The sequence below is a fragment of the Budorcas taxicolor genome, chromosome 11 (genome assembly GCF_023091745.1).
Source record: "Budorcas taxicolor isolate Tak-1 chromosome 11, Takin1.1, whole genome shotgun sequence".
NCBI classification, from domain to species: Eukaryota; Metazoa; Chordata; class Mammalia; order Artiodactyla; family Bovidae; genus Budorcas; species Budorcas taxicolor.
Genome location: NC_068920.1, coordinates 119,264,101 through 119,531,875, shown reverse-complemented (window position 1 = coordinate 119,531,875; position 267,775 = coordinate 119,264,101). Strand labels below are relative to the sequence as shown.

Genomic DNA, 267,775 nt, shown 5'->3' with positions numbered 1-267,775 from the left:
TTGTTGTTTAATCGCTGTCATATCTGACTCTCTTGTGACCCCATGTACTGTAGCCTGCCAGGTTCCTCTGTCCATGGAATTTCCCAGGGAAGAATACTGGAGTGGGTTGCCATTTTCTACTCCTGGAGATCTTACCGACCTGGGGATCAAACCCAAGTCCCTAGCATTGGCAAATGATTCTTTACCACTGAGCCACCAGGAAGCCTGTTATGTATCTATACATGTTAATAAAAAAATTACTTATTTAAACATTTTAGTCCCATTTAAATAAAAAAGATATCCATCCTATTTAAAGAATGAAAGGACACGTGCTTACATGTTGATAGTGCCTCTGATTGGGTATTGGATAATGGTCAATATTTTATTTCTCTGTGTAAACAAAAAAGTTATTATTACAATAATAAATGCAAAATATTGCAAATTGGTTTAAAAAAAAAACCAATTGCACGAATACAGGGAGAGATTTGGCAGCAGGAAAGGTGAAAGAAACCTAGATATATTTTCACTAAGTGTGGTTTAGAGTTGCCAAATATTATTGCTAAATTAATTGGAGTACATTGTTTAGAACAAAAGGAAACATAATTTTATACTCCCAGATCTCCTGGAGACGGGAACGGCTACCCACTCCAGTATTCTGGCCTGGAGAATGTGTATTCTCCATGGACTGTGTATTCCATGGAGTTGCAAAGAGTTGGACACGACTGAGCGACTTTCACTTCACTAGACAGGCTTAATTTCTCAATCAGAATTCTGTACAGACCTGAAATCATATTACATGAGGAAGAGGTAGAAGAGCCCTGGATGTTCTGGGCCAAAGAAGAGTCAGTCACAATGGAAACCAGACTTCCACTTTCAAAGATAGGCAGGAGTATGATGAATAAGTGAGATTAAACCTGATTGTAGTGTTTCAAACAGACAGGGTCAGACAAGAACCATCTGCATCAGAATTACAGGTTTTTAATAAAATAGTTGATTTCTGGCCCCATCTCAGGCCAATAGAATCAGAATCTCTGAGAAACAGGCAAAGAATATGTTTCTTCTCCCCACCCTTCCACACCCCCCATCCCCCGCCACAAGCAAGGCACTGTAAGATCTCGTCTCATAAGAACCCAAGTTAAAGAATTACTGCAAATAATTTGAGAGTAACTCACCGGACAACATAAATTCTGATGCATTTTTTTTTCTCTCTCAAATAACAGATCACTTAATTCTGTGCTTAGTGTGAGTCAAACACAACTCTACACATTTCATCTGCATTAATTCATTTAATCCTTCCAACCCTGAGGTAGGTACTAGCATTAATCCTCATTGTATAGCTAAACAGAGGCATGGAAAGATTAAGTAACATGATCAAGGACACAAAGTGGTGGTTATACAAAAAATTCTTAGATGGAATGAAAGTCTTCTGCTCTGTAACATCAGGACCATAAATTAAGGATCAAATCCGGTGAATGTTTGGAGTCTTTATGCCTCAGCTAGGCAACAATGCAGAGATTTCAGAGCAGTGGTTTCAGACTAGGGTGCACATACTGAGTTATATGGGCACTTTCCAGAAGACCACAGCACGGAATTGATTTCTCGATCTTCAACTGCAGGTTCACCTAGGGGTGTATGGGTAACAAAATGACAATTCTAATCATTGGTTTTGGGGAAGTCTCCTTTCAGTTCAGTTCAGTCGCTCAGTCGTGTCTGACTCTTTGCAACCCCATGAATTGCAGCACACCAGGCCTCCCTGTCCATCACCAACTCCCGGAGCTCAAACTCATGTCCATGAAGTCAGTGACGCCATCTCTGTTGTCCCCTTCTCCTCCCGCCTTCAGTCTTTCCCAGCAGCAGGGTCTTTTCCAATGAATCAGTTCTTCACATCAGGTGGCCAAAGTACTGGAGTTTCATCTTTAGCATCGTTCCTTCCAAAGAACACCCAGGACCAATCTCCTCTAGAATGGACTGGTTGGATCTCCTTGCAGTCCAAGGGACTCTCAAGAGTCTTCTCCAACACCACAGTTCAAAAGCATCAATTCTTTGGCATTCAGCTTTCCTAACAGTCCAACTCTCACATCCATACATGACCACTGGAAAAACCATAGCCTTGACTAGACAGATCTTTGTTGGCAAAGTTATGTCTCTGCTTTTGAATATGCTATCTAGGTTGGTCATAACTTTCCTTCCAAGGAGTAAGAGTCTTTTAATTTCATGGCTGCAATCACCATCTGCAGTGATTTTGGAGCCCCCCAAAATAAAGTCTGACATTGTTTCCCCATCTGTTTCCCATGAAGTGATGGGACCAGATGCCATGACCTTAGTTTTCTGAATGTTGAGCTTTAAGCCAACTTTTTCACTCTCCTCTTTCACTTTCATCAAGAGGCTTTTTAGTTCCTCTTCACTTTCTGCCATACGGGTGGTGTCATGTGCATATCTGAGGTTATTGATATTTCTCCCGGCAATCTTGATTCCAGCTTGTGCTTCTTCCAGCCCAGCGTTTCTCATGATGTACTCTGCATAGAAGTTAAATAAGCAGGGTGACAATATATAGCCTTGACGCACTCCTTTTCCTATTTGGAACCAGTCTGTTCCATGTCCAGTTCTAACTGTTGCTTCCTGACCTGCATATAGGTTTCTCAAGAGGCACGTTAGGTGGTTTGGTATTCCCATCTCTTTCAGAATTTTCCACAGTTGATCGTGATCCACACAATCAAAGGCTTTTGCATAGTCAATAAAGCAGAAATAGATGTTTTTCTGGAACTCTCTTGCTTTTTCCATGATTCAGCAGATGTTGGCAATTTGATCTCTGGTTCCTCTGCCTTTTCTAAAACCAGCTTGATTAGTTAAATCACTCCATGCTTTTATAGGATCTTTCTTCCCTGCTATACATATTTTATTAAAATGTCAGGCTCTGGCCTATTGTCAGGTAATACCATATCCTTCAGAGGATACTCTAAGTTGGGTCTGAGACTGCTGCAGTGAACCCGATATTATAATTTTATCTATTTATTTATTTCTGGCTGTGCTGGGCCTTCGTTGCTGTGCAGGGTTTTCTGTAGGTGCAGCAAGCGGGGGCTACGATCCAGTTGCAGTGCGTGGACCTCTCATTGCGGTGGCTTCTCTTGTTGGGGAGCCCTGGCTCTAGGGCACTTGGGCTTCAGTAGTCGCTGCACCCAGGCTCTAGAGCACAGACTCAATGGTTGTGGTGCATGAACTCAGTTGCTCTGTGGCATGTGGGACCCTCCAGGATCAGGGATTGACAAAACTGTGTCTCTTGCATTGGCAGGGAGAGTCTTTCCCACTGAGCCACTGGGAAAGCCCTGATCCAGATGTTATAATTAAATAAGTTACATGGATTTTTCAGTTTTATAGTGCATCTAAAAGGTATGTTTAGGGAATTCTCTGGTGGTCCAGTGGTTAGGACTCCGCATAGTCTGAGTCTGAAGTCGCTCAGCCGTGTCTGACTCTTTTGGACCCCATGGACTGTAGCCTACCAGGCTCCTCCGTCTATGGGATTTTCCAGGCAAGAGTACTGGAGTGGGTTGCCATTTCCTTCTCCAGGAGATCTTCCCAACCCGGGGATTGAACCCAGGTCTCCCGCATTATAGGCAAAGGCTTTACAGTCTGAGGCACCAGGGAAATCCTCAGGACTCCACATGCTCACTGTCAAAGGTCTGGTTTCAATCCCTGGTTGGCGAAATAAAATCCAGCAAGGTAGGTGGTGCAGCCAAAAATAAAAAAAAAGGTATGTGTACAGCATACTGTAGTGTGCAAAAGCATTGTCTTTAAAAATGTACATACCTTAATTTAAAAATATTTCATTGGTAAAAATAATAGTTTACTGTTGGAAAAAAATGCTGAGCATTCAGTGAGTGGTACTCTTTTTTTCTGGTGGAGAGTCTTATCTTGATCTTGATGGCTGCTGACTGCTCTATTAGGTTGGTGGTTGCTCAAGGTTGGGGCAGCTGTGGCAATTTCTTAAAATAAGACAGCAGTGAAGTTTGCCACATGGATCAACTCTTCATTTCATGAATAATTTCTCTGTAGCACATAATGCTATTTGACAGAATTTTATCCACAGGTGAACTTCTTTCAAAACTGGAGTCAATCCTCTCAAATCTGGCTGCTGTTTAATAAACTCAATTTACATAATATCCTAATATTCTAAATCCTTTGTTATTTTAACAATTGGTTGTCTGCCACTTTACATGTGTGCTGTTTGTGACACCCAAAAACAATTACAATAGCAACTTCAAAGATCAGTGATCACAGATCACTGAAAAAGTATGGAATATTTCGAGAATTTCTATAATGTGACAGACACATGAAGTGAGCAAGTGGCATTGGAACAATGTTGCTGATAGATTTGCTAGATGCAGGGTTGCCACAAACCTTCAATATTAAGAGCTATTTCGGAAGCTCAATAAAATTGAGATATGCTTGTATATAGATTGGTCTGGTCAGTGACTTGTCTCTTTCATTCCCAACAACAGTCAAGAAATGAATAGCTCTTGAGAGAGTGACCTTGTAGGCCAAGAAAGCCTCAAACAGACCAAAATGGCTCATCTCCATCCCATATTTAAAGGTAAACAAATTTTTTTTCAGCTCTTCAATTACTTATTTCTTAGATGTATCACTGGCTGGAAGGAAAATCCTATTTGAATAGAAGAAGCAGTGTATTTACTGGTGATGGTGTTTGTTTTTAATTTGGGGAGGGGATTATTGGATACAATAAATAAAATCAGGACTTCCCTGGTGGTCCAGTGACTAAGACTCTGTACGCCAATGCAGGGGGCCCAGTTTCGATCACTGTGCAAGGAACTAGATCCCACATACCACAACTAAAGATCCTGAATTCTGCAACTAAGACCTAGCATAGTCAAATAAATAAAGAAGTATTAAAAAATAAAATCAAAGTTAAATATTTTTATAGAATTTCTTTCAGGTAAGGTATAAATAAATCAAGAAGGTAATTACAACTTATTTGTCAAATTATATAATATTTTTATTCAAATTATAGTCAATTCTTATTTCATCTTATTAAATGTTTTATTTCCTACTCTTATTAAAAAATAAAATTATCTGCTGGTTACTAGGTCAATTAGAATTTAGCAATATATATTTTTGTTTCACTAAATACACCAGAGTTTGACCATGATCTGCCAAAATAAATTTATTTTTGATTTTTGCATGTATTCTTAATAGTCTGCAAGGTCCAATGCCAAAATTTGATACATGTAAACATATACAGTAGTCTCCCCAATCCACCATTTTGCTTTCTGCCGTTTCATTTACCTGGAGTCAACTCTGATCCAAAAACATTTAAGTATAAAATTAATAGAAATAAATAATTTTGCCTTTTATTTCAGGAAAAAACCCAAAAGTCATCTGATGGGAACTCCCTTGACTCCTGATCATCAAATGTACACATGTGGGTACCCGTATCCTTTTCTTCCTTCTTGTTTATCAAAAGTCAATCTTTCCCTCTGTGCAATAATACTGATTCCATCTCCTCTTACCTTCTTATAGCCACCACTCTGCCTTTTCTGTTCTAGGATCAACACCTTCTGTCTGTGGGACAAGTTACTTAACCTCCCTGTGCCTTGTTATTCTCTTTGGGAAACAGGGAGAATAGAACATTCCACACAAGGTGGCTGTGAGAATTAAAGGAGTGCTGAAAACTGTCCGTCACACAGCATGTACCATGAAATTTACCTATTATTTTCATGTTTCCATTAGCATTTATACATATTAGTCTTCTTCCTCATCTAGTTACCCCACCTTCTCTTTAGAGTCCCAAGTCTTAAAATAGTTTTCTATTTTAAAAGTTTTATTATAAATGATCTTCTGTCTACTGTAATGAGGCTTCAGCATCTAGAATTCCTCCTCCCATGACCTCCATGCACTAAATCTAATAAATATAATGAATACTGGATAGATCTCACTTTAGTTGACTTTGCAGCACTTAACAAGTGTAATTTTCATCCTTTTTGAGTTCTATTCCCTTGGCTTCAATGGTACCCAAATCCCTCCTTCTCCACCATATTCTTTCAAGTTTTTGCGGCATCCTCTCTTCTACCCAAACTTGAGATGTTAAGAGTTCTTTGAGGCTCTCTCTTCTAGGTATTCCCTCTCCCTGTACGATCCCATGGCTTCATTTACCACTTGCAGCAGATACTGTAAACTTGGTACTCACTGCCAGCTAGCTTTTCCTTCTTCCATCATGCAGGCTGTAAAATGAAATACTGGATTTTCAAGCTTTCTTTGAAGCTTAAAGGAGGCCATGTGACAGAGTTTTGGGTAATGAGACCAAATGTGAAGTTAGGATTTCTGGAAAGTTTTTGCTTTCCTGGTAAGAGAACAGTTGAGGGAACTGGTTTTTTCCTACTTCTTCATGCCTGAAACTTGTAATGCTAAATATCCAGCAGTTTTCTTTTCCCCATAAGGCAAAGAGCTAGCTTACTAAGAATTGCTTTCATATTAACACTTCCAGCCCAGAATGTTCTTCTGTGCTTTAGATTCAAACAACTGCTTAATTAACAACTCCTTTTGGTTACCTCTCAGGTACCTCAGGCTGAGCACTTCTGAAATAGTACCTGTGGGCTTCCCTGGTGGCTCAGTGGTTAAGAATCTGCCTGTCAAAGCAGGGGACATCAGTTCAGTCCCTGGTCTGGGAAGATCCCACATGCCTCGGGGCAACTAAGCCCATATGCCATAGCTACTGAGCCCTGTGTTCTGGAGTCCGCACTTCGCAACAAGAGAAGCCACCACAATGAGAAGCTTGTGCACTGCAACAAAGAGTAGCCTCTGCTCATGCCAGCTAGAGAAAGCCTGTTAGCATCAACAAAGACCCAGTGCAGCAAAAAATAAATCTTTAAAAAAAAAACATAGTACCTGTCACTATACTTCTCTCTGGCCCTTCTTTAAATGATCCCTATCTTGGCGAGTGGCACAGCACCACCGTTTACCCACTTGTGCAAATTACAAATTTGGAGACGGCTCTAATACTATCTTCTCTCCCATACCCATCAACCAAGTATGTATTTATTTATTTTTGGCTACGTTGGGTCTTAGTTGTGGCACTCGGGATCTTGTTGAGGTACGTAGGCTTTGTAGTTGTGGTGTGCAAGCTTAGTTGCTGCATGGCATGTGGAACCCTAGTTCCCTGACTAAGGATTGAACCCTCGTGCCCTGCATTGGAAATCGGATTCTTAACCACTGGATCACCCAGGAAGTCCCTCAACCAGTCTTGTGTTTGTTTTTTTCTAACTCTAAAATAACCTTAGAATGGGCTCTCCCATTTCTTTCCTTTTACCTTTCTCCAAACTATCATCATCTTTCTGGATTAATATTAATAACCCTCAGTTGTCCCTATCTCAAATCTATTCTCTACAGATTAGTCAGAATATTTTAAAATACAACCTGATTGTCTTACTTCCACACTTAGAAGCTCTCCATTGGTTTTGGGAAGATCCGCTGGAGAAGGGAACGGCCAGTATTCTGGCCTAGAGAATTCTATACAGTCCATGGGGTCACAAAGAGTTGGACATGACTGAGCAACTTTTAGCTTCACACAATTTTTAATGACAGCATTGTGCCATAAAACTCCAATAGTGGCCTTAGGGTTTAATTTTTTGTTGGATCATCAAATGTCTTATATAGTAACAAGTAGTTGCTAACACTGATTCAGCTGTTCAACAATGCCACCAGGGACCCAGACCTTTTCTCTTTCTACTCTGTCATTTTCAGTGCCTTGGCTTTTGCTTTTTGCCTATAGATTTATTATTTTGAAATCGGGGCTGCTTCTCCAGATACCGTCCCTGTACTCAAGGCAGACAGAAGAGCGAAGTGGGGCATATAAGATACTGAGAGTGCTCTGCCCATATTCCCTAGATCTTATCACTTCATGCACAGAGGCCAAACTCCCAACTACTAGCACCTGGATTTCTATGTCTGAGGCTGTTCTCTGCCTACCTGAGCAAAGCCAAGCTGGCTTTGCTGCTCATACCCCTTCCTCCTAACAACAATCAATCAGTGACTAGAAGGAGAAGAAATAAATACCTAGCTTCCTTGTCCCTCAGGTAGAATGATTTTAAGACATGTTTTATACTGGTTTGTAGTTTCCCAGCAGAATCAGGCTCCAGTTACCCCTGGGACTAAAGAACTTAATGTTAATAATTCTTTACTGATTAGTAGCCCCTCCCCAAATTTCCTTCTCACTTTTCAGTATCCTGTGTTTCTTGGGATGACACCAAAATGAATTCTCTCCATTTGTGTCCTTGTTTCAGTGCCTGCTTTTGGGAGAATCCAATCCAAGACAGGACATCACCATCTTTCCTTCTTCTTGTCTTTAAACCAGACAGTTGGTGCTGTGGTGTAAAGTTGGTGCTATGGTGGCCATCTTACAACTAGATTACAAGCCAATATACAGAAGTCAGAAAGAATCAAAGAGCTTGGGTCCATACCCTTGAGCCACTGTATCGGCCCTGACCTAGCTACTGTTGTCTGTTACAAGAGGAAAACAAGCCCTACTTGTTTAAGCCATTTATTCTGAAAAAAATTTTACTTGCAGTCTAATGCATACTGATACAAATAAACAGAAATAAAATAATTATAGGAAGAGCTACAGTGCAAATAGTGCTGTGATATAATATTACAGGGGAGTTTTTTAGATGGTGTGTAGGTTGAAACCTCGAGGATAAGAAGTTAGCCATTTCAGAATTAGAAAGCATGTCCTAGAAAGAAACATTCACCAAAAACCAGAGCAGGATGTTTTTGTTAGAAAGCACACTAGCGTGGCTGGAATGTAGCAACAGTGATGTTAAAAACAGGATAGGTGGGGAAGGCCCAAACAGAGTTTATTCTGAATGTAATAGGAAATGCTGAAGAGACCAATGCTGAAGAGACCTAAGTAGGGAGGTGATATAATCCAATTTACGACAGCAGTTTAAGAACCAAACAGCAGTTTGCTGAGTTAATGTACAAAGCACTGATCTAGGTGCAATGGAGAGAAAACAACAGCATACCTGCCTTCTAAGAATGGCCTTAAGTTTCACAAAATGACAATGAGTGCGGGCGTGAGGGAGAAGAATAAATTTTGTAATAACTGTTTCTGGATAGTAATGCCAGGCTTTAGCCCCAAACTCCAGAGACAAAAATCCTGTGATCAATAACTGCAATCAGAATGCTAAGAAGAGCAAATAATTTCCATGGCAATATTAATTCTCCAAGGTGTTTATGTGGGCTGGCTTTCAGTCAAGTACCTAGGAATATACCACACATACACTACAAACTCAAGAATTAGAAATTTTAAAGTAGACTGTATAATTTTACTGAAAGCATAATTCTACCACTAGATGGTGACATGTATACAAAATATTGAAGACAGTCAGTCATCTTGATCAGTCTAGCTGTAGAGGGTGTATGGTGATTGCTTATTATTGGTTTGAAAATTCAGATTTGCATGAGGAATTTAGGGGGTATTTAACAGAGATTCAGCTTTATTCTTTTGGAATGCACATCTTTCAAATATATTCAAAGGTCTCTGTTGATAAACTTAACAAGTCAGCACAGAAGAGTGAAGATTCTAGTTAGGAGGCAGGCAACCTTGTTTTATTGGCTTCTATGCTTTTCTCTCTTAAGCAACTGAAGTGGATAAAGGGATGGTGAACTAGAGCCCATAGGCCAAATCTGGCCATTTTCACATCACGTTTTTGTATGGACTGTAGGCTAAGAATGGTTTTTACATTTTTAAGTGGTCAGAAAAAATCAAAACAAAAATAGTATTTTGTAACACATGAAAATATGAATATAAATTTTCTGTGTCCATTAAGTTAAAATTTTTATTGGAACACAGCCACACTTATTCCATGGTGTATCATCTATGGCTGCTTTTGTGCTAATAGAGTTGAATAGTTGTGATGAGAGACTTGGACTGCCTATGATGCCTAAAATATTATTTGGCACATCACAGAAAAATTTGTTGAGAGCTAAAGTGATGACTGAAGCGCCATGATCATTTATGACAATAAATCTCAATAGACTCTCAAAAGCATTTTAAACTAAGCATCATTTCACATAATTCCTTAAACAATTGGGTGGCAATTGTTAAGCTATTTCTTTAAAGATCAAAGTGTGTCTTGTATATATCTTGCATGTGCTAAGATGCTCCAGTCGTGTCTAACTCTTTGCGACCCCATGGACTGCCTGCCAGACTCCTCTGTCTATGGGATTCTCGAGGCAAGAATACTGGAGTGGGTTGCAATTCCCTTTTCCAGGGGATCTTCCTGAATCAGGGACTGAACCCCTATTGCTTATGTCTCCTGCATTGCTGGGCAAGTTCTTTAGCACTAGAGGCACCTGGGATGTATTACACCCTGGTACTCTGCCTTTATAGTACTAGTTGTCCTCACTTTCAAGAACTGTTATGGGTTATCTCTGGTCTTAAAAACCATAGTGGACTGATTCAAAAATAACTATCAGTTAGCAATGTGTTTGGCTACAAGTAATGGAAATATAAGAGTGGCTTAAGGAAAAAGGGATTTATTTTTTCTTGCATAATCAGTCTAGGGGTGGAGAGCTGCTCAAAGATGCATCAGGGTCCTACACCTTATTATCAACTTTACGGTTGGCTTTTACCCTGTTGTGGTTTCCTTGTTTAAAAAAATCACAGACTAGACGCTTTATTAGAACATGAAGATCATGTTTCAGGCAGAAAGAAAGAGTTAAGGCGCACGTCTGCTGAATTTGTCCTTTTTTTTTAAAATTAGGAATGGGAAATTCTTTCTCAAAGACCTGTTAGGAGTCCAAGCTCGCTCTGCTCGCCACAAGACAGGCCAATGAAAAGGAGATGAGGTGTTTAGGCAAGGACTTTATTTGGAAAGCCCAGGATGATGGAGAAGATGGCAAACTAAAGTTTCAAATGACCATCTGGATGCTAGGATGTTTCACAGATCAGAGATAGGGGGTAGGTGAAGAAACAAAGTGAAAAGGCCATTAATCTTGCAAATATCTCCTAGAATGGCAAGCTCTGAGGCAGTGTATGTGTTAATTTCTTCCTTCCTGCCATCTACAGGTGGACAGGGGGTTCTGAACAAAGGCACTTTAACAGTAAGGCAAAAAAAAAAAAACAAAACAAAACTGTAAGGCAGAGGGGCAGGATTCTCTGAAGCAGGCCATTATGTATGATTAAGATAACAAAAGCAGAGAAAAGCAAGTCATCGAAACAGTTCCAACGTGGAGTCAGAATTGGCTTTTCCCTGCAACAGACCTCTGCAGATTTCTGCTTATATTTCATTGGCAAGAACTCAAAGCAATATGGGTAACCCTAGAGAAACAATTACATAATGTTTAAAAATTTTCATTTTATATTGCTGATTAACAACGTTGTATTAGTTTGAGGTGTGATTCAATTATACATGTATTTATTCTTTTTCAAATTCTTTCCCACATATGTTATTACAGCATACTGAGCAGTGTTCATGACATTTTAAAGCAAACACCTAGAATCCCTGGGGCTTTCCTTTCACGTATCAAGCTTCCTGAGTCTCAGCTGCCACCAGTAAAACAAACTAGGGTTTGGTAAGTTTCCCTGTAGGAAGAGAAGAGGGGTGGGTGGGAATGCATGTTGGATCGACAATGGCTGCTACAGGATCCAAAGTCTGCAGAAACCCAAATTTTCTGGGAAAGCTGGGAAGAAGAGAAGACAATGGCAAAATAGTTACAGCTCCTAAGGATCACCTGCTCGGATGGAACAACTCAAAACAGGTTTAACAGAAACTTTACAGCATCAACTTAAAGCGGCAGAACGGCAAAGAAAACCGGCAAGGTGGTCCTCGAGTGAAGGGATGGTCTGATCTAACCTCGACAAACTCTGTAAAAGAATTCCCACAAGGCCTCCAAAGCTCTCTGGCTACGGATCTCAAAGATGCTACTATGTAAACTGGACTTCTCAATCATATCTCTAAAGGAATGTACTAGATACAGAAATCAGTGAGGACAGTATCAGTGCAGGCGAGGAAGATTTTCCCCACGCTAGCTAACTGTTACAACAACAAACTTCAGCTGAATGGCCACTTCCCTCCACCTGCTCTTCATTCTCCGCTCTCCGACTTAATTCCCGTATTACGTGCTCTTCGCCCGGAAGCACACTACGTACGCTATTTCAGGTGAAAACTCTTAGGGTAATTCGTAGGGGGCCCTCTGGCGGAAAGAGAAGGAGATGCCCGGGACACTTCACTCCGCCATTTCTAGTCACATCAATGTATCTCTGCTCGAGGACACGCTCGCAGGTTAACAGCCCGGGGCTGTTCCATTCTTCCAAAACCCCGCGGGGAGAGGGCTGCGTGTCCCCTCCTGGGCTGCGGCGTCGCTCCAGCCGGCTTCCCGGAACCCCAGCCTCCCGCAACCCCAAAGGCCTGAGTTTGGGTGAGGGGGACGAGACAAATGAGTACCAAGTCACCCTGGGGAACCCAGAGTTACAATGGCCAAGCGCAGGGGCGGAGGACAGGGCGGTGAGAGTGACCCGGCGCTTGCTGGGCCTCCGGGCCCGCGGAGCGGCCTCGGTGGGCGACGCCGCGCAACCACGACCCGCTCGGAGCTCCGCCATCTTCTCCAACTCACCCGGACTCCCCCCGCGGCCGCGCTGGCTTCGCGCTTCCCTTCCGGCCGCTGACAGAGATCCGGGCTGGGCGGGGTGGGCGAGCGCGCGGAGGGGGTGGACCGAGGGCGGGGAGGCCCGACGGAAGAGGAAAGGGAGGGCGGCGAGCCGGCCGCGGCGGGGTGTGGGGCGTGCGGCGTGTGTGCGGAGGGAGAGGTGGGAGGCGAAGAGAGGGAGGGAGGCGCAGGAATGAGAGCGCGAGGCCCTTTTCGTCGGCTCCTTCGCCCGGACGGAAAAAGCCGAGTGCAGCCCGAACGCTCTATTAAAATGGCGGCGGCGTCGGCGGTGGCCGCGGCGTCTGGTCGGTGAAGTGACTCTGCTGCTTCGCTTCCCACCCGCCCCCTCCCTCCCTCTCCCCTCCCCCCGTCCTACCCCCCCCCTTCCCCGCCGCCGGCGCCTCCGCGCCCCTCCGGCCTGCGCACCTCCCCTCGCCCCCCTCCACTCCCCCGCCCGCTCCGGGGACCGCCGGCCCCCTCCCCCATTCTCCAGCTCCCCGCCCCGTCCCCGCCGCCGCCCGCCCTCGTCGCCTCCCCGCCCCGCCGGCCGGCCGGCCCCCTCCTCCGCCTCTCTCCCCTCCCCCCCGCCGATCGGGATCAGTCAGTGCGATCCGAAGCGGGGGAGGGGGGGGGCGGCGGCCGAACGATGTGCGAGAACTGCGCAGACCTGGTGGAGGTGTTAAATGAAAGTAAGTAGCCGCGGCGGCGGCCTGTCGGGGTGTAGGGTTTGGGGTCCCCGCGCCGCTCTGCGGCCTCCCCGAGCTGCCGCGGCCTGCGGGAGGCGGCGGCCGAGCCGGCCGGCGTGCGGGCCTAGCGCCCCGGGAAGGTGCGCGGTGGCGCGGCCGCCGCGGCGCCTCGGGCCCAGCCCGGCCCGGTTACCTGGGCGCCCTAGAGGGGCCCGCCGCGGAGCTCCGGCCAGGCCGGGCCTGAGCGCTGTCCGCTCTCGGAAAGTTTCCTCATTACAGGTGTCAATTAACGAAGGCACTAATGATCCTTCGCCCCCTTCGCCCTGACGGGAAGGTGAGGCGAGGTGGGGTCCGAGTACCAGTCTCCTCTGCAGTCAACCCTTCGACCCTCCGGCCGCCCTCTTTGATTTTCAGCGTGCGGCCGAGGCCTCTTACCTGCTAATTTTCATTGAACTCCCTGGGAGGTGGTTGGTGGTTTTCCCCTCCCTTGGGGGTGTATAGGTGTGTTAAACCTTTCTGCCTGTCCTTAAATAGCTGAAAATGAGCTGTGATAGTGATAATTGGAACCCTTATATCTATTTTTAAAAAAATTAGTTAATGATGTCTCTTAGTGTACCAATCGTCGTTTTAATGATCAGTTCTCTTATATCAAGGAGAGCACTGTAGTAGATACCATCCCGGGATAGTCATGGCCTGTGTCCTGGAATGAAAGGCCTTATTTCGTATACTTTTGATTATTACAAAGCGTGCATTGCTCTTTTCTAGTTAGCTTCCTTTAATTTATTTTACTCCAGACTCTTGTAAGATGGTATCTTAGCTTAAAGAAGCAAGGCATGTTGCAAGTTAACTATTTCTGGGCCCAAAGGCCTAGTTGGGCGAGGTGAATTAGATAAAAGATTAATTTACAAAAAGTTGAGGGTTGAGAAAATGTTCATTTACGAACAGCTTTTGTGGATTTTGGATTTGTGTTTTGTGCGTGGTATTTCGAAAGCCTGCCAAACTGTTCACTTTCTAATATTCTTTAAAACAACTTGATTATAAAATATATCATCTAGTTTGTGTTTGAGTTTAATGAGCAAAGGCAATAATAAAAGTGGAAGGGTTCTAGTTTACTTTCACCTCTATTTTCTTCCTGACAGGTGGAAGCAGGCTTTTGCACAAATTTAAACTATACTTTCCAGTATGTTTCATTCTAAAATTTCCTGGAATTTTAAGATTATTTGTATATATATATTTAAATTTTATAGTTGAAGGATAACTGCTTTATAGAATTTTGTGGTTTTCTGTCATATATCAACAAGAATCAGCCACAGGTACACCTTTGAGGTTATTTGTATATATTTTAAGATACTGTTATTTTTGGTGCAAGTGGTTTATGATACGATAAACTTAAGTCCTTAGTCCTTATTTCAGTGAGCTGTATTTTATATATCTCAGATGCAAGTTGTGGGATTATGGCTTGATTATTTTGAAATTGGAAAGGATAGCTATGTTATTTTATATATTTTAATATTTTATTGGAGGATAATTGCTTTACAGAATTTTGTTGTAAGAACCTGCTTTTAATAGTTACGTTTAAAAATTAAAAACCTTAGACATGCTATCTAGAGAAGCTAAAGTTTGTTAATCCTTATCTTTTGAAAAGAGACATAATGAAAGAACCCCTAGAATTTAGCACTTAGGGAAACCCTTAGAATTTAGCACTCACAAATGCAGTTGATTTATGGAGAGTTAGAAACTTGGCTTTTGTTACCTTTAATTAAATATGGTTAGTTGAGCCAGTTTCACAAACTGGCAGTGCAGACCCTCTAAAACTTCAGTTTAAGAATTTGACTTACCAACACTAATCTGAAAAAGAAGCTTCCTTTAAAAAAAAATTACTTCAGCAATTTCATCTGTTGGTATATCAAGCTTTGACAAGTTGCTTGCCCCGTTCCTCCCTCTTAGGTGTTTTACATTTGTTTTCATTTTTTCTTTGTTTACTTACTATACCTCAAACATAAGATGCTTAAGTTCCCTGAGAGCAGAGGGTATTAACTGTATCTCATTATAGTAACATTTATCCATGACTGGGTTGGAGCATGATGGTTGGAACTTGATAAAACTTGTAATTAAAGTAAGTTATGTCTTTCTTGTAATCTCATTCACAATAATTGTACATGAAATCTTTTTTTATCCACCATACAGTTGTGCAAAGATGAACATCAGTTCATCCTAGATTAGAAATTCAGTTAAAGCCCCCAAATACTGCGTCTATCTTTCTCTATAACTCCCTGAACAGTTTAACCAAAAGGATAAATAAGTATATTTTTTAGGTGGTGTGTTGGGAAGATGGAATTAAAATAAACTAAAAACTTACTTCTTGTTAAATTTGCAAACACTGATCAAACTTCAGTCTGTCTGGACACACTAGTAAATGCATAATGTAAAAATTTCGTGTTTTAAGTGAACAGGTAGACATGATGTGGATAGTAGAGCTTTATATCTAATAGAGTTTTGATAAGGTTAAGGACTTGCAGTGAAGTGTATTTTAAAAATAACAAAATGTGGTATAGTTAAAAATAGATGACAAAATAGCTTCCTCTTGTCATCAGTTTTTGATGAGAATCTTGATATTAGTTACACCTCTACTCCTGCTGAGAATCTAAACCTCTCACCATAGAAATATGTACAGTATTCAGACAGAATTTTGTAGGTTAAGGGCCCACTAAAGTAATGTCTGTGGAACCAGGCTTAGGACTTGGTAATAAGGACCACATCATTCCCTTTTTTTAGTATAGTCTTGACAGATACCCTGAAACTTGAAATTAGTTTTCAAAATAACATTTGGCTTTAGTGTTAGAATAACCAGTTTCAACAATACTAACATATTTGAGTTTTCATATTCTTTCCAGTGCTTTGTTTTTAATAAGGAAGATGTTTTAAAAGTTTGGAATGTATTGAGTGAATTTTGCTCCTGTCAGTTTGGGGAGTTTCGTTCAGTTTACGAAATAATTTTAAGTTTATATTCCTTTCCTTGTTGAGTTTGTATATTTGCTGCTTTTATAGCTACTTTTTTGAACTAGGTTACTAAATCTAAAACATTTGTGGATGTTGATGAGAAGTTATGCTTTGGGCCATTAGCATATAGCTAGCTCAACTAGTTAATTGAAGTCACTGCCTTGGTGAAGTAAATTTCTCTATAGCAGAGTGAAAATGGCTTTAAATGTACAGCCATCTTTTGAACCATTTGTTTGTTGTGGATTTTACTCTGTGTGTTTAGTAAATTACACTTTGCCAGATGTTTTAAATGGGCAATTCATTTGTCTTTCCGAGCTGTCCTTTGTGATAGGCAGGAGCAGGTATTGGTATTGCAATTTTTTTTTTGGCCTTGCCACATGGCTTTCAGGATCTTAGTTTCCTGACCAGGAATGGAACCAAGGCCCACTACAGTGAAAGCATGGAGTCCTAACTACTGGATCACCAGGAAACTCTAGTATCTCAGTTTTAAAGGTGAAAAAGTTGAACCTCAGAAAGACTAAATGATTGGCTGGAGATCACCTGTCACCTGCTTAGTAGTCTTATCTAAGTTAGAACTCGGGCTACTCTGGTACCAGTATCGGCAGAATAATTGCTTGCATTTTTACTTTCTTATTGGGCTTCCCTGATAGCTCAGTTGGTAAAGAATCCACCTGCAATGCAGGAGACGCTAGTCCGATCCCTGGGATGGGAAGATCCGCTGGAGAAGGGATAGGCTACTCATTCCAGTATTCTTGGGCTTCCCTGGTGGTTCAGCTGGTAAAGAATCCGCCCGCAATGCCGAAGACCTGGGTTTGATCCCTGGGTTGGGAAGATCCCCTGGGGAAGGGAAAGGCTACCCACTTCAGTATTCTGGCCTGGAGAATGCCATAAACTGTATAGTCCATGGGGTCACAAAGAGTATAAGGCTAAGTGATTGGCTGAAGATTACCTGTCACCTGCTTAGTAGCATTATCTAAGCTAGAACTCAGGATACTCTGATATTAGTATTTGTAGAATAATTCTGTTTGCCTTTTTATTTTTAAAGAATATTGAGCCATTTGTGTTGGGAACTTAATTCGTTCTTTGAGGTAGGTACCTTATCACCCCTTTTTAGATAAGAGAACCAAGGATTAGGGTCACTAGACTTTATTTGGTGGAGTCAGGATTTGTAAAGGGCTTAATCTCAGGTTGGGCTAAAAGCTCATGCTCTTTAACAATTAGGCTATGCTGTATAACGGAGAAGGCAATGGCACCCCACTCCAGTACTCTTGCCTGGAAAATCCCATGGACGGAGGAGCCTGGTAGGCTGCAGCCCATGGGGTCGCTAAGAGTCGGACACAACTGAGGGACTTCACTTTCACTTTTCACTTTGATGCACTGGAGAAGGAAATGGCACCCCACTCCAGTGTTCATGCCTGGAGAATCCCAGGGATCGGGGAGCCTGGTGGGCTGCCGTCTGTGGGGTCGCACAGAGTCGGACACGACTGAAGCAACTTAGCAGCAGCAGCAGCATGGTGTATAAACTTTATGATGATCTATTCAAATGGAAGACATGAGTACACTGATTGGCAAAATAAAAAATTACTAAATTTTTAAGTGTTTTCACAAGTTTGGGCTTGATTCTGTACTCACTGTAAAAAGAATTTATAAGTGGTGGTAAATGTAGCTGAATGGTAGTCTGTCTTAATATATCTTAATATTTATCAGCAGTGAGCTCTTTAATAAACCTCACATTTCTAGGGTTTTAAAAATATAAGTATATAGGCATGAAATAATCATTAGTAATGTAACATTTTTTGGTAGACATTTAATTCTAAAACTTGAACTGATTGGAAATTTGATTTTACTGCAATATAGTACCAAATGACTAAATTTTTTATTTCAGTAAATCTTGCCAAGATTATATTCTCTTAAAATAGTTACTGTTTGAAATATTATTTTTCAAAAGTAGTAGAGTTCCAACTCATACATCTTTATAAAGTAACTTATAAATCATAAAGCACTAGTAGATTATTACTAGCTGGCTGTCTGCATTGTCAGTGACAACTGTTGATATCTAGCTATAGCACTGTATTTATGAAATATGTTAATATTTTTAATATGTTTAATAATGATAGTATCTATATATTTACCTTACAAGTATTTATGTGTGGGTTGAATGTGTATTAATGAGAATTTTTATTTTTTTCAGAAAGTGAAACTTTTCAGTAATGACCAAGGTGTTTCCAAATGGGCTGTGCTCCCTTTCTCTCCTTCATTTACTCTTATTTTTCTTGATTGCAGGTTGCAGGGACTTCCCCTGGCAGTCCAGTAGTTAAGCTCCATGCTTCCACTGCAGGGTTGTGGGTTACTTTCCTGGTGGGGGAACTAAGATCCCATGGCATGTCCCCTTCCTCCCCAAAACCCCCCCAAAACTATTCAAGTTTAAGTCACCCATAATCTTACTATCCAGTGCTGATTTCTGGTAATGCTTTGAAGCATTTTTACATCATATTTTTTAGGTACATATTTACATTTTTTTTTTTTCTGATGGCACCACATGGTTTGTGGACTCTTAATTCCCCTGCTAAGAATTGAACCAGAGCCCTCAGCAGTGACTGGGCCTCAGCCACTGGACCACCAGGGGGTTCCCAGCAGTTTTAAAATTGAGAATGAGAGAGAGATATATATATATATATATATATATATATATATATATATATTTAGTAGCTTTTCTCACCTAAGATTGTTTGATCATTTCCCTTACTTTTTTAAAACATGTTTTTGTCTGTATGATGTCCTATTTTGTATGCAATTTAATTTTTCTTCATGGTATTCTTGTTTTTGGTTCTTCAGTATTACAAATAAAGCTGCAAATGAACATCCTTGCATATAAATCTTTAATCACTGGGTTTTTAAAAATAGATTCTTAGAAGTGGTTAAAAATACAAACTTTTAGAAGTGGTTTTAAAAATGTAAACTTCTTTGTTTTATATGTCTAACTGCTTTCCAGAGAGGATATACTGATTTCTATTCTTTCAGTAGTGTTTTTGCAACTTAAGCACTCTCACTTTTGCTGAATATTTCAGCAAAAAATGTGATAACCAATTTTAAACACTCATTTTTATTGGCTGTTTGCATTTCTTATTTAATGTGGTGGTGGTATTCTTTCCCTACTCTTTAGGTTTTAATGTTTTGTGTTATAAAAGCTGTTCACTTACTAAGTGTATCAACCCTAGGTTTAATTTATCATGTACTCCCCCCCCCCCCTCGCTTTTTGTGTGCTTTTTCAGTTTATTTTTAATGATGTGCTCAGTTGCTCCTCAGTCATGTCCAACTCTTTGCCACCCTTTGTAGACCACCAGGCTCCTCTGTCCATGGGATTTCCCTGGCAAGAATACTGGAATGGATTGTTATTTCCTCCTACAGGGGATATTCCTGACCCAGGGATCGAACTCGCATCTCCTGTGTCTCCTTCATTGCAAGCAGATTTTTTACCCACTGAGCCACATTGAGAGCTCCATCACAGCAGTTTGGCCCAAACTCATGTTTCTAGCTGCAGTTCTCACTTTTTTCTGTGAGGCTTTCTTAAAACTTTTCCAGTCTCTCTTAAATGACAACATATACCTTTCGTTTAGAATATGCACTTAAGTTACAGCCCACCCCCTGCCCCCCCACCTTTTTATTTTTAAAAACAAGAGCCTTCCTTGCTGGATGCTGAATTTCTTAAAGTCAGGGATCATGTTTTGTTTCTTTTCTTAGTACTAATAGGGCTTCCCTGGTGTCTCAGACAGTTGAGAATCTGCCTGCAATGCAGGAGACCTCGGTTCAGTCCCTGGGTTGGGAAGATCCTCTGGAGTAGGGAATGGTAATCCACTCTAGTATTCTTGCCTGTAATATCCCATGGACAGAGGAGCCTGGTGGGCTACAGTCCATGGGGTTGCAAAGACTCAGACATAACTGAGTGACCAGCATACATGTTAGTAATAATACAGTGCCCTGTAGAGAGTAGGTGCTTAGTGAACATTTTAGGTAATGGAAAGTTCTTGAAGAATATGATTGCCTAGGTAAACCAGTGTTCCTGGGCCTCTTGTGAGTAGTGATGTAGATATGAGAGTTTGTGGATGAAATATACAGATTGTATCACATATGTTATGTACTTATACAAAATATCCACACCAAGCTGCTACATTCTAAATTAATAGGTAATGCAAAAAGGCTATATTTTTTTTTTCTATATAGATGGTGAGATTTGAGTCTGGGATGAACATACACTAAATTACATTTATTTAAAACTTTATATACTAGGAAAATGATTGGACTTTTAACTTTAATGTGATTAACACTTGTTAATGTTATTTTTCTTTAAAATTCTATAGAAATTAAAATGTCTCCAAATGTAGGTTACTCATTTAATTGGGATTTGATGTAGTTTACACTTGGCCTCCTCTTGCATTTTTTTTTTTTAAACTGTGGTAGAGACAACTTTCTCTTGTCCTGGCTATAACCTCTTCTAGAGAGAGACCTTATCCAGCTTACATCCCCTGAAAGGCCCTTCTCTTTAGCCATCGCTGATTGGATTCCAGATAGACTCCGACCTGGTGGATTGGTGGGACCAATGTCCATGAATCAGATATTTCCTGTCAGAATGTTTGAACTAAAGAACAGGTAGCTGTGAGTAGCCAAACTAGAATTAGTGCTTTGGCTAGCTGACGTGAAGGAGCAGCAACATTGAGCAAGTGGAGGCAGCTATTTACAGAAGAGAATGGGGGCAAATTGTGAAAACAGTTGACATGGAAGCTCTATAAAGAGACAGAAGTTAATATCCTGATGGCTTTCTTTCTTTATATACATATATATACACACACATATACATATATATATTTACACATGCATATATATATATATATATTTTTTTTTCTTTTTTTGGCTGTGCTGGGTCTTAGCTTTGGCATGTGGATCTTTAGTTGTGGCCTGTGGGCTCTAGTTCCCCAACCAGGGATTGAACCTGGATCCCACGTATTGGGAGCATGGTATCTTAGCCACTCTACCACCAGCGAAGCCCCTGTTCCTGCCACCCCTTCCCCAGATGTGCCTTTCTAATACTGAAGCCAGAGCTCCTTTTTAGCTGTCTCCTCTGTACATACCATTTGAGTTAATGTGCAACCAAAAGAGTTTTGATTCCAGTATTGCCACATGATGAGCTCTCCAATATTGGAGATGAGGTATAATCTTTACCTGTGAGTGCTTCGTTATAATCTGGTTTATTTTCTTGGAACATGTTGAGCAAAGTGTCATCTGTAGTGTTTGGTGGCAGGAGAACATTTAGGAACCCGTATTGTTACTTACTTATCTCTCTACCAGGGTGCTTAGTCTTTGGAGAAAATGAAAGTAGCTCTGTTGCTTTTCTTTCTAAAAAGGATACCTGCTTTTTTAGAAAAAACCCAAATAGTGCTGAATATAAAGAAGAAAATTAGGATAACCTGAAACTCTGCTTTCAGGTAAGAAATCATGTTGTAGTAAACATCTCTTAAGTCATTCTTTTCCTCTTTCCTCAGATACACTGTTTTATGTAGACAAACTAATTACATGTTACTCTGTTACTTTTATTGATACTAAGTAGGTTCCTTTCCTGTTCATATGTACTTACATTGTCCTTTTTTATGGCTTTAGTGTAGTATTCCATTGTTTGATCATACGCTAATGAGCATTTGGGTTGTTACCTGACTTTGGAATTGTCTGATTATCACCTTACATATGGTCTCTACAATCAGATTGCAGAGTAGCTCATGAGCATATCTGGAAGGAAATCTGGCAATATGATGAAACTTTATTTTTAAAAAATATTTATTTTAGGTAAAACTTTAAAAATTATCCTTACAGTGTTAGAGCTCATGAGTATAAAGGCTTCATAGTCTTTGAAGTGTTTATTCTGACTCTGCGGTTTGTGAGCTGTTTTAGCAGTGTATTGGTTCTAAATCACCACAAGACAAAATTGGAAGGGACTTTTTACTCTGGGTAACTTTGCTGCTAGACTCATGAACTTTATTCTTATTATTGAGAAAGGCTCAGTAACTAGTGATAAATGTAGGAGTTTAAGAGCAGTAGTAAGAGCACTGCTACTGCTAAGTTGCTTCAGTCGTGTTCAACTCTGTGCGGCCCCTTAGATGGCAGCCCACCAGGCTCTGCCGTCCCTGGGATTCTCCAGCCAAGAACACTGGAGTGGGTTGCCATTTCCTTCTCCAGTGCATGAAAGTGAAAAGTTAAAGTGAAGTCTCTTAGTTGTGTCCGACTTTTAGCAACCCCATGGACTGTAGCCTACCAGGTTCCTTCCTCCATGGGATTCTCCAGGCAAGAGTACTGGAGTGGGGTGCCATTGCCTTCTCCAAGTAAGAGCACTAGCTCAGAATAAATGGAAACTTAAGAAAATACTTAAGACAATAGAGCTTTTACATTGTGTTCAAAGTAAGATAAATAAGGGGACAATGGACCCACTGCTTGGTAGAGTGGTATAATAGAGGGTGGTGGTCAGCAGAATGTTCTTTACTCTAATACTTTGTTTCCATTTTCCCTTCTAAGAGGAATCCCCTAACTGTAAGGATAAATCATATATTAAGAAGGAATCTAACCTCTAGATTGGTAAGGAATGATGAGAGCTTTCTTAGAGTGTTAAGAGAAAAAATTTTCAGGAATGGTACATCCTTTCAGTGAAGGAGATAAAGCTATGGTTCTGTGTGATTATTAACCTTTAGCTTATTAAGTTTCAAGAAGAGTGGAAATTGGCAAGTATTATCTTTGGTTATTCCTCCCACCACCTCCTCATTTTGGGAACTGTGAGAGAAACTTGCCACTATTAAATAATCACTCACTAAAGAGTGAACAGATAGTAAAAAAATTGATGTGATACTAGTAATTTATGTTAAACCTGTCATATTTTGATTATATCAAATCACACAGAATCTGAAGCTTTCCTTGTAAAAAAAGATGAAGTTTTTTTGGTTTTCTTTTTTTTTTTAGTTGACTTGGAGAGACATCATTGGTGGCAAGCCATAGGGTCTTATCCTTAATTTTTTTCTTCTTCAAGATTTTCAGTAAAGATCCTTGGTTTATGAACTGTTCCTTCAAGTGGCATTGCTCCTGTTTCAGTAGACTGAAGTTGACTTTGGAATCTCCTTCTTTGTTTTAAAATGAAAAACTCATTTTGATCTATTTTGTAAATTAGAGTTACATTAAGATTTTGGGAGGAGAAAGGGGGATAGTAGCTGCTTTATAAATAAGCTCGAAAACCATTAACAATATTGGTGCTCAGAAAGTCAACACATTCTGAAACTCCATGTATAATGGGTAGTACAGTGCTTATGAGTTGGAATATTGTGTTGAATTGTATACAACACAATGACAATCTACTTGTGAAGCTATTTGAATATTGTGTAATTTCACATATCTTCATGGCACCTCATAAAAATCGGGAGAAATAGAATGATTTGGCCAAGATTACACAGCTAATAAGTCGCAGAGCTAGGACTGGAATTTAGTTCTTATTCTTACTTGATATACCTTTCTCTAACCATGTTCTTTTTTTTTTTTTTTTAAAGAGGAACTTCACTATGGGAGTTGGAAGTGAAGTGAAGTTGCTCAGTCGTGTCCGACTCTTTGCAACCCCATGGACTGTAGCCTACCAGGCTCCTCCGTCCATGGGCTTCTCCAGGCAAGGATACTGGAGTGGGTTGCCATTTCCTTCTCCAGGGCATCTTCTCCACCCAGTGATAGAACTGGGTCTCCCGCGTTGCAGGCAGACACTTTACCCTCTCAGCCACCAGGGAAGCCCTTGAAAACCTGTTAAAGGAACTATAGAGATTGTGCATGTGCGTGTTCAGTCATGTCTGACTTTTTTCGACTCCATGGACTGTAGTCTGCTAGGCTTCTCTGTTCTTGGAATTTTCCAGGCAAGAATACTGGAGTGGGTCACCATTTCCTTCTCCAGGGGATCTTTCCAACCCAGGGGTCGAACCTGTGTCTTTTCTGCATTGGCAGGGGGATTCTTTACCACTGGTCCACCTGGGACGCTCATAGGCAGATTAATTGTGACTAAAGTGGATTAGGCAAGGTTTCAAGGAAAGTGAACGATGAACTGATCCTTTCAGTTCAGTTCAGTTGCTCAGTCGTGTCCGACTCTTTGCGACCCCATGAAGTGCAGCATGCCAGGCCTCCCTGTCCATCGCCAACTCCCGGAGTTCACTCAGACTCACGTCCATCGAGTCTGTGATGCCATCCAGCCATCTCATCCTCTGTCGTCCCCTTCTCCTCCTGCCCCACGTCCCTCCCAGCATCAGAGTCTTTTCCAGTGAGTCAACTCTTCGCGTGAGGTGGCCAAAGTACTGGAGTTTCAGCTTTAGCATCATTCCTTCCAAAGAAATCCCAGGGCTGATCTTTAGAATGGACTGGTTGGATCTCCTTGCAGTCCAAGGGACTCTCAAGAGTCTTTTCCAACATCACAGTTCAAAGGCATCAATTCTTTGGCACTCGGCTTTCTTTATGGTCCAACTCTCACATCCATACATGACCACTGGAAAAACCATAGCCTTGACTAGACGGACCTTTGTTGGCAAAGTAATATCTCTGCTTTTGAATATGCTATCTAGGTTGGTCATAATTTTCCTTCCAAGGAGTAAGCGTCTTTTACCTGGATGGAATAGTTACTATGGTTTGTGGATCGCTGCATGACACAGGCACTCTCATCTCATCCTCACACCTGCTTTGTTTTCTTTCAGTGATGTTCTTTACTGCCATTGAGCTTTTCTTTTCCCCTGGAACTTAATCGCCTTTCTGTGCCTTTAATTTTCAGAGAGGCCTTTATTAAACATCCAGTCTGAAGTAGTTCTGGTTCTTATCCTTAATAGCACTTACCACAGTTGAGAATTATGTACTTACTTTTATTTTCTTGTGTAATGTCTTTTTATTTTTGGCTGCTTTGCCTGGCTTCCAGAATCTTAGTTCCCTACCAGGGATCAGGCCTGCGCCCTCTGCAGTGAAAGTGCAGAGTCCTAACCATTGGGATTGCCAGGGAATTCTCTTCGGTGTCTTTGTTATGTAGGGTTGCAAGTTCTATGGTTGTGAGTCTTAAATTAACTTAAGTTTCGCAGTGCCTACACATACTGGGATCGATCCGTATCTGTTAAAATATTTGAAAAATCTTACGGTCACTGTAGGTGGTTACTGGAAGATGAGGGTAGGCTGGATGTGGTAGTTTTTCCTGTTTTCTCAGTTTTGGGGGGTATTTCAAAGTACTGTCAGTCCTTTTATGATGTCCTGCTTTGTACCCCAGCTTCATTGAAAGGTACTTCATTGATGAAAAAAAGAAATTTTCATTTTGTCAGTTCCCCGACACACCCCATGTTCCTTGATTTTAGCACCTATAGAATAAAAGTCTAAGATTGGGAATTAGTTTCTGAAGCCAAGTTGGGACTCTGCATGGACCAGGAAGAAAACCCTATTTAGCAGAAAGAAAAAGGAATTTTTATTTTATTTTATTTATTTATTATTTTTATTTTATTATTATTATTTTTTTTTGAAAAAGGAATTTTTAAAAGCCAGTCAAGGTGTGTGCTGTGTTCTGGTGTGGTCTACTCTTAGATTTTGTTTTTTAACTTAAACAGTGTTGTGTTAATTTCTGCTGTGCAGTGAAGTGATTCACTTATGTATGTATATACATTATTTTTTATATTTTCTTCCCATTATGGTTTGTCACAGGATATTGAATATAGTTCCCTGTGCTATACAGTAGGACCTTGCTGTTTATCCATTCTACCTGTAATAGTTTGTGTCTGCTAACCCCAAAATCCCACTCCATCCTTCCCTCACCTCACCTTCCCCTTGGCAGCCACAGGCCTGTTCTCTTTGTGAGTCTGTTGCTGTTCTGAGGTAGGTTCATTTGTGTAATATTTTAGATTCCACATATAAATGACAGATTCTGACTTACTTGACTTAGGATGATGATCTCTGTGTCCATCCATTTTGCTGCAGATGGCATTATTTCTTTCTTTTTTATGGCTGAGTAGTAGACCATTGTCTGTGTATGCCACATCGTCTTTATCCATCTGTCTGTCAGTGATTATTTACAGTGTTCCATGTCTTGATATTGTAAATAGTGCTGCTATGAACATAGGGGTAGATGTATCTTGTTATAGTTTTGTCCAGATATGTGCCCTAAAGTGGGGTTGCTGGATCATTTGGCAGTTTTATTTTTAGTTTTTTGAGGAACCTCTATACTGTTACCCATAGTGGCTGCACCAATTTACATTCCTGCCAACAATGAAGGAGAGTTTCCTTTTTCCCTGGTGTGGTCTACTCTTAATCTAAGATCCATATAATATTACAAAGACTCTTATTTCTCTGTGGCTTGCTTTGCTGTGCTTCCTTGGTTTGGCATTTCTCATAGTAGCAGAAATGGCTACTGCACACCAGCTTTATACCACACCAGAAGCCACATATTTATACTACGCAAAGCAAAGCAGAATGTTTTCTGAAACCTACTGTATAAGAACAAAGAAGCTACTTTTTCCAAAACCTTGCTAGCAGATGGTGCTTCATAGATCGTTGGCCTTATTTCTAAAGTAGAGTTCAGAGAGGATAGATTTTGGTAGACTTAAACTGATGACCCATTCCTAAAGCTGATCCCAGCAAACCTCAGATTTAAAAAAGGTGTTTTCCCCAGAGAAATTTGGCATGTTGTGATTATACAGAAGGTGAAATTGTTTTGGGACAGCAAGGACATAGATACCTAGTACATTGTACTATACTGTAAACTCCATTTTTTTAACTTTTGGAAGTTTTATAATTTTATTTGACAGTCAGTGGTTAGTTCTCATCTATAAAGTTTTGGAAGTGATGACAGGTACCTAAGTAACCAATGTATTGAGTTTGTTTATTGAATATTCATCCTCATTGTGGTTTTTGGATAACCACACGCAGATACAGTATGGGATGGTTCTTATTCCTTTGGTCCTTACTGCTTTGTTGAGCCCAGTGTCAATGGGCACATCTGGACATTCTGTCTCCTTAATGGCAAATTTCTGGATCTCTTTCAGTGCCTGAGGAGCACACTTCTTGATGCTCACTCTATGGATGCACTCATGAATGTTGATGGTATATTTTCTCATCACTAACCAGAATGGTTGAATGGTCTTATTCTCGTCACCCATCTTTGTGGGAGTCATTCTGCTGGGTTCAGGTTGGAAGACTGAAAATCATTTCTTAATATTCTGTTTACTGACTTGATTATTTTTTATGTGTCTTTATCTCTATATTTAAATACTTTTTTCAGTATATAACATATATTGAATATTTAGCATTTGTAAAGCATTTGCTGGGCTCTGTTGTTGTTCTGACACTAAGTCACGTCTATTTGTGTTGTGACCCGATGAAATTCAGAACGCCAAGCTTCCCTGTCCTTCTGTCTTCTGGAGTTTGCTCACACCCTTGTCCACTGTGAGTCACTCATGGCTATCTAGGCAACCATCTAATCCTCTGCCGCTCCTTCTCCTGTTGCTCTCAATATTTCCCAGCATCAGGGTCTTGTCTTGTGAGTTGGCTCTTTGAATCAGGTGGCCAGTGTATTAGAGCTTCAGCATCAATCCTTCCAATGAAAATTCATGGTTAATTTCCTTCAATATTGACTGGTTTGCTCTCCTTGCTGTCCAAGAGACCCTCAAGAGTCTTCTCCAGCACCACAGTTCAAAAGCATCAGTTTTTTGGCACTCAGCCTTCTTTATGGTTCAGCTCTCACATCCAAACATGACTACTGGAAAAATCATAGCTTTGACCAGATGGGCCTTTTTTGGCAAAGTAATGTCTCTGCTTTTTAATACACTGTCTAGCTTTTTAAATTTCGTGGCTCTGGTCACTGTCTGCAGTGATTTTGGAGCCTAAGAAAATAAAATCTGTCTCCGTTGCCACTTTTTCCCCATCTATTTGCCATGAAGTGATGGGTCCAGATGCCATGATCTTAGTTTTTTTGAATGTTGAGTTTTAAGCCAGCTTTTTTGTCTCTCTTTCACACTCGTCAGGAGGCACTTTTTAGTTTCTCTTCACCTTCTGCCATTAGAGTGATATCTGCATATCTGAGGTTGCTGATATTTTCTGGCAGTCTTGATTCCAGCTTGTGATTCATCCAGCCTGACATTTCGCATAATGTACTCTGCATATAAGTTAAATAACCAGGGTGACAATATACAACCTTGATATATACTCCTTTCCCAGTTTTGAACTAGTCAGTTATTCGTGTCTGGTTTTAACTGTTTCTTCTGGTCCTGCATATAGGTTTCTCAGGAGACAGGTTAAGTAGCCTGGTATTCCTATCTCCTTAAGAATTTTCCACAGTTCATTGTGATCCACACAGTCAAAGGCTTTAGCATTGTCAATGAAGCAGAAATAGATTCTTTTTGGGGGAATTTCCTTGCATTTTCTATGATCCAGCAGATGTTGATAATTTGATTTATGGTTCCTCTGCCTTTTCTAAATCCAGCTTGTACATTGAACCTGAAAGTTCTAGGTTCACGTACTGTCTAAGCCTAGCTTGAAGGCTACTGTGGTAGATATAGAAATACCTTTAGATGTGTATCTACCCTTAAGGAAGATTAGAGAACAATACAGTTGAGGCAGTATGATAGTTGAGTGAGCTCTGTGACAGACCTGAGTTCAAGTTCTGTTTCTGTCATGTAGTAGGTCTCTGGCTTTGGTTAAGTTCCTTAATCTCTTAGTGTCTTATTATTTACTTGAAAATGAGGGTGATAACACCTAAAATGCAGGGCTTTGTGAAGATTAAATAAGATAATGCATATCAACGCTTAACATAGTGCCAGTTTGTAAGAAATATACAAAAAACAGTGGTGTGTGAGGAAAAGTGTTAAATCCATTAAAGTATGTATAGCTGAAGTGCAAAGAAGGGAGTAACTTTGGTATATATTACTCCAGCTAATTTTCTGTGAATACTTATAAAAAATTGAGTTCATTTGTACTCTTCTCTTATGAACGTTTTCTCATATCCTTATGCTTATTTGAGAACAGAATTTAATGGCATCCTACTTTTAGTCTTTTGAATGTAACATATTTAACTAGTGTTTTCCTGTGAAGAAAAAAAAAACTAAAATATCCTTGAGCATAGAAACCTAGGTCATGTCCAGGGTCAATAAATAAAAACTTCTAAGACTTTTATTGCTGAATTGCCTTCTAGAAGGGTTCTACTAGTTTACACCCCAACAGCAGTGTTTGAGAGTGCCTGTTTGTTTGCATTAGATATTTAAAAAATTCCATGTGGTGGGGGAAAACAGATATAGTTATTATCCTAAACTACTTGATTCCTGCAACAGTTCAGATTTTAAGGTGTTATTGCATTGTTTGTATTGATGTATTTGGTTCTTAAGTTTTAGTAGCGAATAGTCTGTTATTTAGAAAGACTTTTCCCATTCTGAGATCACATATTCTTTGCTATTTTTTCCAGTTTTTATGAATTTTTTAGTTTTTAATCCATCTGAAATTTATTTTGGTGTATTATAAAGTAGATCTAATATTCTTTCAAACTACTATTCATTGATTCTAGCATCCATCTGTTTTTTTTCACTGTTTTGATATGCCATCTAATTTTTGAGTGTATTCTTAGAGGTCTATTTTTAAGCTTTTTATTGTTTGTTTGGTTTTACTTTAGTCACTTCATGATACAGTGTAGCACCTGACAATATTAAACTACATTACTAGTGAAAAGTTATTTATTCCTTGAGATGAAACTTCAGAATTCTTTTGTTGTTGTGTTGCCCTCCTCCACCCACATTCTATTGATATTAAAAAAATTTTTTTGTTGGAATTTTTATTGAAATTGTATAATGTTTATAAATAGCAGGAATTGACGTCTTACAGTATTGATTCTTCCACTTCTGGAAGTATAATGTGCTTTCCCATTTATATATTTTTCTCTGTTTTTTTGTGAAATATTGTGGGGTTTTCCCTTTATGTAGATTCTGCGCATTCCTAGGTATTTTTGTTTCTTATTATTAATGGAATTTGTACACACTTTTATCATTATTTTACTTTATTTTTGGTAGCAATTTTGAGATACATACAAGTCACTCATTAAAACTGTACAACTTGATGGCTTTCGGTGTATTCACAGAATTGTGCAATTTTTACCGCAATTTTAGAGCACTTTCATCACCTCAGAAAGAAACCCTACACCTTTTAACTATCACTATAAATCCCCTGCCTTTCAGCCCTAAGCAACAGTCTACTTCCTCTATGTATCTGCCTATTTTGAATCTTTCATACAAGTGGAATTATAGTATATCTTGTGACTAACTGCTTTTACTTAGCATTTTCAAGATTCATCCATATTGGAGAATGTATCAGATCTTCATTCCTTTCTGTGACTGAGTAATATGCCGTTGTATGAACATACCACATTTTGTTATTAATAATTCATTCATCAGTTGATAGACATTTGAGTTGTTTCTGCCTTTTGGCTTTTATGAATAATGCTTCTGTGAACATGTGTGTAAAAAGTTTTCCATGGACTTAGTTTTTATTTCCCACAGGTTATACCTGGGAGTGGAATTATTTGGTTAAGTGGTAACTCAGTTTTATTTTTTCAAAAACTGCCACAGTGAGATGGAGGTTCAAGAGAGAGGGGACATATCTAATATATGGATGATTCATGTTGATATATGGCAGAAACCAGCACAATAATGTAAAGCAGTTATCCTTGAATTAAATAAATTTAAATAAGTGAATTTATGTTAGCACAGTATTTGCAATAAATAAATAAATAACCACCAAAAACCACCAAACTATTTTCCAAAATACTGCAACATTTTATATTCCCTTTAGCAGTGTATGAGGATTCCAGTTTCTCAACCTCCTCAATCAATACTTGTTATTTTGACTGTTCTAGCCATCCTAGTGATCTTACAGTGGTATCTCATTGTGGTTTTGATTTGCATTTTTCTGATGAATAATGATGAATATCTTTTCATATGCTTATTTGTTACTTGTGTATTTTTTTTTGGAGAAATGTCCTTTGAGATCCTTTGCTTACTTTTTAACTGGGTTATTTATATTTTTATTATTGGGTTGTAAGAGTTTGCAGTTTCCTTCCCCCATACTGTAGGTAGTTGTTTCACTTTATCAGTACTGTTCTTGGAAGCACAAAAGGTTTTAATGTTGAAGTTTAATTAATTAATTTATTTTGTTGCTTATGCTTTTGGTATCTCATCTATTTCCAGAATCTATTGCCAAATCCAAAGGCATGAAGATTTACCCCTATGTTTTCTTCTAAGTTTTATAGTTTTGGCTCCCATATTTAGATCTTTTATCCATTTTGAGTCAGGTTTTTGTACATGGTTTGGGATAAGGGTCCAACTTCATTTGTTAGCATGAGCCTGTCCAGTTGTTTTAGCACCATTTGTAGAAGGCGGCATTTTGCTGTGAGTGGTCTTGGCAGCTTTGTTGGAAACCTGTTGACCATGGATGCATAGGTTTTGCTTTTGTATTCTCATTTCTGTTTTGTTGATTTGTATGTCTTGATTACTGTAGCTTTTTAGTAGTATTTGAAATGGGAAAGTGTGGATCTTCTTTTTCGAAATTGTTTTTGGCTGTTCTGGGTTTGTTGAGTTTCCATATGAATTTTACAGTTAGTTTCTACAAAGAAGCCAGCTGGGATTCTGATAGAGTGTGATGAATCTATAGATAAAGCTGAAGAGTGTTACGATTTTAACAACAGTAAGTCTTGATACATGAACATGGGATGTCTTTGCATTAAATTTTTAAAAAACTTTTCAACTATCAGTATAAATTTTGCACCTATTTTTATTAAATATATTCCCAAGATTTTTTTTAATGCTATTGTAAATGGAATTGCTAAGTTTCATCTTTTCATTGCTTGTTGCTAGCATATAGAAATACAGTTGATATTTGTATATCGATCTTGTTACTTGCAGTTTTGTTAAATTTGTTTATTCTCTTTAGTGATTCTTTAGGACTTTCTTAGGATTTACATAAGATCATGTTTTCTATGGTTAGAAACAGTTTTACTTCCTTCTTTTCAATTGGGATGTTTTTTGTTTCATAATATAACCCTTTATTATTAAATCTTGTATCTTTGGCTGGCTCCATCAGTGGTTCTCAAAATTTGGTGTGTGGACCCTGGGGGTCCCAGAGAGCCTTTCAGGGGGTCTGAGAGGCAAGACATACTTGCCTTTTGGTTGATGTTGTCACTGGTAGTGCAAAGGCATGGTGGATAAAACTGGTTATGTTGCAAGAAATACAGTGGTGTTAAATAGGTAATGTAATCTTTGCTGCCAAGCATTTGCTGTTTAAAAAAAAAATTCACTTGATGCCTTTGAAGCAATGGAAGTTAATACTATTAAATCTCAAAAGCTTGTGTGCATGTCTTTAATATTCTGTGATGAAATGAGAAATGCATATAAAGCATTTCTTACATGTACTGCAGTATACAGATGGTTGTTGTAGGGAAGTGCACTCATGTGATTGGGCTGTAAGCTGAAGTAGTTACTTTTTCATGAAATACCATGTCTGTTTGAAAGAATGATTAACTCAAGTTATCCAGATGTGTGTGTGTGTGTATAATTCCCTGGGTGGCTCAGAGGTAAAGAATCTACCTGCCAAGCAGAAGACGCGGGTTTGATCCCTGGGTTGGGAAGATTCCCTGGAAAGGCTAATGGTAGCCCACTTCTGTATTCTTGCCTGGAAAATCCCATGGACAGAGGCATCTGGCAGGCTACAGTCTATGGGGTCGCAGAGTCAAAGGATTGAACCGCAACAACAGTATGGTGTGCATTTTCTGGAATGAATGAAGCAAGCATGTCACTTCAGAGAAGGCTGTCAGTGATAGAATTGAGCTTTCAAGAAAAAAAACTTGGAGAACTTGTACCTGTCACTGAGTTTGACAGCTGCCCAAAACTTAGATTTATTATGAGGTTGATGGAATTATTAATGATGTAATTTTTTGATATTGTATAATGAAATACGTGAACATTGGAAAGATTGGCATAACTTAATGAACTGATATTTTGCATATCTCCAGTGCATGATGTTATATAGTCATTTATGGATGAAAGAGCTATTCAGAGACCAAGATAGGTCAAAGGATTTTCAGTTCAGTTCAGTTGCTCAGTCGTGTCCGACTCTTTGTGACCCCGTGGACTGCAGCATGCCAGGCTTCCCTGTCCATCACCAACTGCCTTGTGGCTCAGCTGGTAAAGAATCTGCCTGCAATGTGGGAGACCTGGGTTTGATCCCCTGGAGAAGGGAAAGGCTACCCACTCCAGTATTCTGGCCTGGAGAATTCCATGGACTGTATAGTCTATGGGGTCGCAAAGAGCTGGACACTACTGAGCGACTTTCACTTTGTCTTCAAATTCAACAAAAGTGAAATTGAGTACTTCATGTTGTACTCATATTCATTTTCTTGCTTGCTGCTTTACCTGTATCTTGCTGCTGCTGCTGCTGCTAAGTCGCTTCAGTCGTGTCCGACTCTGTGTGATCCCATAGACGGCAGCCTACCAGGCTCCCCCATCCCTGGGATTCTCCAGGCAAGAACACTGGAGTGGGTTGCCATTTCCTTCTCCAATGTGTGAAAGTGAAAAGTGAAAGTGAAGTCGCTCAGTCGTGTCTGACTCCTAGCGACCCCATGAACTGCAGCCTACCAGGCTCCTCCATCCATGGGATTTTCCAGGCAAGAGTACTGGAGTGGGGTGCCATCGCCTTCTCCACCTGTATCTTGCTTAACTATGAGTTTCTCACTCCGGAGTTTATTTTAGTACCTGTCCTTCCTCTCAGGCTTTAGAATAGTGCTTCTGGAACTTTAATGTACATGTGAATGACCTGGAGATTTTTTTTTAAAGACAAATTAACTCAAGCAGTCTGGAACTTTGAGATTCTTCATTCTGACAAAGTTTCCAGATGATGCTGATCTCGTTGGTCCTTAGAACATTCATTGAGTAGAAAAGCCTTAGAGTACATTAGTGTCATTATTCTGCTCTTGTTTTTTTTATACTGTTGTTGTATTTTGATTACATATATTTTTAAAGTTCCATAAGACATTAATCAAGTCAATATTCAATTAGGTTTACCCACATTTATTCTTTTTGTTGCTCTTCATTCTGTTTTGCATCTCTGGGCTTTCATCTGGGGTCATTTTCCTTTCAGCATTTTCTTTAATGTGGTTCTGCTGTGGATGATCTTTCCTGTATTTGCTTGTCTTTTTTCTTCAATTTTAAAAAGTTGATTGTTTTTCGCTGAGCAGGGTCTTCATTGCTCTGCAAGCTTTTCTCCAGCTGCAGAGAGCAGGGGCTGCTACTGTAGTTGTGGTGCTCAAACTTCCCATTGTGGTGGCTTCTTTTGTTTTGGAGCATGGGTTCAGAAGTTGCAGCTCCCAGGCTTTAGAGCACAGACTCAATAGTTGTGGTGCACAGGCTTAAATGGTCAGATGCCTGTTGGATCCTTCCAGATTTGGGATTAAACCCTTGTCTCTTGCATTGACAGATTTTTTTTTTTTTTTTTTACCCTTGAGGCAGCAGGGAAGCCCCTGTTTGTCTTTTAAAATAAAAACAATATATATTTTCAAACAAGCAAACACTGAAATAGAGTATTGAATTACAGATTTGTGAATGCTATTGCTTCTTTCAATAAGTCATTCTATTAAAATTTTTTTTTGTGTGTGTGGCTTGTCTGTGTCAATTTGTGTATTTATTTGCTTGGAATTCATTCTTGAAAATCAGTTTTGTGGCCATTATTTCTTCAGGTATATGTCCTGCCACGTGATTTTGGCCTTTTGGAGCTTGTCTTATAAACTCTATGCTTTTCAATCATCTTCCTTGTCTTTTTTGCTCTGTTCTGTATTTTCCATCCTTTTGTCTTTTATGTGTGTACCTCAGTCTAGATATTTTATTTAAAAAATATTTATTTACTTGATTTTAGTTTTGACTGCATCGGGTCGTAGTTGTGGCAAGTGGGATCTTCGTTGCAGTTTGCAGACTTCTCTAGTTGTGGCGCTTGGGCTTAGTTGCCCTCCTGCATTTGGGATCTGAATTGCCCAACCAAGGATCAAATCTGCGTTCCAGGCATTGGAAGGTGAATTCTTAACCACTGTTCCACCAAGGAAGTCCCTAGATACTTGTTTATATTTAACCTATCTTCCTTTTCCTAATCCTTACTTAAATTGTATGTAATCTAGTAATAAAGCCATCTATTGAGAGCTTAATTCCAGTTCAGTTCAGTTCAGTCGCTCAGTCATGTCTGCCTCTTTGCGACCCCGCGAATCGCAGCACGCCAGGCCTCCCTGTCCATCACCAACTCCCAGAGTTCACTCAGACTCATGTCCATTGAGTCTGTGATGCCATCCAGCCATCTCATCTTCTGTCGTCCCCTTCTCCTCCTGCCCCCAATCCCTCCCAGCATCAGAGTCTTTTCCAATTAGTCAACTCTTCGCATGAGGTGGCTAAAGTATTGGAGTTTCAGCTTCAGCATCAGTCCTTCTATGAACACCCAGGAGTGATCTCCTTTAGAATGGACTGGTTGGATCTCCTTGCAGTCCAAGGGACTCTCAAGAGTCTTCTCCAACACCATAGTTCAAAAGCATCAATTCTTCGGTGCTCAGCCGCCTTCACAGTCCAACTCTCACATCCATACATGACCACTGGAAAAACCATAGCCTTGACTAGATGAACCTTCGTTGTCCAGTTACTGTATATTTAATTCTAAAGCTTTTGATTCTCTTTTAATAGATTTTAGAACTCTGTTTTAATTCTGTATCTTGATATTTTGAACATGCTGGTATTATAAAATTCAGGTCTGATAAATCTATCTCATTTTTTGTCTTAGTTTTTTTTTTCCCCTCCTTTGATTATGTGGTTTATGGTCTTTTTTTCTTTTGGTATACTTTAGTGTTTTTTTTTTTAAACTTTGTTATAGAAAGAGTTAAACAGTCATGTGTAGAAGTAGGAAGACTCATAGTATGAACCTGTCTCCCAATCAGTAATTATTAACTCATAGGCAATTTGTTTTTGTTACCTTTGTACATTTCAGTGTAGCTCTCTAAAAGACAAATACTTAAAAAAATATGTATTCATAGTATCACTGGTACAGTTAAAAAGTTAAGAATAATACAATACAGAGTATCTAGTGAGCAAATTTCTCTCATAGTCTAAAGTTTTTAAAGTTTTATTTAATTTTTCCTTCATTTTGAATCTAGATTCAGTTGAAGTCTATTGTAGTGGCTAATTTTTTTTCTTTTTGTGGCTGTGCTTGCATGGCTTTCAGGGTCTTAGCTCCCTGACCAGGGTTTGAATGCATGCCCTTGACAGTGAAATTGTAGAGTCCTAACCACTGGACTGCCAGGGAGTCCCCAAATTTATTCATCTTATAACTAGATGTTTGTACTCTTTGACTGACATCATCTCGTTTATCCCACCTCTGCTGGCAACCACCATTCTGCTGTCTTTTTCTCTTGAGTTGAGCTTTTTAAGATTTTATGCATAAGTGGGACCAAGTAGTGTTGTCTTTCTCTGACCTATTTCGCTTAGCGTAATTTCCTCAAGGTCCATCCGTGTTATCACAGGTGGCTGAATTTATTTCGTTGTATGTATGAGCTACATCTTTCTTACCCATTCATCCATCAGTGAACATGTAGGTTGCTTTGAGGTGGTTGTTGTGAAAAATGAGGTTGAGATAGGTTGTTGTGAAAAATGCTGCATTGAACATGGGGGGATAGTATAGACGTCCTATTGAGGTAGTAATCCATTTCATTATGATATGTACCCATAAGTGGGATTACTAGATTATGTTCTATTTTTGCATTTTTTGAGAAACCACCATACTTTTCTACATTGTGGCTGTACCAAGTTACATTACCAGTTAGAGTGCAGCAAGGTTCCCTTTTCTCCAAATCGTCACAAATACTTGTTACCATTTGTCTCTTTTTATTATGGTTGTTCTAACAGATGTGAGGTGATAGCTCATTGTAGTTCATTTGCATTCCCCTGATGATTAGTAATGTTGAACATCTTTTAAGTACCCGTTGGCTATTTGTATTAATATGTTGTCTTTGAAAGAATGTCTGTTTAGGCCATTTGTCATTTTTAATTGTTTATTTGATTTTTTTGCTTATGAGTTTCTTGTATCTTTTAGATATTAACTGTGTATAAAATAACTGGTTTGCACATACTTTCTCCCTTTCTGTAGGCTGATTGTTTCTTTTGCTGTGCAGAAGCTTCTTAGTTTGATTTAGTCCTAGTTTATTTTGTTGTCACTGCTTGTGCTTTTGGTTGTGATAGCCAAAAAAACTGTTACCAAGACCACTGTCAAATAACTTTTTCTTTATGATTTTGGTTTCAGATCTGATGCTTGAGTCTCTAATCCATTTTGAGTTAATTTTTGTGTCTGATGTAAGATAAGGGTCCAGTTTCATTCTGTTACATGTAGCTATTCAGTTTTCCCAGCACCCTGTGTTGAAGAGACTGTTTTTTCCCCATTGAATATTCTTGACTTCCTTGCCAAATCTTAGTTAACCATTTATGCATCGGTTTATTTCTGGCCTCTTCATTCTGTTCCATTCATCTCTGTGTCTGTTTTTATGCCAGTGCTGTGCTGTCTGGATTATCATAGTTTTGTGATAGAATTTGTAACAAGGAGTTGTGCTGCCTCTAGCCTTGTTCTTTCTCAGAATTGCTCTGGCTATTTCGAGACTTCTGTGGTTTCATGTGAATTTTAGGAACTTTTTTCTACTTTTTTGAAAATGCCTTTGAAAGTTTGAGGGATTGCACTGAATTTTTAAATGGTTTTAGGTATTATGGACATTTTAACCATGTTAATTCTTCTGCTCTTTGAAAACAAGATATCTTTCCATTTATTTGTGTCTTCTTTAGTTTTCTTCCTCCTTGTCTTATAGTTTTCAGATTTTCCACCTTTTTTAAAAAATATGAATATTTTTACTTCTGAATATTTTATATAATGCTACTGTAAATGAGATTCTTTTTCAGATAATTCATTGTGAGTATATTGGAAAATAACTTATTTCTCTTTGTTGATGTTGTATCCTGCTACTTGACTGGATTTGTTCACTTTTAACAGTTTTTTGTTTGTTTTTGGTAGAGTCTTTAGAATTATTTTATTTACTGTGTTTTATTTTGGTCCTTGGCTTTTCATTGTTGGGAGGTTTTGATTACTAATTCCATTCCCCTACTAATTATTGTTCTCTTCAGATTTTCTGTTTCTTTACGATTCAGTCTTTGTTGTATGTTTTTAGATATTTGTCCATTTTTGTAGGTTGTCTAATTTGTTGCCTTATATTGTTTATATTCTTGTTGTTCAGTCACTCAGTTGTGTCCGACCCTTCGTGACCCTGTGTTCTCTAGCATGCCAGGCTTCCCTATCCCTCATCCCCTGGAGCTTGCTTAAACTCAGGAAAACATCAGGTTTACATCTTTTTATATCGGGTGTCCATTAACATTATCTTAGTTATATTTATTTTTAGCAGTTTTGCCATTTAACCTTTATGCTAAGAGTTAACTGATTGATACACCACCATATTATAGTAAAAGCCTTCATTTCTGAAGGACAACTTTTCTGGGTTTCTTGGTTGGCAATTTTTTTCTTTCAGCACTTTGAATATATCATCCCATTCTTACTGGACTTGTAAGGTTTCTTCTGAGAAATCCACCGATAGCCTTATGGGGGGTTCCTTTGTGAGGAAGCTCTTTTTTTCTCTTTCAGGTAATTTCATTATAATATGTATGGGAAAAGATCTTTTTTGAGTTGAAAGTTATGAGGAATTATGAGCTTCATGAACCATGGAGGTCCAAATATGTTTATAGATTTGGACAGTTCTCAGCCATTATTTCTTTGTAAACTACTGCTCCTTTACCCTATTTTTTTGCATAGATTGTTTCTCTCATTTGTATCCCAGTTTCTGTGGGCTTCCTTTACTCTTTCTTCTTTTTTTGTTCTCCTCTGATTGGATAATTTCAGTTGAACTATCTTCCACTTCATAGTTTCTTCTTAATCAAGTCTGCCATTGATGCTCATCACATTTTTATTTCATTCATTGTATTTTTTAGTCCTGGAGTATTTGCTTGTTTCTGTTTTATTATAATTTCTTTTAACTTCTCATTTTTGTTTGCATTATTTTCTGATTTCATTGAAATTGTCTTTCTGTGTTTTCTTGTAGCTCACCGACCTTCCTTAAAACAACTTCTTTAAGTTATTTATTTAACAGAATTTCAGATCTCATTTCCTTAGAGTTGGTTACTGGAAAATTATTGTGTTCCCTTGGTGGTTTAATGTTGATTTTTCATGTTCTGTGGTGCCTTGAGTTGCTGTTTATGCCTATAGGGAAGAAGTAATCTTCAGTTTTTTTCTGACAGGCTTTGGGAGAGGCATGTCTTTTGTCAGCCCTGTTAAGAATTGTGAAGCTTTCTCAGACCTTTTAAAGTGATGTGTCTGCTCCTCATTTCTTACTCTCTTTTGGAGCATAATTCTAAGATTGTGTATCCTCTCCTGATCATGCAAATCCAGGTTGAGTGCTGACAGCCTTTCATTTGCTTTCTTGCAGCTGTGCTGAATTCTCAAGTTTGAGTACTTTCTCCCACTTCTGCAGAGTCTGGACAGCTTTTTACTCATGCTCACTAACTGTCGGTGAAGACTTGCTTTTGCTGCCCTTAGGGGTACAGTCAGGGGACCAGCCACAGGGTGAGAGTGTGTGAGTGAGGTACATGGAGAGTGCTGGGTGCTTATGTGGGGTTGGGGCATCTTCAGACAAGATCTCTCTTGGCACTGTGCTGTGCTGCCTTGGGGGAAGGGTGTCACAGGTAAAGTGAAATTGTTCCTCTTAATCTCTTAAGTGTGTCCCAGTCTTGGATATTTTTTATGTGTGTGTCAGAACTTCTCTGCTGTACTCCTAGACATCCACAGAGGCACTGTTGTCTGTGGTGATTGTCAAAATCAGTGTTCTTTGGAACATGGTAAAAGCTCCCATTTTGCTATTTTGATGACATCACTATCTACTGATGTACTTATACAACCCAAGCTTAGATTTGTCTTTTGTATAATATTAATATAACTAATTAAAATGGAAATAAACTATGTTCTCTATGTATCTGACTTTTTTTCATTTAGTATATCATTGTAAGTTACCCATGTTGCTTATTAGTGTATCAGTAGTCTGTTTCTTTTCACTGTTGAATAGAAAACTATAATTTTTTTCTTCTTTGGACAGGTGGTTTGTTTCTAGTTTAAGACTGCTTCAGTTCAGCTCAGTTGCTCAGTCGTGTCCGACTCTTTGTGACCCCATGAACCGCAGCACGCCAGGCCTCCCTGTCCATCACCAACTCCCGGAGTTCACCCAAACCCATGTCCATTGAGTTGGTGATGCCATCTAACCATCTCATCCTCTGTCATCCACTTCTCCTGCCCTCAGTCTTTCCCAGCATCAGGGTCTTTTCCAGTGAGTCAGCTCTTTGCATGAGGTGGCCAAAGTACTGAAGTTTCAGCTTCAGCATCAGTCCTTCCATTGAACACCCAGGACTGATCTCCTTTAGGATGGACTGGTTGGATCTCCTTGCAGTCCAAGGGACTCTCAAGAGTCTTCTCCAACACCACAGTTCAAAAGAATCAATTCCTCTGGGCTCAGCTTTCTTCACAGTCCAACTCTCACATCCATACATGACCACTGGAAAAACCATAGCCTTGACTAGATGGACCTTTATTGGCAAAGTAGTGTCTCTGCTTTTGAATATGCTATCTAGGTTGGTCATAACTTTCCTTCCAAGAGTAAGCGTCTTTTAATTTCGTGGCTGCAGTCACCATCTGCAGTAATTTTGGAGCCCCAAAATAAAGTCAGCCACTGTTTTCCACTGTTTCCCCATCTATCTGCCATGAAGTGATGGGACATAGTTTTTATTTGTTTTGCTTTTTTGTGTTTTTGTTGTTGTTGTTGCTTCATTGGCTACCTGCCTGGGCTAATTCTATAGATTCTGGTTGCCCTGCTGTTTGTAGTCAGCCTTGCTGATGTGTTTGTTGTGTGTGTACATACAGACAGACCAAGACAGCTTTCTGTGAGTCCTTCCTCAGATAGCTTAGTGGTTTTGCTTATTTGTTTCTTGAAACTATTTTAGTTTCCTGGTACCCTTGTTAACCTTTTTTTGGTTTGTTTGTTCTTGTTATTTATCTGTTGAAGAAACTACTGATTACATGGATCATTCCACCCATAAAGGTTTTTCATTTTGGATCTTGCGATTATCCTTGTGGAATTATTGAACATTTTTCCTGTCTCCTCTATTTTTATAATTTGATTATTAGTTTTAGAGGCTGGATAAGATTTAGATTAGATTTCTTGGCAAGAATTTTATAGAATGTGTTGTATTTTGTCAGAAGGCAGATAATGTCATGTTGTTGCTTTTTTTGTAATGCCAGCAGCCATTGCCTAGATCTTTTACTTCATTAGTAGTTGTGAAATAGTGATATTCTTTTTTAAAAAATAATTTTATTTATTATTTTTGGCTGTGTTGGGTCTTTCTTGCTGCATAGGTTTTTCTCTAGGTGCAGAGAGTGGGGCTACTCTAGTTGTGGTGTGTGGGCTTCTCATTGCAGTGGTTTCTCTTGTGGAGCACAGGCTCTCGGGTGTAGGGGCTTCAGTAGCTGTGGCATGTGCGCTCAGTAGTTGTAGCTCCTGAGTACAGGCTCCGTAGTTGGGGTGCGCAGGCTCAATAGTTGCAGCACATAGGCTCAGTTGCTCTGCGCATGTGGGATCTTCAGGATCAGGGATCAAACCTGTGTCCTCTGCAGTGGCAGGTGGATTCTTTACTAGTGAGCTGCTAGGGAAGCCCCTAAATAGTGATATTCTAATCTTGTCTTTTTTTTTTTTTTTTTTTAAACTAGCTGGTCTGTCTGTATAAGGAGAGACTTTCTTTTAGTACCTATTACTTTGAATTACTATTTGTACAGGAAGGAGGATACATTTCTCAATTTTCTCCTTTTATTTACCAGTTTCAAACAGTGAATTCTTTAAAACGTTTAACATCTGATTGAAATTGGTCCTCTTTTTTTCAGGATTATTATAAAATTATGTCATTAAAAGTAATGTTTTTACTTTGATTCACCTAACTTTTGGGGTGTTATTTTATATCAGTTTATAAAGAGAACCCTCTTTTTTCCTGATATATAGTTTTCCATGGTCAGGATGAATTTAACTTGTATTGGTAGACTTTTAGGTTATTTCCAGTCTTTTGGTATTCAGAACAGTGTTGAGTTGAGTATCCTTGGGTGCTATTTTAGATGAGAAAAAGTGTGTTAGAAAAGGAGGATTAAAGTAGTACTCAGGGGATCAGTGTATTTTTCATTTTGATAAATACTGTCGCATTTTTACTGATGTATGAAAGCATAAGTATGTATGTAGGAGGAGAAGGGGATGACAGAGGATGAAATGGTTGGATGGCATCACCAGCTCAATGAACACGAGTTTGAGTAAGCTCAGGGAGATGGTGAAGGACAGGGAAGATTGGCATGCTGCAGCCTGTGGTGTCGCAAAGAGTTGGACATGACTGAGCGACTGAACAACAACAAGTGTTTTCTTTTGAGTTTATCAGTGCTAAGTGTTACTTAAACTTTTTGTAATCTATTTATAAGAAAACATAGTACTTCAGTGGTATATTTGAATCTGATGTGTATCAGTTTTTCCTTTTAAATACTATTTACTCAGTTTTTCTAATGTTTTCTAATGTTTCTTTGAGCTCATAGAGGTCACTGTTTTGTAGAGACTTTTCCTGGCTTGTGGTTCCTTTGAGGTTTTGCTTTTTGTTGTTTTTAATCTATAACTAAACTTTTTATGTGCTCAGATGTATCAATTCAGAACAGTTTAAAAATGCCACTGCCATCTTCTATGTTATTTAGTATTTCAGTTGACTTTAAAGACTCCCAAACTACAGATAGTACCTGACTTGCAACTTTGTGATGGTGAGAAAGTGATGTACATTCAGTGGAAACTGTACTTTGAATTTTGGTCTTTTCCTGGGCTAGCAATATGGGTATGATACTCTTGTATGAGGATGGACAGCAACAGTAAGCCCCATAGCTTGCAGTCAACCTTGCTCCCAGTCAGCTTTGCAGTTTTGAGGGTAAACAGCTGATATACTTACCATTTTGTACCTGTAGATTCACTCTGATTTTAACTTTAAATACATTATTAAATAAATTGCATGAGAGGTTCAGCAGTTTACTGTAAAACAGGCTTTGTGTTAGATGATTTTGCCCAGCTGTAGGCTAATATAAGTGTTCTGAGCATATTTAAGGTAGGTGAGGCTAAGCTATGATGCTTGGTAGATTAGATGTAATAAGTGAATTTTCACAATTTATGGTATTTTCAACTTACAATGGGTTTATAGTTATATAATCACATTGTAAATAAAGAAAAGTCTGTCATAAGTATTTGTTAATTTTTCATGAGTTTGCTTAGTTAGATTTACCCATGTGCTTATTTCCTTTTTTGGGATTTTTTTCTTTTTTTTTTGGTTTTTGCTCTTAGATTCTTTTCCTTTTTTCCCTTTTCCCCCACTTTGGAAGTACCTCTTAATATTTTTTAAAATTTGATTTTTCTATTCATGACCTATCAATGATAAACATATAATACATTTGTCCAAAGTTTTGTTTCACCCTTCCTCTTGAGGTCTACCCTTGGTATCAAATTCTAGATTGAGGCTTACTTGGGTGTAAAATGGTAGATTAACCATTATTTTAACATCGTTTTAATGTTTTAAAGAACAGCTTTTTCTTTTGGTCGGAAGTCTGCCTCTCAATCTGTGGTGGTGTTACTCTGTAGTTTTTTTCTCTGAAGATTTTACTAAAATTTTCTTTGGAAAATTTCCAATACGTGCAAACGAATAATACACTTATTAAAAGGTGAATTTTGTCAGTAGTTCATCCAGGTTCATAACTATGTAGTACCTTTCTTTAATTGGCTTGTATTCACTTAATTGGCCCCTTGAATGGTCTTTTAAATGTGTTTGTAACTTTGTCAAGTAGATAACACTTTACCTTGAAGGCAACCAGTTTTAAAGAATTTATGACTTATGATTGTTGATAGAATTTTCTAATAGCATCTTGTTACATTATTTAGTGAATCAAGCCTTAGATAATATATTAGCTGCCTCAACAGCTTTATCTTCACATCCCTTTATTGAGCTGTTATCTAGTACATAATGTTTCTCTTAATTGTCTTTTCCTTTGCACATGATGATCCTTCTGACTAGGATTCCATCCCCTGTGAGCCTCTTTGTCATCACTCCTCCTTCTTATTCCTTTTCTACTGTCCTTCTTGCTTCCCTTTTTACTAATTCCTATCTTTCAGTTATTTCTTTTAGGGAACTTTCCTGAATCCTTTCCAAGACTTTGTTTCCATTTCCTGCTTGTTAGGTTAAGAAAAAAAAAGTTGGGAAGAGTTAGTGATGATGAGTTGTACTAAAAAAGTTCTTTTGAACTAGGTATTGTTCAGATAGGTTGGGAAATGTTTTAAAAGTGTAGAAAGTATTCTATATTTAGACTGCTTTGCAAATTAAGTGTTTAAATTACTGTAATAGCTGAAATGGAAATGACAGCCAGTGTACTGCTTTTATTCTTTTGAAATAAAAGATGCAGAACTCCAGTCATTGAACCAAAATCCTAAGAAAAGGTCCTATGTCTAAAGATCGGTGAATATGTATTATTCCAAGTTTTAAAATGATGCATTAGTTGTAATTTCTGTATACCCAAGGAACAACTCAGGCTAGGTGTGCTAGCTGGTTCTGGTCTCCTGGGTTGTTTATACTTATTTTAACCATTTTACTCACCTGCGTAGGTCTCTGTGGCTAACTTTGGTGCTGGCTAGGGTTCTGGATAGGGCCTAGCTTCTTGCATGTACCTTTCTTTCGGGACTTTGCTGAGAGTATGCTGTCTCCTACATACAAATGAGTTTCATTCCAAGAGTGTGTTTTTAAGTCCAATGAAGTTAGCCTAGGTACCCAGCTAATACAATCAGCTATATCAGTTCAGTTCAGTCGCTCAGTTGTGTCCGACTCTTTGCAACCCCGTGAATTGCAGCACGCAAGGCCTCCCTGTCCATCACCAACTCCTGGAGTTCACTCAAACTCATGTCCATCGAGTCCATCCATCTCATCCTCTGTCGTCCCCTTCTCCTCCTGCCCCCAATCCCTCCCAGCATCAGAGTCTTTTCCAATGAGTCAACTCTTCACATGAGGTGGCCAAAGTACTGGAGTTTCAGCTTTAGCATCAGTCCTTCCAATGAACACCCAGGACTGATCTCCTTTAGAATGGACTGGTTGGATCTCCTTACAGTCCAAGGGACTCGCAACAGTCTTCTCCAACATATATATAGTACTGTATTATAATAGATTTGACTCTTTTCACAGAAATAATACATACAAGACAAAAACTAAAACATTTTTAATCTTTTAAATTTTAATTTCAAGTACAATTGTGGCTCAGACGGTAAAGTGTCTGTCTACAATGTGGGAGACCCAGGTTCGATCCCTGGACGGGAAGATCTGCTGGAGAAGGAAATGGCAATCCACTCCAGTACTATTGCCTGGAAAATCCCATGAACAGGGGAGCCTGGTAGGCTACAGTCCAAGGGGTCACAAAGAGTCGGACACAACTGAGCATCTTCACTTCACTTCACCATGCCTTGAAGAGTACAGTAGTATAGTACAACAGCTGGTATACAGGGGCTGGCATTGAGTGAATAGAAAGAGTTGCTGACTGTGGGAGGGAGAGGAGATGAGAGATGGTAGAGTACTACCGTATTCTGTACAGTACTGTATGTATAATAAAGTACACAAGGACAACCGCTTGTAGAGGATGCTTGCATGTCATTATATGCGAGGCACGTGAATTAACTTGGGTGATTGGGCATGCAAACACATGTTCACATCTTTGAATGTTTGCAACTTGAAGGTTCATATGTAGGGGACTTTTGTACCCTTCTTACTGGCTTGTAAGAAGTATATGAGGTTGTGTTCAGCACTTTTGGCCTGGTAGTGGTCATGAAGTTTTTCATCTGATAATTGTGAGATTGTGTATGGGAATATTTACCCTATGCTTGGGGTAGGATCTTGGTCATATCTACTAATGGTTTCTTACTAAATTTGTGGGTTAATGCCTCCTGTCCTCCTATGTTTCCCTTTGGGATTCTGCTTGCCATCATATTATCATAATGCCCATTTGTGGTCTTGAAGTTTTCACGAGCATTTTCTATTTAAATCTTAAGTGATGAGAACCATTTACTTTTCACCTTATTTCTGTCCTGCTACCTCACACATTGTGTCAGTTGGGTACATTTCTTTCAGTTACTGAACTTTCTTGCTTTTGAGGGATATCTGATTACCCAGCCTTAATGTTTCAAATTCCACTTTGATCTTTTCTCTTGGGCTATTATTTTTGGTGTTCTTTGGATCTGTGTGACAATCCATCAGTCCCTCTTAGCTGTCTGGGTGGTTGTCCCCTGAGAGTTGAAATACAGTTTCTCTTCTATAGGAAATGGCGGAAGGATTTCTTAAAGTTGCCTTCCTTCTTTCCTATATTTATTATATTCTGGACTTTAATGGATCTTTGATTGGTAAAGATCAGTGGCTTCTTTTAAACTGAAGTTTGGGCTTCTCTGTTTTCTTTTTTTATTGTAGAAAACACATAACAAATTTTCTCATCTTAGCTATTAAAAAAAATATTGGAGTGCACTTCATTTATATTGTGTTAGCTCCTGGTGTACAGCAAAGTGACTTGTTTATATATATATATTTTTTCATGATGGGTTATTCCAAGATATTGAATAGAGTTCCCTGTGCTGTACAGTAGGAACTTGTTTATTTCATCTTACTGTGAAGAAGGCTGAGCGCCGAAGAATTGATGCCTTTGAACTGTGGTGTTGGAGAAGACTCTTGAGAGTCGCTTGGACTGCAAGGAGATCCAACCAGTCCATTCTGAAGGAGATCAACCCTGGGATTTCTTTGGAAGGAATGATGCTAAAGCTGAAACTCCAGTACTTTGGCCACCTCATGCGAAGAGTTGACTCACTGGAAACGACTCTGATGCTGGGAGGGATTGGGGGCAGGAGGAAAAGGGGACGACAGAGGATGAGATGACTGGATGGCATCACGGACTCGATGGACGTGAGTCTGAGTGAACTCTGGGAGTTGGCGATGGACAGGGAGGCCTGGCGTGCTGCGATTCGTGGGGTCACAAAGAGTCTGACACGATTGAGCAACTGAACTGAACCATTTCTAAGTGTATGATTTAGTGTTAAGAATATTCACATTGTTATGCAACAGATCCTCAGAACTCTTTCATCTTGAAAACTGAAACGCTATACCCATTAAACAATCTCTCACTTCCATCTCCTACTGACAACCACCATTCTACTTTGTTTTTGGTGGATTTGATTACTCAAGATCTTTTATAAGTAGAATCAACAGTATTTTGTCTTTCTGTGCCTGGCTTATTTACTTAGCATGATGTCTTCAAGGCTCATTCATGTTGTAGCATGTGATGGGATTTTCATCCTTTTTGAGGCTAAATAGCATTCCTCTGTATGTATGCAGGACCTTTTGCTTATTCATCTGTTTGTATACATTTGGGTTACTTCTATCTCTTGCCTATTGTGAATAATGCTGATAGAAACATAGGTGTACAAATATCTCTTTGAGGTTCAGTTTTCAATTCTTTTATATATACCCAGAAGTGGAATTGCTGAATCACATGGTAATTCTTTTTGAAATCTTTTGAGGAAGTACTGTATTCTTTTCCATAGTGGTCGCACCATTTAGTATTCCCACCAGCATTGCTCAAGGGTTTCAGTTTCTCCACATCCTCATCCATATCTGTTATTTTATGATATTTTAATAGTAGCTATCTTTAAAAAAAAAATTATTCAGTGGTTGTGCTGGGTCTTCGTTGCTCTTGGCTTTTCTCTGGTGGCGAGCAGAGGCTACTCTCCAGTGGGCATGCATGGGCTTCCCATTGCAGTGGCTTCTCTTGTTGAAGAGCATGAACTCTAGGATGCGTGGGCTTTAGTAGTTGCAGCACTTGGGCTCAGTAGTCGTGGCTCCCAGGCTCTAGAGCACAGGCTCAGTAGTTGTGGTACACGGGCTTAGTTGCTCTGTGGCATATGGGATCTTCCTGGACCAGAGATTGATGTGGGGTCTTCTTGGACCAGGGATCAAACCTGTGTCTCCTGCATTGTGAGACAGTTCTTTACCACTAAGCCACCAGGGAAGTGGGGAAGGCAGTGGCAACCCACTCTAGTACTCTTGTCTGGAAGATCCCATGGACGGAGGAGCCTGGTAGGCTGCTGTCTATGGGGTTGCACAGTCGGACACGACTGAAGTGACTTAGCAGCAGCAGCACCAGGGAAGCCCAGTAGTAGCCATCTTAATGGGTGTGAAAGGCTAGCTCATTGTGGTTTTTTATTTGTGTACTTCGTTTTGAAATCATGAGATTTGAGCCTTCCATCTTTGTTTTTGTTTTACAAAATTGTTTTGGTTATTTGGGATCCTTTGAAATTTTATATAAATTTAAGAGTAGAATTTTCTGTTTCTGCAAAAACATTGTTGGGATTTTGGTTGGGATTGTATTGACTGTATAGATCACTTTGGGCAGTGTTGACATTTAATGATGTTAAAAGTTCCGTGGATATGAGACTTCTATTTATTTGTATCTGATTTTTGGAACCTGATGGACTGCAGTGTGCCAGGCTTCCCTGTCCCTCACCAACTCCCAAAGTTTACTCAAACTCATGTCCATTGATTGGTGATGCCATCCAACCATTTGATCATCCTCTGTTGTCCCGTTCTCCTGCTTTCAGTCTTCCCAGCATAGGAGTGTTTTCAAGTGAGTCTGTTCTTTGCATCAGGTGGCCAAAGTATTGGAGTTTCAGGTTCCACATCAGTCCTTCCAATGAGTATTCAAGACTGATTTCCCTTGGGATGGACTGGTTGGATCTCCTTGCTGTCCAAGGGACTCTGAAGAGTCTTCTCCAACACCACAGTTCAAAAGCATCAATTCTTTGGCGCTCAGCTTTCTTTATAGTCCAACTGTCAGATCCTTACATGACTACTGGAAAAACCATAGCTTTGACGGATGGACCTTTGTTGGCAAAGTAACGTCTCTGCTTTTTAATATGCTGTCTAGGTTGGTCATAACTTTTCTTCCAAGGAGCAGGCGTCTTAATTTCATGGGTGCAATCACCATCTGCAGTGATTTTGGAGCCCCCCAAAATAAAGTCAGCTACTGTTTCCACTGTTTACCCATCTATTTGCCATGAAGTGATGGGACTGGATGCCATGATCTTAGTTTTCTGAATGTTGAGCTTTAAGCCAACTTTTTCACTCTCCTCTTTCACTTTCATCAAGAGGCTCTTTAGTTCTTCTTCACTTTTTGCCATAAGGGTGGTGTCATCTGCATATCTGAGCTTATTGATATTTCACCTGGCAGTCTTGATTCCAGTTTGTGTTTCTTCCAGTCCAGTGTTTCTCATGATGTACTCTGCGTATAAGTTAAAGAAGCAGGATGACAATATACAGCCTTGATGTACTCCTTTTCCTATTTGGAACCAGTCTGTTGTTCCATGTCCAGGTCTAACTGTTGCTTCTTGACCTGCATACAGAGGCAGGTCAGGTGGTCTGATATACCCATCTCTTTCAGAATTTTCCACAGTTTATTGTGATCCACACAGTGAAATGTATATAGTCTGATCTAGAATAGTGAGAGGTTTTTATTTTTACAAATGAAAGTTAAGCCATACACAGTTGGTAAGTAGTGGAAAGATGCTAGTGTAATGGGACATCTTACTAGTTCATATGAGATTTTCCGCCATCACATTGTTTTATAGTATTTCATGCAAGGTTTCTTGTGATTAAAGACAAGACACTAGTAGTATATGAAAAAAGAGTAACAAAGCTGACATTCCTCAAAAATGCCTTCTTGTGCATGTGATTGCTTTATTGCCTTCAAGAACCCCTGTATTTTCTACTTTGTAGAGCTGTGTGGAGATGCAAAGTCATAAAAAAAGGATAGATTCATGAGAATGATTATATTGGATCTTTAATTTTTTGGATATGATCTTTGTTAGAATTGAATGTCCTCAAGCACTTTGATATCAAAAGATGAAGCATGAACCTCATGGTTTAAAGCTGAACAATGTTGATTGACACTAGTTAGCACAAATGCCAATGGATTTAACTGCGCTTGTATTTTTTAAAAAAGCTTAAATCAGACTAGTTACTGGTTTTTATCAGTGCTCTGGTTATAGTTTCATAGGTTTTGAGTAGTCTGCTTGTAACATTTTATTGTTAGTCTCATTTTCTTTATTGTAAGATTTTATATTATATGAGCATTCATAGCAATGTTTACATTACATAGTAGGGAATGCTTGTACAGAGAGAGTAAATGTTTTCAGTATGATACTCTTGGCTTTCAGCTATCTGAATGTGGAAAACCCAGCTCTCTTTCTGGTTCAACGTCTCCAGAGAAACTTTTGGAGGTCGTGTGTGTGTGTGTGTGTGTGTGTGTGTGTGCGCATGTGTGTGTGCTTGCACACACACACAAAGGTGTGTGGGGTGGGAGGGCAGTGAAGGGTTATGGGGGTTTGTTTAACTGCTTCTTAATAAGACTCTGCTAGTTTTTAGCCTCACTTATATTCCTCCTTTTAGAAGTACTCAATGTTTCTAATTACTGAGTTTTTCTGAGACTTTGTGGGACAAAGCATCATATTAGTCATTAATTAAACAGATCTATTTTCTTTAGTGAAAGCAAAAACAAATTATGTGAAATATTTGTAAATCTAATTTTTTTTAAGTATGGTTTTTTTTTTTTTGGCCACTGTGTGTAGCATGCAAGATCTTAGTTCCCTGACCAGGGATTGAACCTGTGTACCTTGCAGTGGGAGCATGGAATCTTAGCCATTGGACTACCAGGGAAGTCCCTCTTGACTTTAATACTGATTTAGCATTGTTTATTCATAATTTAAAAGTTACTTTTTCTACTTTCTTTCAGTATCTGATATAGAAGGTGGTGATGGACTGCAGCTCAGAAAGGAACATACTCTCAAAATATTTGCTTATATCAATTCCTGGACACAGAGGTATGCGTCTTTAAGTACTTTGAAGACTAACTTTGTGAGTTGTATTTTATTTTATATTTTAATTTTTTTTTTTTTTGGTCACACCCACGTGGCTTATATTATCTTAGTTCCCCAACTAGGGATTTACTTTCACTCTTGGCAGTGAAAGTATGGAGTTCTAACCACTGGATCGCCAGGGAATTTTTAGTTATATTCTTTTTTTTAAAAAAGCTTCATTAATTCATTTAGGCCATGCTGCAGGGCTTATGGAATCTTAGTTCCCTGACCAGGGATTGAACCTGTACCCCTGCAGTGGAAGCTCAAGTACTAGACCGCCAGGGAATTCCCCCTTGTTATATTTTAAATTAACATTGTCATCAAATTTTTTCTTTAGGGTTTTGGTTTATACACCTTTTGTCATTAAATCACAGTTTATCAATATTAAATCTTCTCCAGTTATTCTTGGGATCATTCATGGTTTTGTTTTTAAAACATGAATTGTTAAAAATAGGAGAATGATTCTGTCATTACTTAGAAACATGGAAATGATTGAAATGGTAAAAAATAATTATTTTGAGAGACTGAACAATCATTATGTCATAGCTAGAGATTATAACAAACTTAATCTTTTAAAATAGTATTATAGTAGAGGACACTTTGACCATTCTGGAAGCTACTTTCTATTTGTTCCTTCCATAATAAATATGTATATTAGGTTAATTTTAAAATTTCATATATATATATATATAGAGAGAGAGAGAGAGAGAATAAAATTGTACAGAACAGTCAATATATCCACAGTGAATAGCAGGGATTTGCAAATTACTGTTCCTTGACATGAGTTTAGCTGGCCATGCTAAAAAATTCTTTTACTTATGTATGTATATATTTAAAGATTCTTAGCTCTTCTGAAATTTTCTGGGAAAAGAAAATGTTTGAAGCATTGTGTGCAGTGATTAATGAACACATTAAATACAGTAATAACATAAGTGAATGTCATGAGGTAACAGACTGATCATGGAGTTTGTCAGAATAGTTTAATTTCAAACAGCATTTGCTTTATAGTAACATCCCTTTATCCTGTGTTTTCTCTTTCTCTCTTGTCAATAAAGCAATGCTTGTATTTGTTCCGAAAAGATTGTAGATTTTAAAACATAAGTGCCATTATTATTGGGCATCTCTTTGCTGAGTCTCATTGACCTGAGTTTCTTTTGACTTAAGCTTGCTGTTTGTCCGTTTCATTATGGGTAGGATAGATGATTGGATATTTTGTAATACTAATGATTTAAAATTAACATTAAGAATCTAAAGTATTTGCTGAGAAATGATACATTTGAGTCATAATTTTGAATTTATTGTAGCTACAGCTCGGTAGGAACATGTTACTTACTGGGATAAAATCTTATTCCTGATTTCAGAATTTATAAGGGTGCCACTAAATAGAATGAAATTCAGAGAATTACCATTTTCCTGGCACCTCACCATTAGTTATCAGTGGAGCTGAATGAGTCCTTTCCTAGTTCACATTTATCCTAGATGTATACTCTTAATCCTTGTATCAGGAAACTTTAACTTGGAGTCTGTGGATTGGGAATGAAAATATAAATGAAATTTTGATATGTACAGTTTTAGGCAGTAATTTGTAGCTCTCATTGTAGAGACTCTGCCTTTTATCTGATGCTGTTCCGGAATATAGTGGTTAAGAGTGTGGTCTTGGAGCCAGGTAGATGTGGCTTCCAGTCCTCCATCACCTGTATACTAGGTGATTATGACAAATTAGCTAACTTCTGTAAACTCTTACTTCCTTACTTGTGAAATGAGTAATAATAAAGCTACTACTGTCTTCATGAGGTTGAAGAAACAAGATACTTAGTACAGTATCTAAACAAAGGAACTTAATTAAACACGTATTTTAATTAAAATTGTTAAAACTTATTTTAGAAAATGATATGTATGTTGAAGAGGTACATAAGCTAAAGAATGAAATGTCAAATTGGAAAACAGTTTGTCATATTTATAATGCTGTTCACATGTTGATAAGTAGCGATAGTTATTTAGCTGATAGTAAAAAGTACCAGAAAGTAGAGTATTACACTTTTAATCGTTCATACTGATAGAGAAGTGACAGTAAAACATCCAGTTGGATTGCAGTGCTGTATAGTAAAAGTTGTTGCCTGTTCACCTGCTCTGCCCTTCCTGCTCCTATTTCTCTCTAGGGCATCAAAAAATATTGTTGCTTAGGTTAAGATTGTGGTTCTTGTAGGGAATAATTGGCTACTAATAAGACAAAGTTAGTTCTTTGGAAGGAATGATGCTAAAGCTGAAGCTCCAGTACTTTGGCCACCTCATGCGAAGAGTTGACTCATTGGAAAAGACTCTGATGCTGGGAGGGATTGAGGGCAGGAGGAAAAGGGGACGACAGAGGATGAGATGGCTGGATGGCATCACTGACTCGATGGATGTGAGTCTGAGTGAACTCCGGGAGATGGTGATGGACAGGGAGGCCTGGCGTGCTGCGATTCATGGGGTCACAAAGAGTCGGACACGACTGAGCAACTGAACTGAATTTACTAAAGAAATTCTTAACTTGGTGGCTCATGGCCATGGAAGATCCATCAGTGTAACTTCATGCGCAAATGGACCCATGACATCTCATACAAAATGTTCTTTATAGGTTTTCTGGGAGAAAAGTGTTAACTTTCATAAGATTATGAATGATGAAGAATCACTTTTCTGATACATTGATTGGCCAGGATATAGGTGAAAGAGAATGTTTACTTGAAAACACAGTATGTTAAAAGTTTAATATTTATATAAATTTCGAAGGCTTTAATATTTTATAATATTGCTCCTGTTTAAAGGATATACTTACTGTGAAAATCTTTTTAGAAAATAGAGAAGATCAAAATTTAAAAGAAAAATATGCCGTCACCAGATTAACAACTGGTAAATTTTTTTGTCATAACCTTGGTGTAAGATTGGAAACAGTCCAGTTTAAAGTTTTACAAAAATATGATTATAAAACTGTATCTTTTATAATTAATTTTTTTCATGTGAACTGTGGTCAGTCTCTATATCATCAAATATTCTTTTAAACTGTTTTATATAATCGGTTAACAATGTTGTGGTAGTTTCAGGTGCACAACAGAATGACTGTGTCATCCTTATTTCGTCATCATTTTTAATTGCTTCATCACAGTAATATAGCTGTCACTTCTTTGTAAGATTTAAGAAGTTATTTATGTTACTTTAACAGATGATCATTATTTTATCACTATTGGAATGGGAAACTGGAATGAAATGGGAAATAAAATGAATTCTCAGAGAACGGGGAGAGTATATTAGAATAAATTTAAGAATATAAATTTGGAAAAGAGCATATATGGATCTGAAAGGAAATGTCATTAATGATGAAGGCATTGATCCTACAAGGCAAAATCCTTCTTGTTGGAATTGCTGCTAGATTTTTTTTTTTTGACTTGTTTAAAGCCTATTATAAAATAGGCTTATTATATCTTGCCAGATGCCTTAGTAGCCATTCAAGTTTCCTCATTTTCTCCTGCTTGTCTACTTTCTAATCTTATTTCTCCCCTGAAAGAATTCTGAGTGCTAGGTAGGGGGTGATTCTTTGTATTTTCAGGCTAAAAATTGTACCTTTCTTTTTAGTCATTTGTTACTTAATAAATATTTGAGGCTATTGCTTATTTTCATTGTTTCAACCAACTTTATTTTTATTTTAAAACTGTTTTAGAATGTTTTTTAGATACTACTGCTTTTGAATAGGTTAATGTATATTCTCCACTATTTAAGAGTTTAGTCTTTATTTTGGCATTAAGAAATGTGGCCAGTGGGATATTGATATTGACCACTATTCAAAGTAGTGCTTTTCAGAAATTAGCTCATAAATAAGCTTTTGCTAAGGTTGGATACTATAGATGAACAGTTCTTTCTCATGTTTAGCAGTACCAGGCCAGGAAAATGTTAGATCTGTTGGAATATTTGTTAGATCAAATTATGGAATCCAGGTTGAAATAATTTGATTTTAACATATAGCTTCCTCATGAATGTGTAGTTAGTATGTTTATTATATTAATACTACGTATTTTATGTTGGGGGCTTCCCAAGTGGCTCAATGGATAAAGAATCCACCTGTAATGCAGGAGACATGGGTTCGGAAGATTCCCTGGAGTGAGAAATGGTAACCCACTCCAGGATTCTTGCCTGGAGAATCCCATGGACAGAGAAAGCCTGGTGGGCTACAGCCCATAGGGTCACGAAGAGTCAGATATGATTGAAGTGACTGAGCACACATGCATTTTATGTTATCATTTAGAAATTTTTTTCATTGTGTGTTCTTAAGTGTAACCGTACTCCACTCACATAGGCAGTGCAAAACTCTACTTAAGTAATAAAGTCTTATCAGGCTGGTAGTAATAGGTGTAGGACTGAGAATAAAATAGCATAAGCTCAGGTAGTCAAAGGTAATGTATGATTTTGGCGTACAAATAAATACAAAGCAATATGTGTAGACTTTAAAAAATAAAATGGGAGGAAAAGACCTGTAAAAAAGTCCATTGTCTCCTGTCTTCTCAGCCCTGTTTCTGTTTTCAACTCTTTAAAATGTTGGTTTTGACATTAACTTATTTTCTGAAATAATAATTATATATCAGTTATATTAAAAATCATAATGCTATTGCTTTATTAATTTAGATATAATTTGTGAACTTTTCTGATGCATAATGGTTTCACCCACTTAACCTTCCCCATCCTCTCAATATAGTTATGTCAGTTCTTGAGGTAGTTCTAAAAATGAAAATAATTGCTCAGTTCAGTTCAGTCGCTCAGTCATGTCCGACTCTTTGCAACCCCACGAATCACAGCACGCCAGGTCTCCCTGTCCATCACCAACTCCCGGAGTTCACTCAGACGCACGTCCATCGAGTCAGTGATGCCATTCAGCCATCTCATCCTGGGTCGTCCCCTTCTCCTCCTGCCCCCAATCCCTCCCAGCATCAGAGTCTTTTCCAATGAGTCAACTCTTCGCATGAGGTGGCCAAAGTACTGGAGTTTCAGCTTTAGCATCATTCCTTCCAAAGGAATCCCAGGGCTGATCTCCTTCAGAATGGACTGGTTGGATCTCCTTGCAGTCCAAGGGACTCTCAAGAGTCTTCTCTAACACCACAGTTCAAGAGCATCAATTCTTCGGTGCTCAGCCTTCTTCACAGTCCAACTCTCACATCCATACATGACCGCAGGAAAAACCATAGTCTTGACTAGACGGACCTTAGTTGGCAAAGTAATGTCTCTGCTGTTGAAAATGTATCTAGGTTGCTCATAACTTTCCTTCCAAGGAGTAAGTGTATTTTAATTTCATGGCTGCAATCACCATCTGCAGTGATTTTGGAGCCCAAAAAAATAAAGTCTGACACTGTTTCCCCATGTATTTCCCATGAAGTGATGGGACCGGATGCCATGATCTTCGTTTTCTGAATGTTGAGCTTTAAGCCAACTTTTTCACTCTCCTCTTTCACTTTCATCAAGAGGCTTTTTAGTTCTTCTTTACTTTCTGCCATAAGGGTGGTGTCATCTGCATATCTGAGGTTATTGGTATTTCTCCTGGCAATCTTGATTCCAGCTTGTGCTTCTTCCAGCCCAGCGTTTCTCATGATGTACTCTGCATAGAAGTTAAATAAGCAGGGTGACAATATACAGCCTTGACGTACTCCTTTTCCTATTTGGAACCAGTCTGTTGTTCCATGTCCAGTTCTAACTGTTGCTTCCTGACCTGCATATGGGTTTCTCATGAGGCAGGTTAGGTGGTCTGGTATTCCCATCTCTTTCAGAATTTTCCACAGTTTATTGTGATCCACACAGTCAAAGGCTTTGGCATAGTCAGTAAAGCAGAAATCGATGTTTTTCTGGAACTCTCTTGCTTTTTCCATGATCCAGCAGATGTTGGCAATTTGATCTCTGGTTCCTCTGCCTTTTCTAAAACCAGCTTGAACATCAGGAAGTTCATGGTTCACGTACTGCTGAAGCCTGGCTTGGAGAATTTTGAGCATTACTTTACTAGCATCTGAGATGAGTGCAATTGTGCAGTAGTTTGAGCATTCTTTGGCATTTCCTTTCTTTGGGACTGGAATGAGAACTGATCTTTTCCAGTCCTGAGGCCACTGCTGAGTTTTCCATATTTGCTGGCATATTGAGTGCAGCACTTTCACAGGATCATCTTTCAGGATTTGAAATAGCTCAACTGGAATTCGATCACCTCCACTAGCTTTGTTCATAGTGATGCTTTCTAAGACCCACTTGACTTCACATTCACATTGCTCAGTGATTGCCAAGAAAGATTCTGTGTTTCACTTTATATCTTAAAAGATATAAATTGTTGTTTTTCTTTTGTTATTCTTTGTTTCATTGAGTTTAGTGGCTTTTCATTTGATTAATTTTCTGGGTGGGAATCGCTTATTCTTCCCCCAAATCTACAGCCTTTCTTAGTGCTAGTTTTTATATTTTATACATCATTAAGTGATCTGTTATTTCTTTCCTTCTCTCTGTCTCCTTTGGACTTCATCTTCCTACTCCAGTCTGTATTGATTTCTCAGTAGGGTTACTGAAACAGCTATCTGCTCTTTAGATCATCCTTGAAATTTCTTTTGCTTTTCTATTGTATTGGATCTCTAGTTTCATGGATTGCATGCCATCTTTATTAGTTTACTTCTTTGTTTTGTTTGGATGATGTGTTTTCTGAGAAAAATTACCAGGGAGATAAATGGTTTTTAGACCTTTGTGGCCTAAAAAAGAAGGGTCTCTTCTGCCCTTACTTTTATTTTATTGATAACTTTTGTTAGATATAGAATACTAGATAGAAAATTATTATCTCTCAGAATATTGGAAGTGTTATTCCATTGTATTTTATCTCTTAGTATTACTTTGAGGAAGTATGCACTGTTTTTATTTCCTGAGCTTTTCCATGTCACTCTTTCCACTCTTCCTGCAAGCTTTTAGGATCTTTATCCCTCCTTGGCTTCAGAAATTTCATGATGATATGTGTTCTGGAGGCTTTTCAGTTCTGAAGTTTATTTTAATTTCAGTTTCCTTAGCTCTGTATTTTCTGCTGTCTTCTTGCTAATATCAGTCAGTAATTATACCTCCTTGATTGATTTTCTTTTTCTCCCCATTGTTTTTCTTTGTCTAGTCTACTTTCTGGGAGATTTCTCCAGTTTTACCTCTGGATCTTCTATTGAATTTTACAAATTGATATAATTTTAATTTCTTTTTAAATTGTGAATGGTATATAAGCAAAAGCTATATAGTGCACATCTGTACACATTAAATGGCTCTGTTTTGTAACTAGAATGCATTTTTTAACAGTATTCTGTTTCGGTAATTGAGTATCTTTCACTTCTCTGAGGATATAAATTAAAACCTTTTTTCTTGCTGTGTTTTATCTGTTGCCTCTAAATTTCTTTTGTTTGCTTTCATCTGTTTTTAGTGACACAGTTTTTCCTGGAAAGTCTTAGTATCCGTGGCTATCTTTTCATAGTTAAGAGAGGGTCACTGAAAAATAGATTGCAAGTTCTGTGTGAATGGGGCGTCTCAGATTTTGGCCTGTAGTGTATGATGTGGTAAAATGTTGAGCAGACTTTATTATAGGCTTTTTCTCTTGCATTGTCCACATTTTCTAAGTCTTTCCCCTTGAGATACATTAATCTGATTGTTGGGCAGAGAAGGATACTTGAGGGAGGTTCACCATTCAGTCATAATGTTACAGAATTCTCACTTTCATTTTCTTATATCTCTATCTTCTTCAGTATCTTATGTTCCTGAGTTTATCTTGTTCGTTTTATGTACAGTAAGAATTTCTTCGTTTCCTGGGTCAGGTAGGGGTAGTATTCTTGCTGTCTGGAATGGGAGCCTGCAGGTTTTAACAGTACCTTTCATTTAGTCCTATTTCCTATTATGCTTTATTTCTGCCTTCTGAGGTGTTTGAAGCTCTTCAGTACCGAGCTTTTCCAGTGTTCTGTGGGGTGAATCTTTTTGCTGATAGTTTTCTCCTGTGGCCCCTTGTAAGTTTGTTTATTTGAAACACAGTTACTTATTTTTCTGCCCTTTTCTATCATCCAGAATTTCTTGCTGTCATCTTTTCTTCCATTATCCCTTTAATGATTTTTTTTTCTTATGTATATTTGTAGTGTGATTTACAACATAGAAGAAATAAGTTTATTTATAAAATCGGATTGGGCTTAACTGAAAAAGTGATGTTTCTGTTTTAAACTAAATTTTTTTCCCTCCTTGTTTTGTGGGTGTGGATACAGAGAGACATGCTGAATTGAGAATTGAGATACGTAGACGTCTCAGAATTGAGTAGGCAGTACAGTGTATAATTTATATAGTATATAATTATTTTAAAGACATGTTTGTGTGTGCGTATTCACTTAGATCCTCAACTCTCCTTGAATGTATATTTTACATCTGTAAGGACCTGGATCCAGTTTGTTACTTTGTTCATATATCAATTTAGTATTTTACGATTGGTTTCCTAGTCAGTTATTGCTCATATCATGATAGTGAATTTTAATTTTATGATTTCTTAATTTTATTGTATACTAGAGTTTAGTTGATCTACCATATTAGTTTCAGGTGTATAGCAAAGTGACTCAGTTACACAGATATCTATTCTTTTTCAGATTCTTTTCCTACATAGGTTATTACAGAATATTGAGTAGAGTTTGCTGTGCTGTATAGTAGGTCTTTGTTGATTATCTGTTTTATATATAGTAGTATATATATGTTAATACCAAGTTCCTAAATTATTCCCTCCCCCCATCTTTCCTCTTTGGCAACCATAAATTTGTTTTTGAAGTCTGAGTCTGTTTTGTAAATAAGTTCATTTGTATCTTTTTTTTTTTTTTTTTTAGGTTTCACATAGAAGAGATTATCATATGATATTTGTCTTTCTCTGTCAGATTTACTTCACTTAGTATGATAATTTCTAGGTCCATCCCTGACAGTGAATTTTTAAAGTAAATTTGACTCACTGTTTGGCTTTACTGATCTGAAACCTGATCTGAAGTTTGTTTTTTGAGGAGAAACTCAAGATGCCATTTTCACTAAAGATAGTCAAATGTATGATTCTTCCCTTTGACCTTGGTTTTTCCTAAACCTAAAGAAAGAAGCTATTCATCAGAAAAATGTTGATAAATGTCTTTATTTTTCTTCTTGTAGATATTATAATATTATAGAACTTAAAGATGGAGGAGGCCTTAGAGATAAAATTCCTTTCATTTTGCCATCTAGAAAATAGTCCTGATATATCATTTATGTATTTCTGTGTAACAAAGTACTCCTAAATTAGTGTTTTAAAAATAACAATAGGAAATTCCCTGGTGGTCCAGTGGCTAAGACTTTGTGCTCCCAATGTAGGGGCCTGGGTTTGATCCCTGGTCATGGAACTACATCCCCCATGCTGCAGCTAAGTCCTGGCACAGCCAAATAAATAATTGAAAAAAAAATACACAAGCATTTATTATCCTGAGAGATACATTTATTATCTCAATTATAAACATTTGTCATCAATCACTGTATGAATAGGAGTTTGGAAGTGGTTTAGTTGGTTGGTTCCAGTTGTAGTCATGACCTTACATGAGGCAGGAGGATCTATTTCTAAGTTGACTCCCTTTCATGGTTGGCAAATGGGTGGCTAGTGGAAGGCTAGTTTTTTCTTATGTGGACCTTGCTTTGGCCTCCTTGAGTGTCTTACATGTTAGCTGGCTTCCTTCAGAGTTAAGTGATCCAAAAGAGCAAGGCAGAAGCAAGGTCTTTTATGACCTAGTCTTAGATGTCACACATTGTCACTTCTGCCACATTCCGTTCATTGGTCATTAAGTCCGGTCCACATTCAAGAGGAGGAAAATTGGGCTTCCCTTTTTAAAGGGAAGAGTGTTAAAGAATTGTGGATATACTTCAAATCTTCCACACCTAGAGAAAGTGAAATTATTCTTACATGGCCATACAGGAAGTTGGTGATCTTTTTGGTACAATAAGAGTTTTGATTTGTTTTGATAAATAGATGCAAATTGTGATAGTCGCTTAACTGTCATTTGTGTTTGGTTACATTATAACGTGGTGCTTGTGTATCATTTACTTATTGACTCACCAGACCCCTTTGATTATCTATAAATGCTAGACATTGTTCTAACTGAATATGTCTGAGAGAACTATAATTATGTGTAATAATTAGACTCTTATTATTTTTATTCTTGTTTTTTACTGGAACTGAAGTAAGTGTGTGTGTGTGTGTTATTCCTAAACACTTTTGATCTGCCAGATAGGGTAGGAATGTCCTTCTAAATAGCCTTCAAGTAAATTATTATTTTTGGCTACTGCACAGCTGGCATGTGGAATCTTGGTTCCCTGAGCAGAGTGTGAGCACAGAGTCTTAACCATTGGACTTCAGGAAAATCCCAAGAAAATTATTTTTTTATTTTTATTTAACAGTTTTTTTTTTTTTTTTTTTTTGGCTGTGCTGCATCTTCATTGTGGTGCAGGGGCTTCTTGTGGCATGTGGGATCTTAGTTCCCCAACCAGGAATTGAACCTGCATCCTCCCTTTGGAAGGCAGATTCTTAACTACTGTACTACCAGGGTAGTCCCCTGCAAATTATTTTAAAATGTAACTTAAAGAAGCTTTTGTTGGTGGATAGCTGATTAACGAACAGTGTTGTGATAGTTGCAGATGAACACCAAAGGGATTCAGCTGTACATATTCATTTACCCATTCTCCCCCCCAAAATGTAATTTTTTTTATTAGTTGACAGCAAAACCCCTTATGTAAGATAATGAGTCAAGTTTACCAACAAGGTATTTTATTATAGTCAGTTTTGTAATAACTTATTAAACATGCATTGAGTACTTACTACTTAGAGAAGCAAAGATACAGCCGTAATTCTTGTTCTTAAATAGTTATTTGTCTGGAGGGATAAGTAAGTAAGTGTTAGTCGCTCAGTCGTGCCCGACTCTTTGCAGCCCCATGGACTGAAGCCCACCAGGTTCTTCTGTCCATGAGATTTTCCAGGCCAGGATACTGGAATGGGTTGCCATTTCCTTCTCCAGGGGATCTTCCCAACCCAGGGAATGAACCTGGGTCTCCTGCACTGCAGGCAGATTGTTACCAACTGAGCTACAAGGGAAGAGAAGTCTGGAGGGATAGATAAAATATAAAACTGAAGATGATAGCTGTCAATCTAGTGATTTTTTACCAGTATCAGTTTTTGGTGTGATGCTATCTTTTAAAGTTTTTATAGTGCTACTCTATCAGAAGGGAGGAAATAACAATTATTTGAAAAAAAAAATACTTCAGTATCTACTTTTTTAATACTGTTTTTTAGAAGGATATAATTGTTGCCTCTTTAGGAAGCATTTATTAATTAAAAAATTTTTTTTTCTCTTGTAGGCAATGTCTGTGCTGCTTCAAAGAGTATAAGCATTTGGAGATTTTTAACCAAGTAGTGTGTGCACTTATTAACTTAGTGATTGCCCAAGTTCAAGTGCTCCGAGATCAGCTTTGTAAACATTGTACTACTATCAACATAGATTCCACATGGCAAGATGAGAGTAATCAAGCGGAAGAACCACAGACTATAGAAAGAGAATGTAATGAAGGAAGTACAGAAAGACAAAAATCAATAGAAAAAAAATCAAACTCTACAAGAATTTGTAATCTGACTGAGGAAGAATCTTCAAAGAACTCTGATCCTTTTAGTTTGTGGAGTACAGATGAGAAGGAAAAACTCTTACTGTGTGTGGCAAAAATTTTTCAGATTCAGTTTCCCTTATATACTGCTTACAAGCATAATACTCATCCTACTATAGAGGTATGTAAAAACAGGTATTGCGAATTTTAAGTAATACCCAGTCATGGTTATGTTGGTAATTTCTCACTTATGAATAAATATGAAGATAGTCATTATTGATGGAAAATTATAAAAATCACTTATGAAAATTATTTGGGATTTCTTCAGAGCATTTCTGTAGTGACTTGTGTTGAACATTTGCTCAGTGTAGTTCTAGGGAAAGATTTATAAATTGAACTCATAAAAATTAAACTATCAGTGATAGATATTTTGCTAATGTATACCTATGCTCTACTTACTGTGCCTTTCAAAAACTAGTAATTGAGGAAAAAGAAGAACATGGGATTTCATTCTTAGAAATGTAGGTTAACAGAATTTGGAATTCCTTTTATAAAGAAAAAATGCTTGATAAATTATCTGTAATTATTTTCTTTTGCACTCAAAATGCTTTACTTATTCCACTAGTGATTTTTTTTCTATCCCTCCCTCCTTCCCTCCCTCCCTCCCTCCCTCTCTCCCCCACTAGTGATATTTATACAAGCTTTTCCATCTTAGGTTTATTTAGATAATGGCATTTATTTCTCCAGATAGTAGGAATTGAAAGAGTTATGTGATAATGTATTGTAATAATGGCTTAAAACAATAGTGATTATTTCTCATGATTCCATGGCTTGCCTGGTCAATTCCTTTGCTGGTTTTTGTATGGCCTCACTTAACGCAGATGCATTAATTTTGGAAGTTGAATGGGTTTGAGAGTCCAAGATGGTCTCGTTCACATGTCTGATTGTGCTGGCTGCTCCTGAGGGCTCCTTGGACTTTTCTCTGCATGACCTCTCATTCTTTACTAGGGTAGCTTGGCTTCCTTACACGATAGTTTTAGCATTGATCCGGGAAGGCAAAATGGAAGCTGTCAGTTCAGTTTAGTCGCTCAGTTGTGTCCGACTCTTTGTGACCCCATAATCACAGGACGCCAGGCCTCCTTGTCCATCACCAACTCCTGGAGTTTACACAAACTCATGTCCATTGAGTTGGTGATGTCATCCAGCCATCTCATTCTCTGTCGTCCCCTTCTCGTCCTGCCCCCAATGCCTCCAGCATCAGGGTCTTTTCCCATCAGTCAACTCTTTGCATGAGGTGGCCAAAGTATTGGAGTTTCAGCTTCAGATTCAGTCCTTCCAATGAACACTCAGGACTGATCTCCTTTAGGATGGACTGGTTGGATCTCCTTGCAGTCCAGGGGACTCTCAAGAGTCTTCTCCAACACCACAGTTCAAAAGCAAAAATTCTTCGGCACTCAGCTTTGTTCGTAGTCCAACTCTCACATCATACATGACCACTGGAAAAACCACAGCCTTGACTAGCTGGAGCTTTGTTGGCAAAGTAATGTCTCTGCTTTTCAGTATGCTGTCTAGGTTGGTCATCACTTTGCTTCCAAGGAGTGTCTTAATTTTATGGCTGCAGTCACCATCTGCAGTGATTTTGGATCCCCAAAAAATAAAGTCTGACACTGTTTCCACTGTTTCCCCATGTATTTGCCATGAATTGATGGGACCAGATGCCATGATCTTAGTTTTCTGAATGTTAAGCTTTCTAAGCCAACGTTTTCACTCTCCCCTTTCACTTTCATCAAGAGGCTTTTTAGTTCCTCTTCACTTTCTGCCATAACGGGTGGTGTCATCTGCATATCTGAAGTTATTGATATTTCACCCGGCAATCTTGATTCCTGCTTGTGCTTCTTCCAGCACAGTGTTTCTCATGATGTACTCCGCATATAAGTAAAATAAGCAGGGTGACAATATACAGCCTTGATGTACTCCTTTTCCTATTTGGAACTAGTCTATTGTTCCATGTCCAGTTCTAACTGTTGCTTCCTGACCTGCATATGGGTTTCTCATGAGGCAGGTCAGGTGTTCTGGTATTCCCTTCTCTTTCAGAATTTTCCACAATTTATTATCATCCACACAGTCAAAGGCTTTGGCATAGTCAATAAAGCAGAAATCGATGTTTTTCTGGAACTCTCTTGCGTTTTCGATGATCCAGCGGATGTTGGCAATTTGATCTCTGGTTCCTCTGCCTTTTCTAAAACCAGCTAGAACATCTGGAAGTTCATGGTTCACGTACTGCTGAAGCCTGGCTTGGAGAATTTTGAGCGTTGCTTTACTAGCGTGTGAGATGAGTGCAATTGTATGGTAGTTTGAGCATTCTTTGGCATTGCCTTTCTTTGAGATTGGAATGAAACTGACCTTTTCCAGTCCTGGGGCCACAGCTGAGTTTTCCAAATTTGCTGGCATGTTGAGTACAGCACTTTCACAGCATCATCTTTCAGGATTTGAAATAGCTCCGCTGGAATTCCATCACCTCCACTAGCTTTGTTCATAGTGATGCTTTGTAAGTAAGACCCACTTGACTTCACATTCCAGAAAGTTTGGCTCTAGGTGAGTGATCACACCATCGTGTGATTATCTGGGTCGTGAAGATCTTGTTTGTAAAGTTCTTCTGCATATTCTTGCCACCTCTTCTTAATATCTTCTGCTTCTGTCCGGTCCATACCATTTCTGTCCTTTATTGAGCCCATCTTTGCATGAAATGTTCCCTTGGTACCTCTGATTTTCTGAAGAGATCTCTACTCTTTGCTATTCTGTTGTTTTCCTCTATTTCTTTGCATTGATCGCTGAAGAAGGCTTTCTTATCTCTTTGCTATTCCTTGGAACTCTGCATTCAGATGTTTATATCTTTCCTTTTCCTGTTTGTTTTTCGCTTCTCTTCTTTTCACAGCTATTTGTAAGTCCTCCCCAGACAGCCATTTTGCTTTTTTGCATTTCTTTTCCATGGGGATGGTCTTGATCCCTGTCTCCTGTACAATGTCACGAACCTCCATCCATAGTTCATCAGGTACTCTGTCTATCAGATCTAGTCCCTTAGATCTATTTCTCACTTCCACTGTATAATCATAAGGGATTTGATTGAGGTCATACCTGAATGGTCTAGTGGGGGTTTTCCCCACTTTCTTCAATTTGAGTCTGAATTTGGCAATGAGGAGTTCATGATCAGAGCCACAGTCAGCTCCAGGTCTTGTTTTTGCTGACTGTATAGAGCGTCTCCATCTTTGGCTGCAAAGGATATAATCAGTCTGATTTTGGTGTTGACCATCTGGTGATGTCCCTATGTAGAGTCTTCTCTTGTGTTTTTGGAAGAGGGTGTTTGCTATGACCAGCGCGTTCTCTTGGCAGAATGCTGTTAGCCTTTGCCCTGCTTCTTTCCGTATTCCAAGGCCAAATTTGCCTGTTCCTCCAGGTGTTTTCTTGACGTCCTACTTTTGCATTCCAGTCCCCTATAATGAAAAGGACATCTTTTTGGGGTGTTTGTTCTAAAAGGTCTTGTAGGTCTTCATAGAACCATTCAACAAACAAATAATTCTGTCATTTTTGAGAGTGTTCCAAGTACTCTTTCGTTGACCATGATAGGTACTCCATTTCTTCTAAGGGATTCCTGCCCACAGTAGTAGATACAACGGTCATCTGAGTTAAATTCACCTATTCTAGTCCATCTTAGTTCGATTCCTTTGGAGAAGAGTTAAAGTATAGTTTAGAATTGAATCATATTAACTTCTATTGGAATACTACTGTTCATGAAAAGTAATAGTTGTAAAATCTGAGTTTTTATAAAATCGGTCCTTAAAAATTTGTGGTTTTAAAAGATTGTCATGTGATAGTGTGATGGAATTTCATTTACCTTTTTTTTTTTCTTTTTCTTAATCAGGATATATCAACCCAAGAAAGCAACATTTTAGGGGCATTCTGTGATATGAATGTAAGTGCTTATCTTTTTTCATTTTTAGATTTATGGAAATCTTTATTATTTTGTTCATACATGTCTGAGTTTATGTCTGACCAGTATCTTTCCAGTATTGGTAATAAAATGAAAATTACCTCATAAGTTTAAAAATAGTTTTATTTTTTTCTTCAGGATGTAGAAGTACCATTGCATTTGCTTCGTTATGTATGTTTGTTTTGTGGAAAAAATGGCCTTTCCCTTATGAAGGACTGCTTTGAATATGGAACTCCTGAAACTTTACCATTTCTGATAGCACATGCGTTTATTACAGTTGTGTCTAATGTAAGTATTGTTTGAAATTGATTATTAATTTTAATTGATTATTGATTTTAATTGATTATTGATTTTAATCTTGGGAACAAAGCCTATTATATTAATAACATGCATTTATATGTCTAGAAAAAGGTTTTGAGTGATCTGTTATGTATAATACTCCTCTTTTTTTTTTCTGGATTATACTTTGAAAAAGTTGAGTATAGAAATCTTTTTCTTTTTTTCAGTCTTCACTAAAGTAAATTAAAATTTGTATCAGTGGTTATGACTCAGTGCTTTCAGTGCATGGCCTGGGTTTAATTCCTTGTCGGAGAGGTAAGATTTCACAAGCTGTGTGGCATCCCCAGAAAAAATTAATGAATTTAAGTAAAATCACAAATTTATCTACCTCTTTTGTTTAAAAGATAACATGGATAGCTTTGCACAGTCTGATTTTTAGCTTTCCTTGTCTAGAATTTTGTACTGGTAAATTTTTGACTGTTTATGGTTTTTGGTTTCTTAAATAACGGTTAGCCTAGCCCAGGGCTTTATTACAGTGTGTTTGACTTCCCTCTGTATTACAGGTGAAAAGCTAACATTTCTTTTGCGTTTGTAAAGAAGATAATTCTTCAGTCAGATACTGTGAAGCACAATATGTGGGGAAACAGAAATATTTTTTGTTGTCTGTATATTAAAATTTAACCTGAAATAACCTTTTATTTTGGTCATCATTTTAAAAAATTGTACAGTAAAATTTAAATCTAACTTTGCCAAAGCCAGAATTCTTGTGTTAACTGAGTCACCGTAAGTAATAACTACTCTGAAATATTTCAAGTGTGTATGTAAAATAAAAATACAAGGTGTAAAAAAGACCCAACAAAATAACTTTGTTTCATTGTTTCCAGCGTAGAAGTACACTGGAAAGGACACTGACTTTCTAAAATGTTTTGGATACTTGCACTTCCATATTTGAACCATTTTTAGCCCTGAGATTCCTTGGTTCCTTGGATAGGTTGAAAATACTACCTGTAACGGCAATGTAGCTTTGTAGGTTAGGAATATACGCTTTGAGTTCATAGTTGGCATTTGGATTAACAATTGTGTTTGAATTCTAAATCTGAGCTTCAATTTTTTAATTTGTAGAATGGGAATGATAAGTATGGTGATCTGCCTTTAAAGATGGTGGTGAGGTTTTAAGATAGATTTAAAATTCTTATTAATAGAACTTGACAAATAGTAAGTACTTAGTTACTGATCGCTGTTATTTATTGTAGCTATTATTAAGACTTAATTCTGTTAATCTGATTGACTTTGTTTGAAAGGAAGTCCTGTTCATTTTGGCTTCCTTTGGTAGAAAGAGGAAAAAGTAAAATTTTGAGTGAATCCTGTGTTGACATTTTAATTTTAAGCTGTAATAAATTTAGACAAGGTGTTTGACTGAGTTTGATATCAAAAATTCACAAAATAATTTATCAACTATTTTCCTTAGGAATATTACCTTCATTAAATTTATTTCTTGAAATAATTTTACTAATTCTTGGTTAAAATCTATTATAGAAGTCTTATTAAAGACTAATTTATTACTCTCTTTAAAAGGAATCCTTTACTAGAGAAAAAGTTTGAATTCTCTTTCAGTTTTCTGTTCTCAGCCTTTTTGTGACAGCTAACTATGGGCTCTTGTCAGTTTGCATAACATTAATCTTAGAGCTCAACTGAGACCATTAAACCAGAGTTAAAATTAGTCATACTGTTTTAATTAATAATGTAATTGTTTGGATACTAAAATGATGTGTTTTTTTCCTGAGAGTGTAACATAATGTACTTTCCAACCAAAGATTTTATAACTTGAATAGGTAACTATCATTTGGCACTGTTTCCTCATAAGAAAATATTTTTTGATTTTGCCCTTTTCATTCTGTTTTTCTAAATACAGTTAATACTTTGGTGCAATTAGGAGTTTAAAATTCCAGGGTTTTTTGGTAATTATGTTTTCTGCAGACCCTGTAGTTAATTTTTTTCAGAGTTTTGACATTTAAAGCAGTATGAGTTTTGGCATGATTTCTGACCTTTCTTGTGGTTTTGACCACTCTGCCTGAAGTTTATAGAAAGCACTTAGTGATCAGTTTAAGCAGTTGAAATAGACATCACTTTTTAGGCCTTTAAATTTCAGAATTTTCTTGTCACATACAAATTGATTCAGAGCAGAGTAGTTTTCCTTTAGTGGAGCATTGTAAATTATAAACCCTGGTGGTTTAAGTCTCATTTATTTATTTATTTATTTATTTATTGGCTGCACTAACAGTAAGGAAAGAAGAACCTATATTATATGATTAATAGTGTTTGGAATTTGATTCTTATAATATTTTGCATTATAATAGTATAAAGAATGTAGATTTTACAGAGAATTCTGGGCTTGAATTGTAGTTCTGTTGTACTATCTTTTTGGTATTGTTTGCTTAGTATTATTTAATACTTTTTATTTATTTAAAAAATTTATTTACTTTTTAATTTTTTTGGCTGTGTTGCATGTGTGTAGCTTTTCTTTAGCTGTGATGAGTGGAGGCTAGTCTTTAGTTGCAGTTTCCATGCTTCTCATTGCAGTGGTTTCTCTTGGCATGGGCTCAGTTGCTCCACAGCATGTGGGATCTTCCTGGACCTAGGATCGAACCTGTGTCTCATGCATTGGCAGCGGATTCTTTACCACTGAGCCACCAGGGAAGCCCACTTTTTATCTAATTTTGATTACATTATAAACTTCACTCCTTTCATCTATCGGAATGAGAATATTAAGGGATCAACAAGTGGTAGCTCTTTCTATTAAAAATTTCTTTCCAGTGTTGACATTTTCCCTTGTCATTTTCATTTACACTTTTATTTGTTGATGTCTTTATCTGCAAATAAAAGGTATCACTGTACCTATTTTCATCTAATGTATCTTGTATATAATTGAATGTGTTAACCTTTTAAAAAAAATTTGAAATACACATTGAAACAGAAGAGTGCACAGAATAAGGTTTATGATTTATCAAAGTGAATACCCTTCTAATCACTACCCTTCTAACCACTACTATGCCAATAAACAAAATACTGTTAACTCCCCAGAAGCCTCCTGTATGATTCCTCTAAGTCACTATCCCATCTCTTTGCCCTTAAAGGTAAACACAATTCATATTTTTATTTCTTGCTTTTCTTTACTGTTTTATTACTTAAGCTTATAGCCTTAAATACTATAATTTAGTTTTGTCCCTTGTTAGCCATGTATGGTTAACCATGATTGCCGGGAGAAATACCAGTAACCTCAGAGATGCAGATGACACCACCCTTATGGCAGAAAGTGAAGAAGAACGAAAGAGCCTGTTGATGAAAGTAAAAGAGGAGAGTGAAAAAGTTGACTTACAACTCAACACTCGAAAAACCTAAGATCATGGCATCTGGTCCTATCACTTCATGGCAAATAGGTGGGGAAACAATGGAAACAGTGACAGACTTTATTTTTTGGGGCTCCAAAATCACTGCAGATGGTGACTGCAGCCGTGAAATTAAAAGACGTTTGCTTCTTGGAACAAAAGCTATGACCAACCTAGATAGCATATTCAAAAGCAGAGACTTTATTTTGCTGACAAAGGTCCGACTAGTCAAGGCTTTGGTTTTTCCAGTAGTCATGTATGGATGACTTGTAGTCATGTAAGGACTTCTCTTGTGGCTCAGCTGGTAAAGAATTCTTCTGCAATGCGGGAAAGCTGGGTTTGATCCCTGGGTTGGGATGATCCCCTGGAGAAGAGAAAGGCTACTCACTCCAGGATTCTGGCCTGGAGAATTACATGAACTTTATAGTCCGTGGGGTTGCAAAGAGTTGGACACGACTGAGGGACTTTCACTGCACTTCACTGCATGTATGGATGAGAGAGTTGGACTATAAAGAAAGCTGAGCACCAAAGAATTGATGCTTTTGAACTGTGGTGTTGGAGAAGACTCTTGAGTGTCCCTTGGCCTGCAAGGAAATCAGACCAGTCAATCCTAAAGGAAATCAGTCCTGAATATTCGTTGGAAGGACCAGTGCTGAAGCTGAAACTCCAATACTTTGGCCAGCTGATGTGAAGAACTGACTCATTTGAAAAGACCCTGGTGCTGGGAAAAATTGTAGGCAGAGGATGAGATGGTTGGATGGCATTACCGACTTGCTGGACATGACTTTGATCAAGCTCTGGAAGTCGGTGATGGACAGGGAAGTCTGACGTGCTGCAGTCCATGGGGTCACAAAGAGTCAGACGTAACTGAGTGGCTGAACTGAACCGAACCATGTATATGAAATTACACGTAATGCATTTTTTTTGTATGGCTGCTGCTGCTGCTAAGTCGCTTCAGTCGTGTCTGACTCTGTGCGACCCTATAGACAGAAGCCCACCAGGCTCCTCTGTCCCTGGGATTCTCCAGGCAAGAGCACTGGAGTGGATTGCCATTTCCTTCCCCAATGCAGGAAAGTGAAAAATGAAAGTGAAGTCGCTCAGTCGTGCCTGACTCGTAGCGACCCCATGGACCGCAGCCCACCAGGCTCCTCAGTCCATGGGATTTTCCAGGCAAGAGTACTGGAGTGGATTGCCATTGCCTTCTCCTCATGTATGGCTAGTTTTATTTAAAATTGAGATTGAATATAGCTGAAGTAGCTCAATTTCATTGTTGTATAATACTCTTTTAAAATACACTTCCACTGATCTGTTTTACTAGTGTTGGACATTTAGATTATTAATAGTTATGTGCTGTCAGCAACCTCTTACATGTCTTTCGGTGCATATATGCATGTGTTTTATTTTGATATATATCTAGTAGTGGAATTTGTTGATGACAAGTTATACATAAAATCACTCTTACACATTAATGTTAAGATTTCCCTAAGTGATTGTATTTATACCTCTACCGGGATTGAGGTTTCCCATTGCTCCATATCCAAGCAAACATCTAGTGTTCTTACTACTGATGAATGAGTAGTGGTGTCTCATTATGGTCTCCTTTTGAATTTTTAAATGACTAAAGAAATTGAACAGAATTTCATGGGCTATTAGCCATTTGAATATTTTTTGAGAAGTGTCAGTTCAGGTTTATTAAATTCATTTAAAAAATCAAATTGTTTGCCTTTCCCCTACTGATATATGGAGATTCCTGGTATGTTCTTTATACAAGTCTTTTGCCTAACATCCATGGATTACTAATACCTTCTTCAACTCTGGTTTTGCTTTCCATTCTCTTGTATCTTTTAAAGATGATTATTTTTAATATAACTGGCTCAGTGGTAAAGAGTTCATCTGTAATGCAGGAGACGCAGCAGTAGTAGTGGATTTGATCCCTAGGTTGAGAAGACCTCCCAGAGAAGGAAATGGCAATCCACTTGCCTGAAAAATCCCATGGACAGGAGCCTGGGGGGCTACAGTCCATGGGATCGCAAAGAGTCAGATACAGCTTAGCAACTGAAACAACAAATAGTTGATTTACAATATTATGTTAGTTTTAGGTACACAGCTTCATTTTCACTTTAGGTTAGTACAAGATCCTGAACATAGTCTCATGTGCTATACAGTAAATCCTTGCTGTTTATTTTAAAAAATTTTTGTTTATTGATATTTTTGGCTGTGCCGGGTCTTTGTTGTTTCATGCAGTTTTCTGCAGTTGCAGTGAGTTGAGGCTGGCTTCTCGTTGTGGTGTGTTCCCTTGTTCTGATACACAGGCTCTAGGGTGAGTGGGCTGCAGTGGAACATGGGCTCATGTATGTAGTGACACAAGGGCTTGCTTAGTTGCTCTCCAGCATGTGGGATCTTCCCAGACCAGAGATCTATCCCATGTCTTCTGCATTGGCAGGCAACTTCTTTACCACTGAACCACCAGGGAAGTCCTTATTGTTTATAAGCCCTTATTTATATCTAAGTTGTGGTATGTATCTGTTAATCTCATTGTTGTAGTTCAGTTGCTCAGTTGTGTCTGACTGTTTGTGACCCCATGAACAGCAGCACGCCAGCCTTCCTTGTGCTTCACTGTGTCCCAGAGTTTGCTCAAATTTGTGTCCATTCTTTGGTGCTCAGACTTTCTTATGGTCCAGCTCGCACATCTGTACATGACTGCTGGAAAAACCGTAGCCTTGACTATGCAGACTTTTGTCAGCAAAGTGATATCTCTGCTTTTTAATATGCTGCCTAGGTTTGTCATAGCTTTCCTTCCAAGGAGGAAGCATCGTTTAATTTCATGGCTGCAGTCACAGTCTGCAGTGATTTGGAGCCCCCCAAAGTAAGTCTGTTGCTGCTTTCACAGTTTCCCTTTCTATTTGCATGAAGTGATGGGACCAGATGCCATGATCTTAGTTTTTTTAAATGTTGAGTTTTAAGCCAGCTTTTTCACTCTCCTCTTTCACCTTGATCAAGCTGCTCTTTAGTTCCTCCTCACAGTCTGCCATTAGGGTGGTATAATCTGCATATCTGAGGATGTTGGTACTTCTGGCAGTCTTGATTCTAGCTTGTGATTTATCCAGCCCGGCATTTTGCATGATGTATTCTGCATAGAAGTTGCATAAGTAGAGAGACAGTATACAGCCTTTATATACTCCTTTCCTACTTATCAACCAGTTAGTTGTTCCATGTAAGAGTCTAACTATTGCTTCTTGACCCACATACAGAATTCTCAGGAAACATAATGTTGTCTGATATTCCTATCTCTTAAAGAACTTTCCACAGTTTTTTGTGATCCACATAGTCAAAGGCTTTCACATAGTCAGTGAAGCTGAAGTAGATGTTAATCTCATACTCCCAATTTATCCCTCCCTCTCACCTTTCCCTTTGGTAACCATAAGTGTTCTATTTTGTACAGAAGTTGATCTGTATTATTTTTTTGGATTCTGTGTATGAGTGATATCATATAGAATTTGTCTTTCTCTGCCTGACTTTCTTCACTATGTATGATAATGTCTGGGTCCATTCCCATGTTGCTGCAAATTGCAAGTTGTTTTTTTTTTAATGGTTTAGTAATATTCTATCATATATATATTATATACACATACACACACACAACCCCCACTTATTGGATCATAGTCTTGTGGCCAAGGGGCATGTGTAAATAAATGAAGTTATGAGCCACACTGTGCAGGGCCACCCAAGATGGACGGATCATAGTGAAGAGTTCAAAGAAAATGTGGTCCATTGGAGGAGGAAATGGGAATCCACTCCAGTATTCTTGCCTGGAGAACCCCATGAACAGTATGAAAAAGCAAAAAGGTATGACACCGTAAGCTGAGCCCCCTAGGTTAGAATGTCCAGTATGCTATTGGGGAAGAGCAAAGGACAATTAACTAAGAGCTCAGAAAGAATGAAGGGGTTGCTGCTGCTGCTAAGTCACTTCAGTCATGTCCAACTCTGTGCAACCCCATACACGGCAGCCCACCAGGCTCCGCCATCTCTGGGATTTTCCAGGCAAGAACACTGGAGTGGGTTGCCATTTCCTTCTCCAGTGCATGAAAGTGAAAAGTGAAAGTGAAGCCGCTCAGTCATGTCCAACTCTTTGCAACCCCGTGAACTGCAGCCTACCAGGCTCCTCCGTCCATGGGATTTTCCAGGCAAGAGTACTGGAGTGGGTGGCCATTGCCTTCTCCATGAAGTGGTTAGGTCAAAGCAGAAATGATGCTCAATTGTGGTGAGATGTGGTGAGCTCAGATGATGCTCATCTGGTGGTAAAAATAAAGTCTGATGCCATAAAGAAGTGTATTGCGTAGGAACCTGGAATGTTACGTCCATGAATTAAGGTAAACTGGATATGTCAAGGAGGAATTGGTAAGATCGAACATTGACATCTTAGGAATTAGTGAACTGAAATGGATGGGAATGGTCAAATTTATTCAAATGACCATTATATCTACCATTATATCTACTGCTGTAGGTAAGAATCTATTGAAAGAAGTGGAATAACCCTCATAGTTAATAAGAGTCCAAAATGCAGCACTTGGTTGCAGTCTTAAAAATGACAGAATGGTCTCTGTTTCAAAGGCAAACCATTCAACATCACAGGAATCTAAGTCTGTGCCATAACTACTGATGCTGAAGAAACTGAAGTTGACTGGTTCTGTGGAGACCTACAAGACCTTTTGGAACACACACCAAAAAAAGGTGTCCTTTTTGTCATAGGGATTAGGAAGTAGGATTAAAAGTGGGAAGTCAGGAGTTTGACAGGCAAGTTTGGACTTGGAATACAAAATGAACAGGGCAGAGGCTGAGATTTTGTCAAGAAAACATGCTGGTCATAGCAAAAACCCTTTTCCAATAACCCAAGAGACTCTACATGTGGACATCACCAGATGGTCAGTACTGAAATTAGATTGATTATGTTATTTGCAGCCAAAGATAGAGAAGCTCAGTACAGTCAGCAAACACAAGACCTGGAGCTGACTGTGGCTCAGATTATGGATTCCTTATAAAATTCAGGCTTAAATTGAAGAGAGTAGGGAAAACCCCTAGATTGTTGAGGTATGACCTAAATCAACTTGTTTATGATTATACAGTTGAGGTGACAAATAGATTGAAGGGAGTAGATGTGATAGAGTGCCTGAAGAACTATGGATGGAGGTTTGTCACATTGTACAGCAGGCAGTGACCAAAACCATCCGAAAGAAAAAGAAATGCAGGAAGGCTGTTTGTGTTTGAGGAGGCTTTACAAATAGCTTAGGAAAAGGAAGCCAAAAGCAAGGGAGAAAGGGAAAGATATACCCAAGTGAATGCAGGGTTCCAGAGAATGGCAAGAAGAGATGAGAAGGCCGGCTTAAATGAACAATGCAAGGAAAGAGGAAAACAATTAGATGGGAAAAACTAGAGATCACTTCAAGAAAATTGGAGATATCGGGGTACATTCACGCAAGGATGGGCCTGATAAAGGACAGAAATGGTAAAGATCTATCAGAAGCAGAAGAGATAAAGAAGAGGAGGCAAGAATACACAACTATGCAAGAAGTCTTAATCACCTGATAACAAAGATGGTTTGGCCACTCACTTAGAGCCAGACATCCTGGAGAGTAAAATCATGTGGGCCTGAGGAAGCATTACTATGAACAAAATTAGTGGGGGTGACAGATTCCAGCTGAATTGTTTCAAATGCTAAATGATTCTGTTAAAGTGCTGTGAACAAGAATTCCAGAAAAATACCTACTTTTGCTTCATTGATTACGCTAAAGCCTTTGACTTGTGAATCACAACAAACTGGAAAAGTCTTAGAGATGGGAATAACAGACCACATTACCTGTCTCCTGAGAAACCTGTATGAGGGTCAAGAAGCAACAGAACCAGACATGGAACAAAGGAATGGTTCAGAATTGGGAAAGGAATATGAAAAGGCTGTATATTGTCACCGTGCTCATTTAATTTCTGTGCAGGGTACATTATGCAAAATGCTGGGCTGGATCAATGACAAGCTCAAATCAAGATTGCCAGGAGAAATATCAACAATCTCAATATGCAGATATCCTTCTAATGTCAGAAAGTGAAGAGTAACTCAAGAGCCTCTTGATGAAGGTGCAAGAGAAGAATGAAAAAGTTGGCTTGTAATTTGATTGTAAAAAATCTAAGATCATGGTACCTGGTCCCATCACTTCATGGCAAATAGAAGGGGGAAAAGTGGAAATGGAAACAAATTTTATCTTCTTGGGCTCCAGAATCACTGTGGCTGGTGACTAGTCCCATGAAATTGAAAGATGCTTGCTCCTTGGAAGGAAAGCTGTGACAAACCTAGAGAGTGTATGTATTAAAGAGCAGATATATCACTTTGCCGACAAAGGTTTGCATAGTCAAAGATACGGTTTTTCTGGTAGTCTCCAGGTGTGAGTGTTGGACAGGAAAGAAGGCTGAACACTGAAGAATTAATGCTTTCAAATCGTGGTGATGGAGAAGACCTTGGACAGCAAGGATATGAAACCAGGCAAATTTAAAGGAGATCAACCCTGAATTTTCATTGGAAGGACTGATGCTGAAGCTGAAGCTCCAGTACTTTGGCCACCTGATGCAGAGAGCCAACTCATTGGAAAAGTCCCTGATACTGGGACAGATTTAAGGCAAAATGAGAAGGGTACGGCAAAGGATGAGATGGTTAGATAGCCGCATCAACTCAGTGGACATGAATTTAAGCAAACTCTGGGAGATAGTGGAGGATAGGGGGAGCCTGACATGCTGCAATTCATGAGGTCACAAAGAGTTGTACTTAGCAACTGAACAACAGCAACAAATGTGTATATCCCGTTTTGTTTATTCATTCGTCTGTCGATGGACATTTAGATTACTTCCGTGTCTTCACTATTGTGAATAGTGTTCCTATGGACATTGGGCATGGATGTATCCTTCTGAATTAGAGGTTTTTTTTTTTCTTTCTTTTTAGAATGTATGTCCAGAAGTGGGATTGTTGGATCATGTGATAACTATTTTTAGTTTTTATCAGAATCTCTAGACTTTTTCATTGTGGCTTCACCAATTTACATTGCCACCTGTGCTGCAGGAAGGTTCCCTTTTCTCTACTCTCTCCAGCATTTGTTATCTGTAGTCTTTTTGATAATGGCCATTCTGAATTATGTGAGGTGACAGCTCATTGTAATTTGGATTTTCATTAAGGATTGCTTTTAATCTTAATGATGTATAATTTATAAGAAATTTTTTCCTTATGGTTAATATTTTCATTATTGGTTAAAAAAATCTTATTCTCAGGTTATGAAGATGTTTTTCCATTTTCTGGAACTTTTTTTATGTTACTTTGCATTTTGACCTGTAATTCCATGGTAATTGAATGTGTGTGGTGTATGTGAGGGATTAGGATTCATTTTCTTTTCATATAGCCAACTACTGGTCCTGTCACTTTGTAGCAAAGACAGTTCTTTCCTCTTTGTTTTGCAGCATCATTTTGTCATAAATCAAGTATCTTTATGTGTCTTCTTGAGCATAGTCTCAGATTTCTAGTATGTTCCATTTGTCTATTTAATTAGTCTTGTGCTGTTTTTCATACTATCTTAATTTCTGCTTCTTTTAAAGAAATCTTGTTATGTGGTAAAGCAACTTCTGCCTCCTTGTCATTTTTCAAAAAAATTTAAGGTGTAATTGACATACAGGGCTTTCCAGGTGGCTCAGTGGTTAATAATCCATCTGTCAGCACAGGAGACATGGGCTCAATCCTTAGTCGAGGAGCTAAGATGCCACATGCCATGGGGAAGGTCATCTGCACTACAGCCACTGAGCCTGTGTGTCGCGTCTGGAGAGAGGCTGGAGTGCCGCAACTAAGACCCAACACAGCCTGATAAATAAATAAATACATGATTTAAAACCTAAGATGATTTATGAAAAGATCATATAGTTCTATTGTATTTGGGTTGCTGCCATGCAAAGAGGTATAAAATAGCAGGTAGTAAGATACTTCTTGGGTTGATGGTTCTCCCTTTTTATCAAGATGCTGATAGTAATTCTTCAGGTTTTTTTTAGGTATATGTATTAAAAATGTATAGGTTAAACTACTTGTATGTGTTCAGTCATATTTCTTAGTTTATCCTTTACAAAATATTTAGGTTTTAGATGTAGCAAAATACTAAATGTTCTTGTTCTTAAAGACATGTATTTCATATATTCATTATACATTAATATTGCTTTTATGTTTCTTTATAGATTAGAATATGGCTGCATATCCCTGCTGTCATGCAGCACATTATTCCTTTTAGGACATATGTTATCAGGTAAGTTTAAAAAACTTTTCTCTCCTTGTTAACATAGTAGTGTTTAAACTGTTCATATAATAGTACAGAATTATATTGTTTGAAACTCCTTTGTATTCACTTTCTCCAGAGAAAATTTAATTGACAATTTATAGTTTTTAATGAACATATGTATTTTTGTATTTAATGTTTACTTTTAAGCAATTCATGTTGGAATTTTTTTCCATCAGTATAAAAAATGAGAGATTAACAGTGGTTCCATGATATTCAGCTATATTTATTCAGTAAGCAAATACATACGAAGTTTTATAGGCACAGGGAATATAGCAGAGAAGAAAAATTACCTCCTTTGTATAGTCTGTGTACACAATAAAAATAATAGAGTCCATTAGAAAGTCATGAATACCAGCTATTAAAAGGAATGCATTTGAATCAGTTCTAATGAGGTGGATGAAACTGGAGCCTATTATACAGAGTGAAGTCAGTCAGAAAGAAAAACACCAATACAGTATATTAACGCGTATATATAGAATTTAGAAAGATGGTAATGATGACCCTATGTGTGATACAGCAAAAGAAACACAGATGTAAAGAACAGTCTTTTGGACTCTGTGGGAGAAGGCGAGGGTGGGATGATTTGAGAGAATAGCACTGAAACATGTATATTATCGTCTGTGAAACAGATCACCAGCCCAGGTTCGATGCATGAGACAGGGTGCTCAGGGCTGGTGCACTGGGATGACCCTGAGGGATGGGATGGGGAGGGAGGTGGGGGGTGAGGATGGGTTCAGGATGAGGAACACATGTACACCCATGGCTGATTCATGGCAAAAACCACTACAATATTATAATTAATCTCCAATTAAAATAAATAAATTAATTAAAAAATAAAAAATAAATTCATGAGTACTACAGAGAAAAATAATGACAAGAGTGGATTGAGAGTTCTAGAAGGTGGGTCATGATTGGTAACTGGGTATGGAGAAGGTCTCATTGAGGAGCAAGTGATACTTGTGGTTTGTAAGTCCCTAGGTATGAACGAAACCTACGATGAAGATAGAGAAAAAATTGTATTGTTTAAATGTAGGATGTATGCTGTTGGTGTTCTCAGATTGTGTTACTTGATAATATTTAAGAGTTCTTTATAATTTTTCTTATTCTTGCATTAGCAAAAATTTGAGTGCCTACTGTTTTCCAGTTACTGTCTAAGTTATTGGAGAAAGTATCAGGAAAAGAATCAGATAATGCTGAATCCTGTGCAAGAAAAGATATAAGGTGATAGAGAATATGAGGCCTTTCAGAAAGGTGACATCTGAAGAACATGAATCTGCTCATCAGATATTAATTAGAAGGACATATTTCAGCTAGAAGGAACATAAAGGCATAGGCTTTGAAGTTGGAAAGAATATGACATTAAAAAACTAGAAGTAGATTGGTAGAGAATAATGTACAGGGAAGTTCGATTATGATATGATTGATAAAATTATTTAGGACCGTCAAGCTGATGCAAGGAATTTGAATTTACTTTTAGCAGTGGGGTCTATTAAAGGGTTTTAAGTAGATGAATCCTGATTTTTTTTTTTTAATAGCTTAATTTTCTAAAAAGATTTAGTTATTTTATTTGTGGCTGTGCTGGGTCTTCACTGCCTCAAGCCTGTGGGCTCTGTCCAGTTGTGGGGAGTAGGGGCTTCTCTTGCTGCAGAGCACCGGCTCCAGGCACACAGGCTTCAATAGTTGTGGCACACAGGGCTCAGTTGCCTGGCAGCATGGGATCGTCCTGGACCAGGGATTGAAAGTGTGTCCACTGCATTGGCAGATGAATTCTTAACCACTGGATCACCAGGGAAGCCCTCATAGTGGGTTTTAAAAGATCAGGTTGGCCTTTCAGTAGCTTGGAAATTGCCTCATAAATTATAGGAGGATTGAAGGAGAAGCTGGGAGACCAACTGAAAAGTTAATGCAGTAGTCATGGAAAGAAATTATGGATACTTGTTCTAGGATTGTTGATAAGCAATAAACTTGTACAAGGTTATTGTTATGTTTTGCAGATTCACTGGATATAGTTGAGAATGAAAGCAATAAGATTGATGATTGTGGGGTTTTAAGAAAAGGGATAGCATAGTGGATGACACTTAACCCTCTTCTCCTTGATTCCTCTTATTGCAGTTAGTATCATTAACTGAGATGGGAAAGACTGGGAGAGTTTAAAGACTTCAGTTTTACATGCCTGTGGGACATTTAAGTGACAGTAGGAAATTGGGAGTAAAAGCATGTAATTTAGAACAACAGCATTAATTTAGGAGTTGTCAGCATAAAGAATCACTCTTAGAATCGTCTGGAGTAAATAAATGAACTCATCTAGGGAGAAAATGTAGAAAGAGAATAGAAGTGAATCTAGGATGGAGGCCTGTATCAGGTAGCTTTTGCTGTGTAAGAAAACACCCAGCACTGTTTTAAGCACTAGTAGCTTAAAATAACAGCCATTTATCATTTCTCACAGGTGTCCGGTTGGTTAGCTCTTCTGATCTGTGTTGACTTGGCTGGACCTGGATGCTATAGGATAGATAACTTCATTCGTTTGCCTTGTGGTTGGCAGGTGGATTGGTCTTGGGTGGAGAGAGGTGCTCATATATATTTTGGCATTTGGCTGGATTTTATTTGGGGCATTAACTATGTGTCTTTCATCCAGTAGGCTTTCCTGAGTCCATTTTCTTAGTAGTTGAAGAGTTCCCAGCAATAGAAAGCAAGCCCGAATGCTTTTAAGCTTCTGCTGTGTCACATTTCTTTGTGCCATTGGCCAAAGGTACTTTCATGGCAAAGTTCAGGTGCAAGGAAATAGAGAAATGACACTTTTGATAGAAGTGTGGCAAAGTCACATTGCAAAGACTGCTGTATGAAGTGATGGGAGGGATATGGAGTCTTTTTGCAATCCATTATGAGCCCTGAGGAGCAGTAATGTTGAAAGGTTGGGTAGAGGAGGAGGAACCAACCAAATAATATAGATAGGGCCTGAGAGGAAAACCAGTGGATTGTGATTTTTGAAACCCAAATAATGCTGTTTAAAATGTATACATTTTGAAGGATTTTGGCTGTGTCAGGAAGTAGATATGTTGTTTGTATGAAGTTAACTGAAACTTATTAAAAGCAAGAGCTGTATACATGACAGGTATTAGAGAATAGAAAGCTTTATTGGAGGTGCAGGTATGGAATCTGATGTTAAAGCACTTGTCTCTGTGTAGTTTCTTCCTCCTTCCCTCCCTCCACCCTCCTTCTATGTTGTTTTGGACTTTGCAGTTTCTGATTCATGTTGAACTCTCAGCAAAGGACACATTGCCACAGGTCGCAATCCTTGAAGCATCACTTAGAAATAGTTTAAATTGGGGATGTTAATCCCAGGATGTCAGGTTCTACTGTACTAAACATTTTGAAGTTAGGGAGCAAAGGAATATTATTAAATTTTTAAGTGGGATTAAGAAATAGTTTGCAAGTTTTTGTGTATGTTGTATTTCTGAATCATTTCAGGTATTTATGCAAGCTCTCTGATCAGGAGTTAAGGCAGAGTGCGGCTCGCAACATGGCTGACTTAATGTGGAGCACAGTGAAAGAACCATTGGACACGACGTTGTGCTTTGATAAAGAAAGCCTAGATCTTGCATTTAAGTACTTTATGTCACCTACTTTGACTATGAGGTTGGCTGGACTAAGTCAGATAACTGTAAGCTATTTTTGTTTTATTTTTGGTAATTTTTTGTTTGCTTTCTCAGGCTGTCATTATCATCATCATCATACCTACTGCTTATGGAGCCACCTGTGCCATGCTCGGCATTGTGCTAAGGACTTTAAGTGCATTACTTTGTGTGGGCCTTAGAGATCATTTCTTATGTGTTCTCTTTCCTCCTATTTTAAATGTGAAGATGCAGGGACTTAGAAGGATTTATACCTCAGGTCTTTTTGATTTCCAGGTCTAACTCCTTCAGTTTATATATATATATATACACACACACACATATATATGTATACATATATATATATATAGTTTTGTAAAATTTTCCCCTTCTTTTTTTAAAAAAACATTGATTGTTATTTATTTCATTGTGCCAGATCTTAGTTGCAGCATGTGAGATCTAGATCCCTGACCAGGAATTGAACCCAGGCCCCCTGCATTTGGAGCATGGAGTCTTAGCCACTGGACCACCAGGGAAGTCCTAGCTGTTCAGTTTTTTACATTTAGAAAGCAGTGTTTTCAGGGAGAAAAAGAATGGAAGATTATAAGTAACTAATTCATTTCAGGTAGAAGCCACAGATAATTGGGCCATAGGCCAAATTTGACTAACAGAAACTTTTGGTTTGCACAGTAGCAAATACTGTTTTAAATGGTGAGAAAGACATATTATTAGCTTCTCTCAGAGGAGCGGTGGCAAGAATCTGGTGTTCTTGAATCTGTCTTCTTGCGTGACAATTTGCTTAGAGCTAAGTAGTTAGCTGCATTTTTCAGAATGGATATGCTTACTCTGGTTTACAGAGGTCTGTATTAGATTTACTCCTTTATATTTACTACCTGTTTTTATAGTGTATTTATTCTGAAGTGGCTAGATTTTACCCATGTATTAGACTGTAAATGTAGATAACAATGGCAGTTTCCCCAATCAAATCTTAAAAGTATAGGTCTAGGAAGCCTTTCTTGAAATTCACTGGGCTTCTCAGGTGGCACTAGTGGTAAAGAACCTGTCTGCCAATGCAGGAGACATAAGAGATGGCGATTTGGTCCCTGGGTTGGGAAGATCCTCTGGAGGAGGGCATGGCAATCAACTCCAGTATTCTTGCCTGGAGAATCCCCATGGCAGAGGAGCCTGGCAGGCTACAATCCATGGGGTAGCAAAGAATCTGACACTACTGAAGTGACTTGGCGTGCACACAATGACACATTACTTGCTGCTTTGCATTAAATTTTTGTGATTTTTTTTCCCCTTATTCAGCTTTTTTCTAACATTCTCAGTGAAATAAAGCCCAAGTATTGCTTGTGGAATGAATTCATGTTTAAAAACGATAAACAAAATAGGCTAATTGGGAAGTATATATCTGATGATCTTATATTTTATAATTTTGATCTGATTATTGCTTTCTGATCTACATATCAAATACATCAAACTGTGTTTCTTGCCAGTTGCTAACATGCAATAATAATTTTGGAAAAATATGTTTCTTTTCTGTATAGAATCAGCTTCACACCTTCAATGATGTGTGCAATAATGAGTCATTGGTATCAGACACAGAAACGTAAGTAATTTATGCATAAGTACACTATTTCAGTGTGTAGCTATTTATATGATAAATATAACTGGCTTTATTTGATTTGAAGTGTTCACTGGAAATATTTTGCCTTGTGGTATAGCCTTTAATAAGCTTTCAGAGAAATATATTGCAACACTTAAACATATAGTGTTATTTTTCACAAAATACAGAGAGAGACTATACAGGAGAACTTAATAGTAAAGAATATGGTACTGATAGTTTTTGGAAACTGCACTTGATGCAGGAAAAGCTCTCATTTAACACTTTTTTTTTTTTTTGGAAAAACCAATTTCATGATGCTCATGTATGAAAAGTAGTTTTTATAACCTACAGCTTTTTAAAGTACTTAGAAATGCTTATTTTTCTAATATTCTATTTAGTTGTTCATCCAGTATGGAAGTCATTTTTTAAAATCTCAGTTGGGTAGTATTATTTTCTGCTTTAACAGAGTTCGTTAGTTTTATTTTTGCTGTGCGACTGCACAGCTTGCAGAATCTTAGTTTCCTGTGGTTGTTTAGTGGCTGAGTTGTGTTGGACTCTTTTGTGATCCCATGGACTGTAGCCCCTCATACTCCTCTGTCCATGGCATTCCCCAGGCAAGAATACTGGAGTGGGTTGCTATTTCCTCCTCTAGTGGGTTCTCCAGAACCTAGGGATTGAAGTCTCCTGCTTGGTAGGCAGATTCTTTACTTCTGAGCCACTGACTTGGGATCAGACCCATACTCTTGGTTGTGAAAGTGTGGAATCCTAACCACTGGATCGCCAGAGAATTCCTGAGTTACATAGTTCTAAGGTGTTAGAAAATTAGTCATGATATAATGAGTCATATTTTTGGTTTACTATAACTTTTATGCATTGATCTTAGTTCTGCTCTGTGGAGCTAATTTCAGTTGAACCCATCCCTTCATGAGTTTGGAAACCAGAGGCTATGCCTGTACTTTTTTTTTTCACATATTACGGTTATTAGATATATGGCCAGGCAAGTCATTCACTTTTGGCAACATTCTTTGTCAGTTTAAGTCCCTTTAAAATGTGTGGCCCAGAATTGGTAGTAGCTTTATAAATTGTGGTTCATACTGGAGTACTGTTTCACACAGTCAAGATGGTAAGTAGATTATATCCAATGTATATTAAACTACATGTCTGTATTTCCCTTTTGACACCTCAGTGCATCCCCTTGTACCCCTTCAGACTGCCTTTAAGATAATTTTAAAATTGCCAATGAAGTAACCACTCCCCATCCCTGCAAAAAGACAAATTAAAAGTCTTCCAGTGCAGTAACCCTACATGTACAGGGTAGGTTTTTATGTTCCTGTGGATAGAGAGTAAGAAGGAATTCCATTAAAAAAATGTGTGAAGTTTATACATACTAAAGACATGCTTAGGAGGGAGGGGATAAAAGTTTTGAGGAATAGTTAGTAGAGATATTTTAATTTGGGAAGAGAAGAGTTTGTACAGTGTGGAAAGATTGGAACAAATTCAAAAAGTGTGATAAACATTGTTGGAGCCTGTAAATTGTGTCTGTCTTTTTAAGCAGTTTTATTAAGGTATAGATAATGCACATATCATAAAACTCACCTGTTTTTATAATGAATTTTAGCAAATTTACAGAGTTGTACAACTTTCATCACAGTCCAATTGTAGAACATTTATATCACTTCAGAAAGATCCCTTTTGCGCATTTGTAGTCAGTTGTATCCCCTCCACCCTTCCTGTACCATGGCATGTGGAATCTGAATTCCCTGGCCAGGGATTGCACCCATGCCTCCTGCAGTGGAAGCTCAGAACCTTAGCCACTGGACTGCCAGGGAATTAGGTCAGTCCCCATTCTTTTTGTTTGTTTGTTTTTTAAAATTAATTTGTTTATTTTAATTGGAGGCTAATTACTTTATTGTAGTGGTTTTTGCCATGCATTGACATGAATCAGCCATGGGTGTACATGTGTTCCCCATCCCTAACCCCCCTCCCACCTTCCTCCCCATCCCATCCCTCAGGGTCATCCCAGTGCACCAGCCCTGAGCACCCTGTCTCATGCATCGAACCTGGGCTGGCGATCTGTTTCACAGATGATAATATACATGTTTCAGTTCTATTCTCTCAAATCATCCCGCCCTCGCCTATTCCCACAGAGTCCAAACGACTCTTCTTTACTTCTGTGTCTCTTTTGCTGTCTCTCATATAAGGTCATCGTTACCATCTTTCTAAATTCCATATATATGCATTAATATACTGTATTGGTGTTTCTCTTTCTGACTGACTTCACTCTGTATAATAGGCTCCAGTTTCATCCACCTCATTAGAACTGATTCGAATGCATTCTGTTTAATTCCATTGTATATATGTACCACAGCTTTCTTATCCATTCATCTGCGGATGGACATCTAGGTTGCTTCCATGTTCTGTCTGTTGTAAACAGTGCTGTGATGAACATTGGGGTACCCGTGTTTCTTTCAGTTCTGGCTTCCTCGGTGTGTATGCCCAGCAGTGGGTCAATCCCCATTCTTATCCCCAGCCCCATTAATAATCTTTGTCTATAGATTTGCCCATTTTAGGGGTTTGCTGTAAGTGGAATCATATGATAGTGTTTATTTTCAATTGCCACCTTTCACTTACACTGTTTATTTTGTGGTTCATTCATGTTGTGGTGTGAATCTACTTCATTCCTTTTTGGTGGTGAATAGTGTTACATTATGTAGCTTTATCACATTTTGTTTATTCTTTTACCAAATTAATGGATATTTTGATTGTTTCTACTTTTTGGTTAGTATGAATAATGCTACTTTAAATATTTGTTTATAAGTCTTTTTGTGGACATATGTTTTCATTTCTCTTGGTAGATATGTAGGTATGATTAGCTGGTTTGTAAGGTCATTTTATGTTTAACTTTTAAAGAAACTGTCAAAATGTTTTCCAGCATTCCTGTATTATATTTCCACTAGCAATATATGAAGGTTTCAGTTTTCCCCAATCTCATCAACACTTGTTTTTACCTGTATTTTTGATTATAGCCACTATAGTGGGTGTTAGTGTCATTTCATTATGACTTTAATTTGTATTTGCCTAATTACCAGTGATGTTGAGCATCTTTTTATATGGTTATTTGCCATTCTGTTTATTCTTTGGTGAATTGTTTGTTCACTTTTTGGCCTAGTTTTTAGTTGGGTTATTTGTCTTGTTTTACAGATTAACATACAATCTGTACCACAGAATGTTCATGTGTGCTTAAGAAGACTTTATTCAGCTGTTGTATGGAGTGTTCTATAGGTGTCTTTTAGGTCTAGTGAATTTGTAATGTTTGTCTTCAGTATCCTTGTTGATTTTTTATCTACTTGTTCCAGTCTTTTATTAAAAGTAGGGCATTGAGGTCTCTTACTTCACTTTATCCTCATTTTGTGGATTCTGTTTTTATTAATTTGCCTGTGTGCTACAATTTATTTGTAACCCCCAAATCAATACTTGTGGTTCTTCACAATCTTGCCAAAATGCACAGAGCAATAAGAAAGTCTCCCAACATGCACATTCCCAGCTAAAGTCATATAAAGTGATGCTCTGTTTTCTTGTTTTAGCACTGGTTCCGAAAGGACCAGGGGATGGAAGTGGTAGGAGGCCTGCAGTATAGTGCAGGAAGCTGTGACTCTGGGCCAGTTGGAGGGATGTGAGTCTCATGTCTAGTACTTGGTATTGGGGCAGTAGTCATGTATGGATGTGAGAGTTGGACTATCAAGAAAGCCGAGCACCAAAGAATTGATGCTTTTGAACTGTGGTGTTGGAGAAGACTCTTGAGAGTCCCATGGAGTGCCAGGAGATCCAACCAGTCCATCCTAAAGGAAATCAGTCCTGAATATTCATTGGAAGAACTGATGCTGAAACTCCAATGCTTTGGCCACCTGATGCGAAGAACTGACTCATTGGAAAAGACCCTGCTGCTGGGAAAGATTGAAGTCAGAAGGAGAAGGGGATGACAGAGGATGAGATGATTGGATGGCATCACTGATTCGATGGACATGAGTTAGAGTAAACTCTGGGAGTTGGTGATGGACAGGGAGGCCTGGTGTGCTGCAGTTCATGGGGTTGCAAAGAGTTGGACATGACTGAGCAGCTGAACTGAACTGAGCCGTGTCACTGAACTGATGCTCATTTTCTGTTTTGTAAAACGAAAATAGAATCTGAAAAGAAGTTCTTTTTTTCAGAATTTGATATTCAAGAGTTCAATATGAATTTACTCAGTGCAGAGATTTTACAGGATTCAGTTGCCATGAGTAAAAAATGAGAATTGACTGTATTTATTTGTTCTTTCAGTTCTATGGTGAAATAGAATATACAATGGAATACTATTCACCCATAAAAAGAATGAAATTTTGCCATTTATGGTAACATAGATGGACCTTGAGGGCATTATACTAAGTGAAATTAATCAGAAAGATATCATATGGTCTCATTTATATACAGACTTTAAAAACCAAAAACCCTAAGCTCAAAGAATATATTGGTAGTTGACAGAGGTGTGAAGGTCAGAGGAGGGCAGACGAGGTGAGGGAGGTCAAAAGGTACAAATGTCTAGTTACAAAATAAGTAAGTTATGGGAGTGGTAATATATAGCATGGTGGCTATAGTTAATAACATTGCATCGCATATTTGAAAATTGTTAGAGTAGATCTTAAAAGTTCTCATCACAAAGGAAAAAAAAAATTTGTAACACCATCATAGTGAAGTGAAGTCGCTCAGTTGTGTCCGACTCTTTGCGACCCCGTGGACTGTAGCCTACCAGGCTTCTCTGTCCATGGGATTTTCCAGGCAGTAGTCCTGGAGTGGATTGCCATGTACTTACTATAACAATCATTTAGCTATATATACAAATATTGAATCATCATGTTGTGCATTTGGAATTAATAATGTTATTTGTCCATTGTACCTCAATTATAAAAAGTTTTTAGAAAAAGAGTATTGAAGAAAACAATGTGGTAACACTTAAATGAGAGCCATGTCTCTTTTTCCAGAGGGAATGGGGAAGGGGAAGGATGTTGATGAACTTTTTATGATGACAGTTTTACATAAAGGGAAAAGTCTCCCTTGCATTGTTCTGACTGAAGTGGAAATTTCAAAACAAATATTAGTTTTGTGAAACAATATTTCTTTGAAGAAGTTCTGCAAATGAATTGTAGACCGAATTGTGTACTTAATGTTACTATGTGAGATTTGCTTTTAATCAAAGTTGGTGTCGTCTTTCAGTCACTCTTAACCACAGTCACATTATTGCACTGGGTCATTCTTCCACTCTAGGAAGCCCTTGATGCTAATAACATGTTCTTTTTATTCATTAAAGTAGTGGGTAATAGTAATCTATATTACTATTAGTGGTGGGTAATAATATTCAGGGGTTCAGTATTAGCTAACTCAGTGCAGTGACATTGTAAGATGCAACTACCAGGGGTGATGAGAATCGGCTGTATTACTTTTTCTCCCTCAGTTTTTGTTGGTTTTGGCTGCGTGCACTTTAGGACATTTTGTTGGGTACACTCTGTTTATAGTTACTATGTTATGTTGATAATTTCATCCTTGCATCATCCTAAAATGTCCCTCTTCGTCTCTTTAAAACAATATTTGGCTTAGTTCATTTCATTTGATGTTAGTATAGCCAGTGTAACTTTACTATGTTTACTCTTTCCATCCTCTTACTTTCAACCTGTTGGTATTTTTGGATCTAACATACATCTCTTGATGACAGCATTTGGTTGGATTGGGAAAAAAATCCAGTCTTAACAGTACTCCCTTATGATTTATTATTTAATTCAGTCACTGTATAGTTGGAGTTATGCCTGCCATTTTGCTTTTGGTTTTTTTATGTCTTAATTAAAAATTTTTTTCTGTTTCTGCTTTACTGCCTTATTTTGCAGTGTATATAGTAGTATAGTTGTCTCTTGGTATGTGTTGGAAATTGGTTCTAGACCACCTGAGGATACCAAAATGTAAGTGTTATGTAAATAGTTGTCAGCATGTGGCAAATTCAACTTTTGCCTTTTAGAACTTCCTGGAATTTTTTTAAGAAATATTTTTGATCCTCTTTTGTTTGCATCGATGGATGCAGAACCCATGGATACAGAGAGCCAACTGTATACCATTTTAATTCTATTTTTTTATAGTTAAAAAATTAGTGGTTGTTTTAAGGGTTACAGTATGCATCTTTATTACTGTCTACTTCAGATTAATAACAATTCTAATAAAATATAGGAACATTGCTTCAGTATAGCTCTATTTTCTGATAAAAAGTGCTGCTAATCTTATTGTAGTTCTGTATGTGGCTTTTTTTTTTTTTTTTGCTGTTTTTAAGAGTTTTCTGTTGGTTATTGGCTTTTAAGAATTTGATTGTGGTGTCTCTGGGCATTGATATCCTTTTATTTATCTTAGTTGGAATTTATTATGGTTCTTGAATGTGTAGATGAACATTTTTCTTCAAATTTGGGATGTTTGACCATAACTTCTTCAAATTTTCTTTCTGCTCCCCTTAGTCCTTATGTGAGTCCCAGTTGTGTGTATGTTTCCACGGTCCTGAATGGTTGTTATTGATAATGTTGTCCAGTTTTACACTACTTTGAATGTTTTTCAAGAAACTGAAAGAATTATTTTTAGTTGTTGAATTATCTTTTTCTGTGTTAAAGAAATCATGGAGTTGATTTGTGGATCATAGCTTCTGTCAGCCTACTCAGAAATAGGTAAAATATACCACTGGTAGTTTTATTTTAATGTTTTACCCTTTGAGTCCATATGTCTAATTCATAGCTTCTTTTAAAAACTATAATAATTTTAAAATTAAAAATAATTCTTTTGTGGATAAACAAGAAAAGGAATTGTTAATTTCTTCTCAGTTTTTCTGTGTATAATGTATGTTGCTGAAAAAACTTGGAATATTTTCACTATACATCCTGTTTTGAAACCTGTTTTCTTTTACCACAGTATACGTAACACTTCTTTTTTCATTAGGTGTTCTTCTGTGGTAACCATTTAAAAATTTTTAAAAGAATTAATCTGAAAGGGCCTGGATCAATTAAAGTGAATCAACAATTAATAACTTTCCAAAACAAGTACCAGGCCCAGGTGGGTTCACTAGTAAATTTAACCACATATTTAAGGAAGAAATTGTACCAGTTCTCTACAGTTTCTTTCAGAAGATAGCAGAAGGAAGCCTTACTCATTGAGGCCAGCATTACCCTAATAGCAAAACCAGGCAGAGACATTACAAGAAAGCTACAGACCAGTATTTCTCATGAACAAACATATGAAAACCCTTAGAAAATATTAGCAAATTGAATCCAACAAGGTATAAAAAGAATGATACACCACAACCAAGTGAGATTTATCTCAGGTGTTCAAGGCTGGTGCAGCATTTCAAAGTCAGTTCAGGTAAAGTCAAAATTTGACCAAGTCAGACTTTACTATTCATGGTAAAAACTCTCAGTAAATTAGGCACAGAAGGGAACTAAATCAACCTAATAAAGGACATCTGCAAAACCTCCTACTGCTAACACCATACTTAATGATGTGAAGGTCAAAGTTTTTCCACTAAGATCAGAAACAAAGAAAGGGTATCCCTTCTCACCACTGCTCTTCAGTGTATTGGAAGGTTGGAGGACTGACATTACTCACCTTCAAAAGTTACTCTAAATTTACAGTGAACAAGACAGTGCAGTTTTGGTGATAGAACAGACAGATCAGTGAAACAGAATACGGTGCTCAGAAATAGACCCATATAAATATAGTCAGCTGATATTTGACAAAGGTGCCAAGACAGCACAATGTAGCAGAGATAGAATATCCAGCAAATAGCACTGAAACAATTGGACAACCATGTGGAAAAAAAAATCTAGATGTAGATCTCACACTCTTTCCAAAAATAATTCAAAATGAGTCACACGCCTAAACATAGGATGCAAAACTAGAAAACTCCTAAAAGATAATATAGGGAAAAACCTAAATGACCTAGGCTATGGTGGTGATCTTTTGAATACACCACCATGATCCATGAATTGATAAGCTGAATTCTTAAAAAAACTTCTGCTCTGGGTAAGACAGTGTCAAGAGAATGAGAAGACAAGCCATAGACAGGGGAAAACATTTGCAAAAGACATCTGATAAAGAATTGTTATTCAAAATATACAAAGAACTCTTAAAAATTTAACAGCAAGAAAATGAACAATCAGATTGAAAATACGCTGACTTTAGAGCAGACAACTACACCAAGGAAGATATACAGATAACACATGAGCACATGCATACATCAGGGAAATGCAAATCAAAACAACGATGAGATTCTACTAACACACCTATTGGAACAGTCAAAATGCACAACACTGATAACACCAGATGCGGACAAAGAGTAAAGCAGCAGAAACACTCATTCAGCACTGGTGGTAATGCAAGAAGGTACAGCTACTTTGGAAGACAGTTTCATGGTTTCTTAACAAAACTCAGCATAACCATATGATCCAGCAGTCTTGTTCCCTCGTATTTACCCAAAGAATTTGAAAACTTATATCCACACAAAAACTTGCACATGGGTGCTTATAGCAGCTTTAATCAAAATTGCCCAAACTTGAGAGAGACCAATGGGTTAATGACAATGAAGGAAAATGGATTATGAAAATTATAAAAAGTTACATACTATATCTTATTTTTACATGAAAGTCTAGAAAATGAAAACTAATAACAAAGCAGGTCACTGATTGTCTGGGCAGTGGGGGTGAGAGCTGAGAAAAGATAAAAGTGGCATAAAGAAACTTCGGGTTGATGTGTTTGTTATCTTGACAGTGCTAATGGATTCATAGATGTATATGTGAGCTTGAGTTCACTGAACTGTATACTTTAAATATGTTCAGTTTATTATGTTTCACACATATCTTAAAGCTGTAAAAGACAAAATTAACTGATAAACTGACACTGTGTATTGTTGGGCCTCCCTGGTGCCTGAGTCAGTAAAGAATGAGCCTACAATGCAGGAGACCTGGGTTTGATCCCTGGGTTGAGGAGATCCCTTGGAGAAGAGAGTGGCTACCCACTCCAGTATTCTTGCCTGGAGAATTCCATGGATAGAGGAACTTGGCCGGCTACATAATAGTTTAATTTCTGTGCCAGTGATTTATTACTCTAAAAGAGAGTCGTTCTTTTCCAAAAATGAAGGAAAATCTAAAACTGTTTAGGAATAAAATGTTCACATTTTGAAATGATGGGTGAATTGTTCAAAAGTGTAGCCAAGTGTTCCGAACAGTCAGTTGATACGTGACTCTTTAGCAGAACCTTTTTGAGTATCAGGCAGGGGAGTTACTGTTTGGCTTGGAGATTCTCTACCCACCCCCCCACTGCCCCCCGCCACCCTTTGGTAACCTACTTTTATGGTATCTACTCATCGTGGCTCATGCTTGATCACTCAGTGTCTGACTTTTTGTGACTCCATGGACTGTGTAGCCTACCAGGCTTCTCTGTCCATGGGATTTCCCAGGCAAGAATAATGGAGTGGATGGCCATTTCCTTCTCCAGGGGAATCTTCCCCACCCAGGGATTAAATCAGCATCTCCTGCATTGGCAGGCAGATTTGTAATCACTGAGCCACCAGGGAAGCCCAGACATAGCAGACCTACGGGAAAACCTTCCTCGAATGCTTCAGTGTCTACTGTGGAAATAATGGGAAGGCATGATTTTTGAGCCAGAAAATGCATTGCTTTCTGGGTGTTATCCTTGGTATTCTCCCCTATGTACCTGGCATTAGTTAGCCTAAGTTCTCAGAATTTTTTTGTTCGTTCATAAATTTAGGTAGTAATATTATTTCTTGATTTCTGTTTCAGTTACTCTTTGTAGTACTATTACCAGTTGATTGTATTTAGTCACTTGTTTATACTCCAGTATCCTTGCCTGGAAAATCTCATGGACACAAGAGCCTGGTGGGCTGCAGTCCATGGGATCACAAAGACTCAGGCATGACTGAGCGACTAACACTTACAATTTGTATGTGAGCAGTTTTGGGTTTTCACCTGAGTCTGCTTTTAGACATGGGACAGAATGGTACTAATAGTTTTTGAAATGTGTAAACTGTTTTTTTTATTTGACTTTAGGTCCATTGCAAAAGAACTTGCAGACTGGCTTATAAGCAACAATGTGGTAGAGCATATATTTGGACCAAATTTACATATTGAGGTTTGTGGATTTTATATGACTTATCTGCTCTATTAAGAGAGAAAGTTTTTAAAAATTAACTATAATAAGGTTTTCTTTCCCAGATTATCAAACAGTGCCAAGTGATTTTGAATTTTTTGGCAGCTGAAGGGCGATTGAGTACTCAGCATATTGACTGCATTTGGGCTGCTGCACAGGTAATATCGACAACTTACATTTATTGAATACTTCCTTATTATATGTTCTAAGTGCTTACTCCCTTATAAGGTGAATTCTGTTATCATTTTGTAGCCAAAGAAACCAAGACATGGGAAAAATTGGGGATCAAATCTGTGAATCCGTGTCTTATCTTACTGTACAAAGTAGTATAATTAAAGGAAGTGAGAGCTAGTCAGTTAGAGGTTCTTGGTTTATTAAGAGACATTTTCCTATTATTATCATTTATACAATCAGTGCTTCTGTCCTGAACATTGTATTCTTATGTTTCTTTTCTATTATATATCTTCTTTTTTAATTTAATTTTTGAATAGGCTCATATCCATATGGTTTAAATTTCAAAAAATTGATATCTTTTCAAAAAAGATATGCTATACATTTTCCTCTTTCTACCAGTCTCTCATGTGTGCAGTTCCTTATCTCTCAGGTGCATCATAAATTTTCTGTATAAATTTCTAATTGTAAACAGTAAACATTTTTCTTTCCTTGTTCTCTTTTCCACAGATGTATCATACTAAATGGACTTGGTTTTTTTTTCACTTAACATTTTGTCCTGGAGATTATTACTCCATATAAGTAACATAAAGCACTTAATTTTTTAAGGACTGGATAGTGTTTTATTATATGCATATACCATAGTTTATTTAACCAATTCTTGTTCATAGGCACTATCTTTTTCTAATCTTTTCCATTACAAACAGTGCCACAACAGGTAACCTTACAGTCATTTCATCCAAGTGCAAAACCATTATGTAGGAAAAATTCCTACTTGTAAGTAGAATTGTTACATTAAAGTTTATGTGTGGTTTACTTACGGTAGCTCATGGTGTGGTAGTGCCACTTTGACCTTTCGCTGTTGTTTAGATGCTAAGTCATGTCTGACTCTTTGCAATCCCATGGACTGAGGCATGCCAGCCTTCCCTCTCCTCTGTCTCCCAGAGTTTGCTCAAATACATGCATGTCCATTGAGTTGGTGATTCTATCTAATCATCTCATCCTCTGCCACCCTTTTCTCCTTTCGTCTTCAATCTTTCGCAGCATCAGGGTCTTTTCCAGTGAGTTGGCTCTTCACAACAAGCGGTCCAAGTATTGGAGCTTCAACTTCAGCATCATTCCTTATCTTTTCACCTTTAAGTGAAAGGAAGTCCTTATTCTCATCCTCCTCAATTAGTTGTATTCTTAAACTCCTTTTTATTTGCTAAACTAGTGAGTGAAAAGTATTATCACTGATGTTTTAAATTTGGATTTCTTTAGTGTGAATCAGGTTGAAAATCTTGTGTTTAAGAACCCTTTTTGTTTCCTTTTTTGGGAATGTTTATATTCTTTGCCATTTATCAATTGCTTTACTTTTTTTTGTAGGAGATCTTTATATATCAATGAAATTGGACTTTTTGTCTGTTATGAGTTATGACTACATTCTGCTTTGATGTCTCCTTGCTTAATTCAGGTGGTTTCTGCAGTTGAGTTTCAACTATGTGGTTTCAGACTTGTGGTTGAAGTTTTTATGGCCTGTGGCTTTTGTGTTATGGTTTGAAATGCATTTCAAGATTACAACAAAATTCACCTTTAGTTCCTTTCTGTACATTTTGTTTCAATTTTGTTTTTTAATTTTTGATCCAATAAGAATTTATCATATACATACCCAGTATTTCCCCTCCCAATTTTTGGTTGTGTTGTCCACATTCCATTTGTTCAGTAATTCTCCTCACTGAATTGAGACACTAGTTTTATCTTTACTGGGTCAATTTCTGAACTTTGTAGACTGACCTTTTTGTGTATATAGTCATGATCTGTATACCAGGGATTGGTAAAGTTACAGCTTGTGGGCTGGACACTTGATTTTGTAGTTTTTTTGCCCCATAGCTTTGCCTGTTCATTTTCATATTGTCTGTGGCTGCTTCCACACTGCAGTGGCAGAATACAATATCTGTTACAGAGAATGTATCGCCTGTAATCCTAAAATCTTTACTGTCTGGTGCATCAAGAAAGCATTTGTTAGTCCCTGCTTTCATACTCATGTCTTTTCTTTTTTCGCCTTGTGTCTGTGTAACATTTCTTAATATCTGGCAGAGCTGATCCTTTATATATTTTTTAAATAATCTGTGTCTCATTTATTTTTCCATGTGAGTTTTAGCATTGACTTACTCTTTAAAAATAGTATTTTCATTGTTATAATGATTATTTTGAAAAGTGCTATCCTCTTATCCAAGTTGTAATATGCCATTTGTTTTACTTTGTATCTTTCAGCATTTCAGAGTTACTTGTATATAGATTAAGCTCATATATGTTAAGCTCATTCTTAAGGGTTTTAATTTTATATATTATTGCTATTAAAATAGCCGTTTCTCCCCTTATACTTGCTTTCATCCATTATATTTTTGTTTCATCCATATTCTTAATCACAACATACATACATAAACTTTTAATATCCTTACGCTTTTTCAAATTTTTGATTTTTAATTTTTATTTTTTCATAGCAAGGCAAAATATGAGAACAATGATACATTAAGTAATACAGAATAAGTAACTAGGAGTAATGAAGCATTGTTTATTGAAACTGAAATTCATCACATTTTAATTGATACTATGTATTAAAACTTCTAGCATTTTATCCTGGCAAAAATTTGAATTCACCTAATAAGGAAATTATTTAAAAATTCTGGCATAATCTGTAATTTAGTCTGAAATAACTTAAAGTATTTATAAAGGATAGTTTAATGAGATGAAATAAATATATTTGAAAGATTATTTTATTTGAGTATTTCTGTGATTTATTACTGCTTAACTTTTGACTGTACCATAGATTTCAAATTATCAGGAATTTTTACATTTTGAGTTCTTTCTATTTGAACACCAACTATAACAGACATCAGGTTACAGGTTGTCTAGGGTTGGTTGGTTGGTTTCATAGGGTCTTGCCTGAGTCTTTTTTCCTTCCCTCTGGAGTACGTTTTTGAAATCACTTTTCACACTTGATATGCATACATACACATACTTCACCCAGTAACAACTGGATTGACTGCTATTTTTTTCACTGTTTGTATCAAAACTCTTCTGTTGGAACCCAAGGAGAAAAGAGATAAGGGTGACATATGGGAAATTGAAAAAAAGTGTAAAGTGGTTTATAAATATTTGAAAAATGCTTATCTTTGATTATAATTAAATGTAAATTCAGCTAACATTACACCATTTTCACCTATTAGATAATTCTCATGTATGACAATACACTCTGTTGACCAGAGTGTGGTGTAACTTTAGGAGAACAACATAGCAGTTCTCCTTCTAGTTATTTGTCTTCTAAATACATGTACATAAAAGGTTTGATACACCATTGATTACGCTGCTAGACCATGAATGTCTGTCACTGTGGGACTAAACGAGTTTTGGGAAAGCCATCTAGTAGAATGTTCGGTGGCCATGAGAAGGACTGAACCTGATATATTTTGTTCATATGGAATGACCTCCAAGATACATTTTTATTAAATATTACAGTAGTAGATCTTTTGTTAAGAGAAACAGTAAGTACCCAGTGTATTCTCCCACTGTGTATTAAAACAGTGGTGAAAAGAGAATGTACATACCTGTGTATGTACTCTTTGTACTTGTGAGTGTCTGCAACAATTTTGGAAAAACACACAAGAAGTTTTAATAGGTTTGCTTTTGGGGAAGTGGCTTGAGGTAGGTGGGAGATTTTGCCCACGTTTATGTAAACTTCAAAAATTTTACATGTGTTTACTAATTTTTCAGTAAATATAAAAAGTTGTACATAAAGTTACAGTGAAGATTTTGACATTTAGGTGACTTTTTTTTCAAATATGTTTTTATTTATTCATTTGACTGCACTGTGTCTTAGTTGAGGCACATTGAAGCTTTGATCTTGCTGCAGTATGTGGGATCTTTTTTAGTTACAGCATGCAAACTCTTAGTTGTGGCATGTGTGATCTAGTTCCCTGACCAGGGATTGAACCTGGGACCCCTGCATTGGGAGTGCAAAGTTTTAGCCACTGGACCATCAGGGAAGTCCCAGAGGGTTTTTTTTTTTTCCCTTTTTAACTTGTTTTGAATTTTTGGTTCAACAAAATACTTTAACAAGTATTTTATTTAAACTTTTTTTTATTGTGGTACAAATATGTTCAACATAACAAACCATTGATTTACCATTTTAGCCATTTGTAAATGTACAGTTCAGTGGCATTGAATATACTCAAAATGTTTTTTAACCATCACTTACTTACCTGTATACAAAACTTTGACATCACATCCAGTGAAGACTCTGTACATATTATTCAGCTTTCTTCACAGTCCAACTCTCACATCCATACATGACCACTGGAAAAACCAAAGCCTTGACTAGACGGACCTTTGTTGGCAAAGTTACGTCTCTGCTTTTGAATATGCTATCTAGGTTGGTGATAACTTTCCTTCCAAGGAGTAAGTGTCTTTTAATTTCATGGCTGCAATCACCATCTGCAGTGATTTTGGAGCCCAAAAAAATAAAGTCTGACACTGTTTCTACTGTTTCCCCATCTATTCCCATGAAGTAATGGGACCAGATACCATGATCTTAGTTTTCTGAATGTTGAGCTTTAAGCCAACTTTTTCACTCTTCCTTTTTCATTTTCATCAAGAGGGTTAGTTCTTCTTCACTTTCTGCTATAAGTGTGGTGTCATCTACGTATCTGAGGTTATTGATATTTCTTCCAGCAATTTGATTCCAGCTTGTGCTTCCTCCAGCCCAGCGTTTCCCATGATGTAGTCTGCATATAAGTTAAATAAGCAGGGTGACAGTATACAGCCTTGATGCACTCCTTTTCCTCTTTGGAACCAGTCTGTTGTTCCATGTCCAGTTCTAACTGTTGCTTCCTGACCTGCATACAGATTTCTCAAGAGGCAGGTCAGGTGGTCTGGTATTCCATCTCTTTAAGAAATTTTCTACAGTTTGCATATGTAAAATTGATTGCTGTTACATAGAAATAGCCGAATTTTGCTTATTGAGCTTGTACTCAGTACAGTGTAGTGTGTAACTTTGTGAATCTGCTTTTAGCACTACTTGCTTTCTCTCTATATAAAATCATGTCATTATGAATAGGTTTACAAGTCCTTTCCAATATATTTTCATTTTTTAATTGATTGATTGATTTTTGTGGTCTGATATCTGTGGCTAGTATTTCTGTGTACCGTTGAGTGGCAATGGTGAATGTGAGCATCATTGTCTTGTTCCTGATCCTAGGGGAAATTTTTTTCAGTCATTGGGCACTGGCTTTAATGTTAGTTGTGGGATTTATAAATCACCTTTATCATGTTCAGGAGTTTTTCTTCTTAAAAGGGGGAGAAGGCAATGGCAACCCACTCCAGTGTTCTTGCCTGGAAAATCCCAGGGACGGAGGAGCCTGATAGGCTGCTGTGTATGGGGTTGCACAGAGTTGGACACGACTGAAGCGACTTAGCAGCAGCTTCTTTAAAGTGCTGAGAGTTTTTATCTTGAGAGGGTGTTGGATTTTTGTCAGATGCCTTTTCTGTTGTCAGTTGAGATTATATGGCTTTTTTCCTTCTTTTTATTAATATGTTATATTACAGTAATTAATTTTCTTTTTGAACTATCCTTGTATTCCTGAAGTAAATCTCATTTGGTCCTGGTAAAATTTTTTGTACTATGTGGTTGTATTTGATTTGCTATATTTTATGAAGGACTTTTTGTATCATTGAAAGAGATACTGCTCTGTTATTTTCTGTTCTTGGGAAAGTTTTGGTATTGGGTTAGTGCTAGTCTCATAGAATGAGTAAAGTAGTTGATTGTCTTCAGTTTGGGGGAAGTGTTTGAGAAGGATTGGTGATAATTTTTCTTTAAATGTTTGGTAGAATTCAAGTTAAACCATTTATTTTAAAATGTAGTTTGGGAGATTGATTAATGACTCATTCTCTTGTTAAGAGACATTTTTCATTTCTTCTTGAGTCAGTTTAAGTAATTTGTAAGCGATTTTTGGCATACAGTGTCCTTGGTATTTTCTTAAAAAAATTTTTTTTAACCTTTAAGTTTGGTAGTAATATCCCACTTTCTGATTTTAGCTATTTACATTACTCCTCTTTTTATTTTTAAAAATTATTTTTAGTTTAGCAAAAAGTTTATTACTTGTTTAGAAGAACCAGCTCTTGGTTTTGTTAATTTAAAAAAAAAAAAAAATTGTTTGGCTGCATGGGTCTTAGTTGCAGCACATGAGCCTGCAGGATCTAGTTCCCTGACCGGGGATTGAACCTGTATCCCCTGCATTGGAAGATAGATTCTTAACCACTGGACCATAGGGAAGTTCTGGTTTTATTAATTTTTAAAAATAGTTTTCCTAATCTGTATTTTATTATCTGTGTCCTCACCTTTGTTATTTTCCTTCTTTTAGTTTTGGGTTTAGTTCATTATTTTTCTAGTTTCTAAGTGGTAAAGTTAGGTTGTTGATAATGAGATCTTTTAAAGTTTACATTTAATAAATTTCCTTCTGTGCAGTGTAATGTCAGCATTTCCTTTTCTCCTTTCATGATTATCCTATTGTCTTTGGCTTCTAGCAGTTTGATTATAATATGTCTTGGGGTAACTCAGCTCTTATTAGGAGTTCTGTTGAAAATTTTGAATTTGTGAATTTGTGTCTTTCCTCAAGTTGAGAAGCTTTTTGCTATTAGTCTTTAAATATATGTTGTGTACATTTTTTTTTTTTTTCTGTGAGATTTCTACAATGATTATATTGGTAGACTGGATGGTGTTCCACAGATCCCTTAGACTCTGTTCACTCTTACTCATTCTTTTTCTTTCTATTCTTCACTCAGTAATTTCAGTTGTCCTATTTTCAAGTTTGTTTATTGTTCTTCTTGCTCAGATCTGCTTTTGAGGTTCTGTAGTATATTTTTTATTTCAGTTATTTTACTTAATAGCATTTCTCTTTTGGCTCCTTTTTATGATTTATGTCTTTAATGATATTCTCATTTTGTTCAGGCAATATTTTCCTGTCTTCACCCTTTTCCTTTAACTCTTTAAACATTAAGATGTTTCAGGATCTTTTGTCTAGTAATTTATAATCTTTGGATTTGCATTCTATGAATGATGGTACTTTTGTGTTGATTTATTTTATTTATTTGAATGTGCCATCTTTTCCTGTTTCTTTTTATATTTTGTGTTTTTCTTTTTTTGGTTGTAAACAGTGTGAAGTTTATAGTATGGTAACTTGGAAAAGATATCTCTTCCTTTTTCCGAGTTTGTTCTTTTCTGATTGTTTTGGGCTAAAGATCAATCTAATGTGAAACTTTATGGACTTTTCAGGTTTTTTTTCTGAACCTGTGTCTTTCCCTTACAATGTGTAGTATCTTTCTAAATTCTTCTATACATTCATTCTTTGTTGAACATCAAAAAGAAAAAAAAAAAAATCCTGGTGTGACTCCTTTGATTCTTCCAGTAGACACTTCACCTTATTTGGGTTGAAACAATGGCAGTTAACCTGTCTGCCTATACCTCAGCCATCTGATGTAGTGATCCAAGTTCAGAACACAGAAATTTATTATTTGGAGCACAAGATCATTATTGCCCACCCATGGCTCCAACAAACTGTACCAGCGTCACATTGCTGTCCCCACAGCTTCTTGCCATAGGGTCAAGGACTGGGAAATGGGTAGCTCCTGTCACTCTGAAGGCTGAAAATGGCCAGCCTTAACAACAGTTTACCAGCCAAGTTTTCCTTTGGGAATGTAAGAGTTCAGATTGGCAACTCCAGAATTTTGAAATAGTTACATCATACAGTTTCTGTAGTACAGTTGCTTTTTAGGTACGGAGATGGATTCCTGGCACTTTCTGCCCTACCATCTTCCCTGACATCCTTTTCCTCTCTTCTTTTCAATAACTAGTGAAGAGTCTGTGAACCAACTCCACACTGCTGTTTTTACCAGTAACTAAAGCTGTCAATTTTAATATTTTCTCCTCACTTTTTGGATGTGTTTTCATAATGTACATCTTGTAAAGAGCCTTATGTGTCTTTTGCCTCCTCTACAGGATTATGTAATTATCTTTTAAGGGTCTTTATTATTTAAAAATAATCAGAATTATATTTATTATGAAAACCCCATTTTATTAATCATTTAAGTTGTCACAGATCATGTTTATTATACAGAATGTTTTTAATCACATTTTAATTAGGAACGGTATAAATCTAACTGTTACTTGTTGACATAAAGCAAGTATAAACTTTTAGTACAGTGTTAATTAGAATGTTAATATATTAAAACTAATATTTTTAGGTAAAATCTGTAAAATGGGCAGACTTATAACTGATGATTCACTTCTCAAAATCTAATGATGTTTTGGTCTTAAAGTATTGCAATTGTGTAAGTAAGCACTGTTGAATCAAATAGTAGATTGAAGTAAATAGAGTAGTTTATTAAAAGTCACCTCGCCATAGAGGAATTTTTCCAATGTTGTTTTATTTTACCTCTGTTTCAACATTAGGTTGTGTATATTAACCCTGATAAGATGATGCATTATAGGAAAGTTGCATGATTTATGCCTGAAAAATATGAAAGTCAGTGTTTAGAATAGAAGAATCTATATTTTCTAATGGACTTTTAATGTATTGAAGATAAATAGAATATGTTTTACTTTTGGAGTCCTGAAATTGAGTATTTCTGGCCTAGTCATATTTGTTGCATATCTTGATTTAGCAGTTAGCAGGCTTGTAGCTATAAAACATGCTTATTTTACTGACATTGTAATATTTAGTAGTCATATCTTTTTAAAAATTATATTTTCCCTCATATTTACCTAATTCTGTTTAGTGTAACAGAGGAGACTTTCCTAGTTTATATTATGTAGTTTTTGACTTATAAAGGGGCTTCTGTTTTGACTCTTTTAATAATGAACATGTTATATGAATACTTTATAACCACTTAATATAAGAAATATAATCCAGTTGATCTTTGATCAATGTGGGGATTAGAGGTATGAGCCCTCTGCACAATCAAAAGTCCATGTATAATTTTACAGTCAGCCTTCCACAGTATCCACAGTTCTGTATCTGTGGAACATATTAGTGGGGAAAAAAACCAACCTTGTATAACCACACAGTTCAAACCTGTGTTGTTCAAGGGCCCACTGTACACTTAAACAATAATATTTATTTGGTTTTCTCTCCTAATTGTAATTTATTTTGTTTTTTATTTCCTGCATTTTAATTTTTTATTTGTTTGTGTATTAGTGATACATTCCTAAATTGGAATTCTTTTTGTACTTGGAACTTACAAATCACTTATTGTGGGCTTCCCTCTTGAGGTTAAAAAGTTGTGCTTGTGGTTTTCTTGGATAAGGTGAAGTTCTGCTAAAGTATAATTTTATTTTCACAATTTTATGTACTGTAACTTACGATATTTGTTAATTTGGTAATTAATATTTTGCTATTATTGAACATATTAGCATACCAGCCACTTTCTTCACTTTTAAACTAACGTAACTTTTTTGCTATCAGCTTATTTATGCAGTATAATTATATTTGACTATTGTCGCTACTTTTATTTTCTAGTTGAAACATTGTAGTCGATATATACATGACTTATTTCCTTCACTCATCAAGAATTTGGATCCAGTACCACTTAGACATCTTCTTAATCTGGTCTCGGCTCTTGAGCCAAGTGTTCATACTGAACAGGTAATTGATTCAAAACATAATGAAATTTTTTTTTGTTAAGTTTCTTAAATGATTTAACTTGTAATTTATTACTGTTGGTATTTCATTTAAGCAAAAGGGTATTAAATTTGTTACAGTGTTTCCTAAAACCTCTAATTTCAACTTCTTTTATTTTTTTTAAGACATTGTACTTGGCATCAATGTTAATCAAAGCACTGTGGAATAATGCACTAGCAGCTAAGGCCCAGCTATCTAAACAGAGTTCTTTTGCATCTTTATTAAACACTAATCTTCCCATCGGAAATAAGAAAGGTTCGTAAAGTATTATGTAATTTGAAGTGAGTTGTCCCTAGTTTTTAACTCAAATGTGAAGTAGTTTCTGCAAATTAGTTTAAGTTTAATCTCAATTTTGAAATGAGAGCTGTTGGTGTTGTGAAAAGGTTAATAAATTGGAGTGAGCTCTTGCTTTTGGTATACTGTTCAAGTAATGGCAATGAAGTTTAAGTAGTTATTGGATCTTGTTTCATTGATATTCTTCCCTTAAAAAAAAAGTTTCATAAAATCTGTAGAAATTCAATTTAGAAAACAGTCAACATGCTTTTTTTAGATATATTTTTGAGAATAGAACATAATAATACATTTATCTTTTCATGTTTTCTACTTCACACTTTTCGGTCATTTTAGGTGTTTTGTGTGTGCTTTTACACATATAGCTTTCTAGGGTTTTCTAAAACTTTACCAACATTACCCCTCTTTTTTGTCTCCTGACATCATATACTATTCTTTCCTTAGGCTTTTCTGTGCAGGCTCCCACAGCTACTGTGGCAAGTGGTGGGGTCTTATATTGTTGCAGGTTTCCCTACCTATATCTTGTTGTTTATGTAATAAGAACAACTGATACATGTCCCAAAGAAATTCAGTCACTTAGAGTATCTCCGTCCTGTTTTTCCTTTTCCTTCAGAGGAAGAAGAGCTCAGAAGAGCTGCACCATCACCTTGTAAGTTGAGTCTTAGAAATGTATGGCAAGATGACTTGTAGTTTTATTTTGATGATCACCTAGAGTTAATTGATTTTATATATGTGTATCAGAGTCATGAAGTTCATTTTGTGCAGGAGATGTAAATCCTTACTAGTTACCGATCTTACCGTTTTTGTTTAAATCATTAGTGTCTTGACTTCTAATTGAAATCGTGTATATTCTCTTTAGAAATAATTGGCAAGTATTAACATATTTCCAGATTATATTTTTGGCTACTTGGCATGAAGCTTTGGTATGTCAGAGAATCAAAGGATTATGACATTCTGATAGATCCATATTAATACAAGTAGAGTTAAAAAAAAACCCATCGTTTTAATATAGGGTCACCTGCAGCCAGTCCTCAAAGCAGTGATAATAGTGATACCCATCAAAGTGGAGGCAGTGACATTGAAATGGATGAGCAGCTTATTAATAGAACCAAACATGTGCAACAGCGACTTTCAGATACAGAGGTATGAAAACCCTTTTTTCCTCCCCCTTTAAAGAGTTTTTTGGGTTTGTGCCATGTTTATCCTTTGAACTGGGAATATAAACTTGAGCCCTGTTAAGGCCTCTCCTGTCTTGTTAGTATCATTTAAGTTCTTCACTTTTCTTTAAGTTTTTAAATTCCATTTTATATTGTTCAAGGAAATATGTCTGTACTATGGCAATCTTTTAAAAAAATATAGTGTGTTAATGTCATTTCTTACTGGCTTAAATATTTATTTAAATCTTCGTTTCTAAATGTAGGAATCCATGCAGGGAAGTTCTGATGAGACTGCCAACAGTGGTGAAGATGGAAGTAGTGGTCCTGGTAGCAGCAGTGGACATAGTGATGGATCTAGCAATGAGGTGAATTCTAGCCATGCAAGCCAGTCAGCAGGGAGCCCTGGCAGTGAGTTACAGTCAGAAGACATTGCAGATATTGAAGCCCTGAAAGAAGATGAAGATGATGATCATGGTCATAATCCTCCTAAAAGCAGTTGTGGTACGGATCTTCGGAACAGGAAGTTAGAAAGTCAAGCAGGCATTTGCTTAGGGGATTCCCAAGGCCCATCAGAAAGAAGTGGGACAAACAATGGAACAGGAAAGGACCTGGTTTTTAATACTGAGTCAATGCCATCGGTAGATAATAGAATACGAATGCTAGATGCCTGTTCACACTCTGAAGACCCAGAACATGATATTTCGGGGGAAATGAATGCTGCTCATATAGCACAAGCATCTCAGGAATCTTGTATTACACGCACTGGGGACTTTCTTGGGGAGGCTATTGGGAATGAATTATTTAATTGTCGGCAGTTTATAGGTCCACAGCATCACCACCACCACCACCACCACCACCACCACCATGATGGGTAAGTCTACCTAAAAATAAAACAGCTTACGGTTTCTTCAGGGAGTTAATTGTAGCCTCCATTTATTCAGTTGTGATAAATTCTAGATCCGTGCTGTCCAATAGGAATATAATGTAAGCTACAAATGCATGTTTCAGATATGTAATTTTTAATTTTCTTTATTTTTCTTTCCTTATTGATTTATGGCTGCATTGTGCAGCTTGAGGGATCTTAGTTTCCCAATCAGGGATCGGACCTGCGATCCCCTGTGGTAGAAGCATGGAGTATTAACCACTGGACTGCCAGGAAAGTCCCAATTTTTAACCTTCTAATGGGCACATATAAAAAAGCAAGATAAAACAGAGAAGATTGATTTTTAATTATAAATTTTATTTAAAGCAGTAATATTCATGTCATCAGTGTAAAATAATTAAGAAACATTCTTTTTTTGTAATGCTAAATTTTCAATAATCTGTGTATGTTTACTACTGCTAACATATTCTGTTTAGACCAGCCGCTTTTTCCATGTGCAGGGGCCACAGATGGCTAGTGACTGTTGTATAGGAAGTACAGATTTAGATCTTTAACTCCTTATTATACTTGCCTAAACATAGATAGAAAATTGCTTGTGGATACTTCCATTAAAGTATGATCATGAAAAGGGGAATTTTATGTACATTCCATTTTTAGGATATCAGCAGGGTTAAAGCTTCAGCGTAAAGCTTTTTGATCATCCGTGACATACACCCATTGTGTTTAATAGTGATTCTGTCACTTAGTAGTGTTACAGTATTAGGCAGAGTACTCAATTGTTCTTTCAACATCATTTTCTTGTGTATACAATAGGAACAATAATACCTATCTCATGGGCTTTATTGTGAGCATTTCATGGGCTAATATGATTGGCACATAATCAGAGCTTAATAAATATTAGCTACTATTTGTTATTATTGTCATTACAAGTAGTAATATTTGAGTTAATGATGAAATAGGGATGAGTGCTTCATCAGACTTTTTCTTAGACCTGACTGTTTGCCAGGCCTTTCAGAATTTAAGATGGTGGTTTAGGAGAATTACATATGCATACATGTTCCTACTTTATTTCCTTTGCTTTTTGGTTCTTATCTTTATCCCATATGAGTATATGGTAATGTTTCTTTTTTATTTTATTTATATATTTATTTGTGGCCGTGCTGTGTCTTTGTTGCTGTGCAGACTTTCTCCCTAACCCTAATCAGGGTTAGGGTTAGGGAGAAGTTGGGGTTAGTTGGGTTAGTTGTGGTGTGCAGGCTTCTCATTGCAGTGGTTTCTCTTTATTGTGGAGGACAGGCTCTTGGGCATGCTGGCTTCAGTAGTTGTGGCATGTGGGCTCAGTGGTTGCAGCTCCTGGCCTGGTGCACAGGCTCAATTGTTGTGGTGCATGGGTTTAGTTGCTCCATAGAATGTGGGATCTTCCTGAAGCAAAGATTGAAACCATATCCCCTGCATTGGCAGGTAAATCCTTACCACTTAGCCACCAGGGAAACCCTGATAATGTTTCTTAGTCTTGGCAGTATTGATGGTTTGGGCCACGTAGTTTTGTGTTTTGGATTTACAGCAGCGTGAATGCTGTCCTGTGCATCGTAGCATGGATGTTTAGCAGCATCCCTAGCCTGTGTCCCTGTATACTAGAGGCATCTCCTATATTGTGATTACCAGAAATTGTTTTCTAGACATTTCCTGGATGTCCCCTTGGCCTTCTGATTGAAGACCACTGGTTATGGCCTGACATTACAGAAATGCACGTTCATAGTGTTCCCCAGGACATACTGAAGACAAAGCAGTTAGTTCATAAAACCAATGTGGGTAGCATATTCAGTTTGGCACATTTTGAATTTCTTTTAGTGTTCACACCAACCCTCACCTGAAAAGACCTAATGATTTAATTTTTTATGTTAGTCATTTCCATATTCTCTGTGTATGGTAACCACTTGTGAAAGTCCCCCAGTTAATACCAACCAAATCTGGATTGCAGCTTTAAATTGAAATTTTTTTTCCTGGTAGTTATTTGATTCTGCAGTGGTTGAACAAAAGTAAATAAAATTTGAGGTTTTACTTTAAGATCTGAGTTTTTAAAATAATTCTAACAGTAAGTTTTACTGATTTTTCTCTAAAATTATTCCCTTTGAAGTTGTTTTAGTGAAGTGTTGGATCAACCAGATAATATGTGGATATAATGTAAAGTTAATACATAGTGCTGACTTTATGGGCTTTTATATTTTGTAAAGCTATAGTATCTCATAGTGTTCACAAACAAAATGCAGCTTCATTCTTGAGTATGTTGTAACTTGTGCCAAATGTTTTGAGAGAGATTTTTTTGTGAATCACAATGTGTGTTTAAATTGTAATTGCTAACTTAGTGCTGCTCTTCTCTGTGTTACAGTCATATGGTTGATGATATGCTCAGTGCAGATGATGTCAGTTGTAGTAGCTCCCAGGTCAGTGCAAAATCAGAAAAAAATATGGCTGATTTTGATGGTGAAGAATCTGGGTGTGAAGAGGAGCTAGTTCAGATTAATTCACATGCAGAGCTAACATCTCATCTCCAACAACATCTTCCCAATTTAGCATCTATTTACCATGAACATCTTAGTCAAGGTAAGGTTCTGTATTAAGTAAAATGTATTCCTTTATTTAAAATGAATATAAGATATTGTTAAAAGGGATCAACAGTTGATGTTTTTATACTTCATTGTTTTTGCCAAATAACTTTCATATTACAGTTTTTTTTAACAAAGAAATGAAATTATTATGAATGGTCTATCATGAATATGAGTTCCACCAAGAGATATTTAATAAGGAAAGGCAATTAAAAAATAATATGTAAAATTATAGCTTTGTATTTAACAAAATGTATGGCTATATTGAGCTTCCCTGGTGGTTCAGATGGTAAAACCGTGTGCCTGCAGTGCAGGAGACCCGGGTTCAATCCCTGGGTCGAGAAGATCTCCTGGAGAAGGAAATGGCATTCCAATCCAGTATTCTTGCCTGGAAAATCCCACGGATAGAGGAACCTGGTAGGCTACAGTCCATGGGGTTGCAGAGAGTCGAACACGACTGAGCAACTTCGCTTTCACTATGGCTATATTAGATTTTATGTTCCAGAAGCTTAAGACTTAAAAGTAGGCAATTACACAGAATTTCATATTGTATGGTTCCATTTATATCAAATAACCAAGATATGTGGTTAGTGGTTTCCTGTGGCTAGGGGGAATTGGGGGAAATAAGAGGGGGGGGTGACTGATAAAGGGTAAGGTGTTTCTTTTATCTGGGGTGATAAAAATGTTCAAAAAATGATGTTCTAGTCACTTTATAAATTAATCTTAAAAAAAGTGATAGGACATGACCAGACTTGAATGAATGGAGATTAGAGGTCGTTTAAGAATAGTGGAAAATGAAGGAAGAAAGGGAGAAGTTAGGAGGGAAAACAGTTATAGAATTGGCAATGTCAAGGTCAGTATTCAACCTCTTGCTTGGTTACACACCATCAATACTTGCTAGCCTAGGAAAAATAGGTTTTGGGATGCCAGTAAATGATAAACTAAGTACAACCTGATAGATTAGGTATATGCTGTTAATGCCATGATTAGACTTAGAGATGCAATTTGTGAATCTTGGAAACAACTTTCTGACTTCAGATGTTACTTGCATAGGATCTAGATAAGGTTACTTCAGGATTTGGGGGAATGGGGGAATTGGGAGGCATGCCTCATAGCCTGCAGGATCTCAGTTACCCATCCAAGGGCCAAACCTGGGGTCTCAGCAGTGAGAGTGCAGAGTCCAAACCACTGGACAGCTAGGGAATTCCCTGTTCTGACATTTTTGTTGTGTTATTGTGGTTGCTGAGAAATAAATGGGTTAAGATTGTGCTCAGTTGAATTAGATACTGTATTTATTAAATTTTTTGCCATTCTTCTTCTATTATAAAGAATTCTTCCAACACAGAAAGGCAAACAATTTAAAAATGGATGAAAGATGTGAGTAATTTTGTTTATACATAAATGAAGATATAGAAATGATCAGTAAATACATGAAAAGATACTCAATATTGATAGTCATCTGGGAAATGCAAATTAAAACCACAATGAGATACTTCTACTCACTTGGGATGGGTAAAAAATTAAGGACTTAATGCAATCAAATGATGCTAAAGATGGAGATCAACTAAAACTCTCATATGGTGCTGTCAAGGAGCATAAAATAGTACAGCCAGTTTAGAGTACTGTTTTATCAGTTTCTTACAAAGCTAAATTTGTACTTACCATGTGACCCTGGAATTCCTATTCTACATATTTTACCCACGATAAATGAAAACATATGTCCACAAAAAGAGTTGTACATGAATGATAACTGGTTCATTTATGAACCTCAACTGGAATTAACTGGTAGATAAACAAATTGTTGTATATTCACACAATGGAATAAAAAGGAAACAGCTACTGATACATTCAACACCATAGATGAATGTAAAAAACATTCTAAGTGAATAAAGCTAGACAGAAGAGTATATACTATATATTATTTATGTGCACTTCTAAAATTTCTTAGAGTGATTTGCAGTGGTTGATGTCTACTCAGTGGTTGGTGGTGGGGACTGATTGTAAAAGGACAGAAGAGAACTTTTGGGGGTAATAGAAGTGTTCTGTATCTGATTTTATATTTACATTGTATTTTAATAAAACTAATTTTAAAAAGCAAATAGCAGAACAGACAAACCAAAAAAACAAAACAAAACAAAACTTAAGAGTCAAGCTACAAACTGGGAGAATACTTGCAAATCATGTATCTATGGCTTGTATCCAGACCATATAAGAACTTTTACAACTCAGTAGTAAGACAGCCTAATTAAAAATTGGGAGTTGATTTATTTCACCATAGTAAGTACACAAGTGGCTTAATAAGCACATGAAAAGATGCTTAGCATCATTAGTCATTAGAGAACAGATCCTACTGCATACCTATGAGAATGGCTAAAATTAAAAAGAAGGACCAGAGCTATGTATCGGGGAGAATTTGGAGGAACAGTAACTGGTGGTACAACTGCTTTGGAAAACAATTTGACAGTTTCTTCAAATTTTAAACGTACATGTATTTATGTGTTTACCTTATGATCCCACAATTCTAAATACCCAAAAGAAAAGAAAGCATATGTGTACAAAGACTGGTTGCATCAATGTTAATGGTAGCACTGTTCATATTAGACAAAATTGGAAACTTCAAACTTTCATTAATTGTTAGATATATAAACAAAATAATATTTTCATATGATGGACTTGTTCTGTAATTGTTCTGTAATTAAAAGGACCACACTACTGATAGGTACTTCAGCGTGGACAAACCTCTAAAAAATATTGTGCTAAGTGAACAAAGTCAGACATAAGACTATACATGCATATTGTATAATTTCATTTATATGAAATTTCTAGAAAATGCTAATTTGTGGGAATAGAAAAACAGACTAGGGCTTGGGAATGGGCTCAGGGATTAAACATAATTAGGTATGAGGGAATGTTTTAAGATGGTAAAAGTGTTCTAAAACCTTATTCTAGTGGTGGTTGCATAATTCTCATTTTATGAAATCAATGTACGTGTACAGTTTAAGAGAAAAATTTCATGTACAGCTGCTAAAAAAGAAGCAATTTTGCTTAATATAACAGAGCTAGGGAGAATTATTTACTAGAACTTGTGAATTTAATTGAATGTTTTGAATATATTGTCTGCCTACAATGTGGAAGAGCCGGGTTCAATACCTGGGTTGGGAAGATCTCCTGGAGAAAGAAATGGCAACCCACCTCAGTATTCTTGCCTGGAAAATCCCATGGACGGACGAGCCGGGTAGGCTACAGCCCATGGGGTCACAAAGAGTTGGACATGACTGTGTGACTTAACTTTCACTTTCTCAATTCAAAAAAGTGTTTAGATATAAGACACTTAACGGAGTTATGTCCCATGGCTATATAGTTAATTCAGTTAGTGTTAGTTGCTCAGTTGTGTCTAACTCTTTGCAACCCGTGAACTATAGCCCGCCAGGCTCCTCTCTCCATGAAATTCTCCAGGTGAGAATATTGGAGTGGGTAGCCATACCCTTCTCCAGGGCATCTTTCTGACCCAGGGATCAAACCCTCTCCTGTATTGCAGGCAGACTCTACCATCTGAGCCATCAATAGTAATTTTTATGTTTAATTTGGGTTTCAGGTATTTGTATACAGTTCTCTTGACATGAGGAAAACATTAAATAATAATACTTAATAGAGCAGAGGCTATGAAATAGTGAAGAGACTGTGAAAACTCTTCACTTCAGTAGTATCAAACTAAACAATACTATTCTCTCACTTATAAAGCAACTATTGTAATAATCTTGTTTTTATCTTGTGATGTAAGAAAAGATTTATCATTATACTTCACTTTGATTTTGTTGTTTTTATGAGTGCTGTAATTCACTTTACAATTTCAGTCAGCTGCATTCCTCTATAGTGTGGTATATTTTGCCCCTCAGGACCTGCAGTTCATAAACATCAATTCAGCAGTAATGCTGTGACAGACATTAATTTGGATAACGTTTGCAAGAAAGGAAACACTTTGTTGTGGGATATAGTCCAGGATGATGATGCAGTAAGTTATTTAATAAAGCCAAAAGACTACAAAATTACAGCAGAATGTAGTCAGTATAAGTAGTAACTTAATGTATGTACATTCTTTTTTGTAGGTTAATCTTTCTGAAGGATTAATAAATGAAGCAGAGAAACTTCTCTGTTCCTTAGTATGCTGGTTTACAGATAGACAGATTCGAATGAGATTCATCGAAGGTTGCCTTGAAAATTTAGGAAACAACAGGTAAATAGGAATTGAAAGTTTTTTACATGGTAATCATATTCATAATTAATATACCATTATTAGCCTTAAAATTTTTTTTTAAGTAGTCGTGGTTTTTGTATTAAACTCTTTCCCCCCACAGTGTTGATATGTTATCACTTGGTCTTGGTTATTTCAACACGTTTTGGCACTCTTGATTAGATCCCCTCTAACAGAAATAAGGGAATAATAATACTGTCTCCTTGATTTTGGGAATGATGGTGATTATTTTCAGATTGAAGTTAAATATTCTTGAGCTCTTATATATAAAGGAAGCTAAATAGGATAAGTAAAATTAAACAACTAAGCTGAAATACATACATTTTGATAATGGCATTTTTCTTCCTTTAGAGTGGATTTTTTGACTTCCGTGGTGCATAGAGAATTAGATTAGTGTTTTTTATCTGGTTTGAATTCTGCTGTATATTTGTATACTTCTTACTGGGGCTCAAATTATTACAAATTTCTTGATTTTCAGTTCTGCTTATTGATACAGTTTCCAGCTTCCCTTGTCTTATACCGCTTCGATAATATTGTTTCATTCTCTTTCATAGTGAATTCAGTTACTAATTGAACATATTAACATTTTCATCTTACCTCTGCTCAGGCTCAATATAAATGTCTAATTTTATTGACTATGTAAAAAAATTTTTTTTTGACCTAATTGAACTAGAAAAAATATATTCAATATTTTATTTTATACTTTTGGTCTTTAAAGGTCTATAATTTGAACAATCACAGTAGAAAAATTGCTTGTTCATGCAGGTGTAAGAAACTACTAATAGGTCCCTGTTAGTGGATCAGTAGCCTCATTCAACATGTATTTAAAAGGAACACTTTTAATGGGTGGATGATATTTCATAATTTATATACGTATTACAGAAGTTAATTTTAAAATGTTAATTGTCTTTTAATAGTGTTCTTGAAGCTACTGAACAGGTTTTTAAGTTGTATCAATTTTTATTCCCCTTATGTGCATCTGCATATTGTATGGCCCAGCAATTCCACTGCGAAGTGTGTGCCTTACAATAATACATCCAGATGGTCACCAGAAGACACATTCAAGGATGTTCATAAAAACATTATTCAAAATAACTATTCTTTGTACTGCTGTCCACATGCCAAAAACAGAATAAGAAGGAAAAATTAAATTGTGAACTGTGTGTTAAATAAAATGTTTATAACAGTAGCAATGAAAGAGCTACAACTGCAAGGAAGGGTGTGGTTGAATCTCACGAACATAATGTTGAGTGAAGGAAGCCATATATAAAAAGGCTTATTTTTATTACTCTCGTTATGTAGAGTTTAAAAACAGAAAAGCTATTTAATAGTTGGGATAATGGTTATTCTTGGGTTGTCAGTCACTGGAAAGGGGGCTCTTCCCAAGGCTTCTGGGATGCTGGTGAGGATTGCTTTCTTAATGTGGGTACATATTACATACGTATGTTCATCTCCTCATTTTGAATTGTCACTTAGGTTTATACATGTTTTTACATGAATGTTACACTTAAATATAAAAAGCTATGTGAAAGAGGAAATATCATGTAGCCTTTGAGTCATATATTTTCAAAAGTTGTATAATAATATGGGCATATACTCACAGGCCCATTTGTTTTTAATAAAAGGATTATGAGCAATATGTGAGGCTGTAGAGTAGTTACTTCTAGGAGGATTCAGTTATTTTCTTTTTCTTCTTTATGCCTTTCTATTTTCCAGTTTTTCCATAATGAGCACTTTTTCTCCAAGGGTATCTTAACAGAGACAGAAGGAAAATTGTGTATAAAACTGTATGGAAAATTGCCAACTTGAATTTTTAGTAAGCTTTAATTTGTTCAGTCCCAAATAACTTGAAAAAATGAAGCATTTTCATTTGTTGGAGGCAGTCCTATACCCCAGTTATAGTTACTTAATGGTGTATTGAAAATATAGTAAATATAACTATTATATTGATGTTAAATTTGCCCTCAGAATTTATTCCTTAGAGGGTTGTTGTATTTATTATTCTAGTCTTACTACTAATGTATCATATGTACCAATGCTTAGAGCATAGTAGCATTTTTTAGCCTGGACATATACAACATATCCAATGTATACCAACTGAACTTACTGAAGTTACACAAATTAAAAAATAATTAGTTTTGAACATCTTTTTAGAAAACCATTATTAGTTTCAGTTTCCTAATGAATCAGTGGTTTTTAACTGGAGTGATTCTTTTCTCCCTTGGCAATATCAGTACTTGGAGATATCTTTGGTTGACACATTGATGAGTGGAATTGGAGATGTTACTTTGAGCCAGCCTTCAATACAGAGGACAGCCTTTTACAACAGAGAATTGTGTGAAATGTCAGTAGTGACATCAGAGTCTAAGGATTCCTAAACACAAGAATACTTTCTCCAAGCCTAGCCCCTTGTTTTTGTCATCTTTGTAGGAAAGGGTGTTAATAGGAAAAGTGTTCGTTATGTTGTAACAGGTGGACCACTGCACCCTTTACTCATACACCGTTTTCTGACATGTGACCCCAAAATCCCCACAGATATCTATTTCTTGATAATGTCAACTTTTTACGTACTTTACAGAGGTTTTATTTTTTTTTAATTTTCTTTGTGCTGACTTTGATTTTCTTTCTAGTTCCTCACTTGCCGTGGTTTATAGACCTTTAAGCAATTTTTTTTTTTTTTGCTTTTCTATGATCATGTTACAGTTTATTTTACAGAATGAACTTAATCTTTCTTTTGAACAGCAGTATGGCCTCATTACTTCTAAGGGGGCTTAGAGATCTGAAAAAGCAAAAGTCTTCCATAAATTGTCCATAATTCTGCCGTTTATGTGGAACCCACCATAAACGCTTTAAAACATGTAGCATGTGACTTACGCACTTTTAGCCTTAGGCAGGTTGCTTTATAAGGGTATAATGACATTTCAGTGGCGCAGGAAGTTTAAAGTTACACACATAGTAGACTGGTTTGCAGAATGTTGTCATAAAGTGAGAGCATGAGGTGGACAGTAACTCCCACAATGAAAAGTCCATGACTTTCCAGCTTAGAATTTGTTACTTTGGGTCATTGAGATAAAGACTGCTGTCCAGTGAGTAGGGTGGAAGTAGGGGTTGAGTTGTAATCAGCCCCTTTGATGTTTTATGTTTATTAGAAGATAGGTGTTCACATTCTGTGCTACCTAGCACAGAATCAGAATCTGTGCTACCTAGCAAGAATTGATTTGAGACTCTGGGAACCTGTCCGTTTTGTGCTTTTTTTTTTTTTTTTTTCTATTCTTTTGCACTAGGTAGTTTAATCCATGTGTGAGATTTTTTGCCTTTGAATACAGAAGTGAAAATTCTTGTACATATTAGGAATTTTTTTTAGAGGTTCATATAATTAAGAAATGGATGGTACTATGTACTTTTATTTGGTTTTGTTTTCTCTGTAAAGACAGTATTATATATAGTATTTCATGTCAACTGTTGGTTTATACTATAATTCAAAATGACTGAATAGCATTTTGTAAACACACCAGTCTTCTTCAAATATGGAGTCTAGGGAAAAAAACATCCAAATGTGACTTTTTTAAACTGTGAAGCCCACCAGCAAATGTGTTTATTCTCCTAAGGCAGTATAAAGTTGCATGGGTAATTCTTAGAGTCATACCACACTGTTGTTTAGTAATAAGCTTCTGGTTACAACAAAAACTTGGAATCAAGCAAAGAACCAGGGCAGTTTTAAGATGATAGCATTTTTCCTGATTCTAAACTTAGTGCAGTGGTCCCTGGGTATGTGTGGGGCACTAGTTCCTGGATTCCTCTGCAGATAGCCAAATCTACAAGTGCTTAGGTCCTTAATATACAGTAGTGTAGGACAGTCAGCTCTCTGTATCCCCAGATAAGGAACCTGTGGATATGGAGAGCTAACTATATCTTGTTATTCAGGACTGTTGTTCCTTTTTATCTTAAACCTGTTGTTGCCCAGGGTTGTATGTTTTGATATTTAAAATTTTCACTCTTGGAAGAATTTGTGAAATTAAGTAGGAATATAATTTATGTTTTTTGTAAGCATATCAGCAATGAAAACTATTTGGGCAAAAAAGTTGATAAGTCAAGGTAACATAGTTCTTACAGGAGAAGTGCTATAACATTTTTAAAAAATTTAGTAAAGTTTTATTGGAGTGTGGTTGATGCACAATGTTGTGTTAGTTTCTGCTGTACAGCACAATATGATTTTAATTGGAACAAGTTAATATATGTGTTCTTGCGAAGTTTCCATTAACATTGAAATATAAATTATTGTTGTCATGAAGTTAATTACATTTATTGTAGAAAACTTGGAAAGTAAATTTAAACAATTTAGACTCTTAACAGCATTGAATGCAAAGGAGGAAATAATATTTTCAGAAGATATGCAGCTGTTGCACAGTATAAGACTTGCTTTAGTGAGCTATGGTATATCTAGTCTGTTTGTCTGTATATTTTAAAACTATTGAAATTACACTAGGCAAATAATTTTGGAATTTGCTTCTGTGATTTTAGGTGAAATTTTCCTGTGTCCTTTTTTTGTTGTGTTATCTTACTGATTTTGTGCTTATAAAGTCAAAATAATGTATATGTGTACATTCTAGTTTTTTATGTCTTAATTTTTGGGAAAAACTCTGCTAATGTTTCTGAAATTTTGACAAAAGATTTCAGATAAATAATCTAAAATTGAAACTGATTTCTCTTGATCATCCTCTATAGTCTATCTTCCCAAGCACCACTACTGTGCAACTTGTTGAAGAATATTAAAAATTTTAATATTTAAAAAGATACAAAATGTTTAAGTGTTTTTGAATATTTAAAGAATCTTTAATTTGCACTTACTAGATACCAGGCATTTACTCTCTTTATTTCTTCACTGTATGCTTATTATTATTGGCCATACCTTGAGACAGGAGGACCTTCTCCCTCCAGAGATCGAATCTGTGCCCCTGCAGTGGAAGCCCAGTCTTAACTATTGGACCACTGGGGAAGTCCACTGTATATTCTTAAATATATACTAATGTCGTTTTGATCTTCTGACATTCTCCTAGCATGCTGTCTTCTGGTAGTATTTTCTTCTTTGTACTTCAGAACTGTAATATAACATTGTACATTGTTGTTTTTCTTCGCTCCTTGAAAATCTTGCCTTTAATTTCTTTGCTGGTTTGTTGTTTGAGGAAATATATACTCAGCACGCACATATGCGGGGATTTTTAATGAATAAGACAGTCTGCTCACTTAGAGCATATTCTAGTGGTCACATTAAATAAAGGAATATTCATTAGGTGGTGATGATTGAATAAAAATTGTAAAGGAGTCAGTAAAGAGGTTCGTGGAGCAGTGGGAAGGTGTTATTTAATTATTGAGTTGTCAAGGTCATTGTTTCTGTTGACAGTTGAAGGAACCTTAATACAGTGGGGGAAGGAGTCCTTCGAGTAGATATTTAGGTAAAGAGCATTTCAAGCATAGGCAATAGCAAAGGCCCTGAGGCAGGAATGTGCTTGTGTGTGCTGATGGAACAGCTCAAGGAGGATGGGAAGGAAAAGAGGTTACACTGATAGAAGAAATGGGGACAGATCACATATGGCTTTGTAATCAAATTTAAGTACTTTGGATTTTATTTAGAAACATGAAATTTTGCAGTTTTTTCCTGCTTAGCGTTTGCCATGATTTTCCTCCTATTCAGAAGTGTAGCCCTGTATACTAATACTCCTGGTACTCCTCTTGAAAAGAGTAGGCATTTTTGAGGACTGACTTGTACTCCATATTTGTTAGTAGAGTGCCAAATTTAAAAAAAAGTAATTCTTTCATGAAGCAATACTGCTCCTAAGCTTAAAAATAAAATTAATTCAGTAACTTATTAAAGTTTGTTGTGCTTCTTTCAAGGCTCATGGAAGCAGCCTTCTTGCCTACTAGGAATTCTGGGATTTGTGTATCAGTGTGTTCCCTGTCCCCGTTTTCTTGCAGAAGATAGACATACTCAGATCTTCTTGAGGTCTTTGAGTGATTTCATGTTGTCTTTTGGCTCCTTAATTCTTGAGGTTTATGGTGTGCTTCTGTTATTAACATTGCTCATAATGCAGTGATTGTCAGTTTAGATACAGTTTATATTAAGTGAGAAATAGGGGGAAAGTGATAATTTATGTAGTTTGAAAAGTGTTCTCTATATTTATTGTTTGTGGTCCACAAACCAGCAGTTTGAGTATCACTTGTGAGCTTATTAGAAATGCAGTTCTGAACCTACCCCAGACCTACTGGATCAGAGTTTGCATTTTAAGACTAAACTTTGAGAAGCCCTGCTCTAGATAATTGACTCAACCTGCTGCTTCTTGTTTTCCTTGATTAAATCCTGAGAAACACCTATGACTGTTAAAAGAAAACTTCCATTAAAAAATTTTATATTTAAAAGTGCTTCACTTTTCTCTTATACTCAGATATTTATATAGTATATTTTACTTTAAATTTTTGGATTGAATTTTTTAAAACTTAAATTTCTTGCCACAGTGGATAATAAGCTGATACTTTAGAGAAAAAACTCTGTTTGCATAAAAGCATCTGTAAAATTCATTAACTCTTTTTGTATTTGATTTTAAATAACTGAATTTCTGTTAAGAGCTAGAATTAGTGATAATAGTAAAAATTATTTTTTTCTATAAATGCCTGTTTTTGTTATTTCAGATCAGTAGTAATTTCACTTCGTCTTCTTCCAAAACTCTTTGGTACCTTTCAGCAGTTTGGGAGCAGTTATGATACACATTGGATTACAATGTAAGTAAATAAAAGAAAGTATTCATTTTCAAGACTTTTTCCAATCATAATTCTCAAGGTTTTTGAGTAACTTACTAGCTGTTAATTTGTAGAAGGAAAATTTGAATTTTGCATAATTCAAATGTATTCTTAGATTTTTGAGATGCTATCTCTGCCACTTAGCACCATTAGAGATTATATATACCCCTGTCAGTAGGAAATCTGACCTTTGTATTCATTGTAGCTTGAGAAAAATAGTGTAGCAATTAATTCTTTAATTTTCAGGTAAAGATTTTTTAGTGTGTTTGATCATGGCAGAAGACTCCTGAAGAGGATCCACATGTTAAGCATTCTAGGATGCTTTTAATTTTTATCCATTATTGGAATTGGTGTAGACATTACATCATGTTAGGAATAATTTTGAAACCACTGTGTTACTCTTTTACATGTATAGAGAACTTATGATTAATGTTAAAGAATTCTTTCAATGATAATGTGCTGTTCATGTGATATTGATTTAATATTTGAGAAAATTCTGGAGAAAGTTAACTGTCATGAGCACTTCATTAACCTTGAGAATGTGTAACTTGCTTTACACAAAAATAGCCTTTTTGGAGAGATTTCAGAAACTTAAAATTTAGGAAAAATTAGACCTGTTGAAGGATTTATTTATGAAACATGTAGGATGGAATTTTATCTAATTCCTTCTCAAATCTAAGATTAGTTGGTAGGAATACTTTCTTTCATCTAACTAATACGGGAAGCTCCTCTGGAGAAGGGAATGGCAATCCACTCCAGTATCCTTGCCTGGAGAATTCCACGGACAGAGAAACCTGGCGGGCTATGGTCCGTGGGGTCACAAAGAGTCAGACATGAGTGAATAACTAATACACACACAAATAAGATGAAATTAGTTCTTCTGAGTTACAGTCCTTACTGTTTATTTTTCTTTTAATGGGGTATCTGTTTGACCTGAACCTCTATAACTGTTTTTTAAAAAGCATCTTAGAAAAGCTCTTTCTTTGATTAATTTTTACAGTGTGATTCTAGTGACAGTTCTATTTGTGAGTGCAAGGAGGGTCTTTGAGATGCTGGACAGAAGAGTAGGGGAAAGCATTTAGCATCCTTGAAGTACAAGAGTAGCATGACTTTTATTTCATTTACTCTTCTTTTAGTTTTTAAATGGCCAAATTACAAAATTCAAAAGCATTAGAGTGATTTAGCTGTAGCTCACCTGTGCAAGTTGGTATTGCAGTCATTTGAGAAGGTTTATATTAAGGAGTAACAGAGGCTAACATTCTAATGGAAGTGGGAAGCTCTGAATATTCAGTTACTTATCAACTATATTGGGGCTTCCTGGTAGCTCAGATGGTAAAGAACTGCCTGGGTTGGGAACATCCCCTGGAGAAGGGAATGGCTACCCACTCCAGTGTTCTTGCCTGGATAATTCCATGGACAGAGGAGCCTAGTGGGCTATAGTTCATGGGGTTGCAAAGAGTTGGACACAGCTGAGTGACTAACACTGTGTAATTATTTATCAAGTATATTGAGTTGAAACCCTTTCAGCTTGTTCTTTGTGTACTGTGTGCTCAGTCACTAATTCCTCCTCCAGGGGGTCTTCGCAACCCAGGGATTGAACCAGAGTATCCTGTGTCTTCTGGATTGACTGGTGGAATTTTAACCACTGAGCCACCCATGAAATCCCTAGCTTGTTCCTTATTTAAATATAAATAAGCTCTGTTAATTCTAATGTGAGACTGGTGTCCTTAATCTTACTAGGTGGATCACTTAAAAGAACTCTGAGCTCCTGCAGTTAATTGGCATCAATAATAGCAAAAACTTGCATTTCGTGTGAGTCTATTATATGCAGTAGCACTCAGCATTTGATTTGATATGTATATCTCTTAAACTCTTAGGGCCCATATTTTACAATTGGAAACTATCTCTGATCATCTTAGTAAATCTTCAGGTAACCTACAAACTGACAGGCTGGCATGGACTATATTGTACTGTTTTATAAAATATTAACTCATGTTAGTCATTTATTTAGCATTTGACCAGACATTTTATCCCCTTCACAGAGATTGAATATTTTAAGATTTAAACGCAGTGATACTATAACTTCATAAAAATTAAGGTGCACTATAGTGTTTTTTCCTGTTCTAGAATAGATTTATCTCACCCTGTGCCTCTGAAATTATTTTTTCTTTTAATTGGTTCAGGTGGGCAGAAAAAGAACTGAACATGATGAAGCTTTTCTTTGATAATTTGGTATACTATATTCAAGCTGTAAGAGAAGGCAGACAAAAGCATGCACTGTAAGTATACTTTAACTAGGTAAGGTATGTGTAAGTCTTGATTGTCTTTCCTTTGAAAGATAATTTTTCAGTTTTCCGATCCTTTTTTCCCCATATAATAAATATAATGAAAATTTTAGTTATAAAATTATAAGAGGGCGTTTCTTTTTTAATATGACTTTTATAAGGTTTTTTTTAATAATGCTTAACCTTAGGGAAATACAAACTATATAACCTTAGGAGTTGATTTATCTTCACTATTGAGTTCTTTTCATAAGGCAGTGTTTTCAGGAATCAAAAGTAAATACTTTTTTCAGAAGTCACCAGTATCTTTGTATTAGGGCATTCTAAATATAATATAATTTAATATTATTTTAAATAATCCAGTTGTTCATGTAACTGGTGGTAGAAGCAAAGTCCGATGCTGTAAAGAGCACTATTACATAGGAACCTGGAATATTAAGTCCATGAATCAAGGCAAATTGGAAGTGGTCAAATAGGAGATGGCAAGAGTTGAACAGCGACATTTTAGGAATCAGCGAACTAAAATGGACTGGAATGGGTGAATTTAACTCAGATGACCATTATAGCTACTACTGTGGGCAGGAATCCCTTAGAAGAAATGGAGTACCCATCATGGTCAATAGAAAAGTCCGAAATGCAGTACTTGGATGCAATCTCAAAAACGACAGAATGATCTCTGTTTGTTTCCAAGGCAAACCACTCAATATCACGGTAATCCAGTCCTGTGCCCCAACCAGTAATACTGAAGAAGCTAAAGTTGAATGGTTCTGTGAAGACGTACAAGACCTTCTAGAACTAACACCCCCAAAAGATGTCCTTTTCATTATAGGGGACTGGAATGCAAAGGTAGGAAGTCAAGAAACACCTGGAGTAACAGGCAAATTTGGCCTTGGAGTACAGAATGAAGCAGGGCAAAGACTAATAGAGTTTTGCCAAGAGAGTGCACTTGTCATAAAAGACACCCTCTTCCAACAACACAAGAGAAGACTCTACACATGGACATCACCAGATGGTCAATACTGAAATCAGACTGATTATATTCTTTGCAGCCAAAGATGGAGAAGCCCTATACAGTCAGCAAAAACGAGACTGGGAGCTGACAGTGGCTCAGATCATGAACTCTTTATTGCCAAATTCAGACTGAATTTGAAGAAAGTACGGAAAACCACTAGACCATTCAAATATGTCTGCATCTAATCCCTTACGATTATACAGTGGAAGTGAGAAACAGATTTAAGGGCTTAGATCTGATTCAGTGCCTGAAGAACTGTGGACAGAATTCATGACATTGTACAGGAGGCAGTGATCAAGACCATCCCCAAGAAAAAGAAATGCAAAAAAAGCAAAATGGCTATCTGAGGAGGCCTTACAAATAGCTGTGAAAAGAAGAGAAGCGAAAAGCAAAGGAGAAAAGGAAAGATATTTGAATTGAATGCACTCATTTGAATGCAGAGTTCCAAAGATTAGCAAGGAGTGATGAAAGCCTTCCTCAGTGATTAGGGCAAAGAAAAAGAGGAAAACAATAGAATGGGAAAGACTAGACATCTCTTCAAGAAAATTAGAGATACTAAGGGAACATTTCATGCAAAGATGGGCTCAATAAAGGACAGAAATGGTAGAGACCTAACAGAACCAGAAGATATTAAGAAGAGGTGACAAGAATACACAGAAGAACTATACAGAAAAGATCTTAATGACCCAGATAATCACGATCATGTGATCACTCACCTAGAGCCAACATCATGGAATGCAAAGTGTAGTGGGCCTTAGGAAGCATCACTATGAACAAAGCTAGTGGAGGTGATGGAATTCCAGTTGAGCTGTTTCAAATCCTAAAAGATGATGCTATGGACGTGTTGCACTTAGTATGCCAGCAAATTTGGAAAACACATCTGTGACCACAGACAGGAAAAGGTGTTTTCATTCCAATCCCAGAGAAAGGCAGTGCCAAAGAAGGCTCCAACTACCGCACACTTGCACTCATCTCACATGCTAGCAAAGTAATGCTCAAAATTCTCCAAGCCAGGCTTCAGCAATACATGAATTGTGAATTTCCAGATGTTCAAGCTGGTTTTAGAAAAGGCAGAGTAACCAGAGATCAAATTGCCAACATCATTTGGGTTATCGAAAAAGCAAGAGAATTCCAGAAAAACATTTACTTCTGCTTTATTGAATATACCAAAGCCTTTGGCCATGTGGATCATGACAAACTCTGGAAAATTCTTAAAGAGATGGGAATACCAGACCACCTGACCTGCCTCTTGAGACATCTGTATGCAAGTCAGGAAGCAACAGTTAGAACTGAGCATGGAACAATAGACTGGTTTCAAATCAGGAAGGGGTACATCAACGCTGTATACTGTCACCTTGCTTATTTAACTAACTTATATGCAGAGTACATCATGAGAAATGCTGGGCTAGAGGAAGCACAGGCTGGAATCAAGATTGCCGGGAGAAATATCAATAACCTCAGATATGCAGATGACACCACCCTTATGGCAGAAAGTGAGGAGGAACTAAAAAGCCTCTTGAAAGTGAAAGAAGAGAGTGCAAAAGTTAACACAAGTACTTTGAACTTCAGAAAGGACACTGCAACAGTAATGAAGCAAATATTCATCTTTTCTTTGCCAGTGCTAATATAAGACAGTAAATAAAAATGAAGATATATCAAGCAAACTCAATCTTTAGGAAAGCTTAACTTTAAACTTCAGTAGCAAATCTAGTGTAATTTTTGAAACCAGCTAACTTTAGGAAGCTTAGAATTTTGTACCTGCTTGTCGATATTTAGAAATTGAATTAAGAGACTCTATCTGCAAACTGGGATATAGATCGTAGCTCAGAGTGGCTTCTGTCTTTTGTTGGCATGCTAATTTGGGCAATTCATCCCCAGCCAGCCTTTGGATTTGTAACATAAAAACTCATCATTGATTCAGTCTCCTTGATTGGCTACTCAGGTGCTTGTGGGAACTAGAATGTTGTGATATCACAGTCACAGTTCAGTGTGTAGTTCACAGAGCTGCTAAAGGAATCCTAAAATGCAAATCTGATCATTACCCCTGTTCTTTCCCCAGCATCCTTCACCAGATAAGGGACTTTCTTGTCTGTCCATAACAGTATCAAACTCTTCTGACATTCAGGCTGACAGCAGTTTGGCCCCTGCTTCCCTCTTCAGACCCATCTCCTACCTTTCCTGTACCACAGACCAACACTTGATTCTTAAAATGCCTTCCTTTGTAAATGCTGACAAACTGATTCCCAGAGAACCGTGTGAACTTACCTACTTAACAGTCTTTCAAAGCAATTTTTACATTATACATTGAATTTTGTACATATGAATTAGTTACTTAGATTTGAAATAACATTCAGAAGTGCTTATTTTGTATCAGCTGTTTTCTTTATGAATTATATTTATGGAAATGATGTATCATTAACATTTCTTGTTTAAGGAATATAGTAGTATCCCTGGAGGGACAATGACAGTGAAACATGGAATTTCTAGATGGAAGTGGATTAAATATTAAAATTAATGTACATATTGCATAATTTTAAAATAACATTTCTTCTACTGTTGTTCTTACCTACTTATCTAATTTGAAGGTTTGTGTTCTAATAATTTGTAGATTTTTATATTATTAAATAACAATTTTTTCCTGTAACATTTGGCTTTGGCCATTTTTTGTGTATGTAGTTAAAGATATAATTTGAAATATTTAATAATTGAGTCCTTAAATGGAAATTTATTTATTTGGTACAATTTAAGATTAGGACCATTAGATCTTTAAAAATAATTAAGAAATAGGATCTCTCAGCTAATTATTTTAATGATTTTTTAAATGCAGGTACAGCCATAGTGCCGAAGTTCAGGTGCGACTTCAGTTCTTAACTTGTGTCTTTTCAACTCTGGGATCACCTGATCATTTCAGTAAGTTTTTAAATCAATATTTTAAAAAGTTTTTAGATCTTCTTGAAAGATTCTTGAAAGAGTCAATTAAATGTACTCATGCCTTTAGATTTCTGTGGTGATCAAATTATTCTCAGTACTAAACGTCCTATCTGTGTATGGCAATAGCGACTTGTCCCTGACATGTTCTAGTTTCAATCTCTGAATGTGTCGGTTTCTTAATGAATGAATGACTTATTGCATGAACAGAATATTTGGGATAGGAGAACATATCATGTTAGAGTGACTATTTTTCTTTTTTTTAACTTTTGGTTAATAGAATAGTCCTTTCACTCCAGTTGGAAACAGCCACTGTCTGTATATTATATCAGGGCTAATCTTATCCCAGATTTGTTGATTTCATAGGTGACAGAAATTTGGAGACACGTTTAATTTAGATGAATCTCAAACTCAATTTCATTAATAATTAATCTTAAAAAACAGAGAAATTGGTCTGGTATAGTAAGAGTGTGAACCATTTCTAAATCCACATGCAAGATATCCTCGCAAGAAAGGAGAAAGGTCGATTTCCTTTGGCCAGAGCACCTTTCCTCTTGCTGGACTGATGCTCCACATGCCTTGTTTTCTGTATGTCTGTGTCAGCAACCTCATCTATTAGAAGGACATTCTTTTTTTTAGCTGTGGTTAATGTCAAACTGCTGGGTGAGTGTTTTGCTAGCCTGAGAGATGTCTTCATGACTCTTAAAGTCCATATCTATGCTTGAGGTATGCCATGTGTTTATTGTACTGTTTTAAGTCTGTAATTTCTTTTAAGTCAAGGTGTTTGTAGTGAATGTCACTAACATTATGATAACATTATGATACCAGTAGATTTCAAAATGAAGACACCTGTTTTTGATTGAAAACCCCTGTTTCATGTTACTGGGTAATTTATTACACCCATATGATTCAGGATATACAAGAAATAATATAAAATATTAAAAAATCTTTATACATGGAGAAATCAAACACAGATATTTTCAATATAAATAATTTCACATGACCATTGTTTCATGTTTGTTGAATATAGATTTTCATTGGAAAAAGTTAATCATTTGAATAACGAGTTATTTATTTTGCTGCTCCTGTTCCATTAAACACAGAATATGTTCTTTTTGTGTGGGCTTTAAATAGCTACTGCACATTTAAAATCATGTTTGAACTTATCCCGTATCATAATTGTACTTCTCTAACTGGTACAGTTTCTTTCAAGTATAATATGGTTACTCCAAAGTTACAGATTTTTTAAAAAGATTCTTACCTATCTTCATTTATCTCTTCTTAACTACTTTCTGTGTTTAAGTTATACACTAAAGGGTGTTCCTAGTGTTTTTATATTGGCTCTCAGGGGCACAGGTTTTTAGAATGAATAAGACACACATTAAATATTTCTATGAGAAACTGATTGGATACATTTTGTATACATTTTTTGCCTCAATCTCTTCAACTGATATTGCTACTAGGTAAAGATTTTCTGAGGTGGTTTTGGATCTCTATCTACTTTTTGGAGTAGGGGGAGGGTCGCGAGTGGTTTCTTTTTTTTGGGAAGGAATAACATTTCTTTTTATTCTTGGTTCCACATTTCAAAAATTTCATTATCTGTATTTTGAATTAAAAGAGTTGAGAAAGGTCACTTTTTCCCTTTATATCTCAAATCAACTTTTAGTAAGTTTCAGATGCAAAACAAGAGGTATACCACATTTAACAATGTTATTTACTATTCCCTCTTAAAGTGTTCTAGGAATCAGTGGGTGATAATGGGCTAACACCACCTTGATAATATCAAGTATTGGCAGAGTTTGTAGCAGGGAAAGCCTTTGCTTGTTGAATGGAAGCGGTATCATAAAACTGAGTAACTGATAATATTTCGATCTTGCATTTGGTTGGGACTTGATCTGCTTCCAGCTAGTTGATCACTTGGAATATGTGGACTGTGCACTAAGTTTTTAGTTCTTCTGTGATTTTCTTGTTGCTTCTAGATTTCACATATTCTTAATTTGTTTTACAGATCAGTCTTTTTTCTTTGGAATAAACCAGTGTGGATAAGGAAGACCAAAAGGGAATTAATAAGTGTTAAGATTGATTAAGATTGGTTTTAAGGTTTTGGTGCATATTTTGAAGACATTTTCACAGAACATAAATTGCTCTAAAGTTAGGGTTAAAGCAAAACTTCCCATTAGGAGAATTCAGAGGAGAACATTCTCTCAGGAGAAAGTAAGCATCCGAAGATTTCCTCTCCCAGGCATCTTCCCTCAGACACTGAGACTACAGCCATCCAATACATGGGGACAGGCAGAAAGAGGAGACTTCAAAAGTCAACTATATTTCAACAGCCAGTTTTTGGCAGGTCTGGCAATGAGATCTTTCCATTCTTCTCTATTCTTTGTGATGTATGTAAGAGTGAGTAGCTGCAATAGTGATTCTGGCTGTTGTCTAAAGAAGTTCTGACACAATGCCTCAGTGTTACGTATCATGTATATCCCACTTATAGCTGTTTTATTGAGCGCTTTCTCTTCCGCAGAGGCTAGTTTGTTTCCTCTTCTGCCTGAGAGAGCCTGTAGTTTCTTTATTGGCCTGTTTTGCATGGAATTAGTTGCTACTACCATAAGAATCATAATGAAGAAAGCCATTTTTATCTTGGAGATAAACCAACAGGCTCCAATGGATTCCCCTAGCTGTGTGGTTGGAATTATCGTTGATGGCTAAAAATAATAGCTCTTGATTGGAGAGGTCCAAGGGTTCAGGCAACATGGTGATCTCTGCTGGATTGCCAGTGCACTTGATAAACTGAGTGACTTCGGGGCTAATGAAGCAGACATGGTCAGAGCAGTCATGAAACTGACTATTGGCGAAGTACGCAAAGGCAAACCCAGTAACATGAACGTTGAGCCAGCTTGGAGGATCCAGTATGAGACAAATGACTGCCACAGTAGACTGTTCATGTAACTCAAGACAACTGGGTCCATCTTGTACCTACCAGGGCTGCTCAGAAATTCCAGAAGCTGCTTTGGACCTCACCACCCCAACCAGCCTCCAAGCAGCTCCATACTGGCCGGAAAAAGGATGGGGGTGGTGGTTACTTAAGATTCTATCATCTTCTCAATGCCTTCTGATTCTGGGGAATAAGCCGATGCTCTTGAATCCCTTATGGTATACTTTAGAAATCCCTGTGATAATTTTATTCTGCGCTTTTGGATTGCCTCACTTATCAGAGTTGTGATTGCTCTAATGCCTTTTCTTTGATTCTGAATAGTTCTGATTCCTTCTGACACACTTTAGAATTGTCTAATACTTGGGTCAAAGTATTAATACCATACAGATTCTGTCTGATTTCAGTGGCTTCTTAGCTAATTGTTTCCAGTGATGTGTTGCTGTTCTGTTTTAGGTAGTCAGTTCCTTTTGGTTTTATTAATTGTAAGGATCCCTTTCTTCATAGTTTACAAAAATGATGCTTATTGGCATTTATTGTTTATCTCCTATGTGCATAGAATTACCTTTGAATATGGTATCCACTGTATTCTTTAGCCTTAAACCTTAGAACTGACTTAACTTTTTGGGGATTACTTCCTTTTAATCATGTTTGCTATAATACAATGATTGTTGATGCCTTAAAGAAAATGACTTTCCAGAACAAATGTGTCTTCTAGGATACTATCCCATATAAGTCTTATTTTTTTAAGATGATTTATCTTTGGAGTATATTTAACTACATTTGAAAGCATAAATTATATGAAGTCTCTACGAAACAGTTTTCATAAAATGCTGTGAAGTATCTCGTTTGTTTTTCTGTATATATTGGTGCTTCTAGTATATTTAATTAGGATGAAAATGTTGCATGTACCAGGATTTAAAATTTGTAATTTTATCTAGGGTTAAGTTTGGAGCAAGTTGATATTTTATGGCATTGTTTAGTAGAAGATTCTGAGTGTTATGATGATGCACTCCATTGGTTTTTGAATCAAGTTCGAAGTAAAGATCAACATGCTATGGGAATGGAAACCTACAAACATCTTTTCCTGGAGAAGGTAATTTTATTTCTTGACTATTTATTGTTTTTCTATATTTCCTTTTTCTCTCTTGAAATGTAAACTGTAATGTTCATTTTTTCCTCTTTGAAATATTTTAATTAAAAAAAAAAGTTTTTTAATATTTATTTTGGTTGGGTCTTCATTGTTGCCTGGGGCTTTCTCTCGTGATGAGAGGGGGTTACTCTCAGTGTCAGGGCTTCTCATTGCAGGGGTTTCTCTTGTTGCAAAGCCTGTGTAGCCATGTGGGCTCATTGCCTTGCGGCATGTGGAATCTTCCTAAGTTAGGAATCGAACCTGTTGCATTGCAAGGCAGATTCTTAACCACTGGACCACCAGAGAAGCCCTGGAATTCTGTTTTAAAAAGATAAATATACTGCTTCTCTGCAGTCCTTGTATAATTTTTGCCACTTAGATGTTGCTTTAGTTTTGTGCTCTACAATGTTTGTATATCTAAATGAATACTTAATTTTTAGATTTACAAAAATGTTATGTTCCTTAGCTAAAGTACTTAAACTAACAGTAAGTATAACTCTTGGTGAACAGTAATAAGAGGTGTGTGGGGGGGTTTGTTATATATATTTTAAAATCATTAGTAACATTGTGTTTCAGTATTTGAGGGGTGGTGCCACACCTACTGTGTGAGAGCCCTATTCTACAATTTTTAATTAAATGGTATGGTTTTAGCCAGTCTTCTGGCAGATAGAAGCTAATGTTCAGATTTGTTGATTTCTGGGGGGGAGGGCATTTGTAGGAAGGGCTGTCATGATATTAAAGATATACATCTATCCAATTTTTATTTTTATTTATAAGATGCTGCATTTGGTTCAGTAGGTAATTTTCCATTTAGATTTTAAATCTTTGATAATAAAGCAATACACTTTATTTTTTATATGCTGATTTTTGAGATTATAAAGGCTCTAGAAAGTCTCTGTGGTAGACTTGAGTTCATACGAATGAGTTTTGATAATAGAAACTAAATCACTTAATAGATGCACGACAAAGCTACAAACAAGTCTTCAGTTATCTTGATTTCAAGCTCTGACTTATACAAAACCTGTGTATTTATCTATATGTTGTAAATGTGTCTGGTGTAACTATATAATAACTAATAAAAATTTTAAATTTCCTCTGGTTTGGGTCTATAATACATCTCAAAAATGGAAGCACGTATCAGCAGGTTTCAGTTACATCATGATTAAAATTTTTTATGAAATTATTTTGTTATCACTAAAAATCTCAGTTATTACATTTTCCTATTCAGTGTTTTCAGTAAACTAGATTTGTTAACTTAAATGTGTTATGTTAAATCTAATAAAATGAAATCTGCTAAATTAATTATCACACATAAACTACCTTGACAGCTTTTTTTTTTTTTTTTTTTTTTAAAGATGCCCCAGCTAAAACCTGAAACAATTAGCATGACTGGCTTAAACCTGTTTCAGCATCTCTGTAACTTGGCTCGACTGGCTACCAGTGCCTATGATGGTGGTTCAAACTCTGAGGTATGAATTGAGATTTGTCCTTTTCTTGGGTCAGCTTGTGGAATTTCTTTTGTTGTTCCTCAAATTAGATTACTACCAAGCATTGAATTTACTGATTCTGCAGACTTTTATTCTGAAGTCTTAAGAAGCTTTATCTTTTGGGTTTTAAAAGTTTTATAAAGCAAATATGGTAATTTTTATTACTGAAAATAATCTTGTTGTGCATAATGGAAACTTGTGATACACACTTCAAGCTGTGAAACAAATAAGTCACAAAGATGTAACGTCCACATAGGGAATATAATCAATAATATTGTAACAACTTCATATGGTGCTGGATGGTAACTGATTTTATTTACAGTAATCTATTCATAATGTATAAAAATCACTGTGCTGTATACCTGAAACTGATAGAAGATTGTGTGTTAGTATAACTGAAGTAACATAATTTACTGTATGTTCCTTGGTTAATAAAGGATTTTGTTGAGTAGAAGATTTATCAAACATCTGTTTTTCAGGCCATTTTTGTGGCCAAACTTTTAGTTGCTGTTGGGCAACTTCAGAGTTCCTTTCGGTAACTTCTCTTCTGGAATGGAATATACCTAAATCATTAGTGACCATGAGGCATAAGTTCATTAGCTGAAGACTGTCACAGATTGCTAGTCTTATTTCTGGCTCTTATTTGGCTAGGTTGGATGACTGCGAGTTTTTGTTGAATGCATTATATATTCCTAGGCTCACCAAACATAGACTGTTGTTTGAAAGTCTTGCTTATTGGACATTTCAGTTTATTAATGATAGCTCTGATTCATGCTATCTGCACTCCACTTATATTTTTCATTAATTTTCTTTAAAGATTGAGTTGTGTTATAGAGAGAAAAGCAAACTGTTGTAAAATCTATGTGGTACAGATAACTGTAATTGTATTTAGAGCAAGTAGTTGTATATTGCTTTCATACCTTCTTTCCTTGTTTGAATAGTGTTTTTGTTTACTTATTTTTGTTTTTAATGTTCTGGTTCAAGCTCTTACTTTGATAGCACTATGAAAAGTTTCAGTTTGGTGATTTCAGATGGTTGGACAGATCTGATTTACCTAAAAGGTCACACTCTAATTTTGAGATAATACTGCTTTTTAAGTAGATGACATGAACACTAAAGCTATTGTGTTACATACCAGAAGGTTATCTTTTCTTCACCCTAGTTACAGTTTTTGAGAACTTCCACTGTATACTTTTTCTATAATTTTCAGTGAAAACTTTTTTTTTCATCTCATAGTTTGTCATAAGTTTAATTATCAGTTTCAGTTAGTGAATCTTTTTAATTTTCTGTGAATACCTGAAATCAGTGACTTTCAGAATAAGTTGAATGAAAGCATGTTATGTTAACATGTTATGCTAATAATTATGTCAGTTGTTATTCCTTTGTAGCATGTTTTGAGGACTTGACTTTTTCTCACTGTGTAGTCATAACTTCTGAGTTACATGTTATACGCATACATGGATGATTTGTAAGTAGGTATTTTTATAACTAGTACAGGTATATTTCAGAAATTGAAGAAATTTCCAAGGTTTTTATCATTAGGAATTGCCTTTTGAATACTTTATAAAATACTAAAACTTTCTGATATTGAATGCCTCTTAAATTTGTAGCTTTGGTCTTTAGTTAACCATTGTTTGACAGTTAACATTTATAGATGGCATATTCTTGTTTCTTAGCTTTGTGGTATGGACCAATTTTGGGGCATTGCTTTAAGAGCACAGTCTGGTGATGTCAGTCGAGCAGCTATCCAGTATATTAACTCCTATTATATTAATGGTGAGTGATTTGAATTACTGTCTGGTAGGTAATTTTTATCTAAGTATTTTTCTTAGGTATAATTGGTATCTCTTTAATACAGCTAAATAAGAATATTAGGTTGATAATACATATCTAAACATCTGACTTTTTAGGTAAAACGGGTTTGGAGAAGGAGCAAGAATTTATTAGTAAGTGTATGGAGAGTCTTATGATAGCTTCTAGCAGTCTTGAACAGGAATCACACTCAAGTCTCACTGTTATAGAAAGAGGACTCCTTATGCTGAAGACACACCTGGAAGCATTTAGGAGAAGGTAATTTTTTAAAACCTCATTATTAGAATAAATTTTAGGCATTTAAAATTGCTGATATGTCCAAAAGTATTCTTAAAACTAAAGGTTTTCTTGGGGGCAGCTAGATAACATAACTTACCGAAAGTGAAGAGTTAGTAATAGAAGTAATTTTTATTCATGATATGTACCATTTCATCGTGGAATCAGCCATATAGGTTCCTGGTAAATACCGCAGAGCTTTAAATATCATAAGACTCTGAGAAGATGTGCATGAATAAAAATCTCTAGACAGAATTCCATCTCTAAGAAAATATTACTATGATTGAAATGGCAGAACACCACTACCAAAAAAGTTTTCACTAAAACTCTGACCAGGAACATCAGATAATCTCTCATAGTTGAATCAAGTTGAGTCATTTGTTTCATTTGCTGTTTTTTTTTCTTCCTGGACTAGGAGACAGTATTTTAATTTTGAATTTCCATTTACCATGGAAACATGATCAAAAAATTCTGTGTTAATGAATATCTATATAATTAATTTAGACATACCCTGTGTAATACAGAAATAAAGCAAATTAACATTTATGAATATATCGACTGAATTAAAAGGTGAGTAGATAGTTTTAATTAAGAAATTCTGTTTGTTAAAAATCATGAGTAAATGTAAAAGTACAAAGAACTGTTGAAAAAAATTGTTAAAATTTATTTCAACTTCCAAGCTCAGTTTGATAATGAAAACCTATACCATTTATATATATGACCTCTGTTTAAAATGTCAGAAAATACTTAATAAAGATTTTCTACACATTCCTTATAAATAACATGGCTCTGTGATTTAAAACATTTAGACTTTGCAAAATTCCTTATTTTGATTACGATTGTAAATTGTAGAAATTCTACTTAAATAATTCCTTGTGTTTTTAAAGAATGTGTAAGGGAAGTCTTGAGTCTTTTTCAACAGAAACTTCACACTGCCTCATAATTTTTATCACTTTAAAAGCTAAAAATAAAAAAGCAAATGTGGTATGTCTTATTCAAATTAATAAAAAGTTAATACATACTCATTATAAAATTCAGATATTACATTAAGATAATACTAAAGAAAATCAGAGTCTCTATAATCTACCCTTTCCTATCAGATATTTATTGTTAATGATAACAGTACATCGTCTTCTAAAATTTTCTATGTGCTGCAGGGTCTACAAACAGCAAACCAAAACAGTCCTGTTGGTTCAAGCCCTTAGTCCTCATGCAGCGTTAACTCATGTTTTTAAAATAGGTGTTTATTTAAGTCTTTTAAAACAAGTTTTTCCTAGGATTCCAGTGTTGCATTTTATCAGTTTAGTGAATTTTAGTTCAAAAGTTCCTTCTCAGGTGTACAAACTTTTTCAAACTGAAGAAAATTGATTATTATAACATCCTTAATAGAAACCTTTGTATTTGTTTATGTTTTCCTCTAAAAGTTAATCTTGGTGCTAAATAATTTATATAAATACTTTTTGGGTGGCAAGTAAATAATCTAGGAAACAATTGAATATTCAAAAACTGAGAGCTAGTGTTAAAAAATTATGTAGGAGTTTTCAAGCAAATTCTTGTGTAGTATCATACAGTTTCAGGTGCTTAATGTGCTTAGTGCTACTCCTAATTAAAAATTGCCTAACATTTATAAAATGAAAACATAAAGTAAATATTGTGTTTATTCCTTGTATTAAAAGAGTAAATAAAAATGTCTTTTTAAAAGATTACTGTTTCTAATTTAAAATTGCCTAAACATTTATAAAATGAAAATATAAAGTAATTATTGCACTTATATATTGCTTATTATTAAAGGAGTAAATAAAAATGTCTTTTTCAAAGGATATTCTTTTTTAAAAGAGATAAGGTTATAATCTTAACAGTGGTTCTCAACTAGAAATGATTTTGTTTCTCTGAGAACATTAGGTAATTCCTGGAGACATTTTTGATTATCACAGCTTACGGGAGAAGAGAAGGCAATGTTATTGGTATATATATAGTAGATAGACTGCCAGACATCGGTAGTACACCAGATTATCCCCTCATTACTTAAGAATTATCAGGCTCCAAAAGATTAATTACTCATTTGCTCATAGAAGGTGAACATTGGATCACATCTTGGAAATCAAGTACATTTATTTGCTTACTTGTTCTTTTATTCCAGAATTGCTGATTAGTTTAGACATTGATATTTTATTTTCTTAAATAAATTGAGGTACCCTGGATCCTGTCTTCAACTGAAAATCAGTTAGAAAATTAATATTTAGTGTCATGCTTAATTGCCTGTCTCCTTTGACATATTAATCTTTATTATTCATTTTACGATTTTAGCAGTCATGGAATCGGCTCTCAAAAGTTGTTAGGCTGGTTAACATGTATTTACTGCAATACAGTTCTCTCTTTGAAAAATCTTTCCTAATATCTTTTTTCTTGCTTTGAAAATAGGATTGACAGCTTGCCATTTCACTTACTGGATTAATTTGTTCCTTTAAATTCCTCCTGCCTCTGCTACTCCCCAGTCCTCCCTTCATCTTGTTAAAAACAAACAAACAAAAACACCCCATAATATTCTTAATGGGCCCTTTTTTTTTTTTTTTGGTAATTTTTCTTGGAAAGTAATTTTTAAGGCACTCTTAACTATATTTACACATTTGAGTTTGATTCAATATCATGAATCCAAACTTAAATTTAATGTTGTAAATTGTAATGTATTGGACCCTTTTGTGGGCTCTTTTATTTTGTAAAATAGCAAAAACTTCTGTAACATTAAAATAGTTTAAAATGATATCCTTCCTGTATGTGGTTTTTGTGTTTTAGGTTTGCATATCATCTCAGACAGTGGCAAATTGAAGGCACGGGTATTAGTAGTCATTTGAAAGCACTGAGTGACAAACAGTCCCTGCCGCTGAGGGTTGTATGCCAGCCAGCTGGACTTCCTGACAAGGTAGTTACATAGTTCTAGTTTCCAAATTAATAACATTTCCCAGTTCAAATATATGTTCTTTTTGTATTTTTAAATTGGTTGCATCTCATATTTCAGATGACTATTGAAATGTATCCTAGTGACCAGGTAGCAGATCTTAGGGCTGAAGTAACTCATTGGTATGAAAATTTACAGAAAGAACAAATAAATCAACAAGCTCAGCTTCAGGAGTTTGGTCAAAGCAGCCGAAAAGGAGAGTTTCCTGGTAAGTCCATTAGTTCAAATTTTTCTATTTTCTAGGTTCTATCATATATTGACTTCAAACCTTTACTTCTTTAAATAAAGACTATGAGCCATGTTCTTGACTCCTACCCTCCCACCCTTGGTATGGTGCCATCGATTCTTCGGCAAGAGTTAATAGTTCTCTTTTTCTTTTTTTTTTTAAAGATGTTATTTGCAAACATTTGTACTCATTTTTCTCAAAAAAAAAAAAATCTGCTTTTGTAGGTTATTTGATAAACAGTGTGGGAATTAATAAGTTTGTGTCCATATACTACCTAGAACCCAACTTTAAAAGTGAAAGTGTTAGTCACTTCAAGTCGTGTCTGACTCTTTGCAACTCCATGGACTGTAGCCCGCCAGGCTCCTCTGTCTTTGGGATTTTCCAGGCAAGAGTACTGGAGTCGGTTGCTTCTCTAAGTACCCAGTTTTACTCAGTAGTTTTTGGGGTGTTTTTTTTTTCTTTTTTTTTGCTATTTTGATATATTTTTTGAAGTGTATGAAAACAATACATCATTGAGTTCCCACCTATGCATCTCCCCTTCCCTCAAAAAAAGTATCATATTAAGGAATTTTCGTGTGGGCCTGAAAGGTATATTTGATTACTCCCTTTTAGTGTCTTTACATAGCACATAAAATAGGGGCTATTCAGAGGAGCAACCAGAAAAGCTGTTACATTTTACTTACAGGTTAAAGGTCAGAATGAAAATAGGCCAAATACATATTTTAAAATGCCTACCTGGTAATGTCACTTTGATTGATAACATAGCGGAAGAAAATCTTGAAGTTTTAAAAGCTTCTTTTTAAGACTTTTAACCTCCCTGTGTGCAGAGTGATAATTGTTACGTCTCTTTTAGTAAGGAGCCAACAGTTTTACTACATTGTGCTTAAGATGAAATCATATGTATATTTTAAATATATCGGATGTTAAACGGTTTTTAAATAATTAGTGAGTATTCTTGATAGAAGAATAGATGTTGAAAAGTCTCCCTTCTGATCCTGTCTCTAAATCTCCCATTTCCCTTCTCCTGAGGCAGATTTTCTTAGATATTTTTCAAGAGATAACAAGATATTTTTTGACCCTTGAGTTATATGGGGGTTAGGGACACCAACCCTCTGCACAGTCAAAAATCCATGTATAACTTATGATTGGCTCTTCATACCCGATGTTCTTTCATATCCATAGTTCTGCATCTGTGGATTCCATCAGCTGGGAATCAGGTAGTACCCTAGTATTTACTGTTGAAAAAAGCCTGCATATAAATGCATCTGTACAGTTCAAACCTGTGTTGTTCAGGAGTCAGCTATGTACTTAAAACACAAGTATAGTAAGCCTTCAGTTTATACTCTTCTATCCCTTGTTCATTGTGCTTATTATCTTAGAGAACATTCCATATAGTTAAACACAGAAAATTACCTCATTCTTTTTAAGATCTATATATTGCCTGTAGTATGGTGGTACCATGATTTATTTTCAGTTCAGTTCAGTCACTCAGTCGTGTCCGACTGTTTGCAACCCCATGGATCGCAGCACTCCAGGCCTCCCTGTCCATCATCAACTCCCGGAGTTCACTCAGACTTGCGTCCATTGAGTCAGTGATGCCATCCAGCCATCTCATCCTCTGTTGTCCCCTTCTTCTCCTGCCCCCAATCCCTCCCAGCATCAAAGTCTTTTCCAATGTGTCAACTCTTCACATGAGGTGGCCAAAGTACTGGAGTTTCAGCTTAAAATGATTTATTTTACCTATTCTCTATTAAGGGATATTTAAATAGTTTCCCTTCTTTTGATTTTATAGTGTTATACAGAGTATTCTTAATACATACATTATCTGACAGGAGTTGGCTAAATACCTAGTTATGAAATTTTCAGATCAAAAAGTATATTTTTGTAACATTGCAACGTATATAAAGAAAATATGAAATGAGTAATAATAAAATGAACCACCAATGCACCTACCACCGAGAATAAGGACTAGAACATTATTAGAAGCTAGTTGTGTGTCCCTCCCTGATGTCATCGTTTCCTCTTCCCCTTAACACTATCTTGACTTTTTTTTTTAATATTCTTCATAGTTTTACCTCCAGTGTATCTATTCTTAAAGGATGTATTTAGTTCTGTGAAACATAAGCACAGAGAAACTTGATGGATTAAGGAAAAGGGAGTATGGGCTTGTTAGGCAAAGGGTCACAGAAAATGCAAGCTAAAGATGGTATACTTTCATCTCTTTAGTAAGAAGTGAAAGTGTTAGTTGCTCAGCCCTGTCTGACTCTTTGCAACCTCGTGGACTGTAGACTGCCAGGCTCCTCTGTCCATGGAATGCTCCAGGCAAGAAAACTGGAGTGGGTAGCCATTCCCTTCTCTAGGGGATCTTTCCAATCCAGGGATTGAATCCAGATCTCCTGCATTGCAGGCAGATTCTTTACTGTCTGGAGCCACCAGGGAATCCCAAAAGATGTATTACAAAGCCTCATCGAAGTTTACCAGTGGGAAAGTTCTCAAGTTTAGGTCTTGGCACAAGGAAGACATATCTTAAGTGCTATGATGTTGACAAGATGCTGAAATGCTCAACAGAACAGTCTTTTCTTTTTCTGATCTTTTTATTCGAAATGAAGTTTCGTCTCTGTGATGATAGGACTTGAAGGTGAGAGTAGAAACTTGACAGTCCGAGTAGAGATAAAGATCCTCGGCCCCGTTCACTTTTGCATTCCTTCCTTAGACAGGGAAGGTATTGTGAAAATAGCAGAGATTTGCTCTTTTGGCCCTCAGGAATACGTTTTTCTAGTCACACTGATCCTATCGGTTGTTTTCCACATCTAACTCACAGTAGTTGGCTCTCCATTATCATCCTCCTTGTAATTCTTTGTCTTTCTCATGTGTTGACTATTCTGTTTTCAATATCCCATACCTTCCTTATTGGTTCACTTTTTTTATTTGACTGGAATATAGTGCAGATTATCCAGTAACTTCTTGAGAGATTATTTGAATGATTGAAAATATATTTCTGACACTTTAAATGGTAATTTGGCTGAGTATAGAATTCTAGGTCAGAAATAATTTTGTTGCAGAATTTTAGGCATATTAATGCACTTCGTGGTTCTGTTGCTGTTTCAAATTGTGAAGCCATTTTGATTTCTGGTAGTTTTTACACATGCTGTTAATATTTTTTCCCCTTTTCCAGGGCTTACTGAACCTTCTTGTGCCTATTTTACAATACTGTGCCTGAGTATGGATCTATTTTCAGCAACTGTAATGGGTACTTTATGTTCAGAGGTCCTTTTTAGTTTGGCAACTTGTATCCTTTAGTTTGGGGAAATTTTCTTGAGTTACTGATTCTCCGTGTCCTGTTTTATCATTTCTTTCTAGAAATTCTTTACATGTTTCATCTCTTGGACTATTTCTAATTTATTTATTTTTTCTTTCCTATGTTTCATTTCTTTGAGTCTTAGCTTTCTGAGATATGTTCTCAACTTTATTTTGAAGTTTTTTTGAGTTTTTCATTTTTGCAGTGATGCTTTTAATATCTGACATCTCTCTCTCTTTTTTTTTTTGTTCTCAGCATACTCCTGATATCTTAACATATTTTTTTGAGAATATTAATGTGTTTTCCCTTAATTATTGGATCTTTAAAAATCCAGAGTGACGGTGTGTGCGTTTTAATCAGAATGCTTAGCTAATTACCAATTACTTTCTGTTAACCTTATCTCATCTTTTACCTTATATATATATACACACACACACACACATATATATATACTGCCCTGGCATTCTTCATTCCTTTTGTTTAGATTGAGAAATTTCCATTTATCTTTTTTCTTCTTTCTGGTAAATTTCGCTTGAAAATGTTTATATTGCAGATCTACTAATTTTCTCAAGCTTTTATTGTTTGAATAAAAAGTTTGTTTTGCCTTCATTTTTGAAAGAAATTTTCACTGGATATAGATTTCTAGGTAAAGAAATGCTTTCTTTTCAGAACTTTGTAAAAATTTTCCAGTTATCATTTGGCTTGCAGAATTTCTGACTGAAAGTCTGTCAGTTTTCTTATCTTTTATATATAATATGTCTTCCTAACTGTGCTTGGTTTTAAATGTGTTTCTTTAACATTGAGTTTCAGCAGTGTGATTATTAATGTGCCTTGTTATGTTTATGCAGTTTGGATTTAGTTCAGCTTCTTAGGCCTGTGTATTTGTAACATTTATCAAATTTGAAAAAGGTTAGCAATTATATGTTTTTTAAGAAAATTTCCCCCCTTAGTCTCACCATAATTTCTGGACCAAGTGACTTCACTTTCACTTTTCACTTTTATGCATTGGAGAAGGAAATGGCAACCCACTCCAGTGTTCTTGCCTGGAGAATCCCAGGGACGGGGCACTCTGGTGGGCTGCCGTTTATGGGGTTGCACGGAGTTGGACACGACTGAAGCAACTTAGCAGCAGCAGATGAAATTTAGCAGTGTTAGTGCCTCATAGATCACTGAGGTGCTGTTTTTCCTTTCCCTTTTCTCTTTCTTTTCGTTCTCTTTCTACCCCTTCCTTCACACTCTCCGTTTCCTTCTTTATCAGGTGTTGATCTTGTTCCTCTGCCAAATCAGTGTAAATAAGATTATAGATTATAATTTTGTGTCTGCTTTAGGATTTATCTTTTTCAGGTCTTGAAGGTTACTGTAAGTTCATTTGATTGCCAGCTTGCAAACCTGTATTATCTATTCCCTTTTTTCTCTGTCAGATAGTTGTAGAATTGTAACAATTTACTTCATTGCAGTTCCAGAGGCTTAAAAAGTAGATGAGTGTGGTATAACATAGCATCATAACCTAAGAATTTTTAAGATTTCTTGTTTCCTTTTCTTGTTCCTTCCTTGTTTTTTGTTTCCAATTTGCTGCATTAAGATATTGAATTTTTAAAAGATAGCAACTTTTTTCAGAACTGTTAAGGAATAAGCAGTTCTTAGGTTAAAAATCCTCTCAAAAGTAGTAGAAGATAGAAAGCTGCTCAGTTAACTCTAAAAACCAATTTACCAGTTATAATTAAAGGGTGTACACAATGTATAAGCCTAACTCACATATCAAATAGAAACCTGAATCCTAAATAAAGTACTAGCCATCTTAGGTGTATTTTGGAGTGAAGTCATGCATGCTTAGGGAATTTAGAAGGAACCAGGAAGCAAATCAGCTCTGTATTATGTTAGCAGTCCAACACAACTAAGGATATTTTATCAACTGTTGTAAAAAGATCAAGTTATAGATTGTATTAGATTATCTCAATAACATAGAAATTTAATAAAAATCTACCAAAGTATTAAAGGTTTAGTATAGAATTTCTGTTCTGTGTAGTAGCTCATGTTTTTCTTAAGCATTTACTTTCTGCTAAATAACTGATTTAGATAAAATAGTATCAGAAGAAGGAACTCAGTGATGATTTGCAGGTCATATGATGATGAATAGGAAGCTAAAGATGTCAAGTACTTTGAAATGATTTTTTAAACATTATTTAGGGTACTTTTTTTTTTGGTCACGTGGCTTGTGAAATCTCCCCAAACAGGAATTGAACCCAGGGCCACAGGAGTGAAAGCACTGGATCCTAGCCACTAGACTGCTAGGAAAGTCCTTAGTTATGATACTCTTCATTACTGTGTTTTTGTAATATATGAGAATAAAACTTTCTGAGATATATGAATGAACACCTGAATAAGTGATTATACCTAGCATTTCTGTGTACAAAATATTGTAGAGATGCCAAGTTAATTTCTTTCTTAATATATTTTACCTAAATCTGAATGAAGTTTTACTTTAACTTGGATGAAACTACTCTGAATAATAAACTGTGTAAGAAACAAAACAATATCTATTATAAGCTCTGAGAGATTTAAAGGATAATAGATAAATTTTAATATTAGCTAATCTACATTTAAAAACTACAACATTATGATCTCTTGAAGAGTTGTGAAGTAAATCACAATAGGTAACAAAGAAATATTCTTCGGGCAGAAAGAAAAACTCTGTTTCTTTCTAATAATCAGGGTGAATTCAATGTCTCTTTTTACACACACATGCGTGTGCACATACCCAATAACTATAGGAATATTTAGAAGATACAGGATTGAATATTCATCAAACCACTGGGAGGACCAGGGTTTCTAGGTTTAGAAATGGCAAGAAGGCCCAAGGGTAAGAATCACAGGTTTAGCTACACAATAATTAACAATTGTGGTGCAGTTATACTTTAAGAAAAATAATTGAAATGACTCTTACTAGAGGAACCCATTTTCCTTACCAGAAATATTTTCTGGTAGAATTTCCTGGAGTGGAAGGAAAATATATTTTTAAAATGTTGAATGTCATTATGGAAAGCAGTAGTCCTGGTTCATTCATTACTGAAAGTAGTTATTTTTGTGCCTATCCAATGGAATTTGCCTACATGAAGTTAATAAAATTTAACAATACTTAAGTTTATTCATGAGCTATTTCATCATTTTACTTAATTTTCTTTCTCTATCAAGCATTTTGTTTAAATTGTTTTTCATGGATTAAACAGTAATTTGAATGCCTCCTGTTCTAATGTTGGAATACATATGTGCCTTGTGGAACTTTTTTTTTTTAATGAGAGACAACTTAAATATCATATCAGATATTAATAAGTGCTATAAAAGATGATAAAGCAGAGTAAGGGGTTAAGAGTGAGATGCAGCTCTTTAGATTTAGGATGAAGGCCTTTTAGAGCTCACATTTTGTGAACAACTTAAACTGTGGAAATGATCCATGTGAATTTCTGGGGCGGAGCAGACCTTGAGACAGGAACATACTGGTGCAAGAAAGAACATGCTTGGGTAACTAAAGCATATTTTGGTACGGATGATGGTGGAAAATGAAGACGTAGGCAGCAAAGAGGACTTATGCATTCTAGAAATGTCTCAATCTATTGAGGTCATTGAATTTACTGTAATGTAGAATGTTGTAGCTCATCTTTTTCATTTCACGCCAGAACTTTATATGTGTCCTATATTCTGTTTTGTTTAGTTTTGATGGGTAATAATTGGGAAGAGAGAACTGGATCATTTTAAATACATGCAGATCCAGTTCAGTTCAATTCAGTCGCTTAGTCGTGTCTGACTCTTTGTGACCCCATGAATTGCAGCACGCCAGGCCTCCCTGTCCATCACCAACTCCCAGAATTTACTCAGACTCATGTCCATCGAGTCTGTGATGCCATCCAGCCATCTCATCCTCTGTCATCCCCTTCTCCTCCTGCCCCCAATCCCTCCCAGCATCAGAGTCTTTTCCAGTGAGTCAACTCTTCACATGAGGTAGCCAAAGTACTGGAGTTTCAGCTTTAGCATCATTCCTTCCAAAGAAATCCCAGGGCTGATCTCCTTCAGAATGGACTGGTTGGATCTCCTTGCAGTCCAAGGGACTCTCGAGAGTCTTCTCCAACACCACACTTCAAAAGCATCAATTCTTTGGTGCTCAGCCTTCTTCACAGCCCAACTCTCACATCCATACATGACCACAGGAAAAACCATAGCCTTGACTGTACGCACCTTAGTTGGCAAAGTAATGTCTCTGCTTTTGAATGTACTGTCTAGGTTGGTCATAACTTTCCTTCCAAGGAGTAAGCGTCTTTTAATTTCATGGCTGCAGTGATTTTGGAGCCCCCAAAAATAAAGTCTGACACTGTTTCCACTGTTTCCCCATCTGTTTCCCATGAAGTGATGGGACCGGATGCCATGATCTTTGTTTTCTGAATGTTGAGCTTTAGGCCAACTTTTTCATTCTCCACTTTCTTGTGAACTAAAGCATTAATGGATCTGAGTCTCACGTATTACTGAGGGGAAATGCTGTAGGTTCTCAGAAAGCTCTAGTGGTTTTTTAATTGTAAATTTTTTATATTATTAAGCAAGCAGAAATTGATCTAATTAGACTGGGGCTAAAGGAGGATTTTCTTAGAATTTCTAAGGCTAACCTCGGAAAATAGCAAATTATGCAGGAAGCATACTTAGCACCGTTTCCACTTTGCTCAAGAATTATATTTAAGCTTAATGTCCAGTGGTATTAATTGCTATAACCATGTATTCATGTTGGCAGATAAATTAACTTTTACAAAAAGTTGACTTTCATTTTCTGCTGTTTTTTAAGGAGGCCTTATGGGACCTGTCAGGATGATTTCTTCTGGACATGAATTAACAACAGATTATGATGAAAAAGCACTTCATGAGCTTGGTTTTAAGGATATGCAGGTAAACATAAATGTGGTTTGAGTTTTAATCATTTTTTGACTTACAGTCAGTAGTTGTTTAGTTGAGGTATAGTTCAAAATCAGTCTTAAGTGCTTTTGTTAAAATTTTAAGGGAAGTTATTTTCTACCTCACAGATTTATTAAACCAAAAACTTATTATGTCTGACTATATGTTGTTTTTTTTTCCCCTCTGTTGCTCCTGTTTTTATAGATGGTATTCGTATCTTTGGGTGCACCAAGGAGAGAACGGAAAGGGGAAGGTGTTCAACTGCCAGCATCTTGCCTACCACCTCCTCAAAAGGACAACATTCCAATGCTTTTGCTCTTACAAGAACCTCATTTAACTACTCTTTTTGATTTATTAGAGATGCTCGCATCATTTAAACCACCCTCAGGAAAAATGGCAGTCGAAGATAGTGAGGTGACTATATCCTTTTATTTTCACAAAATCTTGTTTTGTCTTTGTTGAGTGGAAAATAATTTTCTCAGTAATCTCTTAAATATCAGTAAAACCAAAGAATCCATTTTTTAATTCATTAAGTATTTAAGTGCCTAATATCCCAGGCATGTTGTTTTAAGTACTGTTATACAGGGATTAAAATACACACAGTTTCAGCCTTCATTGAGTCCAGTGGGGAAGACGGATAATTCAATGGCACCCCACTCCAGTACTCTTGCCGGGAAAATCCCATGGAAGAAGGAGCCTGGTAGGCTGCAGTCCATGGGGTCGCCAAGAGTCGGACACGACTGAGTGACTTCACTTTCACTTTTCAATTTCATGCTTTGGAGAAGGAAATGGCAACCCACTCTGGTGTTCTTGCCTGGGGAATCCCAGGGACGGGGGAGCCTGGTGGGCTGCTGTCTATGGGGTCACACAGTGTCCGACACGACTGACGTGACTTAGCAGTAGCAACAGTTTCAAGTAAACTAACAGGTAAACAGTTTTAGGTAGACATAGTTGCCATGACTTGACATTAGAGATTGGTGGTAGACAAAACCCGTGAAATTAAAAGATGTTTGCTCCTTGGAAGCAAAGCTATGACAAACCTAGTTAGCACATTAAAAAGCAGAGACATCACTTTGCCAACAAAGGTACATATAGTCAAAGTTACGGTTTTTCCAGTAGTTATGTTATGGATGTGAGAGTTGGACCATAAAGAAGGCTGAGCACAGAAGACTTGATGCTTTCAAACTGTGGAGAAGAGTCTTGAGAGTCCCTTGGACAGCAAAGAGATCAAACCAATCAACCCTAAAGGAAATAAACCCTGAATATTCATTGGAAGAACTGATGTTGAAGCTCTGGTACTTTGGCCACCTGATGTGAAGAGCCAACTGATTGGAAAAGACCCTGATGTTGGGAAAGATTGAGGGCAGGAGGAGAAGTGGGCAGCCGAGGATGAGTTGGTTGGATGCCATCACTGTCTCATTGGACACAAGTTTTGGCAGATTGGCCACCTGATGTGAAGAGCCAACTGATTGGAAAAGACCCTGATGTTGGGAAAGATTGAGGGCAGGAGGAGAAGTGGGCAGCCGAGGATGAGTTGGTTGGATGCCATCACTGTCTCATTGGACACAAGTTTTGGCAGATTGGCCACCTGATGTGAAGAGCCAACTGATTGGAAAAGACCCTGATGTTGGGAAAGATTGAGGGCAGGAGGAGAAGTGGGCAGCCGAGGGTGAGGTGGTTGGATGACATCACTGTCTCGATGGACACGAGTTTTGGCAGACTCTGGAAGATTGTGAGGACGGGGAATCCTGGTGTGCTGCATCCCATGGGGTCGCAAAAAGTCTGACACGACTGAGCAACTGAAGAACAACAACATTTATATATTATTAATGTTTGGTCAAGGAAGGTATCTCTGAGAGAGACCATATAAACCTCAGCTTTCAAGATGAAAAGGAGGCTACTAAATGAAGAGAATGAAGAATAATTTGGGTAGAGTAGACTGATTGCTGAAGCCCTTGATAATAAGGAGTTAGGCAGGTCTGGGAATTGTTTGGGAGCCAGTAAGTAGAGTGAGGAGGTAGTGGGAGAGTGAAATGAGGGAAAAATGAAATGAAAAGTTAAACAGCCAAGCTGGTCATTGCAAGCTGTTTCCAGTTCACTCAAAATGGGCAGCAGTGGAATGGCGTTTTGTTTTGTTTTGTTTTCAAATTTTATTAATTTATTTATCTATATTTATTTCTTTAGAGTCTTTGTTGGTGAGCATGGGCTTTCTCTAGTTGCAGCAAACAACTGGGCTGGTCCCTAGTTACAGTGCATGGGCTTCTCATTTCAGTGACTTCTTTTTTTGTGCAGCTTGGGCTTAGGGCCCTTGGGCTTCAGTAGTTTTGATACACAAGCTTATTCGCCCTGAGGCATGTGGAATCTTCTCCGACCAGGGATGGAACCCATATCCCTTGCATTGGCAGGAGGATTGTTAATCACTGGCCCACCAGGGAAGTCCACCACTGAAGTATTTTAAGCAGAGGGAAAGACATATATCTTAATTTTTTTTTTTTTAAAGGTAATAGGTTTGTTTGACAGGGATAGAAAAAACAATAAGGAACCTCATGTACTAGCATGGAAGTAGTACATGGAGGAAGAATTGACTTTATTTGGTTAGAAACCAACACAATACTGTAAAGCAGTTATCCTTCAATGAAAAATAAATAATTTAAAAAATTGACTTTAAATACCAGCTTTTCAGTACTAACTCTCAAACTCACTTCTCCGGACCAAACTTCTCTTGAATTCCAAACTTAAACATTCAGTTGCTTGCTTAACACTTTCACTTGATGTCCCACAGGCATCCATTCTCCTTCATTGAAATGGAATCCACCCAGTTCCTCAAGTCAGAAACCTGGACTCCATCTCTTCTTTTCTTCTTCCTGAACGCGAGTCTATCCCTCCTGATCCCGTCTACCACACCTGATGTTTTGACCTGTTGTCCTCTTAATTTATTTTCACTGCCACCATTCTGTTTCAGGGGACCATCTTTCTTGGAAGAATCATCATTTTGAGATTGGCAGACTGGTGCCTTTATGACTTTTCTATGTTAGGCTAACAGAGTTCTTTGCTAAGAATGTTAAGTGGCTTCTTTCTACATTTCCAGGATGTATTTGCTCATGAATTACAAATTAAATCATCTGTTCCCCATAACCTGGTTTCTTTTGTGGTGGCACACTCTTAAATTCCCAAGAAATCCCCTTTTTATTCAACCAGAATAATCTTGATAATAATAGATGTCCATAAACCTACATTTCCTCACCTTTAAATTTTATGTGATACTTAATAACCTTTTACTTCATGCCAGTATTGTATGGCTAGTTTAAAAATAAAAGATAATTATAAGAACTTCCTGAGTTTTTGAGGAGGCTGCTAGTAATCTATGAAGTGTGTTATGGGAGCATAAGGAAGAAACAAAAATTTGAAAAACTGGGAGTGTGATTATGATGTAATTCAAATATAAGGACAGAAAGACAGATTGTAACCCATACTACAAAAGACCTTAAGAGGTTTTTATTTGTATTAAAATGAATTGTTATTATCATGAAAGATTTTAAAGCAACAAAAAGTCACAGAGTTCAGTTGTTAGTTTGCAGGATTATTTCAAGAGAAAACAAAGACCAGAGGTAGGCATACCAGTTAGTAGCCCATCGTAATTCACCATGTGAGGCCTAAACCAGAGAGAAAACATTCATTTTGGACAGATAAATTATTGAACATCATGACCAGTATGCAGTTGATGGTGTGGAGTTTCTTTGTTGTACTAGATTGGTTCAGTCTTGAAGATGATTACCAAAAACATAATGGATCTTTACTATGTATGGTGTTGTATGGCCTTCTAGTCACAATGTTAGATCATAGTTATGTACACTTGGAAGATTTTTATTTTCCCCTCTAGATCATCTGCTGCAGACTTTAGTCCCTTCCTTGTTTCCCTCCCTCTCCCCTTCCTTCTCTTCAAACTGGGTATTTACAAAGGAATGAATTCTATTTTCCTGAAGAACTGTCAGTGCCTTCTCTTCAACTAAACTAACAGTATTAACGTGGGTTGCTTCTCTTTTTTCATTCAGTTCATTCGCTCAGTCGTATCCAACTCTGCAGCCCCATGAATCGCAGCACGCTAGGCCTCCCTGTCCATCACCAACTCCCGGAGTTCACTCAGACTCATGTCTATCGAGTCTGTGATGCCACCCAGCCATCTCATCCTCTGTCGTCCCCTTCTCCTCCTGCCCCCAGTCCCTCCCACCATCAGAGTCTTTTCCAGTGTGTCAACTCTTCGCATGAGGTGGCCAAAGTACCGGAGTTTCAGCTTTAGCATCATTCCTTCCAAAGAAATCCCAGGACTGGTCTTCTTTAGAATGGACTGGTTGGATATCTTTGCAGCCCAAGGGACTCTCAAGGGTCTTCTCCAACACCGCAGTTCAAAAGCATCAGTTCTTCAGCGCTCAGCCTTCTTCGCAGTCCAACTCTCGCATCCATACATGACTACTGGGAAAACCATAGCTTTGACTAGACGGACCTTTGTTGGCAAAGTAATGTCTCTGCTTTTCATTATGCTATCTAGGTTGGTCATAACTTTTCTTCCAAGGAGTAAAGCGTCTTTTAACTTCATGGCTGCAGTCACCATCTGCAGTGATTTTGGAGCCCCCCAAAATAAAGTCTGACACTGTTTCCACTGTTTCCCCATCTATTTCCCATGAAGTGATGGGACTGGATGCCATGATCTTCGTTTTCTGAATGTTGAGTTTTAAGCCAACTTTTTCACTCTCCTCTTTTCACTTTCATCAAGAGGCTGTTTAGTTCCTCTTCACTTTCTGCCATAAAGGTGGTGTCATCTGCATATCTGAGGTTATTGATATTTCTCCCGGCAGTCTTGATTCCAGCTTGTGCTTCTTCCAGCCCAGTGTTTCTCATGATATACCCTGTGTAAAGCAAAGTTTATCTTGAAATTCCATCTCTAAAATTCTCTTACCTTCAAAGTACATTAGCTTTATACCATTATTCAGAAAGAACTGAGTTTTTATTTTTTGTAGATGTGTAAGGATACTCCGTTGGCATCTGTTAGGCTGGGTGAATACCTCAAAATCATTATGTGACAGCAGCTAATAGTAAAATAATGAGTACGAACTCACACTCTGGAAAATTCCAAAACTCTAAATTTTAGCTTTCATTGCTTGTTTACCTCTTAGGGTTGTTCTTTAATTAAGAAACAAAACAAAACACAAAACCCCCAAAACTTGCCGGTTTCTTACATTGTTTTTGTTCAGTCACTAAGTCTTGTCCGACTCTTTTTTTCTTAATACTTTTTGTAATATTGTTTAGCATACTGTTATCTCGTACTTTAGACAATTCCAATTTAACAAGTGATAATGGAAAAAAGTAGGTTCTTTAAAAGTGTTTGTTTTCTTTTATCTCTGCTTGTCTGAGATTGAAATACAAGATATGGATTAGGAACATAAGAGAAACAGGTGTACTCTTTCCCCAAATGGAAGGTCAAGGATTTAATTAATCAACTTTTTGTCATTCTTGGAATAGTGGCCTGCAAAGAGGAGATAGGTGATAGTCTGATTGAAATTTATTTGGATGATTTCATAAAACATTTTCACTTCTGTTTGAAAAGTTTTTCTGAGGAAAGTGGCCAGAGTTGCAGGTCACCTTTTCCTAGAAAAGTGTTCAGTAACAAGTTGAAAAACCACTGCTTTGACATAACTAACTTTACTGTATAACAAATGGTTTATTCTCACTTTAAAGTGAAATTTTAATATATTATCAAACTTGATAGTAATTTGATGCAGATTGAAATTAAGTTTAGATTAATTAAAAAACTGATCTGTTTTAATAAACAGTTATTCTTATTTTCGTAGAGCTTAAGATGTGAAGAACTTCATCTTCATGCAGAAAACCTTTCTAGGCGTGTATGGGAACTACTGATGCTTCTTCCTACATGTCCTAACATGTTGATGGCATTCCAGAATATCTCAGATGAACAGGTAAGTTCACAAAATATTTTTACTTCCCTGGAGGATGATACCAGTTTACATTTCTACTGGTAGTATATGAGATTGGTTGTTAACCTGTAACCTCAGTAAAATTTTGCCCATTTAATAGGTTAAAAAGTGCCACTTCATTTTAAAGTTCATATATTTAATTATTAGTGAGCTTGAGTAATATGGGCTAAATATAAGGTAAGGATGGTCTATAAAATTATCTCTGTAAACAGTAAATTTGCCTTTATATTAGTGTTTTTTCATATTAGTGTATGTTCTGAATATTGCTTTGTTTTTGACAACAAAAAGTAACATTTAGAGAAAATACTATGGTTTAATGATATTTGCATAAGTGCTTATTTTGGCTGCTTATACACGGCAACTGGTAGAAATAGAGAAAAAGGGAGGCAAAGAAATTTAATATATATTAATATTTCCAGAGGCATGACCTCACATGTATTAAGTATTAACATATCTTTGTAAAGATGTCTATTAAAATTAAAGATAGCTGTTAAACAATAGGTGTTCTGTTGGTACTCGCACTTAGTAACCCCTTATTATAGAACTTTTAAAAATCTTTAATTTTAACAGACATCTTTACAAAGATATATTAATACTTAATACATGTGAGGTCATGCCTCTGGAAATATTAATATGTATTAAATTTTTCAGGGCTTCCCTGGTAGCTCAGACAGTAAAGCGTCTGCCTACAGTGTGGGAGACCTGGGTTCGATCCCTGTGTTGGGAAGATCCCCTGGAGAAGGAAATGGCAACCCACTCCAGTACTCTTGCCTGGAAAATTCCATGGACTGAGGAGCCTGGTGGGCTACCGTCCTTGGGGTCGCAAAGAGTTAGGCACGACTGAGCAACTTCACTTAAGGTGATTTTTCAAGACTCTGTATTTTGAATGCTTTAAAAGTGAAGAAATTGGGCCTAGAAAATGGGAGTTGATGACTCATTGTAGCTCTGTGAATAACATTGTCCAGCATGCATATTAAGTGTGAATAGCACTTATAAATTGAGAGTAGAAAAGAATAATACTTTAAAGTTTATGTATTTGTATATGACTTTTAAAATGAGTAGGTGTCACATAAATATTAAATACACACTGCACTGCTGTATCCTTGAAAGTAGACACATTCAGTTAGGCTGTGTGTTTTTTATTCAGAAGATGATAAAGTACCTCAACTGTTTTGGAGGATAACAGATATATTTTTTTCCTATGCTGCTATTGTGTATTAATTGTAGCAAAATTTAAGGAATAATTGGTATTTTAAGCATATGATTAGTTCCAGTGATATAGTTGCCCTTTGTATATGTAACATTTGAGTTTTTATATATAGTGTCAGTTTCTTTAGTCTTCACCACCCGCCCCTGCCCCTGGGTGCTGGGGAGGAGGTGTGGTTCTCTTAGTAAGTTGGTTTGAGAAACCTGTATTTTTCTTTTTTTAATTTAAGAGTAATGATGGACTTAATTGGAAAGAACTGCTGAAAATTAAAAGTGCTCACAAGCTGTTATATGCCCTGGAAATTATTGAAGCACTGGGAAAACCTAACCGAAGAATAAGGAGAGAGTCAACGGTGATTGCATTTCCATTATTATCATCAAATGTTTGTTTTCTCTCTGGAGCAAAATTCCAGAGTACATTATCTTTTAATCCTCCTGTCACTCTTCCTTATTTATTTTTGCTATTCCCACAGGGAAGTTATAGTGATCTTTATCCAGATTCAGATGATTCAAGTGAGGATCAAGTGGAAAACAGTAAAAATTCCTGGAGTTGCAAGGTTTGATTATACATGTTTTGCAGTGTCTTGGTAAAAATAATTGATCTCGTGTACCAAAAGTAGGTACCATAATTACCGTTTTAAAGTAATGTACCATTTAAATAAAGCATGATTTTTCAATTATATATTACTTTAATCACATTAGTAAACTGAGATTATTTAAGGCTTTGGTGCTTCTGTTTTTAGCACTTTTTTTTTTTTTTCCTTCATTAGAATACTGTGTTAGGACATCCCAGTGCCTGAAATTAAATGGTTAATGGAATACAAAGTATGTATATAGATTTTTGTAAGAATCTTTTCAAAAAATTCTTGAAAATTAGCTAGCTGTTGTTACTTTATTGTATACAAGTTATATTGGTTATTTAAGCCAAAGAATAATTTCCTAAGTGAAAAATATGTGGTATTTTACTTACACACACACTGACTTACACACACATCCAGTCACTGAATCAAAAAACAGATTTTACTGCATTATGTAGCTGCTTTCCTCTTACCATACTCTCTCAATTGCTTACAGTTTGTTGCCGCTGGAGGACTTCAACAGTTGTTAGAAATTTTTAATTCTGGAATTCTAGAGCCGAAAGAGCAGGAATCCTGGACTGTGGTAAGTGAAAATTCACCCTTTCAACCAGTTACAGTAGCTGATTGCCACTTCTATAAGCCAAATCCATGAACCACTTGCAAGTGTTACTTTTGCTGCAAACTTTGTTGTAGTAAAGGAGTATGAAGTACAGTGGAAATAAATTTAAGGAAAAATAAGGAATCTGTTGAGCTAATTATGCAGTAAGAGTTCTCAGTGTCAACTCTGTACAAATTTTAAGTGCTAATATTAATGGTGCTGAACTATAACTCATGAACAGTTTTTCATTAGCTTGATAAGTTATATATTAATGTTTATATAGTCTTAAAATTTGGGATGATTTTTAAGAAAAACTTGTTTTGTCTTTAGTTTTTTGAAAATATTCTTTGTTTTGGTTTGACCATTTTTTCCTTATAAGCAGCACTACTCAAAAATGTATTTCCAGACCATTTGTGACTGCTCTGCAATGAAATAGGTACAGAATATGAGAGAAAGCCTTTAGAAATTTTTATAGCAGTTGGACATGGACACAGTATTTTTTAAATAGTATTTTACAAAATTATTGATCTTTAACAAAATGGAAGTTGTAGGAAATAGTACTTATTGCTGTTAACTTGAAGAAGCACTGTCCTATAATATTAGGAAACTAAAATTGCTTACTTGTGGAATATTTTAAAATTCATAATGATGGACAAAACTGCATAATCTAGTTTTGTCTGAAATGGAAGGTATGCTCGTTTCCTGACCTCCAGCAAAGCAGAATAGCATTATCAAACATTGCATTCAAAAATTAATTTCTTAGTACTTGTATTTTAGAATTATTTTAGAGTCCAGGAGTCAGATGTTCTCGATTTACTATCGAGTGCTGCTGCATCCAGTATGTTAAAAAATAGATACTTTTTGAGACATGTATTGCTGTCTGTTAAGGTTTTGTTAATCTTACCATTTTTTTCAATACTACTTTGCCATTTTTATTTTACATATTTTGCTACAGATATTTTCCTTCTTAGAATAAATACCTCTGCAATAGTAGTTGTTTTTTGACTTTTAAAACACAGATATCTTTTGCTGTGTTTTGTTGTTGTGTTTTTGTTTTCTCACTACTCTTTCAGAATTATAAGGTGCCTTTTAGTTCTTAGGCAAAGTGAGAGAATTTAAAAATTTTAGAGTAGTTATGTGTTGTTCATAGGATTTTTGCTTAAAAATGTCTGTGTTTGCTTTGAATAAAGTTTACAGGTAATCATGTGCTAAAGATTTTCTCTGTTTTGCTTTAAAATTATGGATACTTTTATGAAGTATTAAGAAAAATTTACTACCATATGGCACACATTGTAGCTTGGCAACACTTGAGATGGCTAGATTGATTAAGACATAGATTGCTTTCAGATTGATGGAGATCCACTGTTCATAATGTATCTCTCAATATATTAAAAGACACTGAATAGTCTTACGATTCACAAACTAAATTTTCGTGAAGTCCAAGTTTTTTGTTTTTTCTTTTGTTACTTGAGTTTTTGGTATACTCTCCAAGACATCATTGCTAAATACAATGTCATGACCCTTTGGTTCTGTGTTTTCTTTCAAGATTTTATTGTGTTTTAGGTCTTACATTTAGATCCTTGATTCATTTTGGGTTGTTGTATATGGTGTTAGATAAAGGTTCAGCTTCATTCTTTTGCATGTGGAGATGCAGGTTTTCCACCACCTTTCCGTGAAAAGACTCCTTTTGCCACAGTGAATGTTCATGGCATCCTTATCAAAAATCATTTAACCATATAGATGAGGGTTTGTTTTTGGGCTCTCAGTTCCATTCCTTTTTTTAAAGCTATCTTTATGCCAGTACTTCACTTGGTGTCCGTTACTGTAACTTTGTAGTAAGTTTTTAAATCAGAAAGTGTCAGTCCTCCAGGTTTGTCCTTTTCTTTCAAGATTGTCTGTTTGGAGTCCCTTGAGATTTCTTGTGAATTTTAGAATGAATTTTTCTGTTTCTTCAAAAAACATCATTAGGATTTTGTTAGGGATTGCATTGATTCTGTAGGTCACTTTGGATGGTTCAGTTCAGTCTCTCAGTCGTGTCCGACTCTTTGTGACCCCATGAATTGCAGCACGCCAGGCCTCCCTGTCCATCACCAACTCCCGGAGTTCACCCAAACCCATGTCCATCGAGTCGGTGATGCCATCCAGCCATCTCATCCTCTGTCGTCCCCTTCTCCTCCTGCCCCCAAACCCTCCCAGCATCAGAGTCTTTTCCAGTGAGTCAACTCTTCGCATGAGGTAGCCAAAGTATTGGAGTTTCAGCCTCAGCATCAGTGCTTCCAATGAACACCCAGGACTGATCTCCTTTAGGATGGACTGGTTGGATCTCCTTGCAGTCCAAGGGACTCTCAAGAGTCTTCTCCAACACCACAGTTCAAAAGCATCAATTCTTCGGCGCTCAGCTTTCTTCACAGTCCAACTCTCACATCCATACATGACCACTGGAAAAACCATAGCCTTGACTTGACAGACCTTTGTTGCCAAAGTAATGTCTTTGCTTTTGAATATGCTATCTAGGTTGGTCATAACTTTCCTTCCAAGGAGTAAGTGTCCTTTAATTTTATGGCTGCAGTCACCATCTGCAGTGATTTTGGATGGTATTGATATTTTAATACTAAGTCTTCCAGTCCATAAATGCAGGATATGTTTCCATTTATTTGTCTTTAATTTCTTTGAGCAACTTTTTTTAGCTTTCATTATAGAACTCTTTCAGCTCCTTGGTTAAGTTCCTTCCTAGATATTTTATTCTTCCTAATGTTTCTGTCATTGCCTTTTCATATTGTTCATTGTTCATGTACAACTGAATTCTGTATTTTGACTTTGTATCCTTCTACTTTGCTGAGATCATTTATTAGTTTTAACACAAACATAAATTTATTTCTTTCTTTCCAATTTTGATGCCTTTTATTTTTCTTGTGTATTGCTCAGGCCAAAACTTAACACTGTGGTGTTGAATAGAAGTGATGAAAGCAATTGTCCTTGAATTCCTCCTGATCTTAGAAGAAAAACTTTCAGTCTTTCACCATTGAGTATGATTTTCACCGAGTTTATCAGTATAACTTTTATTTATTATGTTGCACTAGTTTCCTTCTGCTCCTATTTCATTGAGTATTTTTATCATAAAAGGGTGTTGAATTTTGTCAAATGCTTTTTAAAGCAGTAATCAAGATAATGTAGTCTTTTCCTTCAGTTTGTTAATATGGAGTATTTACATTGATCAGTGCTCATATGTCAAACTATCCTTGCATTCTAAGAATAAGTCCCACTTGGTCATCCTTTTACTATATTGCTGAATTCTGTTTACTAATATTTTGTTGAAGACTTTCGCATGAATATTCATAAAGAATATTAGCCTATAATTTTCTTATAGTGTCTTTTGTCTGGCTTTGATATCAGAGTTAATGCTTGCTTCATCAAATGAGTTACGGAGTTCCCTCTTCAGTTTTTGGGAAAGTTTGAGGATTATTCGCAATAGTTCTTCTTTATGTTTGTTAGAGTTTACTAGTGAAGCTGTCAGGTCTAGGACTTTTCTTATTTGGGAGATTTTTGATAACTGAATCAATCTCCTCACTAGTTATAAGTCTATTCAGATTTTCTTTTTGATTGAGTTTTTGTAAGTTTTGTGTTTCTAGGAATTTGTTAATTTTGTATAGTGTATTGAGTTTGGGGACATAACAGTTGTTTGTAGTACTCTATTAAAATCTTTTTTATTTCTGTAGAATTAGTTGAAATGTTCCCACTTCTATTTCTGATTTTAGTAATTTGGTTCTTCTTGTCTCTTAGTCCTCCTAGCTAAACGTTTGTGAATTTTGTTCTTTTCTAAGAACTAGCTTTGATTTTCAGTGATTTTTTTTCTTTAGGTCTTTCTGTTCCCTATTTTATTTATCTCTGTTTTGATTTTTATTATTTCCTTTCTGCAACTACTAACCTTGGTTGTAGTTTGTTCTTCTTTTTCTAGTTTGTTAACCTCTAAAGTTCGATTCAGTTGACTCATTGGAAAAGACTCTGATGCTGGGAGGGATTGGGGGCAGGAGAAAAAGGGGACGACAGAGGATGAGATGGCTGGATGGCATCACTGACTCGATGGACATGAGTCTGAGTGAACTCCAGGAGTTGGTGATGGACAGGGAGGCCTGGCGTGCTGTGATTCACGGGGTCGCAAAGAGTTGGACACGACTGAGCGACTGAACTGAACTGAACTGAAAGTTCGATTAATGAGATCCTTCTTTTTTTTTTTTAATGTAAACATAGTTATAAATTTCCCCATTAACATTTCATTTGGACCATGTTTTTTATCTTCGTTTGTAAAGTGTCTCTAAATATCTTGGGGATTTTTGTTTTGCTTTCTTTGGGGTTTTTGTTTTTTTTCTCTTAGTAAAGAGCTGTAAGACTTTTTTTCCTTAATGAATTTGGACAAGTTTTTTTGGTCAGGTGTATGTGTTAAGAATATTTGCGTTCAATCTGTGTTTTGTCTTTTCTTTATATTTACAGTGTCTTTTAAGCAGAGAAGTTTTCAATTTTAATCCTAGCTAAGAAACCTTTTTTCTAAGGTCACAAAGATATTCTCCTATGTGTTCTTCTGTAAATTTTATTGTGACCTTTTACATTTAGATCTGTGGTATATTTTGAGTTAACTTTTGTATTTTATGTAAAATGAGGTTGAAGTTTTATTTTTCCATATGGCTATCCAATTTTTCTAGCACCCTTTGTGTGAAGACTTTTTTTTTCCTCACTGCAATTTTGTGATACTTTTCTTGAAAAATCAGTTACATAGTATTGCTGTGTTTCCTGGTATATTGGTATAGTTGTAACACTTAGTAGCCGTATTAGGAAAAGAGGAGAACAAGGACCATTAAAGAGAAAGCTCTCGCACATAGATGATGTTCTTATTTATTTGAAGGAATTGTTTTATTTAAAAATTTTTAATGTGGAGCTTTAAATCAATTAGAAATTTTACTTTCCATACTAAGCAGTATTTTATTGATGAGATACTTATTTTATTTTACATGTACATTTGTAAAATGCAAATTTTCAATTGAAAAGTTATCAAATTATTGAGTATAGTTTTCACTCCCAAATATTAGAGTATATGCCACTTAATGTGGAGAGACATCTAATATTTTTGCCCTTAATGCTAATTTTATAGGTAAAGTATTTTAATAGTTTTAATATTTGAATTCATTCCAAGCAGTGTTTTTTTATATCTTGTTATTATATACATTTGTATGATTATTTCATGATAGAAATACAGGTATCATTTTTATTTAATTGAATACACATTTTAGTTATCTAGTGTCTGTTTTTGTAAGATTGGGTTGTTATTAACTGCAATACATGAACAGGAAAAATTTCATTACCTCATGGATTAAGTACTAGCTATAATTATTTTCATTTTCTAGTCTTTAATTTCAGTTTGTATAGTGGCCATGCGAAATTAATGAAAATTAGGTAAATAACATTTTCTTCTTATCCACAGTGGCAGCTAGACTGTCTTGCTTGCTTGCTGAAGTTAATATGCCAGTTTGCAGTAGATCCATCCGATTTGGATTTAGCTTATCATGATGTCTTTGCCTGGTCTGGTATAGCAGAAAGCCATAGGAAAAGAACGTGGCCTGGCAAGTCAAGAAAGGCTGCTGGTGATCATGCTAAGGGTATTCATATACCAAGATTAACAGAGGTAAAGTAGAAATGTTACCATTAAACTGTAGTAATACACTCGTCTTTTAAGAGAATTTATTTTTGTTTTTACAAAGTGAACAACACTGATATCTATGAAATGCTATCCTAGATCACCACAGTATGACCTCACAGCAGAAGTTATGCCTTCATTTTAAAGCAGTAGCAATTACGAAGGAGTAAAACTTTTCAGTTCATCATCCAAACTGCAGCGTGAATTTTATGCCATTCTGTATGTTATCTAACTGTAGGGTTGAGTTCATTAGTTGGTCTCAGTAATTTTTGTGCTGAATGGAGGATCCATTCAGAAAAGCAAACTACACTAGGTATTCCAACAGAGTAGATTTAAAATCGAGAAGTAGTTTTATTCTTATGTTTCGGAGTTGTTTAGTTACTAAGTCGTGTCCGATTCTTTTGTGACTCCATGGCAGCCCACTCCAGTGTTCTTGCCTGGAGAATACCAGGGACGGGGGAGCCTGGTGGGCTGCTGTCTATGGGGTCGCACAGAGTCGGACACGACTGAAGTGCCTTAGCTTAGCTTAGCTATGGACTATAGCCCCCATCTGGGATTTTACCCAGACAAGAATACTCGAGTGGGTTTCCATTTACCTCTCCAGGGGATCTTCCCGACTTAGGAATTGAACCCGTGACTTCTGCATTGGCGGGCAGATTCTTTTCCACTGAGCCACCAGAGAATCCCATGTTTTGAAGGGCTATAAATTAAAAGGGAATGTTAAGGTAATGCAGGCAATATCACATATTTTTGAGGAATATATGTAGAAGATTATAGCTACCAGAAGTGAGAAGCTTATAGATGGGATCGTGCTGAACTGGAGTTTAGGCCTCTGAGGAACTCATTCTGTTACTGATTCTGAAATCAGTTTCCTCATCTGGTTAAAATATTTCTGGAACAGTGTTAACAGAACAAACAATTCCCTGGTGGTTCAATGGTTAGAGCTTCATGCTTTCACCACCCGGGGGCCCAGGTTTGATCCTTGGTCAGGAACTAAGATCCCACAAGCTGCATGGCACAACCCAAAAAAAACAAACCCCAGAACAAACAAAAGAAAAAGGACGTAAGGTATCTCTCAAGTATCCCAGATTGACAAACTTAAAAGAAAGCCAGCTGGCAGAGGAGAAATTTACCAGCCATTATAATGGCAGAGCAAGTTCACAGTATGGTGGGTTTGGAGTTGAACAAAAGTGGCACGATAACCAGCACAGCCAGCAATAAAATTAAGTCTTTTTGACTGTGGATTCTGCTGTTCATACAATCAGTATTTGCCCTTCCACTGTTTCTGTCAGTGAACTGAACTGGGGAAGGTTGAAGATAAGTTTTTACTCAGTCTGTTCCTTATTTTGTAATCATTTGAGGACAGCAGCTTACCTCATACCTGTTCAAGAAACTTCAGAGCAATGAGTTGTTACTGATAGAAAAATAAAATCATATACTCATATATGGGATTTTTAAATAACTGGCTTAAAAAAATTTGTTCAAGTACATAATTACTAAAAATATCTAGAATGTACAATTGAGGAAATTCCCTAACGGCTCAGTGATTAGGACTCTGCACTTCCACTGCTGAGGACTCAGGTTCCGTCCCTGGTCAGGGAGTTAAGATCCTGCAAGCTGTGATGTGGCGAAAAAGAATATACAAATGAACCTTCCCCAGAGTCACAGGTCATTACCATGGGTTCTCTTTTTATGTGCATGTGTTTTTCTATGCATATGCCAATATTATAATTCTAGTTTAGAAAAAGCATATATTTTTTCATTTGTTTATCATAATAATTAGAGCACAGTATGTAAATTAAGTTATTTGAGGGGAAATTTTTGTTACTCTGTTTCTCGAGACGTCATCTAATAGTAAAAAAGAAACACTAATTCTTTTACTAATTTATTGTCATACAATATTTCATTTATTCTCCTTCAGTAGCCTTTTGGAAGTTTCAGATTCCAAATTTAACCTTCAAATTCCAGCCTAAGTATAGCTTGTCTTTTTTTTTTTTTTTTAACTTTTTATTTTGTATTGGGATAAAGCCAGTCAACAATATTGTGATAAGAGTCAGGCGAACCAGAAAGGGACTCAACAATACACATACATGTATCCATTAGCCTCCAAACTTAAATATAGTGTTTCTTAAAGCTCTCCTTATTTTGTCAGGGACAGCTTTAGTTGCTGCTCTCTTCTATTGATCATTTGGCACATTGCGTATACTTGTGTTTCAGTGCTTTTTTAAAAAAAAAAAATACTGTTATTTTTGTCTGCTCTGGGTCTTTGTTGCTGCAAGGGCTTTTCTCTAGTTGTAGCAAGCAGGAGCTACTCTAGTTGCAGTGTGCAGGCTTGTCATTGCCGATGCCTCCCTTGTTGGGCAGCACAGGCTGTAGGGTACGCAGGCTTCAGTAGTTGTGGCCCATGGGCTCAGTAGTTGCAGCTCCTGGGCTCTAGAATGTGGGCTCAATAGTTGTGGCTTATGGGCTTAGTTCCATGGCATGTGGGACCCTCCCAGATCAGGGATCAAGCCTGTGTCTCCTATGTTGGCAGGCAGACTTCGCCACTGAGCCACCAGGGAAGCTCCTGCAATGCTTTGTATGTTATCTGCTGCATTGGACTAACTTCCCCAGGATAGGAACAGTGCTTTTATAGAGTTTAGTGCCCAGAATGAGTTTGGGCCTGCAGAAGAAATTTAATAATTCTTTATTAAGTTAGCAAATATTTTTCCTATTACATAGATTAAGAACTGAGAAATTCAGTATTAGAGTCATACAGCTTGAAAATAAGTAAACTAATGTTGAACCTCAGGATTTTTAATCTGGATTCCAAGCTTGGTTACCTGTAGTATTTATTTCAAGTGAAAAATATTACTTCATCTACTGCCTCCCAAAATCACTGGCATGTATAATATATAATTTTTCTTGCTCTGTTGGGTGACATGCAGATAATCCGTGGGTCAAATAGAGAGGATTTGCCTGTGTATTTTCTAAATTTGTATTATTTTCTTTTTAAAGTTGCTATTCTTATGTTTGTTTATGAAAATCTGTTTTTCTAGTATTTAATTCTTTTGTAGTATTTTCCAATAACCATTTTTAGAGTATTCCTTATATTTTTATAAATAAAAATCAAAGTAATATAGAGTCTGTTTAAAATGCAGTTTTGTGCTTTAGTGTATTTACAGATTTTTTTTTTAAATGTTTTTATTTTAAAGGTATTTCTTGTTCTTGTCCAAGGAACCAGTTTGATTCAGCGACTTATGTCTGTTGCTTATACATATGATAATCTGGCTCCTAGGTATGATGTTTTTACGTTATGTATGTATATATAGTAAGAATTCAGTGTTTAAAAATTTTAATTTGGAAAAACTTGAAATGTAACAGATAAATGGTTAGGGTATTTTAGTGCACTTTCATATCATTCATTTAGACTTGCATATTGTTACCAACGTTTTGCAAGTTTTTATAGCGTTTTCTGTGGGTGTCTCTGTGCACACGTTTACTTATATGTTATCCTAAATTCTGTAAGAGTTCAGACATTATGGTCACTTACCCATAAATAGTTTGATGTGTTTCCTAAGACCAAGGACAGTTTCCTGACGACTGTAGTGAAATACTCAAATTCAACATTGATATAATATTATCTAACATATTATCCATACTCAAATCCCATTAATATTCTTTATAGCAACTTTTTCCTCATCCAGAATAACATACTGTGTTTCATAGTCATATTTCTTCCATTTCCTGTAATGGGGGATATTTCTTATCTTTTCTTTCATGGAACAGACATTTTTGAGCATCCCAGGCCAGTTCTTTTATAACACCTTTCAGTTTAGGTTTTCCTGATTGTTTCTTACAATTAAATTCAGACTATACATTTTAGCAGGAATACTCAATAAGTAACATATCTTTCCCAGTTCATCCCAGTGATAGCTGTTTGTCTTATTAGTGATTTTGATCAGTCACTCTGGTTTCATCCAGATTTCTCTATAGTGAAGTTTCTGATTTTTCTAATTAAAACTAACCTATGGATTACAGTGATGATGATTCTTGCCTGAATTAAGTATCAGTAGTGTTTGCAAACTAGTGATTTTCTAACACTTAGCCATTCATTTTATGTTTATTAGTTGACATTCTATTGTGAGGAAGAGCTTTCTCTTCCTTTTATTTAGTATCAAGTTGGATTTTTTAATGCAAGATAATTCATTACTATTACTGTTCACTTTGCTTATATGCCTTAGTTCTGGAATCAGTGTTTAGGAAGCCCTAGTTGTTGGCGTGGAACCAGTGTAATAAGGGTACTCATGATCCTAATGTTAACTTGCTTCTGGGCTCTCAATAGATAAAGCTGGAAATATTTATTTAAGAATATAGTTTAAACATGTCATATGATCCAATTTATTTGGGCTACATTGGTGATTTTTAAAAAATAATATACAAAATTTTAATAGTGTATAAATGATACTTGCTAATACATAAAGACCTGATTCTGTATACCTTAAATAATCACATAAATTATGTTAAAGTATGCAGAAATATTTTCAAGTATTGTTTTCTCTAGGTGTTATGTTGGGCTTAAGCTTGCCATTGTTACTCAGATGATTTACAAAGTTCATGTAAGCATGTTTCAAAGTGCTTATTTACGGCTAATAGCTAGTTGTCTCTTTTTAGATGCTTTTAAAAGTCACTTTCATAAGCAATATTTGAATATAAGCAGCATGATTATTTTAAGATTATTTCTTTTTTAGTATGTCTTTCTTTAGTGTCTGTCTCTATTGAATTTGCATTACTTGATTAATACTTGCTTTACCCCACTGGACCGTATAGTTCTGTATGTACTTTATCTGATTTTGCTCACCATTATTAGTGCCAGGCACTTCACCTATTAGTTATAAAACTTATGAGTGAATAATGTGGGGAAACAAAGAAAGTGCAGTAACTTGACCTTGGTTTGTATGAGGAAAAATAGATTTTCTGTACCAACTACCAGTTACTCTCCTCCAGATAAATAATTATTAACTTTTTCTCCCTGTCCTCTAACATACGTTCTGTATACTTCCACCTTCAGTTTATATGATGCTGGGAGGTTTATATCAATTAAGGTAGTTAGAAAAAACTTACTGTCTGTTACCAAAAATCTTCAAATGCCGCAGATTTAAAAGGTACATGAGTAGGTTGCTCTTGGTAAAGTTAATTATATTAAGCCAATATGATAAAAGTTAAACATGAAATATGACCAGATCTTGATTTATAAGTTTTAACTTTTCAGTATCTTTTACTTTAAATCAGTTACATACATTTTGAAATTTTCAAAGGCGTTTTTTAATTATCACAATTTAATTATAACAAAGTATGTATCTAGAGGTCTGTGCTTTTCTTAAGAAAAAAAAACACAGCAATTTATTTTAAGGTGAATACTAAATTCCTGTGTAACGGTGTTATCAAATTGAAAATTTTTACTGTTTTCTTTAAATTGAGGTAATACATTTTCCACTGAAGTTACTAAAAGTATCATGGGGGAAAAAATAGAACTGACGCAATATAGAATTAAATTAGTTGTTTTTCTCTGCTTTTCAGTAATTTACTTTTAACTATTCCCAATGAAAATTGAATTTACCCATACCAAAAAAGGGGCATTTTATGCCAGTGTATGATTTTTTTCCTTTTAGAAGTCTTATATTTAGATTCTAAACCATTATAACCTTTCTCTTTGTAATCCATATCACTTCAGTAACCAAATTTTTAGGCACTGTGAGAGTGCACTTAAGTCAATATGGGATTCACTCAGATTTTATTTATTAAATATGAAGTCATTTAGTGTTTGTTATAATAAGATTTTACCAGTGATTCTTTAAACAAAAAATGAAGACCATGGAAAATAAATTATTATCTTTCATAAAAATCTATAATCTTTTGGGAAAGTTAAATGATAAATATAGTAGAAATAGAGTTATTTTTTAATTCATTGCTGAATTTAACTATTCCTGGTGGTATGTTTTTACTTTACAGAGTTTTGAAAGCTCAATCTGATCACAGGTCTAGACATGAAGGTAAGGGTTCCACAAAGTTGATTTTTAATAGATAAAGATTTAGATGGCTGGAAACATTTACGTATAATACCCTTCTTTGATAATGAACATTTTGTTTTCTTTATAGTGCAAGTCTTTATAATAATTTTTATAGTAACTTTTTTCCAATTTTTCTTTAGTTTCACATTATTCTATGTGGCTCTTGGTGAGTTGGGCTCATTGCTGTTCTTTAGTGAAATCTAGCCTTGCTGATAGTGATCATTTACAAGATTGGCTAAAGAAATTGACTCTCCTTATTCCTGAGGTAAGCTAAAGATTGAAGATTAGTTCTACTCCTCATATTTTTTCGTATATAAGCATTGATAATAAAAAGAGCTAATGGAAACGAATGTGATTCCATAAATATATCCTGGAAAGTACTTATTAATCCTTTAAGATCTAGGGTATTTTGAACTATGTACACTTAAGTGTGAATGTTACTGTGTAGCATTCATATTTTTCTTTTTTTGCAGTATTTGTTTACAGAGTGGTTCTTTTGGGTTTTGTTTTTTTTTTCCCTGAGGCTTTAGAAAGATTTGAGCCTTTATTATTGTAATTTATATTTGAGAAATTTATTTTGCTTTATCTAGTTGAGAGTATCCTTAGATGCAAGAGAGACCGACAATAAGTTATATATATTTCCTTTTGATTTCATTGTTGACAGTGAAGTCAGTATAATTTTCACTAATCATATCTTGATGTTACTCACACCATATCCTAAATGAAATAGTAGAAACACTTATTAGTACACTTAGCCACGATATTCACATCTTTTTTAGAGAACATTTTCTAGAATTATTAGCTTTGTATTGAATGCATATGTGTTCTTGTTCTCACTCTGTCCCAGGTAAGTATTCTAACATTTGAACAAGATTCTAAAATCTGTAATATATTTTGGTTTAAATACTTTCTAAGTTGCTTCTAGTTGTGAAAATATTTTTCTTGTTACATAATCATGTAAATAAATTATTATGAATAATCTCTTCTCAATCCTTTTTGTATTTGTCTGTTCTTGTATTTAGTGTTTTTTTTTTTTATGGCCATATTTGGGAATTTCCAAAATGTTTTTACATATTACTGTATAACTTTGGGGTACTTCATTTGACTATGTATTATTTACATGCCTGAGTATGTGATCAGGACATTGTGTTTTAAAATATGTTATTAAAGAAGCCATCTAACATATTATTTCTGGCAACGTATCAACTTTAAGATTAATTTCTTAACACTGACTCGGATTATCTTTGGAACTTGCTTTTTCATTTAGACTGCAGTCCGTCATGAGTCTTGCAATGGTCTTTATAAGTTATCTCTATCAGGGCTGGATGGAGGAGACTCAATCAATCGCTCTTTTCTGCTACTGGCTGCCTCAACATTGTTGAAGTTCCTTCCAGATGCTCAAGCACTCAAACCTATCAGGGTAAGATTTTACTGTGTTCAACAGCAGGTTCTATTTCTGCATGTTCTTTTGCCCCACGTTTATCATTATATTATTCTTGCAAGTAATTTTGAATACCTGTTTACTATTTATAGTTTTCACCAGGAGGATGATAGTTACATAGTTCTTAAAGTAACAGCATTGTGACATATTGTGTCCATGTTACACTTTAAGGATAGATTCTATGTGCTTTGGTTTCAGCTCTGTGGGATCTCTCATGGGTATTCTGTTTTGGAAATAACATTTGTCCTTATAGGTTTTGAGCCTTGTGTTGATAAGTTGAATGATAGAAACGTCATAAATGTAGCACTCTCCTTACTCAATCACAGTTGTTTTATCTTTGTGATACTTAGAATTTTCAGCTTTATTCATTACTAGCCTTGTAAACCCCTTCTCTCACATAATAAATTCAGGGCCCATTAATAAGTAAATTATACTAATCTCTAGAAATATGATGCATTGTAGGAGTTTTCTTCTCCGTATTTACTGTCATCAGCTGTGTAAGAAATGTAATGTTCTTTATTTTTCAGATTTGAAAACTATAATAGACCATTACATGTGGGTAGATTTATATATACTCATTTTCTGTAGGTTTCTTGTGTTTTCACATTGTCATTGAATTTTTAGTTGACACTACATTATTTAGTATTATACATTATTCATATCTTTACCAACTAGTTTATAAGTAAGTTGAGAGTAGTGTTTTCCTCAAACTTCTCATCATTGACTTACGTACATAGTAGTTTTAATTTTAAAGAAACCAGGAATGTCTTCTTCAGAACTTTTTCGGTTAAATTTTGAATACTGTTTAGTTTGTAGGGATTTAACTTTTTTTAATAAACCCTAATAGTTTCTAAAATATAATTTTAAGTTCATTTTCCCCTTTTAAACTTTTTTCACAAAGTTCAAATTTTTTTTTAATAGATAGATGATTATGAAGAAGAACCAATGTTAAAACCTGGATGTAAAGAATATTTTTGGTTGTTGTGCAAATTAGTTGACAACATACATATAAAGGATGCTAGTCAGGTATGTTCAGAAAATTTTATATTAACTTGTTAATAGAGATGAATTATGTACATGTTTCTTCATGAATTTATAAGTCCTTATCATTAAGGGCAGTTTTATCAGTCTTTAATGAGTTGAAAATGTCATAGTTTTTCTACTTCATTTGTACCTTTGTGTTTTGCTCTCATTCCTTCATTTTATTTTGACGTTAGTTGAAATGTCTTTACTTGGTACTTATCAGTAGTTTCCTATGTCTTCGGAGTAAGATCTGTGGATATAAAATCTTATTTGGAGTGTGAAATTTAGACTTTAAATATACAGATTTCTGTAATAGTAAGTAGATTTTGAGTATATAAAATAAAGTTGAAGTTAATAGAAATCACTTTAAGCTAAAGAGCACTATCAGTTTTCTGACCTTCTAATTTTGTTATATGAGACTACAGTGATACTGCTGTCTAACAAAGGCATTTAAAACAAGTCCATTTCGAAGAAAAGCTTGGCCACATAAAAACTTTTTTTTCCTTTTTATAAATTTAGCAAGCTAAAATAAATCTAATTGATCTCACAGAAAAGTGAGAAACACTTGAAAAATTTACATTTAAATATTTAGGGAACCTTTTCTGTCAATTTTTTTCATGTATTTCAGTCAAAGTCCAATGAATACACTATATATTTTAAAAGTCCTTTAACGTTTGAGCTTTTTAGTTTTAAGGAACAGTTTACATCTGAATTCTTATTCTACTTTACATTTGAGAAATTTAAAAATCAATATTGAACCTGTTGTAATTTTTTCTTTCAGTTTTACCGAGTTATAATTGACATACAGCACTGTGTAAGTTTAAAGTATACAGCATAATGAGTTATATACATCATGAAATGATTACCACAGTAAGCATAGTTGAAGATTATCATCTCATACTGATATAAAATTAAAGAAATGGAAAGAGATTTTATTTCCTTGTAATGAGCACTTTATTCTTTCAACAACTTTATATAACATATAGCAATGTTAATGATATTTATCATGTTGTATATTACATCCCTAATATTTACTTATCTTACTTCTTTTGATGACCACTTCCAGGTCTTCCTCCCCTTGAACATATTTTAATGTATTTGACTTTATCCATAAAATACTAATGCCAGGTAGACATGGAATTTTTTTTTTTAAACCTGTGGTTGCCCATTTAAAGTAGGAATCTATTATTTCTTGCTTGGTATTCAAAGTAATTTTCCTTCTTGGTGATATGAGTTTCTTTGAGAATCTTGTTCTTTTTTGTTTATGGCCGTGCCGCATGGCTTTCAAGATTTTATGGCCCCAATCAGAGACTGAACCCACACCCTCTGCACTGAAAGCGTGGAGTCCTAACCACTGTACTGTGAATCCTCTTAAATTAGATTCTGTTTCGTGAAATCTGTTTTAATTTTGTTGCTCAGTTATAATGAGAATAAAGATTTCTGAAGTGAGCTGTCTATTTAAGTTTATTTCAGAAGGTACTGTTAGAAGCAAACCTTGGTGAATTGTATGTGAATTATATCTCAGTAAAATTGTTAAAAAATAAATCAAACCCAGTGTTTTCTCATTAAATTACTATGGCTGTCATAATTTATTGCCAACATTTCATTGATTTTTTTTGAAGGACATTAATGATGTATTTACAACTATACTTTTATTGATATTATGTACAAGTAAAGAGTAGTTATATATTACTTATAATTTAATTGGCAAGTTAATGAATTTGAAGAATTCTTGTTACTTAAAAGTAAAGGATTTTTTTTGTTTTGTTTTAGTAAATACTGAAATACTAAATGTAAAAATCTATATTTGAATTTTGTATTTTCTTTTTGTATTAAGACAACACTGCTTGACCTGGATGCTTTGGCACGGCATTTGGCCGACTGTATTCGAAGGTAAAATTTGATGTGAAATTGACAGTTTTGTTGCATAAAGATAAAGGATGTAACTGTATGACCTATCTTGTTTTACTTGTGTTTTTTGTAGCAGGGAGATCCTCGATCATCAAGATGGTAATATAGAAGATGATGGGCTTACAGGACTCCTAAGGCTTGCAACAAGTGTTATTAAACACAAACCACCCTTTAAATTTTCAAGGGAAGGACAGGTTGGTAATAATACATCTGAGTATTTATATGAAATAAGACTAAGCTTTTTAATATTGTTTCCTTGTATGTGGATATGTTAAATCTCCTTAAACATACAAATATAAAGTTTATCAGAACTTTATTACTGGTAGGAACAGTGAACTTTGAATAAGATGAATCCTAGAAATACAAATCTTAGCCTTGTTTTTAGAATGCAGAACAAGTTTTAATTACCGTGACAATATGAAGAGGCTATTGTACTTAATAGTTTTTTGTAGAATTGAATATTTTGAATTAATAGCACATGGAATTAATATAGCCATTGTAGAATACTTATTGATTCATACCTTAAAGGCCCATTTGACACAAATTCTATAATTGACTGTTGATAACACCTAATAACTCTATACCAACAAATGTCTAATTTCTCTTTAGATTGTGTTATATCACTGGCACTTTTGTCTATGCTTTCATTAAGGAAATTAAGTTATGGTTTGGAGGATTGCTTTCCTGGGGTTACTGATCATCTTAGGAAACAGGAATAACCACCAGAATGGAAGATTGTCTGTCCGCCATGAACATAGGCTAAGGGATTCTTAAGATAAACTTAAAGTGATAGTCTTAGCTGTCTTAAATCTGTGCTACTACCCCTATTGCACAAAGCCCTGTTTTGTGGGTTTTCTCCTGGATCTTTAAAAATTTTTCTGTTATTCTCACTGGGAATAACTTGACTTATTTATAGTCTTGCTTGGTGGAAGTCTTATGTTATATTTAAAGCAATATGTAATTTTTTTCTTCCAGTGTTTCTCAGCTGGGGTGCTATTAGCAATTTATTTTATTTTTTAAGTTTTTTTTTTTTTTAATTTTTTTTGAGTTTTTTTTTTTATTTTTTAAATTTTATTTTTACTTTATTTTGCTTTATAATACTGTATTGGTTTTGCCATACATTGACATGAATCAGCCATGGGTGTACATGAGTTCCCAATCCTGAACCCCCCTCCCACCTCCCACCCCATATCATCTCTCTGGATCATCCCCGTGCACCAGCCCCAAGCATCCTGTATCCTGTATTGAACATAGACTGGCGATTCGATTCTTACCTGATAGTATATATACATGTTTCAATGCCATTCTCCCAAATCATCCCACCCTCTCCCTCTCCCACAGAGTCTAAAAGTCTGTTCTATACATCTGTGTCTCTTTTGCAGTCTCGAATACAGGGTTATCATTACCATCTTTCTAAATTCCATATATATGTGTTAGTATACTGTATTGGTGTTTTTCTTTCTGGCTTACTTCACTCTGTATAATAGGCTCCAGTTTCATCCACCTCATTAGAACTGATTCAAATGTATTCTTTTCAATGGCTGAGTAATACTCCATTGTGTATATGTACCAAGCTTTCTTATCCATTCATCTGCTGATGGACATCTAGGTTGTTTCCATGTCCTGGCTATTATAAACAGTGCTGTGATGAACATTGGGGTACATGTGTCTCTTTCTATTCTGGTTTCCTTGGTGTGTATGCCCAGCAGTGGGATTGCTGGGTCATAAGGCAGTTCTATTTTCAGTTTTTTAAGGAATCTCCACACTGTTCTCCATAGTGGCTGTACTAGTTTGCATTCCCACCAACAGTGTAAGAGGGTTCCCTTTTCTCCACATCCTCTCCAGCATTTATTGCCTGTAGACTTTTGGATCGCTGCCATTCTAACTGGTGTGAAATGGTACCTCATTGTGGTCTTGATTTGCATTTCTCTGATAATGAGTGATGTTGAGCATCTTTTCATGTGTTTGTTAGCCATCCGTATGTCTTCTTTGGAGAAATGTCTGTTTAGTTCTTTGGCCCATTTTTTTGATTGGGTCATTTATTTTCCTGGAGTTGAGCTGCATAAGTTGCTTGTATATTTTTGAGATTAGTTGTTTGTCAGTTGCTTCATTTGCTATTATTTTCTCCCATTCAGAAGGCTGTCTTTTCACCTTGCTTATAGTTTCCTTTGTTGTGCAGAAGCTTTTAATTTTAATTAGATCCCATTTGTTTATTTTTGCTTTAATTTCCAGTATTCTGGGAGGTGGATCATAGAGGATCCTGCTGTGATTTATGTTGGAGAGTGTTTTGCCTATGTTCTCCTCTAGGAGTTTTATAGTTTCTGGTCAATATGTAATTTTTATTCCAAAGTGTAAATATATTAATTGATCTTTCTGATTATGTATCATTATAAAGCAAAACATCATTTTAAAGAAAAAGGAATTTTTAGGTAGTGCTGATAAAGGTAAGATTCTTATATATTTTAATTTCAAGTGATGTTTTGGTAATGGCCTTTCAGGACTTTATGTGGCTGTATTAAATACAAAGGTATATATTATGTAAATAACGATTCTGTGGTTTGTGTTCATCATTTAAAATGAATCCAAAAAAAGGGAGAAAATACATTAAAAACTTGAATACATCAAAAGAGAAATTATTTAATTTTTATTGACATTGATGTTGTCTATATTTGTTTAAAAAAAAAAATTCCTGTGAACATCTTTGTATACTTGTTCCATTGTATATTCATACTTGTTTTCATGTGTTTTAAAGCCATTTACTTGTATTATTTTTTTCTTCAAGTTGCTCAAATCCTGTCCTCATTTTCCTTTTATGTATGTATGTATGTGGTCCATTTCTTGATAATTTGTAGAATTTTTGTATGTAGAAAAGTGTTCTGTATATTTGGGGATGTTTCTGGTCTTTCTGTTTTAATCTATGGATCTGTTCATTCTCCAGTATTGTATTCTAATTAAGCAGAGTTAAAGTTTTCAGTTAATGTCTTACGGAGATTGTCCATCTTCATTATTAGTCCTTTTCAGAATTGTCTTGGTTTATTTTTCCACAACGAACTTTAGAATCAGTGTGTCTCATTCTTTCAAAAATTAAAATTCTGATACTTTTCAGCTTGGGGTTGTGTTAAATTTATGGCTTGATATAGAAAATATTAAAATTATATTAAATTGCCTGTACAAGAGCAGTATTTGTTTCCTTATTTATGAAGACCAGTCTTTTTGTGTTATCCAATTTAATGTCATTTAGAATTTGAATTTTAGGAATTTTTAATAAAGATTCCGCTTAGGAGTTTTCTTTCTTAGGTATCGTAAATGGACTTTTTTCTTCAATTTTGTTTTCTAATTAGCTGTTAATGAAGAGTAAGGATTTGTGTATATGAATTTGTTGCAGGCCACCTTAAGTTAATTTATTGTTTGCAGATTTTCTCTTCCTACTTTATTTTTCTAGAGATATAAATTGTGAGAAACCTTGTTTACATGTTGTTTACAGTAGGAATGGAAGGAGTTTTAACAATGTTATTTAACTCTTTGAATTTCTTCTGAATTACATGTCAAACATCACACTCAGACCTATTCTCTCAGGTATCTGTTTGAGATTCTTCTTTCTGTGAAGTATACCGGAATGGCTGCACTGTTATAATGGTACATTATAACTTTCGATCTAAATAGGTCAAAAAGAGTATGATCTTTGACACATAATTCAGAAGAAATTCAAAGAGTTAAATAGCATTGTTAAAACTCCTTCCATTCCTACTGTTAATATGGGCTTCCCTTGTGGCTTTAGATGGTAAAGAATGTGCTTGCAATGCAGGAGATGCAGGTATGATGCCTGGGTTGGGAAGATCACTGGAGAAGGGAATGACTCCAGTATTCTTGCCTGGAGAATTCCATGGACTGAGAAGCCTGTTGGGCTAGAGTCCATGGGGTCAAAAAGAGTCAGACATGACTGAGCTACTAAGACATGTTAATATACATGCTACTCTTTGGCTTAAGGTCACCTGCTTTCCTGGTAAACTCTAGAGTGAGGAAAACAAAAGTACTGTTCATTTCAGCATGGTTTTACCAACCCTAATATTTTAATTAAAATACTTCTATCGTAGGCCTTAAGTATATTTTGTCAAAACTTTGAAGCTATGAATATTTAGCTTTTTTAGTTTCTGTATTTAAACTATCAAAGATAGTTCATTGTTACACTAGTTACTAGCCAATTCTATTTCTGTTTGAGTGAGTGACATATTTCCAGTTCACGTGAACATGCTACTGTGTGTCTCCAAGACAGTCTTCTCCTTCTCAGTTATAGAATAGATGAGACATAACCTTATTGTCAGTTTATCAGCTATATAAAATAAGCCTCTGTTCACCTTCTATACTTCTTAGCCAAACTTACTTCTCTTTGCCAAGTCAGAAACTATGCATTGTACTCTCTTTGACAACAATGAGATGGAGGAGGTGAGATCATTAATGGGAAAATATTCTAAATTGTCCTTCATTTGGTACCTTTGTCGGAGGGTCCCAAGATCACTACCAGATTTGGTGATTCACTAGAAGGACCCAAAGGACTCAGTATGTAATTGTATTCATGACAAAACTTTTATTCAGCAAAGAAAAAGTATGGTGCCAGATGTGGTGGAAACCAGGTATGCCTTTCTAAGAGTCACCTCCCAGAGGAGTTGCATGGGATGTGCTTAATTCCCCCAGCAATGATTGTGACATTGAGGTGCTGTCTGCCTGGGATGCTCTGTTCAGCCAAGCAGTTCAGGGGTTTTATCAGGGGTTTGGTCATGTAGGCACATAATACCTGCATAATGGACCACAGTTACTGAAATTCAGATGAAAAGCAAGCATTCTGTGTAAACTAAATACAGATAGCCATAGTGGGCCACTTTTATCACTTCAGGAAAGTTTTATAACAGAGGAGGGAACTGTTCAGCGTTCAAGAATTCAGACAACAGTCAAGAGCCAACCTTAAAGTGCAGCCTTTTCTAAGGGTAGCAGTCTCAGTCTTAACAATATTACCTCTTTTCTGCATAGTACTCCAGGAGGTTTTATACCCCAGAACAGTATACCATTGTACTACTTGAGATGGCTGAGGGAGATAACTTTCTTTGGAATAGTAGGAAAGGACCAATTAAAGAACAGGTTGGGAAAAGTGACCCTTTCTCAGGCAGATTAGGGAAAAACACCTATAGGATGTATTTTACATGGTTAAGCCTTGCACCTCAGTTTGAACTTCACTGTTACTGAAGTTAAGAGCTTGATGTTGTAATTCCTGACTGCAGCACCTTCCAGGTCTGACGCCAGGCTAGATTGTTAACCTTTTTTGTATTTTGTTTGTTTTGAGGCCTTTGAATAGTATCTGGCACTTGTAAGTGCACATTATAAGTGAGTTGCTGCTGTTGCTACTACTACTATAATTATTAGAGTGAAATAAGGAGAAGCTTAAATAAATACAGAGAAAGTCAAGATAGGGAGTAATGAGTCCTAGGTTAAAATGTTTAATCACTGAATGGTGTCGAAAACAATATACTGTCATTTGGACTCTAAACGATCAGATATTAGGAAGGGAGAGAAAAGTAAAGTTGAGCGCCTTCTCCCATTTTACTTTTCTCTAAGAGAAATAACGTTAGGGAATACTTTCAGATGATGGTATGTGATGTTCCTTTAAGTTTTAAAACAGTCCTTTAGTAAACTTTTGATTGTCATATAGTCCACTTTACTCTATAGAATTTACTATATTTGGGATATCATTAATTTCCAAGTTTGGATAATATACTTGGTCTTTCTTTTTATCTCCCCCAGGAATTTTTAAGAGATATCTTCAATCTCCTGTTTTTGTTGCCTAGTCTAAAAGATAGACAACAGCCAAAGTGCAAATCACATTCTTCAAGAGCTGCTGCTTATGACTTGTTAGTGGAGATGGTAAAGGGATCTGTTGAAAACTACAGATTAATACATAACTGGGTTATGGCACAACACATGCAGTGTAAGCATGCTTCTTTTCCTTTAATCTTTGTCAATTTTGTTCATGGAAATAAGATTTTGGAGGGCATGATTTAAAGACAGAATTCACCATTCATACGATAAAGACAGAATTCATCATTCATACGTTTTAACAGTGTAAAATTGATGCTAGGATGTATGAAGTTAAAAAGGGAATATTGGTTTTTGAATTTAAAGCAACAGTTGTGATGAACTTTTTCAGAGATATGTGAAATACTTTGGCATTTTGGGGTTAAATAATTTAGTGCCAAGTAAAGTCAAGTTCTGACAGTCTTTTTGAATATTTAGGAATGAGTTAGTTTTACTCTGTGTTTGAAATGTACCAAATATTTTATGTATGTGAACTAAATATGTATATGAACTAAATGAGTAATATAAACCTAAGTAATATGTATATGAATTAAATAAGTAACAGGTATAGTGGCTGTTAGTGAAAGCAGAATACATTATGTTTAATAGTTTGCTTGGGGGGTGCCTTTTTTTCCCTCCTTTTTTCAGCAGCTCACGCACCTTATAAGTGGGACTACTGGCCTCATGAAGATGTCCGTGCTGAGTGTAGATTTGTTGGCCTGACTAACCTTGGAGCTACTTGTTACTTGGCTTCTACTATTCAGCAACTTTATATGATACCTGAGGCAAGACAGGCTGTTTTCACTGCTAAGGTACAGTTTTCTGTACTTTAAAAGTTAAAACTTTAAAACAGAATTTTAAAACTTTGTTGATAGATCCTGATTCAGTTTAGTAAATATTGTTTGAGAAAATAATTTTAATTAAAATTGACAAAATTGGATATTACTAGCTAACTTATATATATTTGAATTATTTTAACATTTCAATTGATTATTCCAAACGCGACAGTATAATTTATTTAGCAAAGGAAAATACAGTTGTGGAATATACACACTCAGTGTATTGAATGAACACGTTATTTTCAGTAAAAATAAATACAAATTTTACTTACATAGATAATAAGCAAAGCCTAAAACAAAATAGGAAATTATTATTAGAATCACTGAACTTGTTATTTTTTAATATTTTAAGGTAAATTTGATTGTGGCCTAGTTTATTTAAGTAAGCTCTACTTTATGTTATTTTTGTTAATTTGTTCTTTGTAGTTTTCATTCTTTGTTTGCCATGGGCTGTTTTTTAGTTTGCCTTCTGGACTGCTTTTATAAGATTTTGGCAGACTTTCTTTATGCCTGAATTTTTGTTTTCTTCTACATGTCATCTTGATGTCCTTGCTTTCCCACCCCCACCCCCCACCACAAAGTACTGAAATTGTATATCTTTAGTGAATCCGTACTATGTTTAAGGTGTGCTTCGAAGTCTCCAAATTTACAATACACTCAAATGGATTTTTTTTTTTTTGCTTTAGTTAAATTGATGTCTTTATCATCTAACTGATTATAATTAGAAGTTGATTTCATTAGGCATGTGTAAAGTTTTGTGACTAAATTAGGTTGTCCCCATTTGTATAACTTTATAGAACCACTTATTAAAGAAGCGTGTTTTCAGTGATTTTCTTTTTAGGAGATGACTTAACGACACTTTATAGTCTATCTTCTTCATATTAACATCATCTTTTAGCCATTAGCACTGTCAGGAATTAGTATGTAGAAAAAGAACAATCACATGTGTTAACTGTGAATGAATGTCAGAAATGGTAATTTTGGATAAAAACTAAATTTAGACTTGTCTCTACATAAGGAATTCTTACAGAATAGAAATTTGACATGATTTTGGAAAGTGCTCTCGTCAAATGAGCACTTGATTACTTACATGAAAATGTCATTTTTATTATTTCCTTTTCAGATTTTCACGGAAAGATTAAAGAAAACTGCATGTATTTTAATTGTGGCTGAATATACACAGTATAAAATTTATCCTATTAACCATTTATAAGTGTACAGTTGTGTGGTATTAGGTATATTCACACTGTAATCATTAACACATCAATCTCCAGAATTTTTTCACCTACCCCAAGTGAAACTCAGTGCCCATTAAATACTTTGCTGCCCATTCTTTTTTCACCCATATCCCTTGCAACCACTGTTCTACTTCTGTCTCTATGAACTTGACTACTCTGAGTACCTCGTAAGTGGAGTCATGCAGTATTAGCCCTTTTGTGACTGACTTATTTCACTTAGCATAATGTCTTCAAGATTCATCTGCTTCTTCAAAATTATGACAGGTAATAATTTGTAAAGAGAATATTAACTACTTTATTGGTTATTTTAAAATTTTAATGAGATAGAGTATATCTAACAAGTGCCTGGCATGAATGTGAGACTCTCCTATAAGGGTGATGTTCTGAACCAGGTCTCCAGTAAATTAGTGTACCCAGAATCCCAAATCTCAGTTAATGTACTTGAATATTTAGAGGATTTTCAAAGAAATTGGCCAGAATCACCCTGCAGTGTTAAGGATCTACTGTTCTAGAAAAAAATGAAGGTATGACTAGATGAGTTAATTTTTTAATGTGTGAATTTGTTTCTGGAAAAGATGTTTTCTGTTCTTACAAAATTGCCAACTTGTAAATCAACATTGAACCAAATAAGTACTGATAAATAAAGTAGTTTTAAGATTTCTTTATTTAGTTCCTTACATAATAATGATGGCTGTGTTTGTATAATGAACAAAATACTTCAATTTTTAAAATGCTAAAATTGCTAAAGAAAACAGACTATGTGTTTTTCCTAAAAGAATGGCTAAAAGAATGAAAAGAGTGTTTAGCACATTTTAATGCTTTCTTTTCTAAAATATCTAATTTACTATCAATGCCAGTATGTTGTAATGGAAGGTTTTTTCTTAATTTACAGTATTCTGAAGATATGAAGCATAAGACCACTCTTCTGGAGCTTCAAAAAATGTTTACATATTTAATGGTATGTTTGAGAATCAGATATGGAAACTAGTTAGATATACCCTTTGACCAAAAAAAACCTTAATTGGAGTTCGAGTGTATTGGCCTATCCTGACTATATACTCTGATTTTTCAGATTGACTTTGGCAGTTGCTGATGTTCTTTATCATAGTGAATTTTAACTTTAATATTTCAGTCATCTGCATTTTGTTAATTTATTCTTTGAAGAATTTCTTACATCCAATCCATTTTTCATCACAAGGTCACCCCCACCCTTTAGTCTTAGGATTTTCTGACTGATTTTTCTTTGTCTTTCTTAGTTTCCACCTGTAAAACTATAAAATTAATCATTAAAAAATAGCAAATCTTAAAATACTACTTCCCTAGTTAAAATTCCTCAGTGGTTCCTTATTATGAAATTCGTTTTGGTGTTCAGGTCCAGCCAGGATGGCACGTATCCCCTTCCCTTCAACTTCCTTGTTTGTATCCCCCCCAGCCACTGCCCACGTCCAGCCTCACCCTGTAGTAACTGTAAGCCAGAGAAGTGCATCACCTTTTGCTTCCTTGCTTGTGCAGTTATTTATGCTGCTCCTACTGCCTATAGCTCTCCTCTACTAACACTCTTCTCCATTTTCTTCCCTTTCTCATCTTTCAGGAATCAACTTGGTTTTCTTGAGAAAGTGTCCCCTGAGTGACCAAATTCCAGAGTATTCCTTGTCACCATAATTTTGTTATACAAGTACTTGTATTGAAAGTTACTTGTCTCACTTATTAGAATTTTGAGGAGAGATCTTATTTTATTTATTCCTGTGTATTTCATCTTCTGAGACTTAATGAAAACTCAGTAAATGAGATTTTTGAAACAAAATTAAAAGATTTAGTTATCCCTTGATTCCACTTAACAGTCTTTTAAGAGAGTTGGAACATGCTATCTGAACTGACAAAGCAGTTTTATTGCTTTTTATTATTTTTTAAAATCATTATTTCACAATTTATTACCTGGGGTAAAAAGCTGCCACATGACATCTGGTTAATTCTTTGTAACACAGTAATAATCATCATATATTAGTTACATAATTGATTTATTTGAATATTAGTGAGCTGTATTATTGATGTGGAAACTTGAGAAAACAGAAACAGTTTTTAAGGTAGCAAATTTGGGGACTGTAGGAAAATAAGACAATAAAAGATAACTTCTGCTGATTCATTATCTTGTTTGGTCAAAGACATACGTGCTGTGATAGGGATGTACCAGAGGAAAATACTTCCGTTTTTTTTTTTTTTCCTCTTGACAAACATCAATTGTTGATAGGCTTGCTAAAGTCACGTTTATTGATTTCTATTCTGCTGTGGGAGAATTCTATTGAATTAGAAGGAGTCACAGATGCAGGCTTTGAGTATTACTGCTGTTTTAAACCACTACTAAACCAAAGTTCAGTTGATAGGAAAGTTTATTCACCCTGTAAAGGCTTTGATTTTATGCTTCCTAATACAAGTCTGCATTCCACATTCCTTCTTAGAAATTCCTAGACTTAAAAAAATGAAAATTTCTTGGCTTATGGTACTTTAAGCATCTTCTGGTACCAGGACTATTAAACTGAAAATGCCATGTGCTGTGCTTAGTCACTCAGTTGTGTCTGACTCTTCGCAACCCCTTGGACAGTAGGTAGCCTGCCAGGCTCCTCTGTCCATGGGATTTCCCAGGCAAGAATACTGGAGTGGGTTGCCGTGCCCTCCTGCAGGGGATCTTCCCAACCCAGGGGTTGAACCCAGGTCTCCCGTTTTGCAGGTGGATTCTTTACCACTGAGTCACCAGGGAAGTCCATGAATACTAAAGTGAGAATCAAACAAAAATGAAATAAGAGTATTTTCGTTCTTTATTAGTAGATTTACAAAGATTTTATTTACCTGTTTTACTGTTGTTTATTCAAGAACCTTGTGATACTTTTTTTATTGTTATTTGAGAGGTACATTTATTTGATTGTTGGATAATCCTCTTCCTTACACACCCTTTTCTTTCACAGGAGAGTGAATGCAAGGCATATAATCCTAGACCTTTCTGTAAAACATACACCATGGATAAGCAGCCTTTGAACACTGGGGAGCAGAAAGATATGACAGAGTTTTTTACTGATTTGATTACTAAAATAGAAGAAATGTCTCCAGAACTGGTTAGTACTGTAATGTTCAAGTTCCTTTGAAATTTTTAGAGATTTTGCACAGTTCTAAATTACTGACTTTTGTTTGTTTGTTTTTTAAAGAAAAATACTGTCAAAAGTTTGTTTGGAGGTGTAATAACAAACAATGTTGTGTCCTTGGTAAGTATTCTTCCTGTTTTTTGCTTTTTGAAAATTTTTATGTATGTTTTAGCTTATTATGAGAATTTACCAATTTTTGACTATTGATTGACTAGGATTGTGAACATGTTAGTCAGACTGCTGAAGAGTTTTATACTGTGAGGTGCCAGGTGGCTGATATGAAGAATATTTATGTGAGTAATGTATATATTTTTAAATTTTTTTCCTGTGTTTCAACTATTTGTGTATATACACATACACACACACACAAATTTATATATATATATAGAGAGAGAGAGTGAGAGAGCAGGCTTCTGTTTGTTACTTTGAGAGAAAATTTTCATGTTTTCATCTATTTTCTTCTTGCAGTATTACTCAAATAAGAATTAAAGGTAGACCACAGAACTGATTTTTCCTAATCAGAATTTAAATAGTTGAGTTGTAGAAGTATTTAGTAAGATTCAGAGCGCCTTGTCCATATTTTACTAAATTTAAGAGTTCATTTTTAAAAATAAAAACTTTGATTTCCTTTGTGCATTCTGTTCAAATTGTAATGAATGCTTTTTGTGTTTTTTGCATGTTGCAAATAATAATAATATGAAATTCTTAAATGTATAAACAGGAATCTCTTGATGAAGTTACTATTAAAGATACTTTAGAAGGTGACAACATGTATACTTGTTCTCATTGTGGGAAGAAAGTACGAGCTGAAAAAAGGTATGCTTTTTTGAAACCTAATTTTTGTCATTTTGGTAAATCATCAAATAGAAGTAAAATACAAACTTAGGATAAATTAATGTTACGCTTTTATGAAAATTACATGATTACATGATATAATCAGCTGCTTGGAGCTCATTCTTACACAGCAAATTTTCATTCAGTTATTCAAGTAAACATTCAAGCACTCTCAGTTTTTTTTTTAATCAAATATTTAACAAGGTGTGTATGATTGCTTAGTCCTTTCCCATGCACTCAGTGGAACATGATAAAGAATCTACTCATGAGCTGAAGACTTCCTCTGAACTTCTAAAGTGAGATTTTTTTCTTTAGAGCTAGCCACAAGATGGCTGGTTTAGGACAGAGAGTAGTTCGGTAAAGATGTTTCAATCCTACCCTTGAACACTGAATAGAAATTAGATTGAAAGATTATGTAGTTCATTACTAGGAACAAAGGCAGAGAAATAGTAGTGACCTAAGAAGTACTAGAAGTCTGGGATTTGACCACCTTGCCTTAAGTAGAGGATTTACATTTATGGTAATAGAAAATAAGATTGTTAATATACAGTGACACCAAATGATTAACATCTGGATGTGAGGATTATCTGCATAGTTGATTGAAGCCATCAAACATTTGCCTGAGAAAGAACATAACCGTTGCAAAGAATTCAGACCTTTGCCAAGCTAAAAATACAGAAGAAAAAGTGACGGAATGAAAGTCAGGAAGGGAAAAGAATCAGGATATTATGGTAACCCAGAATCTGGGGAAGAGAATTTCAAGAAGGTATTCATTCAATTGACATAGTCTGCAGAGAGGAGGGAAAAAATACCAGCCAAATAAAATCATTGAATTTTTCAAAAAGATAGTTCAGTGATGTTTCTGTCAGTTTGTAGCAGTAGAAGCAGAATCATCAGAGAACATGACGCAAAGTATAGATCATTCATTTTAGAAGTTTGGCAGTAAGAAACAGAAAGAAAGATAGACGTTAGAAAGAACTTTGAAATCAAGCAGTGGAGCAGTTTTCTACATGAAGTAGATTTGAGCGTGTTTGAAGAGAGTGAATGAAAAGCTTTCTTTTCCAGTTGCTTAATAGAAGATTTTCCCAGATAAATATGCACTTGAAAAGAATGGTATTCCTTTTCTCAGTCTCCAGAAGTCAGGTTGGTTGCAAAAGAGAAAAGTTATAAATGAATACACTCAAAGCATAGCTGTGCAGGCAGTTACACGTAAAAGACAAACTCATCTGATGAGAGGTTAGGCCAGAAGTTAAGGAGTTAAAACAGACTGGAGTCAGGCAAAAGTTTATTACTGTGGAGTAATATAATTAGAAGTCAGTGAAAGATAATTGAGAGTCTTCCTTCTTCCAGAATATCTTATTTATTCAATAAGTTTGGAATAAGCTTATTGAATAAATCTGTTGTTCTTGATAACTGTTTCCTTATTGAAGCATTCCTTTAATTTGGCTAATACGATTCTGTTTTTTTTTTTTTAATATTGTCAAATATGTCCCAAGAAAAGTATTATTCAGTCCTCTTGTACTCTTATCATACTTCTGCTGCTGCTGCTGCTGCTAAGTCGCTTCAGTCGTGTCCGACTCTGTGCGACCCCATAGACGGCAGCCCACCAGGCTCCCCTGTCCCTGGGATTCCCCAGGCAAGAACCCTGGGGTGGGTTGCCATTTCCTTCTCCAGTGCATGAAAGTGAAAAGTGAAAGTGAAGTTGCTCAGTCGTGTCCGGCTCTCAGTGACTCCATGGACTGCAGCCCACCAGGCTCCTCCATCCATGGGATTTTCCAGGCAAGAGTACTGGAGTGGGGTGCCATCGCCTTCTCCATATCATACTTCTAGATGTCTATAATGACATAGTAAGTGTTCAACCGATCACACTCAGTTCTGGCTTCAAGCTCTGGTTTTCTCAGTTACTCATTCTTTGCTGAAAAATTTTATCTACTACCATAATACCACTCTCTATTGATATGCTGCTGCTGCTGCTAAGTTGCTTCAGTCGTGTCCAACTCTGCGACCCCAGAGACAGCAGCCCACCAGGCTCCCCCGTCCCTGGGATTCTCCAGGCAAGAACACTGGAGTGGGTTGCCATTTCCTTCTCCAATGCATGAAAGTGAAAAGTGAAAGTGAAGTCGCTCAGTCATGTCTGACTCCTAGTGACCCCATGGCGTGCAGACTACCAGGCTCCTCCGTCCATGGGATTTCCCAGGCAAGAGTACTGGAGTGGGGTGCCATTGCCTTCTCTGACTGATATGCTCAGTTCAGTCGCTCAGTCGTGTCCAACTCTTTGCGACCCCATGAATCGCAGCACGCCAGGCCTCCCTGTCCATCACCAACTCCCAGAGTTCACTCAGACTCATGTCCATCGAGTCATTGATGCCATCCATCCATCTCATCCTCTGTCATCCCCTTCTCCTCCTGCCCCCAATCCTTCCCAGCGTCAAGAGTCTTTTCTAATGAGTCAACTCTTCGCATGAAGTGGCCAAAGTACTGGAGTTTCAGCTTTAGCATCAGTCCTTCCAAAGAAATCCCAGGGCTGATCTCCTTCAGAATGGACTGGTTGGATCTCCTTGCAGTCCAAGGGACTCTAAAGAGTCTTCTCCAACACCACAGTTCAAAAGCATCAATTCTTCGGTGCTCAGCCTTCTTCACCGTCCAACTTTCACATCCATACGTGACCACAGGAGAAACCATAGCCTTGACTATATGGACCTTAGTCGGCAAAACAATGTCTCTGCTTTTGAATATGCTATCTAGGTTGGTCATAACTTTTCTTCCAGGGAGTAAGCATCTTTTAATTTCATGGCTGCAGTGATTTTGGAACCCCCCAAAATAAAGTCTGACACTCTTTCCACTGTTGCCCCATGTATTTCCCATGAAGTGATGGGACCGGATGCCATGATCTTTGTTTTCTGAATGTTGAGCTTTAAGCCAACTTTTTCACTCTCCTCTTTCACTTTCATCAAGAGGCTTTTTAGTTCCTCTTCACTTTCTGCCATAAGGGTGGTGTCATCTGCATATCTGAGTTTATTGATATTTCTCCCGGCAGTCTTGATTTCAGCTTGTGTTTCTTATGCTAATGGTTCCCAAATAATCTTACCTAATTAAGAAGACTGTGCTTTGCTCTCCCATCCTCATCATGGCATATTCTATACTCTACTGTAGTTTTTCATTTGTTTTTCCCATCTAGACGTGAGGAAATGCTTTCAGAATAGAAAGTCATGTAGAAGGAGATGGATTGATAGATTTAATAAGAGCATGATTCAGAGTACTATTTATTATTACTCTGAATTGAATATGGAAATAAGTATAGTATAAATGTAATTGATAATAGCTAGAATACATTTGCAAGATAATTTTTAACAACTTTTTTTTTTGTCTTTCAGAGCATGTTTTAAGAAATTGCCTCGGATTCTGAGTTTCAATACTATGAGGTATACATTTAATATGGTCACAATGATGAAAGAAAAAGTGAATACACACTTTTCCTTCCCATTACGTTTGGATATGACACCCTACACAGAAGATTTCCTTATGGGAAAGAGTGACAGGAAAGAAGGTAATGCAAAATTTGTTTCTCTTGCCTATGTTTACTGTAAGTTGCCGTGACAAGATAGTCCTAATTACAACATTATAATTAAATATACATTTAAGGAAATTAAATTGAATCTTAGGAAAATGTTTTTAAAGACAATATGGTATATTCAGACAGTTGGCCAATAAACATTTTGTATCTACTAGGACTGTGTTGCCAGAGAAGGCAATGGCACCCCACTCCAGTACTTTTGCCTGGAAAATCCCATGGGCCGAGGAGCCTGGTAGGCTGCAGCCCATGGGGTCGCTAAGAGTCGGATACGACTGAGCGACTTCACTTTCACTTTTCACTTTCATGCATTGGAGAAGGAAATGGCAACCCACTCCAGTGTTCTTGCCTGGAGAATTCCAGGGACGGGGGCGCCTGGTGGGCTGCCGTCTATGGGATCACACGGAGTCGGACACGACTGAAGCGACTTAGCAGCAGGACTGTGTTGCAGGTGCTGTTCTAGGCATTGGGGACGCAATAGTGAATGAGATAAACATGGTTCCTGGTCAACAGGGGGTTATTAACATGAAGTGTTGTCAGACTGGTTGAGGGGAATCACAGGGTTGCTTTCAAGAGAAGGTGACATTTAAGCAGAATGGGAATAGATGAGAGAAGAAAGCAGAACTGGTTTAGCCCTTACCTTTTCCATTCTTCTTTGGCAGAGAGACGTTCTAGTTTACATAAGAGGGAGGCCTGGTGGTATTTTGTTTGTATAGAAAGTTATGCAGATAGAAATTTTTGAGATTTTGAAGAGCCAACATATTATAAGAGTTAGGAAAAAGAACCATATTTTAATCTTTATACTGTATTGCTGGGCACTTAATGAGCATCCAATGAATGTTTCATTTTTCACTAAACAGGAAATGAGAGATATAAGCAATGAGTGAGCACTGCTCTTTCAAGAGAATAACATATCTTTCTTTGAAAAGAGAGGATGGTGATTGTAACTATTAAGAGATACAGGGTTAAGGGAGGGAACTTTATAATAAAGTTGAGTACATTTAGGAATTTCAGGAAGTGATCAAAAAGAGGTAAGTTTGAAAATATAGACAGAGTTAAGTTGACATTGTATATATACGTCCTACTTTTCAGAATGCTTTCAAACTATTTGTAAAATTATAGCAAGACTGCATAGTAACTGTGCTTCACTGTATTTTTCATGATGCCACCATGCGTGAAAATAACAAAAATGCCAAGATAAAGTTTACTAGGCCACAGAATCAGATCCTAGTATATCCAGACTCCTTAGCCCCTGCTCTGACACTGTCAGCCATTTCCTCCTCTTCAGCTAATTGTTGCTTCACTTTTCATGTTAGACTGTGCAGTCAAGTGAACCAAATCTGCCCTTTCATACTTGCTTTTAATTACACCTTTTCTTTCTGTGTGATGGTGGAAATACAGATCGTAAATCATACATCATCTGGAGTTTTTTCCTTAGTATCTATTATAATAACCTTTCAAGTTGAAATCTCTATGGTTGAAAGTATGTTTTATTTTGTTTCTTTGTACATAAAGCTTCTAATACACAGAAGCATGCTACCAGTACAGTGCTTCATAGCATAGACTAACAGGCATAAATATGTTAATACCTTTCAGATCTTGTGTTTGCCTGTTTCTAATAAAGGTAATATACACTGTTTCATTCATGTTTATCTATTTCAAAAGGGATATCCAGATTAAACAAACAAACAAAAAATTTACATTTACTTGTTATGTTGAGATTGTCCCTAGTTATACACTAACAAGGTAGTTGTTTTTCCAGTAATGTGTATAAATGTTCCTTAATATTGTAGGCTATAAATGGTGAGTGACAGCAGATAGAGTTGTTTTGTGCCTGTTTGAATATATGAAGTATCTGTGGCCTATTTCTGTGCATGAAGTATAGTCTATCAAGTGATTCTAAGATATTGCTGTGTGCTATTTTCAGAATTCCTGCCATTTTATGTAAATCATTTCAGGTTTTAAGGAAGTCAGTGATCATTCAAAAGACACGGAGAGCTATGAGTATGACTTGATAGGAGTGACTGTTCATACAGGAACAGCAGACGGTGGACACTATTACAGCTTTATTAGAGATATAGTCAACCCACATGCTTATAAAAACAATAAATGGTGAGTTTTAAATATTTTTTTCTTGGGATTTAAAAGAAAAATCTTTTTTAATTTTTAAGTGTAAGCTTATGATAGTTTTTTCCCTGAGATATGTTTTCAGATTTTTGTTTTCTAAACTTTATCTATGTCTGGAAAGGGGGCACATAAAATGTTTAAATGAAAGCAGCTTTCAAAAGATAAAATGAATCCATTGTTCTTAAGCTTTATAGATTTCTGCACTTTTTTGAGAACTTGACAAATGCTTACTCAAGAAAAATGAAGACCCTCAAGAGTTTTGCACACAGCTAAAGAGTCATAGACAATATTGCACCTTCTGAATCTTACCTGTGGATGGCCACAAAGTCCTTATTTATTCCAGTTAGAAATTACCTGCATACTCCATTTTCTTCACTTTACTTTTCCTCTCTAACACACATTCTTTTTTATCATCTTTTATCAAGTTAATGGCTGGAAGTCAGTCATTCAATCAGTCCTTAATAGCTGGTTTTTGGCCTTCAAATACTGTTGGGTAAATTCTCGTATGTAGAGACTATTGCTGTTCTAGGCATTGTTCTAAGTATTGGGGATATTGCTTTGAACAGAGTGTACATTGGTAAATTGATGTGTGCTTAGCAGAACTCGTGCCTGGAATATTGCATGGACGGAGGAACCTGGTAAGCTACAGTTCATAGGATTGCAAACAGTTGCACACAGCTAAGCAACTTCACTTTTTTAGCAGAATACTTTCGTTTAACTATTTTTCTTTAAACCATCATGTCTATGGTATCTTTTACTTTTTCTGGTCCATTTGAAAATAAATTTTGAAATGGTACCTTTATCTTTGTAAGTTTTCCAGGCTCTTAATATTTTCTTTCGAATAGCTTTACATGTTATATTTATGCAAACTTTTTATTCCTTGCTTATATGAGCTCTTTTGTTACTCTTAGATTATAAATAGATCTACCACATTTTAAGGTGGTTATAACTATGTTGTGAAACTATATTCCCAATTTCTAGTGGATTAGAATTGTCAAAACAAGTGCTTAGAGTTGATTGCATATTAATGTTTGATCAATATTTGTAATATATAGAATGTAATCTAAATATTTAGGCACAACACAGATAAAATACCTATTGTTGTTTAGTCGCTAAGTCATGTCCCATGAACTGTAGCATGCCAGGCTTCCCTGTCCGTCACTGCTTCCAGAGTTTGCTCAGATTAATGCATGTCCTTTGAGTCGGTGATGCTGTCTAACCATCTCAATCTCTGCCGCCCTTTTCTTTTGCCTTCAATTTTTCCAAGCATCAGGGTCTTTTCCAGTGAGTCGACTCTTCTCATTAGGGGATGGAAGTATTGGTGCTTCACCATCAGTCCTTCCAATGAATATTCAGGGTTGATTTCCTTCAGAATTGACTGGTTTTATCTCCTTGCAGTCCAAGGGACTCAGAGTCTTCTCCAACACCACAATTAGAAAGCATTAATTCTTTGGTGCTCAGCCTTCCTTATGGTCCAGCTGTCACTTCTGGAGACTACTGGAAAAACCATAGCTTTGACTATACAAACCTTTGTTGGCAAAGTGATGTCTTTTCTCTTTAATACACTGTCTAGGTTTGTCATAGCTTTCCTGCTAAGAAGCAGATGTCTTCTAAGTTCATGGCTGCAGTCACCATCTGCAGTGATTTTGGAGCCTAAGAAAATAAAATCTGTCTTTTTCCACTTTTTACCCTTCTGTTTACCATGAAGTGATGGGACCAGATGCCATAGTCTTAGGTTTTTGAATGTTGAGTTTAAGCCAGCTTTTTCACTCTCCTCTTTTACTGTCATCAAGAGGTTCTTCAGTTCCTCTTCACTTTCTGCCATAAGTGTGCTGTCATCAGCGTATCTGAGGTTGTTGATATTTCTCCCAGCACTCTTGATTCCAGCTTGTGATTCATCCAGCCCAACATTTTACATGATGTACTATGCTTATAAATTAAATAAACAGGTTGACAATATACAGCCTTGTCATACTCCTTTGCCAATTTTGAACCAGTCATATATACATATATTTATATATAGTACATATATACTTGATCAATACATATATGCTCTGCTTTAGGTATCTTTTTAATGATGCTGAGGTAAAACCTTTTGATTCTGCTCAACTTGCCTCTGAATGTTTTGGTGGAGAGATGACGGTAAGTTTTATTCAAAAATTTTTAAGTGGTTTATGACTTTCCAAGTGCTTTACAGTATCATAAAACCCAAAAACAGTCATTTAATTTTCTTTTAGTTCCTAGTTGTATCTAAAATTTGTTATTTGTTTAGTATAGTTACTAAGTTTGGAGCAGATACCAGACATGGCAATTTTAAAAAAAAATTTTTTTTAAATGATTTCCTCAACTGATTAAGAAGGTTGACTTACAGTTGAAAAGTAAAAGTATAAGAGTTAAATTACACTGATACAAGACATTATTGAATAAGTTGTTCACTTAAATGCTTTGGGATTAGAGCAGGAAGAAATTGCTCTTTATTGACTTACTGTGAGAAATCTTTTACCAGGAAGTTGGCTTAAGGTGAACTTTAAAGATCGTTCCTTGGTGCTTTCTGTAACAATAGCAGCTGTTATTACTAATTATTACTAGTGACAGGATAGAAAAGGGTTATCTCTTATGTAATTAGCAGTTAAGATGTAAAAAAGACAGATTGGAGTAGTCTTAAAATAATTTCACTTCTTCATATGCATTTTACCCTGGTAGCAATTTTCTGAAAACTTTAAATTTTCTCTGTTGATTCTCTAAATCAGGTATGAAAAAGTTATTTATATTTCACAGATAAGCCCAGATAAAGTTATATTTCCCTTTAGTAACTATGTTTATTGTGAATAACTAGTCGCCATTCTGGATTTATATGAAGAGGTTTTCTTATTGCTCTTTGATGCTCTTATGTACTATTCTGAATCGAAAAGGAGAAGTATAAAAATTCTTAACACTTCGAAAATGAGTAGAAGGAAGTAAATAATGTGTTACCACTGAACGCATAGCTAAACCTATTGCATCTCTAGGTGTTATTCCTAGAATAGTTCCCTAAAAATAGATTAAAAAGAAAACAAACTTTGCAAAACTCTTCTCTTAAAAGTAGTTTTTCAGATTGCAATCCATTTTATTAAACTTTATATATTGGTGGTAAAGTACCTTAAAAATATTTTGATCTTTTCTTGGCCAAAACTTTCTGTCAAAGATTTTTATGAGATAATACAATTTGAGAACTGTTTACAAAATTACTGTAAAGTTTTAAATATCTGTTCGTAAAATATTTTGTATATAAATACAGCTGAGTGTACCTATTTCTTAAAGAAGGAAAACTTTCATTTTTTTATACAGACCAAGACCTATGATTCTGTTACAGATAAGTTTATGGATTTCTCCTTTGAAAAGGTAGCCATTTCCTTCATATATTTTACATTGTTTTCTGACTTCCATATTGTCTACTTGTATAGTTAAACTATGTCAAAATGAAAATATACTATTTTTCCCCTCTTGAAGACCCACAGTGCATATATGTTGTTTTACAAACGCATGGAACCAGAGGAAGAAAGTGGCAAAGAGTACAAATTTGATGTTTCATCCGAATTGCTAGAGGTATGAGTTAATTTAAGTTTAGCAAAAATTTAAAAGCATGTTAAGTATTTATGCAAGTATTCTAGAATATAAAAGCAGGTTTAAACATCATTAGTATCTGTAATCCAAAGTAGACCTTAACCCTATTTATTTTACAAATAGTCTTGGTAATACTGACATATGACAGGTGAACATAAAGTGAATGAGATTAAAGGGAGTGGAAAACAATTATTAGTAACACTGAAGAAAAATAAGAGAGGTAAAAGGTTTGTGGAGTTAGTGCAAGCTCACAATTCACTTGTATGATCGGTGATATATTTGGATTGGGTGATAGGACTGAGAGTATTCCTTTTCTTATGCTTCATATTATACAGAAGTGAATTTTAAAAGGATTTAAAATGTATATATATATATATATTAAAATGTGTCTTATTTGTAGTAATGTAATGAAGCTCTCTTCATTTAATAATATATTAAGTGATATTGTTAGGGATTTATAAAAGATATTCATGCTGAGGGTGTTATATCAGTATTATAAACTGACTTAGCCAAAAGTACAGAAAGTAAATCTGCAGGAAGGTTTACCTGGTAAACATGTAATCTTCCATCAAGACAATTAAACTTTCATTGATTGACTGGTATTTTGCACTGTGTTGGTCAAGTCTTAAAGCTGAGGAGATTTTGTTCCCTACTCTTAATGGTATCTTGCCTACCTATAATTTTCTGATGTAGCGCCAAGAATATTACCTTCTCCCAAACCCCTTAATTGGGTTTACCATCAGAACGAGAAATCAAACTATGAAACTCACCTGTTTATACAAAAATTTATTTCAGCTTCTATCATAATGGCAAAATTATTATAGATTATCATCATTATTTGCAAGACTTTGTGTTTCCAAGGTATTCAGGTAAATGTAGACTATGTTCTAGATGAGGCCCTAACAATATTTTATGATAGTCAACCCACTTATTGAAGTAAAGTAAAATTTTAAATAAAATCTTAATGATGTACAGTTGAGATATGAACAGCATAGGCTTGAACTGCAAGGTTCTACTTATATGTGTTTTTTTTTTTCCCCAATAAATGCAGGATGTATAAGTAAATATGAGTTTCTTTTTCACATTATCTTTTCATGTTTGATGTGTAGTTTTCATAATACATATAATATCTACAGTGTTTTGTATAGGACTGTTGAGGGACTTCCTTGATGGTTCAGTGATTAAGACTCCAAGCTCCCAATGTAGAGGGCCAGGTTCGATCCTTGATCAGGGACCTGGATCTTAACATGCTGCGGCTAAAAAAGATCCTGCATGCCAGAACTAAACATCGCGCATGCTGCAGCCAAGATCAAAGACCTTGCCTGCCACAGCTGAGACCAAGTGCAGTCCAATAGATAAATATAAAAAAAAAAAAACCCAAAGCTTTGATGCAGGTATTGAAGTTCATCTTGTAAGCAGACAACATAAACATACCAATATAGATGAATACAATACAGTACTGTAAGTATATTTTCTCTAGCTTATATTGTTGTGAGAATAAAGTATATAACATATAGAATATGTATTAATCAACTGTTTATGCTATCAGTCCAAAGGCTTCCAGTCAACAACACAAGTAGGCTATCAGTAATTAAATTTTGGAGAGAAAAGTTATATACAGATATTTATTGCAGGACTTTGGCAGTCCTAACTCCCTCATTGTTTAAGGTTTGGGTCAGCTGTAGGGACTTCCCTGGTGGTCTAGAGGTTAAGACCCTGCCCTTTCACTGCAGGGAGTTTGATCTGCGGTCCAGGAACCAAGGTCTCGCATGCCACACAGCACGACAGGGGTCAACTGTATATTGCTCATTTACATCTCAAACTTCCTGTTCTCAGGACTTCTTTATTCTTAATATTGAGAACCTTAGAGTTTTAACTATTCATTTTTATGTGGTTATATGTATCAATATTTACCATATTAAAATTAAAGCAAATTTTAAAAATTTATTTAAAAAAATAACCCATGACATTCTGATATAAATAATTTTTTAAAAAATGTTCTTCAGAACAAAACAGTTCAGTGAGGAAAGTGGCCCTGTTTTACCTTTTTTTTTTTTACAAATCTCTCTTAATACCTGATTTAATGGAAGACAGCTGGAGTCTCATAACAGCTTCTGCATTTGGTCTCTTGTGATTTCATTCATCATTGAGCCTCTGGAAAACTCCATTGTACACTCAGAAGAGAATGAGGTGGTTTTTTTTTTTTTTTTTAAGACTGATAACATTTTAGTGTTACTAATAAAATTGTTTGAGTCCTTTTTAAAAAAAATTATTTTAATTGGAGTCTAATTACAATATTGTGGTGGTGGTTTTTGCCATACGTTGATATGAATCAGCCATGGTTGTACATGTGTCCCCCTGTCCTGAACCCCCCTCCCTGCTTCCTCCCCATCTCTCTGGGTTATCCCAGTGCACTGGCTTTGAGTGCCCTGTTTCATGCATCAAACTTGGACAGATCATATGTTTCACATATGGTAAGATACATGTTTCAGTGGTACTCTCTCAAATCATCCCACCCTGCCTTCTCCCAGAGTCCAAAAGTCTGTTCTTTACATCTGTGTCTCTTTTGCTGTCTTGCATATAGTGTCGTCGTTACCGTCTTTCTAAATTCCATATATATGCGTTAACATACTGTATTGGTGTTTCTCTTTCTGACTTACTTCACCATGTATAATAGGCTCCAGTTTCATCCACCTCATTAGGACTGATTCAGATGTGTTCTTTTTTATAGCTGAGTAATATCCATTCATCTGCCGATGGACATGTAGGTTCTTCCATGTCCTGGCTATTGTAAACAGTGCTGCAGTGAATATTGGGGTACACGTGTCTCTTTCAATTCTGGTTTCCTCGGTGTGTATGCTCAGCAGTGGGATTGCTGGGTCGTATGGTGGTTCTATTTCTAGTTTTTAAAGGAATCTCCACACTGTTATCCATAGTGGCTGTACTAGTTTGCATTCCCATCAACAGTATAAGAGGGTTCCCTTTTCTTCACACCTTCTCCAGCATTTCTTGTTTGTAGACTTTTTGGATAGCAGCCATTCTGACCTGCATGAGATGGTACCTCATTGTGGTTTTGATTTGCATTTCTCTGATAATGAGTGATGTTGAGCATCTTTTTATGTGTTTGTTAGCCATCTGTATGTCTTCTTTGGAGAAATGTCTGTTTAGTTCTTTGGCTCATTTTTTGATTGAGTCGTTCATTTTTCTGGTATTGAGCTGCATGAGCTGCTTGTATAAAATGTTTGAATTTTACAGACACCCTGTGAAGGTCACTGTACTTACATGCCACACCCCCCCCACTTCTCCCCTCCCTAAACCATTCTTTGAGGACCACTGATCTACATTGTGACAAAAGAAAATCCCAGACTTTTACTATAATAGAAAAACAAGCTGAACCACATTAGTCTTTTTAAAAAAATAATTTATATATTTTCAGCTGTGTTTGGTGTTTGTTGCTACATGGGCTTTTCTCTAGTTTCAGAGAGTGGGGGCTGCTCTCTAGGCATCTCATTGTGATGGCTTCTATTTTGGAGCACAGGCTCTAGGGCATTCAGGCTTTCAGTAGTTGTGGCATATAGGCTCAGTAATTGTGGCTCCCAGGGTCTAGAGCACAGGTTCAGTAGTTGTGGCCCACGGGCTTAGTTGCTCTGCGACATGTTGGATCTTCCTGCATCAAGGATTGAACCCCTGTCTCCTGCACTGGCAGGCGAATTCTTTACCACTGAACCACCAGGGACGTCCCAGCATTATTTTTGATTGCAGACCTAAAGCAAACATTTTCTCCTATCATTGTTTTAGCTTATTAATTTAAAATGTTTGGCTGTATATATATTTTACTAAAAAATAAAATATAATATTTTTATTGTGTTATTTAACATCAACATAGATTTTAGACATAAACTAGAATCTGGTCCTTTAGATTTCTTCAGTTGAAATATAGCTGGGAGCAGACTTTCTCAAAGGGAAAATAGAAAATTTTAGAACCATAAAATATATTAAGTAAACAAACATGATAAATTGTAGTGACTGTTATGGATAGAACAAGCAGAGTGCTCAGAAATGGTAGGGAGTTGATCAGGATTGCTGGAGGCGGGCAGGTAATCTGGATATGTTTTAAGTTAGCCTGAAACTGAGACTTGAAAGTCAGTAAGAAATTAATTATGTGGTAAGTTCTCCAGGCAAACAGAACATTATGTATAAATCTCTTGAAGGATAGAGCCTATTGGCATGTTTTAGAAGCTGAATGATAATCTCTGTGGCTGTGGTGAAGGAGTGGTCCAAGGTGAAGTTGGACAGATACATATAAAATACCTAGGAATGTTTTCATCAGTGTAATGCAGTAATCTGATACTTAGACATACTCAGTTGGCTCCACATACATTGTATGGATATAATGTAAAAATGAAAAGGGCCATCAGAAACCAAAATGAATATTTCGGTAGGACAGAAGTGGTGCCCAGTTGCTCAGTTGTGTCTGACTCTTTGCGATGCAATGGACTATAGCCTGCCAGGCTCCTCTGGCCATGGAATTTTCCAGGCAAAAATGGAATAGAATGAAAAGCATTGAGCCTGGTGGAAACCAGGGTCTACCAGGCTCTAAGACCAAAGCAGTAGTGGTTGAGAGTTAAGTTCTTGTGGGGTAAAGGGTGACAAAAATTATGACACAGGAGCTGAGCTTGTGGCTAAAAGCAGGAAGCTTGGAATGGGGCTCTATTGCTCTGAAAAGGCACTGAATTGGGATAGGTAAATGCTGTCAGTCTCTCCCCGGGGCTATAAGAAAGCTGCCGTGGTTGGAAATGCTAGAGGAACAAGAACTCTGAAGCAGGCCAAATCAGGTCTGTGATTTTTTCAAATATTGATAACATGAAGCAGGAGCCCTAATTATTGATTTTAAGACCTGATTCTGGACTAGAATCGTGGACAGGGAAGGCAGGTAGAGGTGGTTTCAAATCTTCAGAGGGATGAAGAGAGTAATACCTATAATCAGAACATATGGGACCTCCCTGTGGTGGTAGAGTGGTTCAGAACCCACCTGCCAGTGCAAAGGACACGGATTTGATCTGGTCCAGGAAGATCCCACATGCCACAGAACAGTTAAACTGGGCACCATAACTACTGAGCCCTTGCCCTAGAGCCTGTGCTCTGCAACAAGCGAATCTACCACAATGAGAAGCCTATGCACCCCAAGGAGGAGTAGTCCCGCTCTCTGCAATTAGAGAAAGCCCATGTGCAGCGATGAAGACCCCAGCACAGCCAAAATTAAGTAAAACTTAATAATAATCAAAACTTAAATTTATTCCAGATAAAGATAATTTTATGGAACTGACTGTCAATGACTTAGAGCATGTTTAGGGTATTCAGAGAGGGAAAGGACACAAAAAATAAAGTCAGCAAAGCAGTTCTATAGGACAGATGTCAGAAGTAATTTTTCATGATTATTATAAACAAATTACCTCTTATTAGATCTGTGAACCTGAATAATTTTTTTTCCAATTTTCAAACATAAACCTTTATAAAAATACCAACCTACCATCCTTTTCCTGTGTTATCAACATAACATAGTTTTGTTTATATGTTTTCTCTAAAGACAGGTGGAATTTCAGAGTTCGTACTTCAAAAATTTTCATAAATTTAGAATAAAAACAATGTGGTGGCTTGAGTTAGCCAGATAAGTAATGATAAATTGGATCAGGTTTAGTGACTACTTCCATATTCCATTTACCTGGAAAAAGTCAACATGAATTTTAAGTGCATGTATTTGTTTTGTTTTGGTTCTAGAGCAAGTCTTACTCTGTTTAATAAAAATATTGGTAAAATGTCATGAAACATGCTTTCTGATATCTCATGTTAACATTTTTTTCTTCAGTGGATTTGGCATGATAACATGCAGTTTCTTCAAGACAAAAACATTTTTGAACATACATATTTTGGGTAAGTTTGGTAGATTTTAGTAAGAGATCTTTTGTTACACATTTTAAAAAAATCTTACTTTGTGAAAATTTTAACCTATTGTTTTCAAATTCTAGGTTTATGTGGCAGTTGTGTAGTTGTATTCCCAGTACATTACCAGATCCTAAAGCTGTGTCTTTAATGACAGCAAAGGTAAGTAATATATGTATAACCTTAGAAAATTTCTTCAAAATTGATGACTTTAATTAAATCTTTTTGCTTAACTCTGTCTTTTCTTGCAGTTAAGCACTTCGTTTGTCCTAGAGACATTTATTCATTCAAAGGAAAAGGTGCATATTTTATTTTTTAAACTTTTGTGCTCTTTATGTCATTTATCAGATAGCTCTTAAAACCTCCAGTGACTTCTTTTTCTTTTTTAGCCCACAATGCTTCAGTGGATTGAACTGTTGACCAAGCAATTTAATAATAGTCAAGCAGCTTGTGAGGTGAGGTGAATAATTCAACAAAACAATGCATAACTTAAGATTCAGTTTCTTGTTTTCATTTATTCTTAACTTAGATGCTACAGCAAAATCATTTTATCTATTATAAATCATAGAGAGCCCAGTGTCGGTTATTCCTAAAATTACTTGATAGCCAAGAGAAATTTATAATTATGTATCAGCTTCATTACACTGAGTAAATAATTGATTTTTAAGTTACTTAAAAGTTCTTGTGTTCTCCCTGTCATGTATCAGAAGGAAAAAGTATAGAAGACTTAGGACTGTACCAGATATTTCTTAACTACTTTTGCATGTTACTAAAAAAATACTGAAAAATACATATCTCCCTTACCCCTTAAGGAAAATAGTAGATCCCTTACCCCCTGAGAAAAATAGGAAAATCTATCCCAGTAGATCAATTTATGTCCTATTTTATCTTTTCCAGAACTGCCTTATAAGAGTAACATATCCCTTAGGATAATATGCACACTGGTAATAATCACTTAGCCATATCATCATCTTACTATTGTTAATCATTTTTATGGTCTTGCAAAGTGGTATGTATCTTTCTAGGAATACAAGTCTTATAAACTTCTAGAAACAGGAGACAGCAACATAGTGTACAATGAAATTAGTTGAAGATTTTTTTCCTATATAGGTTTTTAGAGAGATTTTGAGTTCTTTTCAGTCGGTTTGTTTGAATTAGCATTCAAACAAGATCCTTTCCACATTTTGCTTTTGTCTTATAATTCTTTTCTCACCTATAATACAGTTGACCCGTGGACAGCAGGGGTTTGAACTGTTTTGTCCTCTCATACATAGATTTTTTTCAGTAGATATGTACAGTATTGTACAATCTGTGGTTGGTTAAATCTGAGAATGCAGAGGAATCTCAGATACAGAGGGTCAGCTATGGAACTTGAGTATTTGCAGATTTTCATATATGCTGGGACTCCATACCAAAGAGCAGCTGTAGTTACCTTATTTTCCCGCTCCCTACCACTTTGCCATTTGTTCTGCAGGATTTTCCACATGCTGATTTTGACCTACAGCATCTTTTGTGTGTTCTTTGACATACTCCTCTATTCCCCTTCATCTTCATGATTTCTAAGAAGCTGGTAGATGGAGAAACTATATTAGGTCATAAATTTGTGTTTTTTAATAAAGTTGTCACTTTAGTTTTTTCATTAAGGATTTGCTTCTGGAACTCTCTCAAGGAGTTAAAATTCTCTACAGTTGTCAGCAATTATATGTATGCATTAATGAGCAGTACAGTTCAGTAAAGGAGTTAAATATGTGATTAAGAGATATCTTGAAATTAATGGGATTGTCTATGCTAAGTAAGTGTAAAATGTTTTTTGTTATCAAGAGAACATAAATTGGTTTTAAACAGAGGAAAAGTGAATCATACTCAGATCCTATCTTATTAATAGGAGCAAAAGATTCTACAGTGTGACATTTAAGAAGTCTAAGAGGAAAATGGCATTCCACTTTGTTAAGCACTTCCGGTTGTTATCATGTGGGTTGTACACTGCAATATAAATGGCATCCATGGAATTCTGTATTGAGAAGACTTTGATTATGACTTTAGGCATTTTAGATTTTAGACTTTCTACCAGTTGAAGACTGTTTTGATGAGAACTTAAAATAATTCAAATGTCAGTTAAAATTAAAATCCTTGTGTAATGTTTATCCCCAAGTATTGGTTGAACATTAAAAATCACATGATTTTCTTACAGTGGTTTTTGGACCGCATGGCTGATGATGATTGGTGGCCAATGCAGATACTAATTAAGTGCCCTAATCAAATTGTGAGGCAGGTAAGAAAAATTTTCTTTGAAAAAGAAGTAGCTTTCAAGTTGATTACTCTGAATTTGCCCATGAATATACTTTAGCCCAGCATTGAAAGCACTGAAAAGATTGACCTCTTACCACAAAAGTCACTTTGCTGTTATTTTCGCCAGCCTCTTGGCAAATCAGCTATCATTCCATTCAAGTGATGAAAATAACTCACATTTCCAGGTTATGGGAAGATAGCTATAACTGCCTGTTTTCTCAGTTACGTGTGTTGTACTCTGGGGACACAGGATCGATGTGTGATACGTGAATTGTACTGATACTTTTTCAGTTCCTTAGATCCTCTGACCATGGTAGGGTACGATAATAGCCTTGAAAGTTAAATGAATAGTATATAATTTATTTCTGTGACAGATTCTGAACTATCACATGAATCAATTTATTTTTCTTAAACCAATGGAAAAATTAATAAGAAAGAAAAAACATATATATCCGCTTATGATACAAAACCAAAATTTTAATCTGAAAGATGCTACTTTAAGTTATTCCTGATATATAATTCTTATAAAACTTTTTGATGTGCAAAATTTAGTGGTTTTTAGTCCTATTCCCAAACATGCAGCTATTATCTGTCTATAATTTTATAATACCCTGAAAAGAAATCCCATACATATGAGCAGTCACTTCCATTTTATCCTGTTCATTCTCTTCAGCCCCTGGCCACCGTTCATCTACTTTCTATCTCTATGGATTTGCCTATTTTCACCATTTCACTTGAAGAAAATCACACAGTATGTGTTTTTTTGTGACTGGCATGTTGTGGCTTATATCTGTAATTTATTTCTTCTTACTGCAAAATAATATTCCATATATGAGATTCTGTTTCTCTATTCAGCAGTTGATGAACATCTGTGATGTTTCCACTTCTTTGCTAGTTTGAATAACACTGCTGTGAACATTCATGTACAGATATTTGTTTGGACATATGTTTTCAGTTGTTTTGGATATATACATAGAAGTGAATTTGCTGGGTTGTATGGTCACTATGTTTGACATTTTAAGAAACCTTCAGATTTTTTATCATGATGTCTGCACCTGTTTACATTCCCAGCAGCAATCTATGAAGGTTCCAGTTTTGCTGCATCTTCTTCAGCACTTGTTATCATCTTGATTTTAGCCATCCTAATGGGTGTGAAGTAGTATATCATGGTTTTGGTATATATTTCCTTTGGAAATAATGATATTGAACATCTTTTCATATGCTTACTGGCTATTTGTATATCTTATTTAGCGAATTCTTAGACTTTTCTTTTAGCTGCACTGGCTGTTCGTTGCAGCACACGGGGCTTCTCTAGTTGTTGCGTGCCAGCTCAGTATCCCGGCAGCATATGGAGTCTTAGTTCCCCACAAGGGATCAAACCTGTGTCCCCTGCATTGGAAGGTATATTCTTACTATAGGACCACCAAGGAAGTCCCACCTCAGACATTTTTAATTCATATTTTTTTTTTATAAACTTAAATTGTTTTCTCTTAGTCATTGAGGTTCTGATAAGCAGATACCCTTCCCTACTCCACTTTTCTGAAAGAAATGGATGCCAGGTTTCTTTCTTCTGTATCTCCACTAGTAAAAAAGGTTTCATGAAGCATTGTAGTTAGCAGTCTCTACTACTAATACCTATAGTTTATTGTTACTTTTTCCATTATAAAACTGAACATTGCTTTTCAAGGTAACTCTACCTTTTTGTCCTCAGTCTGTAGTGAAGACTCCAGGAAAGATTTAGAATGTCAAAAGATAATCTGTGAGAAAAATATAAATGAGCAACAGAATTTTTGATCATGTTCATTTTTCAGTATCTTTGTTACCTGACATGACTTGTCTCTTAGGTTGTCATGTCTTTTCACTTGTAGATGTTTCAGCGTTTGTGTATCCATGTAATTCAGAGACTGAGACCTGTGCACGCTCATCTCTATCTACAACCAGGGATGGAAGATGGGTAAGAAGTATACCTTTTGAACTGAACATTTTAAGCTTTTTGATTACCTGCCTACAAAGTATTTTTAAATATCCACACTGAAATATTTAGGTTCTCCTGTTTTAATAAGTCTATAATAATATAAATCAAGGGGTAAAATTTTTGTTTTACTTTTATTTAATTGCATTTTCGATATCCTCTACAGGGAACTTTGACTTAGTCTTCTTGTTTTGATTTCAGTGAGAGAGAACTGGAATCCAACTGTTTGTATTGCTATAATTGGTGGTATTCATAATTACAAAGATGATAAATTCAGATTTTAGTATTTCTCCTCCCAGAATGTCTATCCCCAGACTTCATAGTTTCTCTAAGATACATAAAATTATGTTTCAGGTCTGATGATATGGATGCTTCAGTAGAAGATATAGGTGGTCGTTCGTGTGTCACTCGATTTGTGAGAACTCTGTTATTAATTATGGAACACGGTGTAAAGCCTCACAGTAAACATCTTACAGAATATTTTGCTTTCCTTTATGAATTTGCCAAAATGGGTGAAGAAGAGGTAAGGCTGTATCTTATTTATTTTTGGTATTATATACTTATTTTTGGTATTTAAAACATAATTGTGTTTATATTTTTAAATCAATGTTTTTGTTTTTAGAGCCAGTTTTTGCTTTCATTGCAAGCCATATCTACAATGGTACATTTTTACATGGGAACCAAAGGGCCTGAAAATGTAAGTACAGTTCTGCCTCATATCAGGGATATTTAGAGGCCGTGGTTTCAAGTTGTACCATGGAAAGATAATAGATTTCCTTTTAAGTCCCCTCTAGCCCTGATATTAGGAGAAGGCAATGGCAACCCACTCCAGTACTCTTGCCTGAAAAATCCCATGGATGGAGAAGCCTGGTAGGCTCAGTCCATGGGGTCGCTAAGAGTTGGGCACGACTGAGCAACTTCACTTTCACTTTCATGCACTGGAGAAGGAAATGGCAACCCAGTTCAGTATTCTTGCCTGGAGAATCCCAGGGACAGAGGAGCCTAGTGGGCTGCTGTCTGTGGGGTCGCACAGAGTCGGACAGTACTGAAGCTACTTAGCAGGAGTAGCAGCAGCAGCCCTGATATTAAATAATTTTAGGAGTTTGTTTGGTTGATATTTTTAATGGATCTAGTGAGAGAAGAAACAGTCAAGTAATACATTTCACTGGTATGACCCGGAATCAAAACCAATAAATTTAGCAAAATGACCATCACCTGCTTTAGTTTCCTGTCAGCATATTGTGTTTTGGTGAACGATTTTTCTGACCACATTTTTAAAGCCCTTTGCTGTATTAAATTTGTAAGTCTTCCAAAAATTCAGGTAGCTAGTCTATTCATAATATTGAAAGTATTTCATCAATTGTATATTGTTTGTAATGACCATATTCGATTGAATGCTCTATATGTTCTATCTTATTAAATTCTTGTTGCAACCCTGAGAGGTAAGTACTGTTGTTATCTCCATTTTACAGACAGGGAACTTGAGGCATAAAGAAGTTAACTTATTTTGGATAACAATGAGTTAGCGTTTGATCCGTGATTAGACTCCTGGACAAAACTATTAGCCACTATGCGGTCATGGTTCTCCAGATATATACTGTTGTTATCTAATTCCAGCCTAGGTGGTTACTTGTTCAGTATTGCATTTCAAACTTCTGATGAATATCTCTTTGACATACCTACTGTTTGGATTTTCTGAAAATTGCAAATATAGATTCCTTTATTTGTGTGACTGACATTTTTATTAAATACTTTTTTATCATATTCATATGAACTTTGATCCTGATTTATCTTCCAAAGAACTTTAAGAAAAAGTTATTATTAAAGAATTTATCTCTTTAGGTAAGGTAAATACTCACAGTATTGGGAATTATTGTTCCTTACAGCTCTGCCTGTTAAATCTAAAATTGTCCTGAGTGTCATTTAGACTTTTAAAGTTAGGGTTAGGCCTTTGAGTGTTATTTTTCATGATACATGTTCCTGGCACCATCTACCCTGCATTGTTGTATAAAATAATGAAGCTATTTGCTGTCAACCTAATGTTAAAAAGCGAATATATTAAAAATGAATTGTGTTTATGTTCTAGCCTCAAGTTGAAGTGTTGTCAGAGGAAGAAGGAGAAGAGGAGGAGGAGGAAGAAGATATACTCTCTCTGGCAGAAGAGAAATACAGGCCAGCTGCCCTTGAAAAAATGATAGCTTTAGTTGCTCTTTTGGTTGAACAGTCTCGCTCAGAAAGGTGAAATGTTTCAACATTCAAAATGCTTAAAGCATGTTTGGTTTTATTCTTTTTAAAGATAATTGTTTTATCATTCTTAATTCAGTGGCTGTTGTTACTTAATTTTTTTAAAATAATAACATGATTCATCAACTCTTGTAGCATAAGTATTTCAGTCCTTTGTACCAAACTTTTATCTTGCCTCTGAGTCATGTTAGAAATATACATTGAAGAAATATACAGTAAAATATCTAGCAAAATTATATGTGCATTCATCTTTTAACCTAGCAACCCCACTTCTGGGATTCTGTTCCCAAAATACAGAAAGATGTATATTTATTGAAGCAGTGTTTATAAACAGCAAAAGACTGAAAATGTCCACAAAGATGGGACTAGTTGAAGAAACAGCATCCCCTCTATAAGAGTACTCCATTGCAGAAAAAAGAAGAATATGGAATCTGTATATTACCATGAAGAGATCTTCAAGATAGATATTACTAAGGTGAAAAAAATGAAGGTGGACAAAAGTATATATAGAATACTATTTTTTTTAATTTTGGGCCGCATGGTTTGGCTTGCAGGATCCCCGAGTCCTAACCATTGGACTGCCAAAAAATTCCCTATAGTATGCTACTGTTTAAGACAGGGAAGGCTGAGAGAGAAAATGAGTGAGAGAGAGAGAGAGAGAGAGAGAGAAAGAGAGAGAGAGAGTGTGTGTGTGTGTGTGTGTGTGTGTGTGTGCACGCGCGCGCGCAGGCGCATGCATGCGCATTCATTTGTGCGTGTGTGCACACACAACCAAGCCTCATTATACATGGATCTCCAATTTGCAAATTTGCCTACTTAACTAAAATTTATTTGTAATCCCCAAATCAATACTTGTGAAGTTTTATATTCATTTGTGGATTACAGAATGTACCAAAAATTTGGAGTTGATGTGACAACACACTTCCCCAGCTGAGGTCAGATGTTGTGACACTATGCCTTCTTGTTTCAGTTCTCATATTGTAAACAAACTTTTTTACAGTATGTGCCACATTTTTCACATTTATGCTCTTTATTTGGTCATTTGGCTGTTTAAAAATGGTCCTAAGCATAGTGCCAAGTGCTATCTAGTTTGTTCCAAAGTTCAAGAATGTGCTAATGGTCAACATTAAATCAGGTGTCTTGAAACAGAAGCACACATACGAAACAAGGTAACATATTGATTTATCAATGAAAATGTTGTGACCCCGAGGTTGACAGGAACAAACTGTGTGTTTTCCCTATAAGCAATGATTTGGTGTTCACTCATTCATTGTTTGCATCTCCGTATAGAGCATAAGCACTGCAAAATGACAAGAATTGAGGGTTTTTTTTTTTAATTGAAGAGTAAATTTTTTAAAATAAACTTTAAAAACAAGTTTCCAGTGGTTGGGGGGAGGAGAAAACAGACTGGAGGGGACAGGAATGGAAGTTTGACTTCTTTGAATGTAGTACATTGTTTTGTTTTTAGATTTATTTTTGGAATCATGTGAATGTTTTATATAATTACAAACTTAATAAAATGCAGTCCCTAAAAATCAAAAGCAGACTGAAATAAATGAGACTAACTGTATATTGAGTTGGTGACATAAACATTGGAGAAGAATTAAAGTGACTTTAGAACACATTGATTTAACTGTAATTTTTAGTGGTATGTACTTGAAAGAGAAAGAAAAATTGTAAAATTGTCTTAAAGTGTTTTGCTAATTATATTGTTAGTATTAATATAATTAGAATTATTATTCTGAAACTATGTTATAGAATAAAGTAAATAGATAATTGTTAACATCATTAGAAACCAAGATTTTCAGAAAAAGAAAAGAGGAGAAATATCAATATAAAATTGTAGAATGTTTATTTCTTTAACACTAAATTTGAATTTGGCAATATCAGTAGAGTTCATGGTATATTTTGTCTTAAGCAAACAAAAAATGTATTATGTATCTCCATTTTCTGAAAACGTCTAGAAACTCTGTCCAACCCAAAATCAATGAGTGCCACTGGCATCTAGATATCATTTACCACTGAAAAAAAAATCAAGGTTCCTTAGGAAAATGGCCAGTTCCAGGTTTGGGGCAAGAAATGAATGGGAAGCCTTGAACATTTTGTCATTTTGGAAAGCAGGGAGGCTATCAAAGACTGCTGGGGTCGTGTTAAAAGGTCTCAAGAGTCAACTTCAAGTATCTACTGGTCACAGACTGGACAACTTGAACAGCAATAATAACAAGAAGTAAACTGCAAGTGGACTAAAACATGTCACGGATGTTTACATCCATGAGTTCATAATGATAACTAAAAGCAAAATTTTAAAAATTATTGCCAACCTTTGGAGTATATTAAGAAACCAAATGATAATTTTGAAAGCATATTAATAAAGGAACAGTATCAAGTGTTTATCTTACCTGCAAGAATTATACTTCATGGCAACTAGATTGTAAATGAGACATGCTCGTCGTCATAGAGGTATTTGAGCTAATAAATGACCAGGTAGTGCTGGAATTGGGATACTAGTATTTTGCATCCCAAATGAAATAATGGATCTAGGAAATGATCATTGTGGGCTGAGAACATTAGAAAAAGAGGGACAACTTTTCATTGTGCCTCGTGATGAAAGTTCATACCACTGCTTACAAGGTATTCTTAATTAAAAAGTCAAACCTAGATCTGATCAAGTTTCTGGGTTTAACTACCAGTTTACAGGAAGTATGGGGACAGAGGAATATGTTAAAACAACACAGTGAGGATATAATCAGTAAGATGGAAATGTGGGAAATTCTGCACGACAAATCACCTACTCTTCAGCAGATTAAATTACAAGATAAAGACAAAATCGGAGGGGAAACCAGTTGTTTAAAAGAGATTTAAAAGACATTTCAACCAATGGCAACAGAGGACTTTATTTGTATCCTGATTCAAACAGATTATAACTTTTTTTTTAGAAACTTGAGGAAATTGTACATTGACTGGATCTTGTGTGATAATAAGGAATTTTAATTTAGGTGTGAATAATAGTAGTGTTACATTTTTGAAGTTTATGTTTGAGATATATATTGATTTATGGGCTCAGTGATAACAATATCTGAGTTGTTTCAGAATAGTTCAAATTGATTAAGTAGGAGGTACAAATAAAACAACACTGACCATGAGTTGCTAATTTGACTGTTGGGATGCTTACACTATTTTTGTATGTGTTTGAAATTTTATTTACTAAGTTGAGGAAATATACAGTAATTTTAAACTTGAAAGTGAAATTCGTTATTTCTTCAAAGTTTGCTTTGTTTTAAAGATCCTCATGTCAGAAAAGCTCTCTAAATTAAATCCATCCTAGTGCACGAACATACTGAGTTAATTAAATAGAAATAAAATAGATTTGGACTTCTATATATAAATCTTCGAATTTTGAAAAATTGTCCAAAAGGTGTCTAATGAACAAGTCTAGCTAGCAGGAAGTTCAAAAGTCATTTTATGATGGTGTCGTGGTATCCTTGTAACTGGATCAACAATGTTGTTATGTATCATGACTCAAATGGCTCTGAATTAGTAAAGAGGAAAGAAAAACTTATTTCCACTAATGTTTTCTTTCAGGCATTTGACATTGTCACAGACTGACATGGCGGCATTAACAGGAGGAAAGGTAATACCTTCTTAATATTTAGACCAGTTGATAATCCCTAGAATAACAAAACAATTCTTAAATGAACAACTTTTGCTTTTGACAGGGATTTCCCTTCTTGTTTCAACATATTCGCGATGGCATCAATATAAGACAGACTTGTAATCTGATTTTCAGCCTTTGTCGATACAATAATCGACTTGCAGAACATGTAAGTACTGAGAAACAGTCAAATTTTTTTGGTAATTTTTGGAAGAATATTCTGAAATCCCCCCCCCCCTTTTTTTTTTTTAGATTGTATCTATGCTTTTCACATCAATAGCAAAACTGACTCCTGAGGTATGTAGACATTTGTTAATTCATGTTTTTCAAATTACTGTGAGCACTGACCATGCTTCCAGATGAACCTTTCTAACTGTTCTTGAGGAAAAGTCTATCAAGGCTTCCCCCATAATATAGTAACCTATTTTAAACTATATAACTTGAATAAATTGAATTACCTCTTCATGTATTATCACAAATATCATTTTCCCAGTTAAATTAACATATAATTCTAACATATCAGTGTGTCACCTAGGTACTAAGCTTTAAAGTTGTTTGGTTTGAAGCATATATCATATTGTACCTTGGAAGAAAGTGAACTAAACTAAAATTCTGCTTAGGTGGATAAGTATGTATTTTTTTCAAAATGTAAATGTTATAGCTACTTTGAGAATACATTTCAAATATTAATAGGAATTCTACCTCAGTGAGCAAAACTTGCTACAGGAAACCTTTGATCTAAATTTTTCTATAAACATGATTGTCTCATTAACTAGAGTTTTTTTTTTTCCCCCTAAATTGACATCCAGAAAACTACGTTTTCTGTTACATGTGGCTCCCACGCAATTGGCACTGTATCCTGAGCTCATCCTGCTGCCTTATGATAGTTCAGGTTCATATGTATGAGTACTAATCTCTCTAACCTAATACATCAGATTTAAATGTGATCTGTAGAGGAGTTACATTTGTTTTCTAGCGAAAGTAACTGATTCACCATCTCTAAATATGCATTCATGTATGTGTCTTATAGGCAGCCAATCCTTTCTTTAAATTATTGACTATGCTAATGGAGTTTGCCGGTGGACCTCCAGGAATGCCTCCCTTTGCATCTTACATTCTGCAGAGGATATGGGAGGTAAGTCTTGTAGATGTTCTAGTATTTATTTTTCTAACATAATCACTCCCATTTTCAGTACTAGTTTCTTCTTGCTTGGGTAACTCAAAATGGTTTAAGTAAGTCACAGGTCAAGAGAAGAAAAGATGCTTTAGACAGAAGATCTAGAGGAAGAAGAGTTCCTGGCTAGTTAGTGTCTCAGATGTTTAAAGACTTTCTTGTAGAATCATAAACAACCTTTAGTCCATATGAGGTTCTCATTCCCCTACTCTCAAAAGATTCCATGAAGTGGTAGAAGCCCTAGAAATAAAAACTAGCTGGTTTTAGTAGTTGATAGAAAATACAGAGGACGCACCAACCACTACCTTTCTTCCAGAACTACTGCTGAGGTTACAGAGTTTCTTACTGAGTGTTGGAAATGCCCACTCGCTGGGCCAGGGGCTAGGTGGACTTTTTCTCTTGATAGGCCAGATAGTAAATATTTTAGGTTTTGTGGGCCATATGGTCTCTGTCAACCACTCAACTGCTGTTTTACCATAAAATCAGCCATAGACAAAATATAAATGAGTGGGCATGGCTATGTTCCAATACAAACTCAAAAACAAGCAAACCACAGAATTTGTCCTGCGATCCATAATTTTCCAACCTTTGCTCTAGATTCTTAGATTTCCTATTTCCAGGAAAAAAATCTTTCCAGCAGTATACTGAGCTAGTTTTCATTCTCAATTGCAGTAGCAGATTGGTCAAACAATAAGAAAAGTAAAGATGGAAACTTCAGGGAATTAAAGCACTTTAATGTATACTTTAAAAAATTTTAAGTTTATTTATTTTTGTCCATGCTGGGTTCTTATTGCTGCACAGGCTTTTCTCTAGTTGTGGTGTGAGGGCTTCTCATTGCGGTGCCTTCTCTTGTTGCTGAGCATAGGCTCTAGAACATCTGGACTTTGGCAGTTGCAACATGTGAGCTCAGCAGTCGCAGCTCCCAGGCTCTAGAGCACAAAGTGTCATAGTTGTGCTGCAAAGGCTTAGTTGCTCTGTGGCATGTGTGATCTTCCTGGACCAGGGATTGAACCCACGTCATCTGCACTGTCAGGCGGACTCCCATCCACTGTACCACCAAGAAAGCCCTGAAAACACTTCTAAATAAGTTTGTAAACTTAAGACCTAAAAGTCATTGGGTTTCTCTTATTGGTCCTTTGCTAGAATCCTTGGTTAATATAATTTGATTTTGTAAACTATTGAGAAATACTCTTTGAACATATTCCTGTTAATAAAAATGAATTGCTTTAAAAATGGGAGAAAAAAACATGAGTGTGAAACTTCTTTCAGGTTCTAGTTTTCAGGAAACTGTTTTAGCTTTAAAGTGTCTAATGTATATACCAAAAGTAAGTTTGAAAGACTAACTGCTCATTCACTTAGACTTATATTCTGTTCTTGTCATTTTACTTGTAGGTGATTGAATACAATCCTTCTCAGTGTCTGGATTGGTTGGCAGTGCAGACACCCCGAAACAAACTGGCACACAGCTGGGTTCTACAGAATATGGAAAACTGGGTTGAGCGGTTTCTTTTGGCTCACAATTATCCTAGAGTCAGGACTTGTAAGTCAAATATTCAGAATTTAACAAACCATTTGTTGTTCCAAGTTTTGTTTTTAAGGTGATTACAGTATGCTCATTGTATATAATGCAAAAAGACTCTTAGAGATACAGTTTATTTATTTTTGAGATACTGTTTTAAAGGCCAGAGTTTTATTAGTATTTGAAAACCTATGACAGTATTTTACAAATATCTGTAATTTTTTTTTTTTTAAGTATAGGAAACTGTCTTCTCTTGGGTGACATCACCACCACTATCATCATTTGTTTCCTTTTTTGGTAGAGCCACAAAAGCATGATCAGAATTAGTGAAGAGAGTAAAGGATCAGAAAATCTTGTCTTAAAAATAACTTGAGAAGGCTAAGAGTAAAAGTAGCAATAAAAAAAGTACAAGCTGAGAGAAAATATTCTCTAAAGTTCTGGGAGTTAAATGATGACTTTCTTTATTGTATCCAGGCCAGAAGGGAATAAGCAAAGATCTTGGAAGATAGATGGACAAATAGCAAAAATAGATATTTCACATAATAGGAAACTGCTCATAAAGACACAGAGTGTTTTATTTTGATAGTATTAAATAAAAATCAAGTGGTTCATTCTTAAAAATTCTTTAATCATTCAATTTAGTCATTAAAATTGTATTTCCTAGTTTTCTGTTAAGAGCTCAAACAATGAGTGACACTCTGATAGCAGCAAGCACATTGAATACCCAGATCCATGTTTTTGAATAACATTTCTAGTAAAATGAATCACAGTTCCTGGGAGAAATGGCTGATTATAGGACTGGGGCAGGGAATAAACAAGATGAGTCTGGAGCATCTTGTGGAACCAGAAAGTAACGAAGCGCTCCAAAAACAATGATGAGGCTATGTTGAAGGGACATAGAACCAACCTGAAGATCTCCCAGTCTGCAAACCTGGAACAATTTGGGTCGAAAAATAATTAACATAGCACTGTATCGTAATCCATAGTATAAAATAAATGTCCATGAGTCCATGCTAAAGAAATGAATGATTGAATAAACAAATAAATGAGGCACATCCCCCATACAGAAGAATTCCAAATCATTTTTGTATATCTTTCCCCTCCAAAGGTGGAGTGTAATTCCATAACCTTTGAGTATCAGCTTTAGTGTCTTGCTTTCAAAGAACAGAGTATTAGGGATAGAGAAAATAACTTTTTAAGTGAAAAAACTTGACAAACATTAACTCTGGCAGGTAATTAAGGTTAAAAGTGTCACTGATAAGTCATACTGATAGCATGTGCCCTTGGTATAATGTGATACAAGGAGCACTTCATAATGTGGTTTTCCTCCCCAAATCCTATAACCTGAGTCTACTCACAGTAGACATCACATAAACTCATTTGAGGGACATTCTACAAAAATACTGGACCACTACTCAAAACTACTGTGGTCTTCAGAAGAAAGTCTGACAAAGTGTCATAGTCAAGAGGTTAAGGAGACATGACATCTGAATCTGGTGTATCCTAAATGAGATCTTAGAAGCAGAAGAACATTAGGACAAAACCATTAAAATCGAAAGTGTGGGATTGAGTTGATAGTAGTGTGCCAGTGTTGGAACACTGCAAGTGTGCTGTAGTAATGATGTCACAGTAGAAGTGGGAGAACATGCGTCAGTCATGGGTACACATGGATTGGCAGTGGTGCTCTGCCTGTAGGCTTTTTTTCCTGTCAGTTTAGGCAACACCACAGTAATGGGATGTTTGTAAGAGTGGACACATATGCTGGTTGGTGTTTATGTCCTGACTCCGGACCATAAAACAATTAAAAACCTATGTTGAACCTCCTTTCCTCCTCCCCCCCAAAAAAACGGGAAGGAAAAGCTTTTTACCTAGCTGGTACACCTAACATACATAATAGTGCTGAAGAAAGCATCTCATACATCGCAGTGACTTTGTAAGTAAATATTATCCTTATAAAATGGAGTTTAGCAGTATGTACCAAGATCCTTAAATTTTTTTTTTCCCTTTTTCACCTCCGTAATACCATTTCGAGGATTCTAGTATAAGTAAGTCATCCAATATATGAATGTCCAATAGCATTAGTTATAATTGTGAAAAATTAAAACTAGATGTTTAGATAGGAAATAGTTATGCATCATTTAAAAATTAAAATACTGAAGACTCTAGAAATATGAAAGCATGCTTTTGAATGTTTGAACATAGCCAAATATTTAAATAGAGTCAATATAACTCAGTAAGAATTAGGGTAACATGTATAGAAGAAAAGCTACAGAGAAATACTTTTAAATCCTACAAAACTGTAAAGAATAACTGTTTAAAGTGTTTAGAGAAAAGGAAAATGGTGACATGATAGATGCCCTAGAATAGTCGAGTTACCTTGTAGAAATGGAAGTTTTATTATAAGTTCTCTAGAACTGGGAATTGTTAAGTTAAATTCTAGCAAGGCAGTTTTTAGAAAGATGGTCTGTTCTTTCATATTGACCTTCATGTTTGTTCTCAAAGATAGATATAACTTAAAAGTTGTGTTTTTCTCCCTAGCAGAACTTACCTTTTAATTTAAAAGCATGGAACTTTTATAGAAATAAGTAGATGGTTAAGTATCTGATAAAGCAAAACAAAATGTTAATTATAGAATTTATGTGGTGGGTCCATGGGTCATTTTTTTGGTAGAGTGTTTTCAACCTTTCAGGGTATTTGAGATTTTTTTTTTTCACAATAAAATATTGGGTTAAAAATTTAACTTAAACTGAATAATTTCTTTAATCAAAAATTTTTTTCTCAATTGCAGTTTTATACAGAATTATTCAAGATGACACCTACATGCCAAGTTTTTATATTTGAAATACATACCAAATTGAGCCTAACTGAAACAGACTAACCAGAGCAGTGTATAGTTAGTTGATAAATATATAGAAAATGGAGTGTTGTGCAAAAGTCTAATTTGAAGTAAATCTGTAAAAGAGTATACAGTTAATTTAGAAACCCTAACATCATTTGCTTTGGCAGTACAAAGGAAGTTATCAAATTATAGGTAGAATAGTGGAAGACAGAATTAGTAGGTGTATTGAAAAGGGCTGTGCTAAGCCATTAGATGCCTTGAGAAGGCTCTGTATTGAATGTTGGTAAGAAGATAAACTCATGAGTCTGACAATCAGTGTTTGAATTCCATTTCTGCCATACTGTGTAAAATTGGGTAGTCTTAATATTTTAAGTCTGAATAAAAGTGGAGATAATAAAAGTAATACCAAGTACATAAAGCTGTGTTGTTAAATTTAAGAATTTGATAAATTTTAGCAGTTCTTGTTTTTGTTACCATTATCATTGTCATCATCATCATCATTTCTCAAGGTCAAAATCTGGGCCCCCCTCTTTTTATCTGTGTGATCTTGATCTTTGCTTCTCCAAGATTCAAATTTTCCAGTGTATCATCACTTACGTCCAGAATGATTGTGCGGATTAAATGAGATAATATTTATAAAGTACCTAGCTCACACTACTTTTACAGATGGACTCAACTAATGAGTCATCCTCTCAGAATTATACCATAGGCTTAATAACATTTTTCAGATATGTTGAAGGAAGGGATTCTTTTCTTTGCACGCAGGGTTAGCCTGGAAGACTTCTAAAGATTTTCCAAAGATGGTGTTCTCTAATTGGCATATGTATATATAATCTTTATACTACAAAATTCTTTTAGATAAATCTCATTGTTTTTATAATGTAAGTTTACTGTTATCTACAAAATAATACTATTTTGTAGTAATTGATAAGGAAGAAGAAAACTAAGGCCTTAAATTAAAGATTTGACCCTGTCAGACAGCATAGGTCTTCTGGCCCCAAATACTGTGTTCTTCCTGTTAAACTGTGTTATTCCCTGAGAAGAAACAAAATGATAAAATAAATGGGAAAATTCTGTATCTTGGGAAAGCTAAACAAAAGAGGTTTAAAACTTTCTAGTAGTTACTGCAGTTGTTGTCACCACTTAAAAATAGTAGTGACAGAATGGAAGGTGTCTGGTTTTGTCATTCCTTGGGATCTTTCTCTGGTACGAGTGGTAGAGCAGAAAGATATTAAAAGAGATGTTCATGTCTCTTTAATTTTTATTCATTTTGATTTTTACAGGGAAGAGTGGCTTTGTGTTTAATGACTGCTCTTCAGTCTATTTCATATCTTATAAACATCTGACAGTTTTGTTTTACATTTTATAGCTGCAGCTTATCTTCTGGTGTCCCTTATACCAAGCAATTCATTCCGCCAGATGTTCCGGTCAACAAGGTCTTTGCACATCCCAACCCGTGACCTTCCACTCAGTCCAGACACAACAGTAGTCCTACACCAGGTCTACAACGTGCTCCTTGGTTTGCTCTCAAGAGCCAAACTTTATGTTGATGCTGCTGTTCATGGCACTACAAAGCTAGTGCCCTATTTTAGCTTTATGACTTACTGTTTAATTTCCAAAACTGAGAAGCTGATGTTTTCCACATATTTCATGGATTTGTGGAACCTTTTCCAGCCTAAACTTTCTGAGCCAGCAATAGCTACAAATCACAATAAACAGGCTTTGCTTTCGTTTTGGTACAATGTGTGTGCTGACTGTCCAGAGAATATCCGCCTTATTGTTCAGAACCCAGTGGTAACCAAGAACATTGCCTTCAATTACATCCTTGCTGACCATGATGATCAGGATGTGGTGCTTTTTAACCGTGGGATGCTGCCTGCCTACTATGGCATTCTGAGGCTCTGCTGTGAGCAGTCTCCTGCATTTACACGACAACTGGCTTCTCACCAGAACATTCAGTGGGCCTTTAAGAATCTTACACCACATGCCAGCCAATACCCTGGAGTGAGTAAAATGATAACTCTTGTATCTGTATCCTCAAATTAATTGGAAATGCCTGTTTTTCCCCTTGGGGGGGTGTAGTGACAAAATATGGGAGTATAGTCTAATTAACTGTTCTTAAAGGTGTATTTGTTTTCTTGACTGTATTTGTAAAATGTTGTTATAAAATTGATAAGTGGGGAAAAAACTGATGTGTATAGATCATTTTTTTTAGTTTGATGATTGAAATTTTCCCTCTAATGGAACATATCTATGTTAATTTGTGGTTTTGTTAATGAGTCTTTCAAATATACCTAATCAGAAAATTCAGCTTTGTGGTATAGTTTTAAGGAAGTAAGTATTTACTGTTTAGATATTTATTATCAAGATGTCCATGCTTTGCTAAGCTGTGAGCTAGACAGTATTTTCTTAGCTGAAAATGTTCCCTGGGGTTTTTTGTTTTTTGGTTTCTTTGTTCACGTTTGCTTGCTGGGTTGCTCAGTTGTGTCTGGCTCTTTGCAACCTCATGGACAATTCTCCAGGCAAGAATACTAGAGTGGATTGCCATTCCCTTCTCCAGGGGATCTTCCCGATCCAGGGATCAAACCCAGGTCTCCTGCATTGGGGGCAGATTCGTTATCATCTGAGCCACCAGGGAAGCCCATTCACTTGTTCACATTACGTTCAAGTGCATGAAATGGTTAAGAGGTGGGCCTGTCAGAATACAAATATATACCATCTAAGTCATTCCTTTTTCTTTGCAGACTATAGGTTTTATATTAAAGTTTCCTCTCTCCATGTTAGGCTGTCATTCTTGGATGTTTCTTTCCATTATTGCTTCTTACTCTTTGTTGTAAACTCAAGTTTACACCAAGAGGGTATAAATCTGGGAAGGAGGTTGGAAGCAGAGTGCAGAACCCTTTTTCAAGCTGTTGTCAACTCAAAGGCCATAAACTGCTAATAGGAGAAATTCTTTGCTAAATGGGAGGTGATGGGTGTGTAGAAGAAGGAAGTTTTTCAAGATTTACTTAAAAGCTCAATCAAATGACTATAGTAAATGGTATTTTAAATATTGTTATCCTTGAATTGGGTGCTGTACTTTTTTCCTGTTGAAGGAATAAAGGACCTTAATTGTCCTTTAGACACAATATAGTGAATTGTTTTTCTCACCCAGAAAGAATAACCTAATTTCTTGTCAAGAAAGTTAGAATGCCTATAATAAAGAAAGTGAATATATTAAGTACCAAAAGTGGTTCATCATCAGGTGACTTGAACTGGATCATCTGTCAGTCTGGAAAGGTCACTTTAAATATTGCCACAAAGAGTTTCTAAAAAACAGTATTCAGGTGTAATTGAGGTGTGTGAAATCTTTGTGACAAAGTAATAATTTCTCATTTAAAAGGGACAAAAGATGGGCATTGCGTCTCTGGAACATACATTTGACATTGCAAAACTAGTAATTTAAATAGTTTTAGGACTAAAGTTGAACTGTATTTACTTGTAGTTTTTAATCTTGAAATTCTATTTTAAGATAATTTTCTTCCAGTGAGTAATATATTAAGTTTTTAAAATAGAATCCATTGCTAATTTTTTAATTGTTTATGAATGCCACTGCAATTTAAGTTAGTTTGTATAATTTTAAGAGCTAGCAAAAGGAGCACAACACTTACAAATGAGAAACAGATACTGTAAAATGTTATAGGGCTAAAAGGTCATCACTATGCTTTTTACCCTTTTCAGGCAGTAGAAGAACTATTTAACCTGATGCAACTGTTCATAGCTCAGAGGCCAGATATGAGAGAAGAAGAATTAGAAGATATTAAACAGTTTAAGAAAACAACCATAAGTTGTTACTTACGTTGCTTAGATGGCCGCTCCTGCTGGACTACTTTAATAAGGTAAAAAGATATTTTTTGATGTTTTTGTTTTGTTTTTCAAAGTAAGGGAACATCATTTTGACACTTAAAGAGAAATAATTTAAATTGTTGATAAGTGAAAGTTTACCACTTCTTTAAGGTTATTGGGAAAGCATTTAAACCTCTTGACACTTAGGCAGACTTTGTATTTTGAGAGTTAGCTAGCTGCTTTTAAATAGTTTTTATTTTGATTTGGATTGTCTCTGTGTGTTTTATCAGAATCATTAGGGTTAGAAGGAACCTTAATGTATGATCTTCCACCTAAAGCTTGAATCCTTCTCTCTTGGCAGTTCATCCTAACTTACGCTTGGACAGTTCAGTTCTAGAGGCCTCTAGATAGCTTACTCCATCTCTGAATAAGTTTCACTGTTAAGATACTTTTCTTTTATTTAGCCCAGATCTATCTTTTTTAACTTTAATTAGCCAAAATAACAAAACATCATCTTTACAGTTAATTTCAGAGCTCAGAAATTACTGAACAGCTATAAAGGAACTGCTAAAAATTCCCTTTAACTGTAGAAATAAAGTCTATATTAACTTCTTTTCTGTGTATTGCATCTGAGACTTGGGACAGATGTCTTTTATTAGACACACATTTTTTTGGCAGTACTCTCTTGAATACTGTAGAATCTTAAGGTAATCAACCCACAATAGATAAGGTTATCTTCTTCAGAAAACTTTAAAGTTTGAATCTTTGTTAGTGCATAAGATCAAATTAACTGCTTTTGCCAAGACTCTTTAAAGAAACTTTCAAAATTTTAGCATTAATTTTGAAACATTGTTTTCCCAAGATTTGCTACTTAAAAGCTCATTTTCAAAAGAAAATTTGGAGTTTTCCTGATTATTGTTTTTAAAAAGGAAAGAAAAACATCTCACTGAAGTAGAATTTCTGACTGTACTATATAATAGCAGTTTCCAGTACTAATAGTGAAAGTCTGTTAATAAGAGTAATGAACCTACTTATGGATGATTATTATGTAGATCATTTTCAGCACCAACAGAAGGTTTGGGGTCCACCCTCCCAGGTTGCATTGAGGATTTCTTTTTACATATTATCTTTTTATTAAATTACTAAGGACTAGATGTAGCTGTCTTTTTTCTAGGTAAGAAAGTAGAGAACCAAAATGACAGTTTACTTATTCTTTTTTTTTCCCCCATGTAAGTGTTCTGTTCTGATTCAGAGTTCTCAAACTGGACTTTATATATTTTTCTAGTGCCTTCAGAATACTATTAGAATCTGATGAAGACAGACTTCTTGTTGTATTTAATCGAGGGTTAATCCTGATGACTGAGGTAAATGCTTTATTGTGTTTCACTGTAGATTTATTCCAATTTAATGTTCTCACCAAAACTTTTTTTGTGTATATTTGAGAGTTTATTATAGGTTGTTTTATAGGTGTCTGGATTTTAAATATGCAAATCAGTAAATGCTAATTTATATTCTAAGAATAACTACATCATGGTACTAAGCTTGCTGTTTTCTTTTTCCATAACAATTACATACATTCATTTCATTTGTAGGACTAGAAATGAATGAAATTTGTAGGATTTAATTGACACACAGTTTCTCAAGAGTGTGCTTATTTGCGTTCCTCATTAGAGGAAGCTAGTGAGGCTGCTGTCAGTTCAGTTCAGTTCAGTCACTCAGTCGTGTCCGACTCTGCGACCCCATGAATCGCAGCACGCCAGGCCTCCCTGTCCATCACCATCTCCCGGAGTTCACTCAGACTCAAGTCCATCGAGTCCGTGATGCCATCCAGCCATCTCATCCTCGGTCATCCCCTTCTCCTCCTGCCCCCAATCCCTCCCAACATCAGGGTGTTTTCCAATGAGTCAGCTCTTCGCATGAGGTGGCCAAAGTACTGGAGTTTCAGCTTTAGCATCATTCCTTCCAAAGAAATCCCAGAGTTGATCTATAGGTGGTTAAAAATCGACTGTTCATTCTTCCCATAATTACTGAACATCCACAACTCTTAAGATGATTTTAAGTCCACAGAGGTGCATCGTACCCTTTAGTCTAATAATGGAGATAAGGTTAAAGAGTACATACCAAGGGCATTATGACAATTAAGAGGTAGGATAGTTTTTTCAGTTGATGGTATTATAGAATAAGGATACAGTATATGAAATTGTACTTTGAAGAATCTGAACCTGCAGAGACAAAATAGAAAAGGATTAACATAAATGATTTAATCAACACAAAGGTAAGAAAGTATTGGTTGTATTCAACAAGAGCAAAGTCTGTCTGGCTAAAACAAAAGTATGTGAAGAAGAGTAATGAGAACTTAATTCTTCAACAGCTGTTTGAATGTCTCCTCTGTCAGGCATTGTGCTAGGCACAGGGGATATAGCAGTGAACAAGATTGTCATGGTTTCTGTCCTCACAACTAACACATTAAATGTCACATGAGTACATTGTTCAGATTATGTACTGTCACAGATTCTAGGTTATGAATTTTCAGCTGTGAATTTCGAGTAGTGTATAGGCTATGGGGAACTGATTTGACAAGATTAGGAAGACGATGCATTGGTGTACAATGAAATAGAAACCAAGGATTTCATTAGCTAGTACAGTTAAAGGAATCGAAAGATTTAACAAGCCAATATGATGAAAGGAATTTTACCTTTGGAGTTCTTTTACCTCTTTTAGACCTACCATCTTACTGCTGCTGTTTTAGACCTACTATGACTGACAGCAGTTTCACCATTGTCTTTCATAGAAACACTTGAAAGTTAAAGCAGTAGCCTATTCTCCCCAGTCTTCCTGTTGTTACTGCTGCTTTGTAATCTTTGAAACTTGCAGTGTTAGAAATGTGTACTTAGAGCAAACAGTAAACCACCACCCCCTTCCCCATAAAAATCTAATTAAATAAATTATTTGTTCAAAGTAAAATGTAAACACAAAATATCAGACTCTGAGAGTGAGGATTGTTCTGTGCTTTAAAGAGCTGAATGGGGGGCTTTGACTTGTAGGTAGAAAGCGGATACATTTGCTTTGTGCACAGAGGCACACTCATAGTCTGAGTCTGAAAACATGTCATAGAGGATGAGTGGTACTATTTTGTGGCTGCATAAAGTAAAAGTGGAATGAAGTTTTTCATTTTTTTAATCACTTGTAGTCTTTCAACACACTGCACATGATGTATCATGAAGCCACAGCTTGCCATGTGACTGGAGACTTAGTAGAACTTCTGTCAATATTCCTTTCAGTTTTGAAGTCTACACGCCCATATCTTCAGAGAAAAGGTTTGCTTAATCCTACTTTTTTTTTATTAGTTTAACAATTAAAAAGTGAAATAAGACTTTTTAAACCACATGCTTCAGAGAATTTGTCTTTACAAGGCTGATGTTAGCTAACCATTAGGAAAATGTTTGTGACCTCCTGATGTAAAGCTGGAATGTTCTTGTTTATTTTCTTTATTCATGCCTAAAAAATAAGCAAGCATGCTAGTGGCTGATTCATGTTGATATATGGCAGGAACCAGCACAATATTGTAAAGCAATTATCCTCCAATAAAATATTTAAAAAAAAAAAATTAGGAGACTGGAAAATGTTTCCGAGCACAGTAACAACATGAGTATTTGTGAAGGTTCTCCACCTGGAAACTTCCATGGCTTAGGTTAGATCATTTATTTTCAAGAGAAATAGCTGTAAAACAGTTATCTCTTGTGTCCCTGTAAAATCATGTAAACTTTGAAATGTATGTGAATTGCTAGAAAATGAGACATAACAATCACTAAAATATGTGTTTTAAGAAATCTAGCAAGTTTAACAATAGTAGCTGTCTTATAAAAATAATCACTTAGCTTTCACTGAAGATGTTTATGTAATAAATTTGAATGTTTTAGTGTTAGCATTCTGTAGTTTACAACAGAAAATAATTGTGAAGAAGTTTGACTTCAGGTGGCATATTTACGTATGCTTTTGTGTTTGCAGACGTGAAGCAAGCATTAATCCAGTGGCAGGAGCGAATTGAATTTGCCCATAAACTGTTAACTCTTCTTAATTCCTATAGCCCTCCAGAACTTAGAAATGCCTGTATAGGTAAGTTACCTGGAAAATAAACCTGTGTAAAAGCCTAATGGAAGAACATTTTTATGGGATCCTGTGTGTGTATGTGTGTGTGTATAAGATGTAATGTTAGTTCTGTAGTGTTTGGAAGACATTGGTACTTTTTATGAGTGACTTAGACTGGCCAGCAGACTCTTAGGAAAATAGAATTCTGTTTCTTAACATATCAGTAATTAACTATGTCATCATAGGCCAGGTCACTTCATATATCTGGGCATGCTGACCTAAGGTTAGATCTCTTCCAGCTCTGAAATCTTCGATCTATATAAACAGTGTAGAATAATGCAGATGTTTACAGATTAGAACTGACATTGTAAAGAGTTGGGGTGATTATTTCAGTGAGTCTTTTTGCCTAAAGATACTTCCTAGTAGTAGTAGTTCTTGGACTCCTGAGTATTTTAGCTTTTTATTAATTGCATATTTATAATAAAGTGATAATTTATATCTATTAAAGGAAACCCTTGGTTTAAATTCATACTGCATATTTTTTTACTGTCTTATAAGCTATTTAAGTCATCTTTAGAGACTGTAGCTATTTGTTTACAGTTTCTTAAAACGGTAGATATATATGAGCAGTTAATCATGGCAGGTCACCTGATGTTCTGTAGAATTACTGGCCTGTACTGCTCCATCAAGAAGGGAGGGTTACTTCAAAGTTGATTAAGGATTTGCAGATCCAAAGAATTTCAAACCTTGCTTTGGTTAATTTTATGAAGAAACATAATCAGTGTGCAGTAAATATTTCCTCCATTGTACTTGTCCCTGGTGCTTCTCTTAAGTTTTAAACTTTGGTTTCTTAATGATGCCCTGTTGTGGTTAATAACTCTGTGGATCTATTTTTGGTTAAACATCAGACAGTTTGTCCTGGGGCTGAGAGTTCAGACAGTCTGAGACTCATTAAAACTTGTTAGCTGCCACACTACCATCAATTACCCCAGTAGGACTAGTGCATTTGAAGATAGCAGATCCACACTCCAGTTTTTAATGCCCACGTTGTGTTTTTATTTTCAGATGTCCTCAAGGAACTTGTGCTTTTGAGTCCCCATGACTTTCTTCATACTCTGGTTCCATTTCTACAGCACAACCATTGTACTTATCATCACAGTAATATACCAAGTATGTATTCATCTAGCACAGTACTTGAACATGGTTGGCATTTAATCTTTCTGCACACTGAAACATGGAGATTTATTTTTTCCATTTATTCTTATTGTACACTTTTAATGTCTTAGTGTCTCTTGGACCTTATTTCCCTTGTCGAGAAAATATCAAGCTAATAGGAGGGAAAAGCAATATTCGGCCTCCGCGCCCTGAACTCAATATGTGCCTCTTGCCCACAATGGTGGAAACCAGTAAGGTATGTTGGGATGCCAGGAAAACCATGTTTCTCTAGTACACAGTAATTTAGAACTTCCCCTCTGGCCATTATGAGTATATTAGACTTAAATGATCATTTTCTGGATCCTAAGGAGATTAGACTCATTTGGACTTTTTCCTGCTCTGAAATGTTGGTTGAATATTTGCAAAATCAATAAGAAGCACAAGTAGTAAGTTTTTTTTGCCCCTCAAAAAATATCCTAACAGAAAATCTCATTAGTATTTGTCACTAGGCTAAATTATAAATGGGTCATATATCTAAATTTGAAAGATCAAGTTAGGTACTGACTACTGTTTATATTTCGCCATATAATCAATGACTCCTTTTACTGCCCTTTAATTATAATTCTTTGACCTAAGCCCAGTTATCACTGATTGATGGATTTATCATCATTTGTAGCCTGATTCTGGTTCTCTAATACTTATTCTAAAATAGTGCTAATTCTAAATTATAGAGAGAAGGAACATCGACACAGGATAATTTATCTTAGTTCTAAGACTTTTCTAAACAGTTTTTTCATTAATTTATCTTTCCTCACCCACTTTATTTACATTCTCTCTTGCCCACTATCTTTGGATCTTAAATGCATTTAAGAAGTTTGTATTAAATAAAATATTTAAAATAGTTAATACAGTAGAAAGCATTTCAGAAATAATCTGAAATTTACTTCAAAAATCAAATTTAATTCACTCTTCTTGATGATATGTCTGTAGAACTCAAGTGTCACATTTTAAAATCCTACAGTAGTTTTACTTTATTAAAGTATATAGAAATAAGGGGTAATTTTAATTGATAACATTTGCACACTGAAAATAAACTTGTGACAATTAAGATCTTAATAACATTAATAGAAACTTGGAATTTAAAACTAGGTTCTTATAGAATTTAAATATTTAATCAGCTTTTTAGTTAAATTTATTACATTTGCACAAAATATGCTCTTTAATTTATTATACAATTTAAGTGCAACCATTTTATCATCTTTAACCTTCAGGGCAAAGATGACGTTTATGATCGTATGCTGCTAGACTACTTCTTTTCTTATCATCAATTCATCCATCTATTATGCCGAGTTGCAATCAACTGTGAAAAATTTACTGAAACATTAGTTAAGCTGAGTAAGTATAAAAGATGAGCAGTAAATTCCACTGAATTATTTTAAGCCCCTAGCCATTTAGGAAGGGGAGGAAGAAAATGAGCCAATCCTTTTTTTCTTTTTTAAAGTGAATGTTGAAAAATATTAATATTCTTGGGAACATTTTTATTTTTATTAAGAAAACACCAACTTACTGGTTTCCATTGAATAGTTCTGCCCAGAGTTTCAGCTGGCTTATAAAGGAGTGTGGAATAGGCTCATCACTTTTGTACATAGAAGCCCAAGTCCTCCTCCATCTGCCCAGCAGAATTTAAAAACCAAAAACTGCTCTGTTTAGGGAGGCAGGCTTAGAGAGATGGACTTCCCCAGCCCTGACCTAGAGGGTAAGATAAGATCAATAGTGCCAGCTGTGCTTTGGAGCTGGAAACACCAAGAGCAAGCTAAGTGGACTTGCCGGGGTGAAGCAGAGGTGCATATATGAGTAAATTAGGAGGTAAGTCTCATAAAATAGAGGGATGAGTGACAAGGGAAATTTGAAAAGGAAGATATGAGAAATAGAAAAAAAAATCAGTGAATTATAAAAGGGGGAAAACCTTGAATTATTTTTATGTAATATTGTCTCTCTGAGGATGCAGCTGAGAGCTCTTAGAAGACTGCTCCCTTTGGGTGACTTTTTCTAGCTGATAAGTCTTTAGAAGAAGTGTGGCCCTCCAGGTGTCCCCTGTCTCAAGATCTCCAGAGTTCTCAGGCTCTATGTGTCATATGAGTCTATTACCTTTAGGGATGGCCCAGGATCCTCTCCATGGTACCGTAGCTTTTGTGTCAAGAGAATGGGAGGTGAAATACTCACGGAACCACCATCCAGGTCAAGAAGTAGAATATTACTGCACCCTGGAAGTTATGCATTGTGCTCCTTCTCAGTCACAATCCCCTCCTTCCTTTGGAAAAGGTTTTGATCCATTATAGATAGGGCCAAATCCAAGAAGGAAGTGGTAACAACTGTCAGGGATAATTTCTCTTCAGAAAAACCAGCTTATTGGTAAGTGATTAGAATGTCTTCAGATTTGAAAGGGTGTTCCTTCCACCTGCTACCATTAGCTAGTTTTTTATATATGTGGCTGAAGATCGGGGAGTGGGCAGATGAGGATATGTTCATATCAGCCATTTCATGATTATATAATTGAGTTGTGGCACTTGGCTATAAAAAGCTGAAATCTAGCAGTGGCAATGATCAAGTGTAGGGAAATACCCAGGAGTTCTAATAAGACAGTCTTGCTCCCAGATAAGGAGGAAAAACTTTACAAAGATGTTAACTTTAAGAAAAGTTCTTAGTAATTATATCCATGTGATTTATACCAAGAGTTAAGTGAGGAGCTGTCTTACCTACTTGAAATAATGAATGTTTTCACCCTGTGAGACTGTCTTCCTCACTAACACAAATAGATAGTTCTGGGAAATTAAACATAGGAGAGGGAGGAAAAGAAAGGAGACATACCTAGCCATCCCATTAGCTGACTCAATTTTCATCATATTTTATGCTCCTCATCACTTACACTCAGGAAGCACATTTATGCTGGCTCACAGTGTTTAGTTCTCTACATAGGACTGTTCTTTAGAATTTTCTAGCAGGATGGAAATACTCTCCAACTGTATCACCAACCACAGTGTGATAGCCACTGACCATGTGAGTGTTCAGAACTTGAAATGTAATTAAGGAACTGAATTTTTTTATTTTAACCAAATTAATTTTAAATAGCAGATGTGACTTGTGGCTACTGTATTGCATAGGACAGCTCTAGATATATATAAACTGAAACCTTTAACAAATTGAGCAGGAAAAGAAATTTTTCATGGTTATATCTTAATGAAGAAAATTGGACATTATTTTGGATATGAAGTAAAACAAAGAACTAAAAGCATTGCTTTCCTTATGCTTCTTACAAATGGAGAGATTATGTCCCAGTCTTCTAGCTGAAATAACTATTTCCAGGGAGAGGCAACGAGGAGAGAGCTTGAGAAAGCAAAGCCCACATTAACAACTGGGATGGGAAGCAGAGAGTTGATAAGGAATTTTAATTGTATAGTTTCTTCAAGAAACTATATTTGGCAACAAGAGGGGAGGGTTGAAGTGCTATTGAAGTGAGGACAGTCAAGCATGGGGATGGAAGAGACAGAAAGTTGGGAGAGAATCCAGGGAATATGAACAAAGCTGCTGATGCCAAGTGAAATAGTACTAGTGTGTCTGAGACCGCAGTGTTTTAATATGTAAAAATTTTATTATTATTATTTTTTTACATAAAAACAGCAAGTATGGGTTTATTTTCTCCTCTTTCTTACTTACATAGGCTTCCCTGGTGGCTCAGAGGGAGGGTCAAGAATCTGCCTGCAATGCGGGAGACCTGGGTTCTATCCCTGAGTCGGGAAGATCCTCTGGAGAAGGGCATGGCAACCCACTCCAGTATTCTTGCCTGGAGAATCCCCATGGACAGAGGAGCCTGGCAGGCTACAAGTCTGTGGGGTCGCAAAGGGTCAGACACAACTGAGCGATGAAGCACAGCAGCACCTATGTAAATATCCTCCATATCCTCAGAAGGCCAACTGTGGATTGAAATTTCCACTGTAATCATTATATTATCATATCAGGGGCTCCTGGAACCAGTCCCCCATTAATACCCAAGGAATGACTAAACTAATGATTAAAACCGTACAGTGCAGCTATGGAAACACATGGATGGAACAGCAGAAAAACAGCCCCAAAACAAACATAAGGATACACAGGGATTTGGTAGATAATAAAGATGGCATACCAGATTAGTTGAAAATGGGTAGTATTGAGATATTGGGTAGCTTTCTGGGAGAGGAGAGGCAAGATTTTAATACCATCTTTGCTTCTTAGACCAAAATACATCCTAGGAGGATTAAGTATTTAATTGTGAAAAATAAAATCCTAGAAATATTAAATAAAAAACATAGGATCATATGAATACCATCGCATGACACAGAACCCAGAAACAATAAGTAAGAAATTGAAATTTTTTATTATGTGAAAATTAAAAATAGTGCATATTGAAAATGCCATGAATTGAATTAAAATACATACAGCTAATGAGTGAAATATTTGCCTTCTTATCAGATAAATGGCTAGGAGTACCAGTATACAAAGAGTTTTTAGGATTCAGTAAAATGGTAAAGAACATTAAAGTAAACAGTTATTTCTATTCCAATCCTCCCAGCTATGAGGTAAAGTTTGGATGATACTACAGTTTGGGCAAAGAGGAGATCTATTAATGGGGTTGGTTTGGAGAGGAAGTTTAGATTGTTCATGCCCTTTGCCCCAGCAATACCAGATCTGGGGATCCACCCTAGATCTACTCATTAAATATGTAGTGACATACATAGGATGTTTATTTTAACTTGGTTTGTATTGGGTAAAACTGGGAAAAACCCAAATGTCTGTCAGTAGAAGCTTAGTTAAGTTCATTTGTATAATATAGTCTTTAAAATAAAATGATAGGAAATAACTTTGGATCACATGAAAAAGCAAATTGGAAAATACAGAATATGACCACATTCTTATGAACAAGGGGGAAGATGAGAACATGTTAAAGTAAAAAATTATATTCTTAACTAAGGATAAAATGATGGGACACTTTTATTTTCTAGGTTAAGTACAAATTATTTGTAATGATCGTGCATTGATCTTACATTTGAGGAAAATTTTTTTCCAAAGCAGAAAATTGGTAATGCAAACCCTAATCACACCAAGTTTTTTAGGTACCTTAGTAGTGCACATGAAGATTAATAAGATATTCAAATAAAATTAACAAATCCCTAGATTTCATAATTTTCATTTTTAGACACAAAGCAAAAATCACCTTGACATTAGTTTTTGAAAGCTTTCTTAATACTTTAATAAGTGAAAGGTGGTTTAAAATATTTTTGCAAGTAACATGATATACCTAGAAAATCCATAATCTTCAAAGTTTCTAGAATTAAATTAATATAGTTGATATAAGTAAACAGATTAAAATTCAATATGAAAGCACAACTGTTGATCATCTTTCAGCTTTTTTGATATCAAGGTGATACTGATTGGAGAAACAGCTCGTTTACATCCACCTATATGAGGTGGTACATCCACCTATATGAGGTCATATAGAATCATTACATTTAATAGACATATGTATAATTTAGGGGTTGGTTACCAGTCTGTTAATTTACAAAGAAGAATGAGCACAGCAATCTGAATGTTACATGATAGGGCCAGCAGATTTTTTCCTGTAACCTGCATGGGAAGCCGAGTAAACAACAATAGTTTGCTTAGTGGGTATGAGGTCAGAAATAAGGAAATTAGAAGAATCAAATGTGATATTCTCAGGCTAAAATGTCTTGATTCAGTCTTACAGTGGAGCATTAGCTGTGGGCTTACATCCGTTGGCCGGAGCTCCCACTTCCCATGAGTAATGCTTGAATGGGATAAATACTCCTATAGAAAGCTGGACAGAGAATCATAACACAGTTGAAAAAGGAGAAACCCCAACTAGTAAATATATAAAGTATTTCATCCTCACAGCAACCATATGTATTACCATTTTACCTACAAAAGATTTTTCTTTTAAATAACACACCCAACAGCTTCTACAGTATAAGGTGCCACTATTGAGGAAAAAATATGTTTGGAATAGCCTTTCATTGTTGAACATGGTTCCTTCGTGGGTGGGAACGGGGTGGGGTAAGGACCTTTGTTGAGGATGCCCGAAGTCACAGGACTGAGAAAGACGAGTGATCATACAGGAACCAGTATGTTTTAGGTCTGCCCATCCTGTCTGCTGAGGTAAGGCCTGGAAACGTGCCTGCGAGTGCTGGTCTGCATCTCCTTGCGCTTTGCACCCAGTGAGTGAGATACCCCTATTGGAGGGGGAGTGTGTGGACTAGGATGGCATTGGCCTCCACCTTAAATTAGTAGGGCCTAGATACACCTTATCCTGGGTGCTTTGTGAAAATGCTAGAAAGAAACTAAGCCCTGCTTTGAAGGGATGGCCTTCCTTCCAAAGGTGCAGCTCAGTAGGGATTAGGATGTGAAAGAGTTGTGAGGTGTCTTTAGCTCACTGTGGGTGGCAGTGTTTTCCAGAATGTAGTGTACAAGATGGCCCAGAGAAAATAATTTTCATGTTAAGAAATAGATCTTACTGTATTACAGAAGTAAATAATTCATACCAAATGCATGATTGTCCTGGATGTTACATTGTCTAGGACAAGGACAACATAGGATTAGCTTCTCTGAGTGAATCTAAAGCACAATTATCAAGTAAACAGAGAAGATGGACAGATATGAAAACAGTGATGAAAATTATACATAGATGACTAAAGCTTGGGAAACTGATTATTGAAAAGATGGTGGGCTTTAGACTCAGATTAAGTCTGGGATAGATACAGCTGTATAACTCACTTGCTTTGGGGATGAAACTGAGCAGATTAGTGATTTCTCTGAGCCTCATTTCCTCATTCAAAACAGTGGGGGTATATGAGGGTAACATAACGCCTCCCAAAGTTGATGAGAAAATTAAATATGATTATCTGACTTACCTAGCACAATAGATGTTAGTATGTTTATTCCATTCTTCACTTGTAAAATAAACATATTTGAATCAGTATTATTTGAAAACAATCTTACATCATAGAAGGCCTCTGTGTTTTGTTGTTGTTGTTGTGGTAGTGCTAGCTTTTTAGTAGTTGTGGAAAATCGGAATAAAGTCTAGAGAATCTTAAATTGTAGTTAAAGCCCGCTTTCACAGAGGGTTTATGTCAGGGCAACCTCTAGTTCAGGGGTTGGCAGACTCTGCGAAGGGGCCAGAAAAAATGGGCTGTGAGCCTATTGCCAACCCCTGCTATACTTTCATGAGTAATTATAATGCTGAAACATGGGAACATAGGAACTTTATTCTCTGTAGCCATCAGTGTTGATGACATGCCTTTGTTTGCTTCTGTGTATTGTGATGTTATGATTGGTAAATGCCTCCAATCCCAACCAGATTAGGTTAGAAAGGTGAGAGTTTTCTTTGGGTCTTTAAAATGGAATTAATCTTGACAGGAAAATAAAAGGTAGGCTTCCCCACGAAAGGGAGTCTAGGCATCCTTGGATGATTAAACTGAGTGACTGATGTGGTTTCTCTAAGATTTTCTCAGACCCGTAGTCTAATACAAAGGTTGGCAAACAGTAACCTGCGTGCTGCCTGTTTTGTACAACCAGTGGGCTGCCTGCAAGCTAAGAAGAGTTTATACAATGTTTAATTTTTTTCCCTGAGATTCTGAGTATATTGTGATATACATGAAAATTACACGATACTCAAATTTCAGTATCTTAAATAACATTTTATTGAAAGACCAGCCACACCCATTCATCTAGTGCTGTCAGTGGAGCAGTTGCAACAGTTAAATAGCCTACAAAGACTAAAATACTGGTATTCCCAAATTTCTGAAAGTTTGCTTTATGCCACTTCACTTTTATGAAATACCTACGTTAGTACCTCTTTGCTAACCAAAAGAAATGCAAAGGGGATTTTTGCTTTTCTGGAAAAAGGTAAATTGCTTTTTCACTTTATGTTGTTTCAGCTTATGAAAGGTTTCATAATTGGGGGAAACCTGTAATTACTATTTGGCCCTGTACTGAAAATGTGTGCCAACTTCAGCTGTTTCTCATAATTTTTTTAACTGTAGGAAGATAACTTGTATTATATTTCTCCTCCATGATTTCCCTGGGGGATGGGAGTGTTGGAGGATGGAAAATTTACTTATGACTGACCGTGGCATTACAACTTCTGTGTTTTGAGAGAGGTAGGATAGCAGGGGCTAGGTGAACTAATTTCTTAAGGAAACATTTGATATCTGGAATAGTCAAGAGAAGGAAAAGTTAAAACCTTGGCCGTTTCAAGTTAGATGCTGACATACAGCAGCTAAGTGTGATCCACCCGAAGGGTCCTGGGGACAAGGCTAGGGGCTGTTAGAGAAGAATTTACCTAAATCTACTACAAATGGAGAAACAAGATAAAAGAGAGAATGATGTGTTTCGTACTTCTTCACATCCTGTTTGAACTTGTACCCCCTGTCCCCACTGCACTCTAGCAATTCCATGTGATATGATCTAATATGCGGAGTGTAACTTAACCCAAGAAAGCTTTGGAACCACTTGCAGTAAATTTTATTGTCCCAGATGAAGTTCTGATTCTCAAAAACCTGAATTGGTTTAAGTTCTCGAAGGTCCTTCTAGGAATGAGGTATGGGAGATAAATGAAGTCAAAGTATACTGAACTCTAAAAATTATTTCACTGGTTAAAAACATTGGAATGAATTCTTCCCCTTGAAACACTTTACGTATTTCTAAAACAGAAAATATGCAGTTACGACTAGAAATAGCCATACTATTGTACCTGCAGAGTTTAATCTCTCAGTAGTGTAATTTATAATTATAACCTATTCTGGTTTCTTTTCAAATATTAGGTGTCCTAGTTGCCTATGAAGGTTTGCCACTTCATCTTGCACTGTTCCCCAAACTTTGGACTGAGCTATGCCAGACTCAGGTAAAGAAAATGAGTTTTAGATGACTTGGTGTTTCATCTCATCCAACAGGTGGTCAGTAATTTTTGGGAACACTGGGTTGAAAACTGGCTAGAAATTGGGGATGTTTTCAAATCTTGGTAGGTAAGACACTGTCAATAGAAAAAATAACTATTAAGCAATGGACATTTAGTTGCCCTGTGTAATTTTCTTTTTCCATACATTTGTTATCACAAAGGATATTTCAGACAAGCTGTTTCAAGTTGAATTCCCCATTTAAAGGTCAATATAAATGGTTGTGGTGAAAGTCTGAGACAGGGAGCTATTAGGACAAGAAGCCACGTGCCACTTCTTGGTCTCCCTCACCTCTCCTATTTCTTCTCCCTGCCACCATTCCAAAACCGCTAACAAAACATTTCAGCAGACTCTTCATTACCTCTCGCTTATCTGTTACCTCAGAGCAGTTTTTGGAGGCTGGTGCACTTGTTTTCTTATCAGCAATCTCATTGAGAACAGGAAACACTGTACCCTTCCTATCTTAAGTCTAAGAGCCAACCCCTTAATGTGGGCACCTAAATAATGCTTGTTAAATTGTGGAGGAAGAATGGTGGGGAAAGAGGAAGAAATCAGATTGATTCTAAGGTTTGGCTCATCCTTGGATCAGGCATAAAGGACCCTACTCTTTAGACTCTGAAAAAACTTCCAGTTTCTTGCCTGAGTGCATTGCCTATTTGCAGAGGATGATGTGAGTTGATTAATTCCTTTGGCATGGACTTTTACCCACATTTAGCACCCAGAATACTTTGAGTCTGGTCCAGCCTCTTGTATGCTGTATGCTCTCCTAATGGATACATGTCACTTGGTACTGTAATAGTTGATTCTCTGCCTCCCTGTCCCAAACTGTGAATTTCACAAGTATAAAGACTGCCTGAGTCATCTGTATTCATAAAGAAGTGTCATTTTCTTTTCTATACTAGGAATCTTTGATAGGCTACTCCTATGTCATAGTACATAGTAAACACACAGAAAACAACTTGCTGGTTGACTTCTGAGCTGAGTGGTTTATTCAGTAAATTAGAACAGAAACCTGCGCCGCCGCCGCCCCCCCCCCCCCCCCCCCCCAACTCTGCCACTTGCTGCTTTTTTCATTCTTCTTGATTTCGGTGGTTGCTTGCTTTGGGTTCTGTGTTCTGCCACTGCCTGTCGCTTCCCTTTTGCTTTATCTGCTGCTGCACTGCACTACTCTCTCGGCTTTTTTCACACAGAATTCATCACCCTCCCCCCCAACTTCCCTTAAAACAAAGTCAAACCACCTCAAGCTTCCAAAGCCCCTAGCAGCCCCATAGAAAAAGCCATCTGTACTGTGCAGGAATCACAGGCAGAGACTATTACTAACTGGTAGAGTAAGACAGATTTTCTGACACCAAGGATCTGAAAACCTGGGTGCCAGTTGTACTTGACTCCTAATTTCTTGGGTTGACCTTAAACAGTTTACTTACAAGTATATGCATGTACAGTATTATCTAAACTTTGTCCTATTTTTTAAAAATAATCTACTTTTTCTTCCATGTAAATGATCTGTTATTAAAACACACATATTAATAATCTAGGGAATATACTTAAAGACATACTACTTGTGTTTAAGAGCCATGACCATTTGAAAACAGGAAAACCAAATTTTAGTACAATTTCTATATTTTGGGACCCACTGATTTCTGTGTGAGACAATTAGGAAAAGAGGTTTGCTGTTTATCATTGCAATATTTATGAAGGTGTGGGGGAAAGGGATTTACCAAACAAATTACTATTGTTATGACATTATGTAGTTCAAGTTTTAACTCATTTTAGGGAATAAAATTCTTAATCTTTTCTCTGTGGGTGGTTTGGTTATCTCTTTTCCCCTGAAAACATCATCCCATTTGTCTTATTTTTCCAGTCCTTATTAACTCTTGCTAGATAATAAGGCTGTGTTTCTTTTAAAATGTATTTGTTCAGTTTTGCCTTTCAGACTTTTTACAAGTCTTTTCTTAACACTTACCCATTTAAGTTATTGAGAGTATAGTTGTAACCAGGAGTTGAGTAGATTAAAGTATTGGGCTGGCCAAAAATTTTGTTCCGGTTTTTCTAGAACATCTTACACGAAAACCTGAATGAACATTTTGACCAACCTAGTAACAGTGGCTTTTCTGGGAATTCCCCTGGTGGTCTAGTGGTTAGGACACTGTACTTTCACTGCCAAGGGCCCAGCTTCAATCCCTGATTTGGGAACTAGGATCCCACAAGCCACATGGCATGGCCAAAGAGAAGTGGTTTTTCCAATAGGATGTTAAGTGACTTTGGATGTATATCTATCATAAGCAGTGTATTTAAGACTTGCACTTACTTCAGTGCTCAACCAATCAGTGCTTTTTTCCCCCACTTTAGTCTGCTATGTCAAAAAACTGCATCAAGCTTTTGTGTGAAGATCCTGTTTTTGCAGAGTATATAAAATGCATCTTAATGGATGAAAGAACGTTCCTAAACAACAACATTGTCTACACATTCATGACACATTTTCTTCTAAAGGTATGTCACAAATTGGAAAGTCAGCTTGTTACTTCCAGTTAGTTAAAGGTGGTGTTTTCATTGTGTTGGTCTTTTGGAGATTTTTTTTAAAATCATCTCTTTCAGGTTCAAGGTCAAGTGTTTTCTGAAGCTAACTGTGCCAATTTGATCAGCACCCTTATTACAAACTTGATAAATCAGTATCAGAACCTGCAGTCTGATTTCACCAACAGAGTTGAAATTTCCAAAGCAAGTGCTGCTTTAAATGGGGTAAGAACTATACAAGGCAGTAGTCATGTACTTTCAAACTTCCCTTATTACATCAATTCTAAATCTGGCCTTAGTAAATACGTAATTTTAACTTATTCAAACTCTAGAAGTCACATATGATGAAAAACTAACCAAATGAAAATGTGTTCCCTTGGCCTTTTATGTATGTAGCATACTTTGTCACCTTAAGACATGAGCCAATGTCATAAAATGCTAAGCGCAATAAAACCACTAAGAGGAGACATTCCCTTTACTTGCTCAAATTTTTTAAAATGTTACTTGTGATGTTTCTGTTAGTGCCTGTGACTCATAAGGAACTGAAAATCAAGTTAGTAGTCTGCCTATAAAGCCAGTTAAAGCTGGGCAATTGCTTGCTTGTATAGACTTCCATGAAAGCCATGTTGTAGAAAAATGAAACACCCACCAGCATGTGCAGGCACATGCCCGGCAGCTGCCTCCTAAGTAATAAAATGCTTAGAGGCCAGGGTGGATTATGGCACTACATGAAGATGACCTGTGGTACCTACCAGAAATCAAGTATCTTTGAAAACTGACTCCTAGATTAATGAGGCCTAAATTGTTCATGGGTCATACAGGATTTCCTTTTAAAATTCCTGTATAAGTTTTATTACTGATTTTTCTTTCTCCCATTTTCAGAAAACACTGTTTAAGTCTTCAGTCAGGTGGTATGGTGCAAAGAACAATGGTATTAGTGACTTGGAACAAATGAAATATAAAGACAGTAGTATCCTAACACTGGCTTTCTAGTTTTAGCATCCTTCTAAAAGTACCAGAGGAACCAGGATGGATTCCTGGAAGAGTAATAAACATGTGCATTTAAACTACTAACAGTTGTGTCAAAATGTTGGCTTCGGAATTTAAAATGTTTGTTTGGATTTTTGTAGGACTTACGGGCACTTGCTTTGCTCCTGTCGGTACATACTCCCAAACAATTAAACCCAGCCCTAATTCCAACTCTGCAAGAGCTTTTAAGCAAATGCAGGACTTGTCTGCAGCAGAGAAACTCACTCCAAGAGCAAGAAGCCAAAGAAAGAAAAACTAAAGGTTAGCTTTGCAGACTAATAAAATATTGACTTTACGGCAAATACACTCTCCACTACTCATTTTACAGTAGTTGTGTGAGCCTCCTGCACATAAATGCTAAAAAATGCAAACACCCCCAAAATGATCTTAATGACTCTTCAGAGAGATTTTCATGTTCGTTTTCACAGATGATGAAGGGGCAACTCCTGTTAAAAGGCGGCGCGTTAGCAGCGATGAGGAGCACGCTGTCGAGAGCTGCATCAGTGACATGAAGACAGAAACCAGGGAGGTCCTGACCCCAACGAGCACTTCAGACAATGAGACGAGAGACTCCTCAATCATCGACCCAGGCACCGAGCAAGATCCTCCTTCCCCTGAAAATAGTTCTGTTAAAGAATACCGAATGGAAATTCCATCTTCGTTTTCAGAAGACACATCAAATATCAGGTCACAGCATGCAGAAGAACAGTCCGACAGTGGTAGGTTTGAAGACTGTAAGGAATTGAAAGACCTCCACTGTTCCAAGGATTCTAACCTCGCTGAGGAAGAATCCGAGTTCCCTTCTACTTCTCTCTCTGCAGTTCTGTCTGACTTAGCTGACTTGAGAAGCTGTGACGGTCAAGCTTTGCCCTCCCAGGACCCTGAGGTGGCTTTATCACTCAGCTGTGGCCATTCCAGAGGACTCTTTAGTCACATGCAGCAGCACGACATTCTAGATACCCTGTGTAGGACCATTGAATCTACAATCCATGTGGTCACGAGGATATCTGGCAAAGGAAACCAAGCTGCTTCTTGACATTAGATGTAGCATGTCTACTTTTAAGGTCACCCCTCCCCCCACCCGATGCTGTTTGTATAAGTTTCGCCTATTTCTGTTTTCGTGCTTCAGTTCGTCCAGTGCTCTCTGCTTGAATGGCAAGATAGATTTATAGGCTTAATTCTTGGCCAGGCAGAAACTTCAGATGAAAAAATTTGCATCTTCAGTATACTTTCTAAAGGGCAATCAGATAATGAATATGTTTTACGTAATTAAGAGTTCACTGTAGTGGCTTTCATTTAATATGGCTGTCTGGGAGGCACAGGGTTCTCTGGCCCTGTACAATGTAATTTAAACTTACAGCATTTTTACTGTGTATAATATGGTGTCCTCTGTGCCAGTTTTGTACCTTATAATAGAGGCAGATTGCCTCCAATCGCTGTGGTTCTTATTATCAAAATTAAGTTTACTTGTATACGGAACAACCACAAGAAATTTGATTCTGTAAAGAATCCTCTTTAGCTGTGGCCTGGCAGTATATAAATGGTGCTTTATTTAACAGAATACCTGTGGAGGAAATAAAGCACACTTGATGTAAAAATGATTGTTTTATTTTTATTGACATGACTGACTGCTATTCTATGCACTTAATTAAACTGATTGTGATGACTTTTTAATTGTTTACATACCTTGCTTCAGTCTTCTCAGATGAAAGTAATGAGAAAACTGTGAATCGGGAGAGGTACTTGTCCACTGTACTCTACTTCATGGGAAGTGTAGTGGCAGGCCAAAAAGTACCTTTTTCCATAGACTTTTCGGTCCTCGCCACTCCAAAGTGCATAACTGCTGCGGGGAGAAGCGTAACGATACAGCCCGCTCGCCCTCACATCAACATGCTTCCGAATGCAACATGCCACTGGTTTACGACCTAAGAGCTACACACCTTAAAAACCCTGAAGTTAAATAAAGGAAGTACCAACATGCCATTTGTCTCTTCCTGAATTAAAAATTACAGCTAAAAGTAGGCCCGCTAAGACAAGCTTTAGCTTGGGACACTTCAACTATCCATACTCGGAGACGCAATCTGTTCTCGGAGGAGCATCTATGGACGGTAACGTTAACAGTCTGATTTCACATTGCTTGCTTTTAGCTCAGTGCAGAGTCTAGTCATAGTAAATAAAGATTCAAACAGTGCTTTCAGTTCTGTATTAGTCTGTGGATTTCATCTAGTATAAATTATTTTTTTTAAAGGAACACTAGAGGAGGAGGTAAACGTGATACTTTCTGCTTACAAAAAGTAATGCCCTTATAAAATCTTCAAACCAACTCAACCATTTAGGGTGGTCAGCTGCAGTAAACCTTTTATTTCTTCAAAATGCTGCTGCTGCCAACAAAATTTCATGTTCTCTTCCTCACAGATAGGAACTCCTTCACAGTCCAACTGTAATTCCGTTTGCTCTAGTGTAGGCACAAAATTCAGTGCAACTTCTGCATAGTGTTCTGGAAGAAAAAAAGGAAAGTTCATTACAAAAAGGAAAGGCTATTACTGTACTGTGAAAAGAATTTATCCATATAGTACCACTATTTGCTTTTCATAGTAGGGGGTAGAATACTTGAAGTGTTTTTGGACTTAAAAGGTGCTAATAACATACCTTCTGGCCAGTTCCTACATCTCCATTTCATGACGATCTTTTTATTTGTTAACTGAAAACAAAGGGGACATTCCACTGAAAACATCTTTTAAAACTTTGTACAATACTACAACAAAGAAAAACACCAAATCCTTTCATGAGCCCCTATGGGAGAAATATGAGAACTAATCAATGGACACACACCCTCAACTTGGTTTATACGCCAGCACCATTGAGGACTGACTGTCCCTAGTGCCAAAATGTAACAGCAGTCACACCAGACAGAAGTGTGGTAGCCAGTACAGAGCTGCTGTCAGCAGGAAGGCAGCTGACATTTGGCAACACACATACTAGTGGCAGAGACCAGAAACTTCTAGACCCAAGAGTTGGGAGGAATTGTACTTGTGTCTTCTAAAAGTCATAAATAGTGGCACAACTGCTGTGAAACTAAGGCTTTATCTTTATTATTATTTAGTAAATACAAATTTTTTATTTGCCGTATAACCAACTTTATAAAGCGCTCAAGTTTCTGTGAGCTCAGATAAAAACCGAAGCACTTTTAAATACAGCATGAATAAAGCATTTTAACTGAAAAGTCTAGCTTACTTTCCTTTAACCTAAGATTACTTACCAGTTCTGTATATTCACCAGTGATGTTTCCATCAAACATTTGGAATTTCCCTCCCTTTTCAGCTTCTAATACAGCGGAAGATTTAGAAAATTTTTGCACCAACTAACCAAGCAAAACATACACAATAGATGTGTTATTCTGTGCTTATCATGTTTTCAACCTATATGTATAACATAACAGTTACTGTGGTTTTTAATTGTGAATACACAGCTTTTAATTACAGCCTCAGTAGATTGTTCCAAATCTCAATGCTGATAAACTCCCCCACCCCGGCTCCCAAACATCCATCTTTTCTGCCCTCAAATCCTTAGGATAGCTTACCCGTCCTTGAGCTACCCTAAAGATTACTAGATCCCTTCAATCAGAAAAACACAAGTCATGTAGGAAACCAAAACCCAGCTTCAGTTCTTAGTGGCATATTCTCTCCCAGTGTCAGCATTTCTGATTCCAGATACTGAGATGTTACCTACATCTTTCACAGTGAAGATTCTGTACAGCTGCTCGATAGCTGTGTCAAAGAGTTCCGTCATGTGCAGAGCCACAGTGGGAATCCTTACACCCAGTGCCACTGGAGAGGAGGCCTGAATCTCAAAAGAAAAGGTTCCAAAGCATAATTAGCATGACTAGAGATTTTAGAAATTCAGTTTTACAGTCTCAGTAAAATATCACAATGTCCCAAACACTATCCTTCCACTAAAAAGCCTTTTTAAGCACCGCCAATTCTAGTCTTTATTTTGGAAACAGAGCCGCTTTGCTCTGTTCCACTCCCAGACTAGGGCTTCACAGCCCAAATCCTACTTGGATATGTAACTATGGCCCAGGGGGCAAAAAGATAAGCAGGTGAAGGACACAGCACTTAAGGCCAAAAGGTGTCAAACTCCCCATCATTACAGTCCAAGAACAAGATCTAAAACCTCCCAATCCTCCGAAAGTGGAGAGATGCTCCTTCCATTGTGGTGTGTGAACTTAGAAGTCACCTTTGTGACTTTGTAGTGTAATGACTACAAAACAGCACTGTCCTGAACTAAATTCAATATTTAACAAAAAGGCTAGTTTATACAGTCCCTTCCATCAAGGATGAAAGTCTCATTTCATCATTTCCCCCCAAAATGGCAGAAGATGCAAGGGTGGATTAACTGGCCCTCCTCAGTATCTTGTATAGTCCTCCATCATCACAGGCTCTTGAAGCTTTGAAGCCTTCGAGCCTGGTGGGCTACAGCCCATGGGGTCGCACAGAGTAGGACATGACTGAGCTTGCATGCATGCACACACTAAGCACTTCCTTTTCCCCCTCCCTGCATATCGTCCACCAGAGGCCACACCTGCAAGGCATTCTCACTCAGTTTCCTTTTAACCGTCAATTCCTGGACTGCCATAGCTTTGGTTGGTAAGATCATTCCCATTGTAAATTCTATAAAGGAAACATATGAGAAATGACTTTAATAAAGCACCTTTTCCCTTCCAGCACAAATAGGCAGAAAACTGAAAACAATATATAAGAATATAAAGAAACACATTTATAGAAAGAATTCCTACAGCATTTTGAGAATTTCAAGACCATTCTGTATCTTTATATATAAAACTAATCATTAACATGAGTTCCACAGCAACAAATGCCTTTTATCCTTTTCTTTTTACTGAATGCCTCACTTTTATCTAGTTCTTGACAAAGAATAGTATTTTCAAATGCTGTTTTCCAAAAGGCTCCATTTTATACACTTAACTACTAATAGCTTTATGACTGTCACTTACTATCAAAACCAGACACTTGGCTCACTGCTTCATCAGCACCACCTCACAAAGCTTGGTCTCCATTCAAGCCTGTGGCAGCAGCCTGTGTGATCTCGTGAGAAAAGTAAACCCCAAACCCATCTATGCCAACACTGAGATACTCAGCACAGTCCAAGGATGAGGTGCAGACATACAAGCCCTGCTGGCTATTTTACCTGGCAGGGAGCTTCTCTAATTTAGCAAAGAAGACAATAACCTCAGTTCCACTCAGTGCAGGGATTATCTGAGTAAGTTTCCAACTACACCTGTAATACCTATAGTCACTTTCATTCACTCATTCAACAAAGATTTATTAAGCATCTACTATATACATCAGGCATTGTGCTAGACGTTGGAGATACAGCAGTAGTAAACAGGACAGAGTCCTTCCATGCCCTCATGAAGCTTACAGTCTAGCAAGGAAGACAGACATTAGACAGATAATTATAAAAACAACTGATTAAATAATTATCATTCCAGAAACTAACAACAATTCTGTAGGCAGAATGGTTCATGCTGTATAAAATACTGATAAGCACTAATTATGGTCTAATTCATGACTAGACCTCAACCTCCAGACTACAATTTATCGTGCAGCATGAAGAGCTGATCTCTGGAACCTGGGACATTGGCCTAACCTGGGAATCCAGTGCAGACCATTATTTGGGTAAATGGAAAAGGGACCCTCTAGTTCACAAGGATGCCTTCTTTACCCGTCTTAAGTGCCTTCAGGTAATCTCCAAGGGCTTCCCTGACCTTGGCGGTGCCTGCAGTTTTCATAAGATCCTTCAGAATATCCCCATCTCCTTTCTTTTTACTCACGTTCACCTACAAATCAGAAAAATACAAACCGAAGAAAAACCTGGTTTGACGTATTCTTACAATACTGGGACAAACGGATGAGGGAACTGTGATGGGAAGGGAAGGGAAAGAACTGATGTGAGAGAGAGACGTGACAGGCTTTTCCATATAGTTTGAGAAGATGTAAGAATTTTTTAATGAAGTGTCTACTGAAACTGGTGGCCACAACTTTAGGGACTTCTTAGAATGTGAACCCCTGATCTGCATACATTTTGTATGTGTGTGTATCATACTGGTGATACAGTCCATGGTGTTCAGAGTCTAGAAACGCGCTGTTCAATACGGCAGCCGCTTGGTCACGTGGCTTCTGAGCACCCACTGAGATGGGTTCAAAGTGCAAAATCACACACATACACCAGCCTTTAACAACTTAGCACCAAAGGAATACAAAATAATCTCATGAATAACCCTGATACTAATTACATGTTAAAATGATATTTTTATATTTTGGGTAAAATAAAAAGTATTAAAACTAATTTTATCTGTTTCTTTTAAATATTTCTAAAACGGCTGCTAGAAAATTTTAAGTTCTTTATGTGGCTTGCATTATGTGTCTATTGAACAGTGCTTGTCTAGAGTCCCAAATTCAGTTATTAGGAAAATCAGGTTCCCACATATCCTGGTCTTGGGCTATACTTTTTTTTTTTTGGCAAGGAGGAGAGTTGGGAAAGAGAGGAAGAGGGGGAGGAAAGGAGCGAAGGCCAGGACAGGAGGGGAGAGGGAAATGTCAAAACGCTGCTCTGGGGGTGCCGCTGGTATTCTCAGAAAGAAGAGGTATTGGTTTGAAACTCCCTTCATGTCCCTGCGATTCAGTTGAGGTGGGCCTGCTCCCGGGGCCCAGTTCTACATTAGAGTTTGTTCTGCAGTACTACCAAGGGCTGAATCAAAAAGACCAATTTAACATCCTACTAAAATACTTCTGAGCTGATGGATGTGGACAGAGCAAAGTGAAGTCACAGGCCCTGAGTGCACTGACCACACATGTGAAGCTACCACTTTTAGGGCAGTTCATAGCCTTTAAGAAAGGCAACTCCTGGTAGTTCGGTGTAACTTGCTATCCTGAAGGCCTTCACACTAAATATGTTCACAAATCCTAAAAGACCCTGTCAGGCTGTCATCTGGAAATACAGCTATCATACAAAAGGTTTCACCCCACAACCAAGCTTTTAGCTTACAAGTGGACACTGACCGCAAACCAAGCATGGGAGTTACACAGGCTCTCTCTCCCCCGATGATAAGAGCCAGTCAAAACCAACACATACTAACTTATGTCCAAAAAAATATGATACAACCAAGGGATATCATGGCAAAAAGCCAAGAATTTGCACTATTAAAGGGAAAGAGTAAAGACGCAGAGGAGGAGATACAAAATCTCATTCACCAAGCTGTGCACAATACCTGAACACTTCCCAGAATACATACAGTTGCATGCATCTGATGACACCTTTGAAAGGTGATGAGGAGGCCGTGGAGGGTGCAGTCCATGGCTTCCCAGGCATGCACTTCCCACCACATCACTCGGCCCACACCTCACCCCACCTCCCCACAGCGCAGCCTCCTTCTCAGCAAACAAGCCCTTCACCACTCACCAGAACTACTACACAGGCACAGGTTTTCAACTGCCCAATATGTATAGCAGAAACTTGATTTAAAAACAAAGAAAAGAGAGAAATTCCATCAGATACCTCACCTCAGTGTCATCTACTTCATTCTCTTCAGACAGGCTGGGTATTTCAATCAACCCCTTGTGCTTCGCACCAGATTCTCTAATGATACCTAAAATGAGCAAAATGTCGTCTTCAATTACAAAGTAACAACTAGTTTATGTAAAACTGCCCTGCCTAACTGAACAGCCCACCCTCCTCACAGGGCGCAGCCTTCCCCCACAAACGCCCATCACATGCATGTCCAAACCAACTCTGCTCTCCTGGCCCACATCAGAGGTTCAGTTCCTAAGAAATAAGAAAGCTGGGCGGGCGGTGGGCAATTAAAATGCAGACAAGGGAATTTCCTGGTGCTTCCACTGCAGGGGGCAAGGGTTTGATCCCTGGTCAGGGAACTAAGATCCCATGGGCCGCATGGCAGGGCCAGAAAATAAAGAAGAACAGTGCTATTATTAGACTTTTTTTTTTAACTGCACATGAAATCAGGGTCCACATGGAAGCATGAGAGTGAAGTAAGTAGGTCTGTTAACCGGTGTTTCTTTTTTCATTCCCCAATATTCTTTAACAAGTCAAAGCATGATAAAGGACTATCCTGAAGAAAAGGCACAGGAAGGCAAAAAGGGACACTGAGTTCTGATCACAGAAAGAGGGTAAGCGAGGGAGGTGGGGAAGTCGGTGTGGATTCCCCCACGCAGCTAATGTCTTTCAACACCGGGTGCTGACTTCAGTGACGTCAAGATGGTGACACAGGTCATTCCCAGCTTCAGCACCCCTCACAAGAGCAACTAGCAACTGCGCAGGGACAGGACACCACTGCGAGAATCCCAAACCCAGAGGTGAGGCTGAGGCACGCTTCTGGACCAGAGACAGAAGAGGGCTGCAGTAGAAGGTGTGAGGAGTGGTGACACTCTGACCAAACCCCGAGGCCAGCACAGAGCCCCACCCAGAGCCCCCACTGCAGTTTCCCAGCAGCAAAGAGGGCAGGCTCCCCGGCATTGTTGGATGCTTCCTCGGAGGCCAACCGGGGTCTCAACATGTGGAAGCCACAGGGACTCAGGCTTTCAGCAGCCAATGCTCATACCTGGATGGACCGTGTTCCTGCTTGAGGCAGTACACGAGCAGAGCTCAGCTGGCAATTCTGCTTGATGTGGGTCCCCGTGTGACAGGTCAAGGCCAGCTGGGGAGTCTCACAAAGGTGGGGAAACAAATTCACAGCTCCACTCAACTGCTGAGTGTGGCTTCCAAGCCTGACCATCCAGGAAGCCGGACCAGAGAACCCGGGCAGCCCTGGAGCCCATCCACACAGCCTCCTGGGGCAGGGAGCCACACCAGCAGTCTTGCCCGACTGCAGAGTATAGCCTCCGGCCCTGCGTAGCCAGGGAGCCCGAACAGTGACCCCAAGTGGCCTTGGAGTGGAGCCTACAGCCCTGCCAAATTGCTTAATACAGCTTGGGGCCTTGTCCAGACAAGAACTCAGCAGCGACCCTACCCCACAGAGAACAGCCTCTAGCCCCTCAACTGCAGGAAACAGGTGGAAGCCTCTCTTGACCAGAGAGCCCAGCCAGCAACTTTGTTCGATAGCGGAGCATACCCAGCAGCCTATGGATGGTGAAGCCAACCCTGCAGCCCTGCCCAACTTCAAGGCACAATCTGTGTCTCCATCTGATCACAGAACACAATGGAGGTTAAGGTCCTACCAAGAACTCTGCCTGCAGTTTTGCCTGAACAGAGTCCAGCCAGGAGCACCACCTGTCAGGGAGCAGAGCCTGAGACCCCCACTCAACCAGGAGTGATGGCAGAACCCAGCTCAGAACCCTGCCCAACCATGGCATCCAACCAGTGGCACCACCCGGCCAAGGAACACAGCCAGTGACTCTGCCTGACTGCAGGTAACTGCAGAGCACAGCTAACGCCCCATGTAACCATGGAGCACAGCCAGCAACCCTGCCTGGTCAAGGAGCCCACTGAGCAGCCCTGCTTGAATATGGAGTCAGTTGACTCACCCAACCATAAAGGCCAGCCATTGGTAACCCCCACCCCGACCTCAGAGCACACTCAACTGGAGACCCTGGCAGCAAGTCTTCCCCAGCCACGGACATGACGAGCTGACACACCCAATAACCCAAGCTGAAAGGTGGTGGATTTTCCCTGCCAAAGCAAACCTGTAAAACATGGAAGAGACCAATTAATTCCTCACACAGGCAGCTACTAGTGCAAGGAAACAAACATGAGACCACCAAAAGAACCTCATAAAGCTCCATAACTGACCCTAAATAGATGGAGATGCATGAACTATGTAATCTGGAATTCAGAATAAATCTCTTAAAGAATTCAGCGAACTATAAGAACACACAGACAACTTGGAATTCAGAATAAATCTCTTAAAGAATTCAGCGAACTATAAGAACACACAGACAACTCAACGGAATTAGGAAAACAATGCATGAACAAAGTAAGTTCAAAAAAGAAACAGTGTTAAAAAAGGAAAAAAGCCCACAAACTGTTGGAGCAAAAGAATAGGATGACTCTACTGAAGATCAGAGAGCTTCCACAGCTAACTGGACCTCGTAGAAGGAAACAGTGAATACTTATACTAGAAGATGGGTTATTCAAAACTGTCCAGTCAAAGGAACAAAAAGAAAAAGAGTGAAAAAAGAACAGGAGACTCACGTGATACCATCAAATGAAACAAGATGTTCATTATGGAAGTTCCGGAGGGAAGAGAGAAAGAAAGGGCCAGAAAGTCTATTGAAAATAATAATGGTTGAAAACTTTCCCAACCTGGGAAAAGAAATGCACATCCAGGTTCATAACGCCCAACAGTCCCCCAAGTAGGCTGAACTTAAAAAAAAAATAAAAAAGGCTACATCAAGACACATAAGAGTTGAACTGTCAGAAGTCAAAAACAAAAAATTCTGAAAGCAGAAGAAAAGTGACTCTTCACAAACAAGGGAGCTTCCATAAGGCTACAGGTGGATTTCACAGCAGGAACTTGACAGGCCAGCAGTGGGATGATATACTCAAAATACTGAAAGAAACAGTATGTCAACCAATACTACACCCAGAAAAGCTGCCTTTCAGAAGTAAGAGAGAGACAAAGATATTCCCAAACAAAGAAAAGCTGATGGGGATTCAATGTCATTAGATCTGCCTTACAAGAGATGCTAAAGAACATTCATCAAGCTGAAATAAAAGGATGCTAGTTAGCATGATAAAAACGTATGAATGTGTAAAGCCCATTGGTAATGGTAGATATATAGTCAAAATCAGATGATCTAAAATTGCAATGGTAATATGTAGTTTTCTTACAAGTCTGCGTTAAAAGTTAAAAAACAAATGTACTTAAATAACCATAACTATGAGAATTTAAAGTAACTATAACTATGAAAACTTCTACAATGTAAAAATATGTAAACTGTAACATCAACAAACTAAAATGTGAGAAGTAAAGAAGTATAAATTTCTGTATGCTATCAAAATTAAGTTATCAGTTTAAATTGGATGTTATATTTTATATGCACCTCAGGTTAACCACAAAGGAAAAAACACAAAAGATTATGGTAAGACTCAAAGCATATCACCTCAAAAAAGTATCAAAGGACTATGGAGCTAGAAAGAGAGGTGTAAGTCCTTACCAATCAATAGTTACTAAACATAAACAGATTAAATTCCTCAATCAAAAGGCACAGAATGGCTGAATGGATTAAAAAATCAAGATCCAACAACAAGACAGTATCTCACAATAGACAGTCTCTCTACAAGACTCACTTTACCTTTAAGGATACACATAAACCAAGAGCAGAGGGACGGAGAAAGAAATTTCAAGCAAATGTTAACCAAAGAAAGTAGGAGTAGCTATACTTATATTAGACAAATAGACTTTCAGCTAAAATGATCAAAAGAAAGAAGGTCATTATATAAAGCTAAAGGTGTCAATTCATCAATGATATAACAAGTATATTTAAGCATCTAATAGCACCTAAATAAAGCAATTACTAACAACTTATAAGGAGAAATAAGCAGCAATACAATAATAGTTGGGGACATTAATACCCTACTCTCAACAATGGATATATATCATCCAGACAGAAAACCAGTAAGGAAATATCAGATCTGAACACTACAGACCAAACACAACTAACAAACATTCTGAACAGTCCATCAGCAATAGGATATGCATTTTTCTCAAGCACTCACAGAACATTTTCTACAATAAATCATAGGTTAGGCCACAAAACCAGTCTGAACAATTTTTTTAAGATAAATTATAACAAATGTCATTTCCAATAAAAATGATATGAAACTAGAAAATTCACAAGTACATGCAAATTAAAATACTCCTGAACAACTAATGGCTTAAAGAAATCAAAGGCAAAATTTTAATATATCTTGGTACAAATAAAAATGGCAACACAAACACTTATGAGATGCAGCAAAAGCAGTTCTAACAGGGAAGTTGGAAGCTGTAAACTCATACAACAAGAAATAATCTCATATAAAGAGCCTAACTTTACACATCATGGAACTAGAAAAAGAAAAAAGTAAGCCCAAAGTCAGCAGAAGAAAATAAATAACAAGCAATCTACAGATTCAATGCAATGCCTGGTAAAATTCCAACTACATTTTTTCACAGAAATAGAACAAAAAAATCCTAAAATTTGTATGGAACTACAAAGAGCCAAAGCAAATAGCCTAAGCAATCCTGAGAGACAACAAAGCTAATGGCATCACACTTCTTGATTTCAAACTGTATTATAAAGATATAGTAATCAAAACAGTACAGCACTGTCATGAAAACAGGCACATAGATCAACAGAACTATAACAGAGAACAGAATAGACAGATAAAAGAGCCCAAAATAAGTCCATGCTTATGTGGTCAATAAGCTAAGACAAAGGAATCAAGAAAATATAGTAAGGAAAGGACTGTCTCCTCAACGAATGTTGAGAAAACTGGCATCTATAAACAAAACAATGATACTGGACCACTATCTTATACCACACACACACACAAATTAATAAAAGTGAACAAAAGACTTGAAACCAAAAAAAAAGTCCTAGAAGAAAACACAGATGATAAGCTCCTGGACACTGGTCTTGGCGATGATTTTTGGACTTAACACCAAAAGCAAAAATAAACAAGGAGGATTAACTAAAAAGCTTCTGCACAGCCAAGTAAATAAAGTAAACCTACTGAATGGGAGAAAATATTTGCAAATCGTGTAACTGATAAGGGATTAATATCCAAAGAACTTGTAAGACTCAATAACAAAAAACAATCTCATTAGAAAATCTGAAGAGACATTTTTCCAAAGAAGACATACATACAAATTCCTCTGGGACAACATTAAATGCACCAATATTCATGCTATGCTGGGGTCCCAGAAGGAGAACAGAGAGAGAAAGGACCTGAGAAAATATTTGAAGAGGTAACAGCTGAAAACTTCCCAAACATGGGAAAGGAAAAGTCAAGTCCAGGAAGCACAGAGAGTCCCAGGTAGGATAAAACCGGAGAAAGACACTGAGACACATAATAATCAAACTAACAAAAATTAAAGACAAAGATAAAATATTAAAAGCAACAAGGGAAAAATGACAAAAAATATACAAGAGAACTCCTGATTTCTCAACAGAAACTTTACAAGCCACAAGGGAACAGCATGATATATTTAAGTTGATAAAAAGGAGCTTACAACCAAAAATGCTCTATCCAACAAGACTCTCATTCCACTTTGATAGAGAAATCAAAAGCTTTAAGACAAGTAAAAGTTCAGAGAATTCTGCATTACCAAACCAGCTTTACAACAAATGTTACAGGAACTTCTCTATGCAGGAAACCCAAGAAAAGGAAAAGACCTACAGAAAATAGAAAATGAAAGAAAGAAAGTGAAGTCTCTCAGTCATGTACGACTCTTTGCGACCCCATGGAGTATAGCCTACTAGGCTACTTCATCCATGGAATTTTCCAGGCAAGAGTACTAGAGTGGGTTGCCATTGCCTTCTCCAGGGGAGCTTTCCGACCCAGGGATTGAACCCGGGTCTCCTGCACTGCAGGTAGACACTTTACCATCTGAGTCACCAGGGAAGCCCCAACCCAAAACAATTAAGAAAATGGTAATAGGATAATGAAAGTGAAAGTGAAGTCATTCAGTTGTGTCTGACTCTTTGCGACCCCATGGACAGTAGCCTGCACCAGGCTCCTCCGTTCATGGGATTTTCTAGGCAAGCGTAGGATCATACATATCTATAACTACCTTAAACATAAATAAATTAAATGCACCAACCTAAAGACACAGACTGGGTGGATGAGACCATGTGCACTTATCTCGCTTAGCATATCATCCTGTTTGACTATGTAATTATTTTATACTATTAGGTTAATCATGTTCCCATTATGGCTTGCAATTATAATGATCTTTTATATTTTGTCTGATTGATTTTGGCCATTGATTGTGAAAACTGATAAACACTTTTACTACTGTGATTTATTCATTTATTTTCACTTTTTCTATTTCATATTCAGTGTTCCCATTCCATTCGGTTTGTTTTACAATTTCTCCATCTCTTTTTCTATCTTGCTCAAGCCTTTATCAAGCACAGTAAAAAACTTTTGTATATCTATATATAAATATGTATGTATTTTAGAAAACTTAGAAGAATTTTTGCCTAACTAAAAAATTTATGACACTTTGATTCCACTTGTTTGACTTAGTAGGAACAGAATGCTAGATTTCTAATTAAAAACAATAGCTATGCAACAAGCAACGAAGGTTTACTGTATAGCACGTGGAACTATAGTCAGTAACATATAATAACCTATAATGGAAAATACTTTCAAAAATAATGTATGTGTATTTATGTATAAATGAATCACCTTGCTATGCATCTGAAACACTGTAAGTCAATTATACATCAACAAAATACACATATTAAGAAAACAGCGAAGACACGGAAGCAACCTAAGTGTCCACCAACAGATGCATGGATAAAGAAAATGTAGTGTATACACACAATGGAATATTATTTAGCTATAAAAGAGAAAAAAATTTGCCATTTGCAGCAATCTGGATGGAACTTGAAGGCGTTAAGTAAAATAAGCAAAAGAAAAATAAATACTACTTGATCTCACTTATATGTGGAATCTAAAAGAAAGCAAAAAAGTCATAGATACAGAGAACAGATCAGTGATTGCAAGAAACAGGGAGTGGCAGAATGCGTAAAATGCGTGAATGTGGTCAAAAGTACAAATTTCCAGTTACAAAAAATAAGTCATAGAGATGGGATACACAGTATGGTACTATAATAAGACTATTTTACTTATTTGAAAGGCAAATCCTAAAAATTCTCATAAGAAAAAAGAAAAACTTGGAACTGTATGGTGATAAATATTAACTAGACTTATTGTGGTCACCATTTCTTGATGTGTACAAATATAAACATATATATACTCATTATAACCCCACATGAATATAATATTATTTATCAATTATATCTCAATAAAAAAGGGAATAAAGATTAGAACAGAAATAAATGAAACAGAATAAGAAAACAATGGAAAAGATTAATAAAGAGCTGGTTCTTTGAAAAGACAAAAATCTTGACAAAACTTTAGCTACACTAACCAAGGGGAGAAAAAGAGGACTCAAATAAAATTAAAAATGAAAGATGAGACATTACTGATACCACACAAATACAAAGGATAATGAGACCACTGTTAACAATCAAATGCTGTAAAACTGGACAATCTAAAAGAAATGGATAAATTCCTGGAAATATATTTCATACCAAGCCTGAACCATTCAGGACTAGAAAGTCTGAACAGACCAATTACAATTAAGAAAACTAAATCAGTAATCAAAAAGAACTCCTGACAAAGAAAAGTCCAGGACCAGATGACTTCAATGGAGAATTCTACCAAATATTTAAACAGCTAACATCAATCCTTTTCAACCTCTTCCCAAAAACTGAAGAGTGGAAACACTCCCAGACTCATTTTAAGAGGCTGGTATTACCAGGATACCAAAGCCAGTTAAGCATGCTACAAGAAAAAATTATAGACAAATATCCCTCATAAATAGGGATGCAAAAATTCTCAACAAAATACTGGCAAATTGAATTCAACAGCACATTAAAAGGATCATATACTATGATCAAATGGGATTAATCCCTGGAATGCAAGGATGGTTTAATGCCCAAGTCAAATCATGCATCACATTAACACAATGAATAATAAAGATCATATGATCATCTCAATCCAAGCAGAAAAAGCTTTTGAGAAAATTCAATGTCCTCTGATAATAAGAACCACCAATAAACTGGGTATAACAGAAACATGGAGAAGGCAATGGCACCCCACTCCAGCACTCTTGCCTGGAAAATCCCATGGACGGAGGAGCCTGGTGGGCCGCAGTACATGGGGTCGCTAAGAGTCAGACACGACTGAGTGACTTCACTTTCACTTTTCACTTTCATAACAAGTGTTGATGAGAATGTGGAGAAGAGAGACCCCTATGCACTACTGGTGGGAAAGTAACCTGGTGGAGTCAACTATGGGAAACAGTAGAGGTTCCTCAAAAAATTAAAAATAGAATTACCATATGATGTAGCAATTCCATTTCTGGATATATAGCCAAAGAAAATGGAATCACTGTCTCAAAGAGGTGTCTTCACCCCAATGTACAAAACAGCATTATTTATGGAAGTCAAAACATGGAAACCTAAGTGTCTGTCTATGGATGAATGAATAAAGAAAACATGACATGTTTACACAATAGAATATTATTCAGCCACAAAAATGAAGGGAAATCTTGCCATTTGTGACAACATGGATGGACCTTGAGGGCATTATGCTAAGTGAAACAAGAGAAAACCAAACACTGTGTGACCTCGTTTATATGTGTAATCTAGACAAACCAAACTCATAGAAACAGAGCAGACTGGGGTTTGCAAGGTTGGGGGGAAGGGCAGTGAAGGTGGTCAAAAGATACAAAGTGTACAAACTTCAGCTTACTTGATGAGTAAGTTCTGAGGAAGGTTTAATGTACAGCATGCTGAGCAGTACAGTTTTATTCACTTGAAAACTGCTACGAGAGCAGATCTTAAAGGTTCTCAACATACGCAGAAAGAAAACTACAACTCTATGGGGTGATGGATGTTTTAACTAACCTTACTGTAGAATCATTTTGCAATATATGCATACAGTAAATCATCACACTGTACACTTTTCACTCATACAATGTTATAAATCAACTATATCTCAATAAAGCTGAAAAAAGCTAAATTTAACTAAAATTTAATTTAAAAAAAAAGCAAGACCAGAGTACTGCCTCCTCCCCAGCGGGTCCCACTAGCTACTTCTAGGACTCACTACTAGAAAAGAAAGCACATAGGGTCAGGGAAGCACTGGTGTGCCTGCCCTCTGGCTCCTGCCAGGGACTTATCCTGCAAAGGAGCTGGTTGTTGCTTTGAGCTAAGGGAGATGGAAGAGATACAAGATCAAAAGCTTCCTTGGGGTTCTCAGAGCCCTGTCTTGGGGAGCTGGAATGTATAAGGAACCAGGCCCTGCAAGAGCCAGCAAGAGCCACTGAGGGAGCAACTGATAGGCAACCTCCAGCCAGAATATTCCAAGGCAGGAGTCGGGGGCTGTTTCTGATGCTCATTAAGAGGGTGGCTCAGACGGTAAAGCGTCTGTCTGCAATGCAGGAGACCCAGGTTCGATCCCTGGGTTGGCAAGATCCCCTGGAGAAGGAAATGGCAGCCCACTCTAGCATTCTTGCCTGGAAAATCCCATGGACGGCGGAGCCTGGTAGGCTACTGTCCATGGGGTCGCAAAGAGTTGGACACGACTGAGAGACTTCACTTCACTTCAAACGATAAACTGTGGAAAATTCTGAAAGCAGACCACCTGACCTGCCTCTTGAGAAACCTATATGCAGGTCAGGAAGCAACAGTTAGAACTGGACATGGAACAACAGACTGGTTCCAAAGAGGAAAAGGAGTACATCAAGGCTGTATATTGTCACCCTGCTTTTTTAACTTATATGCAGAGTACATCATGAGAAACGCTGGGCTGGAGGAAGCACAAGCTGGAATCAAGACTGCCAGGAGAAATATCAATAATCTCACATAAGCAGATGACACCACCCTTATGGCAGAAAGTGAAGAGGAACTAAAAAGCCTCTTGATGAAAGTGAAAGAGGAGAGTGAAAAAGCTGGCTTAAAGCTCAACATTCAGAAAACTAAGATCATGGCATCTGGTCCCATCACTTCATGGGAAACAGATGGGAAAACAGTGTCAAACTTTATTTTTCTGGGCTCCAAAATCACTGCAGATGGTTATTGCAGCCATGAATTTAAAAGACGCTTGCTCCTTGGAAAAAAAGCTATGACCAACCTAGATAGCATATTAAAAAGCAGAGACATTACTTTACCAACAAAGGTCCGTCTAGTCAAAGCAATGGTTATCCAGTACTCACGTATGGATGTGAGAGTTGAACCATAAAGAAAGTTGAGCACTGATTAATTGATGCTTTTGAACTGTGGTGTTGGAGAAGACTCTTGAGAGTCCCTTGGACTGCAAGGAGATCCAACCAGTCCATCCTAAAGATCAGTCCTGGGTGTTCATTGGAAGGACTGAAGCTGAAACTCCAGTACTTTGGCCACCTCATGAGAAGAGTTGACTCACTGGAAAAGACTTTGATGCTGGGAGGGATTGGGGGCAGGAGAAGAAGGGGACGACAGAGAATGAGATGGCTGGATGGCATCACTGACTCAGTGGACCTGAGTCTGAGTGAACTCTGGGAGTTGATGATGGACAGGGAGGCCTGGCTTGCTGTGATTCATGAGGTCGCAAAGAGTCGGACACGACTGAGCAACTGAACTGAACTACCTCCCTGGGCTCTGGCCTGGCTTAAGTCAGCAAGATAGTCACTAGGACAGAGGCCCAAGGCCACTAACTGGACAGCTCTCAAGAATGGAGATGACTCGAGCTGAGGCCCAAACTTTAACACGGCACAATCCTCCAGAACCAAATCTTACCCTTGCTCCTCGTTTTTTCAACAAGGATTTACTGAATACAGGCTGTCTACCCAGCAAGGAGCTAGGCACCATGGGAGAAATGCATTCATTCAACAAATACACAACCTTTCAGGCAGTAATCTGTAAACAAAACTAATCAGTCCCTGACCCAAAGACCCAAAGAGTGAAAACAACCAAAATGTCTATCAACTGATGAATATATAACCAAAATGTGCTACATCTATACGACAGAACATCAGTCAACCATGAAAAGGAACGAAATGTGCTATAAGACAGATGAACCTTGAAATGATTATGCCAAATAAAAGAAGCAAGTCACAAAAGACCAAAAACCATGTGATAACATTCATAAGAAATGTCCAGAATAGGCAAATCTGTGGAGATAGAACATAGATCAGTGGTTGCCAAGGACTGGGAAAGTGACAGGTAAATATTTTTGTGGGAGAGATGAAAATGTTCTATAACTGACTGTAGTGATGGCTGCACATTCTGTGAATATACTGAAAACCAGGGAATTGTACACAATAAGGTGTGGTATGTGATTATATCTCAATAAAGGTGTTATTTTTAAAAATCTCTGCTGAATGGGGAGAAAAGGGGGATCCAGAACAACAATAATATAACTGCATGTAGTGTGCCAAGCAAGTATAAGTGCTTTCAGGAGAAACAAAGCAGAGAAGGGAAACAGTACAAGAAAAGGATCTGACATTTTTATAGAATGGAGACAGGTGACATTTTTATAGAATGTACTCAGGATGCAAACCTGAAGGAGCCGAAGGAGCCAGCATGCAACAGTCCAGGGGGAGGGTGGCCCAGGCAGCAGCTCCAGGAAATACTGCTCCCAAGTGCCTGGCTGACTGAGTCCTGCTGAGAACAACCAACCAATTCAATGGACATGAGTTTGAGCAAATGAGATGGTGAAGGACAGGGAAGCCTTGCTTGCTGCAGTTCATGGGGTCGCAAAGAGCTGGACATGACTGAGTGACTGAACAAGAAGCAGCTCCAAATGCTGGGAGAGAGGGAAGCCCATGGCAGGCGGGGCAAGCACTCCACATGTAGTAAGGGCGTCTGCAGCCACAAACACCAATTTAGGGGCCCAAGCAGGAGTTCTAAAAATATCTGTTGGACTTCTCTGGTGGTCCAGAGGATAAGAATCCTTCTGCCAAGGAAGGGGACACAGGTTCAATCCCTGGTACAGTAAGAATCCACATGCCAGCTGAACCACTAAGCCTGTGAACCGTGACTACTAAGCCCACGTGCTGCAACTGCTGAAACCCATGTGGCTAAGGTCTGTGCTAGGCAAAAAGAGAAGCCATCGTAATGAGAAGCCCGTGCAACACAATGGAGAGTAACCGGCTCGCAGCAACTAAAAAAAGCCCACGCACAGGAACAAAGACTCAGTGCAACCAAAAATAAAAATATCTGCTGAATGAATGACTAATGAATCAACCAACTCTGCTCCACCAACATTGCACTCTACCCTACCAGTGCCTGGAGGCCCCTGTTACCTTTCCAGCCCAGCCTGATGTTCCACTCATAGAAGATAATCAGCTTTCCTTTGCGGCTGCTGCAGGAAGCTTCGCCTTCCACCTGCTTCAGCTCACTGATCTCGCAGCGGCCAGCCTCATTCTCCACGGTGATACCCACCAGGAGTTCATGAAGCCTCCCCTTGGACCAGCTGGTGGCATCCCGCTCTGTCCTGCCAGGACCAGAAGAATGGCAGAGCCATGAATGGACGCTCTTGCTGGTATCCACACGCCCATCCCTGGCTCAGTCCAGATCTGCCCAATTCCTCTCAACCATGTGAGACCTGCCACCCACAAACTTACAAGCACACTTCTCAGACCAGTTTTCTACCAAACATCTTCTAATTCTCATCAGTGATTTAAGATATGCTGGGAGGCATGGCTTATTTGGGAGAAAGGAGGTCTAAAAATTTCACCTGTTGGAAATGGAGGGGCAAAGCCTGGGCCACATGAAAAAGTAATTATAACTGAGATAATTTTTATCGTAATAAGACAAATTATTAAGTGTTTTCACATGTATATTATCTCACACAATCTTCCCAAATAATGTTTCCAATTTAGGGGAATGAAAATAAGCTGAGAGAAGTCTATTAAGTGTTCATGGAGGCAAGGCTGGGAAAGAAGAGGTCAGCCCTTCCCACCCCCAGGCCAGGACGTCCCCTCCCCACCAGACCCCCTCCACAGCCCCGGGAAAGGCTGCCCTCACAGGCTAAAGGCTTGCTCTGCCCTGGACCTGCCTCAGCATCACCTTGATGGTCCCGAGGTAGCATAGCCCTTAGCCTTCAGGGGAAAGGAGCATAGAACATCACTTCCTGAAAGCTCAGGCGGAAGGGGGAGGGAGGCAAAAATTGGCCCATACTCTAGATGAGATTGAAGGATGAGTAACTAGTTCCAACTTCTAGAAGGCAGGCGCACTAGAGACCCAGCAAGTTAGATGTGGAGTTCAGATCCAAATTTCTGTTTTCCTGTTCCTTCCACTACAGACGTCAAACACACACACACAAACTTTTCAGCTTCATTTTAATTTCCCCCAAGACTTCAAGGGGCTGGGGCGGAGGGCCACGGGAGGGTAGCTCCTGAGGTCACACAGCTTGCCAAAGCTGAAGAGGTAAGTCAGGAATGACTGCTGCTCCTGGGGCCCAACCGAACTTTCAAACAGCAAAGTCAAGTCCCAGAGCCAGTGAGGGTAAGACCCCACGTCTCCAGGCTCCAAGGGCTCCCCAAGCCCCGACGCTAAAGACAAGCCTCTGCACCTGTGCAGCCCCACAACCCTCCCCGCTCCTCCCGCCCGGGGCCCGCCGCGGCCAGGGGAGCGCCCGGAGACCCGCGGCCGCCCTCCACCCGGGAGCCGGGCGCTCGCTGAGGGTCCCTCCCGTCCCTCCCAGCGGCCTGCGAGCGAGGAGGCCCGCCCGGAAGCCGCGGCCCCGGCCCCCGCCCGACCGCACCAGTGCCAGTTGTTCACGTTGGTCCCATCCTCCCGCTCCTCCACGATCCAGCGCGGGTCCCCCTGTCCCCACTTGGCCATGGCAGCGTGGCGGCGCGGCCTCGGCGGAGAACAAGGAACCGCCGCGGCGGCGGTGCGGCTCCGTCGCCGATGTTTCCGGCCGGCGAACCCAGGAGCAGAGCGTTCGCGGCGCCCAGAAAGTGCGAGAAATCCCCGCCCCCTGCGCCAACCTGCCCCGCCCGCCCCGCTGCGGAGCGCCCGGGGAGGGCGAGCCGGGCCCGAGCCGAGCGGCGGGGGCGCGCGGAGGGGCCCGAGGGGCGGCGGGCGGCGGGCGTCTGGGCCCAGGAGGCCGGCGCGCGGGAGGGGGCCGGGCCGAAGGTGGATGCGGCCGGCGAGGGGAGAGGCCACGGCCTGGGAGACCCGGGTGCGGGGCGGCGGCTGCGGTTGGGGGAGAGGCCCGAGCCGCGGCGCTGCGGAGAGGCGCCCCTGGAGGCCAGGGCTCGTCCCTGGAGGCCGGGTCGGGTCTGCGGGGGCTCTGGGGCCTGCCGCGGGACTTGCGAGTGCAGTGGCTGGGAAGGGGGAACCTCCGCCGCCTCCGGAAGGCCGGACGCCTCTCCCCGACTCACTGTTATTACCGCAGTGTTGGCAAAGGGGGGCGCTGAGTAAGGGGCGCCTGAGCGCAGCAACCGGGTGCAGGCGGGAACCGCCCGCGCTGACGGCCTTCGGTCCTCCCGGGGTCATTGCCCGAGCACTTGGTTTGCTGCGCGACCGACTTGCCGAGGTCGGAGCGCGCCCTGTTTACAGCACAGCTCTGTTGTGTGGAAAGTTCTCAGGAGTTGGTGCCCTCTGGCTCTTCCCTGGACGCCACCTCTCACGCCTTTCCAACACCTGTCCAAGTAGCACGGGCCACCAAGGTCCCAGTTACTTCGGGAATGTTTACATTTTATTCATGTAATGATCCTTTGGAGATGACAAAAGGAGATTGCAAGAGTGTATTATTGCAGCTTGATGCAATTGTACAGAAATTAATGATTCCTGTAACGAATTTCTACCTTCCAGTAAAAACTTTGCGTCAACTGGAAAATGTTCCCGACAGGTCTGAGGATGTTTAGTTAGAAGGCAGAATACGTATGAACGTCGGAAGTCTGCAGGTACTTCTGTGTTCTGCTTCACTGTGATGACCTGTCCTCTCCTTGTGATCTAGTCTTCTCAGAACTGGGGGAGGATATTTTTCTCCATTTGCTTACTGGAGATACTACATTCCAACCTCATTTTCCAAAACTTACCACAATTTTGTAAACAGACTGCCTCAGTGTGTTTTGACCCCCTCAAACAAAATGGCATCTTGATTTCACCTTTTACACTTTGTCAAAAGCATGGGAGAGCGAACACAAGGTTTCAAGTAGAGAAGAATTGGATTAGCAATACAATGAAATATTATTCCATCCTTAAAAAGGGAGGAAATTCTTACATAAACCACAACATGGATGAAACTTGAGATTCACGTTATGCTCTTAGTGTGAATTTAGCATCTTAATATTATATTAAGTGAATAGGCCAGTAACAGACAAATACTGCATGATTAGACTTATATGAAGTATTGAGAGCAAAAATCATAGGGACAGAAAGAACAGTGGTTGCCAGGAGTTGAAGGGAGGGTGGCCATTATTAGTGGGTATAGAATTTCAGTTTTACAAGATGAAATGAATTCTGAAGATGGGCAGTGGTAATGGTAGCACATTATGAATATACTTACCACCACTGAACTGTAAACATAATGGTTACAGTAGTAATTTTTATGTGTGTTTTACCACAATAAAAAAATGTTGGATAAAAAGCACCTAAATCAATGAGTAAAAAGTTGTTGGGGAAGAAGATAGTCATGCAACATGAAGATATGCACACCCACACTTAGCTTACTAACTACACTCAAAAGGGAACAGTAAACTTTACAGGAGAGAAATCTGTAACTCATCACCTTAACCAAATGATCAAACTCAGCATCACCAATAATGGAGCAAAGACATGACTGGTGTACACCATCTCCTACCTAGTATTCCTGCCAAAAATGCTTATTCTGAATCTGATCATGAGGAAACAATCACTTAACAGAGCTTCTGGGTCGAAACAATTTAAAATGACATAAATGGGGAAATTTAAATTTCATTTCAGACTACATACTGGGTAACCTTGTGTCAACGGTTAAATTTTCTGAGTGTTAATCATTGGTTACAAAGAAGAGCATTCTTTATTATAGAAGCGCATTCTTGATCTTGGGAGACATGCTGAAATATTTGTGGGTAAATTGTCATGATGTCTGCAATTAACTCAGTACAGAGAGAAAAGAAGACAAATGAAGCAAGTGTGGGGGCAAAAGGGTGACACCTGGTGAATCCAGGTGAAGCGTATCTGAGGTTCCTTAGACTATTTTTGCAGTGCTTCTGTAAGTTTGAGATTATTAAAAAAAAAATTTTGGCAGGAATGAGCCAAGGCATCTTCAGGTCAATGTGTGGGTTCTAGCCTTTTGTAACCGTCTAGTACTAGGTGGCTAAACGTTACACCACATTTATCGAGCATCTACTGTGTGTCCAGTTCTGCTGTATGCTCGTCATCAGAAAAGTGGGTAAGACATGGGGGCTCAGTCACTAGTGAAGAGACCAGTGTGCCTTGGGAGCACAGAAAAGAAAGGGGACACTAGGCAGGAAAAGCAGCAAGTGTCCACCCAGGCACAGAAGCCTGGAGAAGCACACTGCACAAGAGGGCTCTAACCGAGACATGGAGTGGGAGCTGCAGGAGATGAGGCTGCAGTGGGGCAAACTGCCACCTCATAACAAGCCCCATTTGCTCTGCTGAGGATCACAGACTTTGTAGGCAACAAGAGACCACCGAGGCGATGTAAATGGAGAAATGACACGTGGTCAGACTTGTGTTTTAGAATCACTGTTATGACAATTTGACAGGAGTGGGTAAAAACTGGAAGGAGGGAATATTTGTCCAAGTGGAGAGGAGACAAGATATGAGAAGCATTTGGAAATGGAAACTAGGAGTGTATCAGATATTGGGTGTATTTGAGGAAGTGTTTTTGAGAGACTGGGACTTTCAGCTTGGTTAGTCTGGAGGAGGACTTAGGCGATTACCTCTCGAGACCAGCCTGCAGGGGATTGGCAGAGAAGATGGAGCTGAAAAGGGAAACCAAAAGAAGCAAGAAGAAAAAAGAGAAGATATTTGATCGTGGAAGCCAAGGGCTGAGATGGAGGGAGTGGTCACAATGTTAGCTATGGAAGATGGCAAGTAGGATAATAGACAAATTATTCTTTGGATTTGACAGGACGGTCATTGGGCTCTTTGTAGGGAGCAGTTTTGGTGAATGACTGGGCAGAAGTCAAGTCACAGTGTACAGAGGAATGAATGGGAGGTGAGAATGTTGAGACCATGCTTTTAAAATGTTTGACAGGATGGCTAAGACTAGTAGGGAGTAGCTGTGTAGAGATATGTGGAGAAGGGAGATTTTGCCTTTTCCGTTTAAATGTTTTCATGTGTTGATGGGGATTAGCTTGTGAAAAGAGGGTCAGGTGGTGGAGCAGAGAGTCCCAGAAACAATGTAAGGAGATGAGCACAAAGGCAGGTGGGGCTCAGCAACTGCTCTCTGAGCTGTGCCCAGCACACAGTAGGCACCAGTAAATGTTTGTTTGGATAACTGAATGGAAAAGGGAATGAGTAGTTCTCAAACCTGTATTTCCAACCTGTGAGTAGGCTGTAAAATCAATTTAACAGGCATTCATCATCATTTTTACCTTAATGAAATAGAATAGAGTTTAAATATCAGAGTGATTACCGGTAGTAAAGGTAAACATTGCTTCTTAAGTGAAAGTCACTCAGTTGGGTCTGACTCTTTGTGACCCCATGAACTATACAGACTGTGGAATTCTCCAGCCCAGGATACTGGAGTGGATAGCCTATCTCCTCTCCAGCGGATCTCCCCAACCCAGGAATTGAACTGGGGTCTCCTGCATTGCCGGAGAAGGCAATGGCACCCCACTCCAGTACTCTTGCCTGGAAAATCCCGTGGACAAATCCCATGGACAGAGGAGCCTGGTAGGCTGCAGTCCGTGGGGTCGCTGAGGGTTGGACACGACTGAGCGACTTCACTTTCTTTTTTCACTTTCATGCATTGGAGAAGGAAATGGCAACCCACTCCAGTGTTCTTGCCTGGAGAATCCCGGGGACGGGGGAGTCTGGTGGGCTGCTGTCTATGGGGTCGCACAGAGTCGGACACGACTGAAGTGACTTAGCAGCAGCAGCAGCTCCTGCATTGCAAGTGGATTCTTTACCAACTGAGCTATCAGGGAAGGCCTGATGTGTTTAAGAAGAAACATTGCTTCTTAAATCATCCCATATATGAAGTATGCTATGGTTACATTAAGTGAGATTGTTGTTGTTTTTATTTTGTTTAATGTTTGAAAGCCACTGCTGTGGCAAACACAAAGATAAGTACACTAGCTTATAACTAACTTGATCTGTTTTGCACATAGTAGAATCCCCAGTGCTTTGCACACAGCAGATCTCAATAAATTTTGGTTGACTGAGTGAGGGCAAAGGTAACAGAAGGAGTTAAGGGGATTTATTTTAACATGGTTCCCATAGACTAGTTTATATAATAACATGAGAGGCTGTTTAGCACAGGAATTTCCTGTGTTTAGCTTTTCCATATGCTGTGGATTGAGCAAGTCATTTTCACTGACTTCAGTTTGCATGTCTATTATTAGCCTTTCTCAACCGGAGCTCCTCATATGAACTACAGAACACAGAAAATAATTTCAGTGACTGTTTTCTTGATTCTTCCGGGGATGATATATAAGTAGTGTCATTCTTAATACACAGGGGAAAAAATATTGGTTGAATGAATCATTTCATTGGAGTAAAAGAAGATGGGATTGAAGAAATGTGAAAGCGCCTGAAAGATGGAAATGGGAGAAGTCAGTCCAGACCAAGAGAAAAAGCATTAGCGAAGATGGGAAAGTAACTGGGGTAAAGTAGGCTGGATGCAAGCAGAATGGGCACTAAGACTTCAATGAGGACATTTGGAAGAGGGTGTGAAAGCCAGAGTGAGGAGTCTCTATACTAACATGAAAAACTGTGTACTGAGCTGTATCTGCCATAGCAGAACCAGACCATGCTGGCAGGCTCTGCTGCAGCTCAGTTCTTGGATGCAAGTCTCAGCTCTCACTTAGCGGGCGGGTGACCTTAGGCAAATTCCCTAACCTCCTTGTCCTTCATCACCTCTTTGTACTTTGTAACATGGGGATAATATCACCACCTGTCTGTGTTATCATTAGATCCAACTGCTAGTAGCAAAGTAGCAATAACAAAATAATACTAAACAAGATAGCCCTTTCCTTTCACATAAAAATTGGCAGTCCATGGTGAGTATGAAAGATACACAATCATCAGGGCCCCAAGTTTACATCACCAATCCCTAAAATATGGCTTCCCTATCAGGCTCCGACTCCAATTAATACAACCACATTCTAACCGGAAGGAAGAAGAAAGAGCAACAGCACATCCTCAACCTGTAAGACACAGCCCGGCACTTCTGCTTTGATGCTATTGGCCAGAACAGTTTACATGGCAACATCCAGCAAGGAAAACTGGGAAGCGTCATCTTTATTCTAGTCAGCTACATGGCCTAGCCAGCCAACACCTGGGAGTTCTGCTCCCAGGAAAGAATAGATATTGGGGGATAACTAGCAGTATCTGCCCCCCACCTCATAGGCAGTGTGAAGTTAAAGGAAATGAATACAACTGGAGCTCTTGGAACAGTTCCAAGCATGAACGAATCGCTTAAAAATGTTTTTGTTGTCTTATCCTCACCCTCCCTTCTGCATAACACCTGTACACCACCAAACTCCAAACAATCCTAAATTTACACCTCTATTACAGTTCATGGGGTCACAAGAGTTGACACGACTTAGCTGCTAAACCACCACCAGTCTTGATTTCCCAGCCATGCCAATGGCAACACCTAGAGCCAGTGTTCCTATTGAAGGAGTCCTGAATCTTGCCAGTAAACCTTGCCAGTTCAGATACTGGTTAGGAGCACCCTGAGGGTGGCCTTGGCACAAATGCATAAAATGGGCAAAGAGGGAAATTCCCTCGTGGTCCAATGCTTAGTATTCAGTGCTTTCACTGCCAGGGCCTGGGTTCAGTCCCTGGTCAGGAAACTAAATCTTGCAAGCCTCATGGTGTGGCCAAAAAGAAATTAATTAAAATAGGCAAAGATAATATGTGTAGACATAAAAGTAAATGGCCAAATTTTTAAATGCTCATCATGATTTCATAATTTTATAAAAATTACCATTTTAAGTAATTTACATTTTTCTTATTTCTATGGGTGAAATAATTCTTATGATTCTGAGTGCTCTTAACAGTTTCTTTATAAATATGGAAATCATCCTTTTGTCACAAATGTTCTTAAAAATAGGCTTTTCCACAGAACTAGAAGAAAAAAATTTAAATTTGTATGGAAATGCAAATTTTGACCCGAAATAGCCAAAGTGGTGTTGGAGAAGACTCTTGAGAGCCCCCTGAACTGCAAGGAGATCCAACCAGTCCATCATAAAGGAGATTGGTCCTAGATGTTCACTGGAAGGACTGATGTTGCAGCTGAAACTCCAATACTTTGGCCACCTGATGCGAAGAACTGACTCATTGGAAAAGTCTCTGATGCTGGGAAAGATTGAGGGCAGGAGGAGAAGGGGATGACAGAGGATGAGATGGTTGGGTGGCATCACCAACTCAATGGACATGGGTTTGGGTGGACTTCGCGAGTCGGGTGATGACAGGGAGGCCTGGTGTGCTGCGATTCATGTGGTTGCAAAGAGTCGGACACAACTGAGTGACTGAACTGAACTGAACTGAGCCAAAGCAATTCTGAGAAAGAAAAACAGAGTTCGAGGAACCAGGTTCCCTGGCTTCAGACTATATTGCAAAGCTACAGTAAACAAAACAGTATGACACTGTCACAAAAACAAAAATATAGATCAATGCAACAGAATAGAAAACCCAGAAATAAACCCACGGACCTATGATCAATTAATCTATGGCAAAGGGGGCAAAACTAGATAATGGAGAAAAGTCAGGCTCTTCAATAAGTGATGTTGGGAAAACTGGATAGCTTCATGTAAAAAATGGAAACTAGAACATTCTCTAACAACATACACAAAAATAAGCTCTAAATGAGTTAAAGACCTATATGTGAGACCAGTTACTATAAAACTCTTAGAGGAAAACATAAGCAACATCTTTTTTCATTCATCTGCTGGAGTAATGAAAATAAACAAATGGGACCTAGAAATAGAAATAGACAAATGGGACCTAATTAAAGTTAAAAGCTCTTGCATAGTAAAGGAAACCATAAGCAAAACAAAGACAACCCACAGAATGGAAAAAAATATTAGCAAATTAAATAAGCATACAAGCATCTCATGTAGCTCAATATAAAAAACAAAAACAAACAACCCAATCAAAAGCTGGGCAGATGATCTAAGTAGACATTTCTCCTGAGAAGACATATCAAAAAGCACAAAAAAAGATGATAAACCACTAATTATTAGAGAATTACAAATCCAAACTATGATGAGAGGGCTTTCTTGGTAGTTCAGTGGTAGAGAATCTTCCTGCTAATGCAAGAGACACAGGTTTGATCCCTAATCTGGGAAGATCCTACATACTGTGGAGCAACTAAGCCTGTAAGCCACAACTATTGAGCCCATTCTTTAGAGCCTGGGAGCCACAACTATTGAAGCTCGTATGCCTTCGAGCCCTTACTCTGCAACAAGAGAAACCCTTGCAATGAGAAACCAGTGCACTGCAGCTAGAGAGGAGCCCCCATTTGCCACAACTAGAGAAAAGCCTGTGCAAAGACCCAGCACAGACAAAAATAAACGAAAAGTTTTAAAAATGGTCCACATCAAAAATAAATACAATAATTTTAAAAAGCTACAATGAGATACCATCTTACATCAGTCAGAGCAGCCATCATCAAAAAGTCTACAAACAATAAATGCTCGAGAGGTTGTGCAGAAAAGGGAATCCTCTAACACCATTGGTGGGGATGTAAATTGGTACAACCACTATGGAGAACTATACGGGGGTTTCCTAAACTAATCAAATCAGAACTACCGTGTGATCCTGCAATCCCACTCCTGGGCATATATCTCACAAAGAACATAATTCAAAAAGATACATGAACCCAATGTTCATTATTGCACTTTTTACAATAGCCAAGATATGGAAGCAGCCTAAATGTCCATCAGCAGATGAATGGAGAAAGAAGATGTGGTATATATACACAGTGAAATAGCTACTTAGCTATAAAAAATAAAATAATGCCATTTGCAGCAACATGGATGGATCTAGAGATTCTCATACTAAGTGAAGTAAGTCAGACAGATAAATATCATGAAATCACTCGTATATGGATTCTAAAAAGGTGATACAAATGAACTTATTTACAAAACAGAAACAGACTTGTAGACTCCAAAAATGAATTTATGGTTACCAAAGGGAAAAGGTGGAGGGGAGGGATAAATTAGTATGGGGATAACATACAGCTACCCACTCCAGTATCCTTGCCTGGAGAATTCCATGGACAGAGGAGCCTGGCAAGCTACAGTCCATGGGGTTGCAAAGAGTCAGACATGACTGAGAAATTAATGTTTACCATTTTTAAACATATACACACTATTATATATAAAATAGGTAATTAATAAGGACCTACTGTATAACACGGAGGAGGCAATGGCACCCCACTCCAGTACTCCTGCCTGGAAAATCCCACGGACAGAGGAGCCTGGTAGGCTGCAGTCCATGGGGTCGCTGAGGGTCGGACATGACTGAGCAACTTCACTTTCACTTTTCACTTTCATGCATTGGAGAAGGAAATGGCAACCCACTCCAGTGTTCTTGCCTGAAGAATCCCAGGAACGAGGGAGCCTGGTGGGCTGCCGTCTATGGGTTCGCACAGAGTCGGACACGACTGAAGTGACTTAGCAGCAGTATAACACAGGGTACTCGACTCAATATTGTATAACTTGTATAGGAAAAGAATATGTAAAAGAAAGGGTATATGTATATTATAACTGAATTGGTTTGTTCGGTACCTGAAACTAACATTGTAAATCAGCTATATCGTCAATATAAAATAAATATTAAATTAAAAAATATTTTAAAAATAGACTTTCAAAAAAATAAATTTTTTCAGTATGATAATCACCAAAATCAGTGGAGCCAGGGATATGTGGCCCTGTGTTTGCTCCATAGTGACATACAGTGGGATTGAGAAAATACAGAAATAAATTGAGTGTAATGAGAACCAGGTTTCTCACTATCAGGGAAGGAAATTATGGAGCAGGGGAAGCTAGACTAGACCTTGCTGGACTGGAATTGAAAGTTTGGCATGAGCTCATGATCTTTCATAAGGATAGCTATAGATATTGATACTGTGGTGGTTTTAAAGTAGATCCACATTTTGGTGGGTTTTTAAAAAATTCTTTTCCCTTCAAAAGGTAGAGTATAATCTCCTTGCCCTTGAATGTGGGGTGAACTTAATGTCTCACTCAGTCCAGTCGCTCAGTCTGACTCTTTGAGACCCCATGGACTGCAGCACGCCAGGCTTCCCTGCCCTTCACCAACTCCCGGAGCTTGCTCAAACTCATGTCCATCTAGTCAGTGATGCCGTCCAACCATCTTATCTTCTGTTGTCCCCTTCTCCTCCTGCCTTCAATTTATCCCAACATCAGGGTCTTTTCCAGTGAGTGAGTTCTTCCATTAGGTGACCAAAATATTGGAGTTTCAGCTTTAGCTTCAGTCCTTTCAATGAATATTCAGGACTGATTTCCTTTAGGATGGACTGGTTGCATCTCCTTGCAGTCCAAGGGACTCTCAAGAGTCTTCTCCAACACCACAGTTCAAAGGCATCAGTTCTTCAGTGCTTAGCTTTTTTATAGTCCAACTCTCATGTCAATACATAATTACTGGAAAAACACTAGTTTTGGCTAGCCAGACCTTTGTCAGCAAAGTAACGTCTCTGCTTTTTAATATGCTGTGTAGGTTGGTCATAGCTTTTCTTCCAAGGAGTAAGTGTTTTTTAATTTCATGGCTGCTGTCACCATCTGCAGTGATTTTGGAGCCCAAAAAAATAGTCTGTCACTGTTTCCATTGTTTCCCCATCTATTTGCCATGAAGTGATGGGACCAGATGCCATGATCTTAGTTTTTTGAATGTTGAGTTCTAAGCCAGCTTTTTCACTCTTCTCTTTCACTTTCATCAGGAGTCTTTTTAGTTCCTCTTCAACTTCTGCCATAAGGGTGGTATCATCTGTATATATGAGGTTATTGATATTTCTCCCGGCAGTCTTGATTCCCGCTTGTGCTTTATCCAGCCTGGCATTTCACATGATGTACTCTGCATGTAAGTTAAATAAGCAGGGTGACAATATACAGCCTTGACAAACTCCTTCCCCAGTTTGGAACCAGTCTATTGTTCCACATCTGGTTCTAACTGTTGCTTGTTGAGAGCATACAGATTTCTCATGAGGCTGGTAAGGTGGTCTGGTATTCTCATATCTTGAAGAATTTTCCATAGTTTGTTGTGATCTACACAGTCAAAGGCTTTAGCATATTCAGTAAAGCAGCAGTAGATGTTTTTCTGGAATTCTCTTGCTTTTTCTATGAGCCAATGGATGTTGGCAATTTGATCTCCAGTTCCTCTGCCTTTTCGAAATCCAGCTTGAACATCTGGAAGTTCGATTCACATACTGTTGAAGCCTGGTTTGGAGAATTTTGAGCATTACTTTGCTAGTGTGTGAGATAATTGTGCAGTAGTTTGAGCATTCTTTGGCATTGCCCTTCTTTGGGATTGGAATGAAAACTGACCTTTTCCAGTCCTGTGGCCACTGCTGAGTTTTCCAAAATTGCTGGCATATTGAGTGCAGCACTGTAGCATTATCTTTTAGGATTTGAAATAGGTCAAGGGGAATTCCATCACCTCCACTAGCTTTGTTCATAGTGATGCTTCCTAAGGCCCACTTGACTTTGCATTCTAGGATGTCTGGCTTTAGGTGAGTGATCACACCATCGTGTTTATCTTGGTTATGAAGATCTTTTTTGTGTAGTTTTTTTGTGTATTTTTGCCACCTCTTCTTAATATCTTCTGCTTCTGTTAAGTCCATACCATTTCTGTCCTTTATTGTGTCCATCTTTGCATGAAATATTTCCTTGGTATCTCTAATTTTCTTGAAAAGATTTCTAGTCTAGAACTTAATGTCTAGGTGACCTCCAATGCTAGGTTATAGAAAGAATATAAAAATTCACCTTCTTACTCTCTCTCTTTCTCCCTTTCATTGCTTGACTTTGGAATCTAGTCACCAACATGTGAATAAGCCAGGGTCCCATGGCAGGCCATATGTAGGTGCTCCAGGGATAGCTCCTGACCCTGACAGCCAGCAGCAAGTGCCACACATGTGAATGAACAACCTTTGGATGACTTCAGCCCCAAGGACCCAAAC

At 37.0% G+C, this 267,775-nt stretch overlaps 2 protein-coding genes and 1 non-coding gene across 4 annotated transcripts; 1 reads left to right on the top strand and 2 right to left on the bottom strand.

Moving 5' to 3' along the window:
• Positions 1-63,239: 63,239 nt before the first annotated feature.
• On the top strand, positions 63,240-236,834 carry USP34 (ubiquitin specific peptidase 34). The gene is given in 79 exon segments (XM_052649828.1): positions 63,240-63,273; positions 63,276-63,337; positions 67,076-67,126; positions 67,283-67,432; positions 79,060-79,127; positions 82,629-82,821; positions 84,322-84,383; positions 94,499-94,580; positions 94,664-94,756; positions 104,321-104,446; positions 104,608-104,737; positions 105,387-105,422; positions 105,786-105,916; positions 106,194-106,801; positions 109,203-109,417; positions 113,316-113,431; positions 113,526-113,653; positions 120,356-120,445; positions 122,647-122,742; positions 126,585-126,667; positions 130,556-130,710; positions 132,102-132,215; positions 133,910-134,009; positions 134,144-134,303; positions 137,115-137,241; positions 137,338-137,485; positions 145,627-145,727; positions 145,938-146,147; positions 151,580-151,705; positions 153,160-153,282; positions 153,403-153,486; positions 154,004-154,090; positions 159,579-159,779; positions 162,986-163,068; positions 165,783-165,823; positions 165,982-166,106; positions 167,109-167,261; positions 168,204-168,308; positions 170,143-170,198; positions 170,290-170,410; positions 176,010-176,193; positions 176,712-176,872; positions 179,030-179,095; positions 181,098-181,244; positions 181,335-181,391; positions 181,487-181,564; positions 181,993-182,087; positions 185,480-185,652; positions 187,635-187,788; positions 189,867-189,945; positions 191,131-191,184; positions 191,293-191,388; positions 197,273-197,337; positions 197,433-197,508; positions 197,598-197,645; positions 197,736-197,801; positions 199,538-199,618; positions 201,504-201,589; positions 201,962-202,130; positions 202,230-202,304; positions 203,694-203,845; positions 207,434-207,482; positions 207,568-207,672; positions 207,756-207,800; positions 208,534-208,638; positions 210,070-210,217; positions 214,405-215,039; positions 216,756-216,913; positions 218,146-218,224; positions 220,051-220,177; positions 220,869-220,976; positions 222,015-222,119; positions 222,236-222,360; positions 223,376-223,499; positions 230,975-231,054; positions 233,456-233,596; positions 233,702-233,845; positions 234,751-234,910; positions 235,078-236,834. Coding segments are annotated over 79 exon segments (10,182 nt in total). The 3' UTR covers positions 235,686-236,834.
• Positions 98,722-98,794, bottom strand: TRNAG-CCC (transfer RNA glycine (anticodon CCC)). The gene has a single exon. It is a non-coding gene; the product is annotated as a tRNA-Gly (tRNA).
• Positions 235,089-256,365, bottom strand: LOC128056989 (activator of 90 kDa heat shock protein ATPase homolog 2). Of its 2 annotated transcripts, none has more exons than XM_052649829.1 (10): positions 256,211-256,365; positions 254,748-254,938; positions 242,230-242,315; positions 240,392-240,506; positions 239,231-239,319; positions 238,379-238,495; positions 237,909-238,010; positions 237,299-237,350; positions 236,928-237,146; positions 235,089-235,263 (listed from the first exon to the last, which is right to left on the bottom strand). In XM_052649829.1, the coding sequence occupies exons 1-9, from the start codon at positions 256,288-256,290 to the stop codon at positions 236,974-236,976; spliced, it is 1,005 nt and encodes a 334-aa protein (XP_052505789.1). In that variant the 5' UTR covers positions 256,291-256,365; the 3' UTR covers positions 235,089-235,263; positions 236,928-236,973. The 2 variants fall into 2 exon arrangements, with proteins under 2 accessions (XP_052505789.1, XP_052505790.1); XM_052649830.1 differs by having other exon boundaries at positions 238,379-238,489.
• Positions 256,366-267,775: the final 11,410 nt, after the last annotated feature.

Bases quoted from the DNA above. Each gene is read 5' to 3' on its own strand.
- LOC128056989 (XM_052649829.1), bottom strand. From the start codon at position 256,290: ATGGCCAAGTGGGGACAGGGGGACCCGCGCTGGATCGTGGAGGAGCGG. The intron at 239,320-240,391 runs GTAAAGAAGGCA...TTTCCTTTATAG, and splicing joins CCTGAAGGCACTTAAGACGG to AATTTACAATGGGAATGATC. The intron at 238,496-239,230 runs GTGTGGCCTCTG...TTTTCTTTTGAG, and splicing joins TGAGTGAGAATGCCTTGCAG to ATTCAGGCCTCCTCTCCAGT.